At 35.6% G+C, this 281,385-nt stretch overlaps 29 protein-coding genes and 1 long non-coding RNA gene across 59 annotated transcripts in view; 16 read left to right on the forward strand and 14 right to left on the reverse strand.

Annotated features, from left to right (window-relative positions):
* Positions 1-1,702: 1,702 nt before the first annotated feature.
* LOC143450498 (uncharacterized) lies at positions 1,703-6,860 on the forward strand. The gene is made up of 11 exons (XM_076951064.1): positions 1,703-2,035; positions 2,469-2,585; positions 3,237-3,296; positions 4,477-4,537; positions 4,705-4,852; positions 4,933-5,134; positions 5,214-5,404; positions 5,499-5,664; positions 5,799-6,045; positions 6,215-6,358; positions 6,676-6,860. Exons 1-11 carry the CDS (start codon positions 1,960-1,962, stop codon positions 6,773-6,775), a joined length of 1,512 nt encoding a protein of 503 aa, XP_076807179.1. The 5' UTR covers positions 1,703-1,959; the 3' UTR covers positions 6,776-6,860.
* Positions 6,861-6,957: 97 nt separating this feature from the next.
* LOC143449674 (uncharacterized) lies at positions 6,958-13,560 on the reverse strand. Its single transcript, XM_076949968.1, has 17 exons — positions 13,454-13,560; positions 12,168-12,284; positions 11,810-11,869; positions 11,261-11,327; positions 10,999-11,146; positions 10,717-10,918; positions 10,447-10,637; positions 10,187-10,352; positions 9,806-10,052; positions 9,498-9,644; positions 9,148-9,296; positions 8,670-8,765; positions 8,398-8,597; positions 8,103-8,252; positions 7,836-7,990; positions 7,620-7,757; positions 6,958-7,465 (listed from the first exon to the last, which is right to left on the reverse strand). Exons 1-17 carry the CDS (start codon positions 13,524-13,526, stop codon positions 7,192-7,194), a joined length of 2,580 nt encoding a protein of 859 aa, XP_076806083.1. The 5' UTR covers positions 13,527-13,560; the 3' UTR covers positions 6,958-7,191.
* A 5,195-nt stretch (positions 13,561-18,755) lies between these two features.
* On the forward strand, positions 18,756-43,176 carry LOC143448770 (uncharacterized). Of its 4 annotated transcripts, none has more exons than XM_076948631.1 (30): positions 18,756-21,880; positions 22,355-22,614; positions 22,740-22,841; positions 23,205-23,297; positions 23,514-23,700; positions 24,800-25,086; positions 25,927-26,089; positions 28,827-29,098; positions 29,297-29,471; positions 33,029-33,279; positions 33,353-33,514; positions 33,718-33,994; positions 34,252-34,427; positions 34,506-34,628; positions 35,100-35,247; positions 35,487-35,622; positions 36,773-36,972; positions 37,058-37,301; positions 37,557-37,693; positions 37,919-37,968; positions 38,342-38,487; positions 39,271-39,513; positions 39,624-39,782; positions 39,857-39,972; positions 40,439-40,587; positions 40,826-41,018; positions 41,325-41,451; positions 41,567-41,700; positions 42,170-42,347; positions 42,503-43,176. In XM_076948631.1, exons 1-30 carry the CDS (start codon positions 21,692-21,694, stop codon positions 42,784-42,786), a joined length of 5,361 nt encoding a protein of 1,786 aa, XP_076804746.1. In that variant the 5' UTR covers positions 18,756-21,691; the 3' UTR covers positions 42,787-43,176. The 4 variants fall into 4 exon arrangements, with proteins under 4 accessions (XP_076804746.1, XP_076804747.1, XP_076804748.1 ...); XM_076948632.1 differs by having other exon boundaries at positions 18,757-21,880; positions 33,718-33,806; positions 34,370-34,427; XM_076948633.1 differs by lacking the exons at positions 18,756-21,880; positions 22,355-22,614; positions 22,740-22,841 and adding an exon at positions 23,016-23,034.
* Positions 43,177-47,409: 4,233 nt separating this feature from the next.
* LOC143448547 (transmembrane and coiled-coil domains protein 1-like) lies at positions 47,410-63,599 on the forward strand. 5 transcript variants are annotated; one of them, XM_076948347.1, is made up of 15 exons: positions 47,410-47,549; positions 48,898-49,085; positions 49,320-49,430; positions 49,573-49,652; positions 49,954-50,020; positions 54,220-54,367; positions 56,202-56,307; positions 56,441-56,588; positions 60,066-60,224; positions 60,575-60,680; positions 60,814-61,031; positions 61,173-61,282; positions 61,466-61,601; positions 61,941-62,141; positions 62,418-63,599. In XM_076948347.1, the coding sequence occupies exons 1-15, from the start codon at positions 47,534-47,536 to the stop codon at positions 62,514-62,516; spliced, it is 1,893 nt and encodes a 630-aa protein (XP_076804462.1). In that variant the 5' UTR covers positions 47,410-47,533; the 3' UTR covers positions 62,517-63,599. The 5 variants fall into 5 exon arrangements, with proteins under 5 accessions (XP_076804462.1, XP_076804463.1, XP_076804464.1 ...); XM_076948348.1 differs by having other exon boundaries at positions 47,412-47,549; positions 48,901-49,085; XM_076948349.1 differs by lacking the exon at positions 47,410-47,549 and adding an exon at positions 48,375-48,490 and having other exon boundaries at positions 49,268-49,430.
* Positions 63,600-64,608: 1,009 nt separating this feature from the next.
* Positions 64,609-81,345, forward strand: LOC143448965 (rotatin-like). 4 transcript variants are annotated; one of them, XM_076948944.1, is made up of 39 exons: positions 64,609-64,835; positions 66,027-66,214; positions 66,813-67,023; positions 67,101-67,177; positions 67,334-67,597; positions 67,779-67,917; positions 68,100-68,274; positions 68,890-69,115; positions 69,206-69,292; positions 69,394-69,612; positions 69,736-69,942; positions 70,097-70,244; positions 70,368-70,539; positions 70,731-70,914; positions 71,134-71,338; positions 71,628-72,223; positions 72,412-72,610; positions 72,955-73,208; positions 74,055-74,447; positions 74,778-74,999; positions 75,175-75,300; positions 75,407-75,631; positions 75,730-75,852; positions 76,163-76,373; positions 76,563-76,654; positions 76,774-76,828; positions 76,995-77,175; positions 77,445-77,710; positions 77,922-78,050; positions 78,213-78,371; positions 78,568-78,744; positions 78,973-79,104; positions 79,229-79,341; positions 79,432-79,528; positions 79,620-79,810; positions 80,024-80,177; positions 80,613-80,729; positions 80,858-80,961; positions 81,055-81,345. In XM_076948944.1, exons 1-39 carry the CDS (start codon positions 64,784-64,786, stop codon positions 81,202-81,204), a joined length of 7,020 nt encoding a protein of 2,339 aa, XP_076805059.1. In that variant the 5' UTR covers positions 64,609-64,783; the 3' UTR covers positions 81,205-81,345. The 4 variants fall into 4 exon arrangements, with proteins under 4 accessions (XP_076805059.1, XP_076805061.1, XP_076805062.1 ...); XM_076948946.1 differs by having other exon boundaries at positions 79,232-79,341; XM_076948947.1 differs by having other exon boundaries at positions 76,563-76,645.
* Positions 81,346-82,872: 1,527 nt separating this feature from the next.
* On the forward strand, positions 82,873-86,608 carry LOC143448966 (uncharacterized). 2 transcript variants are annotated; one of them, XM_076948949.1, is made up of 9 exons: positions 82,873-83,157; positions 83,299-83,414; positions 84,058-84,165; positions 84,423-84,583; positions 84,658-84,804; positions 84,953-85,117; positions 85,300-85,397; positions 85,485-85,558; positions 85,788-85,930. In XM_076948949.1, exons 1-8 carry the CDS (start codon positions 82,897-82,899, stop codon positions 85,542-85,544), a joined length of 1,116 nt encoding a protein of 371 aa, XP_076805064.1. In that variant the 5' UTR covers positions 82,873-82,896; the 3' UTR covers positions 85,545-85,558; positions 85,788-85,930. The 2 variants fall into 2 exon arrangements, with proteins under 2 accessions (XP_076805064.1, XP_076805063.1); XM_076948948.1 differs by having other exon boundaries at positions 82,874-83,157; positions 85,466-85,558; positions 85,788-86,608.
* Positions 86,609-89,438: 2,830 nt separating this feature from the next.
* Positions 89,439-93,435, forward strand: LOC143449027 (uncharacterized). Its single transcript, XM_076949051.1, has 10 exons — positions 89,439-89,460; positions 89,519-89,704; positions 90,259-90,374; positions 90,487-90,594; positions 91,441-91,601; positions 91,684-91,830; positions 92,059-92,223; positions 92,288-92,385; positions 92,528-92,614; positions 92,699-93,435. The coding sequence occupies exons 2-10, from the start codon at positions 89,591-89,593 to the stop codon at positions 92,900-92,902; spliced, it is 1,200 nt and encodes a 399-aa protein (XP_076805166.1). The 5' UTR covers positions 89,439-89,460; positions 89,519-89,590; the 3' UTR covers positions 92,903-93,435.
* A 148-nt stretch (positions 93,436-93,583) lies between these two features.
* On the forward strand, positions 93,584-97,222 carry LOC143449028 (uncharacterized). Of its 2 annotated transcripts, XM_076949053.1 has the most exons (10): positions 93,584-93,702; positions 93,850-94,028; positions 94,411-94,526; positions 94,786-94,893; positions 95,024-95,184; positions 95,385-95,531; positions 95,756-95,920; positions 96,055-96,152; positions 96,319-96,405; positions 96,510-97,222. In XM_076949053.1, the coding sequence occupies exons 2-10, from the start codon at positions 93,924-93,926 to the stop codon at positions 96,711-96,713; spliced, it is 1,191 nt and encodes a 396-aa protein (XP_076805168.1). In that variant the 5' UTR covers positions 93,584-93,702; positions 93,850-93,923; the 3' UTR covers positions 96,714-97,222. The 2 variants fall into 2 exon arrangements, with proteins under 2 accessions (XP_076805168.1, XP_076805167.1); XM_076949052.1 differs by lacking the exon at positions 93,584-93,702 and having other exon boundaries at positions 93,809-94,028.
* A 435-nt stretch (positions 97,223-97,657) lies between these two features.
* Positions 97,658-105,008, reverse strand: LOC143449026 (uncharacterized). The gene is made up of 13 exons (XM_076949050.1): positions 104,586-105,008; positions 104,329-104,405; positions 104,039-104,057; positions 103,610-103,738; positions 103,397-103,482; positions 103,140-103,292; positions 102,802-102,880; positions 102,486-102,626; positions 102,278-102,397; positions 101,945-102,087; positions 99,729-99,839; positions 99,459-99,512; positions 97,658-99,228 (listed from the first exon to the last, which is right to left on the reverse strand). Exons 1-13 carry the CDS (start codon positions 104,653-104,655, stop codon positions 99,160-99,162), a joined length of 1,251 nt encoding a protein of 416 aa, XP_076805165.1. The 5' UTR covers positions 104,656-105,008; the 3' UTR covers positions 97,658-99,159.
* A 966-nt stretch (positions 105,009-105,974) lies between these two features.
* LOC143448608 (eukaryotic translation initiation factor 4E type 3-like) lies at positions 105,975-110,328 on the forward strand. The gene is made up of 7 exons (XM_076948417.1): positions 105,975-107,122; positions 107,741-107,813; positions 107,951-108,045; positions 108,155-108,215; positions 108,325-108,391; positions 108,520-108,675; positions 108,823-110,328. The coding sequence occupies exons 1-7, from the start codon at positions 106,950-106,952 to the stop codon at positions 108,861-108,863; spliced, it is 666 nt and encodes a 221-aa protein (XP_076804532.1). The 5' UTR covers positions 105,975-106,949; the 3' UTR covers positions 108,864-110,328.
* A 117-nt stretch (positions 110,329-110,445) lies between these two features.
* On the reverse strand, positions 110,446-119,891 carry LOC143448607 (solute carrier organic anion transporter family member 4A1-like). The gene is made up of 15 exons (XM_076948416.1): positions 119,442-119,891; positions 118,959-119,073; positions 118,645-118,784; positions 118,367-118,451; positions 117,535-117,708; positions 117,272-117,362; positions 116,746-117,029; positions 116,351-116,504; positions 115,955-116,109; positions 115,378-115,576; positions 114,111-114,267; positions 113,827-113,893; positions 113,193-113,343; positions 112,885-113,107; positions 110,446-111,681 (listed from the first exon to the last, which is right to left on the reverse strand). Exons 1-15 carry the CDS (start codon positions 119,631-119,633, stop codon positions 111,568-111,570), a joined length of 2,301 nt encoding a protein of 766 aa, XP_076804531.1. The 5' UTR covers positions 119,634-119,891; the 3' UTR covers positions 110,446-111,567.
* A 3,407-nt stretch (positions 119,892-123,298) lies between these two features.
* On the reverse strand, positions 123,299-125,941 carry LOC143450503 (uncharacterized). 8 transcript variants are annotated; one of them, XR_013114713.1, is made up of 7 exons: positions 125,697-125,940; positions 125,257-125,450; positions 125,004-125,146; positions 124,789-124,883; positions 124,454-124,529; positions 124,236-124,383; positions 123,299-124,125 (listed from the first exon to the last, which is right to left on the reverse strand). It is a non-coding gene; the product is annotated as an uncharacterized LOC143450503 (long non-coding RNA). The 8 variants fall into 8 exon arrangements; XR_013114712.1 differs by having other exon boundaries at positions 124,454-124,585; XR_013114711.1 differs by having other exon boundaries at positions 124,454-124,585; positions 124,789-124,918.
* A 2,353-nt stretch (positions 125,942-128,294) lies between these two features.
* LOC143450149 (rhodanese domain-containing protein CG4456-like) lies at positions 128,295-130,547 on the forward strand. Its single transcript, XM_076950586.1, has 5 exons — positions 128,295-128,511; positions 129,206-129,371; positions 129,504-129,652; positions 129,735-129,882; positions 129,958-130,547. Exons 1-5 carry the CDS (start codon positions 128,451-128,453, stop codon positions 130,025-130,027), a joined length of 594 nt encoding a protein of 197 aa, XP_076806701.1. The 5' UTR covers positions 128,295-128,450; the 3' UTR covers positions 130,028-130,547.
* On the reverse strand, positions 129,895-132,411 carry LOC143450148 (large ribosomal subunit protein uL24m-like). The gene is made up of 6 exons (XM_076950585.1): positions 132,223-132,411; positions 131,456-131,651; positions 131,284-131,338; positions 130,795-130,847; positions 130,590-130,699; positions 129,895-130,399 (listed from the first exon to the last, which is right to left on the reverse strand). Exons 1-6 carry the CDS (start codon positions 132,360-132,362, stop codon positions 130,219-130,221), a joined length of 735 nt encoding a protein of 244 aa, XP_076806700.1. The 5' UTR covers positions 132,363-132,411; the 3' UTR covers positions 129,895-130,218.
* A 2,134-nt stretch (positions 132,412-134,545) lies between these two features.
* On the forward strand, positions 134,546-139,996 carry LOC143448557 (general transcription factor IIF subunit 1-like). Its single transcript, XM_076948359.1, has 4 exons — positions 134,546-136,239; positions 137,558-137,674; positions 137,860-138,865; positions 139,026-139,996. The coding sequence occupies exons 1-4, from the start codon at positions 136,135-136,137 to the stop codon at positions 139,436-139,438; spliced, it is 1,641 nt and encodes a 546-aa protein (XP_076804474.1). The 5' UTR covers positions 134,546-136,134; the 3' UTR covers positions 139,439-139,996.
* Positions 139,994-148,326, forward strand: LOC143448556 (man(5)GlcNAc(2)-PP-dolichol translocation protein RFT1-like). Its single transcript, XM_076948358.1, has 12 exons — positions 139,994-140,127; positions 142,061-142,200; positions 142,290-142,385; positions 142,633-142,924; positions 143,133-143,349; positions 143,538-143,631; positions 143,744-143,831; positions 144,017-144,155; positions 144,273-144,384; positions 144,488-144,634; positions 144,731-146,935; positions 147,111-148,326. Exons 1-11 carry the CDS (start codon positions 140,050-140,052, stop codon positions 145,026-145,028), a joined length of 1,701 nt encoding a protein of 566 aa, XP_076804473.1. The 5' UTR covers positions 139,994-140,049; the 3' UTR covers positions 145,029-146,935; positions 147,111-148,326.
* Positions 148,327-148,674: 348 nt separating this feature from the next.
* On the reverse strand, positions 148,675-152,022 carry LOC143450691 (uncharacterized). Its single transcript, XM_076951336.1, has 9 exons — positions 151,793-152,022; positions 151,489-151,545; positions 151,241-151,338; positions 150,993-151,082; positions 150,697-150,877; positions 150,386-150,551; positions 149,976-150,140; positions 149,761-149,869; positions 148,675-149,652 (listed from the first exon to the last, which is right to left on the reverse strand). Exons 1-9 carry the CDS (start codon positions 151,884-151,886, stop codon positions 149,086-149,088), a joined length of 1,527 nt encoding a protein of 508 aa, XP_076807451.1. The 5' UTR covers positions 151,887-152,022; the 3' UTR covers positions 148,675-149,085.
* A 1,675-nt stretch (positions 152,023-153,697) lies between these two features.
* Positions 153,698-157,628, reverse strand: LOC143449316 (uncharacterized). Its single transcript, XM_076949468.1, has 10 exons — positions 157,203-157,628; positions 156,997-157,053; positions 156,624-156,706; positions 156,411-156,500; positions 156,141-156,300; positions 155,756-155,921; positions 155,513-155,668; positions 155,294-155,417; positions 154,795-155,208; positions 153,698-154,526 (listed from the first exon to the last, which is right to left on the reverse strand). Exons 1-10 carry the CDS (start codon positions 157,261-157,263, stop codon positions 154,512-154,514), a joined length of 1,326 nt encoding a protein of 441 aa, XP_076805583.1. The 5' UTR covers positions 157,264-157,628; the 3' UTR covers positions 153,698-154,511.
* A 303-nt stretch (positions 157,629-157,931) lies between these two features.
* On the reverse strand, positions 157,932-162,193 carry LOC143449315 (uncharacterized). Of its 4 annotated transcripts, XM_076949467.1 has the most exons (11): positions 161,228-162,190; positions 160,915-160,989; positions 160,738-160,832; positions 160,368-160,463; positions 160,058-160,238; positions 159,683-159,848; positions 159,359-159,511; positions 159,134-159,263; positions 158,646-159,053; positions 158,320-158,374; positions 157,932-158,102 (listed from the first exon to the last, which is right to left on the reverse strand). In XM_076949467.1, exons 1-10 carry the CDS (start codon positions 161,292-161,294, stop codon positions 158,357-158,359), a joined length of 1,389 nt encoding a protein of 462 aa, XP_076805582.1. In that variant the 5' UTR covers positions 161,295-162,190; the 3' UTR covers positions 157,932-158,102; positions 158,320-158,356. The 4 variants fall into 4 exon arrangements, with proteins under 4 accessions (XP_076805582.1, XP_076805581.1, XP_076805580.1 ...); XM_076949466.1 differs by lacking the exon at positions 158,320-158,374 and having other exon boundaries at positions 161,228-162,191; XM_076949465.1 differs by lacking the exons at positions 157,932-158,102; positions 158,320-158,374 and having other exon boundaries at positions 158,413-159,050; positions 161,228-162,193.
* A 3,886-nt stretch (positions 162,194-166,079) lies between these two features.
* Positions 166,080-176,688, forward strand: LOC143449317 (copine-9-like). Its single transcript, XM_076949469.1, has 15 exons — positions 166,080-166,292; positions 167,432-167,463; positions 167,676-167,743; positions 167,980-168,083; positions 168,931-168,964; positions 170,183-170,424; positions 170,940-171,092; positions 171,192-171,267; positions 171,875-171,987; positions 172,058-172,178; positions 172,254-172,361; positions 173,716-173,843; positions 174,078-174,232; positions 174,349-174,422; positions 175,874-176,688. Exons 1-15 carry the CDS (start codon positions 166,252-166,254, stop codon positions 176,039-176,041), a joined length of 1,617 nt encoding a protein of 538 aa, XP_076805584.1. The 5' UTR covers positions 166,080-166,251; the 3' UTR covers positions 176,042-176,688.
* A 1,927-nt stretch (positions 176,689-178,615) lies between these two features.
* On the reverse strand, positions 178,616-180,926 carry LOC143450751 (uncharacterized). 3 transcript variants are annotated; one of them, XM_076951417.1, is made up of 6 exons: positions 180,611-180,926; positions 180,354-180,482; positions 179,822-179,911; positions 179,466-179,594; positions 179,192-179,293; positions 178,617-179,111 (listed from the first exon to the last, which is right to left on the reverse strand). In XM_076951417.1, the coding sequence occupies exons 4-6, from the start codon at positions 179,526-179,528 to the stop codon at positions 178,860-178,862; spliced, it is 417 nt and encodes a 138-aa protein (XP_076807532.1). In that variant the 5' UTR covers positions 179,529-179,594; positions 179,822-179,911; positions 180,354-180,482; positions 180,611-180,926; the 3' UTR covers positions 178,617-178,859. The 3 variants fall into 3 exon arrangements, with proteins under 3 accessions (XP_076807531.1, XP_076807532.1, XP_076807533.1); XM_076951416.1 differs by lacking the exons at positions 179,466-179,594; positions 179,822-179,911 and having other exon boundaries at positions 178,616-179,111; positions 180,354-180,469; XM_076951418.1 differs by lacking the exons at positions 178,617-179,111; positions 179,192-179,293 and having other exon boundaries at positions 179,487-179,594; positions 180,354-180,469.
* A 2,838-nt stretch (positions 180,927-183,764) lies between these two features.
* On the forward strand, positions 183,765-189,242 carry LOC143449278 (uncharacterized). Of its 2 annotated transcripts, XM_076949399.1 has the most exons (11): positions 183,765-183,959; positions 184,553-184,635; positions 184,931-184,957; positions 185,845-185,880; positions 185,963-186,185; positions 186,284-186,443; positions 186,750-186,888; positions 187,794-187,937; positions 188,072-188,160; positions 188,366-188,476; positions 188,700-189,242. In XM_076949399.1, the coding sequence occupies exons 1-11, from the start codon at positions 183,802-183,804 to the stop codon at positions 188,853-188,855; spliced, it is 1,326 nt and encodes a 441-aa protein (XP_076805514.1). In that variant the 5' UTR covers positions 183,765-183,801; the 3' UTR covers positions 188,856-189,242. The 2 variants fall into 2 exon arrangements, with proteins under 2 accessions (XP_076805514.1, XP_076805515.1); XM_076949400.1 differs by lacking the exon at positions 184,931-184,957.
* A 4,121-nt stretch (positions 189,243-193,363) lies between these two features.
* Positions 193,364-195,852, forward strand: LOC143450185 (protein arginine N-methyltransferase 6-like). Its single transcript, XM_076950629.1, has 6 exons — positions 193,364-193,645; positions 193,854-193,967; positions 194,081-194,241; positions 194,338-194,512; positions 194,626-194,772; positions 194,937-195,852. Exons 1-6 carry the CDS (start codon positions 193,433-193,435, stop codon positions 195,420-195,422), a joined length of 1,296 nt encoding a protein of 431 aa, XP_076806744.1. The 5' UTR covers positions 193,364-193,432; the 3' UTR covers positions 195,423-195,852.
* Positions 195,837-198,339, reverse strand: LOC143450186 (tafazzin-like). Its single transcript, XM_076950630.1, has 5 exons — positions 197,731-198,339; positions 197,350-197,504; positions 197,111-197,241; positions 196,759-196,883; positions 195,837-196,691 (listed from the first exon to the last, which is right to left on the reverse strand). The coding sequence occupies exons 1-5, from the start codon at positions 197,927-197,929 to the stop codon at positions 196,513-196,515; spliced, it is 789 nt and encodes a 262-aa protein (XP_076806745.1). The 5' UTR covers positions 197,930-198,339; the 3' UTR covers positions 195,837-196,512.
* A 2,493-nt stretch (positions 198,340-200,832) lies between these two features.
* LOC143450705 (uncharacterized) lies at positions 200,833-206,376 on the reverse strand. Its single transcript, XM_076951357.1, has 11 exons — positions 206,157-206,376; positions 205,207-205,289; positions 204,870-204,896; positions 203,800-203,835; positions 203,496-203,718; positions 203,239-203,398; positions 202,798-202,936; positions 202,139-202,282; positions 201,916-202,004; positions 201,604-201,714; positions 200,833-201,365 (listed from the first exon to the last, which is right to left on the reverse strand). Exons 1-11 carry the CDS (start codon positions 206,312-206,314, stop codon positions 201,210-201,212), a joined length of 1,326 nt encoding a protein of 441 aa, XP_076807472.1. The 5' UTR covers positions 206,315-206,376; the 3' UTR covers positions 200,833-201,209.
* Positions 206,377-208,180: 1,804 nt separating this feature from the next.
* LOC143450292 (copine-8-like) lies at positions 208,181-220,285 on the reverse strand. Its single transcript, XM_076950769.1, has 16 exons — positions 219,413-220,285; positions 218,650-218,690; positions 218,306-218,352; positions 217,961-218,064; positions 217,791-217,830; positions 217,544-217,620; positions 217,229-217,396; positions 216,652-216,798; positions 215,160-215,235; positions 214,862-214,977; positions 214,350-214,470; positions 214,067-214,174; positions 210,784-210,911; positions 210,355-210,518; positions 210,108-210,181; positions 208,181-209,963 (listed from the first exon to the last, which is right to left on the reverse strand). Exons 1-16 carry the CDS (start codon positions 219,511-219,513, stop codon positions 209,781-209,783), a joined length of 1,695 nt encoding a protein of 564 aa, XP_076806884.1. The 5' UTR covers positions 219,514-220,285; the 3' UTR covers positions 208,181-209,780.
* A 4,968-nt stretch (positions 220,286-225,253) lies between these two features.
* Positions 225,254-234,597, reverse strand: LOC143450293 (uncharacterized). Its single transcript, XM_076950771.1, has 12 exons — positions 233,775-234,597; positions 233,543-233,636; positions 233,381-233,434; positions 232,397-232,443; positions 231,580-231,631; positions 231,318-231,432; positions 230,673-230,982; positions 230,515-230,579; positions 230,270-230,429; positions 229,911-230,079; positions 229,449-229,576; positions 225,254-229,260 (listed from the first exon to the last, which is right to left on the reverse strand). Coding segments are annotated over exons 1-12 (1,770 nt in total). The 5' UTR covers positions 234,350-234,597; the 3' UTR covers positions 225,254-229,259.
* A 5,116-nt stretch (positions 234,598-239,713) lies between these two features.
* On the forward strand, positions 239,714-247,607 carry LOC143450324 (uncharacterized). Of its 2 annotated transcripts, XM_076950823.1 has the most exons (11): positions 239,714-242,431; positions 242,628-242,858; positions 243,040-243,109; positions 243,523-243,651; positions 245,005-245,143; positions 245,308-245,395; positions 245,503-245,612; positions 245,862-246,119; positions 246,283-246,438; positions 246,602-246,763; positions 246,849-247,607. In XM_076950823.1, exons 1-11 carry the CDS (start codon positions 241,870-241,872, stop codon positions 246,996-246,998), a joined length of 2,055 nt encoding a protein of 684 aa, XP_076806938.1. In that variant the 5' UTR covers positions 239,714-241,869; the 3' UTR covers positions 246,999-247,607. The 2 variants fall into 2 exon arrangements, with proteins under 2 accessions (XP_076806938.1, XP_076806939.1); XM_076950824.1 differs by lacking the exon at positions 243,523-243,651.
* Positions 247,608-248,383: 776 nt separating this feature from the next.
* Positions 248,384-266,536, reverse strand: LOC143450749 (actin nucleation-promoting factor WAS-like). 4 transcript variants are annotated; one of them, XM_076951415.1, is made up of 14 exons: positions 266,322-266,536; positions 265,780-265,917; positions 265,523-265,609; positions 264,764-264,863; positions 253,467-253,523; positions 252,663-252,716; positions 251,870-251,952; positions 251,693-251,778; positions 251,471-251,513; positions 250,797-250,933; positions 250,329-250,725; positions 250,004-250,111; positions 249,702-249,819; positions 248,384-249,180 (listed from the first exon to the last, which is right to left on the reverse strand). In XM_076951415.1, the coding sequence occupies exons 1-14, from the start codon at positions 266,442-266,444 to the stop codon at positions 249,125-249,127; spliced, it is 1,587 nt and encodes a 528-aa protein (XP_076807530.1). In that variant the 5' UTR covers positions 266,445-266,536; the 3' UTR covers positions 248,384-249,124. The 4 variants fall into 4 exon arrangements, with proteins under 4 accessions (XP_076807530.1, XP_076807527.1, XP_076807528.1 ...); XM_076951412.1 differs by lacking the exons at positions 264,764-264,863; positions 265,523-265,609; positions 265,780-265,917; positions 266,322-266,536 and adding an exon at positions 253,976-264,751; XM_076951413.1 differs by lacking the exons at positions 252,663-252,716; positions 264,764-264,863; positions 265,523-265,609; positions 265,780-265,917; positions 266,322-266,536 and adding an exon at positions 253,976-264,751.
* A 13,429-nt stretch (positions 266,537-279,965) lies between these two features.
* Positions 279,966-281,385, forward strand: part of LOC143449513 (4-galactosyl-N-acetylglucosaminide 3-alpha-L-fucosyltransferase FUT6-like) — a 4,352-nt gene continuing 2,932 nt past the window's right edge. The window contains exon 1 of the mRNA XM_076949747.1: positions 279,966-280,356. Coding sequence (XP_076805862.1) covers positions 279,989-280,356 — 368 coding nt within the window. The 5' untranslated portion in view covers positions 279,966-279,988. The remainder of the gene's footprint in view (positions 280,357-281,385) is intronic.

Here is a 281,385-nt window from a genome sequence, read left to right on the forward strand (position 1 = left end):
AATTTCTCACAGCCTATTCCGAATTCCGTAAGTAACCTCGAAAAATTATGTCTATATATGGGGCTTTTCTGCTCATCAAGTAAAATCTTATCAAAACTGTCTCGATCACTAGTTTAACATTTAATCTTATTTCCATAAAACATCTCGTAACTTTAAACTAAACCTTATGAATAACCCAACCACGCAAAATGCCTTAATCTTTTAGAATGTTCACCAAAATAAACTTTTACATAGATTGCATAAACGCATCGCCGATTTTTCGAAAGTTTCCATTTTCACCAGTAGGCTATGGATCACGCAGACCGTTGTTTAGATGGGCGGTAAAGTTAAGTTAAGAGCAAGAACATGTAAAAAATTTATTTTTGTTTTTAAAGGTTGAATTGAAGGTTAGTTAGGTTTGGACTAAAACATAGATTTCAGTCAGGTTGATGCAGGTTAGCATAAATACCAAATTCTATATAACTAACTTTTTATAACTTTCAAAGTTATGTTCACAAAGAAGTGAAAACAAGAGCTTAAAGCCCATAAGTTTGAAATAATGTCAACAAAATGTCTACGGTTAAACAAGCGATTTCGACGGAAAATTGGTTTAACCGCAAAATTCCCTCCATTCCTGTGCGGTTAGATTCTACCTCCTTACAAATCTTTTCCTTGCATTCCACTCCAGTTCCCACGAAATCTCGAAGCTTTTTTTCGCAAACTGACTTAACCCAAATCGATCTGCTTCAGGTAATCTTGCGGTTATACGTTTACACTGTAAAATCACCTAGATTTGTCTCAAATGCTTTACCTTAATGAAAGAGGATTTAAAAGGAAACAACAACACATTATCGTCTCATGTGGGTAATGAAAGGAGACGGTGTCAAGTGTCGGCTACGCTTAACGTAGCTTAAACATATGTGTACAAAAATCGATTGATTACATATCATGGTCTTTGGAAAAAGAAGAGCGAAAGATGTTGTTCATTAAAACACGTTCACGCAAAAAATGTGAAGCCCTTTCAATAAGTCTATATCATAGGCTGAAACCACGCAGAGATTTTTTGTGGGCGGATTCTGCGTCTGTTTAACTTAGGCTACTACGGTCAACAAACAGAAAATTTTCACGTGGAAATAAAACACACACAACAGTTAAATTTGTAATTTCTTAGACCAATAAGTGCTGCGTGGTTAGTTACACTTGAATAAAAAATCCACTTAAATAAAATATCTTTTCTTTTAAGCTTAGTTTTTGTGTTTGGAACTGTGGCGTAAAAAGTCTAGTCTATCCTTTTCGTAATCAAACGCGAACTGTACTTCGAACCTTGTCAATTCGTTCTTCCAATATAAATGCAATCAATGCGGTGTCATATGGCCCAGCTGTCTTCTTTGCAGTGTTCTCTTCTGTTCGGTGTAGCGTATCACAGGAACCAGAAATGTGCTTAAAAATTTTGGATACGAGCCAAAGGTGTTGAGAACAATTTCAGAAACAATCAACCTAGGAACGTTTTTTCCGTTCTCGTTCTTTTGTTAGGACGATGCTTCTGCTTTAAAGTGATCATAGAAAAGGTACCATAGCATGACAAAAATCATTCTTCAGTACAAAAATTTGGCGCAAATTTAATTAGTTAAAATAAGTTCGGCAATTGTAATTATGAGTGTTATCGTGCTGTATCGCAATATATTTTGGTTAGACATTTGGTTAGAAGTTCTAGGTAGCAACATGTTACCAGTTGAGTTCGCAAATATATTTACTCACTCATTTGTGGCTGCTTTGGTGTTTACAGCCTTTAACCTGACACACACAGAGCACGCATTCATTCAGTTTTCATTGTTGTGACCAAGCGTTTTCGTTGAGCGACAGCTTTTTTCCTCTCATTATCTCGCTTGAAGTATTCAGTTGGGATGTTTATATAAAGTACACTACATGTGTCAAACAGACGCAATCTGTATCAACGTTTCAGGCGCCTTTTGCTGATTGATGGATAATTTCTTTTCTAACTTAAGCTTGATAGTTGTTTTGGCTATACAACTGTTTCAGGAAAACAAGGCTTGTGGTGAGTGTGTTACGTACTGCTATTACATACTGCAACAAAAATGTCTCATATGCTGGTGAAGGTTTATAACTTAAAAATTGCAAGATATATTCATGTTTTTTCGTATATAATTAAATTTTCAATACGACAATTCCAAACGAGTTATAGTTAGTTATTCCTACGGACTGTGACCAGAAGCGAGCTCAATCATTATACATTATACTTAATTCAATTTTTTTTTTGTGCAAATCAAAGCAACAAAAATTAAATACTAGTATTTTTTATTTTAAATTATGATTGGCTATAGCTGATGGGCTGCAATGGAAAAAGTTATGGGTTTAAAAAAAGCACTTTTAAAAGTGCTTTTTAATATTTTAATCGTATGTTTTATTATTATCATTGAAAACAAAGAGATTATTAAAAATTCTTATGTTTGTTTTCAAAATTATTTTAGATGATCATGCGGTGAACAACGTTGAGCACATCGCGCGGTTTGATCTTTTGAACGAACATAACTTTTCAACCTATGAGATAAGCATAAAAGTTTCCTGGAATCTGAATCATACTTTCGGTAAGTGGTCACTTGTCAGCTTTTGAGGATCAAATTAAAAAATCTTGGCCAATATGTTTAGGTGGGTGTTTAATTGTATTTTTTGTAAGAACAAAAGTTATTAAAGTGCATTTATAGTTCAGCTCCCACTATAGGCGAAGACAAAAACAAAGAGAAACCGATTTTTCTTCACTAAAATCCACTTTAAGCTAATCTTAAAATCGAAGTTATAATTATACCAAATGTTGCAAGAATGACAGCAATTGTAGAGAACTTCATATTTTATTAAATACTGACACGTTTCGGACCTTACACTGGTGCTTTCTCAAAGTATAAAGTTACAGAGTATACAAAGTACAGTGTATAAACGACAAAGTGTGATAACTGATAAGCAAGTAAACGTGTCATCCATAGAGGTCATGATAAAAACATAAAGTTATGATATAATATAAATCATGATATAAAGTAACAATTTATTCTCCGCTTTATATATGATTTAATCTCTGGCGTTTAGGAAAACTGGTTGCAATTTTGCATATAGTAATATGCTGATTACTCATACCTTACTATGCTAGTGTGCCGCTTTGCATATAAATGAAGTATAATTACGTTATTATATATTTTCAGATTTCGAAGCAGTTAACATAAATAAACTTTTTTATTAATTTTCAGTTGATATAATTGATGGATTTTTGTTTTGCTTTTCGGATCCAGACGTCTATACAAGCAGAAGTATGTGAATGATAATTAATTACTGTGTGCGTGGTATTTCTTGATTCCTTCTAATCAAGTATAGGCCTATACAGTTCAAACAATGCATAAGTAATCAAGCACTAGGTAAGTTTTATTACTTTTAGGTAGCTGTTTATCTGCATCGTAATTGCGAACACTATACAGTATAAACCTTAAATTTCTAAACGTTTAAAGCGTATATTTAAAACGAAAGGACTTTAAAATATCCTGTTGGGCGTTCGATGTAAGTCAATGCTCCTGCTTTTTTGCAACTTATTCGTTTATTTTATAGACTGTATAGAGAGTTGTATAGTTATCAGCTTTCGATGTGCTATAGCTTAGAGGCTTCGATAAGATTGTTTTATTCTGTTATTAATATGTGTTCCATGGCTAACCAGGTTAACCTTTATGGCAGAGCTGCAAACATTGCCAACTGCAAAATTGACTTTTGGTCTCCAATTGCAGTTTGGTTAAGATTTGCAGCCCTGCCATAGATTTGCTGGCCTGCTCTTTCGAATACCAAATTATCCCCAACATAACAAAATTCAGGCATCATGACATGTTACTTTGAAATAGCATCCTGGCTTGGTTAACCATACAGTAAGGCCTGTAATATAACTGACGAAAATATCGTTGGGCTTATACCCTGCAATCCTGTACTACATGCTAATACGTTATTGATTTGGTTGTTGCACTGGTAGCAATTGTGTTTCCCGTTATGACGTCTGTCTGTCTCAAATGTTTTTTAAGGAGTTTGATTACTGTCGTGTAAACTTAAAAAACAATTCTGACTGCAAAAAAATTTAAAACATCCTCTATGCCTACATATTAACAAAGATGCGGAACAAAACATAAACTGTAAAAACCAGGTCTTGTCTCATATGATCCTTCTTATTGAAACGGATAAGCTTGACATAAGATAAGATTAGAACAAGATTGGAACTCGACAAGTGTACAATGACGTTTAATTTAAGATACCTTACCGTATTGTGTATATCGCTTACTAACAAAGTAGTTTATGCTGTCTTCGGCTACAAAGTGGTTTATGTGGTTTTCCAGTTTTCCAATTTTTTGATAAACATTTTACCTGGACAGTTCAAAATGCATATAAGCTTATATATTGTGAATAAATGTATTTTGAAACACCTCATCCCTTCTTAAAATATGCGGTATATTTTAGGTAAATACCTAAGCTGTTCGCAGTACATCAATGAACACAACAATACTTGCCTTTCAAATCGGTAAGATGACAAACGTAATTTATAATCGGGTATTACATCACTAAATAAATCATTTGAAAAACGACAATGTTTTGAATCGTTCTCGTCACGGTCACCTTCCATACTAATAATAATTTAGGGCATGTAGTTTCATACGAATTGGTGTTTAAATTTTTCATTATTTAAAGTTGCCACGAAACGTTTCCTTGCTCAAGGAACAGAATAGTGGAAAGAGGTGGTAGCTACTATGATTGTTATTGCCCTGTAGATGAAATTGGCAACACCAACTGTACAATTTGCGAACCGTTTTCCGGTCAATGTCAAATACTTTCCAAAGTAAGAATAGAAGCTGTGTTGTAATTCAAGTATTTTCTATAATCACCAAGTTAAATGGTTTAGAGAGGGCCTTTTAACAGGATAGACGGAATGTCTTCTTTCCTGCTCACTTTGGTCGAGTTTATGAATTTTACATTCGTGCTTTGTCTGGGGATTGCATGGATCCCAGTCGCACTTTTCAAAACGTCAATTCAATTTTCTGCGTTCAGCAACTGGTTGAAATGGTTGGAATTCCGTTGGATGACGCAATTCCATTTTGTGAAAAGGAACAGACATTGTCAGGTTTCAACTTCAAAATTGTTCTTTTCAAAACAACAACTTGAACTCTGGTATAGGTGACCATTAATGTGTGATTTTACAGAGTCATACATGTCGGGACCGGTTACTAATCTCACAGTCTGTAATGTTACCGATAACATTGTCGAAAACTCGTTAAACGTTGAAGTTTGTTGGGAGGATCCGCTTGATCTGAAATCAACGACTTCTATTTCTTTTTATTATCTTCAGTGGTTGCACCCAGGAAAAAAACGTCCTCTAGGTTATAAACAAGTTGTAAGAAACAGTTATTTGTAACTTATATTTAACGTCATCAGCTTTGTTGTGTAAAAAGTGTTTGACAATTATCGTTGTTAAATAATCTTTTCAGAAATCTCATTTCTCAAACAACGACAGCAAAGATTCGTTTCATTACAAACAATCGATCACGAAGTTGATATACAATGAGATGTATTTGTTCAGAGTAACTCCTGTATATGAAGAAGGCTGGGATTATGAGGAAGGAGTAGTCAGAGAAATAACTTATACTTCTGAAGGTAAAACATTATGTTCTTGACAATTATATTTTTGTCAAGTATTTAGACAAAACACAAAATGATATTGGGAATTGAAAATTAAAAAGTCTTTTCTATTATTCATTTAATGTTTTAAGACTGACAAATTTCTTCAGATCTTGATGGCTGCGCTTCAAAGTATTGTGATAGTCGAGCCAGATGCGTGGACTTTTCTCCGGGAAGTTCTACTCCGGCCAAGTGTTCATGTCCATACAACTTTACAGGGAATGGCATAAGCACGAGCATAGAGGGTGGAACGGGTTGCATTAGTCCTTGTCAGACTCAAGCTTCGCTTTACTGTCATCCAATGGCAAGTTGTACTGACGATGAACACATCGCTGCAAGAATGAAGTGCCAATGCCCGTAAGCGTGGCTAGAATAATTAAATGAAATAATTAATAATAATTTACTTCAAAATTATTTCCTATATAATTAGTCCATTTCATTGATGAATATAAGCTTGTCATATAGATATATGGTACCATACCTAGCACTGAGCTAACAACGTTTGAAATAAAACGGTATTTTTCAGAAATTCTTACTTTGGTGATGGGACTCGGCAAGGTTCAGGCTGTTTAACAAAAGGAGTTGTCGGCTTGATAACTGCTGGCATCTTGTTGTTTGTACTTATCAGCCCAATTTTTTGTTTTGTAGCGAAAAACAAATGCCTGAAAAGGTTGGTATTTTTAAGCATACATTTGTGAAAATTCTAGGTCAGACTAATTAGGTTTTTTTAAACCAAACAAAAACTGGACTGACCACATACAAAAACATGTTTATACGCTGTAACCCCATATTTAGAAAAAAATAGCAATCGTAATGTACGCCAAAGCAATTATTTTTAATTTAGTAAAGTTTAATTTAAACTGGTGGCTTATAAAACTTAAAATGTTTTAACTTGCTATCAGTGGTAACCTACAGACTACGTAAAGAAATATTATTACTGCATATAATTGTAAGAACCAGTATATGACAAGTGCTTTTCATTTGCAGAAAAGTTAACTTACGACGCTATGCTGTTGGGAAACCAATGGTGAAGCGAAAAGGTTTAGAAGCCGATTGCAACAACTTTAAAATTGAACAGACTGTGTAGTTTGCGATGTCTTGAAATAAAAGAATTTTTATTTTGCTTAGACAATTTTTACTTGAAGTAAAGTCCTCGTTTTAGTTTGTGGTTAGTCTCCAGCTCTTATATATACTCGAATTGGCAGTTGGTCGATCTTTTGACTTAAACTTCATGCTTGTACTTCTTTAATTTTATAAAGTCACTCCAAATTCCAGAATGCTTTATTATAGCAAACATCACATGCAAAGCTTAATATCCAGAACAAGACCCAAACATTTGAAAGTTAAGTAAGAATGTACAACATTATAAAAAAAGATATCAGAAATGTCAACAATAGCGTTTTGCACTGAAAATAATGTTTTTGTGGCGCTTGGTAACTCAGCAGAAATTAGCTAGTTTTACAAGCCACGTCAAGCCGCCTATATTTCACTTCTCCACTTCATTTAATTATTTAAGTCGACCACAATGTCGCCATCTAGGATATATTGATTTGTAACTTTGCTTTCGTTGGATGCAGGCAGTGGTCCATCACGACGCCCGATGTTATCTTCATAAACTTTGCGATCGTTCAATTTCAAAGCTTCCACGTTTGCTGATAAATTGGTCATGTCCTGTTTATCTGAGTCGAATGAGCTGTCTCTTAACCTTTCTTCAAGATTTTTAAAAGAGGGTCTTTTGATGGCGTCCCATGACCAGCAATCGCACATGATGCTGTATCTAAATGATTTTTAAAAAGCGGCAAATTATAATCCCATTTGCATGTAAATTTCTTTTTTAGACAATTGTAAACTCTCTATAATGGTTCTGAAAATTGTCATCAAAAATGCGGTAACGGCCTTAGTCAAGCGTTGTATTGTATTTAAAACATTACATGTATTCACTGCAGGAAGTTGGACGGGGAATTCTGTATCCTTCATTCAGTTTTTGGGTAATCACGTTTGGCTCCATATGCGGATAAGGAGCAGCACCTAGCGTTGTCATTTCATAAAGCAAGATCCCAAATGACCAGCTTAAAAAATAACACTTTTTGATGTATCTGTAGGTTAAGATTTAAAGACACTTCAAGTAAATATTTGTATTTTATTACACGTCACTGCGCCAGGTGATTGGACTTTTTCCACCGGACATCCGTTCCGGGCTGATCCATTTGAAAGGCACACGACGTTCGGTTGCCCCTTTGATGAAACCGTATCGATAGACATCATTTGCAAGACCAAAGTCCGATATTTTCACCAAAAGATTCTAAGTTAAAGTATACAGTGTACTTGTATAAGAGAAGCAACCCTGACATCAGCATCTTCAACTTTTAGGCTCTTCGTTTTATCAGAAGAATCGCCATCATTCTTTGGCTTACCTCACCAACGAGTACGTTTCGAGCCGCCACATCACCATGTATCACTCTCGACTGAGAAAGAAAATGCAGGCCTGACGCCACTTGACGACTGATTGTAAAAAGACTTGCCTCAGTGAAATTATACACTGGGTCAGCTTTTCTGTTAGACAGCTATAAAGCAACAACACAGATAAAAATATGCCTGTGAAACTAGTGCGGCTCTGAACCAAGAAAAAACCACTTGGAATAAATTCTTAGTATTGCCACGCTTTGTACTCTATAGCAAAAACACTTCTGCTCGAAGTTAACATCATACTTCTCTTGAATCCCAAAGAAAATGCAGTAGATCTCCATACATCATGTATTGAGTGATCAAAAGCGGAGATTCTTCTTTGATACTAATTGACCTGCAGGTGCAAACTCCGATGACACTCAGCACATTTTCATGACTCCCAAGAGAAATTAAGAGCGCCATCTCGGCGAGAAAGTCTTCTCGACGATTGCTAACGACATTCCCTATATAGCGTGTTTGGTTAAAAACGGAAAAAATTATTTGGGGTAAAAATGTTTTTGATGCGTTTCTTTTACCGGCAAGTGACTTCACCGCGACCAGGACTTCGGTTTTATTTTTTTGAGTGAGCAACGCCTTGTGTACCACGCCAAAGTTGCCTCTACCGATGACACCTGCTATGAAAACTTCATTATCTACTGAAGCTTCGACTGTTCAGATTGTACATAGAAGCTTATGTGTGATTTGCAGTCACGATGATGTTTACCGAAATAGCGCAAAGTTCAAAATTTGTTGTTTGTACCATTAGATGTTGGTACGTATTATAAGATATTGTGCTATAATTTTTGAAATGGAATGAATGAATGCAAATGATTTTAATTCTAATGAATGGATATAAGCCACATACGATCTGACTAAGAACCACAGCCATATCCCCTACCAGCCCAGATAAAGACATCTATTTCTGCCCCATTATTTTATAGAACTATTCCGAAAACACGACGTTATGATAACTTCCTGAATGGCAATGGCCGATATGAAGATACAATATACTACCTTCGATTCGAAGATCATCTAAATTTATTTCCCATTTTTTGCCGAAGATTGGTTCCTCAGACGGGCTTGAGAATTGCCCTACAATACGTAGCGGTGATATATAGTGATTTTGATCTGGAATATAAGCAGACTGAATTTGGCTTCTTTTCCTGCAGATTTAAGCATATATATATATGTTTCAAATCGTTATTTTACTGAAAAACTGTGCATCTCGCAGTATTAATACAAACAAAGAATTAAGTGAAAAACCTCCAACCAAATTGCAAAACTCTGTACAAAGTAAATGAAAAGAAACAATTATTGTCAATTATAGGAATAATAATAACTGTTTCAACAAAAGTACTTTTCACCGTTTAATTAAACTTTTCTTTCCAATGAAATAAATAACCGTGCACAGTAATACGAGGGTAATGAACGTCGCTACACTGATTACGGCGACAACTTTCTTTTCCATACAACCGAAGCCTTTGAGTGTTCCATCGCCCAAGTATGAGTTTCTAAAAGTGTTTTTTTCTATTTTTATACTGATTTTTTATGGCACTATTTTTATGAAATTGACCCAAATCGCAGGTTAAACGGAAACTTTAACAATTAAATCAAATTATAACAGCAATGAGCAAAGCCATAGCTCGAATTCTTCACTGTTATGCTAACTTACAAGCATTGACAATCCAACCCTGTAATGGAGTGTTCATTGTCTATGCATTCGGCTTTGCTATGGCAGTGAAGCGAAGCTTGACTCTGACAAGGACCAATGCAACCCGTTCCACCCTCTATGCTCGTGCTTATGCCATTCCCTGTGAAGTTGTATGGACATGAACACTTGGCCGGAGTAGAACTTCCCGGAGAAAAGTCCACGCATCTGGCTCGACTATCGCAATACTTTGAAGCGCAGCCATCAAGATCTGAAGAAATTTGTCAGTCTCAAAACATTAAATCAATAATAGAAAAGACTTTTTAATTTTCAATTCCCAATATCATTTTGTGTTTTGTCTAAATACTTGACAAAAATATAATTGTCGAGAACATAATGTTTTACCTTCAGAAGTATAAGTTATTTCTCTGACTACTCCTTCCTCATAATCCCAGCCTTCTTCATATACAGGAGTTACTCTGAACAAATACATCTCATTGTATACCAACTTCGTGATCGATTGTTTGTAATGAAACGAATCTTTGCTGTCGTTGTTTGAGAAATGAGATTTCTGAAAAGATTATTTAACAACGATAATTGTCAAACACTTTTTACACAACAAAGCTGATGACGTTAAATATAAGTTAAAAATAACTGTTTCTTACAACTTGTTTGTAACCTAGAGGACGTTTTTTTCCTGGGTGCAACCACTGAAGATAATAAAAAGAAATAGAAGTCGTTGATTTCAGATCAAGCGGATCTCCCCAACAAACTTCAACGTTTAACGAGTTTTCCACAATGTTATCGGTAACATTACAGACTGTGAGATTAGTAACCGGTCCCGACATGTATGACTCTGTAAAATCACATAGTCATGGTCACCTATACCAGAGTTCAAGTTGTTGCTTTAAAAAGAACAATTTTGAAGTTGAAACCTGGCAATGTCTGTTCCTTTTCACAAAATGGAATTGCGTCATCCAACGGAATTCCAACCATTTCAACCAGTTGCTGAACGCAGAAAATTGAATTGACGTTTTGAAAAGTGCGACTGGGATCCATGCAATCCCCAGACAAAGCACGAATGTAAAATTCATAAACTCGACCAAAGTGAGCAGGAAAGGAGACATTCCGTCTATTCTGTTAAAAGGCCCTCTCTAAACCATTTAACTTGGTGATTATATAAAATATTTCGATTACACAACAGCTTCTATTCTTACTTTGGAAAGTATTTGACATTGACCGAAAAACGGTTCGCAAATTGTACAGTTGGTGTTACCAATTTCATCTACAGGGCAATAACAATCATAGTAGCTACCACCTCTTTCCACTATTCTGTTCCTTGAGCAAGGAAACGTTTCGTGACAACTGCAAAATGGAAATGGCACTTAAAAAGTTGCTGCAGTATAAGTAATTGATTGTCAAAATGTACCTATTGTGCTATTTCGAAAATGTCTTTCTCGTAAAGCCAATCTTGCTTACCGATTTGAAAGGCAAGTATTGTTGTGTTCATTGATGTAGCTTGAACAACTTAGATGTGCAGGTCTACCTAAAATTATCCAGTATAGAAAGCGGTTTACACAATATCTTGTTTCACAAGTCATTTCATTCATAGTTGTTCATATTGTATTGGGCAGGCACAAATGTATTCTGAAAAGTCCAAGTGTAACTCACTAAAAGTTGTAGAGACCTGAAAGCTACAAGTAGCCTACTTCATGGCCTGCTCGTGAAAAGCTTTAACTGTTTAGACCAGGGATGTCCAACCTTTTATTATAGTGGGCCGCATTGTCACTTAAAATAATTCAATGGGCCGCAGAACCTATTAAAGTTCAAGAAAAATGGGTGCATAAAGTACATACTTTTGGAGTGAAAATGACTAGCGGGCCGCACAAAAATCTCAGACGGGCCGCAGGTTGGACATCCCTGCTATATTTTATCAGTTTTATGTCGTTCGGTAATGTGGCTATAGTTTTCTAAGATTTGTTTTCTGATACAATTTTAAAAGTAATCTTTAATGTTAAATCCACACACTTCCAGTTGGTTGGTTGTTTGGATCGAAAAAACAAAATACAAATCCATCGAGTGATAAATCTGTAAGTAAAAATGTGAAAATTTGAGCGACACATCAAAAGCGATTTTATAATTGGTATTATGCAGTATAGGCCTATATAATGCTTAAATCATCTTCTTCAGTACATCACAATATAATGTTTCAATTATCGTAAAAAGCAAATGCTTAAATGCTTCAGAAATAATACTGTACTGTATTGCTGGGCTGACTTTTAGCTACAGTTAAGCCTGCGATACGAGGTCAATTTTTTTTCATAATTACGTATCGTTGCATGTTTAGGCACTTGTATAATTGTTTAGTCATAGCTCGATCACTTACCGAAAGTATGATTAGCATTCCAGGAAACGTTTATGCTTATACCGTAGTTTGAAAGATTGTTACTATCGGGAAGAGAGAACTCCGCGATGTGTTGAATGTTGATGACTGCATTATCATCTGAAACAATTATATAATGAAGATTTTGCGAAAGGGTTGCGTAGCAAGCAATGTACGCAACTAGACTTCGCTTGCATATCAATTGTGTTAATTATTTGCAATATGTATGGCTGTACTGTTGTTCGGTGTGCTGTATCGAGGTATGACAGCCAGACATCACAGAGTATATAGGTACAACAGAAAATAGAGTTGTAAAATCTTATTTGAAAGATACACATTGAAAACAAAACTAATTTTACTTCGTTGATAAATAATGACCATCAAGCAAGCTTCTTGCGCAATCTTATGAAAGTGATCTTATGTCTGTGAAACGAAACAACATGGGAGTGTTGTGCTGCTGACGATTAGGCTATACTATACAGATTCATTTCATTACGTGGACGTGAGTCGTAAATTAGGCATCATCTATATATTTCTAAAAATGTATTCTATTTCAAAATGTCTAGTCATCTAGTGTATACCTTGGCTTGTTCACATCTGCGAATGCTTGTATATCGGGTGTTTCACAAGCAGAATGCGAAAATATACATATCAAAATTACACAAAGGATAGCAGTTTAGCCAAAGTAATAAAATGTATTGATAATTAAGACAGTTTTGGATAATTTTATAAGTTTGAGTTAATTTTGGCAAAATAATATTATATAAAATTGAAGAAGTCGCTAAACAATGTTAGGATTCTTTTTAAGCAGTTCTGATTATTCCACCGATGGTGTTAAAATACATGGGTACAATCCTCAAGTTGACAAGTGCCTCTATACAAAATTAAACTTCTATTTGCAGAATAAACTGAAGGCTACTGTAAATGGTCTGCATTTATTGAAATTTAAACGTCACATTTGGAATACAACTACACCGTACAAAGAGAATCTTTGCAATAACAACAAAAAATCTATTCAATGAAAACCCAAATTATTATAATCATTTTATTGAATGCAAAATAAACAAGGCAAGTTGAACCTATTTATAAAACCCATGAATAACATGGAATAACCCATGTTGACTAAATATATGCATTCTAAACATAGTAGCAGTTTTTTGAAATTTCTTACTAAACGCCTTTAACTTTCAACCTACAGCCTGGCTTTGAGTTATTTCTAACGCCATAATTATATATATTATAGGTATGTAAGAATGCTTTTGCAAGAAGACATTCCGAAGTTCACTTACCACATGCCTTGGTTGCGAGAAACAGGCCAATTCCTGAAATAGTCAGAATGCAATTCAACGCAATGTGATTCATAGCATTCCGTTGAGATGGCAGAAAAATTTGCTTGTTTGTGATTGGCAGCAGCTTGCTTGCACACGCCATGTGAAATCTTACATATCATAACGCGACGTTTTATGTATCCAGCAGTGCATAGGACCACGAGAAAAAGGTTGTTGAGTCATTAGGCGTTTTTTGTGTTTCTCTTTTATAATGCATCAACAAAGTAAGAAAATAGCTTTCAAATAGGATAATATAGCTTCACTTCTCATGAGGAGACTATAACACTGAAAAAAAAAAGTTTTTATTTTGTTGTAAGCAATATTAGGTCTAAGGTACCTGTACCGAATAAGGCCCGGTCCCTAATAAGGCCCATTGCTCATATTTCGCAAACCCGTGCAAATAAATGAAAGATTTTGTCCCTACATAAAAACTAATATAAATTCATGATGGTTTACCAGATTTCATCCTTGTCACGTGATCAACCGATTCGCTAGAGCACAACAAAAATTTGATATTTGCAGTTAAGGTGGTTTTGTTAATTTAGAAAAAAAGTAAGTGAGAATTTGGCCGGTTAAATGAACTGTTGTCGGCCGGCTGAAGTTTTCATGTAACAACCAACTTAGTATTGAAAAGGATAATGCACTTTTTTTTGCTAAAATTTTTCTGATGATAAAAATGTGACATTTTTTTCGTGGATGCCACATGCGCCTAATAACGCCCATACAAGATGCTTGGCTAATTTATGTCCAGACTTCAAGAGTGGTTCCAGTCATCAGTTGGCAAATTGTTGCAGTTACTTTGATGCGCCTAGTGGAATCTTTTTAAATGTTTGTACAACTTAAAATGTGAAATTTCTAATAATGCTATATGTTGTCTATTACTATGTTTTGAATCAAAATACTCACAAAATTGGTGGGCCTTATTAGGAGCCTATGCTCCTAATAAGGCCCATTTTTTGGAATTTTTAATTTCTTTATAAAAAGATTTTATATAGGATTTTTCAGTCTATTCTCATTTATGGTTCTTGAGTTATTTTCAAAAAAGTGTTAGGTGGGCCTTATTCGGTACAGGTACCTTATAGATGATTTTTTACCACTAATATTATTAGGAAAAGAAAACGCTGAACTTAAAGTGTTCGAATATACAATGCAATTTACATAACATGCCGAATAATTGGAATAAAAATATTTGGAAGTTATAGAATTTGAAAGTCCTCCTTTGAAAATTGTATTGCATGACTTACAGTTATATTTCTCTTTTTGCCAACCGTTATGACACAGGTCTGGAAAATAACTCTGCATCGTTGCAAGTTTATTGAACCCTATTACTGCTAAAACGTTATAAATGCAGCACAAGAATATAAAAGCAAGTAAATAGCACGCCCTACACATCATACCTACAGTATATGTGCACATGCACACCTATAGTATATATATGCTATTTATTGTTACTGAGATCGTTATTGTAATGTCATATTATGCAAAATGGCTGTTGATGACATGCGAAACCACTCGATTCACGGCAAACGCTGGCGTTGTCATTGCACTTAGAGGCGCAATCAATTTATGCATTCCGATAAACCAAAAAGGGTGTAGTATAAGCCACACCCTATCTATCACCGAAATTAAACGGGTCAGAGAGTTTCAAGAAACCAAGTATGTTGCACAAAATTACATTTCAATAATTACAATTTCCAGCACTACTAGCACTTTATATTTTAGTATTTATAAAAATGTATTCTTCGCATGCCTTTAAGTTTGCTAAGATAGGTTTACCCAAACACCTTTAAGTTTTTGATTTGGAATTGCCTAAAGGTCAATTTTACCCTTTATACCAGGGGTCCGCAAATACTTTTAGGTGCGACCCTTAAAAACTAGTTCTAAATTCCTGCGACCCAAGCATTTTGTGAGTATATAATTTTTAGCATATAATTGAAACAAAAAAAGCATAATTGGTTGCACAAGTGCGCTCGACTATTATTGCATTGTTACGTAATAACTACGTAAAAATGTAATAATAATTAAAGGTTTAAAAAAGCTGAAGTTCATTATTACACAGATACGATGCTTATATTTATGGTAAGTTTAAAATATTTCGCGACCCAGACTGGAAGGTCTCGCGACCCACTATTTGCGGACCCCTGCTCTATACCACACCATGAACCGAATAGAAACAAATCTACGAGTATAACGACACAATTGACATTTTTCAACAGCCTGGCATGCTGAGCACTTGTATTCTGTACATTTTTATAATTTCTTGGATGGCTTGAAGCTTGAATTGTATGTATACTTCTTGATTGGTAAATTTCGCATCCAATTTAATCGTAATCTGAGCTCATGAAAAAAACTCCAATGGTTCATGTGGAATGTTAACTTGGAATTGAAATTTTTCCGAAACTAAAAAACGAATGACTTATAAATAAGCGCATGCAAACTGTCAATATTTACTGCTCCGACCAGGACCAAAGAGCACACCAACTAAAATGCTAATACATAAACCGTATGATGCATCATTTCTTAAAATAATGTAGGCTTAAGCTTTCTTTTCAAAACTAGCTTACCTAAGAGGACGTTTATTCTTAAACCAGGACAGGCAAACAGGAATCGGCAGATTTAGTCAACACCGTGGTTTGTTTTCACAAATTTCTATCCATATAAATTAAATATAATTTTGCAAGCAATCGATTGATGCGGCTGAATCGCAAACCGACATAGAAGATCAGAATGCCTAATTTGCAGCCGCACACTGACTCACAACAATAGCCTATATCATATCTTAGAGGAAATGAAATCTGAGACGACAAATCTCTTTGATAGTATTTGAACAGTCATAAACAGATATGCAGCATCATTCTAAACTCCAAATTCTTGTTGAAATCTTTGATACAAATCTACCAAGAACGGTTCCAATAAACTGAGTAAAGTATGAGAGGTTTGGTTTTAAATTTTGCATGCCGAAAAATTTTAACATAAAATCTGAAGTTGAAGTTTGTGTAAGCTGTACAACTCTGCAACCATGCATTAACTTATAAACTTAGTGTGACACGATAAACAAAACATTAAGGTACTCACTCGCTTACTTTTGCAAAAACATGCCCGATGAAACATCCAAATGTAATTTGGTTAAAATAAGAAAATTTTGATCTACTTAGGATACTTAACTGTAATTTCATAAAGTTTCAACGTAACTAGGCTATAGCCACGAATATGTGCTATATTAAACAAAAACTTTATTAAGATGAAGATTCAGTATTGTAGGAAGTATTTTGGAGTACCACAGAAAACAATTCGATCTATTTAATCATCACAGCGATATCGCCGCATGTGATTATGAAAACTACGTGAAAGAGACAGCAACATCGAAATAGGGAAACGAACAGTAGATTAGGCCAGTATCACATAAATTTACTGAGACGTCAAATCCAGAGTCCACAACTGCATCTATAATTAATAATTAATTAATTAATTTGTTGAGATGATTCACCTGAACCATGCGCCAAATCCAACATGATACAGTGGTGTTAGATATTCAAAAGTCATTGATAAACGTTGAAGTTATTTGATTTTATTTTAGCAGATTTACAAAACCTGCAATGAAAGACTTTGTAACGTATCGGAGAGGTTTGATACGTGTTAAGCCGCCGTTGAATCTTGGTAATTTTGATAAATCTGACTTTTGAAGGGCGTGCTCATGCCAACTTCACAAGCAGCTATACAATACTGAACTGGTGCGATGTAGAAATGTGACTCAAACCAAACTTTCGTTTATTCGGCGCTGCCAGAGTATGTGTTATGTAGAAGATAGAGTTCTTTTATAGAATCCGCGAGTTCGAAAAACGCTCATACAGCACACATGAAACTGATTAACAGTTGTTTACGTAATTAATTACAAAACAAAAGTGGCACTGAAAATATAAATAAAAAAATATTTTGCCAGACTTCCATCTGTAAACGCAAAAGTGGCACTGCACACCGCAACTTCGTCACAGTCCACTGAAACGTGTCCAAATTGTAGAAGCTAAAGTCTGAACTGGTCTGTATTTGATTTGATAGCCTATGGCTTTTATCATTAGCCTACACAGTTAAATTATTAAGACGTAATGAGAGAAAAAGCGTTGCCTATTTTAAACAGCTAAAGCGCGTTCAGAAGTAAAATTTTGCCAGACTTCCATCTGTAAACGCAAGCATCTAGGAATATAAAAATATGGCGATAATTCTGCACGATTATCAATTTAGATTGTTTGATTTAATCAACTGACTTCCAATGTCTTGTAAAAAAAGCGCATAGACTACATATACAGAAGTTTGTGAATAAGTGTTTAAACGCCACAAGCTTACCTCGTAACCCACAGACGGTCACATAATTATCTTTCTAGATAGTTACAAATGTCGGAGGTCATGCTTTCCAGAAAACTGTCAGTTTGTAGTGACGTAAAATGAACTAAAATTTGCTTTTCTTTAAAATTGATAGTTTGCTTAGTATGTTACTACCGTAGTAGCCTAATATACTGTGGAGTACTGTCAGTTAAAAATTTGAACAGTAGGATACTGATGATAAAAGTAGTTATTATTACTTATTCAAGTAATCTTGTTCAGTGGTAATCCATGATCACAACATTGAGATGGCCTTTATTTATATTAATTTAATGTTCTGTTTGGGTTTTCCCCTACAACGAAATATAGCTTTCGCCTTTGCTTTTTTGTTGCTTACCACCAAGGCTGCCACTCGTAGGGATTTTACCCTACGGTAGGGTATTTTGGCCCCTTGTAGGGTGTAGGGTGTAGGGTGACCCTACGGGTTTTTCACCTTTATTCATAGATTTCCTTTTGTTTAAAGTAAAATAAAAATAAATTCAAATAATAAATTTACTGAATAATGACAAAAACATAGTCTAAGCCAAGGGTGGCCAAACTGCGGCTCTTTAATGAATTAGCATTGTTGAATTAGACATGCATTTTCCCGGTCTAGACGAATTGTTTGATCAGATTATGAAACAATGCGTTCTATCACATGTAGTAACGATGGACTCATTGTAGTAACAATGGACACTTTAGTTAAGTAAATTGTCAGATTGAAGCTGTACGTCGGGGCTGACCTAGTTTTAAGTCTTGGTTATGGTTATACTCAGGGTTGCCATCAGTCTCAACTCAAAAATAAGGACGACTAGAAAACGAACGAGGAATACCACCTTAAACAGTGTACAACAAGAGAAAGCAACCAATGTTCCTAAAAAAAAAAAAAAAAAAAAAAAAAAACAAGACACTATCAGCATGTTCATAATTTTGGTACAAAATGGTATCGTAAGGTGACAAAATGCCCAAAATAAGGACAAAAGTGCCCACCTCCGCCCTAAAAATAAAGACGAAAGTGAAAATAAGGACATTTCTTAGAAATAAGGACAAACATATTTTCTAAGACACGGACCTTTAAAATAAGGACAAATCTTAGAAATAAGGACGGTATGGCAACCCTGGTTATACTAATAATTGTAAATTGCAAAAAGAGTTGGAGAAGCCCAGCAGGTGGAGACTGGAGAGTGAGACAGCAGATGAGCAGAATCAGCAGATTGAACAGACAGGAATCAAGTGATCTTGTTTTGTAGATTTACGACTTTGTGTTGCGCGCGGTGGTCCGAAGTGGTCCGTGTGATCAAAATGTTTGCTTTGAACTTTATGAAGCGATCTTATATCAAAGATAGTCATATCCACCATCTTAATGTTGACGACAGCTCCCGCTGGCTTTCTATCCAAGAGCACATGCACACCCAAGATTTACGTGCACGCCAATGTTTTTTCAGGATAACGCTATTGTGTATTAAAAAGAAAGACAACCCATTGTTTTAAACGTTATTTTGTAATGAACAAAGTATTAAGTCAGGCCAAACTTGGTGTCTCTACATCTGCAAGTACTCTGGTCAAATACCGTCTTTCCTTCCAATCTCAATCTAAGTTTTAGCCTCTATAGTAGGGAAGTGCATAACTATATAAAAATGACATAGTGACGTCAAAATTAGGTCAATTGACTCTTATGTAATGCAATAGTCCATTAAAAAACGATTGTTGTTATACACTTTCATGCTATATTATAGGCCTAAGTGTTATATGACGGTAGTTTTGTCCATCTTTTATAGTTTGGCTCTCAGTTTATTTAGAAATATAAAACCTTCACCTATGTGCAGTTGACACAAAATCACTAAAAAAAGATAGAGGAAGTAGCTGTTGATCGTGTGCTTTCATTGTAAATCTGGTGGTGTAAATGGAAACATGAATGGAAATTTCAGAGGTGGAAACATTTTAGACTTTCCTTTTGGAATTCATTGTGGACCAGCAGTTCCAACAATCTTTGGTGCAAGAGTATTTGCATGAAATGCAAAAAATGAACACAAACACCAACATCAGCAATTTAAGTGCCTGATTGATGGCACTAAATTTACTATCATTTTTTCTTCACCTTAAGTATCATATTAATAGTTTGTGTTGTTAAAAAACTCGGAACTTTTTCATTGACTGTTGAAATTTGTTGCTAGAGATCAATTATTCTTGTCCAAGGTGGTCCAAGTAAACTTCACCGCTGGCTGCAATTAAAAATCAGCCAATTTGATCAGGGGAAAAATTGTATTTAATTCGTGACACGCAAGTGCTACACACAGAAAAAAATGATAGTAAACATAATAGTGTCATCAATTAAGCATTTTGATTTTTCACGCTAATATTTGTGTATATTTTCTTTCTATAAGGTTGCAAGTAATATAATGGGGTTTGTGCAAGACATTAACATTAACAACTGTAGCTGTGGACTGTGGTTAACAGAATCACTAATTTCCAGAAAGATCAAATGAATTGCTTACAGTGAAACATATAAACAAATAAGCTCTGCTGGAATCTGAGTTTGAGTGCCAAGAAATCACTGACAATTTTAAATTGTTCAAAGACTTTCCTAAGTTAGTTACTTCAGCCATTATTGTGGTTTGTGAAATCATTTTTCAAAACGTCACTTTCCTGTTCATGTAAGTCAGCCTTATCTTGCAACCCTATAACAGATTGTTGCAGGGCTGTTAATATCAATGAATCAAAACATGGTACTAATAATATTTGCTATCTTAGGTAATGAATGACGCAGTCAGCTAGTAAAAGCTAGCTTAGTTTGTGCTGCATTTTTATTAAGTGTTGTTTTAATAAACACTTGGAGAGGTTTTGCTAATATGAAACAGTGATTATGTATTTGAAAAAAATTATAATCAACTTCTGTGTACTTCTACTTTTATAATTTTTTATTACAAACAAACCATGCCTTTGTCTAAGCAAGGCGTCACCAAACTTTTTTCACAGAGGGTCAGATAATCATGAAAACTGACGATCGTGGGCCAAATTCCCACTTTTTTCAATAGGCTACTATACAATAAGCTCATTTGTGATTCAGTGAGGCGGGCCAGACAAATTAATCTTGCGGGCTGTAGTTTGGTGACCCCTGGTCTAAGCTATTAATGGTCGGTGTCAATTTTCTATTTTGTATTCGTGTTGGTGTTAATTTGTGTCATTTCCGTTTGTCGAACAACATTCAAAAATCAGATCAAGTTTTCACTTTATTGCTATAAAAGTTTATTTTGTAACTTTAGCTAAGCTGTGCATCCTGCAAATGATCGCTGGTAAAATAAAATACCTTTGCAGGACAAAAATGGCCTACCTACAAATTTCATTATTATTTACTCTGGTACATCATTTCCTAAAATGCCAATCTTACATGTTAGTGGCTTGAGAGTTTTCAAGCGGATAAAGAAGGTCACTCTGTGATTATAATATTACTAACTAGAGTGAAAAATAAAAAAAATTGATAAATACACTGTTCTGTAACTTCAACAGTGATCTAACTGCCCACAGGTAATTTACAATGTGGTAAGACACATTTATCATAGCATTAGATTTAAAGTTTGAAATTTATTGCATCATAGACAAGAGTATCAGATGGCATTGTACATTACATGCACACTACACAGCACTTATTTCTACTGTTTTATTTTCTTTAAAACTGTTAAGTTAATTTGTCACTAACTGATCGTTTAATGTGTTGTGTCAACCCATGTACCAGTATTAATTTAAAATTGCTTGTAAACAACAGGTTTTTTTAGATTTAATTTATCAAAAAAAAACTCAAAAACAAATTCTACTGATTGTCCTAAATTAATTCAAACGGTGGAAATGGGTGGGTCTTCTTCACTGCCATCATTCATATATGATATACATGACTGTCATGTTGCGGAGTTTGTTAAGAATGAGCAAATTTACAAAGATCAACTATCATCCATTGTAAATAACATTGCTTCCATAATTGAAATCAAGGCAGACCACCAACAAGGAAAAGGAACAATGATTGTGGAACCAAAATCGGTAAATTGATATTGTATTTACTTGAGTAGAAGGCGCAGCTTCTGTTTTTTCAAAAGCATTATTGTTTGCTGTAATAAATTTATTTGACCTGTATTGTACGCAGTTAAATTACTGTCTGCTTATTCTCTTAACCAGTAGCTCTTCAAGTTTCCTATGTTGATAAAACAGTGTTTTCACACTTCTAAGCTGTACGCTGTAGGTATTTTGGTGTAGGTATTTAACAGCATTTCATGCATTTTCTAATCAAGAACACCTTGTAATCAATTAAACGTGGTGTAATCTATATGCACTTCAAGTTGCTAATTACAGCAGCTTTGAGAAATAGAAATGAAACCTGTATTTTCTCTAACATTTTCCAATGTTTGAGGGGTGTTAGTAAAACAACCGATTGAATCCTGATTTGTGGGGTAATGTTGCACTGTCCGAAATTAAAACCTACCCTCTCAACCAAAAATTTTTTAATAATTGTTTCAGGGCATTACAGAAATACAGATGAAAGGTTGTAAGAAGAAGTTGGATGAATTTTTCCAGACTTTTATGTCATTTGAAGAGATTGTGAATGAGGTGTTATTACCCAAAAATGCACTACTTAACTTGATGTCGCAATATAATTTTCAATGTTGTTTATCTTCTTATACTGGAGGAAAAGTTCGATTTACTGGTGTTGGTGATGACGTTAGGAAAATGATAAGCAAAATAAGAGAATTCCAGGAACCTGAAGATCCAGCATCACAGTTAGTGCTTTTATTTTTAACAGCAGGAAGAGCACGACAAACAAACATCCTAGGATTAGCTATTAGCATAATCATTTCAAAGTACCATGAACACATAACATCAGTTTTTAAATTTGTTTCGACAGAGATAATGAACTTTCTATTACAAAAGAACTTTTACAAAAAGCTTCCATAAATCATCTTAGCCAGGTTCAAGCCAATAGTGGCTCTTCTTCGTCAAATATACAGTTGAGTTTCGCAGAGTTGTTTTTATTGCTTATCATCGTAATAGGTACTTCGTTAAAAGACACATTTTGTTACTTTCTGCAACAGTTGCATTGTGTATTTTAGATCTTTAACTCAACATAAAACTCCTGGTCAAAGTGGTTTACTTAAAACACCATCCAGTAGTGTGAAATTTTTATCTCCACAAGTTAAAAGGTTTAGTTTTATAAACAAAATAAAAACATTTCGCTATGCTAGTGCATGCAGTGTAACCTGCAATGACTTTCAAAAGAATTTTATTTAATGGAAATGGTAAACAGAACTCTTTCTACCGATTGGCCCTTGTGAATGACAAGACCATTTAAATGGTAAATTATGTTCGTTAGGTCAACAACTTCTGAAAATCAAAGTGCAAGACAACCTGTTCAAAAAGAAACATCTGTAAGAATGAAACAATCCCCACCTCCTCCAGTTAAACAGTTAAGTTAATTAAATTATAATCAACTCATAATTATGATTTAGCAAAATGATATTTTTATAGCATGTCTTCTAATCTAATTAGTACTCAGCAATGCTTTATAAAGGAATTTTTAACAATTTGATAATAAATTATATTTGTAAAAAATCTGGTAATTATGCGATGTAGATTGTCACATGACAGCAATTTTTTTATTTTTTTTGAATTTGATTTTTAGGCTAGTACCAGTGTCAATTGAGCATTGCTACATAGTTCTTGCTCCAGATTTTCCAGTTGCTCGTTTCATAAAATATTCTTCCCTCCATACAAATAAACTTCAAAGTTGCTTTACAAACTTGGCCAAAGTGGATGTATGTGAAACTAAAGAGAGTAAGAAAATGGAGTATCACTTCAGGCCGCATATGGTAAGCACAGCAGTGTCTCTGGCTTTCTTCCAGTTAATAATTTTCATTTTTGACCTATGTACATTACCCAACTTCATAAGGCAAGGGGAGTGTGTTATCACAGTTTTACAACTTTTTAAATTGTGCTTTTAATGTATGCAACAGCAGTGAATAAGGTATAACATTTTAACACTGCCCATATTCTCACAGCTGTGACAGCTCGTTGCAATGAAACTATTCAAAATAAAATCGGTGGAAGCATACTATCAGTTGCTGAACTTTCACTTAACCTTCCGACATATTAAGCAATGTAACTGATATAATGGCCAAGCAGTCAGTAAAAGTAGGAAAAAATAGCTTTGACAACACTCCCCATGTTGCAACTCACACCCTCCCTTTGCCTTATAACTTGCATGACGTAAATGTAATGATAATTATCTAAGATGACAACAATACCATATATCAAAATATGTCTGTGTCAATCAATCATTTTGATACATTTTCAAAACAAGCAAGTATTTCTCATAAAAAGTATCATTTGGTTAGGTTAAAAGTCATTACTTGTGTATAACTTCTGCCTGTTTTATGGTAAATTTTTATTATGTGCTTATGTCATTTACCTGCACCTACATGGTTCACATCTTTTAAATGTGTCATTACTGGCAATTACTTGTTGAATTTGGCACTGTCGGTTTATAAATATACATTATATATTAGTACCAATAATCACTATCCTACATCAATAATTTTCAACGAACATGTCAATAAAAGTTTTTAAATGTACCCAAAGGTGGTCTGTACACTGGCATATGCATATATCTCTTAGTTTTATGAAGTAAAGATATTTTTTGTATTACGTCAATATGTATGTGGTAAGTTTGTTATCAGTATAATGTATTTTATTAAAATGTGTTTTTATATGTCACACTTGGTCATTTTTCTGATCATAGCATCAAGTAAATTGCTAGTTTGAATGAGTTAACCAATAAAATGCCACTAAGCTTAGACCTGGTGTCTCTAAACAATAATATAAAATTTCTACCAAATACACTTAGGGATTTTTCAGATGATTAGAATTTAAGGAATTTATACCTAAGCAATGTTAATGCTTTTGTTTTAGTATCTGAATATGGATAAAGACACCTTTGAGGTATCATGTAAATCAAAGCTTGATGACTTTTTGAAAGATTATGCAAGCAGGAGACATAGATTTGAAGAAAGAAATCTACTGAAGAAAGCTCTTGAAAAAGAGCCATCTCTTTTGAAAACGCAGGATTTTTTGTCAAAGCGACTTGTTTTTGCTAGATGGCATGTGGATGCTGCTGTTTTGATACTTGCTGGAGCAAAAGATGCAGTTGAGACAAAAGAAAATGAAATCATGGACACTCTAAAGGAAGCTTGTCCCAGGTATATAAGTGGCAACATCATTCAACAACTAGATTTTGAAAACACAGTCTATTTTCATTTCATAGTCCTCCTTCTGCATTTTAATGCCGTCTGTTACAACTAGGTTATACATTAATCATGATTAATGGATAAATTTTGTACTCCTTATCGGGTCTAGTAGAATTTGGCTAATTCCAAGGTTATGAAAAAGTGTTAAATTATAGGAACATTAATACCTGAACAAAGTTGATAGGAAATAACACACTAACAAATTCGTGCAACTAAAATGACTTTATACATTCTTCATACACTTACTGTATTTATATGGTGTATGAACAGTTAAACACGCTTCTAAAACCGATTTTCTCAAAGGATTGGTGCAGGTTCGAAAATTGTTAGTAATGCGTTGAGGCAGTGAATTTTAAAAACCATTGATGTTGCCAGATGACTTACATATCTAAAAATGATGTTATGGGCGCATTTTAATATACATTCGTGTGAAACTTTTCTACGTACCCATTGTTACAATTACATAACATTAACAAAAGGAGTCATTTTAAAATATAAAGAAATAAATGCTACCAAATAGAGTAGCCTGGTCAATGATTTTCTTTGTTGTAAAACATAAAATTTATTGAATAAATTGAAACAATAGATTAGGTAAGGTTACACCGATTAATTTGCAGGTAAGTAGTATCAGCTTTTTGGCCATGTAATCTGTTTTAAGTACCGGTAATTTATTGCTTTCGGATATTTTTCTCATAACTTTTCTTTTTTACAGTACAAAAAATGTGATATGCAGTTCCACCACTAAACAAAGACATACAAACTGCATCTGTTAACGTAAAAATTTTTTTGCAGACTTTTGGCAAAGTCGTATGAGTTTGATACATTCGCATCCAACCCAATCGCTATGTTTATCAAAAGTTCTTACGTACATACTGCAGAATTCCAGAAATTTTTGCAATGTAAGGTTTCCTTTACATCCGAAAAAAAATGCCTTCATTTAAAGTCATACAATCGGGTATGTTTTGTGTTTATTTGACATTTAGTCTTTTAGACACATTATTCTATTTGCAAAGTTTTGAAATATGTATATTTTAAATAATCATGTGCATTAATGAAGGTGGACTCCAGAAATTCCTTTTGAATTAATAATTAACTTAATTTATGATAATGATTTTGAAAAGTGGTTCTCATTTACACTGCCTGTTACTGTGCCATGAGAGCTTTCTAGGTATATCGTGAAGGTTTTGGAAAGTATTTGTGATTGTCTACATTTTTAAACATATGAATACTTAACCATAATGTCAACCTGTGTGTGTCACATAATATAATTAAACTGGTCCTAGTACTGGTACGAGCCTTGCTTTTATGTATGCTATAGTGACATCAGTGAAATGCAGTAAAACAACTAAGCTAATCTTTTTGGTGTTATGATTGTTGAGAGTCATTTTGTTGTCAGAATTGCTAATTTGACAAAATAATGGGCCACTCTTAAGAGTCTGTAGTGTTGTGGAGTTAGATACCGGTACTATTTTTCTGTTAGTACAAAAGAGAACTTAATTTCCAAAAACATGTTCCATTTTTTACTATATTCAAACGATTTTCGACTTCCTTAAAACTTTTGAAGTTTAATGTTTATGTTAGCCAATTTTATTGAAAGTGTTTTTACTTGTGGCGTTAGGGGTCGCTAAAACTCCCACACCATACATAGAAATGTCAGATACCACTTCATTTTGTACTATTTGTGCGTTTTTTATTGGCTAGTGTAACTGAAGGTCGTGTGACCGCACGGTCACTCACTGACTATGTTACGTTTTTGGTCTTCTGAGCCATTCTACTCATGATCCCATCTCTGACGACAATGTTCGCTTTAACAATACAAGATTATGTTGTGACTTGCGAGTTTATGAATTGAGGCAATTAAATAATGCTGCCTGGAAAGAATACCCTCTTTCTGATAAAGGAGTCAGAGTCAGTTTTTAGAAGTAGTTTATTATATTTTTAATATAAACCACCAAGAACCCCTCACTGTAAAGAAGCAAAATCAGGGTTCCCTGTAGTTGTATTGACTCAATTCCGTGACTTGACCATAGTCAGTTTTTGCAAAGAAATGTTTTGACTTGAGTACCTTTGTACGAAATAACATCAATGACCTGACTTGACTGTTAGTAGGTTTCAGTATTAAGCTAAACAAATGTTTCTTTCTTAAATTGAAATGAGTTTGTTTGTCTACAAATAAGTATGAAGCCACAAAACTAAGTAAATTGTTAAAAATTTCAAACGTTTCGTGTTGACAGAAACAGTATATTTGCTTTCTGTATAATATATATGTCTTGGCTTCTTAATTTGATTGACTTGTTTGTCGTGTCTTATCTCATCTGCTAAATGAAACAGCTTGACTCAACACCATTATTGTGCAGATTTACTACTCTTGTTTTTGTAAGTATTTTACAATAAGTGGAAAAGATCGCACATTGGAGTTAAAGCAACAATAATCTTCATTGCTTAAAGTTTTTGACCTAAATTATGGTTTCTCAGTTAATACAAAAATTTTTTTTTAAATAAAATAGTTGATAGTTGGTGATCAGGCTGATTTCTTCTTTGGGATGATTGGCAATAAACAAAGAGACCGGATAGCAGATGACACAAAAACAATAGCGCTTTTCACGGCCTGTTATTAAATTTTAGTATTAATTACAGTATTGTTATCAAGTGTAGAGCCTTTTACATTTGCGACAGTGGTTTTGACTACCACTGCATCTGATTTCTACCTATTCCTGCAATTTCACGATCATGAAAAACTTTTGGGAAATGAAAAGTGAAGGGTTTTGATTGTGCAGAAAACCATTACATTTTGAATTCTTGTTTGATTTGTTATTAGTGTTAGGCCACGAACACTTGTTTTGGAAAGGTTTTAGCAGCAGTTGATTGCAACTTGATAAAAAATTCAAAGTCGATCTCACCTGACAAGTAGGCAACCCTGTGATATAGTAACATACCATGTCAGGGCCAAAGAGCTTCATTTGATCATGAGTTTAAAGTCAAATCTCTTTTGCAATAAAATGATTAGTAAAGATAAAAGCTGCTAAAGCTGAGATAGGATGTGCACTGATACATGTTGTAGAAATAACAATTATATAATTAAAAAGATTTGCACACAATTAAGCACATGCAAATATAGAAAATCTAAACAAAACCGTAGGTGTTGTTTTCATAAAGAGGTTTTTGTCTAAAGGACTTGCAGGATCTAAAAAGTAAAATCATGGAGCAATGCAGCTTTTGTGTTTATTTGTAAATAGAAGCACAGAAAAGCTATTTCATGATGCTTCTGATCTCACTTTTATTATCATACACTATATCATACACTTCCACTTTTCTCACTTTTTAACATATCATGCAAGTACATTAATATTTATTTTATTCACATATGGTATTTTATCGTTTGTACTTTTGCTTAAAATGTTATTAACCTTATTAATATACTTCATATTATTAACAAACTGAACTAAATGCTGTAAATGCATAAAATTCAACGTTGTTATATACTTGGGTGAAAAGAAAAACATGCATTTATTTATTATGTATGAGCACTGTCAAGTTTTTATGCTACATATCAATTTCAATCAATTATATGGATTTATATTTCAATAAACACAAACAAACCTGATTGCAATCATTTTGTATATAGAAATTGTCCTGCAAAAATTAAACAGTCTTCGTTTTTGCTGAAATGTTTTAATATTTCTTGTTTTTAGTTTTTGCAGAACGAAATACCTGCTTTTGAAAAAAACTGTAAGTCACTTGTGTATGAGTTTTTGAGAAATTTTATGGTCTGGAAACAAACCTACCCTGAAGCAGCCATTGAGATTGTTATGAGAGATCAACCAGACGTGCTCGACAAGCACAAAAATGATTACACTCATTTGGAGGTGGATAAAAATGAGGTTACTGTTGTTGGGCTTAAACTTTACGTGCTACAACTGAAAGATCATATTGTTGCAGTCTTTCAAAATTACATGAGAAAAAGGTAAATAACATTCAATTTTAAATTCAATTTTATACTATCTTGAAAATACAGTTAATGAGGCTTTTTCATTATTGTTTAGACAAGAAGGTAATGTATGTTACTTGCACCTTTATTGGAGAATTTCTCAAAACTGTTTAAACATTGTGCTAATTGTTTGTTCAAATCATTAACGTTAATCAAGCTCAACGTTTTTGGTAGAGAGCACAGCTTTCAAATTCTTGCAGATGATCCTATTATTGGAAATTTTATTGAAAAGACCAGGAAGCACAGAGAGAAGTTATATGAAGTACTTGATAAAACTAAGATAGTCTTTGCAAGACCTCAACCAAAGAAACTTATGGTCTGTTTTCAAGCAGAGTTCCAATTATTTCAGGTATTTGGTTTAACTTATGCCATCCACCTAACTTGAAACCAGAAAAAGTTTAGTTATTTGTGTCTTAAAGTTTATATGAGACACTGACTTTGTAATATCAAACAACCAATGGTCATATTTTCATGTTAGATTTTTGCTTTGTTTTATTCACCCAGTGTCCATTGTCCATCACATCCAATTCTTATATACCATGCATTTCTGGGAAAATAAGGCAATTGAAAACTAACTATGTTATGGTTGTTATTATTATTGCAGAATATTTACTATTGTTTCTGTGTTTTGCAAAGGAAAGAATCAATGTACTTAATTTTTTTAATTTATTGAAAGGGTTCTTCTTCTTCTTTCGTATGAGTTCGGCTCAAGCATATTCGGCTACCAATTGCAGCCATCTCTTCCCTTCCTCGTCAGGGGTCTTTAGGTCGTCTTGGCCTATGGGTGGGTGCAGAACACGACAGTCGAAGAGGATATGTTCTGCTGTTTGTGATTCTGCACCGCAAATGCATGATGATGATGTTTTAAGGCCCCAGCGGTGCATGCATTCGCCAAAACGACCTACTCCAGTTCTGAGGCGGTTCAGGGTTGTCCAGGCCTTTCGAGGAAGGTCTGCGCCAGCAGGGGTAGTGGTGGAGGGCTCCACATTGAATTGGGGGGGGCGGGACACTTCTTTCCAGTCGTCGCACCATGCAGTGTTGATGTTGAAACCGGCGGCCACAAGTGCAGCAGCATGTCTGCTAAAGGGGCGGCGAGAAACCAGCCGCTGACGGCCACCGTGGGGTTGGCCGCCCAGGGTTGCGTGTAAGGGATGGTTGATGCTATCCATGGCTTGGCATGCAATCTTGTGAGTTGCTTGTGCTCTACGATGTTTGGAAGGAGCGATGCCTGCCAGCACCGGCATAAACGCAACAGGAGTGGGACGGAGGCAGCCAGTAATGATCCTGAGGGTCTCATTTAGGGTGGTGTCCAACTTCTTTGCATGTACACTTCTACACCAGACTGGAGCAGCGTACTCTGCAGCACTGTGGACAATCGCAAGCGCTGCTGTACGAAGGGTGGAGGTGCATGCACCCCATGAGGATCCAACCAGACATCTTAAAAGGTTGTTTCTTGCCGATATCTTGCTTCGGAGGGCTGTAATATGTGGTTTATACGTTAGCTGGCGGTCCAGTGTCACTCCAAGGTACCGTGGTTGCTGGCTGTTAGGCAGTACAGTCCCGTTCAGTTGGATAGCTAACTGGCGGTTCACCTCCCGGTTGTTGAGGTGGAACGCTGTAGTTGTTGTTTTTGCCAGGCTCAACTTTAGTCTCCATTTTTCAAGAAAGTCCGCGATGTTCTGCATGTCCTTTGTCAGGGTCTCCTCCACGTTATTCCAGTTTGTGTTGGCGTAGAGAAGAGCCAGGTCGTCTGCGTAGCCATACTGGTGTGATGTTGTTTGTGGCAAGTCGCTAATGTAGATGTTGAAAAGCATTGGCGACAAGGTAGAGCCCTGGGGTACGCCATTTTTCAGCCGCCGCAGGCGGCTGTTTTGTCCATCACTGGTCTTGAGGGTGAAACTGCGGTTGGACAAGATGTTAGTAATGAAACGCACTAGGTGTCGGTCAGGGATCATCCGAAGGAGTTTGAGGGTTAGGCCTTGCTGCCACACGGTGTCATAGGCAGCAGTGAGGTCCACCAGGACCACACCCGCTTTCTGTTTTCGCTCGAAGCAGTCCTCGATGTTGTCGGTGAGCTTCAGTACCTGCTGGACTGTCGATCTTCCTCGTCGGAATCCAGCCTGTTGTTGTGGGAGCTGCGGGTCAACGACAGGGTCAAGTCGGGCCAGCAGGAGCCTCTCCATGACTTTGTAGGGAACACAAAGTAGAGAGATAGGACGGTAACTCTTGGGATTGTCTTTGGGTTTGTTAGGCTTTAGCAAGGCAATAACATTGGCCCTGCGCCAAATCTTCGGGATCGCCATGCGGCGGAGGCTGGATGAGAATAGGTTGTTGAGCCATGTTTGACATTTGGGGCCACACTGTTTGAGGAACTCTGGGGGGATGTTATCCGGTCCTTGGGCTTTCCCATTCTTCAGCTGCTTGATAGCACTGGAAAGCTCCTGGGTGGTAAATGGCGTGGAAAGATGTCCGTCCGGTCCAGGTGCCTTCCACAGTGTACTGCATTCCTGCTTTACTTTACGTGTGTGGTTCTTGTCTGCATTGCTGAAACGGCCATTGGCAAGGAGCTGCCCGGCTATGCAATTAGCTGTGATCGGGCATGGTTTTGGCTGAGCGCTCCGTCCAGTGAGGTGGTTAAAGGTCTTCCACGCTTTTCTGCTGGAATGCGTAAAATCCATGTCCTTTACAGTATCCTCCCATCGCTTCTTACGTTTTTTGTCGAGGCAGTTTAGCAGGTCTGTAGCCTTGGAAGCAGCATCACTAGGTTGCTCGGCACTCACGAATGCGTCATAGTGGTTATTACATTCATCATCCCATGTGGGGATGTAGTGTTGACGCCAGCCACGTGGTATGGTCTTCTTTGCAGCGTCAGTGAGTAGTTTGCAGAATGCAGAGTAGGCTGCATTCAAGTTGGCCGAGGTGGGGTCTGGTAGCTTTTCAGATCCAGACTCAACCAGTCGAGTGTATCGTTGCCAGTTGGCTTTCCGGAAATTCCATCTTTTGACTGGTTTTGTTTTCAGAGGTTCTATTGGATTCATTGGTTTTATTAGTGATGGTCTGTGTTGGGATCTTGGGAATTTATCCAAAATAATACGTCTCGGGGTAGGTCCAGTGTTGAGGTTTGCAAAAGCCAGGTCAGGGTTGGAGGTGGTGTTCCATCTGCCTGAGCAGAAACTGCCTGGCTGTTTGGGGTCAAACAAAAGGTGGACATCGGAGGCCGAAGCCCATTCTTCAAGTGCTGCGCCGTCGTGGTTTGTAGCGCTGTAGCCCCAGGTAGTGCTGTGGCAGTTGAAATCGCCAGCATAGATGCATGGGCTGCTAAAGGTGGGGATGGAATTTTTAAGCAGCCTCGCAGGGGGCGGTTTGTAGACATTGATGACATTAACGCCTTCCACCTCTACAGCCGTCCATTCCGTTTCGGAGTTAGCAGCACATGTTGCCATGTGTTTCCATTTGGCTGATTGCTTCACAAATGTTGCTGTGCCATGGATTGCGCTCTCGGTATGGGCAGCCAGGGTGTATCCGGCAATCTTGAGGCGGGATGTATCCATTACATGGGTTTCTTGTAGAAGGATGGTGGTGGCAATGTGGGTGCTCACAAGGTGTTCCAAGATGTTGATTTTGGCTTTTGTGAGACCTTCAACATTCAGCTGTAGCAACGTGACACCTTCCCGTACGGCAGTTCTAGCTGCCTGCCCTAATGAGGGCACATGCTTCGGGTCAGTATTAGGTTGCTTGGGCTGAGATCGCATTTTGCTAGATAGCTTGGTTGCTTGTTTGCTTTTCTCAGGTTGTTGATATTAGCCTGACATACGTCAGTTTCCAGGATTCACCACGGGGAGGTCATCAACTTGAATCCCTTGAATTGAAAGGGTTGATAACATGTGATATATTTTCCTTTTGCAGCAAAATCCAATGTCACTGCAAGAAGAATGTGTTTCACGTTGGACTGCCTTTCTGGAGAATTTTTCTTCCTGGAGAATATTTTTATCGTTTGAAATGATCAGAAATATAACTTCTGTTGAACCTGATTTATTTAATAAACAAAAGTCAGATGATTTGTGGGTAGATGTATACAATGGAAAAGAAATAGCTGTTGTCGGATGTAGAGATGCTGTAGAAAATCACAGAAGGAAAATTATGCAGGCGAAGGATAGGTATTTTGTTATTGTGATTTTCTTACTTGTTTTGACGTTCATACATGCTGCAGTATTATGTTTCATGAATTAGGTATAAGGAAGGAAAGAGTAGAAGAAGCTCAATCTGTTCAGTTGGAAGTCATGCAAGTGTGGAAGAATTTGTTGATTCTCAAAGCAAACCTGTACCATTTGGAATAGACTGTGTCGCTTCAGGTTCAAAACATGTGACACATGATAGTTCACAAAGATCAAGGTGATAAAATTTTGATAAACTCATTGCTATTAGTATTTTGCCAGATATGCTGGGAAAGTTCTATCTTAATCTAATCTTTCTTTGGCTTAAACCTAACCTGTTATTTTATGTTTTTGATTAATAAACTTGCACGAGAATGTTTCATTTTGCATTAAGTGAGATATCTGTAGTAAACATTATTGTTAGCAATTGATGTTCTGTAGAACAAGAAGAAGGCAAAGATCAACGCAAAGAGGAGGAGCCAGAAATATTCAAGGGTCACGCACATATACCAGAACATCATCAGCATCAGGTGAAAATCTATCACCAACCCCATCGAAACAAAATACAATGATCTATAATCCGAAGAAAGATTATGAATCCCGATTCAAGCTAGTTTTGAAGAACGATGCTTTGTTTTCACATCTGAAGTCACAATGTAGTGAAATCTGCACATTTTCTGGAAATACTATCCCGATACAAATTGTTCTGCAATCTGAGGTTGTTGCTTGTTTAGTGCCTATTTGTAGATAAATTTCTGAATAATAAATCCTAATTTATTTGCTAGTTTGATTTAGTTTGGTTAGTATTTTTTAACTTGAAGTATTGTAAAAAGTTGTTGATGTTGTGCATATTATTGTATGTTCACACCTTTTAAAGTGTGAGCAAATGTTTTAATGCCATTGCTTGTTCTTGTGTATTTCGTGGAAAGGTCATGTTAGAGATGATGAACCATAAATTTAATCTATCTTTTGCAGCTTGGTGAACAGCGTGGGGCGTGTGTGAAAAATGTAATAATTTCTATAGAGAGTTTCCTCGACTCTTTAGATACTGCAGTGATTGATCTTGATAGTGAACTTGTTTCCTTTCTAAAAGAACATCAGGAGAAATGGCTTGATTTAAACTGGGATCAGTCAGACTGTGCTGAAATTATGTAAGTTGTAACCAGTTAACCTACTTCCTGCAATAATTTTGAAATGCTTGATTGAAATGATTTTTGTGCACACTCTAGATGGAAGAAAGATGGTTTTGAAGTGATTGGCCGGTCCATTGTTGTACAAAAGTTCAAAAATCTGCTAAAAGATCATTTAGAAGAAACTGAGAAAAAAGTGCGCTACACTAAGCATCAGCGAAGGTAATATTTGCCATTAAAGCATTAGAACAAGCATAACACATGATTAAAAGTTTTGCACTATAATAGAAAATAGAACTATGGCAAGTTTGATTTGTAACAAAAACCACTAAAGCAAGTACTCTTATCAGCATTTTATTAATTAAAAACCTGTCATGTTTAAAGCAATGTTGAGAAAAGGTGAAATTATAATAGTGTGAAATAATGATAATTTCAGTAATTTTGAATACAATGCTGTTAAGCGTAAAATCTTTGAGACATTTAAAGCTATTAACCAAGGTGTCTCAGCAATAAATTTCACAATAAAATATGTGATTAGTCATCATTCATTAATCACTTTATTTTTCGTCATTAGCATGACAGGCAAAAACAATGCACACAATGATTTACTCTATGATGTTAGGTTGAAACTGTTATTTCATCATGATGTTTTGTGTTAAAGCTCCATGTTTTTCTTTTATTCTTTTAAATTAGAATCCTCATTCACTGTGGTGTGTTGAAAGAATTGAATGACATCTTTTCTTGCAAAGTGGAACTGACTTGCTCTCTGGATGAAGTTTATGTATGCTTTAGAGGACGGACATGTTTTATCAATTGTGCTGTGGAAGAGTGTGAAAGTCTGGTTGGTAGTAAACATTCTTTTGCTACAGTACTGTAAAAGACAGTTTTAAATTACATAAATATTTCTCTACCGTTTCAAAGTTTGACTCAAATGGGAGTTAGTGGTGCTATCACTCACATTGAGTTACGCTCAGCACATACTGCAATCTACTAAAAGTTTGTCGGTTTTCTATTACCGGTAAATTTTTGTGTGTTCTCATGTATGTATTCTGGTTATGCACTTTTGCCTTTCCTCTTCAGCTGGAAAAGGTTGTTTATAAAGCACTTCAGTTGTCACCAGAAAAGCAAAGTTTCCTGCATTACTTTCTATTTGGAGAAAATTCTGCTGCTAAGGTGGACATATTTAATAACCACCTTCTAGTTAATGCTGCTAAAGGTAAGATACTATGTAATGTCAGTTTTTAGTGTTCTAGGTCAGGGATGTCCAAACTTCGGGCCAACTGCGGCCCTCCACCTGTTTTTTATTAGCTCACGGCCATGATTGAGTCCACGTGTAACTTAAGAAACATGAAATTAACATTGGAAGTTAAAGAATAACAGATTTTATTTCAATATAACTAACAAAAAACTGCCAACTTCATGTGCAAATTAATTTTTGAAACATTTATTGGTAAATTGTTAACTTGCATTCACTAATTGTAAGAGGGCCTAAGTTATGGTACGTTATTGAGCAGATACTGCATAGCAATTTAGCAATTATGCAACACAACAACTACACAAAACTGCAATTTCGTTTGGTTCCAGGTGTCATGAGGCACTGTACAGTTAACTGTTAAGTGCTGTTACATGTTACATCAAATATTTCAGTATTTACCACAAAGAACGCTAAAGTATTGCCATCTTCTATTCGCCCATTTTTGGAATGAAATCATTAAAATAATTGCCTTAGCTTTTTTCTTATTTTGTGCTTAGCTAGGTAGACTTTGCATTTCTGAAATCTGTTAGAGGTGCAGCAGCAAACGGGTCGCTACAGTTGTATGACTTTTGCAAGGCTTTAGACCAGGTGCAGCTTACTATACTATTTAAAATTTCAGTCACAAAATAGAATTTACTGCCAGTGCCATTCATTGTTAATGGTCTTTACGATCTTCATTACGTTTTAAGCAAAGCAGCGATATATAGTGAGTGGCACAACCACTGGTTTACTTTTTACTGCGTGGCCCTTAATGAAAAGTTTGGACACCTCTGGTCTAGATGGTAGGTTTTTAATAATAAACTGGGAAAATTGTACCCATTTATAATGAGATAGAGTACAGTAAGCCATATAGAGCAACTTGTATTTTGAAAAGACAGCATTTAGCAACTGAGCAATAGACAACACTTAATGAAATTAAAGGATACAAAAATAATGTTCATTTTAGAAATATAAGAGGACAAAAGATTATAATCATAATCAAAGATCATAATCAAAGATCATAATCAAAAGAATGTGTTACAATATCTGAAACAAGAGGATATTTCCTATAACATTGTAGCTAATGCATTTTTCATCTTCCATAATTCGTTATATTCTGTAACATTATCAGGAGTGGTTCAGATTGAGCCAAATAAGATTGTGTTGATCACGAAAGATGTGAATTTTTTCGATGCTACATGCAAAATTATTGATGAAATGATCAAATTGGTCCCAATTACATTCCCCAAAGATACAGATTTGGAAAGTGATTCTTGGGAAGATGTTGTGAATGATATCTCTGAATCCAAAAAAGTTCTTCTTACTGTACAGGTTACTTACAAATTGTCTCATTTCTTTATCCTTGTTAGTATTGCCTCGTGTGCCGTTATGATATAAATATGTATGTGTTTTTTAGGGAAATGTAGTTTCATTACTTGGTTTAGCAGAAGAGGACCTTAAGGAAATGCAACAAAAACTTCTTGATTTCTTCAAGAATGCTCGGATTGTTTCAGAAAATGTCATCTTTAAAAACGCTCAAGTTGCTGGATTTATTATAAAATATTACATTGGTAATAAAGACAATATTCCTAGCACAGTTACAGTTGAAGAAACTGGAAATGGTTTGAAGATTCATGGCCCCAAGGAAGATGTTGATAAAAGTAAGTAAAATTTCCTGAATTAGCTAAGAATATGGTGGTTGGACCACTTTCAATGATGTTGTTAATTGTTTAAAGTTGTCAATTTGGCATATTGAAACAGAAATTTAGCAAAGTATGCTGTAAGTGCATTAAGTGTATACCTAAACATTACTAATAAAAATGGGCTTTTCTTTATTGAATTAAGTGTAAATATGATTTTTCTGATTTATTATGCTTCAACTTGCTAGTACTAATTGTGTTGTTTATGATTGGCAGCTGTGCAAAAACTACAAGCCATTCCAGTAAAGCAGTCAGTTTTGAAGTTTAGATCTCCAGGTCTTAAAAGATACTTTTCCTCTGCTTCATGGACAGAACTTCAAAATTTTATTGAATACGATAGATGCATAGTCACTGTAAGTAGAGTGTGGTTGTTTGGATAGTTACGAGAGATAAAAAGTAGTTTATGAACTTTACCGGTATAAAATATCTGCAACTTGTGAAACATGTAATATTAACTGATAGAGCAAAGGTTGTTCTAGATTAAAACAGTAACAGCTTTTTTGAATCATTGTAAATAAAAAGCAGCTTATACAAAATTTAAGGAGTGTTTTATAAAACTATTTTGCTTATGTTTGCAGAAGAAAACTGATCACAAACAGTCACCGGAAATTATGAATTATCACCAAAGGTAAAGACATTTTATCATTGTTACAATTAGTCACTTTGCTGCTTATTTGAAGTTACGTTTAAAAGCTTTGCTTAAACAGCCAAATAGTTTTGGTCAAGCCAACTCTAGCCTGTCAAGTAACAACCTCATTATTCCGCCAAAGTGCTGTACTATTTAAGTGATATCAGTGTCAAACAATCTTTGACATGACAGAATGTTTTACATTTTATCAGTCTTAGATTTTTAGTTGCATATGTTCCATGATTAGGGCAACTGGGAAAAAATATATTTCTAAGTCACACAATTATCATATCAATTTATGAATATGTTAAACATCTCACCTAAGAAAAAATACAAATTTTGTTTTCTTCAAATTTTATGGTATTGTTTAAAGGTTGCAAGTACAGAGTATGCAAGTGTTGCAAAAGAAAGAAACCATATACGGCAACATAACAGTAAATGTAAAGCAGGGAGACATAACAACGTCTGATTCTGAAGTTATCATAAACGGTGCCTTTTATGACTTTGATTTATCTCGAGGTAAGAGTTTGTTGTGTATCTGATGAACAATGTAAAAAATTTTAGACTTTGTACACATAAGTTAAATGTCATGGCTCATTCATGAAAGTAAATGACAATTTTTTTTCAATTGCTATACATCAGAATATTTTTCTTTGACATGGTGGCCCATAAGTCACGCACCATAGGAATTACAATTTATTAAACAATGAAATTATAAAATGTTTTTCAATGTGACTCCCATTAACGTCAAAACATGATCACTATTAACAAAACACATAAATGACCACTCAAGTTTTGAAGAATGTTAACAACTACATCTGGTGCAATAGCACGGCATTCTTGTTCAATTTGCTGACGTAGATGGTTTTTATACTCGATCTTGACTGAATAAACTTCGATTTCAAGTAAACCCCTAAAACAAAATCCAAAAGAATTTAGTCTGGAGGTTACAGAGATCATTCCACAGATCCACTATACCTGATGCAATGGGGCAAGTTTTTGTCCAGCTATTGCCGTACATGAAGACCATAATGGGGATGTACCATACAGCATAAACCATTCAAACCAACTTCTGGCTTTAAAAAAATTTCCTTACATTGCAATGTGATTCATACCGGTAACAGTTTCTTCAATGAAGTAACGACCGATGGTTCAGTGTTTTCACAAAGAACATCTTACCATGACCAAACTGTAATCCCTATGATGCACGACTTTTGGGCCAACCTGTGTAATGTTGAACTTGTAATATTACAACAACTGCATTAACCAGTAATGTTGTTTCATGTTGCATTACTAATACAGGAGCCATATCTTCTGCTATTTTGAAGCGTGCTGGCAACAAACTTCAAGAACAATGCAGAAATTGTCCCGTCTTGCAGGCACCATCCATTCGAGTAACTGCTGGATATAATTTGCTTTGTAAATATGTCATCCATCTATTGACTCCAAGTTCCTTGGACAATTTTGCTCAGTTGATAAAATCAGCTTTGGACAACGCAGAATTACTTGGAGTTGCCTCAGTGGCTTTACCTACACTTGGAGCAGGTGTCTTTACAAAAATTCGACAATTGTTTTTCAAGTTTTTTAAATTTTCGTTGAAATACTCCAGTGATCAATGACCATTTTCATACATTAAAAAACTCGTTCTGCTGTAGGTGGGCTTGGTTTAGATGTGAATGGTGTTGCATCATGCATGGCAGAAGCGTTTGAGCTTTTTGCTGCAGATCGTCCAAAAAGAGTGAAAACAATTACAGTTGTTGTTTTTGATGGATGTGTTTTGCCAGTTTTCCAGAAAAGCATCATCTTAAGCAAAGGTGGTTAAAATTTGAATTAGGTTTTAAAAGTATAGTGTAGCTATGCAGTTGTCTTAAATGCTCTTATTTTGTAGAAACATTGAACTACGGCAGAAGGAAAACATTGCAAGCAAAATCGAAAGTTTTGTCTCTTGTTGTTGATGAAGTCATGATAGAAGTTTACAGTGACCGTGATGTGAGCTTGCAGCAAGTAAGGTTATTTTATATGCATTTGGATGTACAAGGTACACACTTCTCCTCTGTTAACATAGCCTACACTTGATTACTACAGCATGTAGATATACTTTAGTTTACCTCTTCTGTTCAAAGCTCTTCATTTTAAAAAATATTTGGATTGTATTGTTTTTTATGTAAAGATTTTTATTGTCTAACACTCTAACTGATATTAAAGCGTAACAAGTTTCTGCTAGTGTTGTTTGCTTAAAAGTAAAACCTACTTTAGTTTACTTTTTGCGAACTTCGGTTCCATTCAAAAATACTAATTTGCTTGATAATGTGTTTTACTGTTTATTAGCATTCAAATACTGTACAGTATAATATAAATAACGTTTGCTATTACTCTTGTGAAGCCTATACCAATAAATATCGGCAATTCAATTTTGAAATTGAAACATCAATTCTATTTAACATGCAGCACTTAATTCCACCTTTTGCAGGCAAAATCAAAAATCCAATCTCATATGGAAAAGTGTATATTAAGTAAAACTATCGAAAACAAAATTCTTTCAGAAATGGATGACCATGACCACATTGATATGAATGAGGCTGCTTTCAAAAATTCGGTTTCACTTGAATTTGCTGAGTTGTTAGTACTTTTAACTCATATTTATGCATCATACTCAATTACTTCTATGTTTTAAAATACCTGCAAGTAAGCAGGGATTCTAGCAGTTATGGCTAAGTTAAATTTGTTTAACAGAAATTGGTTTCTGATTTTGCAGCTGTGTTGGAGTAGATTAATGCGGAATGATAGGGTGATGTATTTCTTGATGTATTTTAATATGGCATCAGAAGAAAATCGCTTTCATTTTTTTTGTTTGTAGTGGGACAAAAGCCATCTTAGTGGGAATGTTTGAAAGTGTTAGTAAGTTGTATGAATGCATAAAAGACCTTGTGGCCGAAACTCGGGAAGCAACCATTGCCTCCAAAATGTATAACTGGAAATGGTCATGTTCTTCAAAGCAGTTTACCGCCTTGCCCTTGCGGGTATCATATGCGTTGGAAAGAGAATTTGATGTAAAAGAATTCAAAATTTAAGTTATGTTAGATATTGTAATAGTTAGCATAATAGTTTTGTAACTGCATACAAACATTTTTGTTATAGTGTGTTTTTGTAAACAGTTAATGTACACTGGTATATGGTAACATTAATACTATATTTGAGTTATCTTTTGAAAGCAAATGGTTTGCCAGAATGATTATATTGTCAACTGAAATCTTTTATTATGTCCATTGTTAGCATGTAAACTTTAAAAAGATTAAGAGCTCTATTAAATATATACCGCTTTGTCATTTTTCATGACAACACAAGTTATTCTGCAGAAAGCAAAGGCAGGAAAAGGTAGTGTACAGCTCTATGGAAATGGATTTGAATTCAATTTTTCATCCATGTCCTGCAAATTTAATAATGTGGAAGGAAAACTGAAACGTGTGGATGCTAACAAAGAAGGTAATCAATTAATTTTGAAAAATAACGTTCTTCTAACAATTTTTACCAAAAAAGATAGAGTTTGAAATGGACCTACAATTTAAAAACATAATTAAAATGATCTTTACCTTCATAGGAATACCTTCTAACTGGGATGATATGATGGGAAAACAATGGAGGAAGGTGCTTTTAACTAGAGGTTCAGATGAATATAACCATGTCGTGAAGAAATTTAATGAAAGCAGCCCCACATACCGTTCCATCAGAACAGTAATTACATGTTATGATTACTGCATTTGTCACTGTCCACTTCTGTCCTTTCATTTATCAACACACAACATTATCTCATAATCATTTTGTATTAGCATTGCCGTATAAGTGGTATAAGAATCTCTATTCTGGAATGCTGGGACGTAATTCCACTTACAACGCTCAAGATTGCTTATCTACACTCGATCTACAGTTACAGATCTTATTTGAATGCATTTGTTATTTGTTATTTGGAATTTGGATTTATATAGTTTTATCTACAGTATATATTTTAAGATGTTACTTGAATTGGTATAGTGGGTTACTGTTCATCAGAACATACAAACGTAACTGCCGCCAATGCCTTGCTTGAGGGTATCCCTTTAATAGTGGAGCATAGTCGATGTCGTAGCATAATGCATATGCTCAAACCAATGACTATTCATTACGTTTCTTTGCGCTGCATGTTACATTATTATGCTTTTTAAAGATTGAACGTATACAACACCCTGCTTTGTACAAACAATATGTCATAAAGAAGAATGACGTTGAAAAGCACATGAGCTCAAGCAAACCTGTTGAGAGGGAATTATTCCATGGAACATCGGCCGGTGATGCTGAAAAGATTTGCGCCGATGGCTTTGATCGGGGATTTGCGGGAAAAAACGGTAAGATTGTGAAGAGGTACTGTTAGACCGCCTTACAATCATTTTCTGTTTGGGTTACTGTTCGGTTTAATGTTATTAACTCTTACTGAACTTTAATTGAAAACTTCACCGAAATCGTCTTTTCAGAATGTTGTTTTTTTCATCCTGTTTTTTAGCGACTGTTTACGGAAAAGGCTCTTATTTTGCTGTCAACTCCAGCTACTCCGTCAATTATGCCGAGAGAAATGCACTTACATCCCAGTACATGTTCCTTGCTAAGGTTTTAACCGGAGACTTTTGCAAGGGCAGCCCAGATTTAAAAGCGGCCCCAGAGAAACTGCACTCTGGCGACAGCAAGCGACTGTTTCACAGCGTTGTCGATAACGTTGGACAGCCAAATATGTTTGTAGTTTTCAAAGATTCCAGTGTTTATCCTTCCCATTTGATTTGCTTCGATTAGCTAACTAGCCAGCTGAGGTTTTGTGTACATGGATTATAAATTTTCGCTGCTTTATTTGCCATTTGATGTTACTGTAGGTTATGAGTTATGACCGTTTGAATAAGTAATTTAGAAATCGAGTAGCCGTTTTTTGGGTTTGTTGTTCAGTGTATTATTTCTAACTTTTTTGGTCTTGAGTTTGAATGTATTGTCTCTATATTAACCTATTTCATTTAATGCAATGTGCAATTTAATTTGTAGCATATATTTTGAGCAAATCAAAATTCTGTCATCAATTTATTATGCTGCGCCCATTTATAAGTGTTTGTTTTCAGCAGTATAACTAAAAAGATTGCTTTTGGTTTTAGGCGACTGAACACAATTTCTGTAAATACATTACTAATATCGGGATCACGTGAATTGACCGTGAACAAATTCACCGGCGACAACTGGTAGTGGTCAACTGACCAGCAACAAATTGGCCGGCGATCAAATTAACCGTGACGTAAATTGGCCGGCGATGAAATTAACCGGCGACAAATTGGCCGTCAAAAGGTCAAAATTCTAATTCACTATCTAGTCGCGCATCAGCTTTAATCCCAGCCAATTTAGTAGGCCTATGTGTATTGCAGTCAAGGTTGCCACTCGTAGGGTTTTTTGGCCCCTTGTAGGGTGACCCTATGGGTTTTTCACCTTTATTCATAGATTTCCTATTGTTACATGCATTTTCCCGGTCTAGACGAGTTGTTTGATGAGATTATGAAACAATGCGTTGTAGCCTATCTCATGTAGTAAAAATGGACACTTTAGTTAAGTAAATTGTCAGATTGAAGCTGTACGTCAGGACTCCCCTAGTTTTAAGTCTTGGTTATGGTTATACTAATAATTGTAAATTGCAAAAAGAGTTGGAGAAGCCCAGCAGGTGGAGACTGGAGAGTGAGACAGCAGATGAGCAGAATCAGCAGATTGAACAGACAGGAATCAAGCATCTGATTGAGGCTTTTGAAACATTAGAGGAAGTTGTGCCTGATGAAATGCTTCCGCTTCTCGACTACTTTGAGCGTACTTACATCGGGCGTCGCTTTCGGACTCAGCTCCGACGAGACCCGCCATATTCACATGACTTCAGGAACGTCCATGTTCGGGTGTTAAATGGCGACGCCAGAACCAACAACAAAGTTGAAGGTCACCACAATCTAATAAACAAGATGTTATCAATGCAACACCCAACCATTTGGAAATTTATAGAAGCTTTGAGGAAATTGCAGAACATAAACAAAAACAAGATTGAAGCGCTTTGTGCCCAAGGGCCTCCTGCCAAAAGGAGAAAATACAAGGATCTGGATGCGCGACTTCAAACCATCCTTGAAGATTTTGCAAACCGTGACATATTAGATTTTCTCAGAGGCATCGCCCACAACCTACAATTTGCGCAATAAACTTCCTTATTTGTCAAATACCAGTTTGTGTAAATTTTAGTGCCCTTATTATGTAACTTAGTGTCATATGTGTTTTGCAGTGAACTTCTTTTAATGTTGTTACTCGTATTTCTCGTGTTAAAAACAAAGGAAATAGTTACAAACAAATATTTACTTTACATATCTACCATCAACTTAAACACAATAATTCAGCACTTGCACGGTCAATTTACCTCCCGGTCAATTTTCATTCCGGTCGGTTTGTTCCCGGTTAGTTTGTTCGCGGTCAATTAACATCACGGTGAGTTTGTTCGCGGTCAATTGTCATGGAACCACTAATATCAGTAACAAGCAGAATTACGGTACATCAATTATTTCTCATTTTCAGCACCCAAAATTTCATGGCCTTCTCAGCAGCTCTCTGTAAAATAGCTGACTAAGTTTGCCGTTGAAACTTAGTGTTGTGCAAATAATTATTTATGCGCTCAACTCAATTGTAAAGCACAGAAAATTGATCTGGAAACTGAAATGAGAAATATAGAAACTTGATTAGTAGATCTCCCACACGGAGTGTTTTTATGTTTCGAATGTGGACGCAAGGTCTTGAAAATTATTGATTAGATAAGTTATAAAGGTATTTGATATATGAGATAAACCTGCCTGCGTATTCTTAAAAGCTTTGTATATATATGGATATGTAGGCTACTGCTTAGTTATATGAAATTATGAATTACCTTTCATGCAACCTATGATTCAAATGACTGGTACATATAGGTTATGGTTGTTGATTAATAATTAATTAATCAGTGATCAAGTTTGGTTATAAATTTCCCATTTGGTTTTAGCCTGCCTGAATTTGGTTAATACGACTTAGCAGATTTGGCTTATGTATGATAAATTTCAATTTTTTTTATGTCTTGCCGGTGTCGTGTCAAATCACATTCATCTTCACGCTTCGATAAAGGAAGCATGTGTTAATAATAGAAAATCGCTTAAAACTCGATTTCTTTCATAACAAGATCTTAGCTAAAACGTTTCCTTGCAAGATCAATGGGTTTTCCTATATACCTTATCGCCGTGCTCACACTAAACTTTCATGATAATAGCTCCACGGCCTGGTCGATAATTCCACGTTATACTGTACTGTAAAGCAGCGCTACTAAACTATTTTTAGCAAAGGCCCAGTTACAAAAGTTCAAAATTTGCTTAGGTCCGTTATAACTCTTATGAAATAACTTACATTCATACAAATGTATTAAAATATGGTATATAATATAATAATTCTCAGGATGGGTATTAATTTACCAATTACACACTCGCTAATTAATTGAATAAGCAGGAATAACAAAACTAATGATGAACGATTTCATTTGCGTAAATACTGAAATAGACAAAGTCCGGATTCAACACTGGAAAGGTCCGCATTCGGACCGCGGTCCGCCAGTTGAGTAGCCCTGCTGTAAAGGTTAGCACAACCTTTTTTGCTACTCAGCAGTCAGCAGTCAATGGCAAAAATGAAACCATACCGTACAATAATTGTCAGCTCGGTAGGCTAGCTGAGCGGTTCCAATGCTCGCCTTGCAATTGATATGCGACTTGAGTTGCATGTTCGATTATTTCTGTACTCAGTAGCGTTACCGTTGAAATAAAATGTCCTTGGGCAAGGCGTTAACGACAGTTGCTCCCTTGACGTTTCAGTTTACTTGGTAGACAGTTCTGAATTCGGGCAATGAGGAATATGAATTATATAAGTATTCATATTCCTTTTCGATTCGGGCAATACCATATAAAAATCATAATAACAAATAATAAATGTGTGATAATCGGAACTTGCGTAAAGGTTAGCTCGGTTGACTTGTTTGGAGGGATGAGGAATCGCTGTCATACAAACCAAAGTTGTTCCTTGGTTATCCGAGGTTATAAAGATTGATTCCATACCATGCACGTTTTAAGCCTTTAGGTTTTGTTATGTTTTTTCCCTAGGCTACATCAGCGCATGCTCATAGCAATTGCATGGCATTGATTTTTCTTTCCCATCAAGCTGATGGACACTGTATACTAAAATAGCTTAGCAGGCACGTAGTTTACCAAAAAAATTTGGAGGGGTCAAACTTGGTGTGATATGCATTGGCATACAGTTACCAAATACCGTACAGTTCCAAAATGTGTAATAAGCTATGATAGTTGTTGGACAGTGGTGAGGACATGTCTCCCACAAAATAGGCCTAGCCTAGGTCCTTGCAGCCTAGTATGTTGTAGGCTAGGATATAGGATACAACTACATAAATGGAGGGACTGGGAACAAAGGAAGGAATACATTGTGCATTATATTGCTGCGTTTCGAAATACGCTATGTGTGTCAGTGACATGTGTGCAAATTTCAATGGTTTTTGCTGATACAGTACCTAACGTGTCAGTGTGGCTGTGAAGTGTGAATTAGATTAAACTGAGAAGTTTCTTAATCAGTAACATTCTAATAGTGTAAGCTCTATTGTAGCCTAGCCTTTTATAAGTGTTAAAACTTTGTATAAGTTTTAAAACTCCGGATTAAAAGTTAGATCTAGGTAGGTTTAGGTTGCTAAATATTTAGATTTCGGTCCCATTTATGTTACCTATTAATTGGGTTCAACAGGAAATGTTTAAAAAAAGATTTTAAAAACATACATATATACATTTTTTTTTCAGTGAATCAGCCTAGTGGTAGCCTGTAGAAAATTTCATAGAAATGGCCCATATCACTGTATCAATAGATTTAAACTAGTATTCTTGTATTCAATGAATTACAGAATGATAATAGTTTATTCTTCAAATGGCATATTAGGTACAACACAGACTAAATAGCACAACCACGCAATGTGTTTGTATCGTAGTTAAAAGTGTGGGAACTGCACCCTCGATCTGTGTGGGAAAGAGCTAATAAAATGGAAACGTACACTTTAGCTTAAGTTTGTTTTTCTCTTTGTTAGACCATATTTACCATCGGAAACAGGGATAGCAGACATTGTGTGTCCCCTTCTAGACCGCACAATGCACTTGGTGCACTATTTTGCGCCCCAAGTTTAGCCGTCCTGCACCTGGTCACCCGACCATTTGGTAGTGCATCACTGCAATAAGCTAGAGTCTAGACCCATTTTTTGCCTGGTAGTGAGTACTGGTAGTATTTATACAAATCTTTATTTATATAATGATAATAAAAATAATTAACTTTTTGTTTTTTACTAGGTTTTAGGTTTGCCTATGGTTATAAAAATATTTTGCTGATGTTAAAACCTCTTATAAATGAGCTTGTTGTCTAGGCAATTTTATTTTGTAACATACATATGTTATTATACATCGTGGTATAATCAAAAATGGATACTAATGAAGGTAAAGGTATTAGCGTGTTGTAAAAAAATTGCTTAATTACTAGACATTTATGGATCGCTGCAGACTGCAATAATTCACATTATTGCTACATATTTTTCTGGTGTTAATGGTGTGTCAGCACTTTCTTGATTACTATCCATGCATTGCTTTAAAGATGTTTTAATTTGAAACAAACTTTTCCTGGTCCACCTTTAGCATAGTAGTATGTTTCTGTAGATTAGTATATATTCTAAAGAGCCAGAGAGCATGGTAATCTCTGCAATTTGCTTATGCATTTCCATTTATCATGCTACTCTTACAAACTTTAGACCAATATGCCAAATAACATGAGCATTTATAATTTTGCATGGTAATTGAAACTAAAACACTGCTAAAATCTGTTTAAAATTCTTACATTTTCTTTTCTCATATATTTATTGTGTCTCAAAATATTTTGATAGAGTTTAAATATTATCCTTTTTTACTGAAGGGCAAAATGTTCAAATCAGCTTTAATTGTATATTCCTAAATGATTCATTTGGTAATACTTACATATGTTTGAAATCAAGTTGTTAATTTCATGTGAAGTTTGCTCACTTTATTTGTCGTATTATGTAATATGCTGCTAATCTTATCATTTTTTGGTTGTAACATTAAGAACCTAATAAGTTTTGTAGTATTCCAGCTTTAGCTTTACTTTTGATATTTCCTTGTAATTATATACTTCGTTTTATGTGTATATATAATCAACGAAATGTATTTTGACAGACATGTATGCAGGCAATCTTTTATATTTTTCTAAGGCTCCCGTAATAACTTATTTCACAAATTTTGTCGAAAACTTTTATCTAGATGGTGCTGCATGAACTTTTTTACTAATTTTTTCTGTAAATGGAATCTTCATCTGATCACACTTTGACACTCGCAATCATACTAATGATACCTATCACGCAACCAATTATGTGAGCAAAACAATATGCAAAGTGGCACTGCTGACTTTTTGCATCTGTTCTTCTGTACTACAGTACAGACGATTTCTACATGTAAAGTGGTTGCAATGTTTAACATTACTTTGGTACCATGTGTGTGATTTAGCAAGTAACAAGTTTAATTATTTTTTTACTTCCTGTTCATAAAAATGTAATTTTAAGCAGTTATAAAAAGTCACGGTGCCACTTTAAACAGATTAATGGCTTAGTTCCTGTCTGGAAAAGTTTGTAATTTATTTGCTTAGTTGTTTGTGTCTTGTCCATTAATTACAAATTTTTTATACCGGTATAACTGCACGTTTTAATTATCCATACACCCAATATGGGCGTGTTGTTGGTGGGTGGAAAAGATTTGAAAGACATATATTTTTGTTCTGAAGAAGACAGTAAGCAAATCAAGACACGCCAGAAGTGGAATCCCTTTCAACGTGGTGCGAGGAACAAATCTGCTGGCAGCAATCTGTCGTCGCAGGGTTTAAACACTCATCTGTCCGATTCTGAGTTGCAAAGGGTTTCGTTTGCAACATCCATTGATGAACTTCCAGAACGTCCCACTGCATTTAAACAGGTTCTTAATTTTATGTCTATAACTTTCTGCAGCCATAAAGTAACTTTAAATCTTCATTCCAAAGTTTGGACATAGAAGAAATTTTTTACTGTAATATTTTTAAAGTTAACAGAATTTAGCTTTGTTTTAAGTTTATACAGTAAGTAAAAATATAAAATACATACTTCATGATATTTGGTCAGTGGTTTGGAGTGATTGTGCTGGGGTCGTTTTATGCCAGTTGTTCATGTAAAGGTTCTACGTCAAATTGGTGCAAACAAAAACAGCCAAAGTCCCTTTTTTAAGAGAGCAAAAATGAGCAACCTAAAAAAATTAAACAAAGACAGCAGAGGATCATCACCACAGGTAATAGATGGCAGCAAACTTGTAAAAAGCGTTAAGTATAATTTCACACTTTTTTGTGCATGCAAATGTGTTAAATATTGAGTATACATGACTTTCACTTTCACCATTTCTGGAATACATGTGTTTATTATCTTTGGTTTAGGGTCAACTATCAGTTACCGGCACTACTTCAGCTTGCCAAACCATGCTTGACATTCCTTCCCATACTGGTGGCAGACCAAGGTTTGTCTTCATGATTCTAATAAGTATAATTTATTCTCATATATATTTTTGACATTTATTCCCATTCGAAATACATAAAACTCCCTGTACAGTGATATTAGTTTGCACTGTGAAACATTGTTATTTAGTTAATAATATGTCTTATTAAACTCTGTTAGTGTCTTATTAAACTTATAATTTTTAATACGCACAGATTTAATTTTTAAATTGAATTTCTGAGAATTTTGAAGCGTCTGATTAGTTCTTTGAAACTCACAATTATCACCATCATTTCTTTTTATAGCAACAAATTTTGTTTTAGATCTTCATCAATTCCTGGGAGTGTTTCAGAAAGGAAACATTCTCTCAATTTATCCGAAGATTTGATGGTAAGTTTAGATTATAAATTAAGTTTGTGTCATTAAATTTACTCTTGACCCAACACTGTCAAAGCTAAATCTTTAGGAATATAATCTTACCCCTAATGCAGCCTTAGATTGTGAAGAATTTCATAACTGCTACACTCTTAAAAGCTTTTTATCTTCCTTCGTTCAAACCGTATTGACAGCTATTATTCTGGCCTTAAAAGAAAAGTGTATTGTGAAATAAAATAGTTTAAGTTAAATTGTTGCTGAATGTAAATAGCTCTGTAATTTGGTGATTTCATGTCAGTACATTTGTAAAAGTTAAGAGTTTGCTGAAAAGCACAAGATGTGAACTGAGTTGTTTTCACTCTAAAATCAAATTGAATGTATGTTTGCTACAGCTCTATCTATCCTTCCCGCTGTTTGAAAGCAATTCATTATGAAGATAATTTTTAGCGAATTAGTCACTCAATAATTATCTTTGAAGTGCGCACACATTTTATTTACTTCATTTTTATTCTCTATGTTTGATGTACAAACAAAAGATGGAAATTCAGATAGCAATACGTTGCTTCATCTGCATGAGTTTAAACCATTCACACCACTCATTGACTTAAGTCGCTTGGATTTCTCTTATGCAGTTCTATACACGTTAACGATTTTAACCGGTTATCACTGCCACTGGTTTCAAACGTCGTGCTGCGTTAAATGGCTAAACGGAAATGCCATTAATCAATTTTCTTTTTTTACATGCTCAATAGTTTGGGCTAAACGGCAGCCATTGTGCTGTAATTTAATAAGCACTCTGTAGTTAGCTGTAAGGACCGTTTCCTGCTTTTACCACCTACACAATCTTATTACGCTTTGCGCCGTTTGATTGATGTTGGCGTTACTACTATTACGTCCAACAGGCCAGGAGTGGCCAATATGGTGTGTCGTGTTATGAGACAATGGTCTCCAGCATTAGTGTACCGTCTTCGGTCAAATCTGAAGAGAGACTGTGTTGCGCTTTGCACAATGCGTTGCGTCACGCATATAACGACAGATTGCCATTTGTTGAAGGTTTTTAGCAACTGATGCTCGAGTGAATGAAATTTTTTCAATGTCATTGGGATTAACTGTGGCAATTATGTGACTGCAAAAAAATGGCAGATTTAAAAAGCTTAATGTGAGGACAAATCCGAACACATGTAGAAATGTGACTGTGATTATGCTGAGTTTGTTTAGTTAGAACAACCGATGTTGTCAATATAAAGTGTAGCTTTCCTTGTTTGTGTCATAAGTTTTATTATCTTTTCAGTGTTATGTTGTGTACAGACGTGCTGGATTATCAGGTTGTTAATAAGATGTTTTTGTGTCGACTGTTGGTGTAGGGTGGATTTCTCAGACTTTATTTGCTCCATTTGCGACTTGATTGTTGTATCGAGCTGTAATATAATCCAAAGAGAAGTCGAAAAAAGGCCGAAAGGCCAAACGAAACCACTTTTGTATAGACCGAAGAGAATAAGTAATAGGGGCGAGTCATGAAATAATAGCAATCGAATCATACATTGAGTAGTTATTACTTAATTAGGATATGAAAAGCTCAAGTGAGGTCATATTATGGGGGTTATGCTCACAAGCATAGTTTCAACACAATAAGTAATTTAAAGGCCAATCCTTTGTTAATACGACAACAACTGGCTACAATAACTTGTCCAGAGTAGACGTTTTAGCGAGTATGAAATTGTAGCGATTGTGTGACGTGACACGATGGGGTGACAATTTTTGGTCAACGGCAGCTGATAGTTATGAGGACCAAAAAAAGGCGGTAGAGCCCTAATTACTGTGCATCATTTTCCGCCGATGCTGAAGTTGTCTTGTCGCATTTACAGTTGGTGCAGGAATTTAAACAAAACGGTGGTATTACAGGTCTGATAGTTACGTGTAAGTACGTATTAATAGTTCTTTATTTTGTTTTCGCTCTTGAAACGTGTAGTGGAACTTTGGTTGTATCAAGAAGGCCTTCGCCAATTTCTTTGTTGCTAGGCTGGTCTAGGTGGAACGATTAGACATGCATGGAAGTCATTCTAACGGAAGTAAAAACAGCACGAGTAATAACGCTGCGCGTGATGTTAATTTCGTCACGACTGAACAAGAAGACTGCAAATTGCAATCAGTCAGCATAACCGTTACCAGAGACAGCAGTGACTCGCTGGATCAACTAATCCCACACTCGGAATCTATGCCTTGTCTGCATGGTTTATGTAAAGGAGAAAACACCATGTTTTGTGAAGACAATGCCGATTCAACTGTAGCACCTGTCTCGACTTGCACTTCTTATGTGAGCGATGGCGCTTGGAGTGACGTCACTAGTGATGACAACGACGACGAAACTGCAGTGAACGAGGCTTCGTTTCTAGATTTTGCCGAAAAGCATAGTTCCCACTCGTGCTTTCAGCAACGTAACAGAGTTCGCTCAAATTTATCGTTAGCGTTTAGTAAAAATGTAAAGCAAACAGACAGCAGTGGAGCGAAAGAGACAAGTCCAAATTCGAGAAGTGTTTCAGCCCCGCATACGCCTAGCGGTTCACCAACGGACGAGGTGATAGGCTTGCAGTCCACCGGCTCCACTGGGAATATCCCCGAAATAACGAAAACAACTGCCTCTTTCAAAGAAGCAGTCACGAGATCCCGATCATTGGAACCAAATGCACGCCATAGGAAATTTGATAAAGAATTTCTTGAGGTTCATCAGGAGGAGAGAAAATGGTTTAAAAAGCGGATCTTTGGCAGCAGCACCTCCATAAACAAACCCACTTTTTATCGGCCATCTCGATGTAGAGATGCAGTCGGTGAGATGAATATAAAAGGCAAAGAACCGCAAATAACAACGTCGGACAGCTCAACCAATCTGAAATTGTGGTTTCTAAAGCATAACCATTTGGCACAAGTTAAATTCAATCACGGTAAAGGGCACAAAAACGCGATTGATGAGTTCAAGTGGAAGGTAAGATTTCAACTAAGTACTCGGGTCCTTCTAGTTCTGATAGATTTCAGTTGCGCTATAGTAATCAGTAATCAGTTTTAGTTTTAGCGGAATTCTTTTTGCCTCTAATAGAATTCTTTAAGCTTTCGGGCATTGTTGTTTCGCTGATGCAACTTCATTTCCTCATGTAGACCTTTATTTACACGAACCCTAAAGTAAACTAGAGTAGGTAAGATTTGCTGATCACAGGTGCTTTAACCATAGATGGGGAGTACCGAACTACTTTTTTCAAGAAATTTCAGTAGGTCCCGTCACTCGGTACTTTTCACGTGATAATTTGAAAATTTTAACAATTATGTTGTTAAAAATGCATGTTAATTAATTCTTAATACCAATTTTAGAATCTGTTGCTCTTTTTTAAACCAGTAATGTCAAGTAAAATTGCCAGCGATTGAGGTCACATATGTGTTGACCTGGAGTAACCTTTACCGGGGGCATAATAGTGGCAAAGATTGCATTTGCAGTAGCATCGTTTATACAAAAAGTACCGGCACCGAGTATTGACTAAGTACCAAACTATTTTGAAATAGTACCGAATACCGGAATCGTCGGTACATTTTTTGCCAAGTACCGATACCGTTACCGACGGTACTTTCAAAGTACCGACTGCCCACCTCTGGCTTTAACACTCCTCTATCAAAACTCAGCTAATTTCTTGCCTGTTTTCAGCCAATCAATAACAAAGGCTGGCGTGTGTGGCGTCGTGATGAGCTAATTCTCTCGTGATTTGTCTGCTAGTGAAATCAAACTACTTCCTTCTTATGGTTTCACCGATTGTTACTGCATCCTTGATAGACATACCGCACACAGTATTACAGTAACAACAACCCTTTCAGTATGCATCTTGCCACGTTTCAATTTTAACATCAGTTTTCGTAGCGTTGACTCATGTTACACCATACAGCGCTACATTGTAATACTTTTTCATAACTAGGTGTATAGTTACATCACAAACCTTTATAAGGAGATTTCGCCATCGTGGTGCCGTGTCTGGTGTCTGCGAAACGTGAAAACTCCCTGAACGGGGTTGAGAGGCGGTATAAAATGCGTTTTGTATGCAAGAGCTCTTCAGCGGTCAAACACTTGTTGTCTTTTATTCCTGCGGTTTTTGTAAGTGAAGGCAACAAGCTCAAATCCCGCTTACATATCACGGCAAACGACGAAGCTCGCTCAATCGGTTCCAACTTTATTCCAGGCACCAGCTAGCGAACGAAATAGTTTGGAAAATACAGCGAGGATACCCAGCGCAGGGTCGAGTAGTGGACAACTTCCAGCGGGACAGGTGTTGGAGCAAATGATACTGCCCGCAATGGCAAGCCAACTGTCAACTGCATATTCACAAGGTATGGCTTCCCCATGGTTTATATTTTTCCACATGTTAACCTTGTTACCAGAGTTACTAGACATATAGATGGTATTCTGTATGTCCTCCCTTTATGGCGGTAGGTAGAAAGTTATCTTACGTGCTTGATTAATATTTGTGTAACGATGTTTACGATATACATGGTTGCCGAAATCCCTGTTGCTTTATTATGACTTATGATTAGGGCCATTTTTATTTTGACCTAAAAAAAGTTTTTTTTGACTTTATTTTTATCAAATTTTGACTTTATTTTGACCTAACAAAATTGCTTATTTGTAGAGGCCACAGTTCTTCCTCCAGTTACCCAAACATAATATTTTGTCGATTTCAGACCCAAACGTAATATTTTGTCGAAAAGTCAAGGTGTTTTATGGATTATAAAAAGTGCGTCGTGTTTTTTGGCGTTAGATTTAGGTAGCTTGTGTTATTTTGTCCTTGTGAAAAGGGCACTTTGCCTCGATTTTCTCCGAATGGTAAATTCTAATAAACAGCAAATTAAACAGGGAAGAAGTAATGTAACCCCCTTCACGCGGCATAAGGATTAATTTATTTAAATACGTAACAATGAATAAACAATGCACAATTTGCGATAAAAGTTACTGCTGATCCAAGTGGGCATTGTGACTTATTTCCTGCTTTTATGGGTTAATATGGTTTAATTGTGTCGCAGTTCCTGATTTACAATGCTTCCAAGAGGATTTTTACAAAAATTACTCTCAAGAAACACAATAACTTTGTCAAAAGCCATAATTTGACAAATTTTGACTTTATTGAAAATTTTGACTTTATTTTGACCTATAAACTTCTTAGAAACAATCCCCTAGGTGCTGAAAACAATTTTATTCTTTGATTCGTGGTCAGACGAGGTCCTTAAAAATTTTTGACTTTATTGACTTTTGCGGGCTCTACTTATGATGCAATTCTGTAAGTTTGTAACCAAGCTAGATGTGTTTCGATTTACAAGGCTAGTCCCGGATTTCGACATGATATATTAACCAAATTAAAAGATCCCTTGTGTTTTTGGTACCTGCGATGTTTTAAGGCCCTCAAACCGACGTAGGTAAATATTTAAACAAACTTTAGCTTTCAAAATCTCCCTCCCTGTTAACTCACGCGTGTCATTTGCTAGCGAGCAATATATAAATTGGACCCTTAACTGAAGATTTTATTTTCAATCTCACTATCCACTTCGAAAAGCAATGTAAATGGCGTATTGGTTTCGTATGGGAAGTTATGTCTCGTTGGCCGGACCCGCAAACGGTAATACGACTCTTAGGACAGAATCCGAACCGAGATAGAACCAAACGAGGTGGGTAGACGATGTAGTCTTATTGTGACTGGTGAGTCTCGACTTGTGTACAAATGCAGAATATTTTAGTGGGTGGTGAAGATTAACCAGTACTTTTACTAGACTGTTGGCCGATCAAAGCCTTTAACATCATAAGTATAACTGTAGCACGTGATGCCTTTAGTAATTGTTATTACAACTTATTAGCGTCTATTCTGGACTAGGTAGCTAATTGTTTTAAGCATATTTGCAACTTAGCTGTTAATTTTGAGCTTGAGAACCGTTGTAGGATTCGTAGGTTGGCGCCTTTATAGTGAAAATTGAAACAGTGTGTGTGTATTTTAGTTTCTATTTTTGTTGTGGTACACGTTGAGATTTTTCTTTTAAAAGCACCGGTGCATTTTGTACAGTAATTTGGCAAATCTTATAGCCACGGTTTTAGCTCATAAAAACGTTTTTAAGTTTTAACTTTAACGTCTCAAGTTAAAGTACACAACAATTCTAACTTCCAACCGAAAATTTTCAGATAGTTCATCGTTAACTTCATACGACTCCGTGGATGGTTCACCTGCGAACGAAGAGAGAAGCAAGCAATTGACAGAACATTATAAACAGAAGATAATCAAGACAAGGTGACGCAGAAATATTATTTGAACTCTTGTGATATACCTTATCATTGGGCAACGGCGGTAGAAGTTTATTTTGCGTTCTGTCTCTAACTTTGTGTCGTATCTCCAACCATCACCTGATGCATTTCAATTTTAGCGAACAAATAAAGACGGAACAATCTACGCGAGATGATAATGTCGCGGAATACCTTAAATTGGCAACGAACGCCGATAAGCAGCAAGCTGCCAGAATCAAGAACGTTTTTGAGAAAAAGAACCAGAAGTCATCGTACAATATAGCACAAGTAAGCCCATAGTCACACCTGTACTTTCACACTTACGTCAACATCACTTTTTGTTGTAAGCTTGCAACACAAAAAGCACGTGTCACGAGTGGCTAGTTGTAACTTATAAAGTGACACAGGCCTTAAAAATAATATCCGTGTGTATCATTCGTTTCTGTACGACTTTGTTATTTTATCGTTTTCACCCAACCTTCGTCAATCTTGACGCGATATCGGCCTCCCATCTCTCCTTATACCAGTGACGTAATGCTTGCTCAGTCGCCTTTAAACAAATTCACGTCAACGAGACAATACCCTCATGTCTGTACATGAACAGTGCGTGTAATACGTATGCGCAATGGGAAGGATTCGATATTGGCATAATCGGTATGGAAAGAAAATCATATTCTGACGTAATGGGCTCCACGTCGCTATTGGATGACGAGGTGTACCTGGTGAGTTGTCATAACCCACGATGGCGTAACTTTCCAGTAAAAGCTTTCAACTTTTCAGCGGTATTAATTTATGCTGTGTGGTTTCACGGTACCTTTTATTTAAAAGGTTTTCAGTCAACCAAAACAAATATAATGGTGCAATAGCAATCGCCAGTACAAGCGGATTTATCGATATATTTGGTACCAGAATACTCATCTAAAGAGCGATTATTGTTCTACTATCGTTACCTGATGGAAAAGCAAATTTGCATGTTACGTGCAACTTGCGAGTGACGTAACCTACAGTGTGGTTTAAATATTTTATAAACTTATTTTTGTCTTCGATGATACCTTTAACAGTAAAGCGTCCAAATGCAGTATGTTTTTATTCCAAACCAAACGAAGTAAGCTGCATAGGAAAAACTACGTTGTTAACATCGTTGACAAGCAGCAAACAATCCTTTGTTTGGTCCCTCTATTGATTTTTGCCTGTTGCAAGCATTTTCAGATAGCCAACCAATACAATAAAGATGCTCGTATAATTATCTCATACTGCAAAGTAACAGAGGCAAGTTTAACTTTTGAGTGACATACTCTTATTTATATTTCACCATCATGGCTTCAATCGAAGTTTTCTTTGCTTCAAGGAACAAAAATAGCCGCAGATTTTCGCTTTGGTGCTATTCCCCGTGGACTTCCTAGGTCGTATGATATACTTTGCCAGCTATTGCAACTAAACCTTCGTTACTCCCAAAGCAATTTTTACTAATACTAATAATTTAACTTTATCTAATAGTCCTAAATTATGGATTAGATTTGCCAGATACTAAGAAATTTTAGTATCCAATTATTGCGTATCCAGCAGTTTTTCCCAAATTTATTCTACTTTTATTGCCCATGCTAATAAATAAAAAACCTACCGGACCGCATCCCTTTTGCGTTTTTATATTGGCAACAAAATCGGAAACTGGGAGAATTGTTTAACCCAGTTGTTAACGATTTAATTCTAGTAGACATATCTTAATTGCATTGTGTTGGACAGAGCTAGACATAGGCAAATTAAATCGAACGAATTGTATCAAACCGTATATGAAGTGTGGGTGCGCCATGTTAGGTTTTAGTTGTAGATCCATTCGTATCATTAAAGGATTTGTATACGGAAGTAATAATCGTTTAGAAACAAATTATTTGGAGTTAGAGTAATACGCAGTTTTCGGTCAATGCTACAACTATCATTCATATTCGAGTTTTTCACCCTAGTTCTCCATTGAAATGCTTGTATTAGTCAAACAAACTGGTTGACATATATTTCCGCATACGTAATATTTAAAGTAAAGGAAAAGTCACTGATGTATATTGATTTAGTGAAACTTTCTCGATAGGCATTACGCAACTCAAAGGGGATTACAACATAAGGTCAGGAATAACTCCGGATTAAGCCAAGGGGCGATTGTACTGTATGTTGATTCCAGCGGCCTACACAGACGCTATCTTGGAACGTAAACGTCCCAAACAATTCAGCTGTCCCCTACAGTCGTGTCTTTGTTCTCATTATTCAACACAACTTTATGGAAAAATGATTCGCTGTGCAGTGGATAGTGTTTGAGGTCTGCCTACGGGAAATGTACCTTCGTTCTACGCAGATCGGTGTAAAGTTGGAAACATGACGTAGAGTAATCTGTAATACGCGATGCAGTATTTGCGTAATGTTACCTATTTTGTCTTCCACACTTGATACGCGGTGTAGTTAGCGTACATACAGGGTATAGGGATGAAATACAGTGTTCATGTTCGCTGAAGCATTGCGAGCGTTGAAATGAAACCCCTAGTTAGCGAAAACGTGAATGCTGCCATAGCTGTATTGCGCTCTGTTTATAGTTCTTGGATTACAGTGGCGTTGTATTTTCAAGGACTAGATCGTGGAGATCGTCGGTATTGCTATTGTTGACGCCATAATAATTTGGACAGGATCACTGGTACTTACACAAACTAGGACAAAGTAGAGCAGTTTAGTTCAGGTCAGCAGCAGTTAAACGAGGTGATTGTTTTTCGAGAAATTCTACCCAAGAGTGAAAAATGAATAGTAAAGTTTGGTCCACATGAAAATACCAGCATCAAGGGCGACGACGGCAGCCACGTCAAATCCTTCCGGAGTTCGTCGTAACAGCTTACGGACGGCGACTACTAAGCGCTTGGTTAGTTTGATTTAACACTCTCGCATATTTTGTATATAGCGGAATTTATGAACTTACAAATATCATGTTGGTGCATTTTCAAAGTGCTTAAGCAGTGTTCACTTTTATTGCTTCAAGCGTTTTAGGGACTTCATAAGCTCTTTCGGTTCCCTATACCAGCTATAATTCTAAGTTTATCTTTGACGTTGTGGCACCAGTTTATACGATTAGAATAAGGTTTATGATTTTCTCACCTATTACTGACGATTTGCTTCATGTGAAGCGTCGTTCTTAGATTAGTATTTAAATTTTAGAAGGTGGTATGCTTGTTCATTGGCGGGATGACTTTTCCGCCTTTATACCACCGTCACACGAAACTTGACCGCAGGGACGTAGCAACTTTGAGTATTTGTTTACCACTGTCAAAATATTATCCGGGAACCTTTTTTTATCACGATTTGTTTTCGAATTTAAGGGAGACGTTTTTGAAATTTGATTTTGTGTGATGTGAAAGCACAGGTTCTGCTTAGGCACCAATTTATTTTACAATTATTAAAAACTTGATAAAACGGATCGAGATCTGTTTTGGTGTGACCGGGCTTTAATGTAGCCCTTTGTTGGCTGGCATTTACCTTCAACAACCTTTGATCGCATTTAGTCATGAATTCTCATAGCTATAGTAAACTGTCATACACATCTCTTATGGTCACAACTACGACTGAGAAACTTGATATCATTTCATATAGGAAGATACATATCGCATTATTATTGCTCTAAGAAAAATGTATGATAGCATTTTGTAAATAATTTCACTCTATGCCTATTACTGTTAACTCATATTTTAACATACACTTATTCTGTCGTAATCAACTGGATGGACTCTTTTCCAGCTTCAGAAAAAACTAGACGGATATCATCGACGTCTGAAGGAACTCGAAAATAACGGAGGTGGAAGATCCGGTCGCCTCCGTGATGTGGGAGCCAACCTGAAGGAAATATCCGGCGGAGTAGTGGACAGTGTAAAGGGCAGCTTGTCCGGCCTGCAGCAAGTATGTTTTAAACCTTGAATGTACTTAGCAGCCTTAGGTCGAACTTTTTTATTTGTAATTAAACTCTGGACTGATTTGGCATAAAATCGATTCTAGCGATATCATGAACAAATGGTTTTTTATGATAGCCTAATTTCTGTTTTCCGTTCCTACCACTATGCATTTTTCTTGATTTGCTCCACCGTTAGTTAGCCAGCATTTGTGAAGTTTGCTGTTAATTATTATCGTCCATATTCCCTCCTATTAAAAAAATTCAGGGAAAAGACTTGGCCTGTTCACCTGGAATATTGTTATCTATACAATTGCAAATTCGAACTAAGTTTTTATTATGATTTCTTATCTTTGTATAGGCAACCGGTGCCATTGTATCGAAACCAAAGGATTTAGCGTCGAAACTAAAGAATCGATTCGGAAGCAACGACAACATAAACAACATCAAAGATGACGACTACGAAGGTTGCTATTGATTTAATCTCTCATTGACTTATTACGTAATCGATAAATCACTGCCATGACTTAATCGACTGATAAGACCCGCATTCATGACCACCAGTTGCATACGCTAACCATATGCAAATCGTATCCACAGAAAATCAGTTGCATGCTAAATTTGGAAGCACAGACGACGTCAGCTCAACGTCGTCAATAGATTACCCATCGGTACCGGACGATCCGAATCAACTGGGAAGACTCTCTTTCCCGTCTGGCTCCGACAGCCCGCCCTGTAGCCAAGTGAGCCGCCGGTTCGACAGCCAGCAAATACAGGCAGTGGCGAACCAACTGGTCACCCTTAAAACGGATATACAGGTGCGGGTCTTAATTTTTGATCTGTAGTTATTAGCGAGGCTTTTTCGTACGGACCTTTTCTCTATTTTCATTTGTTAGAAGTTATGGCTGGGCTGGGAAGAATGCATTACAGTTAGATACATTAAAGAATTGATGTTTTAGGAACTCCGTCAATCTCAAACGCAGATGGAATCTGAATGGCAGGAATGGAAAGCGCAAATGCATAAAGAGCATGACATCCTCACAAATACGTTAAACGTCGAGATGTCACGGTAGGTGACACCAAAAGATATTTACATGTTTTTGAGGGAATGTCTGCATTAGAGTTATCTTATGAGCATTGTCATGTTTTTCAAATTTACATGTAAATTTTGAAATTTCTAAACAATCGATTTTCATCCGAATTTAGATTGTATTTAAGATAATCAACTTGAGACATGTTATTGCATTTTTAGATACGCGCGGTTGGAAAATCAATTAAACGATGTAACCGAACTTCATCAGCGTGAGGTCACGATGTTAAAACAAGAGCTTACCAGTATGGAGGAAAAATTGGAATATCACGCAAACGAACGGGCACGTGATATGCAGGTGTGTGACGATTGCTCTCGGTGTTCACTCAGAAGTAATTGCGCAGATATTTGCTTCACTGAGACAAAGTTTTAACACGAAGCACCTGAGGGATTTTACGTGTGGTTTAGCTCTGCAGAAGACATTTCGAACAGCACGAGTTTGATTTACCAAGATCTTACACAGTTGTTGTTAGTGGCGTGTCCTAATCTGCTCTTAAAGCAATAGTCTTGATATTGAGTATAATCTTCAAAATTCTATTCACACCATTGCCACGTCATAGCATTCTTTAATATAACCAGTAGTCAGCACATGTTAATTACATTTTATTCACCAAACCGCAACCTTATGAATGCACAGGAAGCAATCGAAAATTGCCAAACTCGAGTTGCGAAAATGGAACTTCAGCATCAACAGCGCGTCTCTGTTGAAGGACTGGAGAACGCATCTGCGCGTGCGCTCATCACAAAACTCATCAATCTTCTACTTTCCGTAATGGCTGTTATTTTGGTGCTTGTTTCAACTGTATCCGGTTTATTAATGCCTTTCATGAGATCACAAGTGGGTTTTGTTTGTCACGACTATTTTTTTAGTACTTTTAATCTGACCTTTTCCAAAGCTTAGAGCCACGTTAGTTGTCTTGGCCGTGTATAATAAAAGAGCGTAGAACTACAGATATTTTATCTTTTTGTACTATTTTCTATTTATTGCTATTAGATATGACATTGAAAATTTTGCTTCAAAGCATAGCTTTTAGCTATAGAACTTTTAGTTATTTATCGAGTTTACAGTATCTTTAAAAAGCAAGCAATTATTTTATAACACCTTTTCACACAGGGTCGAATGTTGACAACGCTAATCGTGGTAATAGCAATGATCGTAGCTTATAAAAACTGGAATCTCATAAGTGTCTGGTTGGGCTCTCTCAGAAGATGACACAGATCTTCACATGGTCGCTGGAGCTTAGTCCACATTCTGCCATGCAAGTTTCAAGCCAATCACTCTAACGTATTACTAATGCTGCTTAATTCTTTGGGATCCAATCCCTTCTTGCTTCCCTGTCTTTATTTATTGATAGCAGTATTGCGAACGTCGTGTGTTGTACTTGGTATGATTTTTTGTTTATTGAAGTAATTTTCATTTTCCCACTTCCGGATTATTTGTTTGAAGTTGGCCCTATTTTTAAAAAAGCTGAAATGGTACGTTGCCTTTCTATTGTACATTCTGTATCTGTATCTACGCCTGAAAACATTCACCCATCTCTTACGTAATAGGAAATTACAGTAATTGAAACGATTCTGTAAAGCACTGTGATATCACATATTTCCAGCAGCGTACATTTGTTAACGTAACCTAATTTTTCGTTCGACGCCTGTCTAAATACAATTTGGCTTCGAGAAATCATTCCCTGTTACTGTTGGTACTGTATTGAGGGTAAATGTCAACCCTTTTTTAACATACTCTGTTTTGGCTCATTTAAGCGTTACTACTGTTTGCCTGTAATCTCAACGTTCAATGTGTCCCGAATATTGCGACCCAGTGAGGTGAATTTGCACTGTACAGTAAACACTCCGTTTTGCTTCATGGTCGTCGTCGGTATTCTAATTTATGCAATTGATTCGAAGCTACCTTAAACACACATCGTACGATGTTTCCTCTAAATTTATCGCATAATTTGCGTTGTGGTGTGAGATTCCAGAATGCAATATTTGTTGGTGATTGACATTTTTTGTTATAACCGTTGTTATAGGCCTACTTTGTTTATAGTGTTACTGGAAACAGTTTAAGTTTATTGAAATGATTTTGCCCATTCAAAACCAAGCTTCATTTGAACTTTAGTTATTTCCTGGATTCATAGCATGCGAAACACAGAAGAAGAACAGTTTTCAAAACTAAATTTACTTTGTGTTTTTTCACTAACAGCAAATGTTGAAAGTGTTTCGACCTTTGCTGCCAACTGATAAATCGTCTGCCAGTAACGTTTCTTGAATAACTGCATTAACAAAGTAACAACGTTTATACTTGCGTCGTGCACTTTGAGTACATGAGGCTATGTGTTGACACCTGGTCTATCCAAGTACCGTATAGTAAAGTTAGCAAATGTAGCACGGATTTCACATAGAAAAGGACTTAAAATTCGATTTCCTTAGCTGGGAATGATCACGTTTAAATACGTTATGGTCCTTGCTATGGATAATCCGGGTACTTAAACCTAACTAAGGATCGCTGTAGTCTCACGAATGACTAACTTATCTGCACCATAAAACCTTCTCTGGTATGGATTATCCAAAGCAAAAAGGATTACGTTTAAAATGAGTATTCCAGGATTATTAATCGCATTTTCGCCCATCAATGCGAAATCTGTCCCACATTTCCTTGCATTTGGCGCTTGCAAAAAGTGAATGCAATGGTTTTGGTAAACCTTTGTTCAATGGGGCTAGATCCTAAAACATTCCTGGAATACAAATTCATCAAGTTTTTAGTGAAAGCCTAACTAATTCATACACATTTACTTATTAAACATTAAGCAATTTCTATGAATCTAGCAAAAATGTGTTAAATCTCCTTGTAAATGGGGTTAACATTAATTTTATCTCTGTTAACAAAGTTTGTTAATTCCACGTCCAATCAATAAAACAATTTTCTGATATAAGCAAGAATTACAATAAAGTATTTCATGCGAAAACAGTTTGACATTATTAATGTAAAAATAAGTTGATAAAAATTTTGATTTTTATGATTTTGATCAAGTCGCGCGAACGTTTAAATTAAGTCAAGCGAAACGACTCACGTGACAAAAACAGTTACACAATATAAACAAGAATTTTGAAGTTGAATGGTTAACGTACGGTGTATGCAGAAGAAGATTAGGCTTATAAAGAGGTATAACTTTGCTTTTTGCATCAAAAATCTGCACTTACGTTGCAAAAAAATACAGAAAAAGGCTGGGTTTATTTTGTAGTTGTTAAAATCAAAATTTGCTTGGGCTGTTTTTCACTGACTGACAATTTTTTCTTTTGTAGCCAATAATAGGGTTAAGCTATTTAAGTGCATGGATGTACACATAAGCTATTTCCGATGTTGATAGCCTGCCTTATAGTTCAATAAGCTATAGTTACCTGAAAAGCAGAAAAAAAAGAAATAACTTTCTTCTGAAGAATTTCTAATTTTAGTCTTTCAAAGTTCCAAAGTTGCTCATTGAAATGGATTCCCCAACTGAAGCTCAAGGAATAGATTTGCTTTTTAGAAAGTTAGGTAAGTCAATCTATTTGTTTTGTCAGCGACGAATCCATTGACATTGCTTCCACGTGCATTGACATTCATGCAAAATATACATATAGCCTACTTATACAAAAACGTGTACTTATACAAAATATACTTCATTGAAGAAGTTATTATTTTTATAATGAACTATGGTAAAAATGGGCAGCCAAATTGCAGAGTTTGGATTAAGGTGCACACAAAATTGTTTTCCATGAGCTACAGTGGTGCGTAATTTTGCTCTTTTTGACTTGGACATGGAGCTTAAGCCTCCGTGATGACGTGTAATGAAGGTTGTGTTTCTTGTTCTTCCTAGTGAGCAAGTGTTGTTCCGAGCATGCGCACCCAGTTTTTAGAGATTGAATTAGTGGAACTGTAGATTGCGCACCTAAGTGCGTCCAAGCATTTTTGCGCACCTGCAGTTGTCATTTTTGGTCGTATTGTGCGTGCAATATTTTGATGGACACAACCATACCCTGCAGTCCAGATGGGCGTCAATATTCAACCTTATGAGATAATTATTATTGCTACTAAATCAGCTAAAAAAGTTACCACAAAACAAATTATGCGTATGCGGAAGTACAATACCCTGATTATTGTCACCGTCACTTTCAAGCATGTAGGCTACTTAGATATAGTCCACAGCTGGCAGGTGTGGCACATGGGCGAATGAGAATCATTATTGTCAACATGCACGCTGATTTATGCCAAATGAACATAGAATTAAGGCTTCGATGCACGTCATCTTGGCAAAATTTGTGCCATATTTGCACAATTTCTCATCGAAAACAGCTAAACTTTTTCACTTTTCGCTAATTTATAATAAGTGAATTATAATAAGGCAAATTATTATAAATATAATTTATAATAAGGCAAATTAGCATGTCTAAATGCCAAGTTATAATCAATAAACAAACAAATGAACTTTATTGCGTGCTGTTACTCCTAAATTGTGTCTTTGCACACACAACAAAAACCACCTTACTTTTCAGTCGGATTACATAGGTATTAGCCCTAGAGGACATGAGGTTATAGCTTAGAGGCAACACTTAATTCATATCATTATATGAATGTTGCCTGAATTAGATAGACCAGCACGATTTTTCATATGTATACCCACTCTCCCCTATACATCCTTTACACATCAGCACATGTATATAATATTATTTTACATATATATTACAGGTCATAATATCACGGAAATTCGCATAAGAGCACTTGAAAGTATTCTTTCAAAGCTCGATCATGGTCTTCTTCATGATGCTGATATTGTGCAAGAGCGACAGTTGATGGTACGATTGCTGGAATGGTTTAATTTTCAACCATCTCCGAAACAGGATCAAGTTCTTCGGTTACTGGAAAGACTAACCAAGGTATTGGTGCTTAACGCCAGTTGACAATTTTATGAAACTTATAAGTTGTAGCTCGAAATTTAACCCCAAAATGTCTAAAAGTTTAGTCCTGTTTAGTTGAAAAGTGAGGATATGCATAACAAACACGAAGTAGATTGCAATAATATGAACATAATAAACATGCTTAGCCCTAAAAACTTAATTCAAGTTACAAACTGAAAACTGACACTAAAGGAAGCTGAGCATATCACATTAAAGTAATTAAATGCTATGGGCAATTATATGCACTGCGCATTGATTTACCTACACAAATTGTAAACCAATAAAAATGTAAAATTTTATGTTATGAGTTCAAAGTTTTATATACATTTACAAAATTGTATACGGGTTCATACTTTTTCACTTTAACTAATTCCCATGTCAAATGATTTTAGTTACATCTCAATTATCTAGTTATCTATATTTGAAAGAAATATCGTATCATTAAATGGAAGAAATATCGGGAATATCATGACCTACTTGTACTTAAGCTCTGAATATGTATGTCAATGTTAGTTTCTTTAATTATATATGATACATAATAAAATAAGTTTCACATGGTTGTCGTCTTTTTGTCAAGCATTCTTCAGCTTGTGATCTCCTTGTTTCTATTGGCGGTTTGCAATTTCTGTCCCGTGTTCGGATTGACATCGACACCAATCTGCGGCCACAAGTTGATGTGGTTCTTGACAGATTGCTTCATGTTGCAGACAGAGATCTTTTGCAGGCATCATCCGCACCAAAAAGATGCATTTATGGAAAAATATCAGAACATGATAAAGAAAAGGAGGGTTAGTACCTTTTCAATCATTTTAATTTTCTATGATATATCTTATGACATTGCATTGACTACATTTGTTTAAAATAGAAGTGATGCCTCCACCACAAGCAAATCTTAACTATGGATACTTTAATTTGGTGGAAGAACCAGGTGCAGATGATACAGTGAGTATTGTATTGTGAAGAATAACTGTCAGTATTTGATTCTAATGCAAAACAACTTAATGTAACTGTAGTGCAAAGAGTTAGATAGAATAGACTTTGATGCTACGTTTGGGTGGTCATGAAGACAATAAGCTTTGATTAGATTTGTGTGTGCAGGTTTCCACAATTACTCCTCCTATTCCAAACACCTTTGGTGTCAATGGTGATGTTATGAAGGCATCAGAACCAGAATGCCTTCGGTTTTATGAATTTCCATGGCACTCGCTGACTGGAACAGATCGTCACGTACTGGCTTCAACTGGTGCATCTCTGTGTTCCCCGAGTGCTCATCTGGTACGAAATGCATGTGCCTTTCTTTTGGATGTCATTTTCCGTGATTTTCCAGCAGAAATATTCCTTCAAAGGCCATCCATAGTACAGGTTTGTACTTCATTTTATGTTTTATTTATTTTACTTCTGTATATTTTAGAAATTTTTAACAATCGGTATACAATATCATGCATATTTTGTTTGGCTGTAAGTGTATGGTTTCCATTGAATGTTTTCACTGCTATGCATATTGTCTACCCTTTGCCTAGCTATATTTTTACCTATGCAATAGACCTTGCTAACCCTGATAAGTTCTCGACCTGGTGGTCAATTAATGACTGGAGCTCTTGAGTGTTTGCAAGCCTTAGCAGAAGGATTGTTGTGTCGTCTGCACTTTTTCCAGGACCCTGCATTTTACTGTCCTCGACAAGGTAAATAAAATGTACTTCATCATATAAGTAGTAAGATAAATGTGATGCTGTGTGGCAGAATTTGTCCATAACAGCATTTTTAACATCGCGTATCTTCATTTAGACCATTTAGATATTAGCCATTATAGACTACCGTTATTGCGATCAGAGTTAGGCATTTCCATTTTTTTCCATCGATTTAGGTTTGCCATTCCATGGTGGTAGCAAAGCAGGCAGTCAGTTCTCAACTCTTGAGTCTTTTTCGGAGATTGAACTTGCATCTAGGTCAGAAGCAGAAGGTGTTGTGAGACCAGAAAGAAGTGGAGGAGATGGAAGAGATGGCCAGTCTTCGTCATCATCTTCATCAGCAACTACCAGGTCAGCTACTACCGGTAATTCTGTACTGGATATAAGTATTGTAACCAGTTTTGTACTTTCATTAAATTAGTTTTATTTTGCTATATTGTACAAAATCCTTTTTTATGGTGGTACCAACTGCTGGCATGTATGGATGTGTAGCTTCACTACATGCAGTATATGTAGGTCATGAAAACCTAGCTGAATGGCTTGACCAAAGTCAGTTGTTACTAATTTACATTGGGTGTTGTCACACCTCCCTAACTTACTATTTTTTGACTATATCTGTTTCTTGAGAAGCTGGAGCAAAAAGTTCAATTGAGACAGATAAAACATGATGTTTCTGCATCTTTTGACACCATATTGACCTCTCTACAACATTTTACTAAGTTATAGAGACTTAGTAAAATTTAACCTCCACATCACCTTTAACTTGGTTTTAGTAGCAATAGATGGAGCAACTGAAATACTTTACTAAAAATAAAAGTCTTGGACTAATTGCGAACTTTTGGAGGGGACACATTTTTAATTTCCGAAAAAAAAATTTTTTCAGATCACCTTATTCAGTAGTTAGTCAGTATCTGAATATGGTTAATATAGCTTCTCTTAATATCCTTTTTTAATTTGAACTTGCAGCACACAAGCAACACCATTGCAGCGTGGCAGGAACCACAATCCATTTGGTCACAGTCTAAACAGCTTGACTTGGAATTCCAATGGTGCTGATGATGAAACAGAGAATGACATCACTGCTTTAAGAAGATCTCAGATTTTTGCTCCCCAGTTTTGTCTCTCCGCCCTCATATCAGCATTGCCTTCTTTGAAGACTGATAGTGCACGACTGGCTTTAAGTTTGCTTCAGGTGATTTTTGTAACATTTCACAGTAATGTAATTCTTTCGTTTTTTTCAACATAACCTGTTGATAAACTTGTTTATTTTTCAATTATTTAGGCAACAAGTCCACTTATACACCTGCTAGCTTGTTTGGTCAGAGCTAAAAAGCTTTGGCAAGATAGATCGACAATTGCTCAGAGTATGGTAAGTGCAACTCTGTATTGCTTGGTTGGTGTAGTTTTCATTAACATAAAAAAATTAAGGATAAAGATTGCCACTGTCTTATCGCAAAGTGTATCTTGCAGCAAGCACAAGTTCGTCAGCTTCTGGAAATCGTTGGTGATGTTCTACTTTACCATTACAGTCTTGACAGTGGTGTCCCTTCCACCACTGAAGCTGTGGAAACAATGGAGTGGGTGTCAAAAAAATGGCCTGCCAGTGAAGCAAGAATGCACAGACTAGTCTATCAAGCTGTTGCTCCAATGCTGCTGAAACTGCTGCATGCTGTTTTACCAGTGGATATGGTATTAATTTTTGGTCAGCTGTATTTAATTTACCCGTTTCATGCATTTGCTGTTATCTGTATAAACTGTAAACGTTAGATTTTCTGTGAACTGGTGATAAAAATTGCCATGTTTTTGTCTCAGTGTGCAAGGGAAATCAAGAGCAGTCTAAGTCGGGCTTTGTATGTGGTGGCTTGCGATGAAGCTATTCGTGTTTCATGCTCCGGTAATTATGAAATTGCTGAAGCCTATCTGGAGCAGTGTAGCCCAGAAAAATTTGACATTGTTCAACGCATAAGAAAAGTTGTTGATTCTTTCACGCACACCCATATGTTTCTTCGTGATTTCGAGGTAAAAGACCTACCAACTCCTACATTCAGTTCAAATCAACACTTCTCAGTAATTTCATGAAATCATTACAGCACATTATTGTTGTTGTACCTTGTAATGCCATAAATTTTCACCATTGTATCTGTGTGAAGATTTATTTGAAATATGTATCTAGGAATCTCACAATAGTCCTGCTACTATGGAAACGATGGAATTAGCTGAAAGCAGTATGGATGGATTGCCATATCATTCAGACGTTACCCATTTGAAACTTGTTCTTCAAGCAATATCACAATTATTCATTCAAGACTCAAACTTGCCAGGTAACATATATTTAGTACACTACAAGACACGTATTACATTGAATTGTTTGCAGTAAAACTTGTGAAAGGTAAACATTCGTACATTTTTCATGTATAAATGTCTAATAATTTGTCATGTTCTAGGCCAAAGCAGCCTTCAGTCTCTCTCAAAGCGCATACTACTTCGACTTATGGCCCATCCGTTGGTAAGCATTCGAAGAACCATCTATGAAGAGTGTCTAAACATAGCAAGAGCGGCTATTAATGTCGCTGCTGCAGCTGAAACTTTGGGTCATACAGCAAGTAGAGTTTGCAGGTTCGTGTACTTGTGTTGTGCGTGTTATGTGTGCAGAGCAAACAACCATATTTATAACTGTAAACTAAATACCCTGTGATACGTTTACGTTTTTTCGACATTATGGATTTTGTTTGTTTTAACCTATTAATTGAATGTTAAATACATCATGCATTGCCAAGTACTGTAGTTAGAGATTGATGCACATTCAGGTTTCTTCTGGATACTGAAGTTCTGTATGAATTATCTTGCCATGGTGTTGGTGATTCGTCCCGTCTGGTGTCTCACCCTGCTCAGGAACTGATCGCACTTCTCTTGCAAAGCCGATTGTTGATGGCTGAAGACGTTTGGCATCAGTTTTGTTTTGCAGTGAAGCCTGTGTTTCCAATTTTGCAGGTTTCATTGTGTTTTGAAGTATCACTTAGTCATGTAAAGATGCCATTCAACTCTGTCAAATATCCTTAACTGTTTGTAGAGTTATGCGTAAATCATAAGCCAGAAATGGAAATGTACGCGTGTTATATACAGTACTTGTTTCGCATGATATAATGATTATGATACATACCGTAGACGGCATATTGTAGAAAAATGCAATAAACCAATATGATGTTACAGGCATATACAGGAGAAACTGAAATACTTCGTTCTTGTATAAACGTATTCATTTCACCAGCCGAACATCCCTCTGAGGAATGGGCTGTTGACTGTATAAGAGCATGTCTGCGTGGCCTTATGTTGAAACACAGGGGTTCACGAAGTGCTGCAGCTTCAAGGCTACAACAGATACTTACAAAGGATGATATTGTCTCACATGTTACAGGTAGACTGGTAGAGTAATTGTTTTTTGATGATGCAATATTCCCATACGATAATGAAATTTTTTGAATGTTTTGCTTTTGCAGCGCTGTGAAATACCAAACCTAGTGTTTTCTGTCATGTTTGTAGCTTTAATTCTTACAAGCTTTTGTCTTAACAATGGTGTATGGCATATTGCTAAATGTAGCTATTCTGTACTTGATGGTAGACTTGGTGAAGAGGCAATGAAATGAAATTGTCACACGTGAGCAGTGATAACACGTACAGTCATGCACTTTGTGAATTCTTGGCAGGGTTAACAGATCTACTAGTGGTTGACACTCCACTTTCTCTCATTCCTAAAGATGAAACCGATTGCTTCAGGATCCGTCGATGTGTCTTTCAGGAGGAAGCAGTCATCCGGATGCTCTCAGTGTTTAGATCAACATCAACTGAGGCATCAGTGCGAATAGGAGCTCTTCGCCAGCTTGCAACGATGCTGGATGATCCTGGATTGCATAAAACGTTCCTCGCCAACTTAGGCTTGGAGAGTGTCATTGATAAATTGAAGGAAATGGTCCAAGATGAATTGTCTGTTTTAACCGATGATTCCAAACCCGCCCTTTCAGCTTGTATAATGATTCTGAAATTGATACTTCGAACCGATATGATCTCCCGGGAAAAGTTATCACATGACAGGACACTCTTGATTGCTCTCCTGCGTGCTGCTGATCTCTGTCGACTCTCAGTGGCTTCATCAATTGAAGTCGCTGTGGTAATTGCCCTCTTGGTTTTCCATGAGCTATTAAGGGATTGTAAGAGACCTCTTCCTGATGATGCTAAAGTTGACAGAAGTAAATGTGAAACTGTAGAGCTCAGCTTGCCGGCATCTGTTGTTACAAGATACCAGGTACTTTGAAGAAACCTATCTTTGGTATTTCTTTGTAAAGTTTCAACCGCTTTTATTGCAATGCAAGTATTCATTCCAGGTTTAAATTATGTAGCTTCACTTTTTATCATCTATTGTTGCTCACATTTCATTACATCTGTTAAGTATATGGCTGTGACCTGTATATAATCATGGCATCAATTTGTCAGATTCCGTTTCTATGTCCGACTCATCATGCAGTTAGCATTTATCGGACTCTGGCATGTCCCCCATCACCATTATGTGATCCTCTCACATCAGGACCACCTGCAGCAGCCCTTAGAGTTGGTTGGAATATTGCACGTTGTGATGGAGACGTAGTTTCGTTATGTGAAGAGCAAAGTCAGAAAGAACCCGAAGAATACACAAGTAGGAAATATATGTCATACGTAATAGGTTATGTAACCATTTAACCAATGTCATAGACTCATAGTACTATCCGTTGGAATTTAAAATTATCTGCAGACTTAATGCATGGTTTGCATTTTATTGAGTGAATATTTTCAGTGTAAATTTCCATATTATCATTGCATTGTGCACTTCTTCCATATCAAAGAATAATGGAATAAAAAATTAGGAAAGAGATGGAAAAGAAATATATCAAAATAAAAAAGGAATCTATTAATGTTTGTATACCGTAAGGAATGGTTTGTTACTAAGAAAATTTAAGAAAGCAAAATTCAAGTTTTTTATTTTAATTGTGTGTTGTATAGATGCTCTTGATGATATTATAAATCTGCAACTCACCGAAGAAGACAAACTCTTCCTCACTTTTTCACATCCCACTTCTGCATCTGGAGCATTGCTTGATGCTGTTACCTCCTCCCAGTCCCATGCAGCTGCAAGCCATGCTTTCCTACTCATGAGGATATCGCTGATGTCAATAGTATCTGCTCCTTATCTTATTCGATCGATTTTGCATGATTTCAACAAGAAGTGGAAAGGAGCCTTAGTTAAATTTCTTCAGGTATTTAGGGGTGTAACTACAACTAGGTATGTCGCTATGGTATGATATATAACATAGGTTGGCAACCCATGGCCCTTTCATCTCTGTGCCATGACTCCCGCGACTCAGATCCAACGAGCTCAATTAGGAAAACTTAATGTGAATAAATAATGGTGTTTATTAGTGTCACAATGTAATAACTTAATGCGTTTGTCTGATTATTATTCAGTCTGTTTTATTCGGACGTGGAAAATCTTATATAAATACTACACAGTGATCTTCGCAGGCATAATACGCATGACTGCTTGCCACTCACGTGATCCTAGGTTTGTTTTTGTTCGAGGTTGCACGTCTTGGATATTGGTCTTTGTTTGGTGACTATGCGGATTGTCATCGTTGTAGTGAGAATTTTGTGAGGGTAACTACTGAAGTGTTTACGTGCAACTGTAAAGCATTATTTCGAATTATATATGTAGCGTTAGGTTTTTTGTCTTAAGTAGTCGATTAGGTGTTGTGGCTCAGAGTAGGTTTTAGTTTCGCGGAAACGACACCAAATGACTCTTTAAATGATAAAGGTTGCCGACCCGTGATATATAATATGGATGAGAAACTTTCCACCTAAGTTTATTGTTGAATATAAGGAGATTTAAGATTTCGGTTTTAACTTCAAAGTATTTTTAATACTCATACTGTTATACTAGTGCATGTTGATGTTTGCAGGCTTTTAATTGTTTAATTTAATTTCTGGCTAATGTTTTTTTAATTTTTTAAGAAATATTTGCATTAAACACATCTTTCTGAGCTCACTGAATTAGACTTTTAGTATATTTTTGGTAGAGACAGATCTTTACAATATGCTAAACATAGGTCGCCCCATCATGCTATGAAGATGAAGTGCTGCTTACCAATCTCGCTTCACTACTTGATGAGATGCTTTGTATAATTGAAACAAACAACTCTGGAATTTTGGACAACATAACCAACCCGTTTGTAAACTGGCTTGTCACTGATTGCATCTTGTCATCAGCAAAAACACATCAGATGCTTGGACAGAGTGGTAGTCCTATTTTAAAAGTCCTTGAGTCTTCAGAACCTCTTCCTGAGCCCGTATCGTCTGCATCGAATGCAAATGAACCCCACATGTCATCAGTGACTGTCCATCGACATTTGTGCAAGAACATTTTGTGTTTGCTTTCCAGAATTGCTAGGATGCTACCTTTTGAGCAGAACGTGGAAGGCACAAGTATGCTGACAGCTGAGGTATGTGTTTGATTGTAAAACGACTTTCTTAGAAACTGCGTATTTTTTACAAGAAATGTGAAAAAATAAAATATATGGTTTATGATTATAAGCAATGTAGTTTCCGTTGTCATATTTCAACTCGCATATTCTTTAATGTGTTATCAAATTTCAAGTTATTAGTGATATTATGTATCATTTCCACAATTGCTATTTATATCATAATATTTTTAATGTTACAAACTTGTTGTAAAATGTAAATGATTTTTGGAAAATTTATGATGTTATCAATGTGAAAAATGTAAAAGGTTTTAATAAGTGTTCTCATCACACAAACTTGTTGATAACCAGGCTTGTGAGTGCTTTCATCGTGAACTCCGAACAGTGATACTGGTACGCCTTCGTCTTGCTGATGCCCCTCGGTTCTATGACCTGCCGTCTATGGAGGTCACACTCCAGTGTCTTGTGCACATCAGTGCTAATAGAATAGCTTGCTGCAACCAAAATAAACAATTGTTGACCGATCCCATAAGTAAAATTCTGTCTCAGCAACTCCTTGGCACTCTCTTAGAGGTTTGTGAATTGAAGCAATAAAACATTTAATATTTTTATTCACCACCAAATATCCGATTGATTTAATAAAGCCCAGCAATTTTTATTCCAATAATTATATTAATTTTACAATTTTTATGCTGTACCATCTTATTGCAATGAATAATCTTAAACATGCCAAGACAATGTGGCCCAGGTTGTATCAGCGTTTCACATCGGCAGTGGTGCCAGCAGTTTATCATACATGGGTAAAGGTGTTAGCAGGTGTGCCACCCAATGTATACTCCATCTTGCACGAGAGATGGCCACTTTTGGAATCACAGTGAGTTATATGAAGAAATGTTGGTTTGATATTTCTCTTAAACCCTTGCTGCCCTGCTGACGCTTGAAATATCGGATCAGTTATTTTAACGCCCTCGTCCTTGCAGGATTGGCCAAATCTCCTCGAGTATTCCGTGCCAAGCCAGAGCGGACAACAGGAACCTCGAGCAGACAAACTTGGTTTGGAATGGCTGATACCGCTGTGGTCTGCTAGAGATCCGCGAACACGTTTTGCTGGGTTGGCAATTGCAACAGTTGCAGCAAAAAATCGACAGGGTGTCATCACACTGAGTAATGGTTTTCAGCGTTGCACTGGCGGTCTATGGAACATGGTAAGTAATTAATTTATCTATCTTGATTTAATTTTTTTAAATGCACTTATCACAGTGAGCATTCATTAATGTGGAAGTATTTCTATCCTGTGTTTTAGGCTCTCTCCGTCTTGCTGGACCACTCGGAATGTAGCGCTGTAAGAAAGCAGGCATGCGACTTATTGCGCAACATGATGGTTTATAAATTTGATGCACCAAGTGCTAAAGGACCCTCTTGGCAGGTGATAGTAGTAACATATAGTAGTTCTTGCTTGTTTTATGTTGTGTCAAAAATAATTGCTTTTGTTATGACTTTGACTTTGAAAAAACGTACAGTTTATTGAGATGCTCTAAAATGTATGATTGTATATACTACAAGCACAAAGCGTCAAAAGGCAACTATACATTTCCAATATATATGATTACTGTAACTATAGCTGTACGTGCTTTTGTACACACTTAAAATATTTTCATAAGTTATCTGCCACAGAGTTTTAACTAAGCATAGGTCAATCGATTTATATCACCTGTAGTGTTTCATCCATACTACAGGGTCCGATGGTTCAAGATGAAGCGACGGGATCCACGATTACTGGACTTCCTGCTCTTCTTGCTCTTCTTCATCATGCTCACGTATACGATCACCTTGTCCTCATGTTGTCATCATATCATCCAGAGAGCACAGTCCGTTCTCCAATTGTAATTCTTTCCTCTGCTCCAGATCGAGCAAGTGATTGTGGAACATCTGTTGTTTCTATTGCTGGTAAAAAATTTAAATGAATTTGGTAAATACACAATTGATGTGCGGGGTGTATGGCATTGTTGGTAACTACTAGTGATATCTATAATGTTTTCAGCATCTTGTTAGAATATTTTTGTTCTGTTGATGTTGACATTTTAACATTTGATCATGGGGTAATTTATGTTGCTTGATAGATTTGTTTATTATCAGGATCAGGCAGCAACAACAGCCAGTCTGGAATGACTCCTCTCACTCAGATTAGTGTCTCCAATGCATTCCCATCGATTTCATCAGTAAATAAAGTAACTTATTTAAAACCTTGTGGTGTTCTGTACAATAAAATTTTTAAATTTAACATGGATAATTAAAGTTTAATTAAGTTCACCTTTGAAAAATCGACTATTTTTTCTGTTTTTAACAGGAAACGTTTGCTTCCAGTCAAGTAACAAATGAGGCATCTGCTCAGCAAACTTCTGGTGAGATTATAAGCGTTCTATTCTATTGTTATGCTTTAAACAAAATTGTTTTTCTCTTTCATTTCGCTTCATTGTGTGCAAACGATTTTACATGTCTTAACAGATCACCATAATTTTATTTATAAAGACTATCCTGCAAGTGATGTCTTAATACAGTATTATTTAGATAACAATGGAGATCATTTGTCGTCTTCTCCAATGGCATCGCTTCCAGAGGAGTGGAGAGCTTTAACAAGTCCTGGACTTGTTGCTTCTGTTTGTGATCTTCTTTGCAACTTTGTCTCCATTGCACCTCATGACACAGTCAATACCATCTTTCAAAAAGATTTGATTTACTGCTTGAATGGGTAAGTATTCTTTTTATGTCCACATATTTGTGTTATTTTTTGTTGATTTTTATTGCATGTATGATCGCATTCGATTATACATATGAATACAATAATACATACATCATACGCACATGGTTGTTCATTGTTATGAATGGATTTGATATTTTTGGTTAGATTTTTGACTTCATGTAACATAATAATCAAGTATCCAACTACTTTGAGACATAGTCACTGTAGGATATCTATCATGGTTGTTTGCTCATATTTTCTTCTATCTTTTTGTTAAGTTTGCTGAACATTGAGCGAATTGAAGCTCTGTTTTTAAAACTTTCATTACCATCAAACGATGATTACAACATGGAAGTAAAAACCGATGCAGCAAAAAAACTACGACAGAAACTTCTCGCACGAGATCTTCTTGCGCAACATAAAGCAACAACGCAACTCGTTACCATGTGTGTTGTGGCTGAGAGAAGTGTTACTCCTCGCCTTACCAGTTCAGAGACGACAGTTGTGAAAAATATCCTAGCTGTGTTAAAATTGCAACCAGTTGGTAGGTCCTGTATTATATATGTTATTTCATCTTTCCAGTTTAGCGTAGAATTATTTTCTGTTTGTATTATTCTTTCCTGAACATTTTTGTGCTAATTATATCGAATGTTAACAGTTTTGAGTATAACAATATACAACTATTTGTAACACAAAGCTAATAGTATTAATCCAGTGGAGATATTTGATTCTTGACCGTTTTTAATCTATATCAGATGACGCATGGGTTGACGCATTAGCAAGGGCACACAGAGCAGCTTTTGAGTTTATTGCTTCGGCAATACTTCAAAATATCAAAAACCCACTTTCCGCCACCTTTAAACGGGAATGGCCAGCAATTTATGGTAGATTAAGTGCATTATCATTATTGATTTTTTGCTTTTTATGCAGTAGTTTATGTAATTAACTTACTTGCTTTCACATTTATTTTAACTCTTTAGTTTTTAACATCACTAGTTGCCACTTGTAATTATCATACGGTATAAAACCGTATATCATTTACGTAGCTGGAACAAAAGCTATTCTTAAAAAGAATACCATGCAAGAACTCACAACGTCCTGCCTTCAAGCACTGGCTGTGTTGCTACGTTCAGAGTGTATGAGTACAGGCATGGATTTGAAACCTGATGTCAACTTAACATGGGTTTTGGAAAATACGGTATCAGGTACAGTGCTTATTTGTATTTAGCAATTTTTGCGGCTTGATTAAAAGTTATTTAAGAAGACTGTTTTGTATCATACGTTTGTTTACTTTTTCTTATAAGTTGTTACAATTAGCCAATAAACTATAACGGAAATTATTATAGTTTCACTTTAATTTTGATTGAATTTATGATCAATACAATACTTTTAATTTTGAAGGTGATGAAAGCAATGCAAATGAGCTCTGCCAACTTTTGGTAGGAATTTTTGAGCGACTCATTGTTAATCCTTCTGCTGGAATTCAGGGCACTGCTAAGCTTCGTCTCACTGCAGTTTCTAATGCCCTTCAAAACCTGTTTGCTTGTTCAAGCATTGCGCAGAATGCTGCGGTAGACTGTAAGTTGCTAGTTATTTGGACAATTTTTACATGTTACTATAAATAGGTTCTCACTAGTCTTGGGTTTTCTAGCACAGGTTAGTTAGGTTTTTAAGTCTTTAAGACAAAAAAAAGTGCCATGATAACCAAACGATTCGAATAGTAGGAAAATGTAAAAACCATATTGTCTGGAAAACAAGCGTTTAGTCTTATTGTAAAGTAAAGCTTTCTTCTACTTCCGGTTTTAGATGGATTTTTGGAGCGTTGCTTGGATGAACTGAAGCAACTTCAAATAAAAATGTCCCTTCACTTTACAACATCCTTGGCTAACAAATGTTCGGTGTCATCATCTCTTGATTCTAAGTCTTCTGTCACAATTGGTTTGTTGCATGTAAACTTAGCTTGACTTAACTCTTGTGATATATAACCCTGTGGCTTGTGTCTACGACTGAATCACGCTTTCATATGTTACTTATCTCATATATAACCATTTTTGTTGAACAGAAGAATGTGAGATATATGTGGAGCCTATACTTTTAATAATTTCACTTCTTACAAATCTTCTTCACGGACAAGTGGAATTAAAAAAGCAAGCCATTAGGGCCGGCGTAGGACAGGTAAAAAAATTTTAATAATGTAAATATTAGGTTGTACAATTGACAGCCACTTTTATACACACACAGTTTTATACTTGTGTTACTTATTAGGTTTTAAGTCAGTTGTGGTCGTGGACATCAAACTTCCAAAACCTTTTGTTGGCCCTCTTAAAGTTTCTTACATCATTCACAGCCCATTGTTCTCAAGGTATGCACAATTGCACATAGCATAAAATACATAAAAATAGATATACACTGACAAACGTTTTCAACAATGTCATATGTATTTTCTCACCCAGCTTCAGCAATGTTGGCGTCAAATCATAGCAGTGGCCAACCAAGTATTGCAACTGCATTGGTGAAGTTGTGTAGGGAGGTCCACGGTTCAGTGTTATCAAGAGCAAAATTGTCTACCCCACTTCTTCATATGACTTTTACTGTACTTGTTAATTGCGCTTCGTCACAAGAATCTCGAGCTATATTGTGGAAGGTGAGTTAACTTCTTGTAATGTCATAAAAGTGCAGTAAAACAAAGTTAGTATTTGATTCAAAAGATTTCGCATATTGCAATGCTACTTTTTGGTCGATGTGGTTATGTGTAGACCGTTTCCTTACAGTGTTATACTATTAGCACATCGCATAAGACCATTGTTTTTGCATAAATTGCTGCAAACAACCACACGTCTGAAACATTGATTTGCAGATGGGTTTGCTGGAGTTATTTCCTTTTGCGGCTGATCGTGGCCAGCATCCAAAACGTTCAAAACAGCAAACATTCCTTCTGGAGCACTGGTTAAAATTACTGCTTGCGCTCTCATTCCATTCTGATGGCCAACTGAATATACTAAAACTGAAAGGTAAGTTCAGATAGCTTTGCAGTGAGCTCATACCAAAACTCCTACACGTATATGATCTCAATCATATAATGAGTATTGCTACAAAGCAATTCAAGCAGTGTATGAAATATTTGTCAACACTATTTCAAAACTAATCCACGTCCGATTTTTTGCTGAAATCCATGCTGATTACTGTGAAGCTTGATTTTTATGATATTTTCTGTTCTGTTGTGGGACTATTCCGGTATAGGTGTAGCTGGTGTATATGTGAATGTATATGTTATATATGTATATGTGTGTATATGAAATGTGAATGTCTCTTGACAGATGTGTTTTGTAGCTTCCTGTACCATAAGATGTACCCTAATGACTAGACGTTGTACCAATAGTCCTATACTACATGAGATTGGAATAAACGTGCTGCAACTGTAATTGCCTATTTTTTGATTTCTTTAGATATATTTCATGTTCTGGTTGAATTACATGAATCTAACACGAACCCAAAACTTGTTTTGCTGATTATTCGAAATTTGTGCTTCCATGCCCCAAGCAAAAACAGAATTAGTTCAAACGGTATGCGAAAATTTTATTAAATTTGCATGAATGCATGTTGCTGTTCACAGAAAAGCCTAAAATTTTCAGACTTGTTTTCAAACATTTTAAGTCTGTTTAACAATTCCAATATTTTGTTGCACATTTAGCCCCGTTAGTGCGTTTGTTGATGACAACATTGAATGAAGAAGAGAATGAAAGAAAAACAGCCGCTTCATCAGCACTTCTCTCTTTGCTTTGCAACAATCAGAAGGTGAGTTAAAACTACAAAGTTGATTTGTTTACACTCTCACCACTTGCGGTTTTTCTTGACATGTAACTTGACTCACTCCGTTTAATTTTCCAGGCTAAGGTACATTTAAAAGGAGCGGGTCTTGCGCAGACTCTACAGAATGCTCTAGCCCGGATTGCGCTCGCCGATAAAAGTGATGATTATTTTACGGAGTCGTCTTTTAAGGAATGCTTATCAACTATGTTAAAGTTTATGCAAGCCTAATATCCTATTCACCTATAAACTCAGTATGACTCTTTAAAAGGGTCCTTTAACTCTTTTTTATTGCTGCTATAGCTGTTGACTATAAGATTTATAGTGTAGATTGTCGTAAAGCGTTTCCTAATAAAACAAAATGTCATTGGAGCTTGTCAATGCACTAATTAGCAGCAATTTTAGCTAAGCCTATTGTTTGGAAAACAATTGAACTCGCGTCAAAATCGGTTAGGCATGGAGTACAGTTTTACACTATATTCTCTTTCGAGTTGATGTTCGCTTATTGCTAACTATAGTTATGCCGGCGTATCCGTTTGATACAGCAGCAGTTATCTCAAAAAATAAATTTGTGGCAGTACACATTAGTTCTTAGTACGCAATGATTTTCAAATTTGTTTATTATCGTTTAATTGTGTGATCAGCTACCATAAAATCGTCTCAGTTGAGATGTCTTCAGAAAAGCCAAGCTTTTAGGGAAATTCCCTAAAATAGTCTCACTTGAGATGTCTTCAGAAAAGTCAAGCTTTCAGAAATTCCCTAAAATCTTATTTGCTACTTCTTGCTTTTCTCTACTATCAGGACATTCATATTCAAATTGGTGATAAAAAGGCTCTACCTATCTTCTGTTTTCATTGAAGAATAGGCCAATAGGGCCTTGAAACGAGTTTAAAATTATCAAAACAAAACTCGGATTTGCAGATATTAGATTATTATGAGATTAGATATGCACACAAATGCGCTTCAATTTTACACCAGCCCACAAATCCACAAAGTGTGTCCAATTCCTATCCTACTCACTTAACCGCAGTTTGACCTCGAACAATCAGACTATTTTAGCCAGTTTTTGCCTTAGATTTTGGCTTTGCTATAATTTAGTTTACTTGCGATCGGATCTTTGTTATGTCCCATTGATATCAATTTCATGCGTTAACAGGTATGCCCATTTGTGGATATTGTTAGAGAGCTCATTAAACACGTAGGCTATATGTCAGCACATAGCCTACGTGGCTACACACGCACCGGGTTGAAAAGTTTGCTGTTTTCGGGTGAGTATTACCCCGCAATTCAAGATGAAACAATAGCCTTTATATGTGCAATTAATTTTACGAAGTGACTATTTCACCCCATGTAGTAAGGTAGGTAGGGCATGCAACCTGTTGTTAAAGATAGGAAGTTAAGTTAGGAGAAAAGCCGTGCAAAAAGTTTATTTCAGGTTTTATTGGAGTTAGATTCCATTAGAAGGTAGATTTAGGTTAGGTTTGGGTTACTGTGATTATAACATTTAAGTTAGGTTCACAAAAAACTGTGAGAAATAGATTTGAACGCACGATTTTTTCCGGCGAGATCGTGGCAACCTAAATTTTATCCCTCACGCACTTAGCAAACTATCCAATCTGGTACGCTACCTTTTAAAAAAGGGTACCACCAATAATTTATAACATAGAAGTTTGCAGAAATTGCACCAATTTAGCTATCTTCTTGTGAAATTGTATACAATTTTTCTTTTATTGCATATAATTCCACAGTTTGTAACAGCCCCTAAACTAATAGTGAGTACAGAAAACTTCAACTTCTTGGGACTGTAGATTTTCATGGCCAAGAGGTTTTTCGTTGTTATATTAACCCTTAAAACATTTAAGGTTATGTTATGGAAGAATGTAAAATTTTTTTTGCACTGAAATAATATGATTTCTTAGTTTTATGCCCATTCATTCAACTCTTATCAACACTCATAAAAATTTAGGTTGTGCAGGGTTAGTGGTTTGTCATAGTGGTTACATTATCATGGCAACTCAAAGATTTTTTCAAACTCTCGCTCAACATCGATATTACGGTAACACTGCAACCCAACAAAAGATGTATCAACTCATTGGAGGTGAACTTTCCCCATACACTGGCAAAGTTCGCATGTGTTTACGTTATAAAAAGATATCATTTGAGCCAGTGCAAGCATCTGCAGAGGTAATAAATAATCAGAATCCATCAAACCCATCAGCATTTACATTGTATAACAATTTAGACTAATTTGTAAACTACTGTTGATATCAACATCTTATAATAATCTATGTTAATGACATTGTTTTTAAAGTATGTGTGCCACAGGTTTACATGAAGTTCATAAGGCCAAAAGTTGGGTGGAGTATAATACCAGTTCTTGTTACACCTGACAACCAAGTGATTCAGGATTCAGCGGAAATAATTTCCTATCTCGAAAATAAGTATGACATAATCATAGGATGTTAACATTGTGTTTGGCTTCATATAAGCTACTCCACATCAGTGACCAGAGAACTAAGAGACATAGAGCTCAGAGGTTTATTAGTTTTGTATATGTTGTCAAAAATATGTTTTTACAAGTTTATGACATCTGTAGTGAACTATAACGTTTGATTAGCTAGAGATTAAGATGCTATTAAAGGCAATACATTGTGAAATCTGAATACACAGCAAGAATAGATATTTTCCAAGAATTAAATTTGCTGACCTACCTATGTCAAAATTTACTTCTAAGATCTTTATCATAGAGTGCTCATAGTTATTATTGTCCACCATGGACAATATACATCCCAAATATGTAAAACTACAATCGTTTTACAATGTTCATCATTTAATTAATTTTTAAGTATATAAGAAAAATTATTTATCCGTGTTATCTATCTTGTGACCGTGTTATTACCGTATTTCTCTTAGAGCTCTTGATTCCCTTAGCCCATAGTATGTAGAGGCATCCTTAAAACTTTTACTTGTTTGCTCTGGTTTTGAGCTTAAACTTTATCAACAAGCAACACACTTGATGGTGTAGTTCAGTTTTGCCGAATCTAAATGTGCTTGAGAACCCATCTAAATCTAAAGAATTCTTAGGCATCCACTTCCTTCTGTCTGTCCTGTAACACCAAAGCAAAGCATCGTGTCTCTGCTTATGGAGCTTTTTGCTGATGAGTGGATGTTGCAACCAGCCATGCATTACAGGTTTGTATGTTTTCGTTATCAGCAAAATTGTTATTAAATTATTTTCAAAGCCACTTCTAAATGACTTGAAGAAGCAAGGCTGCTGAACAATGCTGTTTTCTCATTTCATTGTTTGAGCAATACGCTGTCAAACATGACCTGATACCGTAGTAATGTACATAGTAATTTTTTTCAGCTCGCAACGCACGCTCTTAATTTTAAAATGTGATATAAAACTTGACTTCATTGATTCTTAGAAATTTGAACGTCCATTATAGGTGGTCCTTCCCCGAAAATTTGCCTTATCTTAAGGAAGAGTTTGGCCGCATTTGTTTTCCAAAAGCAAGCACGGAAGAAAGAAGTGCTGTTGCCGAAGCAATTTATCAAAAATTTAAGGGTTCTGTACCTATATTGGGAATTACAGAAAAGTCAGGTCCAGGTAATCTTTAGCAAGATCAAACATCGACACGTTGATTGAACTAAGTTTTATCTCCTGTCAATCATTGTCATCAGCTATTGAACAAAGTTGGAAAGAATTACTTGATGAACTAACTGCTCATTTTGACAAGCATCCATATTTTCTCGGTGGTAAACCCTGTGTTGGTGATTTTGCATTTGCTGGGATGGCTTATGCCCATCTTTACAGAGATCCTGTGCCAGGTTGATTCACTGTTTTTTGTTGTTTGGCTCAGAAACTTAGTTTGCAGTCACACTATGCTGCTTAATATACTAAGTAATTCTACAATGTAATTCATAGTTAGTGTAACAATGACCCGTCCTACATAATTGAATTAAAAAAATATTTTAGGATATTTGATGAAAACTCGAGCGCCATTAGTAGCAGCCTGGGTGGAAAATATGAATGGTCATCTACCTCATGCAAATAAATTATCTCTTCATGAGGTAACTGAAGATGGTTGGTTGATGAGGGAAGATCTTCCGGAAGAATCCAGGGATTTTTGTGCAAATGATGGTGTGACTTGTTTAAGTGGATTAGGATGCTTTGTTCAATCTGGGAATGAAACATGCGAAGACTAGTATTTTTCTTTTAATTAGTTTTTTTTACTTATTTGCTGACTAGTATGTTAAACTTAAAAGTTGGTTTGTATCAGTGCTGTTAAATTGTGTCTTTAACCAAGATTGATGAATGTGTAGAAATACCAAACACATTTTTGCCGATACTTCATCGATTTTTCTCAGAGTTTGGCCCAATATTGCTCAGCACAAAGTCTCATCTAACAAAGTATATTCAGGTAAGCTGCGTCTTTGTTTAATTGTTTTTACTTGCTAAGACTCTGTGTATGACAGCTTTATACTGTAGGACAATGGAAATGGTCCAGAGACTTCTTTTAAGCTTCCTCGAGTTATTGGCAATCATGAATTTACGATTGCTGGTATAACAGAACAAAGAGGTGTAAGTAGACTAATGATATTTTTTCGTTTAATAAGATATTTTTTCGTATTATTTTATATCCCAGGTGATCATTTGCTGCTTGTTTTATTTATTTTTGGCGATAAAGAGTATTTTTTGCAAGAAAAAGCTTTTTAAAGGATTTCTTTCTTACTCGTCTGTTATGAATTTTTAATTGTTTTACAATATTGTTATCTGTATTACTTGCTTATGGTTATTTTAAATTTTATAGATTATTCCGTTTTATGTGTGGAAGTGGCAAAGAGTAGTATACTTTTATTCTTCGTTATCACTAAATGACCGTGAGACAGTTGACAAGTTCATGTCCGACTTCCCTTGTGGTCTGGAAGTCACAAAAGCTGACCTAAGAGAGTGCAAAGTTGAAAGGATAAGCAACTTCTTGCACGCCGTGAAGCAAGGGGTGAGATGAAAGGTCGAGAAAGAAATGTATTTGTGGTTGTTTCTATTCAATAAACACAGGTGGAACGGATCCAAAAGTTGATAATCACAAGACTTATTTTGCGAGAACTAGGTGGATTTGCAACCAAAATGTCGGCTTTGTTTTGCGTTTAGAAATTGGTCTAATATTTTCTCTTTGATTTGATTAATTTTTATTTCGTGTACACACACAATTTCAATGGATATTTATGAGTTGCAGGTGTACATGGTGAAACTGTTACATACAACTACCGTTTGTTAATACCTCAAACCCTGCTTTCGTAAACACTCAATAACTTTAGTTTATTAAAATTTTGTGAGCTATGCTGGAAGCCTGGAACCTATGCAACAATATTAAAGTGTACAATGAATATATTATGAACCTATGCAGCAATGCGACATGAAATGTAGAACTGCATTAAACTATTGAATTTGATGTGTATTTATTCCATCACTTGGCAATACAATAGTTTCATTGCTATTCGGTGCTAATTAATGTCAATGCTAATTTTTTTCATTTACTACTGAATTTCCACTTTTCCGTGATTACGATATATCAATGTTTAAAGATTTAGCCACGACTCGTACTGAGCATAATAACTTTTTAAAGTCGTATATAGTTTGAAGGTTACTTGTTACTTTTTAGTATCAGCAAATGTGATTAAACCAATAGTTTATCAGAAAAGAATGAGGAAAACAGCCTATTCAGGTAAATTATATGCTGTATCAGCGTTCGGGCTAGTGACTGGAATACAAGGCAACCAAAGTAGGGTAATAACCGTAATGTGCCAAAATTAGTCGCATGTAATGAATTTCAATTAACAAAACTATCAGGAGAAAGACGAAGAGCTTAGTTAATTGTATTGTTTATTTCTCGCAATTAACTGTGCGAAGCGAAAGTTACGATGCTAATCGTTGCAGTTATAGCACAATAAAACACATGAACGAGCAGCAATTTGTCTGATGGTGGCTGAACCTTGTCAACCAAGTGATCGTTGTGCGACAATGTAAAAGTCGTTGACATATAAAGCACGTTTAACCTGCTGTTAGCCAGAACCAAGTTTCTCGTGGCTGTAAGTTTCAGGTTGTCAAATAATAGTGTCGTCAATCCTGGGTTCCCATGGGGAATTTTTATCACATGATTGATGACGTAACGTGTGTTATTACACGTGATACGTGTGATTACGTTTTATCACGTGATCGATGATGTAACGGGTGTACTTTCCCATAGGGAACTTCCTTGCGATAATTACATGATAGTAATAATTTTTCGCGTGATATATTTTTTTTCAAACAATTTCCGACTTATCCACGGTCATGATGGCCGCAACGGGAATCGATCTCTAAACCTTAAAAAGGCAAGCACGACAGATTAGCGCTTTAACACAGAGCGCAACTCCAGAGCTGCGCAATATGGTGTAGTATAAGCTTAATTCATTAAATGACACCGATGGGATAAAACCAAGTTAAAAAAGGTGGCCGAAATTTTTATATTCCATTACTTCTCAAGGTAGATCGCGACATTAATCCCTTTCTATATGAAGCAACAGTTAACGGATCTTGTGAAACAGTTAAATGGTTGCTAACAGAAATGGGACAGTTAAACAGTTAATTGACGGCACTTAAAATAAGTATAGGCCAAGCAACCAAAGTGACAGCGGAGGAAATCGAACTTTGAACGCATAAGATTCCAATTTATCCACACTCTACCAAAATGTTCTAACAGGTAAGTATAAGTGCTGCTGCAAAGGAAATTTCAGGATTGGTGGAAAAAAGAAAAATAACTCGTCATAGCGTCATAAGCTAAAAAGATAAGAAGGCGAAGTGAAAGTTTGCAGCCTATACTTAAAAAGAAATTGAAATCTTTGTAGGCCTACTTTTACTTGCGAATTTTTTTGTCAACAGCGCACAACGACTTATGAAATTATTTTCGGTAATAAGTTCTATTAATCTTTAAGTCGGATGTTTTTCTTTATTCTACCAAGGTTCGTCATTTTTTCAGAGTTGTTTGTTTCTATGCGACATCATATTTCTAAAATTGTTTGACGAAATCATCTAGCAACACAACCAAAAATTAAAGCTTAATACGTTCTTCTTGAAAAGTTTTTATTGTGGTATCATACTACCATTTAGCCTAACTACAGACTCAGCTAAGGCCAAAACGGCTTTTATATGTCATTTAAGAATACCTATCGCCTATTTTTTACTTAATGAATCAAAAAATACGCCAATGTTTACCATATTATAATAAAGTGAGCAGAGAAGAACTTGCTCTCAAATACCATGAAGTAACGGTGGATTCGACAATTGCAGATGAAAACATAGGCAACTCAGGTACTAACATAGCTGGTTATGATCGGACAATCATCCAATCATTCTCCATCAAAACATACGTCGAAGTAACTAAAAAGAATGCAGAATAGCGTATATGAAAAACTGATCGGTTTGAAAGCTATCATGTAAGCTAATGTATCATATTAAAAAAATGTGCGAATGATAAGCCTAAATAATTAATTAAAAGAATAGATGCGGTGAATCTCAAGGCGAAAAGTATAACCAATAGAGCAAGAAACATAGAACCACAGCGGAAAAAATGCGGATGGTTGAAACTGAATGATGACTCCATTTAAGCTGTCCGACTCCTGTAAAGGACTGCTTGTCCTTCCCAGATAGCACGCAGTTTGAACGCTGACAAAATAAAAACTTTAACGTTTATAGCAAAACAAAACTTTTAAAACGACCTCCTCGATAACACGTGCACATGAGACTGACTGGTGAAATCAAACGCAATTAAGTACACCGACGGTAGAACATAAGTAAAAATTAAAGGCACACGTCCAACTTTTGTTCGTCGAAAACAAATAGATTTAGGTGTGGGATATTTTGTGTGTTGTCACCTGTCACAGGTTGATTGGATAATTCTTCAATTTTAGCCTTGTCATCTGTTGCACATTATTCTAATATTATGAAACTATTGCCTATTACAATCGGCCAACAGGAGGCCCTGTTAAATTTAAAAAATGGTTATCTTGCTAATTCTTGTGGTCTATTTAACCGAGTGAGAAATGTCACTGTCAACCCAACCGCAAAATATTTCCAAAACGTTACAATCATGTCTACGGTTGTATAATGAATTTTAACAGTGAATTCGCCAAACTCACGGAAACCCTTTGAGCCTTATCTCTGGCTACAGGCAGCAAACCGTACATAATATTACACAATGATAAAAATAAACATGGGAAGTCTATAAACAGCTCCGAAATGAATATTTGGTATCTGGGTTGGTTATTCCCCTATTACAAATCCGCGAACTTCTACTCAGCGAAAAAAATTTATTTTAGTATGCAGTCATGAAAAAGAACAGAAGTGAAGATTGGATAAAACAAGATTCGATCCTCGTTGCGTTTATACAAAAAGTCATACGTCGTGGATTGCGTCAGCACAACTTTTCGTTCCCCATAATTAAGGTGAAAAATAAAATGAATTTTGTTGGTTATAATCTGATGCTGTAATTTTTTTCTCTAGAAAAGTTGAAAATAGCTTTTCTGATAGGAGTTACACTACTCCCTGAACTGCAGTTGTAAAATATTAAGCAACATGGCTAAAATGTATCAGCTTATTGGGGCTGAACTGTCACCATACACTGCAAAGGTTCGTCTCTACATTCGCTACAAAAGAATTCCCTTCGAGCCAGTGCAATCGACGGTTGAGGTATAGTATGCACTTTTGAAAATGACTAGAGTGGTAATAACGTATTGAATTTTTTTGAGAATAAAAAGTGACAACGCAACACTTTCCTTACAATGCTTCTGAGCAAGCCGTTAACAACACTTGCACGTCCTGATGAGCAGTTCCAAATTTGGGCAATACCGGTACCAAATAAGAGCAAAATTAGTAGAACCCTGCTTTATGACCAGCCTAGTTACCCAGTATCACGACCACTTAAAGTGCAGTCTGAAATATCTTTTACTTTATTGCTGCAATGTGTCATTAATACAAATATCCTGCTAACGCAACTGTCTGACAAGTGTAGACTTATGGTATCTGGGCTCTACTGCACCAATCAAATATACACACAAAGAAGCTCAGTTACTGGGCTTCAAGCAATGAGGTATTGCTGAGTTTAAGAAAGTAAAGTTTTCTATTTAAAACGAATGTATAGTGCATAGTCATGTCGAAAATCTACTTTCTAAATCCATAATAATATAGGTCGTCTGTTAAGCTTTTTTCTAGTTTCATGCAATATGATAAGTTATACTATGTAGGTGTATCTGAGATTTATCAAACCACGTGTCGGTCAATACATTGTGCCTGTTCTTGTCACTCCTGATAAGCAGGTAATACAAGATTCTGCCGAAATGATTTCGTTTCTTGAAGAAAGGTGAGATCTATGGACAAAAATGGTAGTAGAAGATCAGCTGAAGTTGCGTTGAGTATTATTCTTTGATAGTGGCGAAATTTTTCTTTTACGCATGTTTTGAACACTTTCAAAGGTATCCCTTGCCACCAGTAATACCAAAAACTTCAAAGCAGAAAATTGTGTCGAGCCTGTTGGAAATGTTTGCCGATGAATGGTTGTTTCGGCCAATTTTGCATTACAGGTATATGGTGTTAAATTAAAACCAATAAAACCTGTAGAATAAATCTGCTGATTATGTCTTTACCAAATCTGTACATTACTTGAAAGTTCAAAATTGGTTAATCTTCAGTTTCACAATAATGCATTGATGATTTTTTAAACCCAGTAACAGGAATCAAGTACTGTTGTAAAGCCTTTGAGCAAGCTATTAAAAACATTTGCTCCTGTTCAATGGTTTGGGTAAACAGTTTCAGCTTCAGACAAGACTACATAAAAAACAAACAAAAAACAATTAAGAGACTCCTTAATTTTAGGATAAAGTTTTTGAAACTATACCATACCAATCTTTCTTTACTGAGACAGTTGTTTTGAAATTGGAGGAAAGAGGTAATATTTTCAAATCGGTTAAAGTTTATTCTACTTCAAAAGATACATTTAGATTGATACGTCAATGAGACATGTCAGTTTGGAAGTTAGCTTAGAACAGAACATCAAAACTATCCTCAAGCCAAAAACTAACAAAAGAGATCTTAATTATACTAAACATCTACAAACATATCAAAGCAAAATATAGCAAGGTCAAAAAACAGGTTCTTAAGCTTCATAGCAGGTTCATAGCTTGGTTCTTAAGGTAAACTTTATATTTTTTAGCAAAAGTAAGTGCCATTTCACAGTACACCTCAAGAAACATCATTATGCTTGCGAAAGCTCGTGTGGAAAAATAGAAAGTTACGATAACCTTAAGAATACGAAATATCCTGTTTCTTCTTTTAGTTTAAAATTCGGTTAACACCCTTCAGTCAACATAAACATATCATGTTTTAGTAATTCTTAAGTAATTCATGTTTTGGAATGCGTATTTCATTAGATGGTCATACCCTGAAAATCTGCCTTTTCTTAAAGAAGAGTTTGGTCGTGTTGCATTTCCTACTTTAGGGACTAAGGAGAGAAGTGACTTAGCCGAAAATGTGTATGGAAGATACAAGAATTTGCTACCATTGCTTGGAATCACTAAAAAAACTGGACCAGGTAGAATAGGTTATGAGAAATATATTGTAGCTTCACATAATTGACATGTCATTGTTATTAAATATAAAATGTGCGTATGAAGCATTTGAAGAAAGTTGGAAGGAAATGCTTGATGAACTGACTGCTCATTTTGACAAGCATCCTTACTTTCTTGGCGGAAAACCATGTGTTGGTGACTTTGCTTTTGCTGGGATGGCTTACACGAATTTCTTCCGTGATCCTATTCCTGGTGAGACTACTTTGTAGTTATATGCAATATCGTTCATGATACGTATTTGCTTGTTTGATTTAATAACTAGGTAGATTTATGTTAATAAATTACAGCATGCTCAGTATAATGTTCCCAAATAGGTCTTGTCTCTGTCTTTAGTCAATTGAAAAGAAGTATGATTGCAAAAGGTAATAAATAGTAGCTGTGTGTAGTGTTGGATTATACCACATGCTTTTATAACCACAGGATATTTGATGAAAACTCGAGCACCATTAGTAGCAGCCTGGGTGGAAAATATGAACGGTCATCTACCTCATGCAAACAAATTATCTCTTCATGAGGTAACTGAAGATGGTTGGTTGATGAGGGAAGATCTTCCAGAAGAATCCAGAGATTTTTGTGCTAATGATTGTAATATAAATTTAATTTTTTTATATTCTCTGTACGCAATTTAAAAAAGGAATATTTTATGTAGATATACCAGAAACTCTTTTTCCAATCCTGACAAGATTTTTCACTGAATTTGGACCTATATTGTTAAGCACGAAGTCTTACTTGGAAAAGTACATCAAGGTAACCTTTTCCAGGTTATACACACAATAAATACAAATTATGTTATGAACAAAATGTTAAATGTTAATGTTAAAGTGAGTCTGTATCTATTTCTATAAAATTTTGAGAAAATACTTTCTTAAACAGGGTTTGTCTTCTGCAGGAAAATATTACTGCTGACAAAACTGAACTCCCCAGAAGTATTGGAGAGCAAGAATTCACACTTCGTGGTGTTACTGAAGTCACTGGGGTAGGTCACCGATTTAATACTTGCTATATTGCTATGATTTAACGACTAGTATTTATCATACAATTTTTAATACTTTTTGTATAGATTTTTCCATTTTATGTGTGGAAGTGGCAGCGCGTAGTAGATCTTTACAATTCGTTGCCATTTTGTGAACGTCAAGCAGTTGACAATCTTATGGTGCAGTTTCCTTATGGATTACAAATACTAAAGGTCAACTTGAATCAGTGCAGAGTTCAGCGAATAAATAACATTTTGCATGCGGTGAAGCAAGTGAAATCACATTTGTAGATGCCTACCTTGAATCATGATACCAAATAACCATTTACGAACTGATTGACTATCTTTTAAGTCTTGATAAAAATTAGTGTTACTTTCCTTATTTTAGATTTGGAACAATCTTAATGAGTTAATTTCCTTACTTGCTGTCATTTTTTGCTATTTTTAAACTTTACTTTTAAGCAGGAATAAACATTTTACATGGAAATGTTGTAAACTGTAAATATGGTTATATTTTGTAATTTGTGATTTTTTACTTTAAAACCTGCCAATACATCAACAAAAGGTACTGTAGTATGTACATTACGTATATATGTATGTACAACACCCTCGTATTTGACATATCACATATATGTTATGTAACTAATTAATTTAAGCAGCAATAAAAAACCTTCAAATTACAAACAATAAAAAATTAAAAATTTATTTCATTCGATTTTATTTGTAATTTATTGATTTCACCGTTTACGTACTGTATTTATTTCATGTTCAGTAGAACAAATCAATTATTTCAAATAAAAAGAACAAATAAGATGACTAAAACCTTGCTGGAAAAGGCATTTCAATCAGGTAAACTTTTAGTGATCTTGCTAGCAACATGCTGCTGCTGTATTGCTTAAATGCTTAAATGTGTTAAGTCTGATTGTGTTTAATTTAGGGGTAACGATGTCATCTCTGCCTACTGCAAATATTTTGGCAGGAGTTCCTTGATTGACAGTAGGTTCAGTTGTATACGCATTTATGACCTTTGAAGTGGACCGACATGCCGATTTACATCGTATACTACACAAGAAATATTACCAGAACAAAAAGTGTGTAAATTTTAGTAATTCAGAAACGTTTTAAGTTTAAGCCTAGAGCAAACACTTCTACAGGTTAAGTGGTTAGTTTGTATGCAAGTATTAATTAATTATTAACTACAAAAATTGGTGGGTTGTCAATAACATGGGTCTGTACAGGTTGCATTTAAATCCCTTAGTCTGTTAAGCCTATATTGTATGATAACTGAAAAACTGGACGAAAAGTTCCGGAAATGTATCAACTGATTGGAGGTGAGCTGTCACCATATACTGCCAAGGTTCGCTTTTACCTTCGTCACAAAAATATAGCTTTTGAACCAGTGCAAGCTACTGCAGAGGTATATACTCTTTAAGTAAATTTGGTTGTGATAAACAATTTTATTTATTTTGTTTAAAATGAGCATTGTTATACAACTTACAGACAGAAATCAGATTCTCTGTTTTTTCATGCTAGAGCAGGGATGTCCAACCTTTTATTATAGTGGGCCGCATTGTCACTTGAAATAATTGAATGGGCCACAAAACCTATTAAATTTCAAGAAAAATGGGTACATAAAGTACATACTTTTGGAGTGAAAATGACTAGCGGGCCGCACAAAAATCTCAGGCGGGCCGCACTGTGGCCTGCGGGCCGCAGGTTGGACATCCCTGTGCTAGAGTCTGCTTTCATCAGTTTTTTGCTAGCTTTTTGGTTAATGTTTTTTCTGTAATGAACCTTAGGTGTACATGAACTTTGTCAGACCTCGTGTTGGATGGAACATTATACCAGTTCTTGTCACACCTGAGAAAGATGTGATTCAGGATTCAACAGACATTATTTCCATTCTTGAAAAAAGGTTTAAAAACTTTAAAATAGACTTAATTATATTAATTTTTCGTGTTTAAAAACAGATTTTGAACATAACTATGACTGTACATGCTGCCAAGTAAAAAACTAGTTACATATATGCAATTTAGATACCCTGTCATTTTAAACGGTTAAGACAGGTTACTGCTGAAAACAGTTGATTTACTTTTATTTTTCATTCAAAAACAAATGTGTTTCGTAGAAGATGTTTACATTACGCTTGTATTTTACTGCATCTATGTTGCCAGGCATCCCTCACCATCAGTCTTACCACAAACACCAAAACAAAAAATAATATCTTTGCTTTTGGAAATGTTTGTTGATGAGTGGATTATAATGCCGGTTATGCATTACAGGTACTAAAATTACTGGATTCAACTGAATAAAGGTCCCTGTCTTATAAGCTGAGGTATATGCAGCACTTCAGTTAAGATTATATAATGTTATTTTATATTTTAATGAAAAATCAGATATTTAAATTGACAGGTGGTCATTTCCTGAAAACTTACCATTTCTTAAAGAAGAATTCGGTCGCATTGGTTTTCCTAGCTTAAGTGTACAAGACAGAAATGAAGTTGCTGAAAAGATTTATTCAAAATTTAAAGGATTTTTGCCAATAATTGGCATTACAGACAAATCACGCCAAGGTAGTACCATGCAAGTTTGTTGAATGTGCATTAATGAAATAAAATGCTAATAGTAGAGGTTGTTAACGCCTGTGATTTTTTTTAATTAGGTAAACAATCATAGCATAAATATTTCGAAAAAATTAAATAATTTGCTATTTATGTTTATTAAATATTATGTTTAATATGTTTCATGTTTTTAATATTATTCACATTATTAGCTATTGAAGAAAGCTGGAAGGCCTTACTTGATGAACTAACTGCACATTTTGACAAGCATCCTTATTTTCTCGGAGGAAAACCCTGTGTTGGTGATTTTGCATTTGCTGGGATGGCTTATGCCCATCTTTACAGAGATCCTGTGCCAGGTTGGTTTCAGGTTAGGCTGCAAAACCACACTATATAATGCATTCGCATTAACTTGCTTTGCGTCCATACTACGCACTCCATAGTAGCTAGGATTGATTTACATTAAGCTCAATTTAATAACTTCCTTAAGTTAAGAATACTTTAACAAATCGGCATTTTACTGTATGTATGTATATATGCTGTTTAGGTTTCCTTTAAAACATTTTTGCTTGTTTAATCACAGGATATTTGATGAAAACTCGAGCGCCATTAGTAGCAGCCTGGGTGGAAAATATGAATGGTCATCTACCTCATGCAAATAAATTATCTCTTCATGAGGTAACTGAAGATGGTTGGTTGATGAGGGAAGATCTTCCGGAAGACTCCAGGGATTTTTGTGCAGGCGGTGGTAAGAAGAGGATCTTATTTTCCTTTTCCCCAATAAATAAAACATTTCAAGTTGTATTAAAAAAAAACTACCGGTGTTTTAATGGGATTAAAAAATGACACGTTTACCGAGTTGAACTTGTTTACTTTGTGTAGACATTCCAGCCACGCTTTTTCCTATCCTTACCCGATTTTTCACTGAATTTGGGCCCATTTTGCGAAGCGCCAAATCTTATGTAACGAAGTATATTCAGGTCAGATTTTTAAAACGAATGGAGAGTATTCCTATCGGGTATACTCAAATGAACCTATTACTTGTATCTCCTGGTGCATTATGGCAAATCTTGGTGTTAATGCAGTGGTAATTTACTCTTAATCGACAGAAAAAGATCAATAATTTCAACCTTTTTCACTCTACAGCAAAACGTAACTCCCAACCAGACTAAGATTCCCAGAAGCATTGGAATCCAGGAATACTCAATCGGGGGTATCAAAGAAACAAGAGGGGTAAGCATCACATACAACATCTTTCTCCCTCACACGCTCTCTGTTTTTGCTCTTACCAAGTTCTCAACCATAAGCCAGTAGTTGCTGTGTATTTTGAATTCTAGGTTTTTCCTTTTTCCGTATGGAAGTGGCAGCGGATAATTGACTTTTATTGCTCCCTACCCTTTGAAAGTCGTGTAGAAGCTGACCGCTTGATGGTGCGGTTTCCATTCGGGTTGGAGATAATCAAGGCAAATCTGGATGACTGCAGAGTAGAACGCGTTAATAATTTTCTACATGCAGCAAAGCGAAAGAAGTCTCACTTGTAGCTTTTGATGTTTTACACTTTTGATTTATTTTTACAATCCACCATTAATTTTTAAGGCTGCCGTTATTTCAACAACAAAAATCGTACGTTCAATGCTATTTTTCATGGTTTCTTGTTAACCTAACTTAAATGTTATAACATAGCAGGACTAACCTAGACCTTATATAAATCTATCTTCTAATCTAAGTCTAACTTCAATTAAACCCTAAATAGGTTAAATCGACTTTTTGCAAACCTATTCTCATAACCTAAGCTATCTTTAACACGTACTTATGGTGAAATACTAAATAGTCACTCTGAATTTTTAATCATTTCTCTGAATGTAATTTTGAATTTCTTCATGTTGCATGCGCAAGGTATAATTACCTCTTATCTGTTCAAGATTTGACTGCTTTATTGCGTGGTTAATTCAGTGATGAAATACTTTCTCATTTCTAATGCTGTTGTTGACGATTTACGTATTGTTAAAATTCATGTCGGATCCACTTTTAATATATTTGTCTACGTTTAGTTCGTCTTTTGTTTGCCTAGTTTTAGAACAACAAGTGCAAAAAATTACTGGCAAGGGTTCATTGCAATATTTAATGCAATATTAAGGTAATATATCCGCAAGGGATTGTTGCTTGACAACGTACATACCAGATACTGGATACAGACATAAAAAGTAATAATACGTTTACGAGCGATTGTAAATCTGGGTCCGCGACCTATTTTGTAATCGGCGCCATATTAGATATGGGACTCATAGAGCAGAATAATTGAATAACGATGTTTGGTCACCTCTAAAAATTTTTGCTGCATTGTTGTCCGTCGATAACGGCAGATTAAATTCACTTTTGGCTGAACAAGTGAATATTACAAGTTCGTGGAAAACTTTTGAACTAACGACACAATATTCCCGGTATGTGTCCACAATACATGAGTAGCTTTTACAACACGTGAATGTTTGTTGAGGTGATATTTGCTTTATATCACAGAGAACAAGAAACAAGCACAAAGCGCAGTTTACAGCATATTAAACAGTACAAGAGAATGTGAATAACACTAGTCGTGGAATAGTCTACGTGGTATCTAGTACATGTGCATAATTACAAAAATTATCACTACGAATTATCAAAATTTGGCACCAACGATTAGGGGCGGCATTTAATAGTCAAAAAATTACAATTTGTCATTTTCTGTAGGCTTATACATATTTTTAACTCGTGTTTATCATTCACCTGAAACACCAAGTAAAAATAACAAGTTGGGTGCAAAAACTTTTTCAGTTAACCGACTTTTCGCAATTTTTGTTTCAAGATTAACATAGCAGAGTAGAGATCATAAAAATAGATTCGAATAATATAAAATATCCTAATAGCTTTAGGATCAACCACAATGAAAGATTTATATGAAACAGGAAAAACAGAGCAAACAAAATCACTTGATTTTAAAAACTAGAAATGCAAAATTGAATTACTAAAAGTTGATTTTAAAAAACAGAACAAATTAAAATATGTTAAATTATTCAATGTATTAAAGTAAGTATTATTAAGACGTATCATATACTATTAGGTAATCACAATGACTTGAATTGTCACAGTAGAATGATTGAAAAGTAATTAGGCTAAAAACATTGAACAAAAATGACAAAAAATTGATAGTAATGGATGACACCTAAAGGCGAGTGATGATGAGTGGTGAAAACCCTAAATATGAGTTTTTACAAAGCCATGGCACGCTCTATTGTGGTACAACTGAATGGCAAACAATTAAAGAACTTCAGCTATGATTAGAAGCAAATAAATACACATGCGAACTGACATGAAAAGTTTAATGAAAAAAATAGTTGTCAAAATTTGTTGATCTCTAAAAATTCGCTAATCGAAAGAAACTCCGTCTAGGCTGGAAACTTAAGGTCCATAAACAGTCACGTGACGTCATAAAGCTCTGTACAAATATTAGGAGCATGATACCACTGGCTACTGGGGTAAAACAGGACATTCTACGTTAATGAAATCATGAAATGACAGTAATGCGTATGTAGTAAGTGGAACTTGGCCAACAAGATCAAATAATAAATGAAAAATGTTAATGTAAAACCATTTCGTATGGTACAGCACAACCACAATACGGATTTTACAACCACATCATTACCTTCAAGAGCAAAAGAGTGTTAAATAATATTACGATAAAATTGCCGTAGCCCGTATACATTCCAAACAGTAAAAGTGGTTGCGACAGCAGCATAATAAATTGTGCACTTTTATCAACATGACTTCGTCCTATCAAATAACGTCATTCATCACGAGACAAGCCGGATAACGACGATAGAAGCGCAATTACGATTTACCAACGCGACTGAATAAAAAATGCGTTAATTATTAATGAAGGAGCTTATACAGATATTTTCAGGGTTGATTACGTCATCGGGTTGGACCATCGTCATGGACGTAATTTCGGAATGTTTAAAAATAATCGTCAGGGTGTCGTCCACCACTTGTTCTTTTTGGTGCACCAAAAGTGCTGCTGGATCTCTGCGAACGTTTCAATTACAATTGAACATGCGGGTTGTAGATTAGATCGTTTACAAACTGAAATTCATTTCGTTATTTGAAATTGATATTTATAACCAACGAATGGTTGATTTATATAGCAACTGTTAGATGTGAACTGCCATAAACTGTTCTATCAGCTTCAGTTACACATTTTTACAAAACCTCAAGCTATCTCCGGATTTAGAAAATAATTCGTTTTTTTAACTTACATCAACTTCGGCATATCCATGATTGGTATAGCCGTTTCTGTTTCCATTTGACCTCTGAAAACAAAACATAAAAACTCATTTAAAACTTCCTGCTAAAATACTTTATTCTGATACAAAACAAGAATAGCAGGATGACAGATTTTGTCAGTTTTTAAAAATAAACCCATGGTGTTTTATAATATATTCTAGAATTCAAAACATCAGTACTTTTAATAAAAGATCTAATTTGTGATAAAAAACAATGAATTCAATCTTGTTCAAGGCGCTTACCACTGGTGACGACCGAGATGACCTGATCTCTCTCATGTCAACATCGCTTGCATATTCGTTGCCCGGTACGCGCGCACGCATAGCACCAGGTTGGAAATCGGAGAAGGGATACTAAAACGATAGTATGCGGGTTATATTAACCGAGTATTTCGATCAATAAGTTAAACATTGATCGGCAAACCAGAAGCATTTCTGCGTCCTGGTCTGGGTTCTCATTCGGGCAAAAACAGAATTTTTAAACTGACGTTCCAAGTAAAATTTATCACGGTTAAATAGGTTGATAAAGCGCTAAAGTTAACGAACCGGAGTTAGACAGCAAACATTAACTTATTTCGTAACTTTATGGAGAATTGAACAGGGGGCCTGTAATCACTCAAAATCTAATATAGAGAAGAAACGAAACTTTGGTATCGCTGCCTTATTTAATCACAAGGGTACATACATTGTCCTGGTGACGTCAGACAAAAGACAATTTGCTCAAATTATCGACGCGCCCTAATCAAACAAAGCGACATGTGAAGCTGTTTGCAGAACGCGAGATGTTCTACCGCTCCATGGTTGAAATTAAGAACTTTGTTTGAGTTATTTTAATTAAAGCAGTTTAAAGCAAAGAAGTTTCGAGAACAACTATAGATAGCAACTTGGACTAACAACTGGTAACCGATAACGATTTTTGAATAAACATTAAGCTTTTAATATAAAAGGGTATTTATGGTAGCATATACTTTGCTCATAGTAAATACAGCGTACACGCGTTCCTAGTAAAAAAACTTCGAGTTAAAACTTTCAGTAACTCAACTTTCAGTTGCTTAAGATTTGATACACTTGAAAAAAACAAACGTATTTATGATTTTCCTTATACTGTATACTTCAACACAAAGTTTCTTTCAACTCAAAGCGGTCTGATCGACAAGGAAGGTCCAAGAAGATTTCCGTGAAGCGAATAACAACAAAAACGATTGAAAAGCTAACCGCAAACAGAAACAATTAAACTGTGTCGCATTTAGAACTACAACACAATATATAGCAACAAAGCAAGTTTCAAGCATGGAAATTGCTTAAAATTTAATAAATATTATTTCATAAAGTAATAGTTTAATATTAGGGTTTCTTAATTTTTCCACTAGTGGCCGTGTGGGTTATGTTATAACCCAACCTTATCATGAAAAAAATAATGAAACGTCGTCTTCGATTCGAATACTAATAAATTGCAGCAAAAGTTTCTTTGACAAACCTAAGCCGAAAATCGGCTACACAAGCGTCATTTTATAGCTTTGGTGGGGGAAATATATGTACACCCTGTCAAAAACTGACAACTTGGTAAACAAGAGTCCTATCCTCTACTTGCCATAGTACTGTATATGAGTTGGACGCGCGGCATGCAAATATGCGATAAAATTGTGATAAACAAACCAGTCAAATATTAGAGAACAGACTATATTGGTGTCGGTGATAAGGTTTGCCGCTTAAAATTACGCAATAACAAGTCCTTTCCATCTAGTCACGTTGACATTGCCCTTATTAAAACAGATATGCTTTCGCTTTCGTACTTTGATAAATGAACTACATATTTTAGATTTTAGAATGACAAATTTAACCGAACCTATGTGAACAAGGCAAGTAATTACCGGTATGTTGCAAGGAAGTTATAAGGGCAGTATTGAAACGTGCGAGAAACCGTTGAAAATGTTCCCACGTTTTGCTTTAAGACTGCAGAAAGTTGATGAAAAAAATCGTTCGTTACAACAGTGATTATAATTGACCAACGATTTCACTTAAGCGCGCTAAGTGTAGCGTCCCTTTAAAACCAATTCCGTACGGGCCAACCAAAGCGTAACATAAATTTTTGCAGATTATGAAAATGTAGATGTATGAGTCTAAATTGATCCTTATGAACACGTTTTCGCATTAATTTACATACAAATAATTGAATTAAAATTCCGTTATCAAATTCAAGAGCTCTCATAAAAATGCGCTTTGGTACATTTTAATAACATAAAAGTATGCCCCAGCGAAAGTAGAATAGTCGGGGAAACGCGTAGACTGGTACGAGCTTATTAAAATGTTTCCAGGTGGATTCTTTCATGCTTTCACACGCACTCGACATATTGTTCGACCTTACTGAACAAAACCACTCAAGATAACCAAAAATAGCACAGGTTATTAAGCTCATCGTTGCCAAAGCAATAAGAAAACATTTTTTCCCAAGCACTCACTTTTAGCTGATTGGTTGAGTTGCTCTGTTCGACCGCCGGTTTCTTCTTCTTCGGTCGTTTGCAATAACAAGCAAGCGTGGTGATGAGGATAATGATGATCAATCCGCATCCTGCAGCCACGATAGTTAACGTGAACATCCAGGCTGGAGAAAGATTCAAGAGATATTTTGTATCGTTTCTGGACAAATTCTTGCCATGTGAACTTCATAATTCAAACTCGATCCACATATAGGTTAGTATCTAATTACTGCAAAGTTGTCATGGCTAGCTATAGACGATAGTTAATGTGTACTTGCCAGCTGTCACTAATAACAATTTAAACGTTAAACTCACGCTGGTAGCACTGCGTTCCACTGAAGCCCCACATGCATTGGCAATAGTTCGCACCGTTGCTTACTTTAGTACAGCTTCCAAAGGGGCTGTTGCATTGATTATTCTTTGTGCAAATTTGCTCTGAAAAAATGGAAGTTTAGTGATGAAATGTGATGTAGTGGTGAAAAAAACTGACAAGCGTTTCACTAACACCTTTGCTCATACTCACTGATACAAATGGTTCCATTGGTTTGATAATAAGTGTCATCCTTGCATGGACAAGACACATAACCATTACTATCAGCTGTACAACTTGTGCTCTCTCCATCACATACATCTGAGAAAGATGTGTCACACAAAACGGTGTTAACTGAAAAACACAAACCATTAATATTAGAATGCAATACTAGATTAGAGTATCAGAATGCATTATTTAAGATAGCCTAATTTTCTGAAGTTATTCCTTTCCAGACCTATCACAAATACATAAGCTACCAAACTGCAATATTGCCATTTGCCAAGATCAAAACGTTATTAAAACTGACCTATCACCGTATTGCAGGATTTTGCTACATTCATTGTTAATGAGCCTGAGGACGATGGTCTAGTGCTGTTAGAACAATCCTTGAAAATAGAAAAAATAAGTATTTTGCAAAATGGACTTACAATAAGTCTTTCATATAGCTCACTGGAAAACAATTAAGTAGAAAAGATATTGGGAGTATTACTATTAGTAAATGCTTTTTTCACAGTCATTTAAAATGTAACACTTGACAAGGTGTATAGAATATTTGTAAACACAATCTTACATAGCTCAGAAATAATAAGAAAAATATGTATATATTATTTTAAAGGCAAATATATTTGGCTATGCATTACTTACAACAGTGTCATTAAAAACTTGTTTCACAGAATTATCGTCAACGGTTACATTATTAGCATAGTACAACTCATAAGTTGCAACAGTGCTACCACTTCTCAAGTTAGTAACAGTTACATTTCTGTAGTTTGGATCTTCCTTGTAAATATCATCCAGCTGTTAACAAAATATACATATCATACCGATTGCTTGTTACACATCAGCAAAAAACTTTGTTGGTAAAACTATCTACTTATAAGCATAGTCAACAGAATACTTACAGTGGCCTCAACATCTGCTTTTATTTCATAATAGTTCTTTTCAATATAGTCCTCTACAAATGTGACTTCGCCACCAAACACTTTTGCTGAAAAAAAACAACTCTACTTTAAAGACTCACTGTAAGTGTAAAACATGATATTTATATTCAGTTCTGTTGGGCTGTGCAACAGAAAACTGCAACATCAATATCTAACTTCACTTGATAGCTTTACCTATTGAGCATCCTGACTCATTTGGTGAGTCTGAATAATAACCCGGCTTACAAACACAATCACAAGAACAATCCTCCGTAAATGTGCACGTTTGTGATTCAGTACTTCCACACTGAAACTCTCCACATCCTGATATTAAATGACAACAAGCACTTAATAATTCATGGGTTAAGCAACTGGCTCAAATACCAATTAATTTTTATGGGAAAAATGCAGGTCCACATCACATAAAACATACCTTATGATATATTATGTAATAGGCCGACTGAACAAAAATTTTAGTAAGAAAAAAAAAAACAGTTGAACGTTAACTTAAATATGAAAATTTAGCAAATGTCATGCTTCTTTGTAATATAATCTATAACATTTGTACATGTATGCATCACAAACGTTATATCGTTAAGCTTTCCACAAACAAACTTAACTTACCACCGGAGCCTTCAGGAGCCTACAAAAACAAAAGAAAGTAAAAACCCTGTGCTTTACACAGAAGTTATAAATCATACTTTGCCAATATAGTCTATATAACTTGAACAGCAGTTGATAATTCCAAAATATTATCATAAAAAATTAATCAAAAAAATAGTTGCTTTAATCCTATACAAAATGGCAGAACAATCATAAAAACATGCAGTGAGAAAAAAACACTTATTGGAAATGATGGCTAACACTAGGCCTACTATAAACAGAAAGATCATGTCAAATATTTATATATATACCCTTTTTTGTCGAAGTAAATTCACGTCTTCATTCATTATCGATAACAAAGATGCTTCGTATGCGATCATATCTAGCTCTGAAACATAACATATAAGCTATATATATATATATATATAAATTTAAATATCTCATAAAAGTTGAAGTATATCTTAACGCACAAAGTGGTAACAAAAACACCAATGACAAAAAAGACAGTAAAGCAAATAATCCTAAGCAATGCCAATAACAAGTTCCATAAACTACATACTAAAATTACCTTTTGCCTGTACTTTGTGGAAAACTATTGCAGCAAAAAACAACAAATAACAGTTAATACACGTTTTCATCTTGACAAAATTAATTGCAAGGCACCAATATTATCAAAGCAAACAAAACAGATATTTATTTTCTACTGTCCTATATAAAACACAGACAGTATCATAAGACATCGGTTATCACCTCTGTTAATGCTGTTACACCTGCTATATTATTACACAATGAACGCCTAGTAGTAATACTGAAAATATCTTCTTAACAATTCCACATTAACTGAAGTAATTCATTTTGATTGATTTAATTCACTTCGTCCCTTTCTTCGTCTTTAAATAATTATAGTCGTCAAAAAAACAAGACATAAAAAAATTGATTTCGGTATATGACATACAGGGCGGAATATCATGCTCATGAGTTGACATCACCTATAAACTTAACATTCTCAAACCTACATTCTCAAACCTGCTTTCGGGTTTATATATTTCGTGTTTTGTTTCTAAATCAAGCAACAACCTTATATACCAGCATTCGAAACACTATGTTTGAACAATGACTAATACTGTCGTGACAAATGATAGATCTGGAATCCCAGCGCCCTCTAGAGTAAATGAACGTCGCAATTCAAGTACAGCGGTGTCGCTAATGTGCGCCAAAAAATGAAAGCACTCAACATGCCGAAATGTGCCAGAATTACCCTGAAGGTAACCATAATAACAAATAACCGTTATCATATCATTCTTTATAATAACGGATAAAATTGACTATAGATTTTGATTTAAAAACTCAAGTACTGTAAATGAATTAGCATATTAAACAAACAAAACATTGGTTGCATATAGCCTAAATAATGGTGGTTAATTTTCAAATACCAAATATTTACTTTGTCCACCAGAAAAGCAACAAAACATAGACTAAATATGTTACACCATATTTAATTATTACTTTCCATTAGAAAATAGTAACATAATGTGCTTCAAACTGAATGATTGGTCTTCCAAAGTTCAGTACAATGTTTTAATCGGCAATATTGAGCAATTCAACTTTGGTAATTTTTAGTTTGATGGTTTGGAGAAACGTTTGTTGACGTTTGTTTACTTCATTTCAGTTAAGTTATGTACTACTTCATATTATGAGACTTTTTGCTTCTCAAAAAGATTGCTTTTATTCAATTTAAAATATAAATTTTTTATTTTATAATTTAATACTAAACATTTTTTTGTTAGAAATGTTTTTGTTTTGACTCAAATTTTTTTAGTATAAGTTTAAATTACAGAAATTTTTTGTTTTTTTTATGCTTAACTTTTTGTTTATATGATATAAGCATAGAAAAAAGAAAAGTCGACGTAAAGCTGCAACCAGCAGAGAAAACCATCCATCATCTTGTAAACAAAACTTTGAAAATAGAAGATGTTCCAGTTATCATTACCAGTATGCTAGCCTATTAGGAAAGCTTTATGCAGTGTAACTTGGAGACAGTTGGAACAGACTTGTTGTTCGAAATAGATGCACTTTTTAAGCTTTTTAGGCTTTGTCGCTTTTTCCGTTCTTTAGGCCCAGCGCATACTAGGCTATAGGCCTATGATGCTAATAACAACTAGGCCTAGTTTGATTTTTTTGACGAAACCCCGCTTTTGATGGAAAATAAAATGATTGATTGAGAGCAGATTTATTCATGTTGCTTCTTTCCAAAACTATTAGGATATATTTTGACTTTGTGCAATAATACAGTAATCAGTATACATTCATATAGATATGCATAGCCTAATCAATCATTGTCAATACATTGCACAGCATCGAGCAGGGAATAATCAGCACCAGCCATGCAGGTGTGTCTGCTGCACAGGCAGCCCGCCTATGTTCAGAAGTTAAGTCAGTGCCAATAAGAGAGAAGTCTTATGTATATTACATGAACAAAACAAACTTTACGGCTCAATTTATAGGCCTACATCGGCTCATTAGCCGAGTGGTTTGAGCGTTGGCTTCACAACAAATGTGGCTTCTTTTCCGTGTTTGATACCCATTGACACCATACAGTTGTAATGCCCTTGGACAAGGCATCAATGACACTTTCACCTGTTCTTTGTACCCAATTGACATTTCTAAATTCGGACAATACTATACAAAAAACAAAATAAAAAGTGTGTGACAATTGGAACTTGCACAAAGGCTAACTTGGTAATCGATAAAAATCATTGCCGGGTTTAAGTCGTGCAAAGACTTTGGTTGAAATTTTAATCTCTTGTTTGTCTATATAACTTATCTATCTGATGTATGATTGGTGTAGATAATACCTTTTTGAGCCTATACTTGCATATTCATCAAATAAGCTATTGTGTATTTTTGAGTAAGTTACTCCCTGAAACAAGGAATGAGTGTGGACAACCTTTTTTCAAAGAAGTTTCAACAATTAGAAAGACGTTCTCCTTCACCTGTTCCGTTAGGAGAGTCACCCAGACTATCTAGAAAAGCTTTTACAGATCTAGACAATGCTGAAAAAACTGGAGTTCCACTAAATTCTCAGTGGACACTTTGGCTGGACAGGTATATACAGAAAAGAGCTTGCTTGTTAATCTAAATAATTTGGTGACAAAACTCAGTGTAAGTCTACATTTTATTTTGTTATTGTTTACAAATATATATTGACTATAGTGGAAAGTGTAGCACCTGCACGCACGAGATTCTTCCCTCTGCATGCTAAGCTTTCATATCTTCGCGCCGATTTATAATAAATAAACAAAGAATTGAGGCTTCCGTTCACGCCATCGTGCCAAAGATTCCGTCTTTGCAGTCACGATTTCTCATCGAAAACTGCCAAACTTTCCAGTCTGATATATTGGGCAATTCAATTGCAATTTGTATCAGTTAATTCAGGTTTACCACTAGACTGCAGTTTTGTCATTTTAGTAGACCTTTTCATGTGCAAAGTTGCTTAATTTGCCTGATTAATCAGATCTCTGATTATAATTATGTGTGCAGTTGGAGCTACCCAACAGCTTTTGTAAAATTTTGAAAATTGTATTGATTCAAGGCTTGAAGACTGATTTGTGTTAATTTAATATGATACAATAGATTTTGTGTTTTTATGAAGATTAGCTTGGTTAAATTTGAAATTATTATCCATACCTGTATAATTTTATTGATGTTTTTTTATTAATTTAGATCAGTGCCAAATCTTACGGCATCAGAGTATGAGGCAAACCTCAGAAAAATCTATACAGTTTCCACCATAGAGGTAAAATGTTGATTCGATAACATTTAAACCTAATAATTTTTTTTCATATTTTGTGATATATCTTTGATGTAACATGCAAGTAAATCAGACTGAGTAAATAGTAAACACCCATTTACAGTAATGTGATTATGTTTCAGAGTTTTTGGGCAGTTTTTAATCATATTCCAACCCCTAGTCGTCTTGTCCCCAGATACAGTTACCACATGATGAGGAACGACATTCGGCCAGTCTGGTATGTACAAGTATTAAATTCTTTTCTGATGGTAGACACTAGACAAGTCGAAGTTTTATTATCATGGTAAGTTTGTGAAACTCATGAACTCTTGTTTGCTCAATTGTAGGGAGGATGAGGTCAATGCTAAAGGGGGAATGTGGAAGCTTCGGTGCCATAAACTTTGCACTGTAAGTACTTGTTGGTATTGTAACACAACAGCAATATTGGTCGTTTGATAAATAGTATAGAACCGATCGAGCAAAACTTTATCTCATCTCTGGTTTTTGGACTATTTAGGACAATGTTTGGAATGAACTGCTTTTGGCATGTATTGGAGAACAATTTTCTGACTATGTCAGTAAAGGTATGTTAAGGAAGGTTTGTTTTTGTATGTTCCGTGTATATGGTAGTTGCTCATGCGAAGTAATTGTACATATATATGTTTAATTTATTGAAAATGATTGAAAAAATTAATTATAATTATTATCTTAGATGATGACATTATTGGACTCAGTGTTAGCATAAGGAAAAATGATGATCTAATCCAGTTGTGGAACATCAACTCAACTGGTGCTGAAGAATGTCAGGTCCTGAAAAAAATCGCTGAAGTTCTACCATATGTTACCTTTGAAACATCATTTTACAAACGTAAGTATTCCAAACAATGTTACCGTTTTTATGCTTCTCAACTAATCTCAATGAGATATTTTCAATATTTGTGTACATGCTATTTTCACCATCTAAATTTTCCTTTGTTTGCGATAAGTTGTTTGTAACAGGTTTTTGTTTTTACAGCACACCAAGAACACAGAGCATTTGAAGGTAAAAAATATTAAGGCCAAATTTGTCCACATATGATATGTTTGAACTCACTGTTATTAGAGTTGGAAAATTGTTTGATCTTATCTGCTTGCAACATGACGATATAATAGGAATTTAGCATTTCTACTGTCGAAAAGATGTTGTAGCATTTTATTATTTACTTAATTGTCATTTGCTCTGATTGTAAAATGATTTTAGTGTTAATTGTGAAGTGACATGATATCCATTGCGTAAAGTGAAATTTTCTTAATGGTTACGTTCACAATTCTTGTCTGCATGATGAACTGTAAAATTTTTTATTAGTTTGATAATTGTTTTGATTCAAGTATGCATGAAACTGTCAAAGTTCCATACATTTTTACAGTTGGTTTTATGTCATTGCCAATGAAGTTTCACTTGTAACTTAGTGCACTTTTGTATTACCGCAGTATTATGGAAATACTGCCTGATGATATTTCCTGTATTATTACATGTTTAACATTGTGCTTTAATAAGGATAGGTGATTGTGAATCTATTTTACCAATACCTGTTTTATTATTTCTTTAAGTCAGGGTTTCCCAAACTGGGGTCCTTGATGACTGCACAGGGGGGGGACCCGTGCAGTCATCACTGTCATGTAGTCTGGCTTACAAGTTTGCTTGTCACAAATTGATAAATTGTGTAGTAAAAAGCAACCTCATCTGTCGCTATGATGTTGTCAGTGTTGTTAATAAATAAGATTTAATGTGATTTATTTTTAGGTTTGTATTACCCTTCTTTGTTGGTTAGGCAGAAAAATTGATGCGACATAAGATTGGGGATCGTTAAAAAAAATAGGGGGGTCCGTGGCCCAAAAAGTTTGGAAAACCCTGCTATAAGTGATGTCAGTTTATCATATGAGGACTTCAGACCATTGTTAGAACATTTGTCTTTTCCTGAAAGTCTTTTAAAATATCCTGCCTTTGGCTGAAGTATGTGTTTGAATCAACCTGAAGGTCTTGGTTGCAGTAATACCAATTCTGCTAACCTCGTTTAAATATTTTACACAAGAACGTTTGCGAAATGCTACAGTGTTAAAAGGTTTGTGAAAACAGGAATAAATACATGCCAATTTTCTTTTAACTGCACGAAAATAACTTTGGACTGTTGGTTGGTGAGCAGTTGGTCTCTCAAACTATTTCCATCCGAAAAAGTCATAATACTTAACCATCACTCACCGTAGGCTATTACATCCATATGTAATTGCATCTGAGGGCATAAATCTTTGTGTAGCAATGCTTTTTAACTGGTTTAGTTTTAATTGTTTCTTTATATGCCCTATTAGTATTTTTATCAAAATGAAAGTTTTCCAATGGAGCATACTAACTTCAACCGGGTGCAGTTGCAAGGAAATCGGTAAAAGCAAGATAGTTAATTTTTATTAGCATTTTATTCTACTGTGGGATACTGTTATGTTACTTAATAAATGTGGTTGAGAAATAAAACAGTTCATATCTAAAGTGCAAGTCGAGTCTTTAATTTTCTTTAAAATCTTAGTCTAGCTATCACAAACTGCTTTATATACATACGAGTAATATAATTTGTTCATTCTGGATGGTGAGCTCAAGAAGCAGTGCGGGGCAGTCATCTGGTTTAATTATAAAAACCATGCACATACATTACTTGCAATACATCCTGGTATTTAGAAATAGTACGGAAAAACAAATAAAGTGGCATTGTTACAACAACATGCAAAAAAACCTAGGATATTTATTAATACAAACAAAAAACAAGTATTAATACAAAGTATTTATAACAGTTTTAAATTTAAAGCAAACTACGGTATCTATACTAAGTCCAAAAGCACTAGGGTAGCTGTCTAAGGCTCTTGTTACTACTAGCTAGTTCTATTATGTCACAGGTCTTGACAAAACATTGCACATAAATCTATAATCTCAGGTCAAAACACCTTGAGTGAAAACATCCAAATTTTTTTTGCAATTGACTGGAAAATGCTTCAGTAAATAAAGTTTCACGTTGATTTCTTTTGAATCCTTATTTCATTGTAAGATTTTGTTGTGATCTAACTTTATCATTTTAAACCTGTTCCTTCCACAAATAAATGATTAGGTCAAACAGGTAACAACAGCAAGGGCAGCGCCAATGACATTCAAGTTTTAAGATGAAATACAAATAAACAAATTGCAATCAACCACATGTAAGCAGGCAATATCAGGCTTTTATGTGCAGCATCAGGGATGTAAAATAACAAAGCACTTAAGGAAAGATGCTGAAAAATGTTATTAGTAATACACAAATGAGGAAAACACGTTTACAAACAATATTGCACTGAAGCAAATGACAACATACTCCTAAGCACAGAATGTTGGCAGACGTGAGTGTTCATAAAGCCTCCATTATGCCAACAGAGTTAGTAGTAATAAAACTTAGTTAATTGTGAAGAAAGCTAATGTGTAAGTAAAACCAGGAAAAACATAAAAAAATATGGCAAGACTTTTTTCTGTATTTAGCTATACAGTAGTCAGTGAGAACAATGCTTTAAGCAACTTCTGAAAGAGTTAATTGAAGCAGAAATTAGGCGTTTACCAAAACTAGGAAAAAATTAATTGGGTATGAAGTACTGGTAAGTAATAAAATAACTATAAACGGTATACACAAAAATGAATATGCAGTGTTTTGCATCCAACTAAATGAACTTTAGGCACATAGCTTTGCAGGCAGTGAGAAGGACACCTTCATTAAAGAGGTATATCACTTGAATGTCTTTCTTGTTGCGTTTCTGACTCGCTGGCAACAAGCCTTGCAGGCTTATACGTTAGAAGAGCTAGTCCAAAAAACAAAATGCTAGCACCCTAAATAAAACATCCATTAAGTAACCATTTCGTGTAAGGCACAAATTGAAAATAGGACAATGGCATACCTGGTAAATTAGGACATTAAAATATCTGTTATTAATCATCTTTTTGTAGTCAATTTTTCCTATTGCACAAATAATTGCAAGTCCGCTTTAATTAATCAACATAAAAATAGCTTTTAGGGCCTAGAAGCAAACCCTTGACGAATAGCTTAACAACTTGGTTCAGGTTTGTTAAAAAGTATCCGACTATTTTTCTTACCACAAGTAATGTGGGTTAGGAAGTGTTTTGATGGGGAAAACTTAACTCTTTTTGCTTCTGAAGTTCTGAAAATTTTTAATGGGAAACGACGGCCTTTTTTCTCTTTCGCAAATTGGTTATAGAGGAGCAGTGATTTCTAATCAGAATTTATGAGCACTATTACAAATACTTTTTGGAGAGACAAGTTTCAAATCTGGAAAACAACTTTGGAGGCATCTGGCATCAACAAAAGTGAAAAGGGGCACCTCAGTCATGGTATTGTGGATGATGAATATGTACCACAAGGCCGAACAATCAGTATGAACTACTGCCCAGAGATTCTATGTAGCTTTTGTAAGAAATCTGTATGTGGTAAGTGCTCATAGATTTGAATGGTGAAAAACTAGAAAACTCAACACGAAAAATGTGTAGGTCCACCCTGCCTATATAATCCTAACTTTCCTGATCAGGCTTATTATATTCTTGACATGGGCAAATTAAGAAGCACAATGAAATGGATATTATTAGAATCACAAAAGTTTTCAAGCTATCACAATCATGACAAAATATTTTCATAGTATTCCAGACAATGTGTTACAGAGGTTGTGCTAGCAATGCTAGGGCCATTGGGAGAAGTGTGTCAACTCCCAAGTTTAAGGGATTAATTTCAAGGCAATGGAATAACAGGAGCCAAGAGCATAACATTGCATTTTTATGCCTCAGGTCAGATACTTTTTAAACGCACCTCGAATATGCAACTAACAGCTTTTTTAAGACACCTAAAAAAACACCGTTTATCATGTGGATATAGGTCTAATCGCTAGCACAATCACACGGTTATGTACAAGAACAGAAAATTTCTACATGTGACTGAAATGCTCTAGTGTGCTGGTTAACGATGCTAGAATTTATCATAACATAACATAAAAATTCGTATTAATGTAACCAAAGATAACAAACCTTGTAAATAACTGAGAGAATTAAAAGGCTAAATGATAATTCTTGATTTTTGTACATGAGGCATGAGCCTGGTCTGTCAGAGCAGGACACTCTTTTGTTCCAGATGAGACAAGTGCCATCAATCATCGCACCAAATATGATAGGGCCTGGTATTGTTCCGAGGGTCCTAATTAGAATCCACTGAACACCGACTGCAAGAGATCGTAACTCCTGTGGAAAGCACCTGAAAGAGACCACCATGGAGATGTTATCTGGTTGAGGAAGAAATGAAATATGTGGTTAGGTGGTTTTCCTCAACAACATGTTACCTGAGCGACAGGTCAACTCCCGGCACTGCACACAAGAAGGTAGTGGAAATGACAAGAAATAATCCAGTTAGAATTACATTATGCCACACACAGATTGTGGAACATTTTCCTTGTGTTGCTGTCCCCAAAAATTCTGTTGCTATCCCGCTATCTGTAATTAATGTCAAATAATAACATCTGTATATATGATTGCAAACAAAAACAAATGTATATTTATTATATATATAATATAAACTCTTATGAAAGTTTAATCGGTAAAATGGCAAGAACTTCATATGTCAACCACACTAATTTTCTTCCTCAAATCAACTTAAAATCAATGCAGGTGATTTTCAGGCAATAAAGCATTCAAGAATAATCCCGAAATTCGGTTTCCTCCAATTTCTTTGCCAATGTAAAAGGCAATGATGAGCGAACACATTAATTTACACTGCACAATTTTAACTTCTCTTTTTTATTTGGACAAAAATCAGGGAGTTTATGATTTCCTTGAGTAATTTCTTTAGTGCTTTATACTTATTTATAAACCATGCACCAAAAATTCCATTAGAAGTCTCTCTTACATTGCTTATTTATGAAGTATATGCACTAGTGTCAAGTTTGGTGCAAAGATTATAAAAATTAAAATTCATACCATTGAGTGGAGTGGCGTTTAGATTTGCACCACTGATCCCTTCAACACATGAGCAATTGAAGTAACCCTGCAATAGAAAATATTAATCAAAAAATGAAACAAATGGTAGTCAAATGAGTCTCTTTCAAAACACAAAAATAACTATTAATTTTAGACTAATACCCAAGTAAACTAGACAAATTGTTAATATGTCCAGGCTTGCATAGACAAAACATAAAAAGTATATAACCCTCCAAACAATACTGATTTCTTGAAAAGAGTTACAAGTCTTTGACATACTTTACCTTGCTCAGATTTTCAGTGTCAACAACATGGTGACATCCAGCAAAACAAGATGAGTAGTACGTGATACTATCTGACCCGCAGACAGGATCAAACACTTGAGAATTGCAGTTACACTGCTCATTGCATCTACTTAAAAGTGGCGGTGCTGCCAGAGCCCTAAAAGACAAAGCCTTCAGAATCACACTCTGCATAATTCATGGAAATGATGTGTCATGCTCTGACTGAATCTAAGAGATTTTAAATTATCGATGGAACCGAGTCAATATCTGCATATTCATCATACCGCTAGCTTAAACTCGTTTACCTATACAAGCTAAAATAAAGTTTTATTTCCTGCATAATATTTGCAGTAAAATACACTATGTCAGTTGCAAGGCATTATTGAAATATATCCCAACACTTGGGTTGAGAAAACTCGGAAGCCTACTTTCAGATTACTGGGAATCAGATAGGTTACAACAACTAAAAGTACACCGAAATAAAATATTACAAAGTTCGTTCATTGATGGTATTTAATGACTATAATGAGGAATAAGGATGTTTATCATGAACAAATTATAAGTCAGCAGTTTTTCCACTCCTGGCCAAACCTTTTCCACCTAGTTTATACAGTCATTAATTAAAAGCAGAAAAATGTTTAATCTCAAAATCATCATGTGTGTATAAATATATCTATACAGGTTCCACATGATGCTAAAATTGAAAAAAATATTAAGTTCCATTAACAAGAAAACTATGTTCACGAGTGAATAAAATTGAAAAAGTCATACGTCCTGGTCACTTTTACAAGTGACAAAAATACACAAACTTATAAACAATAAAGTGTGCTAATTGTCATAAATAGCCCTTACTCCCTTACTTGTGGAATTCTCGTACAGATCTAATGATATTATAATGTTATTAGTGTTTCTATTTTGTGTGTTTAACAACAAGCATTGTGCTATATTTTGGTCGAGCCCAGCATATGCAATTGTTTAATTGCTAGTTCGCAATTGTTCAGTTGACTGTTAATGCCAGAACTGAATACTTGAGAACTAGCGTGTTGAGTGCTGTGGTACTGAATGACGGGAATCGGAAGTAATAATGTGTCGTGCAAACTAGACACGGCTAATATATAGTAGAGCGCTTGCTGTTAAACACACGAAATAAAACATTAATAATATTATAATATCAACAGATCTGCTCAAGAATTCCATAGGAATAAGGGCTAATTATGTTAATTAGCACAGAAGGATACATAGTTGTTTTGTCACAACGACTACTCACTCTATTTCACCGTAAGGATGATTAACGCCAGCCAATGGAGAATCATCACAATGCAAAGTCAATGCAAATTGAGCGAAAAGTCCGAATATGCTGACACAAAAACACATGCGCAATGAACTTCTATATTCCATTTTAAGGCAGCTCATCAAAAAAGCACCTATAAGCATTCCACAGGCCCCAGCTGGTATGCAAACAAAACCTGTTGTGGTGAACATATGTGAAGTTAGTGTATATATATATGCTTTCAATTGAACTTTCAAATATATGCACATACAGTATTATGAAAACATACACAGTGCAACATTAAATAACTCAAATTAATTGGAAAACAGTGCTAATGTGAGTTTACAAACGCATTATATATTATATATATTAAGAGTTATCATAAATTCAATACAATACAATTAAGCTTATAACATTTATCATGAAACGTTGATGACATCCTGCTTAACATAATACTGTACTTCATAGAGTGCGAAATTGGTATAAATTATTTTAAAATTTTTCAGTTAGAAGAAATAAAAAATGAAAAATGCCCGTTAATTATATGCAAATCTGCACAGACACTTCTACTCACCAAAAAGATTTGCTGCATCTGAAGCAGATTTTCCAAATTGAGATTCAATAAACTTTGGTCCAAATGTGGAGAAGCCAGAGACCAGTGTACCAAGCACAGCTGCTGCTAAGCTTAGGTATATGAAGGCCTTATGCGTAACCACAATAAGCATGTCTCTAAAATGAAATGATCATAAGGTTCCTATTGCAAAAACAAAAAAAGCTGAAACCTCTAAAGAAATAAAAACCGTGCACAATGCACATTCTTTCCAGTTGTACGTTATTACATAGATACAGTATGTGATATTGCAACTAGATGCGATCAGGAATGTGTAAATATAAGAGTGACATGCCATAAAGGTTTTTTTGAAGTAAATAATAAACGAAAGTGTTATAAAATATTTTTGTAATTCAGTACCTAATAAATTTTCGAACGCGGTCGCACTGTAGCCAGCCACTAATCTGATCCTCATCTCCGTTTGCAGCATCATTGGACTGAGAATTCTCATGAGGGGTTGAAGAGTGCAGTGGAATTGACTGTTCTTTCATGATTTGCTGAGCATTTAACTCCCCTATCATAACATTCAAAAACTGAACTAAAGTGTATGTATTTTGATATCTACTTCACATTATATTGTAAATGTTACAAAATTATTTACTATATGTTTTAATTGTATTTGAACTTATGGTTCAAGGTTTTTTGTTTCAACAGTGACGAATAAAATAAAGATTATTATATAAGTTTATAAATAAGTAACATACTGTACAGTGTACATTATAATATATATATATCTACTTTTAAGTTATACTGACTTAGTTGGTGAAATTCTGTGTGTTGGGCTTCGTTAGTTGATAAATTATGCTTCACAACGCCAGTTGTAACAATACGGTCATTTCTACAATTATACCGTTGGCTGGTACTACTGGTTTCCGCTTTGATGTCGATCATTGTCAATTTCCTTGTGAAATTGCTAGGGAGTTGCTTTGGATAACCAAGTATTGGAAAGGCAAAAAGCAACATAATTAAGGCACTTATAACAAACCCAATCCACCATGCACCAACCCATTGTGAACTTTCTGGAGTGATATCATTCGGACTAAAACCAAACAAACGTACATTTTATGATTTCTCAAAGATAAAAAAGATTTTTAAAAGTATTATACTTCACAAAAAGCAATAACCACTTTGACCAGTTGCATGTAATAATATACGAATACCATAAACTTGTTTAAATATTCATACACAGCTTATACCAGTCCCAGTAGGTATTCTATGTTAACATTGGACAGAATTGTACTGACAGTTGGAAGAAAAACCTTATTTCTAATAACAACTTACGTAATATGTAATTCAGTGAACATAGTGAGAAGTTGGCCACCTAAGATAAAACCAATAGCTGGTCCAATGAGTGCGCCCATATAGTAGATACCTGCACAACAGGAAACTTGTAAGTTGACGCCCACACATTGACCTTTTTAGAGCATGACATCACTACAGTAGTCCAGAAACAGATTGATAGCCCATAAACCAGTATATATGCAAACTAACTTAATGGCTGCTGAGAAATAGGCCTTGTAGGTAACTGGTAAATCAAAGCTAACCTATGTACATGGGATAGACTTGTGGATCAACACTTTCATCTATAAAAGTAACCCCAAGCACAGCTAATGGTGTACATCCAGTGCCAGTTAAGAATTGTCCCAATATAAAAACGTACTTCATTTGATTGATTGAAAGGTATGGTATCAGTTGACCTTCGACAGATGAGCAGTCTTCTGCACATAAATACATACAGTGTTAAAAAAGCCTATGTCAAATTCAGTTCATAAACATATTAATACACAATAACACTGATCAACCAAAGTTTCATAACACTATGGTATGTTTGCTACAAGACCAAGTTAATATAATGAAATTTTGCATCAATGAAAGCCAAAATTTATAAAAATTTTCCAACATAAAAAACTATATATATTATATCAATAGCTCGAGCAGCTTCTAGGCGTGTGACAAAGCAATCTATTGCTTAGATCAATCAATAAATCAATAATTAGAGAGTGATATCCAACAAATGAGAAGAGATAGAAAAGCAGAATTGGCCGGCAACACCACTTGACAAGTGACAAGGTGTAACAAGTGGTGTGCTACATTGAGAATTGGAGCGAAAGCAGTCGACTAGACGCAGGGAAAAACTAGATGTTCATGCATACCCTAATAATTGAAATTTTCAACAATAAAACATTGCCAACATTATTCTAAACAAGGTTTATAGCCACAACTGTAAATGCAAATTACCTCACAAATCACTTACATGAGAACAGTAAACGGCACAAAAAAGTTTCACCTACTTAATCAATTTTTTAGTTTAAAAAAAAAATTAAATGGACGCCATCCGCCTCTTTCTCATCCACCATACACTCACTGAATACCTACCAGTTAAGTTTTGAGAACTATCCCCAGAAGAAAATACACTGTTTGAAGAAATCTCTTGGCATATCATCACATCACTAACATTTCTCTAGAAATTCAAATTTTTTTTAATAAACTTTAAGTTTTCTCAACACTTGTCCAGCAGAATGTAAAAACGCACAGATGTTTCAAGCATGTTATTTTCTTTTCGTAAACATTTTAAAGTTCACACAACTACTGTTTTCTTGTACTAAAGTAACATATACCATACATACACAAATAATACATGTGCTACATCTTACTGCGGCATTTGTATTAGAAGTTTTGCCTAGATTGTATTCATACGGTCCAGTTAAGAAGTGAGGAAGAGCCAGCATAAAAAATCCAAAACTAGTGATGATAACACCCATTCCAATCCATCTGGGTTTATGGCCCCGTCCACCTGCAAATCAATATAATATTGGATTGGATCAAAAGAATGTAGCAGCAAAAGTACCGCAATCTGTATATAACACCAAAAAATGATATGATACATAGTATACATTTAGTAATACAACTTTACAGTTTCCATGGATATACCATAGTTTATTAACAACCACATGCAACTGTAACCAACCTAAATAACTAATAGGTAGCAAACTAAGACATCCAGCAATATCATAAGCACTAATTATTAATCCAGATTCCGAGCTTTGCAAATTAAATCTTCTTTCAATGGAAGTTACACTGACCTGCAAGTAATTTGCAAACAAATTATACCTTGCTATTATTTACAGTATTCATCCCTTCTAGACCATACAATAGTAGTATTAATATTATCATAAATATGAATATATTTTTATAATAAACATATAATTTATGTATATTTATCATATTGAGAATTTGTTATTATCTAGACAGTTTAAAAGGTTGCCCTTATAAACACATTTATTTTACAAAAAACAGATCGTGTAATCAGTTATTCAATTATAACCAAACATAATTCAACTTCAAACTCAGCACTAACTTGACTGATGGGTTAACTAAACAAATTAAGTCAATTGAATATTATTATTTTAAAACTAGTACAATACAAAAGATAACAGAAATCTTACAGTACCTTTAACAGTCCATTGATTGCAATGCCCTGCATGACATTTGCCAGAGTCAGTAAAATCAAAAAAGCTTTCGCATTGTTCATTACCCTTTGTAAACACTTGGGCTGAAATATTCCCCATCCATACATATAAGTAGAAGAAGAACTTTTGTCGTTATGGGGCTGTGACACATTAGGCTCTTCTTGTAATGCCATGTTTGTAGAATTGGATATCAGTAGTGAGTGTCTATGCTATAACTTGGGATTTTTCGATGGCAAATTTTCTCAAAACTTATTGCTATCAACATTGCAAGGAGGGTTTCCAGTTGGGGAAAATGGGACAAGAAGTATGGGTATAACAAACGAAGTTGATTTATGTAAACATATTCTCTGTAGTTCTAAAAAAACATGTGAACAACACTTACAAAATGTCATCTACAATCTGCTTCCCCTGCAATAAAAATTCTGTTTGAATGGATTTTTTCTTTCAAAAGTTATCGAAGAATAATCACACAGAAAAATGTTAAGCTGGTTAAAAAGTAATTTTTGTATCACGTTACTCTGATTCATCACAGTTTATGTGATATGACGTTCATGTGACCAGGTTACGGATAACTACCTCAATTGTTTTTGTTTAAGCATTCTAATTAGACCTATGCACATACTTAATAACTCTAACTGAGCATTCCGACTTAACAATCTGTGATCTTCACTTTTTAGTATTCTGCTTGCCATGTAATCAAGTGGCAAAATTCCAAGTTTGAAATTCTTGTTTAACCTTTATATATTTTACCAAGTCAAGTTTCAGTGGAAATTTTGTTGTGCTCTTAGATTGGCATTATGTGGAGGTGTTGCATGCAAAAAATTAAATCTTCATTATTTACTGGGGGAGTTATAGCATGTTTCATTTATGGACCAATGAGTTTGCGTAAAAAATATCTAAAAGTATATTTCCGTTTGATTTTAAAGAACTTGGCATGGATATCTAGTAAATTGAAAGAAACACAAACAAAACAGTTTCTAAAAGTAATAATAAAAAAGCCTATGAAAATTGAGGTTACTTTCTCTTGCGACCTTTGGTTCCGAAACATAGTTTTCTACTTTCGGCAAAATCCTGCAAATTAAGCTGCATTTTTGCACATTACTTTCATATTTTTACAAACCTTACAACGACCTTAAGTTGTAGGACCAAGCAAATAATCTGTACTATTAATCTATCAAGTCTTGTGCTTGATGTCGTTATATTTTTGTAGGACGTTTTTACTAATGGGGGCCCTTTTAGCTAGCCTATAAAACTTATTTTTAAAGAAAACTTATTCAGAAACTTGTAATTAGTGAGAAGGAACCAACTTCGTTCCTTTTAAAAGATTAGCATACATTATAATTCACAGACAAGCCTAACTACCGTTTACCATACTTTCCTACTTCAGTAAACGGTGAGGCCGGTAAAAATAAGTATACTTATATATATCTACTTCACCGACCGCCGTTTACCAAAGAAAGAAAATACCAATTGCGTAAGCCGCTAGCCGTTTACTCGAGTAGCTTTTTCCAAATTCGATAACTGGCAACCGGCGAAATAGCCTAGAGCCCTAGACATTGTCTATGTTGTCCTGTGGCGAAACAAATTGTTATTGTTACTTATGTGAGCAACGATGTGGCCTCCACTCTGTAGTTGCAGTCATAAGGTGGCAGGACCACCTTGTAGCGGCATCGGCAGTCGGCGCCTATTTCTTTCTCTATCAAGTTTCTAACAGAAAACTCATTAACTTTGCTTACTTTTGTTGTTTTGTTTGGTGGCCGTGCTGACGCTAAAAATCTTTTTCTTTCACATTATAATGTCATAGTGCATGTTTTTGCCCTCGTGGTCTTGCCAAATTTTGCTTGTCTTATCAGTGGTAACCATTATTGTAATTGTAAATATGTTTGCAACCACCTGCGTCAGAACAATTTTTGGATCCTACAATGTACAATCTCACATTCAAAGCGAAAAATAAAATGAATGATTTTTATATTCTGAATGGTGACAGAGGGACTCTGCAATTTGATTGGCGTCTGGCTGTTTGTCGCTACTAACGGTTTATTAAGTTATTTTATGGCAACGTTTTCTCGCTTTCTTTTTTTAATGACGTCCGGATCCGGACTCCTTTGTGTTAAAAGATGATTTCATGCTTATAATTTCAAAAAAATATGCGCTAATTTCAAATCGTCCGATCCATCCTTGGTCTCCCCTATACAATTTTGAAAAGTCGTATAGAGCAATTTTGTAACGTTGCATTACTCGTTTGTCATGTGATTTGCAAGGATCAACCAAGTTTTTTGATTAAAAAAGCACAAGTTAGGATCGTTTCATTTTATGCTTGAGTGAGTGCGTAAAGCCCATAGATATCCTATAAAACACTAGATCGCTCATCTTATAGTTTTCGACCAACCAAAAATGAAGCCAATTGAACAGATTTGGCGGGAACAGTAAGGGACCCAAGCTGGGCTTTGAACACGATTTTATAAGGCTTTTAAGCTGTTAGGTCCAACGTTAAATTGTGAGATTTCTTCGTCAATTTGTAATCTATATAAAACATGGATAAAAGGGGAACTCAATGCTGTGCTTACGGTTGTGGAAAAAGGAAAAAGAGAGTTAATTGCGCTACAGTAAGCGATAAGTTAATGGACAGAAGTGCCAGTGAAGGGAGTTCGGATGATGAGACAAGAAAGAAAATTTGTCATCCAAGAACCTTCCATGCGTAAGCATTTTTTGTGCATAATAATAATTACCTACAACTAATGTTTTTCTTGGTTTAACGTTAATACCGGTACTGTATGTAAACTGTAGCGTAGCCTAGCCTACTGGCACTGACATAAAGTCATGTAACTGAAAGCTCTTTTCTCATTGCTTAAGGTGTTAAATATGCTACTTATGTCTATATGTATACGGTCTATAGTCTAACTGTATCTCTTATTCAACTTCATGCTTCTTAGAGGCATATTGGCTGTATTGTGCCTTTTCAAGCTGACTAACTCCATTCTTCACCATAACCATCACCAATAATGCACGCCAAAAGTAACTACTCTCTTACTACTAACATAGAAGTTGATAAGTGATCAATTTTTTTCCAAAGTCGTCTATTTATTAAATATCTCAGTGCCCCATTGACAGGAAATTCCTCGAAAAGAGTGGTGCTAATGTTGTTATACCTTGCTAAAACAAGACCACAAGCAGCAAAATGGCCCCCATATGAAACTTTAACACCTGCAGATGTTAAACAACTACAGCGGTGCGGTAACCACAGCCTTTATATGCCAGGTATATAGGCTACAGGTTAGTTGCAAAGAGCAATAGTGTAGTAGTACCGGCAGGTGTTTGTGTGCAACAGGAATTATTAATTAATCGTGTCTTTGCACCAGTCGTTCAATTTAATGAGCTGTAAGTTCTGACCATCTCATTAACATTGCAGCTGTTGTGTATTGGCATGGCGTTCAACCAATAACTTACCTCAGCTAAAAGTGCACCCGAACAGTCACAGCTACATTCGATAACATATTTTTATTAAAACATATATTTATAGTACCAAGTATATGTACAATAGATTTCCATCAGACTCAGACCGAAAGAAATAATGGCTTGTGGCAATGCGTAGAGATTGTTGGATTCCCAGCAAACACTCAAAAATTTGCTCAGACCATTTTCTTGAGAAATATTTTGATAGAACAGGGCAACGAAACAGGCTTAAAGATGGTGCTGTACCAACTCGTTTTAAGAAATTTCCACAGCATCTCAAAAAAGTAAGGTTATAAATTCCAGTAATTATTGGCAGTTAATAAGTTATTTTATTATTATTAAGACAGTTATTTTAATAATTATTGGAAATTATTGGCTATAATATACTGGCAAGTATACAGGCACTGATATAATATACTAATATATATATACTGGCAGTATAACTTTGAATTGATTCACTGCAGGCTGGTCATGAAAGGAAGAAACCATATAAACGAAATATGAAAACTGGTTTGCAGTCACAATGCAGTTCCGGTAGTAAAGATAAAACAAGTGATTGCCTTGTTGAAAGAAGCTTCTGGGATAAAGTAAAGTCTGACCATACATACAGCATAAGCAATTCACCCACTAAATTGAATACGAAAATCCAGTCACGAAGAAAACAAATTGCAGCAATTCGAAAAAATTTAAAACTCAGTCAGCAAAAGTCACGCAGATTTAAACAGAAAATAGTTTCAATGAAAACTTTAATTCAATGTTTGTATAAAAATCAACTCCTATCTTCAAATTGTGAAGAAGTGTTGAAGGCATCATTTACAGGTGTGCCATTGCATGTCATGAAAAAAGCAGCAAAACAACTGCATTGCTCTAAAGGTTGCAAGTATTCCACGGAATTGAAGGCATTTGCACTAACCCTTCAGTTTTACTCTTCCAAGGCATATGAGTATGTCAGAAAAACCTTCAACTTAGCTTTGCCAGCACAATCAACCATTAGAAAATGGTACACCAAAGTGTCGGCTGAACCTGGTTTTACAGAACCTGCATTCAGAGTACTTTCAGCCAGAGTTGAAGAAGAAAAGAAGAAAAACAAGCAGGTAATTTGTGCTTTAATGCTGGATGAAATGGCCATTAAGAAGCATGTTTCTTGGGATGGCCATCGTTTCCGAGGTTTTGTTGATATTGGTGTGGAAATGCCAGCAGATGATTCCTCACCTGTTGCAAAAGATGCTTTAGTGCTAATGGTTGTTTCGTTAAACAATTCATGGAAAATTCCTTGTGGCTATTTTTTTACTGACAGTCTGACTGGTAAAGAGAAAGCTAACCTTGTAAATGTTTGTATTGGGCGGCTCCATGATATAGGAGTAGTAGTTTCTTCTGTGACATGTGATGGTCCTTCCAGTCATCTTGCTATGATGAATGAACTTGGTTTGTCTTTAGACATAGATAACTTCCAAACTTATTTTAACCATCCTGCAGATGAAAATTCCAAAATATATATGTTGTTAGATGTGTGCCATATGCTTAAACTTATACGCAATACCTTTGGTGAAGGTGGCATACTTGTAGATTTTGAAGGAAAGAAAGTGAAATGGGAACACTTGGTTCAGCTGCAGAAACTTCAAAAAGAAGAAGGGTTACGCCTTGCAAACAAACTTAAGTTGGCCCATATAAACTGGAAACAACAAAAAATGAAGGTTAACTTGGCAGCTCAAGCAATAAGTGCAAGTGTAGCTGATGCCATTGAGTACTGCAGCAACACATTGAAACTACAACAGTTTCAAAGTTCGGCGGCAACTGTTAGGTTTTTACGTATTTTTGATCGCTTATTTGATATATGCAATTCCAGAAATCCATGTGCTAAAGGATTCAAATCACCTTTGAAAAGAAGCAATGAGTCCAGCTGGAGGCCATTTCTTGATTTTTCTTTTGATTACATTATGAAGTTGAAGGACACTGCTGGGGTACAAATGCTTAAAACAAGACGGAAAACAGGCTTTCTGGGATTCTTGATGGCAATAAGAAGTATAAAAGGGTTGTTTGAAGATTTAGTTGGGCAAAATCAATCTCCACTAAGATATATCTTAACTTACAAGCTTAGCCAAGACCACCTTGAGTTGTTTTTTGGAGCCATAAGGTCAGCAGGAGGTTTCAACAACAACCCGATAACCCAGCAGTTTACAGCAGCTTATAAGCGCTTACTTCTAAGAAGTGATATCAAAGGTGGAGTGGGTAACTGTGAACAAAAGTTACCAATTGAAATTTTGCATATATTCAATGGTGCTTCAACTAGTAACCCTCAGCTGACAGAATCAGGTGCTCATATTATAAGAAAATATGACCTACTTGGACGGGATCTAGAAGTCGACGAAGATCATAGCCTCAGTGAAATTCCAAACATTCTTGGTTTGTCTGAATACAAAAAAGCTGCCATTTCATATATAGCTGGCTATGTTAGCAAAATGGTTGATAAGCAAATTTTGTGCAGTCACTGTAGTCAAGCTCTTGGTTCAACAACCAATTTTCCAGTGTCTGACTTCCTGCAAATGAAAGATAAAGGCAAATTATTTAAACCTTCCGAAAGTGTAGTAGTAGTTTGCGAGGAAACTGAAAAACAGTTTCAACGTCTTCTTAAAACTACAAGAGGAAAACTTCCCCAAGGTAAAATGTAGCAAAATAATTTATATTTATCTGATGATTATTATATTTATCTGATATATATGTAAACACAGCTTAGTTGCATAATTACAAAAAATATAGAAGATTATATACAGTATCAAATATACCTTGAATTTGTTATGTCGGTTTAGAAAAAGGAGTATCAGAAGGTATTGCAACATCTGTTCTGGCTAATATCAACCTATCCTTAGCATTCTGCAATCTTCAATATCATATGTTAGACACAAGTGTCACCAACAACCATATCTTTGACCTTATAAAGTTAGTTTCAAAAGCATACTGCAAAATTCGACTTTACCACCTTGGAAAAGAGTACAATGAAGAAATTACCTGCAAAAAGATACGAAAAAAGTTTAACAAACTTGTACTATTCAGCAATCAGTAATGACAAGTGGATGACTCGTTACTGTTTAATTTCAAATGTCAGTCATTGACATAGTAATGTATGTAGTAGTGATTAGTGAATGGTTTTGTTTTATCTCTTTTGTTTTGTAAAATTGTACATGTAAATAAATTTGGCTAAATGTTTATGTCCTCTTTTACCAAATTTTACACGTTTTACAATAGGGTCCAACAAATCAGATTCTTATTTGTAGTTAAAGTGTGGCACAATAGAAAACTAGGCCTATAGACTACAGTTAACTGAACATATTTCCAGATGTGGACAGTCAATACTTTGACTTTGAAAGTACTGGCATAGCACCAAAACTAGCCTAGGCATAAATCTCTCAAAATCTTGAAACTATCACTATAAAAGTACCGATGGCGACTAGCCTAGCTGTTGAGACGACTAAAAGAAAAAATTAATCCGGTATTGACGGCATAGCTTACAATGTAACACATTCCTGTCTGGGATTCGGAACATGGTATTACAAAGTAATGTACGAAGGTACTGTATCAATGCCTATCTCCGATTATTCCAGTAGCCTATCTCTAAAATAATATCGTGCTAAAGCTATGAATTTTCAAAATATACGGTAGTCCAGGCTACATACGGCATCGGCGTATCCTACGATATATAAAGAGTCCTAGCCCGTATAAGTTCTGTATAACGTTAGAACTAGGCTATTTTTACAAATATACCGTACTGGAGACAAGACAATTGTCGATACAACTCCATCACAATTCAGCACCAGTGCACCACTGTTGGGACTGACTGACTGGGTCCCTTAATGGCGGATTCGCAAAGTTTCAATTTGGCTTCAATTCCAGAGGCGAGTTGAGCGATCTAGTGTTTTATAGGATATCTATGGTAAAGCCCCTTTTGGCGCGGAGCCCAATTAAAAACGATCGGTGAAATCGGCCTAAAGCCGGCCCTGCCAAGGGCAATACAGCGATAGCGGCCACATAGGTATCACGGTACACGAGTCCCATTATTGCTAGGCTGGAGCTCCAACCATTCGGCTACCGAGCTGATAACCGATATTGAGTCCCAAACAACAAAACGAAATTAACAAAAAGCAATGAAAATATAAAAGCGTTTATAGCCACCGCCTAAAATTGGGTTCATGTGGGAACATGGTCATACGCAAGTGTTAACAAGTTTTTTTTTGCGTCATCGACGTTTGCCGCAAGTTTTAGATTAGTTTTAGTTTAGACAAATAACATTCAGGTCTAGTGAATTTTTACAACCAATAAATAGGCAATGCAATTTGAATACTTGAAAATTAGGGTAAAATTTTAACTTCTGTGAAAATATTCGCATTAGACATCAGTGTACTTTTGTTCATTTGTAGTACAATGCAGCTGGCCAGAAAAAAATGATGGGCCTCCCATAAATCCGGCCCTGAATTGGAATGAATAGAAAGAGGCCAAATCAACGTACACTTGTATAGCCTACTATCCATGTATAGACTAACTTACCAGAAATGAGTAGATGTGAGCCCAAACCAGAATAGATTAGCAGAATATCGCTTCGGTAGAGCATTTAGGGCTTAGGGCGTTAGGCGAACACGAATACTATGTATACTTACAACCAATGTTCCCTCTAATTTTTCACGAGTCTGAGCAAACACACTAACTCCCTGAGCGGTCCCTTGGACCACTGTGAGCAACATCAGACGAGCCACGTGCGCACTGTGGCCATTATTATGCGTTTATTTTATTTTCAATTCAGGTTGGATTTTGTTCTTGTGCGCAGCACAAATTTTCTGTGCGCGGAGACCGTGTCAGCAGTGCGCATTTGCGCACGCGCGCAGCTTAGAGGGAACATTGCTTACAACTAAAATCGACAACCGAAGCTAGCGAAGTTAATTTTTGCGATTTTGAAGGCGCCGTTAAAATTGTTAACATATAGCCTACATTTTAAGTTGCCTACGCGTAATCAACTTTAGTTGCCAAGTCTTGTTAAAAATGTTCCAAAAGTTTTGATTTTGCTTGCGTTTTGATCGATTGTTTACCAAAAATTTACCGGTCTAAAATAAACCTAACTTTATGCTGTGTTTACCTATATTTTGTTTTCGCCGCTTTGATCAGCCCTAAAATTATTAGCCTCCGAGTTATCTACCGGTGCGTACATTATTTGGAATATAGACTTTTACGAGATAAAAATTTTAATACCACGTACACTATAATACCAGCGATTAATTATTACAAAAAGCGATTGTCGCATTTCAGTCTTTTTACTGTTTTTCGATGTCTCTGTCATGTATCCATGTTAACCAATCATCCAACTTCCTCGCTCTAATCGTCTACTCTAGAACTTGGTCCTGGTCTTGTTTTTCTGGTAATGAGAAAGTCCGCGCGAATGCAAACGTGACTGGATACCACACGCCAATAACAAGGAAAGCGTGACGTATAACGCGTGTCGTTAGCTCAGCTACTACGTTTACATAGCTAAGTCTATATAACAGTCAAACAATATGTTTTGGATTAGATCGTTCACGAAGCTAGCGAGCCACCATCGAATGACAATGACGTTAGGTAAGTAGAAAAGTTTTTGCATATTCACTTAAATTACTGATGATGCAGTATAATCAAGTTATGCATGGAAAAAGCTAAGTAAATCTTCATTAATTATTATCGTCTGCTACTTTCTTTGCCTTACGCTTCACCCGGAGCAATTGATATGATGGGTTTGTTTGCAGTTAAATATTAGGCTAGGCTTTGTATAGTATATTTGCACTATAGGCTATTTCATCTGCTTCCAAAGTTTGTTTTAAAGTGTTAGTGGTCAATGGAGTGGCGATAAAGTCACACAAAGAAGACAAGGTTTAAGAGGATCGTAAAAACGGCGAAATAACATAACCACAGTTGTTCATTTAATAAAAAGTGTTCAAACATGTAAACAATCAGTTAATCAACATAATTTTAAAAAACGAATTAGCAAGCCTGAATGTATTTTGTCTGAATTGTACTTTCAACATACTTAAAACTGTTTTAGTTTTCTGCTGTGGCTTTTTCTTGGATTCAGTGAATTAACCAATAGTTGTAACAAAAATCCCTAGTTTAAGATTAAGAAATCATATGCCTTGTCTCTTTTGTCACACCCATTTTTTATAATTTATACTCCACATATACAATCATGATAAGCTTATATAACCTTTCATAAGAATCAGCCTATTTTTCATGAACATAAAATAGAATCGAAATTTTCAAATGTGAACTGAATGTTTAGGTTATTCAGTCAAAAACTGGGTGTCAGTTGTAGCTGTTTTGTGCCAAGTGCCACAACAAGTGATACTGACACGGAATGTATTCAATCCTCCTACAAAGTGCTTCATTAATGGGTGTCAACCAACTGCGTGTCGGGAAAGCCATGATGACCATTCTGTTGAGCTAAAGTACCTATCTACTGCTGTTTTTTAATAGGCTATGACAGAAACTATACAATGAAAACTCAAGCAAATCATCTTCGTGCTTTAGATTGTCAACCAGAAACACAGTTCAAGGTTAATTGGTTTCATGTTTTTCAGTGATGACCTTACAGTGGATATTGAAGAACTCTCTGATATTGTGGAAAACGATACTGCGTATGTTATAGATGTAAGAAGTGCAAAAGAAATTAGGGAAGTTGGCCAGATACCAGCAAAGAGATGGATTAATATTCCACTCAATCGCCTTGGTAGGATACTTTGCAAAATTTGTTATGAGAATAATTTGGTCTTACAATGAATAATCTGTCACTTTTATTTTATTATTACCAGAGGCATCTCTTGAAATGCCTGAAGGAAAATTTAAGGCTAAATATGGTTGCTCTAAGCCGACCACAGAGGATAAGATGGTATTCCATTGCTTAAGTGGCGTGCGTAGCACTCTCGCATTAAACTCTGCATTGAACCATGGATTTAAAAAGTGAGTAAACACTAGTAAGTAGCAAATGTATTTCTAAAAGACAACTTGTGACAGTCAATAAATAACTCCTTGCAGTGCAAAGCATTATCCTGGAGGTTGGCTAGGGTGGATGAAGCATCTGCATCACCACCATCATGAAAATTAACATTTCTAGATCATCCAACCTAACGATTGGTGAGAAATGAAAGCTTTAACACAGACTGTCACATATTACCTATGCATAATTAATTGCAAACTGCACTTGTAATGTCCATCCAGTTCCCGCATCTCAAAATCGTGCACTTTACAATACCAGCAACAACCATGGGTTAGGTAGGCCCAATGCATCAATGAATCCTAATACCAAAAAGTTTTTCTCCGTGGAGGATCGTTAATGCCAGAAATTTTTTGTAATTCCTCCTCCCATGTTTCCATGGTTGGAACGAAAGTCCTTTTACAAGCATCCTCATAAGTTGTGTCTTTTTCACCGCACTTAAATTCTGACTTTAGTGTGCCATCAGCAAGTTTTTCTGGTGGCCTGAAAATGTAAACCAGTATTAATTATGCTCTTTCACGAAGTGCATTTATAACAGTGTTATTGTTTAATGCTTGTACGAGTTGTATACACAAAGTCTAATGTATTGCATGCTATATTCAGCACAAATAAAATTGTCGAAGCAAAATAATTTTCCCCGTGCATTCTTGTGGTTAAAATAAAACTGACATACCAGTGAATTATATGACCAGATTCTTTCGACACGCGTACTCTTTTACCTTCTGGGCTTACTTTAAACTCAACAGAAACTGGTTTTGAAGTCTTGGGATCAATAAGACTGACCTACACCAGACAGAGTATAAGCATTTGCTCTAAGCACAAACATCAGAGTTAACCTCTATGTCTAACAAAGCAAAAGGATCTGCATTTGTTGTTACCTCATGATGCTGCAATGGCTGTTCAACATCCGACATCATTCCACCTTCACTAGCTAGTAAAATCATAATCTCAGTTTTACATCTTAGCTGAAAAAGTCTTAAACATATATGCTAAATGTGTCTATTATTGTTATGTACAAAATATATACAGTCGTCCATTTAAAATTTTGGATAGCCCAACTCATTAACTAGACATTTTAATTAAAACTGGAGTGTTTTTATGATCTCCTGACACCAGGACAAAACTAACAATTCTTATCGCAAAATTAGTCGAAAAATCGTTCATTGTAACATAAACCACGACTTGCCAAATTTGTGGTATATTTGCAAAAGGTAAACTTCATACTTAGGTAATAACAGTAATTTAACCGGCTCCAGTAACTTCCAGTTAACAAGCTTCTACTGTAGCATATACTATGGTTAGTGAAGTCTTGATCACACAAGTTAAGTGCAAAAAGACAAAAGTTAATAAAGGAAATCAATACATACTCTGTCTTTTACAGTTTAAGCCCCCAACAACGATCAAATTTCCTTCTCGGACTACCTATTAAATACAAAGAAAAACAATTTTTTACATTGTTAAAAACACACAATCAGACCAAAATGGCTAAAAAGCTTTTTTTATTGCTTTATAAAAATCTGCTTGCTAACTTAAACAAACCTGAATGACTTCCCCTTGCTTTCCTTCATCTTTGCCAACAAGTATTTGCACTTTGTCACCAACCTCGTACAACCATTTATCTGGTGGTACAATTTTCATTTTGTTATAGTTATGCTGATACCAAGCAATTGTCTGACCGGTCATTATTTTCTGCTGTTCTTCAGCACTATATGGCGAAGTGAGTGTCCATTTGTACCTATACGTTTCACAAAATATTACAAGAAATATTGCCACAACTCTGAACCTTGGCCGTGCCTTCAGTATATACAAGGTTACTTAGATTACATTCTTCAAGCTATCATTGCATGAGCGACCGAGTAAGCTTGAGTTACGTACACCACATTTAAGGCAAGGTCAGTTGTTTTTTTTACAAACTCCTTTTCCTTCCACAAGTCGAATTGTCCCAGTAAATTTAGCAATCCTTGCAAATTTGTGTAGTTTGGAGGCACTCCAACTTAAATTTTACAGCAATTAAAGGTAAAAACATATGCTTGTGCTGATAATTGGGTGCCTCTATTTTACCCATGTGCAGTAAACAAAATTACTTCAATTGCTAGAACTTATAAGTTCAATTACTACCAGTTGCATAGCACTTGCATGGAGTATTCACACTAGCTGTGAAGTAACTTATCATACTTTGCAATTGAACTTTTGAACTGGATCGCATGTAGCTTTACAAACCTGCACGTATGAGTAAAATGAAGGGAATCCTTGTAATTACAGCCATACACAATAAATAAATATTAGAGGCTTAATGCATGACTTACCAATATGGTGGGTCGATTTCTCTCGGACGATAGTCCCGCCACTTCAGTGCTCCATGGCGAATTAATCTAAAACTTTCTGGTGGCTTACCAGGAAGACGAAGCCAACCTCGCTTTTCCAGCAAAAACCTAGTAAGTCTCATAACCGATGTAGTAGGTTCTAATGTTTTTCCTAAACCATGCCATAGTTATAAATATTTCAAAGATGTTCTTGTTATTTTAATTGAAAGTGATTTTTTCACTGTAAATAACTTAGGTCATGCATGCAATTGCTAAGATAGTTGACAAGGTAATAATTTGCCTATGTTTATCCAGAGGCAACGTTGATTCAATAACTGGAGGCACTGTTGCAAGTACTTTATTCTCCCCCCACACACGCATATTATCCACATAAGGGGTACCGGTACTTATTTTACAGACCTTTATAACGAGATGGAAGGATCTATTACATAAACCAATGGTTCCCAAACTTTTTCAGCTTGTGGCACACTAGAAAAATTATAAAACGCTCGCGGCACACTTACAAGAGAAGAAAAGTTGCTTTTATAAAAATTTATTTTCACGTGTTAATCACGTGGCAATTACCCTACTCTATCGGCAATGCCATAATTGGTTTCATCGTCACATGTGCTTATTTATCAGCTATTGAAGCAGTTAGAGCGCTTTTAAGTCGCATATGCTTGTCTGCATGCCTTATTTTAAATATTTACACAATTCCTTTCCATAATTCAAAAAATATTTGCGGCACACCGTTTGGGAATCACTGACATAAACCCTTAGCTATTCAAACCCCTGACTGTAGATACAAGATTTAGGGTACTGCCATGGCTAATACACATGCATTATACATGCACAAATATACTCGGTATTATTTAGCTTAGCCTCTTAACGATAAACATATATTTTTGTCTCAATGTGTTTGGAACTTTCTGTAACCTTTTGAAACAATTTTTATCAGTGCAATGATATATTTATTGCAGTTTTTACGGTATGAAGAAACTGAGGAGCGTGATACTATCTTACGGAAAGTACGAAGTTACAGAATAATTTTTTCTATGTTTGTAATAATACAATTCACAAATATATGCAACATTGTTTAGTTTAGCCTCTCAACTATAAACAAATATTTTTGTCGCAATGTGTTAATATGTCTTTAACTTTCTATAACCTTTTAAAAAGACTTTTTGTGAGTAAGCTAAAATGATTTCTAATAATTCATACAGGTACAACAATATTTTTTTTAAATCTTTAGTTCTTAGTTTTGTGCAGTAGGCCTTTCAATGTATGGTGAAAATGATAAAAGCCAAAAAAACGTGTTGCTAATAATAATCTAATATATTTTTCCAAAACAGCCGACATTTCTTATTTTTCTAGTTCGTAGATTGTGTGCTGATTGACGCTTTCAGCAAGCATGTTGTAAACCAGGGATAACCGTTTTTTGTTTAAAAGTTTTCTGTGTGTTTTTTGATAACTGACAACGTTTCTGCATACATGTTATTTGCGTACCTCAGTTTCCTAATTCCGTAAATCAGTGTTGTTCCATTTGCAATTCTGACTTCACATTTGATCTGGTCATCTATAGCCTAGTTGCAGACTTAAGTTATTTTACTTAAATGCTGTATTGGCAACTATGTTTTATGGGATTTTCCCCTAATAAGAGAAGGAAGAAGGTTACGTGAGATAATAATTTTTGTGTCTTGCCATTTGTGATTGAGATGAGATTATTTGTATTTTGCATTTATATGTACATACCCTCTGCATATATACCTCATACATTTTTCTCCTTGTAATACCAGAAAACCATGACTTCAAACTAACTTATTTTAGATTAGAAAATTAGAAAGCACAAAACATTGAAAACAGCATTCTCGTTATCGTAACGACTCACACCTCCAACCTTTTTGGCTACGCCACCGATTATATCCGCTAATTAACCAAGCCTAAAACGAAGAATTGCGAATTCCGGAAAAAACAAAAGGCATAAGAAAAATAAACTCAATATTACGTTTACCAAGCAAAGCACCATAGGCGCATACGCTGTACGAATGGGTACTATAATAATTATTATCTGGCAGTATGAATGCATAAAGCATCACTAAGTGTCTTTTTTTATTTATTTTATTTGACTTTCGTCAAAAATTTTGTATCTATGCTCATACACCATGGCTCTTAAGCCCATAGGGGCATAGATATTGATTATACAATAGAAATGTAATAGCAAGTTGTTAGTATTCTATGATTATACGTTACATTACGTGTTATGTGTTATATCTATGGTTTACAGTAGCCTAGCCTCTATGATATTTTCCAGACTGCAGAATGCACTTACAATTTCCTCACCCGGTGAGGACAAAAAGCCTATAATCCAGCGTCCTAAGGTTTTCCGACATCATTGTTCATGTTGGAATTTATATATTAGATAGAGTAGCTAGCAAGCGTATGTGCTTGTTTTAAGTTTCTTTCCACTTGATGCTAAACGAGCAAACACTTAAATTTTAAAATTGGCCAATAGGCCTACCTGTTGTAATTATCGAAGTGACTATAGGCCTAGGCCCTATTTCACTGGATGCGTAGTTTACGCTGCCTGTTGTTAAAGATAGGTGGTTAGGTTAGGATAATTTAATGGATGGCTATGCAAAAAGTTAATTTTAGCTGTTTAAGCTTTTATTAGATTATTATAGATTTAGACTGGGTTCAAGTTACCATATGTGTTAGCATTTAAGTTAAGTTAGCAAGAAACTGATACAAATACCTTGGAACGTACAATTTTTTCCGTTAAAATAGTGGCATCCTATTGTTATAGGCTAGGCTACACATATACCTAAGACCTTTTAACTAATTTTAACAAAAATGCATTGAATTTGAATGCACGTAAACAACAAACTGAAAAACAAAGAAAATTTGGTTCTAGGTGTAGGCTAGTGCAGAAGTACACAACCAAATGACGTCACAATTTGTGCCCCTGAGGTTTACTATACAAATGCATCTTGTGGTTGTGCACATGTGCATTAGGCCTAGACCCGGAAAAGTTGTCAGTAGCAGTATACCCGACAGGAAATTACGGCCTTTTTCGACAGAAATCGTACTTGAAAAGACCCAAATTTTGGTGTGCACTACGGGCAGTGTATAGGACTATCTTATCTGTTAATTATGGAAATGTGCTCAAAGTAACAAACTCATTCAAGGAACGGTAATCTCTACTTAAATTAAAGAAGTGTGTCTTTTAACTTACGGTAACCCTAACAGTGAGTAACAAGTAATTGCCAGTAGAAAGTGTGGTACATGCACACAGGTTGTTCATCAACGTGCACACCAAACATTTTTATCTTCACACCAGTTTATGATAAATAAATAAAGAAAAGCTGGTTGTTTGAATGCCAATTTGTAATAATTAAACAAAGAATTGAGCTTTCAGTGTAAACCATCTCGCAAACATTTGCGTCTTCACATGCACTATTTCATGTTGTAAACTATCTATACTACATTTCAGTCGAGTTTAACAGAGCATAAACCAAGAAAATAGACAAATATTATAGTAATGCAGTTTTAGTTTCCAAGTAATGTCAAAAATGTTTTTCCTTCCATTTTTTCAATTGTTTTTATTATGAGTGTCAGTTTTCCAAAAACTTTTGTTAACCTTCTTGCCACTGTTACTGCTAAGTGGTACATTTCCTTCATCCCAGACTGGAAAGCATGGCACTTTTCAATGAGGCCTGTGGGGTACAGGCCGGGTGAGTGACGTCTAAACTCGGGTACAAAATGGTATACTAAGTACATTTTGCATTGTGCAATGCACTTACCATGCTTTCCACTCTATCCTACATCTGCTTCTTTGTTAGGTTTGTTACAGTTGTCAGGTTAGCCACTTTTGCTGTCATCATCAGTAAGGTATTTCTGTGCTTCTAAAGTTTTTCAATGACATCATCAAGAGCTGATGAGTATCTTGTCTGTGTTCCCAAACATTCATCAAAACAATACAATGTCATGAGATTTAATGCTGGTGATAAAATTGATATTAGGGTAAGTTTTCAGCTTTTTCACTTTTCAGTTTGTAAATATTGTATTGGATTTATGAAAAAGCTTATAATAGCTACTTTGACATGAAATTGTAGTGTATATAATAGAGATTTTTACTCTCACTTTAAAATCTGAATGGGTGGAGCCAGCTGTACTTTAAAAAAGATGCAATTTTTAACACTTGTTTTGAGGTATTGGCATATATTTAAAAGTGTTTGCAAAGACCAAACAGGAAATTCTTTAATCCAGTTTTTCTCAACCATTGTTTGCCGTGAGACCAATCTACGAGTAAAAAAAAGTGGACTAAACAGTAAATAAACATTTTTTACTTTTGCACTTCCTTGAAAAAGGAGTTAGTGAATAGATAGAAGTGCAATATAATAATTAGATTAGAAGTGCACTAAATTTTCGGCAGGCCAAATTAGTTCGACCGAATTCAATAAATATGCCCAATTTCAGCTTTAGCCCAGATTTGGCTGAAAAAAATTTTAATGACACTACTAAAATTTTGCTTGAAAAAATTCCTTCGTTGCAGAAAAAATATGATAACAGCGGATAAGATTGTTATCGCACATTGACATAACAGGAATTTAAGTGCCTGTTATGTCATTCACGAAACTTTTTGTTCCAAGTTTTTACTAACTACGCATTAGTTCAACTATTTCCTATAACTATGTCACGTAAACATGCTAGAACGCCCTTGTTATTACAGGAATTTATAAAACAACCCTTTGAATTCAGTCTCCTGCCAATAATAATTCCAAGTTTCCAACAATGAAATGCATGTCACAAGAGATAAACAAAGTAGATTACAGTTCAAATAGGTGGTGCGACACTCTCACTTGTGATGTAAAAATAATGCAAATTATTTAAATTTGTGACACATCGTATTTAAAGAAAACTCACAATCCTGACAAGCCGCTTAGTGTTTAAGCAGGAATAGGTAGTTGGTGTGGTGAAGTGATGAAAATAATGGGTTTTTATGGCACAAAAATTTCTTTTATTGCATCACACTTGTTGCACACCATGGAAAAAGCACACGGATGTGTGCAGAAACCACAACCTGAAACTTACTACACGTAAACCTTCAAACATATTACGAACATTTAGCTACAATTTAGTAGAGAAGTTTGCGCTCTCAGAAGTCACCCCCAATTGAGAACTCCTGCTCTAATTTTGCAGCATTTTGATACCAGAAAGCAAAAGTAATACAACTGATGTTTGTTGCATAAACCTCATTAGTACTTTGTTTGCGTAAAGTTTATTACAATTAACTTTATGTTTGAACAAACATGAAACTTAAAAGTTGTTGATTTTGCAGAAATGGGTGAAAGGTTCTCTTTCAAGAGACTTGAGCGCAAAGAAAATATACGAAGAAGAGGAAGTCTATCCAGAATATGGCGAGGGCAGTGAGTATGGACGAAAGCAAAGAGAAGAGGTATCTTATTTGCTAATATATGTAGCCGCTGTATTGGTCAACACTGTTAGTGTGTTATGTTTACATATGTATATAGCATATCATATGAATATAATACCGGTATGTAGCGATGTGTAAGACGGAAATTGTTTTCTCTTAAATTGCAAGTTGCATGTTACATTGCTTTTGGTGTTTCATATTTTTAGGCTCGTCGATTAAAATATGGTTTTAAAAGGAGCAAGTTCAAAGTTAAGGACCAACCATGGAACCTTATGGTGTCTGCTATTGAACCAGAAGCTGATAGTAAAAAGAAACTGAATGGCAAAAGTGATATAAAGCCTAAAGTTATCACAAAAGAATTTTCTGGAAGAAAGGAAGGTGGTATTGGAGAAGGTTCCATGTATTTTGTGTTTACTCAACGGCCAGATTGCACTTTTGAAGCTCATCCTGTAGAGGACTGGTACAACTTCAAAAGAAAGATTCGGCACCGGACACTCACGGATGAAGAAGCAGAAGAGGCGTGGGAAAAACGAGACAAGATTCTCAATCATCTGAACTACATGGCACGGAAGAGATTGCACATAAACGATGAAGAGGAAGGGGGCGGAGAAGAAGGAAAAATCAAATTAGAAAAAAAAAAGAGCTCAAGTAAGATGAAAAATGGGGATGAGGATCTGATGATACATGACAATGAGGATTATGAACTGTATATGAGCGGAGGAAGCAGTGATGACGCTGAAGAAGATGATGAAGGAACATCTTCTAAAAAGAAGCAGAAGAAAAAGTCCAAACCGAAGAAAGAATCTGATGATGAAAAAGACGAGGCGGTGGAGGATTCAGATGACGGAGAACACGAAGGAACTGAAATTGCTTATGCAAGCGATATTAGCAGTGAAAATGAGGAGATATATGACTCAAAAATTGCTCCTCGAGGGCTAGATGAGTTAAGTTCATCTTCCAGCAGTGATGATGAAGAAGAGAATAATAAACCTGAAGAAAAAAATACGGAAAAATCAAAACAAAGCAAAGCCACTGCTGATAGTGACAACAGTGATTTATCTGCAGAGTCTGCAAGCGATCTTGAAGATGAGGATTCTCTTTCCCGTAGTGCACTCTTGATGCAGCAAAAGAAAATTTCTCCTAAAGATAAGAAAGCTGGTAAAAGAAGCGCTTCCAACAGCAGATCATCAACTCCAAATTCTGAGTTATCAGGTTGGATGAAGACTATCTCTCATGTTTTATGCTTACTTTTATTTAAGTTGTTAGTGTATATTTTTGATATGAATAATTAGTTTTTGTCAATTAAAATTTGCTGGTGTTTTGTAAGCCAAATACTATGCAAACTCATTATTTACTTATGTGTATCTTTTAGGATCTCCTAATGTTAAAAGAAAACTGCATGATGTGTCTAAAAAATTAGAAGCACAAGCCAGTCGTCAATCACCTTTGACTGTTGGCGGCAGCAACATTTTGGGAAAGCGTTGTGCAACTGGTGTAGGCAGCGAAACATCTGGCAAGCGACAAAAGACTAATCCAGAAGGATCCGGAACAAGTACCCCAACCAGAGACTCTACTCAGCATGGGATCACAGAGGAAGCTGTTAGAAAATATCTGACTCACAAGCCAATAACAACAAAAGACTTGCTTAAGAAATTTAAGGCAAAGAAAAAAACAGGAATCACTAGTGAACAAATTGTAGATAAAGTTGCAAAAATTTTGAAAAAGTTAAATCCACAAAAAATTATGATGGGCGACAAAATGCACTTGTATTTAAAGCTAACCTGATCGATCATGATTTACTGCAGACTACATTCTCCAAAATAGCTCGCCCCTTGTTTCCCATAACTCTTTATTCATTACCGCTGTAGGAAAGTTAATAAGTTAGAAAGGAATTTTAAAGTCAGTCTCAGAACTTATGTGTAGCCTACTTCATTGTAAAATTATTTGTATGTACTTCAATTTTATTTCATAATGACTTTTTGCAGCTTTCTTGGATTTTGGTAAAAAATTTAAAATAAAATTTAATTGAAATCATTGTCTATTTAGCATGTATTTGTCAAGTTACTGAAAAAATTGTATTACTGTTAATGCAAAAATTCAACATCACTAAATACCACATTAGTAGATTGAGTCTTTTTCATAATGTATATATCAGTTAATAGTTAAAATATTTCATTTTCTGTGTTGATAAAATAGCACAGTCAAAATATTCATGAGGAATTGTTCTGCAGGAACCACTTTTGTGTATGAACTACTGTTTGTAACTATTTCTGCTTGCCTTAAGCACCATTTTAATGATGTTGTTTGCCTTCCTGCCTTGCTTACTGTTTTCTTTTATAATAGGGAATATGTACTTTTAATCTGCTTAGGTTCATGTGTATAGTTTTACATAAAAAATGGAAAAATCCAACAAAGACTTGAAAAATGTATTGCAAAGCTCATCAAAACTGGCTTCGTATAATATGATATTGCAGGTATGGCATACTACAGGAATACAATATACAAGTTAAGCTCTCCGCCGCTGACATTTTTGTCATTGCTGATATTTTGCCAAGATTACTTTTTTGAGTACCAGTAATTTAAAACAATTTGTATCATATATTTTGTCTGCTCAGGTTTAATTATTTTCTGCTGTATTAGCATGGAGTTTACTTGCTTTATCTATCCCATGTAATATGTTTGATCATGTCTGCTCTCCCTTATTCTAAAAGAAGAAAACCTAATGAAGACGCGCTTGTTGTACACTCACATACTGACAAGAGTCATCACAAAGAAGGCATTAATTATGCAAATGATGCTACAGACCTTCTGCCAAACCGGAATTGGAGCTTGAAGTCAGTTGTTGCAGATGATCTTTTAACTTCGAAGGAAGCAATTGGTCTTGTTGAGGCGGTGGCTGCAGATATTTGTAGCAAGAAAGATGCATCCAAAGTTCTTCAGTTTGTTGGTGATGTTGTTCCACTTAAAGGAATGCAGCACTTGAAGAGACTTCGAAAAGTTGACAACGTCTTGCAAGTTATTTTGTTTGTGGGCTCGAAAGATTTACATGCTAAACAAGTACAAGAATTTAAAACACTTCTGATAGGAAAAAATTCTTCAAGTATGATAAGCAATACATATAAATCATTCTTCAAAGAAGTTAATGAGATGCTTGGTAAGGTATTTCTCACTTTTATACCCACTAAACCCCCACTCACCAGACCCCAGTTTGAAATTTGCAAAAAGCATTGGCCTGTGTCATTTCATGAAGAAAAGACCATTACAAGTTTACTAAACTGCTCAATGTTTTCTAAGATGGACTACATACAGATGGAAAGCCATATGAGGAATGCAATTAAAACTGTTTATTTTGGTAAAGCGCTCAATAAAGATCTTAGTACGGGTGTTGTGATTGTGGACCCTTCATCAAACGACACAATTGCATGTGCTTTTGATTTGACAAACATTTCATGTGGCTTAGCTAATGGTTGTACAGCAAAACACCCATTAAATCATGGAGTTATGGTTGCAATTGATTTAGTTGCCAGATCTCAAGGTGGGGGTACATACTCTTATTCCCCGTATCTCACTAAAAGCTGCGCAGTAGGTCAAGGACTTTATTACAAGTCCTCCAATTACCCAACTTCAGCAGATGCCACCCCACAATGTGACTCAACAAAAGCAGATGCGTTGTCTGTATCTTACATTTGCACTGGGCTAGATGTGTACATTACCAGAGAACCATGTGTCATGTGCTCTATGGCGTTGCTACATTCACGCGTGAGGCGTGTCTTTTATGGTGCAAGCCATGCTGAGGGTGCTTTGGGAAGTGCTTACAAAATACATGCCATGAAAACCCTTAATCATAAATTTCAAGTTTTTAAAGGTGTTTTAGAAGATGAATGCAACCAACTTTAAATTTTCAGTGTGGTCTTAATCTTTTATTTTAAACTTGTTGACAAAAACATGTTGCTCAAGAAATGCATATATTCATGTGTTACAGTTTTATGAGATTGCCTTCTCCAGTTTAATTGAACAAAAATAAAACATTTTGATGAAGACGGTGAATTGTTTCAACTTGAGTTTTCTGTTGATTTATACACAAGTAGTTTGTTGTATGTAAAAGCTAGAGAGGTTAAGTGGCTTGTCAAACTATGAGATATACATTAAACCGACCCATGCAATAACAAATAATTTAATTAGTGAAAAAACAAATCAGTAACTATAGTGAGGTATCTAATAAAAAGGCTTTGACTGAAAGTTACACCAATACGGTATCAAAAATTAACTAAAAATGTGTGTATAAATTTTATACTATAAAATGTCTCAACAATAAAAATATCGATAAAAGGGAGAAAAGATTATGTACTCAATAGTTTTGATATAAAACATCAAACGTGTTAATTTGTTAAATTCTCTTTGTTTCAGCTGTCATTCCGGGTGCTAACATTTCTCCTTAATGCATTTATATTGCGATATGTCACCAAGGACATTCTTGGCATTGTCAATGTTCGCCTAGTTCTGCTGTATGGTACAATAATCTTCATGTCAAGGGAAGCGTTCAGGAGGTAGTTACAATAGTCTAGCTAAAAATAAATTTAAGGATGTTTTGTGTTTTTATCCATATCATATACCTTACAATCTTTATTGGCTTTAGAGCATGTTTAAGTACGGAAACAAGCAGCTCTGCAGATAAAGGAGGACATAGCAAGGCACTTTATTGGTCACAAACTATAAATCTATTGTGGTGCATGTAAGTTTTAATCAGCTGGAGTACATTTGGTTTTAACAAATTTTTTTCTTGTCTTATTAAAATGTAGCAAGTCATAAATACCATAAGCTGCTGAACACAAACAAATGTGTAAGCTGGTGTTGGATTTAACACTAGTTGTATTCAAGACAGAGCAGCTTTGACAACGCAACCAAATTTTCCCAGTTATTTTCAGTAATTAAACAGTTTAAACTTAATTTTTTTAAACTTTGCTTTTTCTGTTTTGTAGGATACCGGTGGGCTTGGTATGCATGGTTCTGTTAATTTACTGCTGGGCATATCTGTTTGAAAACCCTGATCCCCTTGCTGTACCATACTATGGGATAGCTGTACTTGTGTTTGGATTTTGTGCATGGATTGAATTGTTTGCAGAACCTCTCTGGATAATTGGTCAAACTTTTCTTTTTGTAAAATTGAAAGTGATCAGTGAAGGATTGGCAATTCTTGTAAAGACCATTGTTACAGTCTTGTTAGTTGTTTGGTATCCACAGTGGGGACTCATATCATTTTGCTGTGCTATGGTGCGTATAGGTATTGTACTAGTTCGATTTAATAGTAACACAAACTCTATAAATGTTGTGTAACAAATCGCATGAGTAGAATAGAAGAAGATGCTAACATGTCAGTAGTCAAGACATTACGGTAGTGAGCACAAGAACTCTGCATGTTAAGATTTTTGAGCTCTTTTTTAGTTTCACCGTTGCATTCTGCTTATTTTTAATGTCACAGGTGGCCTTTTCAATCACTTACATTGCAGTATATTATGGATATTTCTTTTGGTTTATAACATCTGGAAAGGTGAAACAGATAGAAGATTTTCCTATTCATTCAGTTCGTGATTTCTTTCCAAAACTTCACTTGGATGTTCCACTCGTTAATATAAATGCTGCTAAACTCACCGTGAGTTTTTTTAAGCAGTCAGTCTTGAAAGGGTTGCTAACTGAAGGTGAAATCTGGGTTTTAGTCATGGTTACTATCAATGATTTTATTTTGAAATGAACTTTATTGCAGTTGGTTGAGGTTCGTTGCTTAACTTAGCTTTTTTTATCTATTATACCTTTCAACCTATATTTTTGGATGAACATTGTTCAAGCTTTCGGTGTGAAGGCTTTTGAATTCAACTATTAATTTTAGGTGAAAGATATATTATGACAGTGCTGAATGTGCTGTCTTTTGCTGATCAAGGCGTGTATGATATTGTCAACAACCTTGGTTCACTAGTGGCAAGGTGAAGTAAAAATAAATTTGCATTTGTTTTAATTTGCGAGGAACACTGAGCACATTTACCTAAAGCGATAAAGTAAAGAAATTATTTTGACACTTCATTGCACATATTACAGGTTTATATTTTTGCCTATCGAGGAGAGTTTTTATCTTTTCTTCGTGAAAACTCTCAAGCGAGGTGAAGATGCCAACCAACAAACGCCAGTAATAACACCTTGAATTTATTCCATTGTTATTATTGTTAAGGTTTCCTGTTGAATGTACTTGTGAGCCTTTGAAAGCAATAGCGCTATAAATGGTACCTGGAAAAAGTATTATTGACATTCTTGTCTATTTTGGTACATTCCTTTGCGCAACATTGGTTATCAGCTAATATCATCTGTTGGCAGAATCAGGTGCTAGCCATATCACATGTTTTATTTTGTCTCTTGCGCTTGGTGGTCTTGATTGGCTCAACGATCTTAGCATTTGGTCTACCCTATTCATACCTTTTACTGGACCTTTATGGTGGAACCATCCTTAGTAGTGGTAAGATTTTAGTTTTTAGATTTGTAATTTCTTTGCAATTACTAGTCATTATTTTTCATGCAATAGAAGAATATATTGACAAATTTAACAATTATTGATAATTGTATGATTTTCTAGGTACTGGCCCACTATTGTTAAAATTTTACTGCCTTTATGTCCTCGTCATTGCAATCAATGGAACGACAGAATGTTTTGTGTTTGCTGCTATGAGCCAGAATGAAGTGGAAAAGTAAGAAGATGACGTGACATTACAAATTTAAGGCTAAATAATTTTCATATTTACTTCAATTAATAAAGTCATAATTGAGAATGTGCGCAAACTGTTTCTTTAGCTACAACAAAAAGATGTTGCTGTTTTCTTTTTTATTCCTCACCACCTCATATTATCTGACGATCTTGGTTGGTTCAGTCGGGTTCATTTTGGCCAATTGCTTGAACATGTTGGCCAGAATCATCCACAGTATAATTTTTCTCAAAAGGTAGTTACATGCGGTTAAAAATTTCGTGAACTGGTGTTTATGAAGAAAAATAAATTGAAAGAAAATTTGCGTTTATGATAATCTATGTTTTTCTAGATTTTACAAGAAAAGTCGGATATCTTCACCATTGCATGGATTGATCCCCAGACCTGTTGTACTGGTGACCTTGGCCGTGTCTTTCCTGATATGCAGTTTTTCAGAAAGCCAGCTTTGTTGCCATAGAGGCTGGATTTTTCGAGTAGTCCACATCAGTGTAGGCGCCATTTGTCTATGTGCTGTTGCAGTGAGCGTGTTTTACTTCGAACGTGAAGTCGTAACTTTTTTGCGTGAACAGTATTTTTCGAAATCAGCAAAAAATCAAAACGAAAGGGTTTCAGCGACAAAATCCAAATAAATTTTGAATTGTTTTAGCGTTTTGTAGGCTATACAATCAATATTACCTAATGATGAGGAGAAAACTATTTCTTAACATTTTCTAGCGCTTACCACATTTTGCCTTTACTTTAAATCGCAAATCAATGGCTATAAAACCACTGAGTTGCATCACGTGCGGTCGTTATAAAAATCGGTGCGGTAGTTTATCTTGAGTTGCATTAGATTCGGTTGTATTCATCGAGAACAAATATTGCGCTTTTGTTGGCCAATTTATCAGTACGTTGTATGAATCCCACTCTTTAAGATGCCACCAACTCCCAGAAAATAAACAGATTTACCCCCATTCATGTGTGTTAATTTAAACCGATGAAAGTACGTCGGGTTGAAACTATATTTCACCCGAGTGGTTTTGGATTGCTAAGCTCGAAAGTCGTCGAGGTAGTAATTTTAAGGAAGAATGCTGTTCTGTATGCGTGAGGCTTTATTTGTTAAAGACAGGACCGTAACTAGATGTATATTATACCAGTGATGTTAGTCGAATGGGAACTATTGTTTCGACCGAACGGCTGTGTCGTTTGATGTTTTGTGCCTTGCATTAGCTTCTGTGTTGTTGTCTTCACGTTAGATGAGGCATTGCGTTACGTATTATTTGCATCGTTTATTGTTAGCACGTTGTGACCGCTTACAGGAAAAATGCTCAACCCACAGCGCGAAAACTTTCAAAACCGTGGCAGTAAAATTGCTACTGTAGCGTGATGTGCTGTCAGCAGCTGTTTTCATCTTTGGGTAGCCGCTAGAAAAACTGGATGTATTTGCGAAAGCTATCAACATTAACCAATACCCGGATCACGAAAAGGTTTATTTGTGTAGCCATTACATAATTGTAAAACGAAAAGTATCCTGTGTACATTTGACCGATGGAATTATACATACGTTCTATTACCTGAGAATTCTGGTTCATGGAGTAAGGAATAAGAGATCTACTAGACTAGACAGTAAGAATAGCTAAAACCCGTTGGCGTTAACGTTTGGTACATACTGTAGAGAAAGAATTAATTTGTAACGAGATATGAGAACAGTATAGTCTATTTGCGTTTTTATGTATTTCTCAAACAGTTAAATTTAGCTTTGGTATGTGCGTTCGGAACGTCACTGAATTTTTGGTCACGCTATTGGTAACAATCGACTGAAAGCTGTAACTCAGCGTGCAGCATGCATGACCAACGTTTCGTGCCAAAGCTCAGGACAAATTCGGTGCTTTGGTGGCATTTTGGCGAAAATGCTGTGGGAGTATACTGATTTTTTCTCAGCTGAGATTTAAACTGATAACGTAATTGAGTCAATTTTAAAAAATAGATTAGATAGACAAAAGACTGCCTTACATTTCGCAGTGAATAAGATTATGTAAAAAATCGATTCGATTGTTTAATAGATAATAAGCAGTCTCATGAAATAGTCGAGTTGCTACGGTGGTGTCAACAGGCATGACAAGACTTCCGGTCGTGTGCTGTCGTAAACGTTTCGGATCATATGACAAACCTGCATGGTTTTAGCTGAAACACACATTGCAGAAGTCAGATCTCTCAAAGTAAAATATGACCTGCCTAATTAAAACTAGTAAGCTATGTATTGGTGTAATATTTGTAAAGATCAACCAAGCTCGACGCTCTGTTGACTTAAAAACAAAGTTGCAAACATTAGGCGACCATAGAGCAATTGGAATTGTACAGTATCGTAAACTAAGCTCGGTTAAATTCATCATTTTTGACGTTTTCAGTAAGATTTATAACTTTGCTTGTGGCGTAGGAAAAGAAAGACAAAGGCAAACTGTCTGTTAAATATAGATTATGATATGTTTATGAAAGCAATATGGTTTCTCAACGCAAGTTTATTGTTTTGAAAAAGGCTTATCAACTTCAACAAACGGTAAGGAAACTTTTGTTTATAAGTGTGTCAGCATATATTAGATGATTACGTTTTAACTAAACGTGCATAACTTTGTGTGTACTGGCACGAGTATCTAATAGGATTCATCAAATTTGTCAATTTTGCTTGGCTAATTATTATGTGTCAATTTAGAAGATAAATTGATTTTTTCCAGGCCTTGACCTTTTCAGTTTTCTGCATCATTTTGATGTCAATTATGGCTGTTTATAACATGTGGAAAGAGTTATATCTCCGCCTCGGCATCCTGAACTACGAAAGGAGAATTAAGGTTGCTGAAGATAAGAGTGAGCTTCTTGGAAGAAATATTATTTTAGGAGGAGAGTGCGCCACTTTAAAACACAAAGACTTTGTTACTGATTTCCGATACGCGGTGGAACTTTATCGATGGGAAGGTTGGGCCTGTTACTGCGCGCAATGGGGCCTGAACTTTGAGATGGATCACATCGAGACTGCTAATTACAGCTCACAAGTATTTCTGTATTCGTCTATGACTTGCGAGACTCTTCGGACATGCCACGCTTGGCTGGCGTTGGCTAATATCTTCATCGCTTTAAGTTGGTTAACATTTTACAAATATTTGTGCTCAAAAACGCGCTTGAAAAAACGCTTTGCATCCAAGAAACTGGAAAAAATTTTACCGACCTCTTTCGTGTAATAATCGCTATATTGTGTGCTATAATGGCGTTTTACTGGACTGCTGCAGAACGAATTGGTTTTAATTTCTTTATGAATTATGAGTAAAAAGATAAGCTACATATGCAAGCTTTAATTCTTTGTTTAGGTGATGTTTTCGCTGAAACGGCATGTCAAAAACTATTTATGTACGGCGTTTAGAGTATCCTATATCCGTATTTTACCATGCAATAATAATATCTTTTTTCGTGTTTGATATTTACGCAACATGAAATATATTCTGAAACGTTGATTTAGAAAACAGTTGCTGTATAAGAGTTTCATAAACATTTTTTGTGCAAGAAGATATACGGGCAACCGTTTATATCAGTATGCTTACGGTATCTTCGAGTTTGCGAAGAAAAAATTGAAACTACATATGGTGCACAATATTTAAAAGCGTTTTTGAGGCTGGAATGCTATATTGTTTGTAACGATAAATATTTTCTAAATTTTATCATATTTTTTTTGGTTTATTTTTCGCCCGTGACTGTATGGAGCGAAAAATTATGATTTTAATCTAAATGCAGACTGATGAAATAAGAAATAATAGTAAACAGTGAAATTTGAATTTAAATTTGTGAAATTGTAACACTAGTTATTTTCACCTGCGCCAAATATTTTCCAAATTATAGAAACTCAAAAAACATTGTAAGATGACTTTGGCACAAATAAAAATGTTTATTTAATGGAAAAAATTGTCTGCATTTTATGAGATTTGCGGTTTGTCATGATAAGCAGAAACGCACATATTCCTTAGACTAATGTTGGCAAACTTTTTGAGCCATCTCACATGGGTAAATGCAATTGTTTTTCTTCTTTAGGCAACCGATGTAAGCTGATTGTGCCATTGAAACCGTGACTTCACAAAATTTTGTCCGCGAATTTTTGGACGACAGCGTGACCACTGCCCTTTATCTTTAGCTCAGGTGACGGAAAAACGGCTTATACAAAGAAATGGAAATTGTGCTACATTTTCCGTAACTGTTTTGTATCTTAGACCTATACACCAAACCTAACAGCGTGTTTTGCACCACGGTATCGAATGTGTTCGCGTTACTATAAGGTTATTTATTGAAAAAGATATGGACAAAAGAAAATAAAACAAAGATACAACAAGTATAAAAACGCTAAATAGAGTAATCACAAAACATGTTAATTAAACGCGTTTCCAATAATGTATGTTTATTATTTAGCAAAGGAAAACCGATTTTTTTAAAAAACAAACGTGCATATATACTGTATGAAATGATGCAAAACCTTAATCACTGCAAAAACATAACATAACATAACATGTTTTCTTGATGCGAATATGATATCAATAGAACGTTTCATCAGAAATAATAATTTCAAAGCAAGTGGACCCGGTGTTGAAGATGATGCCGCAACAATGCCTCTTTGTCATAACATAACAAGTGCTCTGCTAAAAAAAAATCGGAATAGTTCACCAAAAAATTTCAGACGTCCGTATCTGCAAAGTGGGTGTTGCTGGGGAGGGTACTGGACTCGCTTAAATCTTCTCGACTCCGCGCGAGATCGAACATTTGCGGACCTAAGCTCGGCATCCAGCCTTTCCTGTCCGCGATGTCGACTTTGCCCATTTTATTGCCGGGCATTGGCGTGGGAGACTTTGACGTCTGTACCCATCGTATGGGGGAAGTCCCTTGATTGCGTAGGCTGATGCTGTCTGTGTCAAAGCTGTTTGACGCCGTTGTGGCGGTCTTTGTCTTCACCGGAGTAGACGCCGAAGACCCGGACGACGACGATCCGGAGTGTTGCCGAGGAGCCATTTTCATCACTTCGACTTCATCTTGGCTCACTTCAGAACTGTCTTCGTCAAAACTATCGCGATCACTTTCGGTGCAACTTGATCGATTCGAACGACGTTCGTGTCGTTCGCGACTGCGACTTCGGCTGCCACGACGTCTGTAGCTTGAAGTTCGGCTCCGGCGTCGCCTAGACGGTGATCGAGATCTAGATCTAGAACGACGAGCTGCGGAAGTGGCACCGCCGACATATCTTTCCTGAAAATATCAAACCAGTTATTTCATGAACATTAAGCTCTATAAGTTCCAATATGGTGGCTTGCATTATTACTTAATCTAAGACAAAAACATTTTATTTACATTTACCTGATATCCATTCCTTGTAATTGTTTCTATTTCTTCTTTTTTGCCTTCGTTAGCAACATACCCTTTGTTGGTGTAAGCATTTACGTCAGATATGCCAAAGAGCTGGCTTCTGAACACGTGTAAAACGGTTTATGACATTTACAGCAATGCGTGAACCTTATATCTACAGTTTTTTATTTACGTATTTCTACTGAAGTCCTTCCATAAAAACTTACTCTTTTTCTTTTCGGCGCCGTCGTGCTGCGTAACAGCAACAGGCAAGGATTATTGCAGCAAGAATAACCAGAAAGCATCCAATAACACCAACTATCACCATCCATAAAGCAACCATGGTCTGACATTGAGCACCAAGGAACCACAAATCAGCCTTTGAAAGACACCTATAGATACAGATGTAAATAGCTAGCTGGCAAATTTTATTTTCTATTTGAAGAAGATACTGATAATATCGTTTAGGCGAAATATATATATCTAGATCCAAAATAAATGAGTTGGCACTTGGCAGATCCGTAAACTACCTCTGCTGTTGTTAAGTATAGGTCTACTAGCAAATATTCTTGCCCATAACCATTAATCTGGGCGTATAGTTACAGAAAAAAAACTTTGTATAGTCGTTGCTAATTACGTGCAAGTAGGTGTAACGTCTGTGTTAGCTTGAGCGCAAGTTCCGTTATTTTGACAATATTCCGCCTTGCAAGGTGACTTGCATTCCACAGCAATACCACCCAAGGTTTCAGTACATTGAGTGTTCGCTGGACATGAATTGCTGGCTTGGTCACAAAGGCTATCACCTATCGTTACATATATATATTTATATCTAAATATTATATGCATACACTGTGTATAAAGTTAAATTTGTGTAGTAATGTGCATACAGAAATTTTTTACAACATATAAGGTGATAAAAAAACGTTAAAGAAAGCCAAGTTTGCTTACCGCTAAAAGAAAATCCAGCATTATTTTCTGGAAATCTGTAAAAACTTAACAAGTCTGTACTCCCAGAACTAACGGAAGTGCGTATTGTGTCGTAATTTCCAATTGTTGAAGCTATGAGGTCATCGCTAATATCAGGGGTGGAGATAAGATTTGCATAGACGTATACAACGTTGTAAGTCAACTGCAATTATAACATCAAATATTTTACCACTGTTATTTAGAAGGGTTTACAGTAGGAGATATATAGTAGGCCAGGGTATAGATAAGGGTCGGCAACAAAGCGTATTCCAGCTTACCCGTAGGTTGCCATTAACAGTTTCTTGTTTTGTTACAACCATACTGTTAAATCCAACCAAACCAGCACCATTAGCATAATAGGGTCGTACCTAAGAAAACAGTTTGAAAATGCTAAATGTAAGCCGCACAAGGCTATTTGTATTCGGACAGTACTAACTATAACGTTAAAAGGGTTTTTGACACCATACAGTTAGAAAATGCAATAGGAACCAATCTATGTTAAAATAACTCACAATAAAGTACATACCGCGCCAACAAAGGTATTTGGATTGAAATTGGCTATGTCGACGTTTGCAAGTGGGTCCAAATCCATGGTTGTTGTGTACGTTTTTTGCGTCGTTGCGGCTACAATAAACGTATTCAAACAATATAATGTGCTACATATTCAAACAATACAATAAGATACAGTACAGTACAGTACGTCAAAATGTAAAGAATAACATATGAATGGAAAACATATGGGCTAATACGCATGGATACCGTAGGAATACTTACAGATATTTGCAGTTGTATCGTCAAATCCCACTAAAGCAAAGGGATCCGCTTGTGCATCTAAAGTAAAGATTCTGAAGTTTATACTGTACTACAACCTTAACCGACAGAGAATTTCTGCATACCGCACTTGTTGTAGCCGGACGAACTAAAACCAACCGTTAGCAAATACTAGTTCCATACCCGTTAGTTAGAAAGAAGCTACGTGAGTTATGCAACATAACCAATAGTAAAAAATTAATGCGTTTGAAACATATTTTTGACGAATGAGATTAGTTCCTCTATGTATAAACGCAATAACACGTACCAGCATTTCGAAGAATACAGATCGTAAAAACAACAAATAACATCACAAGACACTGCCCGCTGTCCACTTTCGTCCGTACTCGTCCAGTGATCATAATTGTCTACAGCAAGGAAGAGGATGTCCGAAGTCCGCTGAGTATTAAGACTCGTATACTGTATACAGTATAGCCAGCAAAGTTAAGAATTCATTTATTAGAAACTCTTCCATGTACCTGCCAATACGCAAAGCACAACTTAACAACTTAATTCGAACATTTCCTTGTAATGATCTGGTAATCTTGAGCTGCTGAGCTCGTTTGATCATATGACAAAAAACAAATTACGTTATTATACGAAAATATGGACTCAAAACTATAAGTTTTCACTTCAGCCTTATCTTCTCACAGAAAGTTTTTAACCTGTTTTGAATACATAATCAGAAACACTGTTCCTACACTCATTCGTAAATTGTAAAGAACTTCCTCAGACAATGACATTGCAAATAGGAAAGTCTATAACGCTGGTTTAAAAATTTTGGAAGTATATGAAGTAAACCACATTAAGCTTGGAGTATATCTCAAATCCTACAATGTTTTTGCCATCCAATCTGGAGTCTATATGGCCAAACCTGCATGCGTTCGGCCCATGACAAAAATCATAAATATTTCACAATGCTTTTAGAGCAAAGGCTGACTAATACACCTTTATTTCAACAAAATGCTCTTAAGAATGGACCTATTTTCCCTCCTACGTCTCTTATTCATATCTTTTACCAAAACCAAACAACTGACACGGTTACTGGGTAGGAACGTTTACGCCTGAACGCTTTCAAGATAAGACTAGAGCTTCACGCTGGAACGCCCGGGTACGCCTGCCTTTGCCTATTTTTTTCTTTTCGAGGCGAGCGAGCGACTACGTATATGAGTGTTTAAAATATCCACTCCAATGCAAACAGCCTGGTTAAAAGGACATGGTCCAAAGGGTGTATTTCTAACGTATCGTTCAATCTTTATTGTCTCCCATGTTCTCAGTAAGCAAACAACGAAAACAATGCGTTCAAATAAGAGATATGTCCAGGAGATGTGCTTCAGCGCTTGGTAAATGACGTCATATTTAGCAGAATATTCTCCTGCGATCACGCGACCATGAGCAAAGAAACCTATTTTAACTCCTGGTGATTACATTTATGTTTTGATGTTACCACATCAGTTACTTCGACTTTGACTGAGTCTTTCGTGCTAAATGGACATATACACTGTACGAGTGTAAGCATATAAGGTAAGCGTGACCAAACGCTTGGGAGAAGTTCCAATCCTCTTTTTACTTGATTTTGTTTCGGTTCACTGTATCTGTATCACCTTGATTTAAGCGCAGACGCTGGACAAATTTTTGGCAATTTTCACATATTTTAGCAGTTCGGTAACCCATTTGGACGTTGTTCATAACTTTCTTGTTAAAAATTTCATCATGGATACGTGAAAACGGTTCCAAGAAATCGTGACGACCACATAAGAAAGTGAACCGTATCATAGTTGTTATGCTATTGCGGTCACGTACAACCCGCAACAAACCAAAACAACATAAAACCCGCAAACGCTTACGGCTGTACAATTATTTTCATGACCGCGAATATTACGTTTAACTATGGGCGATGTCTACTTTGCAGCCGCAAATATCTGCGTGTTTTGTGTAATTAGTGTCGCACCGGTTTTCCGGTTTACATACAAACTGTTGAGTGAGTACTGCAGGCGTGGACAAACGATTCTTGAAGTCTTTATCAGACAAATGTTTAAACGCTGTGGAATAATGCGGCGCTTCGGAGATAAGTCGTCGACGTAATAGTACGTTCAGTGATATTTAAGGAATGTTTGCAGAAAGAAAATGGCTGCCATTTCACTTTCATGCAATAAAACATGCTGATGTGAAATAATTTGATACAAAAAGTTTATTTGAAGAATGTACTTGCATATACGTTATAAAACATATGCGATATAATGCATTCATAAAATAGAAATATTATAAGATGAATCTTCCATACAAAACCATGACCACTTCAAAGTGCAATATTAACGTTCGCGTACATCATATCATAACGCAAAAATGCTGAAAACACGTGCGATTTACGCATCTATACACAGTATACTTACGCATTAAAGCTACAAGAATGCGGCTAATATCGTAAACATGTGAAAGTTACAGAGATTAAGACCGCATGGTTGTATACGATAAATTTGTACTCGGTCACGAGGGCAAAAGTATGAAAATAAACACAAATACAAACAAGGCGTCTTTCAGTTTTTTTTTGTTGTTTCTCTGGGTTTTCGTTGTGATGACGGTTACCGAAAGTATTTCATTTCAAATTACTTATATTTTCTGGACAATTAAATTTCATGCAGTGTACAACAGGTTTAGCACAACGACAACAACAACAACAACGTATTACAGTATCAATTGCTGGTTACGATTGCTTGCTTCAACATAGAGTGACAGACACAATCGGTTTTATTTGAAAGAACAGCAAATGATATTAAATAAGATAAAAATCAAACTATAGATGAATTGGTTCAACAAACAGGGGTGAGAATGTGCAATAATCGTCAAACTTAAGTTTTTTCAGTCACACAACTTCTCTTATTCTTGCAAGTGGATACTTCGCCTTCGCTTTTAACTCGCGGACGACTTTGGCTTTAGACGATGGACTTTTGAGTGTCTTGATGTTTCCTCTTGCGAGTTTGTTTCAATTAAACCGTTGAAACCTGCATGCATGGATAATTAATTATATTGTTTAAGTATTTCTTTTTACGAATAGATTATAAATAAAATACAGTGCGTGTGGAACAGAAGAAATTGATAACGGCATGTATTTGACGTGTGGAATTGATTGTGTAGAATGTAGACTACATACTCAACGTCCACCGTCAAACAATTAACCCGTTGATTTCGAATAATACATGTAAATACCACTATTTAAACGTTGGTGTTTTCTTACCTTGTGGTTGAAACGTATATATAGCCTATACTCACCAGTGGTCTGTTATACACTTGTTCATACTGTTGTTCTTGCTCATGGACCATATCGCCAGTACCACCATAAGAGCCGCTTGTAGACGTGGAAGCAGTCTCACTGCTGGTCATACTTCTTGTGTCCTGCTGTGTTTGTGCGTTGGGATGCGGAAGATATCCATTTCTCATTTCTCGAGTCTGCGCTGATGGTTTTTTCACTTGTAAATAAACTGGAGGCGCAACCGCTCTTTCCACTTCTGAGTCAGAAGACGATGTTCCATCGGATTGATATCTTTCATCTTCCTCTGCTTCTCTATGACTTGGGGTTGAGGCTCGTGATGTCGAAAGTGAGGCCGGAAGGTTGGTGGCCGAATCGTGCGATGAATGTGAAGATACTGATCCTGTTCTCTGCTTCATGTTTTCAACTTGCGGCTCCTGTAACGCAAATAACAAAGTGAAAACTTCAATTAAGCACCCGTCTACTGGTTTGGTTTCTGTTTGTTGTGTGTAGTATACTAACAATGTTTTCAGTTTGCGGTGGAGCTGGTTTTGCGGCTGATACATTTCCATTGGTGTAGGTCGTTGTAATATCCTGTTTTTCTTTCTTAGCTTTTAGTTTTTTCTTTTCTTTTTCTTTAGCAATCCTGTTATGATCCGTATTACAAATATTTATTCAATGATAGATAAAAAAAAAGCTTGTATTGTGAAACGCTAAACCAAAATTCTATATAATAATAACCTGCCATCGATTCTTTTGATACACCACCAAGTCAACAAAGGAATGAGCAGAAAGAGTATGAGTCCCACAACGATACAGTAAACAACAAGCATCCAGATATGGAAAAGTGTCTCACAGTGCTCACCGACGTACCACCAATTGTATCCAACCCGACAACTGATGAAGAATATCAGACAAGTATCCACGAAGATGATTCAGGCAAAGCCAACGCATATTTGTAAGAATATTCTCCAAGCAATATACCTGCACACTGGCGTTTGATTAGGGTCGTCGTGGATGCACCAACCATCATTAACGCAGAAATTTTCTAAACATTTGGAAATGCATGAAATGGAGACTCCTTTATTATCCTCTCTGCACGAAGCATAGGTTCCGCACTGCTGGTCCACCAACGGACACAGTGAGTTTCCTGTGTGGAAATATGTAAATGTAAATTAATTATTAGTAAAAGTATTACTATAGTGTTTACCGTAGAGTACAAAAAAAGAATTTATACTGTTTATGGTTAAGGTTAAACACATTCATAATAACAATTTTTTCCAAAATGTTATATTGGCATTAGGTATCACTGAATGATAAAAATGATAAATAAACGTAAATTACTAAATGAAAAATACACTATCAGCACCAGTAAATTCAAAGCCTGATGTTGAAAGGTTATATAGAGATCTGAAAGCCGAATCGCTTCCAAACTGAATTGACAAGTAAGTTACGTTTCCAATTGTACTTGCGATTGTATCGTCAGAGATGCCAAGGCTCGAGGCAAAGGTGGAGTAATTATAAAATACCTTCAAAATCGAGGACCTTTGTTTTATAAAATGAATTTAATTGTTCGAAATGTTCAACCATAGTTAAAACTCCTTAAGCAGTATTCAAATAGTATTCATAAAATACTTACAACATACTGCAAATTATTTGTATCGTTTGAGGTGATAGTTAAGCGTAAAAACCCACCAGATCCAAGCAATCCGTCATAGATATTCACCACCTGTTTGTATTAAAAATCGTATAAAAGAGTTAATGATATAGTTCAATAAATTAGAAAATCAATACTAAACGAGTATTTCTCCTATATCTTACTTATCGTATTTCTTAGTAACCATTAACTTACCGCATTTTCAAATATAGATTGATTAAAGGTTGCGTTAACACTTGATGTTAGACGTAATTTGGTTGTGTAGGATTTTTCGGCATCTGCGCATACATGATAAACACGTAAGAAGCAGTAATAAGCCTATACAACAACACGAACAAAAATACAGTTTCACAAAAAACATTTTTTTGTACAGTAGGTCTGTATGTGACAGTCCCAAGAAACACACTGACCAATCAAGAAAGTACATGAGCGCGCTGGTTACAAGTATTCCTACGTCATACTGAGATAACTAAGGCTAAAGGATAAAGAAACCCGCGCCAAACATATTAAAAAATACTGTCTTCAACATATGTCCCAAAGTGTTTACAATTTGTAGTTCTGAACTTACCTACGCTTAGTTCAAACGAAGCGACAAAAGGAAAGACGCCGTTTTGCTGGGAGTTCACTAAAAATATATAGTTACTGATTGTCAACTTGTTGCAACAATATCATCTAACATAATTAATAAGCTTTATTGCCTAATTCAGCTGAATTAGTTGAAAGAGTAAAATATTGACCGTGCCCTATGTTCAATTAACTTTCACATAAACTCACCAGTCTGAAATTTGAGGAGACAAATAGAAAGAATTGTAAGTTTCAGACAGAAGTATTTCATTTTTATTTCAGAAAACTAAACCTTATAAACAATAAGCGGTCCACTTTATTCTCCTACAAATGGAATTTGAACTTTCTCAAGTACATCAGAATCATGGCAATCTTTGCATAGTGAATTGAACTTAAATCGTATTTTTAATCTTCAGCTAACTGTTAACGTATCGCGCTATATCGCTTTTCAGCTGTATATACCGTAGTCCGTAATACGCAACATCAACAAACTGACCTATCAGCCTACTAATTGAGAAATACTCTTGTCTAGAATTTATTCCAAGTCATATTATTAGAGTGAACTGTACTTTATAGTACACCGCATAACGACATACCTCGCTCAACATGAATAGTGTGTTCATAACGCTTTAACTGCTCCGCTGTTGGTACAATGTTCGTCTTGTGTACATATGGCGTTTTTCTTCTCTCTTATTTGCCATTTAGTGCGCCATATTAGCTAGGCCTGACGTCGCGTACAATTGCGCACATCACATCGGCCCGATTTGTTATTTACTCAAGGAAAATGTTTTTCATCTTTTCTGTCGTGTTTTGTATGTGTACTTTTTTACATCGATATTGATACGTTTGCTAAGACAAGAGCTTCTTGTGGTCTAAAATTAAGAAATGTCGTGATAATCTTTTTCTCCTTTGTCACAGAAATAATTTTCTAAAGGGAAAGATAGTAAAGCACTGTTTTATTGATCCATTAAACAACGTAATAGAGGATACGTCAAAAACTAACAAATTACGTTCACGGCTATATTTGGTATCTTTTAAGGCTTCACATTGAAGAACTCTCATGTTCGTCCAAAGAATCTAGATTGCCATCTCTTCTCCTACGTAGACAATCTGCAAAAAGCAAACCGTTGCAGTATAAAAATTGTCTACAGCCAATGCAGTTGTTGAAATAACCCGGCTGTAAACTTTTGTGAGGCTCAGGATTATTGTGTAGCAAATGTATGTTGTAAGTCACCTCAAATACACTGGAGTTATTATTTATACAAAAAGAAATTTATTGCTACTTTATCGTAGAGCTTTCATAGCATATGAACAGTAAAAAGCACACCTCGCCTTCTTAGTAGCAGATGAACAAAAACACGACGTCACACGATGATGGATTCCTAACGGACATGCGAAATGAAATGATAAACACGTTGACAGTTAAAGTGAATAAAAGTTACATTGATTATGTTTGGATTAAGAAAGTAGAAATTGATTTTTGCAAAGATTAACTTGGTTATAAATGGTGGTGATTGTTAATGGTAACAATAATGGTAAATTTTGTTATTCATGCATGACAAAAATTTGGCTCGATTTCAAATCGAAAATATCTTACAAATCAAAGACAATTTGGTACAAACTGATGAGGCATTTATCATGACAAATCATTACCTGAGGTTGGGAGAGCTTCTTCATTACTTTGGCGTATATTGGAGGATGATGATCTACTTCTTCCAGTCCACGATCAACTGAAGTGGGTTCTTCAACCTCAAATGAACTCAAACTTGATCCGATCACAAACTCTTCTCCGGAAGATTCCTCTTCCTCGGATGATTGCTCCGAATCGTTTAACTCAACATCTTCATAAGTAACGGTCGGAACATGATTATTCTCCGGAAGCGCAACATCTTCGTTGCATATTAAGTTTCCGGCTGGTTCTGGTGTTTCATAGCGATGAGTCAGGACTGCGTCGTAATCGTTGTCGAGATTGTCTTCTGAAGATGAAGGGATATGGTCTGAGCTCTTTGCGTCGTCTTGATACCCGTCTTCAGACATGTTTTTTTCGTTTTCAGCCAACTTCTACCAACAGGCAAATAAACGGTTAATACTGGCTTTAAAATGCACATCACCAAGTGAAGGCTAATTGAAATTTTACTTACCTTTACTGTTAAGTTTGAAATCACTTCTGTGTCAGAACCTTTAGATTTTGCAGATTTTCTAGGCGCGAGATCTGGTTTATGAACAGTAATAACATATTCCTCCTTTGGGTCGACAATGGTAACTTTTTTCCTATTTACAAAAAAATAGCACATTGCGTTTTAGTCAAGAAAGCTCGCTTGTGAGAATAATTGCTATGCTAAGATGATTGAACGAATTAGATTTACTTTTGCTTTGATTTCAGTGGCAGGCAGCAAGCGATGATGGGTATACTGATGAGAATAAGGACAACCGCAGCTCCAAACACACAAGGCATCCATAAATGAAGATAAAGCTCACAGTGCGTTCCAACGTACCAGGTGTCGAATGTAGAGGGACAGCTTTTATAGAAAGATTAAAGTTTTTGCAAAAGTGCGTGAAATAATGTTTTTTTTGCAAAATCTTTCCTTTTAAAATCTAGGAACATGAGACTCAGGTACATATAGATTATAGATATGTTGGCTATAAAAATAGATACAAAAATTTCACAAGACCTATGATATACAGCTAACCTGCATTGAGGTGCAGTGTTACCGTCGTAATGTATACACCATCCTGAGTTTTGACAGTAGCCAACTTTGCACAGGGACCGGCACTGGGTGACCAAAGTAGTGGTTGTTTCAATGCAGTGAGTGTATTGGCCTTGAGGGCACCCGGCATCGTCGCATAGGCTATTACCTGCATATAGAAACAACATCTGGGAAAAACGTTTTTGAAAACATCAGGTATATTTTAGAAATAAGTGTGAGATTAAACTACTAACATAATTTGTAACAGACTTTTACTATTCAAAATTCAGAGGAGACATGCTCAGTACATGCAGAAATATCCTTTTTTTATTGTTAGCGCCTTCTTGGTTATGGCGATGCTACAAATTACCATAATACCTGAAAATGTATATGTGCTGGAAATTGCGGACACCGTAAACGTTGCTCTGAAGTTTGGATCCGCTTCTAATCCAGTCCTAACCGATGGAAGTGAACCAATAGATCCAAAAATGGCCTGGCCGCTGGCGTTAGCTATACTGGCTTGTAATTGGAGGAAATTATACGTAGAATCGTATGATATCTGTGTATTGAAAAGTAATGGAGGTTAACGCGATATATAAACATATACAGAAGAGCATACAGCAACGACAAATGATTCATTTATAAACACAAAATGTATGGGTTAGGATAACTCGTACATGTCGTATACCGTATAATACTCATTGGTTGGATCACGAATTGCCATAAAGTTGCTTGTCTCTTGGAAACCATTGAAACCAACCCTTTGGCCATAAAAACTATTTACCTAAAAATTGACCACATAAATTGTTAAGTTTTCTACATGATACATTATAAGCACTTTAACAAACTCCAAGCGTTTTTGATTGTTCATGGCTGTTGGCAATTCCTAGAGTCGATTCGTAACATATTAGCCGAAGTTTATCTGAATCTACATGAATGTCTTGAACTAAATATGAATCTCTTGCATCATCTAGCGAAAGCAAACCTTTTATTAAGGCGTATTTTGTTCAACAGCTATGGTATATCAAGACAGGTGTTGTAAAAGTGGTATATCTTACCGCATTTAATATGATTTCTTCAGAATATAGGTATGCCGTAGCGTTACGCAATGAAACGCGTAGCGTTGTCGAAAAAATTTTGTTTGTATTGTTATCTGAAACAGATCATTTGTGGTTGAACATAACAAAAAAGCAGTTGCAGTTTTGGGGCCAAAATTTATGACCCTATACTTATACCTATATTGGCGGTTGAGTCTTCTACAGTAACAAATGGATATTCTTCAACTGAGAGCAAAGTGTTTTGCGAAGAAACTAAAAAAAGATTGTGATAATATTAATAAAAAGCATAGCCTTCGACACAGCACAAAAAGACGACGTACTGTTACAATAGTTTTGCTGTGGACAAGTAATTTATTCGTCATTATCGTGTTACAGGATTAATATTACTTTTGCTTACAACGTGCCTTTGAAAGCCTTTTATCTTGCGTAAGTTTTCTATCTTAAAACAAAAAAGGTTGACTTTCGGATATTTTGAATGTTTCACGCTCACCTGATTTTGCCAAGGTTACCACTCCGATAAAAGTGATGACGTTTGACCAAGAAAAATGAAAGCGCATTTTATATGAGCAATGAAGCGAAAACCCAACTATTACGCTTCGCACTGAAACAGATTTGTTGAAGTTAAAGCATCAATAATCCAAATAAGAGCACAAGTACAGCAGCGGAACGGAGTCCTTGGTCTTGTTAGCGAAATCTTAAATTTTTCTTAATAAAGCTTTTCTTTGATGCGTTGTATGCTTTAGAACTGCATTATCTAAGTCGAAATTACTATCTTCCGTTGGGACACTAACTTTGGAGGAGCAATGCAATTTGCTGTTATTTCTTTTGCCAAGGCCCAAGGGGTTCACCAGGGTTGGGGTGATCGTAATCGTTATTCGTAATCGATTGTCAATCGTTAGCATTTTATTGATAATCGAATTTTGTTTAAATAAAGTCAGGATTCACCTTTAGTAGTCGGTCGATTATTCGATTGTTAAGGCACCAAAGCCATAGCAATCGATGGATTATTCGATTTTGGTTGTACCAAAGTAAAAAAAATCGATTTATTCGTAATAAGTTTACTGTTAATTCAAATTGCGATCGATTTTCTAGTCATTCGTTAACTACTTGGTAGTTTGGCGCGGCCAACCATAAGTAGTGTTGTTTTTCAACAATTTACTGGTTGCATGGTCAATCAAAGCTTCTTTCAGTGTAGCTACAAATGACATTGACGCATCATAATAACGTAAATGTAAAACAACATGCACTGCATATTTGCGCATTGTTACAGCAAAACTATTACACTGGATACGGTTTATGAACGTTTATCTACTTTCTATTATCCGATTAACGTTCTGAAAGGATACATCCAAGCTCTGGAAAGTGTATCAAACGTAATCGATTTAATCGACTAAAACGCACAGTTTATTCAAATTACTTGAACAAAATCTTAGGAAAATCGAATATTGCCCGGGTTTTGGTGTAATTATTCGATTTATTCGTCACAATAGTCTGAAAAACCGATTACAACTAGAATAAAACCATTCACGTTGACATTTACTCAATTACTTGGTAGACGTAATCGCCCCAACCCTGGTTAAAACAGTTTACCAATTCCATCGAGATACTGTTTGTTGGCTTATTCTCAGAAACTGTTGCTATTGCTTAAACTATTGCTTCCTTACACACTGACCACTTGACCAGTGGCAAGCCTTAATGCATTATAGATAAATGCATACAGTCCAACACACTCAACAACTGAACTTGCCATCAAGAGCACAACGTCGCGGCTTCACTTAAATTGAACTAAAACCGTCTCTGGGCTTTGTCACACAACTATGCACAGACATTTTTTAAAGCCTATCTTCTTGCATGACTTCTCAGTTGAGCACTCGAGCCACGCACAGTCAAGCATATCGTTGAAAAAACCGTAGCGTCGAGAATAACGCACGGGTGCTCTTTGCACCGTGGAACTAATATAAATAGACATTTTAAAAAGGGTGGCCATCATTTGTGCTGTAGATTTTCCATATGTACGCAATGGCTCGGGGGTCGACTCGCAAACGATACAATAAAAATAAAAATGTGTGCAATTTTTCTGGTCGCTACAAGTGGTTCTTTCACTAGTTCTTTTATTTGTCGTATAGGTTAGTTGTTTTTAATTGTATCAAATTGAAATAATAATTCTTTTTTTTAAGTAAATTTAAAGTCTAATTGAGAGCATATCAACCGCCATTATATACGTGGTTTCGTGGCCGCATGGTCATATCTAGCTTGAGTTTATGGTTCACACACAAGCACATAAATTATTCTTTTTCATAATTATGTTTAAGAAAATAATTTTCCTAAATCTTTGCACAAATGAAGTTTACTACAACCTTATATTAAGTGGAAAACTGACGATGCTGACTATTTTACCAAAATACTTAAATAAGGCACAATTCGAAAAAACACTACCTGGGCCAGACCTTGACGTAGTTTAGTGGCTTGCGGACCTTAGTGATCTCAGAATTATGCGAGCGGTAGCTAAGCGTCTGGAAGAGACACCAAAACTGTAAAAGTTGAAGGGTATAGAGGACTGAACAAAGTGGACCAATTCACCCGGAAGATAAACATGTTGGCATTGGGCCAACAGTCTTACCTAGAAAAATTATAAACATTACGGAAGCATCAATGAACATTTCAAAACAGTATAACTTGGAAGAGGAAGGGCCTCTATGAGGCGGAAGTTTATGACGCAGTGTAGTGGAATCCATATGATGAAGCTGTAGGGCTAGGGCCGATCCCCTTTCGGAATATTAAAATCTTCACAAAAATTGTAACATGGTACGAGGAAAATGTATATGAGGCTGCTAAAACGGTAGAAATAAAGGCTGTCTATGTATCAAAGTCATACAGATGGCACGGAAGATAAAAATTACAATATCTGTGTCCTTGGATTGCGCGAGACGAGATGGCTTCAAAATGGTCAAATCAGGCAGACATCGGAAGACACGGTATAATCTACTCCAGTCACACAGATACGGATGGGTCCTAACTTTGCAACAAAATCGAATAACATCAAGTTGAGTTGCGCAATAATGAAAACTACTGAGAAAAATCAAAAGACATATTTTACAGTCATCTGCAAGATCTATTGGACCGCCAAAAAACGAAAAACATCGTTGTTCTCATAAGTGATTTAACGTGAAAATTGAAGCGGACAACACTGTCTATAAAAAGGTTATGGGTGCACATGGGCTCAAAGAGATGAGCGAGAACGGAGAGAGATTTGCAGATGTATGCTCTTTCAACAAATTGATATGAGGTAGTCCAACATTTTTCTGCACACCAGTGAAGCCACTTAGAGATCTCCAGATCATACAATCGAAAATTAAATTCGTCACGTGTGCAGTTTCGTGGATCATGGAAATATATTAGAGTAAAAAAAGTGAGAAAAGAGATGCGGCATCTCCACCACCTCCAGAAGTGATGTGTCTGAAGAAACACACTAACACAATCAATGCTTGATTGCGGTACGATGTTGGCCTGCTTAAGTCCAGGGAAATATAAAGTCAATTTTTCTAACTAATAACTCTAACTAAACTTTTCAATAGTTTTACTAGACTACAAGGAAGCTGACCTAGAAGCGCGACGACAGCAGATTGGGAGACATTGGCATGACACATACAAGGAGGTTCTTAGCAGGTAAATAACAACAAGACAAAGCAACAGGGATGGACATTAACAGAAAGCTCACTGAAATTGCTAGCCAGAGAAGCACAGATAAAAGGGTTAACATGAATCGAACAAGTAATGAAAAAGTAGAGAAATAACATGAACACACCAACGCTAACACCGAAATATAAAGAAATCGCAACTTTACGTATTATCGTGGAGCAGTTGCTGAAAGATAATTTTCGCCTTTCATTGACTATGAAACGATGTTGACAAATGTTGACGATGTTTACGGAGAGACACTGTATATGTTGCTGTGACATTTTTGAAACACCAGAGAATTTAATCGCATTGCATAATCCATAAGACATTTGAAGGAATGTCATGTGGAGTAAGGCATCCCGGTCAACTCTTTGACAGTTTTAAGGTAGAGACGGTACTATGCTATCACCATTTTTACTTTTGATCGTTATTTAGTGGATCATAAAGACCGTTACACAGCGTAAAAGAACAACTGCATACAATGGAAGCATCTTGATGATCTCGACTTTGCTAACAACTTGGCTCATTTTTTGCAGACATTTTGCTCATATGAATTCATCTGTTAGCAACCCAACTGTAACATATTCAAATTTCATTACTGGAGTCTTCCTTCACCTAACTTGTAGAATTTTGGGTACGCAGGGTGTAAGTGACAAAGATGTGAAATCTAGTAGGGGGTAGGCATGAGCGGCCTTCTTTATTTTAAAAAACATCTCGACTTCTAACGAAGTTCACTTAAAAGAGAAACTTTGCGTTTTCAAATCTACGGTGAAGGTTGTCCTAGTGTATGCCTCTGAGAAATAAAGAATGACAAACAAAACCCAGCAGAGGATACATGATTGGTTGCCTGAGAAAAATTCTTTGCATCAGATGGTCTGATGGGGTTTCCAATAAACCCTGGGGCAGTACGGGCAACATGAGCCAGCAGTGGCCAAGCAGATCCTGAGACGGAAGTAGAGCTGGATATGCCACACACTCAAAAACCTGTTGATAGCATCGTGCGGCTCTACAACAGAACCCATTAAAGAAGAGAGGTTGAAGCAGATTCAGAAACACTTGGAATGATGACACTGATGCAGAACTGAAAAAAACAAACAGAAAAGAGTATGGAAAAAAGATGACCTACAACTGAGTTTGGACCTCCGGTGGATAGTTTTTGTCAATAGCCCATGTTCCTCTTGTGCTGGGGTAAAGGGCTCAAGTAAGTATAAGATTAAGTACATTAAAAATGCGAAAAGTTAACGTTAACAACGGTAGAAAGGTAACAACTTTGCACAAGTTGTTGCCTAAAGAGTCAAGTTTTATTGAGGTATTTGACAAATACGACTTCAAATAATATGAACTGTTTCTATAGTTTCTAGACTAAAGAGTTCCAGGTAAAGCTTGTTGTACTTTGCTTTGTATGCAGTATATTTATCATGCTGTTGAAACTGCTGTGTGTGTTAGATTAATAACCATGCAATGAATAATTGGTAAGCTGTGAGTGACACGGCAACCCTCGGATTTTCAAGTACTTGAGGTTGCTTGGATACAAAATAAGTGTTGATAAACCGACATGCATTTTTATTGGTTGTATAAAGTAAATTTGGCCTGCAGTAGGATTGCTACTAACCTTTGATCGTTAATACTGGTTGCGTGGCGACGACTAAACAAAGAATGACTTAGACAACATCAGTCAAAGAACAAAGAGCAATCTACTTCGGGCTGTTTAGGTATTACTGTGTACATTTTACGAAAAAGGTAGGAAAATCATAGTGTAATCTGCGGATCGGCAACTGAAGACTCTCTGCAGAGTAGGCTACAGCTCGATACCTCTGATGCTAGCGCTTGAATACGATGAATGACGTGAAGTCTGTGGAGCTTTCCATTGAATTTTTGTAAGTGTAACTTATTATTTGCATGGTAGTACCGCTAATGGATCCAATTTAAGCGGTTAAAATTTTTGGATTTTTATCAAACTATTATGGTTCGCGATAATGTATGTAAGCCTACAGAAAATGACCAACATTGACTTATTTCATTTTTCTCGAGACTTTCTACGTAGCCGAGGAGTGAGTGCCATCAATTTTTTTGTCCTAAAAGTGTTTCCATGTCAGAAAATATCTTTTAGCAGCTAAAAACTAGGCTAACTTTAAGATCTTAGTTTGGTTTTGTTGCTAAATGCAAGGTAGCAAAAAATCGTTTGACGGCAGTTGTTTTGGTTAATAGCCTAGTTCTTTTGAATGTTCGATCGGTATGACGGTAGATACGATACCGGTACGAATAAGTTATCGGTAGGTACCTTAGCGTATCGTCATAAACCGGTCTATTGAAAATTACTTCCGAAACACAGAAGGATGTCAGCTGGGAAGCCAGAATTAGCCAGACTGCAGAGTAGGTTACGTCACGTGCACACCAGAGCTTTTTGGTGAACAACAGTTTGAAGGCCAGCGCACCGATTTGATTAAAATCGCCACGCAAAATACTTGTTGGCTATAATCGGTTAAGTGCAAAAAGTTTGGAGAGGAAAACAACTGGATTTGAAAAAATATCCCAGTGTGAAAGTGTTTAAAACAAAAGCATTTTTAATTAAAAAAAAATTTTAAAAATGGTTTTGAAAAATTAAATTAAAAAACTAATTAAAAATAAATTTGTAACAATTACACAAAAATTTTTAAAATTAAAAAATAATTTAAAAAATTGCCAAAATTTGTATAAAGTTTTTTGAAATAAAATAAATAAAAAATTTTCTGAAACAACTGTGCTTTGTAAAAGTTGAAAAGATAATAGAGTAAATTGTAGAAAAAGAACACTTCAACTGATGTAAACAGCGTTTAGTTACCGGTAAGTTAAGTAATTGTTTACTTTGAGCGTTTTTTTAACATTTTCCCCGTATCTCCTTTTAAAAATGATCTTATATCCCACAACTCCATTAGGCCTACTAACAAACAACGACAAAAAGACAGCGGCATACCCAGAATAGTGGGATTGGCATATAGCTAGGTTTTTGAATCACAATTTTGATTGTTTTGTGTAGAAATCTTCAAGGTGTTGCGGCAAAGAACAAAGGTAAACTGCTTTACTATATTGAAGATACGTAAAAAATTCTTAATATTTGATAGAACTCAATATGCTCTCGGCTACATCTTTATTTATATGGTCCATGAAAAGTAATTTCACGTAATTGTTGTTTATTTTTTGATATATTGTGCTTGACTTCCCTAATGGAAAGTTGTAGGGTATAACAATGTATTTTCTTTAATTGTTAACTAATTATATAGATAACAACGAATTGAGCTATGTTATTGTCCTGTACGAGCAAATTTTGAGCTCAAACAAGTGGAAAGAGGTAAAAAGTGATAATTAAATGTTTGCGGTGGCTGAGTTAGGGTGATATTTGCTGTTACAAAACACTCAAGATATTTTTATTTGCTGTTTAATTTCATCGAATATATTTAGTGCAATAAAAATTGTTGCTTTGCGGATTTATTGTCCGTAAGCCCACGTACTGATGTATATGTGGTGGTTTCAGCAAGTCCTGTTTTGTGTTGATTCTCGATTTAATTTTTTTTTGTGCGCATTTAGGTTCACCGAATCAAAAATGATCCAAGCAGCAGAGATCTTATATTCATCGAGAAATATGTGATTAAACATTTTGTGAAAGAAATTCAACCATTGAAGTTTGACGTGTAAGTTTACCAATTCAATAGCAATAACTATATATAATATAGCCTACAATAGAAAAGCACTTAGAAACGGCATTGTATACATCAAGTCGTTTATTTTTTTCTATTGGCTGTAAGGAGCGACCCGGATGGTGCTAACCTTGCTATGGCATAAAATATTAAGAAACGTATGCTCACAGAAAATCAATATAGACAAACAAAGCCGGGGGCTTAACGAACAAGGTATATTCTTATTACCCTTTTCCGGCTTAGACAAAATTTCTATCACCTAACCTAACCTAAAAACCGAATGCGTGTGATTATATTGATCATGATAAAATTGGTTATATGGTGGTCCCATTGTAATAAAAACTCAATACGACGGCGCGACCGGGCCAGAGGTCACACATTTTCAATCCTATCTCTCGTGTGATGGGATTATTCTGGCTTAGGTTTGTACTTAACGTGCTCCCATCTATTCCTGGTTTTCCGCAATGCAGGCGATCGATAAACTTGCTTCAAGTAACGGCACAATGTTAGCCTCACGCCTTTTCTGGTGCTCTCGCAAACCCTTTTCCCGCTTTTTTCAGCTCAATACTTCTTATCATTACAAAGCTATCCTGCAAATTCGGCAAAGTCTGATCGACTCACTTTTGAGTAATGATTCTAACAGACAGACCGGTTGACAAACATACAAACCCAACTGCAAACATAACTTCTTAGGCGGAAATTATTCATTATTATTAACTGCTATCTAAATAAAGTATGGTACGGCATACACAATTGTTTTGACATTGCCATATCCTACTGACAGTAACCTGAAAGGAAAACTAGCTTATGCATTTTAATCTGCGTAATATTTTTGTATTAGACTTCAGAATTCAAGGCAACAACAAAGCACAGAGGTAAGTTTATGTGCAAGTATATTATTCATGAAACGAGCAAAACATAAAAACGCATGGTCACAAAACTTTGAACTTTGCTGTTTGGCTTGCTAAAAACGCATACAGAATACACTAAAATGTTTGATTTGTATTGATACCTCTAATTTATGTTTTGTATTTAGCATATAGGCCTAGGCCTTCAAAACCACAGTTAGCACTATGCAAATAAAACGATTTTTACAAGTATCATTCTATAAGTCAGTTTAAAGAGAATGCATAGTTTCTACAATGTCCGCTGTCGTTATACGTGAGTAATGTTCTTCAACCACCCGAATTAGATGTCGGGACATGAGTTGTCGGAAAGTTTATGCAATGGTGCCGGACACAAAAGTCATGTCGCAATATGTAAAAGCACCATGCATTCATGCCAATTTCAATGTTGCAGATGCTGTGTGTAATTCGACACAGAGCAGCGGAGTAGACCAGGGTCAAGGCTGCTGCACATAAATTAGCAGCTCCAAGCTAAAACCACCACGTTTTATCAAAGTAGTGCGAGTTAAATTTCTTACATCTATGGTGACTCCAAGTGTCAGCGGTAGGCTGTGCATAAGAGCGACCTGTCCAGAATTTCCTCAAGATATCTGAAGACAAAACAAAAGTTACATGCGCCCTATTGATAACCACCTTAAACTCACGATTTGCTTCTTTGTTGTTGTAGTGAAAATCTGATCACTTCGTTTTAGTTTTTCTGTAGGTATGTCAATAATGTGTAGGCCTATAGTGATGTACTGCTCAAAGAGTCTCTTTCATATTGTTTCCAATTTTGTGCCATCTTTCTTGGATTTCTGTGCCGTTTTCTGCAGCACACGATTGTCTAGTTGTATGCGTAGGCATTTTTGGACGATCATTGAAACAAAGGTCGTAAATATCCCACCAAATTTAATAGAAAGATTGTAATGGTTGAACGTTTAAGCTAACAAACTTGTCATATAGATTTGTCTAGCTTTTGTCATTTTAACGTCAACAATTAGCATGATTTTACCCCAGGAACGCAGCGAATTACTGCGTGATTCGTTACAACAACCTTCCGATACCTCATCAGTTGCAAAACCGCGCATGTTTTACGTTAGCTTATATCTATGTATCCGAAATTTGCTGTGATGTGTATAATGCAGCATAGCCTATTCCGTCACTACAAGTTTTATCTATCTCATTTTATGTTTTTCTTTTGCCGCATAGTCACTAATAGGAACTGGATACTGCCAATTAGGAGAAATTTTCAAACAAAAAGGCGAAAGACTTGAAATTGATCTAGAAACGCAGTCGCAAGCCGATAAGATAATTGTCAAAGCGGAGGAATTATCTACCTCGAAAAACATCTTGAACTTACTATGGAAGGCAGATAACTTGGATACCATGTTTTCGGTCATGAGATCCACCAAGCCATGCATGCTTTTTTATCGCATTAATGAAGACCAAACGTAAGCATAATTCATAGTCTTTGTACGAAATCAAACCGTGAGTCCTCGTTTTGGAAAACTACAATATACTATACTACAGTATATAATCTTTGATTATATTTAATAGATACATATATTCATTAATTCAAATAGAAATTCAATATTATTCTAAACCTTACAAAATACGTGCTATAACATTTTTGTCCAAACTTCGAAACTATACAGTTAGAGGCTATGGTATAAAAGGCCTCAGGCCTTAACCCAAAATGTCTTTGTATCATATTCTTTTAACATTCTTGTTTGTTAAGATTCAGTATTTTTGTAGTATGACCAAATATGTGCAACGTAGTAAAACAAATTAGACTTGAATTAAATTAGACCTCTGTTCGATAGCTGGACCATCTTGACGTATAGTTTGTTAATAATATTGTTAATATTAATACATATATTCTGTTAAGTTCACAATATTAACGCAGTGTTACTGGAAGTCTTATACGTTTTTGACAGAGTTATTCTTTACGAAATTTCGATTACAGCTCCACAGTTTGCCATAAAATGGAGGGAAGTAAAGGTCTTAACCCTTTAAGCTCTTGGAAATTTGAAGGAAAAGTTAAAATGAAAACACTTTGCAACAATGACCAACATCGACAATTAAAAATTGAAATTCATGGCTTTGCCAAAGAAGAGGAGTGAGTGTTTTGACAATTTTTTAAAATATTTTTTGAGGTTTATAAAAGCATTGCACAGTTTTTGTTCACTCTCTTCAAACTAGACTTAGCACATTTTAGAAACACTTTGATCGGGGAGTTTGAAACCACGGTTGCCAGACTACTGCGGGACGATGAAAGAGCAAAGTTTTACAAAGTAAGTACTTATAGCAAATCTAAAAATGGCATCTGCCCAAAAAGGATTCATTTTGAGACAATCAATATTATATTTATAAAAAAAAGATTAAAATTGTGTTATAGGCTATATTTGTATTGAATACATGAAATAGCCTACTTGTGTCGCTCTGAGGCTGAGTGTTGCTCCGAATTCACACACAAGAAAAAGCGCGGGAAAGGCAGCCAAGTGACGTGGGACTTCATTTCTTACGATTATGCCATTATGTTACCAATTGGTGCTTTAACCAGTTAACTGGTTAACCTTAATTTACCTTAACTGGTTAACCAGAAGCGACTGTTTGGTTTGATTTTTTGTTTTAAGACTGTAGCTATTTTGGTAAACTGGGATTTACCTGATAGTAAGTGGCACTTTTACTCGCCAAAGTCGTCAGAATTTTTCTGAAGCGCTTCTCGCAAGTAACATGTTGCAAGTAACATCCTAAATGTTTCGTAATAGTGGAGTTCCACCTTGTTTGATGCTTGTTTTGTTTTGCGTCAACCACATGCTATAGTATAAGATAAAAGTTGTATTCCGAGTATAGGTCTATAACAACTTTTCTTAATTGTAACGGTGCTCCTGTTTGCAGTGCATTCATCCAGAAAGAAGATATAATAAAAGAAACCAGCACTCTGGCCTCATTGAAAAAAAACGTGCTCACATAGATGAAGTGAAAGTTTTTGAAGATTATCTCAACTCTGGGTAAAATTACATTTATCGTGTTTCTAGTGTAAAACATTTCCTTTCTGCTGAACGAACTTAACATTTACAGGCTTCAACTAAAGTTTGCAGTTGCCATTGACTTTACCAAGTCGAATGGTGATCCGAAAAAGCCATCCTCTTGGCATTACATTGATCCGCACAAACCCAACCAGTATAAGCAAGTTATACAGGTGTCGATCTGATTAATGGTGATCCGATTCGATCTTTAACCGACAAATAATTTGTTAATAACAATGGTTTTTCAGGTTTTCGGAAAGCTTATGGAAAATTACGACGTCGAGAATGAATTTTACTCCTATGGATTTGGAGCGAAAGTTGGGAACCCTGGAAAAATTTCGCACGATTTTCCTTTGGTAAAACCTGCTTTAGACCTATATCGCAAATTATGTTCCAGCAGCTATTAAAAGCTTTCAGTGTCTAATATTTTTTTTTCGGACTATTAACAATATTTTTTCTAAGGACTGTGAAGTTCTTACTTTTTAGTTTTGCTTTTGGTAATGCTAAGCTTTGCGGTTGACTCAAATATCTTTGTATTATTTTAGCAAAGCTATAGAATAGTTTAGTTTATTTCAAATTAAACAACAAATGGATTGTTGAAGATGGTGTTAGAACGTCTTTGCGCCCCTACTTTATACACGTTCGCGCCTAGCGCGTGAGTGTTTTTACCAGTGGTGTGTAAGCCTTATTAGCAGGCTTGTCCATGGGACATTCTTTTCTGTCCCATCCCATCCCATCCCATAGCAATTCATGCCTGTTCCATCCCATCCCATCCCATGCCATCCCATCAAAATACAATTCAATAAATGTTATTAAATTTATGGAAATTTAAGTCTAATGTCTATTAGAATTGACTACATGTACAAAGAGAGATACAAAACGACAAAATTTATTGACTTTGTTAACTTTAAAGTTCAGAAAAGTTGTCTATCTATGACAATTTATTATCATTGGTACTCATATTCCGAGTCACTGTGCTCATTTAGCAAATTTTCAATGCCATGGGAATTGCAATTCGTGCTGTCCCATCCCATCCCATCCCATGGGACATTTCCCATGGACAAGCCTGCTTATTAGCCTGTTACTAAACTTTTCTTCGGTTATCTTCTATTTTGTATTTGACTGTTTCAGATAAATAAGTGCATGGAACCATTGTAACAAAAATTAAGACCGCTTTATGCAAGCCTAATCCTGCCCAATTGCCTGTGATGTTTCGTGTAAGGTCGATTTTACATATACTGGTGTTTGCGGGTCGATCGGGAACATTGCATTGCCCTTGACTTTACCACTTTATTTATACTTATATAAGATGTTTTATCTTGTTTGAGTTGGATGGTCAGTCCGGGTCCCTGGCAGCTCGTTATTCAGGACGAACCAATTTAGAGCTAAGAAAAATCCTTTACAGTATGAACACCATTAAGAAAACATGTAATTCTATACATGCCAGCATACAACAAGCGATAGCAAATTATAGGAAATGGTTCATGTTAGTAATAGCAATTGTAGCGATATTTTTCGCACAAATTGTCTCAAAATTGACGTACCACTTTGACGTATATAGTTCAAGTTTTTTGTGAACCGTGTTGTGTAAAAACAGGCTTGCTCATAGACTACAACCGCTTTTGGACTTTTGTATTGTGAGATAATGAAATTACGAATTAAAAAACATACCATTTCAAAATTGTAAACTGTAACTGTATACTTTTGTAGAACTTGCAATCCAAGAATCCTGTATGCTTTGGCGTTCATAATCTTATAGAAGCTTATGAAGCCTGTGTGAAGGAAGTTCAGTTTCATGAACCCACAAGCTTTAGTCCGGTGATTGAAAAGATACGCGAGTTAGTTCCGACTTTATTTATGTTTTTTTAAACAATAGCTCATTTGAACTTGTTAACATTTTTATAGGTTTGAATAATTTTCAGTGTAAATAAGTTTAGTCTAAAATGGCCTATAAACACCCTAAAATTTAAGAATGCTACAAGTTCATGTTTATTTAGCTATTGATTGACCTTTTGTTTTACAAACAGTCTCAAACATTGTATTTGTTAATCGTTATATAATTTTACCAACAGACTGGCGTTAAAAAATCCAAAACATTATTACATACTATTAATGATAACGGATGGTGTTATAACGGACATGCAAGCAACCAGGGAAATAATAGTAAAGGTGGCAACACTACCAATTTCAATCGTTATAGTTGGGGTCGGAAATGAGGATTTTACAAGTAAGCTTCCCTATATAGTATTTAGAAACTTCAATACAAAGCGCACAACACTATTGTTAACACCATTGACCCGTTCTGATATACTAGAAAAAAATTCTGTCACTTGTTTTTCGTAGATATGAACGAATTGGATGGCGACCATATACGCGTTACCCACGACGGTTATAAAGCCGTGAGAGACATCGTACAGGTACACAGGAACGGGTTCAAATTATAATAATTGGCTTCATATAGTAGGCTGTAAATTGTTTTTTCTGATTTTTCTTATGTTCCTTCATGGACGCACTTCTTCTGCACTTCCTGTAAAACCACAAAACCATTTCTTAACCGCCTAAAACACCATGTACGCAGTGTAAAGATGCCTACAGTTTTTAAGATGTCGTAAGGGTGCCATATTTAATGATTGAATATTAATGATCTTGTCTAATGGTTAATGTGGTCACTAGAGTGTTCTCAATTTAAATTTCTTATGGAACCAGTGAATTTAACTGCATGGGCTCTGCTTGCAAAATCATCATCAGGTCACTAATCTCTATGCAAGGCTCATTCAACTAGCTTAAACCAAAATTCTATCCAGTAGGAACAACACTCATACTCTACACAAGTATATTCACTAACAACTATGCAGTACTGTAGGAGTGCTATAGCCTATACAAACTGGTCTGTCTAAGCTAGCCAGGCTAGCTTGCTCACGTGCTGCCTTTTTGCCGAACAGGCCGAGTAGGCGACTTCGCTCCGCAGTCAGTTTATTTCAACTGGTTCACCACGATGCGCGCTTTGTACCAATTGATGACGTAATTTTAAAACATCCAATCCGATCGTTTTGTGCGCGATCCCAATTTGAGAAACGAAATAGAAAGTTTTTGAAAGATTCGAAGCAAGCAAAGAAAAAAGAATAGTTTCAAAATTAATTCAAACGTTAATCAAAAGATTCATTTTTTCGATCAATCTTGAAAAAAAAATCGACAAACCGAATCTTTTGTTTAGTGTTAGTGTCAGTTAATGGCGAAAAATAAACAATACAATACAATACAAAAAAGTGCATATGCAAAATATTATAGGTCTAACTGAGACTTAGATAAAATAAAGTCATTTGGATAGGCCTAATTTTGACTCTACGCTAGTCATTACAAACCTAAATATTCTTACGAAGAAAACACCAACAGGTACAATTCGAAAGCAAAGTTGATCATTTTTACCATTAAAGTTTGTTGATGTGCGTCAATTGTATAAATTTACAAGTAAAATCAAATCATCTTCAGTAAGCTACACGAGCAACGATTTCTTAGCGAGTCTTTCAGTAAAATTGGTTTAGCAATTTCCAAGTGTAATTGCTGTAATTTATGCTTCTTAAGCACATTTCGTGCTAAACGCAAACATGTTTAGGATATGAACACAGTACCAGAAACAAATCACAACATAAAAATTGGTCGTATATTTAAACCCTAAACACTACCAGCTGCGCGCAAAATTGTTTTCCTAAACAACGCATTGCGTTTAGTGTATAAACATTATTTGTTCAAATTGTAACATATTGTGTTCAAACTTAAACACTTTAAGCATTAAACATATGTTCTCTTACTAAACAGTGGGCTAACAGTATACATGATTTCAACCAACAAGGTGTTCATTGTTATGCAGTTTGTAAACCTCCAAGATTATATTTTCGGAAGCTATAATGAAGTAATTAGCGAAGTAAGACTGCAAGATGAGATGATGTTTGAAGTTCCTGGACAAGTGGAAGCGTACATGGAAAAAAATGGAAACTTCGCAAATCAGTCCTCGGGCGGTGATTTGAACACTTTTTGATGTCATCTCACAATCACTTCAATGTTGGAAAAAATTGTTTTTGGAATAATTTTTAAAACCAACCAGTGAAAGTTTTGTTTGCATCGCTTGTATTATAAAAATGAATACTTGCCGGCCGGGGAAAAAGTGTTCTACAAGTAAACACAAATCTTTATTTTTGATTGACATTAGTTAAAGAATATTTCATCTGACAAGCCAAACTTCAATTTGAGTTGTACATTTACAGCAACATGCAAATTGTTTTAATATCGCTATATATTTCTGCTGTTGTCTATGCATGGTTTTTAAAAGTTGGCAGAAAGATTATGTGATTTGCTGCTGATTTCATGGTCTGTTTGACGTACTGTATAGAAGCGTTTGAAGATGCTCTGGTACGCAGGTATGTACATATTTTAATTACTGCAAAGCCCCGTTTATAATTTATTTCCAAAACTTTTACCAATCTTAGTTTCAAACCAATCGCTTGTGTTATTTGTAATGAGCTATCTGTTCGTATGTTATATGTTTGTGTGATAAATATGCATATAACAGCTATAGCGTTAACATGTACATATCTGCATTTAACACTGTATACGTATTTTTACTGTATTTTCGTGCAATTGTTGTAGTGCATTGAGCAATGTAAAATAAATTAAGAGCCATAGTAATTTACTACGTCATAAATAACCAAAGCGTAACACCTCCGGTATCCCATTACAGTAGAAGCTTAACAGAATTGATTCGGACGATCTATGATCATACACAATATATGGACCGCAAATTACATTTCAAAGTTAACAATGGCGATGACCATTGAACTTTCGCCAATAATTTATAGGTTTTGTGTCGCCTTTGAATGTTTATAAGTTTAGAGAAAAACATTCCCAGAAAGCTTAAAACCACTGAACAGGGAATATATTAACTTGCCTAATGCGTTGTTGCTCACGCTGTATATTAAGTATTACAGGCCATGACAAGACTGTGGATATAAATCGTCTATTAACATAGCTCAAGTATAATAAAAGGCTAGCGTTCAACCTGCCAATGGAAATGTTTAGTAGCCTTTATCGTGTAGTAAGCTTAGAATTCTAACTTCATGCGACTTGAAGTTGCATTTTTTATTTACTTTTATACAGATTTATGCTTTCGAGGCTACGCTTGCAAATTACCATCTTGGTACAATTTATACTTTTTATTGAGTCATCATAAATCAATAAAGTTATTCTTAACCACTTGCTTCTAATATTTTGCATGAAATTTCCAAGTCTACCAAAAAAAACAGAAAAAACTAACGGAACACAATTATTTAGATAAGTCAGGACCTCTCCATGTATACATAGTTAAGGTCATGGTTAGTTAAGTACATAAGTTAAGGGGAATAACAACGTAAACACCAACAGTCGGGTTGATCTGATTACTAAACTTTGCCGAATTATCTTCTGCTAGAACACGTGAACATCTTAAGTTAAAAAAATCTGAAAGTAACCGGTCATAAAACAAGTTTGGTCTGATACTAACTAATTCAAATTTATCTGAATGCATCTTAGCTTTTTAAAATTTATTTAAATTTTTTTACGATTTGATTCAATTGACATGAATTTAAATGATTAAAAATACATTGGTGTAAGTTTTATTTGATTTTGATTGTTATGATTTGAATTTAAAAAACGGCTATTGCAACAGGTATAAAGTAATTTTAAGATTAAATCACTTGAACTGCAAATAAATACAGCCAGCGATCCGGTAACCATGCAACTTTACGCCAGTTGGCTACACAATACCCGAATCATCATTACATCAACTTGATAGCACGATGATACAAGACTGGTCGCGAACCACACATATTTTCAGCTCTGATTTACACTACATCGTACATATCATAGTGTAATTTCAACCAACATACTACCAATTGCCAACCTGACATATTTTAACTTTTACCATGTCATCATCAGGTAGGCTATACTATGGCTTATGCTTTATCGTGCTTGATCGCTTTTGCATGAAATATTGAACCCAACAAATATACGCTTAATAATAAAACTCCCTAAAGTAAAACTTATCGAACGTATAAATATCTTATGTTGAAAACGAAACCGACTATAAAACGAATTGGATCTTCGCGTTCTCTGCCGTAAAATGAAATGATAAATTTGACTCTGGTCATCGCGTTACTTCAGGCGTGAAATATATATTGCACCTGCAAATCATTATCTTGCTAAGCATATATTGTTATGATCGATTCAAAATGTAAGTTTCTACAGTTTCAAGAAATAAGGAAGGCATATATTATTGCTGATTTGTTTGATAAACACTGTATAAATTTTGCTATTTTCCTATTTTATGCTTACATTATTATTTATCTTACTCTCCCGTCTTACTTTAAATAAGAAATTTGTGAAATAATAAACCTATTTCGTTAATTATTGTGATATAAACCATGAGGAAACGCTTTCTTAAAATTTCAAAACCTTCCACCACAGGTATGTAGCACGGTCCCCGATAATGTGTACACTGTCATTTTGTTAAACACTTTAATTAAACACGAAAAGTGAGGCCTAAAAGAAACACCTAAAATGGTTACATGTTTAAATCGCACATGTTTATTCTGTTTTGTGTTTAAATGTTGTTGGTGTTTACTAACTAGGTGTTTATTATCTTTGGTGTTTACGTGTTTACTAACTAGGTGTTTACTATTTTATGCGTATTGTTACTTGGCAGTCAAAATTTCCAAAATAGCGTTTATTACAGCAGTGCAACAGAAACAAGGCAGGTACAATCACGGGCGCCGGAATTATTTTTGGCAAGGGGCAAAATTCGATAAAAGGGCACTTTTTGAATGTCATTTTGGAAAATAAAGAAAGAAAAGGGGGCAATGGCCTCTCTGCGCTTCCTCTTCCGGCATCCGTGAGTAATAATAATAATAACAACCGATAAATTGCATTAAATAGCCTAACACCACCCTCGAATCGTTGTTACATCTGACGTGGATTGAATCAGCAACAATGAATGTTTTCATGGTTCCGGCTTCGTTATAAGAAACAAGCAAACTTGGCAGTGTTTTCTTTCTGAAGTTTAAACTATTCCGAAATGCCTAAAAAATTAAAACAAAAATGTCAATGTATACAAATTGTTCTGTAAAGCCACCAGTTAAATAAAGCAACTACAACTCACATTAACAGTCTGCATTGCATCATAAAGATTTGTTTTGTGGATTGGCCAAAGTTGTTTTTGTGACCTCAAAATGAGATTAAGTTCTTTCTCTGATGATGGATCCTATGTCAAAAGTTGCGTTAGGTTTTTACACTGTTAATAATAATGACTTTATTTTTCCCTTAATATATATCAAGCATCCGAACACATTATCCTTCAACAAAGCAATAAACTAATACAAAAACAACCAAATTTGATTTTTGTTAATTGCTGGATGAATGCTCAGATTGCTCACCTCATTCTTACGGCATTGCCACTCAACATTGCTGTTACATTTGTTGTCTAGCGTGGTTAGCATGCTTACGCAAGCCTCTTAAATCGTATTGTAATCAAATTGATAAACATTTCTGAATTTTTCCTCAATCTGCAAAATTTATCATCATATCAATAACCGTGTTGCAGCCTCTAAACATGATCTACAACTGTATTCTCTTACAAAAGCATGAAAATCTAAAACACCTTATAATAAGTTTCTTTCAAACACTAACATTTGTCCTAATAATGAAAACTTTTCAATGATTCCGCTAATGCATCCATCTTTACATTAAACTAATTGCTTCTTGGTGAAAGACAGACATTGGTCTTAAATACCTGTTTTAGTAGACCGTATTCCCATTCTGATTCTTCCTTTTCTAAATGTTGTCTAATAGCTTCAGTAGCCCTTTTTTGTCCATTCTGAATCTACAGTGATTAAAAATATAAAACTAAACAATATAGCTTTTAAAACAGTAGTGAGATGTAATCAAGGTTTTTGATAAGGTGTCAGAATCTTTCTTCTCGAACGTCTTTGGAAGACTCGGACTCGGCAATTATTCCTCCACTCTCTGCAGTTTTCCACAAAAACTCAATTTTCATTTGTTTATTGAATTTTATAACATATTGACCAACCCTGACACTGCTCACCAGGACCAGAAGAGTAAAGATTAATAATGCCTTACCCAAGAACATTACAAAAGTAGTAACACTGGACATTTTCAATAAGTTCGCATTGTTTGAACCTGGTGCTAAGCAAATCCACCACTGAAGCAACACTTTTTGGCATGCACAGTATATTTTAAAATTAACTCAATATTGTTAATAATAAAAATGTCATGTGGATCATAAATATATAATTCTGCATCACCTGCCAGTGTAGCTGAAGGAAACCTAATGATGAGGGTTGTTTACTATACCATAAGTGATGGCACAGGTGGATGGCTTCTCTTCCAACATAAGTTTCTAAGTTTTTCCAATAACTTTCTACAGAAAACGCCTGTAAAGAAACAGCTTAGTATAAACTGAGTACAAAATATTTTATATTGTAGGCTAAGACATTTATCATTACAGTTATTACAACAATTTTCTTTCTACAGTAATAAATTATCAACATCAAATGCTTACCGAAGGCCATTGCCTTTCCCAAGAGCATTACAACGGTTTGGCACCATCGGGTATCGAAAACATGCTATAAGTATTTGTTATCGTCTGTAACTCTGTAAACCTTTATGCCTGGAATATAGCCTAGGCCTTGCAGTAACAAACCTGAACCATACAGCGAAATATGCTACACCAGGCTACCTATATAGGCTACAGAAAACAAACTGTGACAATAAGCTACAGCCCTACGAAACGTCATAAAACAATTCGCTGTCTTTATGTAAGCTGAAAAGAGGATTCAGAATTCAGATTTTAGAGATATCTTGTAGCCGTCTGAAGGTGGTAAAAGCGCGCCCACATTTTTGACAATGGTAGAACTTAACATATTATTTCATAAAACTTAAAATAATTTTGAAATAGCAAACTTGCTGGATAAAAAGCAAATAAAAACAACAATTACTTGTTCTAATGTAAAACATAAAGTTTAATGTAATGTTATGAAAGTTTTTTTATTTTAATATTTTAGGTTTTGAGTTATTTAAACATGGAATAAATAGTTATAACTTACTATTTTCAGATACACAATCTACATTATATGAACAAACGTTATTCAGACGTTCCACTAACTCAGGGGCGGGCAACTTCTTCGGTCGGCGGGCCTGATATGAGAAAATGAAGTACTTGGCGGGCCGGATTCCTGAATAGATTGGAACACAGCTTTGTCTTATTAATGTTCATGGTCGAAAATGTTTGCTCATAAATGTAGGCTATGTAGACCCGAACAGAACAAGTAGATTTATGGCCATCTTTCTCAGGTTGGCAAACTTGGACTTATTCAGTGACGCAATACAGGGATTGCGGCAGAATGTGGCCACATTATTATGTAAGACCGGAAACTGTCTGCGGGCCGCGCAAAATCCCGTCGCGGGCCGTATGTTGCCCACCCCTGCACTAACTGATAGTGAACGCTTATCATTTACCTTTCAATCAAACGACGAGAAGAGAACGCCCACGTTAGGCTATGCCCGAGTAATTTCAAACTTTGATGGGCAAAGTATGGTAATTGGTTTTTCACCCTCCATTCCTGGGTGAATGGCTTTACTTGAAAACCAATCATAGCCAGTGGCGTAGCCAGAAAAAAATTGGGGGGGGTCAAATATTTCATGAAATTACAAAGAGAACTATACAAATTGTTGGTTTTAAGACACCACCACCCGATGTAGAAACCTATAGACACAAAATATGGGGGCGGGGTGGCCAAGGCCCCTTTCACCCCTTTGAAATATAGCCTACAGTAAGGCCTGAACAATACAATTTAGTGTTCAGCCACTCCATACAGGAAAATTTTTAAAACGACTACAAGTTGCCAACTTTAAACCTAAGAATTGAGTCCGAGATACAAATTTATACTGAACAATAGCTCGTGTAATTGGGTAATGCGAACAATTCTAAAGCATATAGTACCGAACTGTTTTTGATAGATTCTTTCTAAAGCAACTTAAAGTATAAGATATAATTCAATAAAACTAATCAAAATAAACACATTCCTCCTAAACACCTTTTTGTTTGACACATTTTGTAATCTTTGTGTTATGTGTTTAACATTTAAACGCCTAAAGCGTGGAAAAAGTGTACAATAGGCTTAAATCATTATTAAACGTGTAATGGATTGTGGTGTTTAACCCATAAAGTGTTTAAATTTTGTCAAATTAACAAAATTTATACACTTAAACACATAATTAAACACTTTAACATGTTTAAAGAAGTAAAATTGTGTTTAAATTTTAAACACATGAATGACAGTGTAGGATGGATTATATTATAAGCCGATTACTTTGCTTTATACAAGCAAACGATTTCGACATTTCTTGAAATGTTGATGGTATAATGGATCATACAACACGTACAAAAGGACATTTTGAAGACCTTGATTAAATTAGTCAAGATATTAAGTGTAAAGTTTAGCGAATTTATCACATTACGTAAGTTTAGTCCGTCGAAGAAAAACGCAAACCGAGGTAATTGATGTTTTTTTAGCGTCTTGTCAAAAAAATAAAAAAACTTTTTTGACCAAGGCGGTTTGTGTTCAAGCTTATCTTATCAGGCGTCGATATCGATCTTGATTTGAAATAGAGGAAATTTTCTGATGTTTGTGTCAAAGAATTATAAACAGAGTAAAGAAGTATATGCCACACACATAACGTGCTAGCAGCAATTGCGTTTGGGCATCCCTCAACTCCTTCATTTACCGAGATCCAGATGTTCGATAAAACAGTCTGTAGCAATTAGAGGGTAAGATTAATCGCGGGAATTTCTTAACAAGATTAAGCACAGCATTATTTGAAACAAACACTGGCAAGTTGTGTGTAAACGAAGAAACTGTAACTGTAATAAAATGCTTGTTTTGTGTAGTAAGTCAAGACAATCATTATTCTAGGCTATGTCTTTTCATCACCAAGACTACAACTATATTTCATCGACCTAGCAGCAATTTCCCACGTCATTGCAGTGCAGCAGTTCTTCAACATTCACATGTGCAGTAGATTACAAAGATTTAGCTCAATGTCGTCGTCGTGTCTGTCCGCAAGTTTGTTCAGAAACGCATTGAGTTGCAAATACTAAGAGTTCATCATGCTTTGATTCGGTTAATAATTTATACAACTTAAAGATAAACTAGGCTGTGATTAAAGTAATCCAAACAATCCTCGTTCAGTTACTTAGCAAAGTTTTAGAAATAAAAAGCAACCGCACGTGGCAATTATCACTTTAAACTTTTCGTCTGAACTCGCTATATAGGTCAATTCTATACATAAGATGATGAATGTCTGGTTGTGTATGCAGAATCATGGAAGGAAATTCTTTCGTGCAGAACTTTTCTAGAAAAAAATAGAAGTTTACCTCAGGCAACGAAATAAACCTATCTTGGCTGTCGACCTTTGGGTTTTGACAAACTGAGAAAATACCATGACGTAATAAATAGGAGGAGAAAGTTTTTGGAGCGTGACCTTGGCATATATAAGTCCTCGCCCAAGTATGGGGCTCACATAATTTTAATGGTACCCCGAAAGCACCCTGTCAGGATACAGATTGCATAAATAGCTTGGGAACAGCAGTCTTTGAGATGTGTTACATAAAGACAGGTTTTGTATTTTTTCTAACAATTGTTTGTAATAGACGCCCTGATTACTACAACACGCTGCTTTTTTATAAGAATTATGAAACTAATTGCTTTAGTTCTATTTGTGGTGGATATGACTTTGACTGGGGCACAGATCAGCCGAGTGCTGCATCGTTCTGGTGGGGTCATGGACAACTTTTCACCCAGCCGCTCGGAAGAAGCTTTCATCGTTGATTGTTTGAAGGGAGTTATATCGTAAGTCTTCTGCTTTGCGTACTTTAGGTTTTTCATGCACTTTTGATTTAACAATTATGCAACATTTGTTATCTTCGATTGAGGTGCTCAAAATAACCCTTTATCAGTGCTGCAATGCAACTATCAATGTACTGAAACCTACTATAATATAAGGACAATCAATACTATAAGTATATTATAAACTAAACTAATAACCTGGGGAATAAGATGCAGTTAACGTCAAGTTTGTGTTTGTAAAAGCTGATAAGCTAATGAATAATGATACATGTTTATGAAAGTAAAACTGTTCGTTTTTTGTTGCAATTTAATACATGGTGTTGTGGTGGTAACTTTGACGTTACCTTTCAGTTTACTGACGTCTTGAATATACCGTATAAATAGACATGAGCTTGCAAACGATGCGTCACCGCCTCTACATATACTTACGACCAGCGAATATACTTGGAGTCACGAATAACAAGCTCTTAATCACTATCTTTTCGACTTAGGATAAAACCAGTCATTCCCGTCAAATAGTTTTACAGGATACAGGTTTTTCATTTGTGGTAAACAAGCAAAGTAAATTGACACTACTTAAAACTTGTTTACAATAGAGACAACGACAGACGATGTCATGAAATGCGCGCGATGGCTCGAGATATGACGGTCAAGGACACAAGTCGCCACAGAATCAGGCGTAAGTGTAAACATTTGTTTTGTCGTCATTTGTTATTTACGTATAATTAAAGAACACACATGTGAGAAATTTTTGACTATTATACATCTAACAGTTTTCGCATCAACCTGTAATGTTACAGTGCTTCTATTTTAATCAACAAATTAAAACGTGCCGATATGACAGAAAACTAACTATTTGTACTATAGACCTCTCATAAACTTTGGTGTATTCTACTGTAGAAGTGCTCGAGGTTTTGCAAAAACAAACGCGAAGTTATTTCATCACGAGATTTTTAATAATATTTTTTGCACAGGTTTTTGTAAAGTCATATCAAAAACAGGTATAGAACGTGCTCAAATACAGCATGCAATTAATTAAAAAATCTGGAAATAATTTGTTGACTAATCCTGTTTATGTTTTTATGGACTAATCAGTTTGTGTAATGGTGTACAATAACGAATGAAAATTAATAATGTGATGATTTGTTTTTACCGATATTATAGCAGCAATAATCCCCTTTGAAATGTATTGCATATGGTGTAAAAATTAATACTAAATATATGATTAATTAATATTATTAATACTAAAACATTTTAGTATAGTACTATATAAAACACTATGCGTGTACTGTATGTAAGCCTGTAATGGTACCTACTGCATACGTTTTCAAATAAATAAAAATTCTCCTGTATATGTGCAGCATATTTTTCGTGATCAATTTGATTAATTTGGTAATTCTGTGATCACTTTTCATCTAAAATCTAAATGGTTATTAAATTTTAATCCATGACCATGCACTGGGAGACTTGATTATTTTTTGGCAAACAATGCTTCGTTTTTAAAATGCTTGTAAAATTTAAATAGTTTCTAATTTTTAACCCATATAATGCTTGCTATAAGATCAAAAATAAAAGTTGGTAGTTTCAAGTATTTCCTGAAAGTTGCAAATGCATAAGACCGACATTTACTTTGAATATTATAAGAGGCTATAAGTTATTAACATTAAGTGTGTAACAATTTAATGGAATACTTAAGTATAGTAATAAACCTTTTCAACATCAATAACCTATTAAAATATTTATGACTTATAGTGCACATAAAGTAAGTTATTGGAATTGAAATGATAAACCGTAATCGATTTTTTTTAAATATTAAATTATATTTCTAAATTTTAAAAGATATGAACTTTGTATTACAAAATCTGTTTTGACATTTTTTATGTTTCAGGAGACTTGGCGGCCTTGGAAATAGAATACATTACAAGTACGTCATAATGGTCTGGCATACATAAAGCATGTGACACAAAAATTTAATAAATTACCATACATATGCTGCATTATTACAGAGATAGTGGCGATGAAAAATCGAGACAACAGCGCAAAAAGAGACGCCATGAAAATGGTGGCATCTTGCTCCAGATTTGCATCCTCCACTCAACGAAAGTGGAAGAGTTTCTTCGATGCTCGCACGTCTTCTGATGACATTGAGGGCAAAACATTTCTTCCAACTAGACAGGAAACTGATGGAGACGTGATCGAAGTCGTTTTCAATGCTCCAGCGTTTAACTCGTAAGTTTTGTTGTAAAAATTTAAAACAAATAGGACAGGGAGACACGTTTCATTTTTTCTAACTCGTCAGTTTTAATGTTTACCGACTTCCGTAACAGGAGCAAATATTTGAATCATGATTTGGTGGCGGTAGATTTAGCCTTGCTGAGAGTGCCACCCTGTCAGATTGACGAGTATTATGGAAAATATTCGTTGGTCGTGAGAAAGTTTTCCCAGCAAGCGCAGGAATTCGAAACAGCTGTACACAGGAGCGAGCAGGTGCAATAATTTGTAAATACATGCCAGAACTGCTGCAAGTTTTTATGATTTTCCAGATAAGAACGATAATTTTTGCAAATGGACTCATACTAGTTATAAAACTCCCTAGTTTTCTCACGCTCAGTTACGAAAGCGTTTTATAAAGTTAATCTGTTAACCCCTTCCCAAAAACATCAGCTAACTTATAGGCGTTGACAATGTGACTTGTGTCCCTCCCCCACAGACAAGGGTATATAGTAATTTAAAGGAGTTTTAACTGTAGGTAACAAATCTATTACTTCCACTCAATATTTGTATAAATTGCAGTCATCCTGCCCAACTCTGGAGGGATATATGATGGTGGCCAGCCTGGATCGTGATGAATTGTCTCCATGGTTCTTCAAAATAGAGAATGAACAATTGAAACTGCAAGTACAAGTTGCTCCATTTCAGCAAATATTTTCAGGTATTTGCTACCTTTATTTGGTTATTTGCCTATTGTGGGGCTATGAAAAAAAAAGAGTACACATTTTTCGACAATGATGAGCCATTTAGCAATAATAAATAAAGAAGACGTCATTCTAAGCAAGAAGGAATAAAGATACCCTAACTTGAATTTCATTATAAACGTGTTGTTTGAGTAGAACCAATTTTTGTATTCAATTTTTACAAACGTCAAACGATTTGGTGCCACTAACTAATCCTCATATTAATTGCTTTTATCACTACACACAGCATTTGGTCCAAATTCCTATGAACGATTTATTACAAGCTAGAAATCATGTTAACCTACATTCCATCGCTTGTTTGAAAAAAATGCCACTGTTTGTTGTGAGTTCTTGCTCGTCTAGCTACATCTATGTTGTACGTTTCCGGGTATAGCGTCGGTATTACGTGGTTCGTAAAGCGGTTTTTCTTGTTGCTATAGACTCTAGAGCAGGGATGTCCAACCTGCGGCCCGCGGGCCACAGTGCGGCCCACCTGAGATTTTTGTGCGGCCCGCTAGTTATTTTCACTCCAAGTAGTATTTTGAACTTTGAATCTTAGCCTAAGTAAAATGTACCAGTCAGCTCTTTATGTATCCATTTTTCTTGAAATTTAATAGGTTATGCGGCCCAATGAATTATTTCAAGTGACAATGCGGCCCACTATAATAAAAGGTTGGACATCCCTGCTCTAGAGCTTGCGTAAGCTAAAATAAAAACTTCTTGTTTGAGGCAATTTTGAAATTTCAAAGTAAAAGTTACTCGCTTTACATTTGTTAAATTTATTGCAATGAGGTACTGAGATAAATTCTATGTTTTAGGACTTCATATGCTCGCTTAATAAGCTACACTAGTAAATACTGAACTCAAATTATTGCTTTTTCAGATAAAAACATTTCAGAACTGACAAACATTGTACAAAGAGCACTTTCCTTAACTTTTCACTTCCGAATTGGAAAGAATGCGCAACCAGCTGTTGTACATTCGATTGAAGATTTGTTTCCTTTTCATCTTGAGGATTTAAGTAATGGTACAAATGATTTTGGCATTATAGAATTAATAGATCAATGAACTTCCAATTTGTACGTATACAAAATATTTAGTTATTCATTTGACGTTTGTGCCTTAGCTGATAACTTCTGTCGATATGCATTATATTCGTAGGCAGGAGAAATCGGCGAGGGTTAAGGAGAAACACAGACAATCCAGAATGTGGCAGAAAAGATTATCATCTTGATCTACGTAAACCAGGGGTAAGACTTGTGAAATTCTTGTCATTGCATTTCAACATTTAAGATTTCACTGTACAATATGTATAGTCATTACTACTCCCTATTATAAACTAATTTTTACGTGATTTGCTTTTAAAATGCCCTAAGCTAAAAGTTTCTGTTTTCACATCTATGGCTTATAGACAGAATTTTTTGGTGGTTAATTTTAGTGTTTTGTGATATTCAGCTGAACATAGCATCTCCAGCAAGCTACAACGTGGGTGAATGCTACGGAAGATGTGAATATCCTTTGTCAAGTCATATGAATGCTACAAATCATTCGATCGTAATGAAACGGGTATGTTAACTGAATAAATACTGTATCAGCGAAATAACAATGTTTTTAATATATTTTATACGTTATTGTACACTGCAAAGAGAATAGTTTTGTCTCGCTACATATTGTGTACTGCCTATACTCTATGCAGGGCTACCCTGAACATGAACTTTTAAGTTAGGATCTTTACCTTTATGTAAGACTTTACAAGGATTTCTATGACCTTTATGATTAACATTAATAGGAAGAAATTCGGAACAGACGGCCTTCAGTCCCTCCCACCGTGGATTGTGTTCCCCTCGAATACTTTAAATTACATTACCTATACATTGATGACACCAATACTGTGGATGATGGCATCCTTAATGACTTCATAGTCAGACATTGTGGTTGTATTTAACAAGCATACTCGTATACAGGTTTCCGATCTGTGTAAAAAGTATGACAGATAAATATGGCTCACGTAGTCTGTGCAACCTGCTTGTGTACCATAATGATGCTGCCTACAAGCTTTATATTTTGTGCTGGTCCAACTTGCAACGGCCCATGTGTTCCTGCTATCAGTCAGTATTTATAGATGTGTTTTACTTGACCATTTCTCATAATCTTTTCTTTCGAACTTATAGCCTATGGTTACGATGTCCTAAGTATAGTAATATACTTCTGAAGTAAATTCTTTTAACAAAATTATGTTGATGTTTTGTGGTGAAGAGTTTTAACACTTTCTTTGGAGAATATTATCTGAAATTGTCGCCGGTTTGTAAAAATAAAACTTTTGGAACATCCATTTAGACGTCAGTATTTGATTTAAGACATTCTGTAATTGTCTGTTACGTGGGAAAAGTAGCAACACGATCGGACAGACTTTTCCGCCGTTTTTTATTGCTAGACATAATATTGTGACATCTTTATACCAAAAGTAGTCGCCTTTAAGTTTGTTTAGCTCCCTACAGTGTAAGAAACTTAAATGATGGAAAGCTAGAACAAAAAATGTAGCTTATGTGAAAAAAGTTACTTTTTGTCTTAAGATGTTGCTCGCAATCTGATTGCGACTTTACAGACCAGTTTGTTATAGCGATCGAAAAATAATTAAATAAATACATATTTTTTGTTATTACTTTAGTTTTAGAGATCAGCTAAACTCCTGAAAATTCAAGCTTGTGTAGTAAACAGCGTGGATGGAAAGATATATGTCGGGTACTATAAGGCGTGTGACTTTAAACTAAATATAAACTGTACTGATCAGTGGACTTTTTTGACAAGCTACATTGACAGTCGACAACTCTGTTCTTTTGTAGATTTGGTGTATAAATGATGGGCCTTGCAGCTTAATTCTTTAATTATACACAATCGCTATACTGTACATAGCTCTGTGTGTAAAGGAAATTAGAAAAACGATAAAACTTATAGAGGAAAAAGCTGTTTACACCCGCGGTATGCCACAGAGCAACTGATTATATGTTATGGTTAGATTCAGTATGTACATCAATTACAAATGTGTTAAGAAACTGATATCTAGTGATCCATTATTTCATTTCATAAATCCAGTTGCACTCTTATTCTTACCAATTTATTAGGTATTACTTTGCTAGTAGCTCATTTCAAAATCTTTGAGCTAAATATTACAGTATCATAACCCGCTAATTTAGTTTACCTGCGCAAGATATTTCACTGATACAGCACAAAACAACAGTAATTACAGATTGCCTTAAACATCGTACGGAAATTACGGATATTCAGATGTCTAACGATCCGAAATTGTCCTGCCGCCTGGCCCTGAATACTAGCTAGACCTTGCTGTTGGGCCACCTGTTTTTGTAAGCCGGTTGAAAACGCAGTTCGGACCGAGTGCAAGGTCTGCGTAAGTTGTGTTACTTTCAAATAGAGAAAGTAACGCCTAGTACTTAGCCTAAAAAGTGGTCATGGAAACGGTGAATTGGTCATTTTTTAAAAATTTTCATCATAACTCCAATGCGATAACATTTTTATAAGACATTGTTTTGCCAAAATCTTTGTAATTCTTTCCCATAAAAAATGTTGTAACTTCGTCGTTCCAAACTCTCACTGAACGTAGCGTGACTACGGAAAAAATTTGTGGATAATTCGGAAGTCATGATATATGACTGAATGCCACCGTCGGAATTATTGCAATGAAAAGACCGTTTTTCTTCAAGTCAAAAGTGTTTTCATGCCTCCACTTTCCACACGAAAAATCGACTTGCGCCTTGTCTTGGCGCAGTGGCTTTTTACTAAGACCAGTCGAAGAATTAAATTAGTGATTTGTATAAAAGATTATATCCTCCTGAATGCTTTAGAACATCCCACCTTATACAATTTCAGCAAAAACCCTTGCTTTCGTTGTAGGCCTACCTCAAATAAAAATTGCTTTTCCTCATCTTAAACAACAATAGTAAACGAACTAGATCCACCGTGTATGAAACCTTTGCTGAAAAATTATGCTTTTATTAAATGGTAAATATTAGCAAATATGTCTTCAAAAGAAATTTTATTAATTAATCACTTAACTCAAAACCAGATTTGAAGACTTTGAAACTAAAGATGTACAAAAAAAGTGACAATATAAACAAAAGAACGCAAGAAATCTTTCAAAATAACTGAAACGTTGAGTTTTTGGATACTTTCCAAATTTATATATTGTATTATAGATCCTAGAAGCAAATCAATAAAAAATGTTGGCAACAAATTATAAAAATTAAGGTATCTAAAAAGTTTAAAATTAATAAATGTAAACTAAATAAACGCTTGTAGCAACCCTGGATCAGCATAAATTCAAACTAAACGCCCAGTTCAATACGTCGGCCAAACTATAAACAGTTTTTCCAAAAGATGGACCTTAGCAATAGAGTCGTATGGAACAAATTTAAAATCTAGGGTATGTTCCTAGTATACAAGTACACAACCGGCCCGACACCTGGGTTACGGGACACAGCCCGGCTCAAACTTGACCGATAGAAATAAACTTGATATCGTTAAATTTGAGAAGAATTTTCATTGCTGGTAATGGCAATTGTTTTGGCAAAAATCTAACACAGCGTCACCCAGCGAGTCGTGAACTTCACCTATTTTGAGAGCGTAATATCTTACCATGTGGTGTCGCAATTTTTATCAGACGACAACGGAAGACACGAAATTGGGACTTCCCTTGTTTTTTTAAAGATTTCTAGGCCTTACGAGCCCGCATGGAAAGAAAGCTTTGTGCTTTGTGCACGTCCTGTGCTAAACCGAGCTATCTGGTGCATCAAATAGGTCAAAAAACTAATTTGTAAGCTAAATAATTATTCCGAAACAGGTACATGTGGTGCATACTCGCGCGTAACGGTGCTCACGTCTTTTCGCCTACTGGTGCACACCAGTCTTTGAAAATTACACTGTCCGGTGCCCAAAAAACTTACATTTCGTACTGGCTTCCGAGGTGGTTACATTTCAGTCCCATTTTAAGGGCAGGGGTTAAGGTAGGGGGATGTCATCTTACTGACCCCACAGTACGATCTACGATGTCATCAGAATGACGTCATAATTTGGTTACTTCGAGGTGGTTATGCACTTTTACACTAAACCAGAAACAGGATTCCGATCCTTGAGGTGGAGTTTCTTTTCACCATCCAGTCGTACTAATCTTAAACAATGTTGTATAGTGTAGTCGTTTTTTACCATGTCACCAAGCATATCTCTACATATCTTGTCAATTTTGTATAACTTATTACATATGCTTATAAGCATTTTTTAATTGTTGTAAATAGGCTATTGTATGTTGGGTTTAGTGGCCCTGCTAACCATTTTTTATGTTTTGGTTACATTATTCTTGCACGCTTTTAGCATTTGTGCTTTGCTGCTTTTTGCCGCTCATTGTTTGCTGGTGGAATTTTTATTTTATCTCTTTGTAATGGTTAGTATTTTATTTTTCAATCCCACACAGACAATGACGAAAAATAAACAATACTATACATTATGAATATGAAAAATGCCTAGTCTCAAATTAAAATGTCATAAATTCTAAATTTATTTAAAACCAATCCTTTAAGACCCAAACTGCTAACTTTCATAATGAAATCATCACTAAGAATTAATTTCCTTTTAAACTAACTTATATACTCATCTTTCTCGGCTAAAACAAAAAAGACAATGGCATCTGTACCATCGTGGTATCCACTGATACCAATCACCATTTGCTTTCGACACAAAAAAGTTAGAACTATCAGTAGGAAAGGGCCTATACGAACCCAAACCCGAATAAATTCGCCGAATATAGCTTGTGTGATAGATTTGGGCGAACCCGAATACAATGTTACAATAAAATTTATCAACATTGGTAAGAATTGACCATCTATTTTCCTTTCTAAGTTAAAGTAGAGTTAACATTTCTCATTGAAGGTTATTTATGTTTACAGGAATTTTGCCTTTTTAAATGCTGTTTGTTCAGTATTTTTCAGCAATTATGTATTGTTACAAGAAATGTTTGGAAACTTTTTGATGAAATTTTATAATTTGGTGCTCATACAAATAGATTCGGAGTTTGTCCAGGTCGACCTTTATGATATTCGCATTCGCACCTACCCAAATAATTGTCCTCGTGGTACATCCCTGCTATATAGTAAGGAGTCATAAAACTATGGACCGCGTGCTGGATCTGGCCCGCAAGATTTGTCCGGTCCACCTCACTGTGCTACAAATGAGCACATTTTATTGTAGCTTATTGAACAAAGCGGGTTTCCGGCCCGCAGTTGTCAATTCTCATGCTTATTTGGCCTTTTATGTAAAAAGTTTGGTGATGCATGCTTTGTACCAACAGGTAGAAATGAATGTATCCACAGAAATATGCGTTTTAATTTTTGACCTACAACATAGCATCTACTGTATGTCTGTATTTAATTACAATTACAAGTGCAGTTTTCGACTACATTTTCTTTTTCACAGTCTGTGACCAAAGCTAAGCTAATTTGTAATGCCACTGACTTAATGAGAATAAGCTTTTCATTTTCAACTATTAAGCTTGTTAAAATGGCGGGTCAGTTCAAACCTAAAAGACCAAAGCTGGCTCCTAACGCTGAAAAATCTTATTTTGAGTCCTATGCTGACATAACTGTGCATGAAGAGATGTTAGGGGATGATATACGCACCAATATTTACAAAAAAGCCTTATTTAATTCCAAAAACGCAATCAAGGACAAAGTAAGTTTACTACATACGTTTTACAATTTGTTTGCATCCTAGATTGGTGAAGTGTTGTTAAAAGGTATAATTTCCCCCACGACAAAGATCAAAAACATAAAACACTATACGAAGCTCATGTGCAAATTTTAGACATTTTCTTTAACCTTTGGTTTGTGATTAGAGATTACACTTCATAGATTAAAGTTTATCAATGAATGATTTACAGGTTGTTTTGGATGTTGGTGCTGGAACTGGGATCTTAAGTTGCTTCTGTGCGCAAGCTGGTGCTAAAAAAGTGTATGCAGTCGAGGCAAGCAGCATCGCTGAACAAGCTAAAAAGGTCTGCATTCATTGGCCATGTTGCAGCTGGTGCTAGTTGCAAGTACTGCATTTTTGCCTAGTTCTTTTCAACCCATGTCTTGTATATTGTTGCTTAACATTCAGTCTTATTAGGTTATTATGGCCAATGGCTTGCAAGATCAAATTGATGTTATCCAAGGTGTCATGGAAGACATTACATTGCCGGAAAAAGTTGATGTAATTGTCAGTGAATGGATGGGTTACTGTCTTCTCTACGAATCCATGCTTACATCTGTAATATCTGCTCGAGACAAGTATGATTACCGTACTTTTACTGATACGTTTGTAGAATACTTTCACAGCTCGTTTAATTGATACACAAACCTTTTTACTGTTTTTATATTTCAAAGGTGGCTAAAAGAAGGTGGCTTGTTGTTTCCAGATTCCGCTATGCTGTATATAGCCCCGATATGTGACGATGAGATTATGGTGGATAAAGTCAACTTCTGGAATGATATGGAAGAGGTTTATGGTGTTGACATGTCCTGCCTTTTACCATTTGCCAGGAGATCTCTTTCTAAAGAGGTTCGATAAGGAATTAATGGCATTTCATTACATGTAGCAATTACACAAAATTGGTTTTGTTTAAATTAGTAAGTAACGTTATGGCGTTGTTTTATGGACTTTTATATAAACAGGTCATGGTCAAATGTATATCATGTGAGAATGTGTTGTCTCATCCCCAGCTGCTGGCTCATTTTGATTTAAACAAGGTGTCCCACCATGACATTCAGGCTGTCCATCATAAATTTCAATTCAGCAGCTTTGGAATTGCAGATTTTCAGGTTCCCTTTGGACACTAGTTCATCAATTATTAATTGTCTGAAATAGTTCTGCATATCCTGTCTAGTCTTTTTATCAGATAGTTGAGCTTACATACAACCACTTTTGTCTAGTATTAACTGTCATGAGTACTGTGTTATATTTTAATGAATGATGTATTGTATAGGGATTTGCAGTCTGGTTTGATGTAGCGTTCTCTGCAAGTAACAGTGCAAAAATGAACCTCATTCGCCCAGGCATACTAAATGGAATATCCCAACAAATAAATGACCAACCACCAACACCACAAGGAACTGTGTGTAAACACGACGTATCAGACGCCTCAAAGTTAACAAATGAAGAACCAAAAGATTTGACTATGAAAAAATTCCGATCAGAAGCCAACACCGAAGATATTTCATCTCAAGCATTGATATTATCTACTTCACCTTACAAGCCAGAAACACACTGGAAACAATCATTGTTGTATTTAGATAGTGAGATTGAGGTTGCGCAAGACTCAACCATTGCTGGAACCATTACACTTAAACCATGTCTAAATAATTATCGTTTTCTGAGTATATCTCTCAAATGCGAAGTAGATAAGAAAAAGGAAATAGCTAAAACCTATCTAATGGGTTACGAATTGCCCAATAAGAATAAAGAAGAGTGAACATTTTAGGCATTTTTTCACTACATGCTCACATTTTCAAATTTTACAGTATGATATCACTGCCAGAATCTGGAACGTTCGTACCTCACATATGTTTCACAATCTTTACACTCAAAAAAAAACAACCACCAACTTGAATGCTTCGTTTCATGTACAAAATGATAGATTTGACCTAAATCAGCCTGCACCTTTGGATTTGAGATAATGACACAATTCATGAATTTTATAACTTGCGTATTCACTGTTTTTGGTTGTCTTGTTTTCGTGCATTTTGTATTGTCAACAAATCATAAGAATTTCCAAACTTATCCAGTCAGTTTTCCTATGTAGATACTGATTCTTTGCTGAGCAAATAGTTCCCTGTTAACCAGCATAGATCTTGTAATATCGTGCATGAATGTTGAAAGCGATAAATTCTTTCCTGTTTTTAAATTTTAATACATATCTGATCTTAAGCACATTTTGAAATTAGTATCAAACAGAAATTAATTTCAGATGCAATTTTGTGCATGTTTCAGGAAATGTAGTCTCTATCAAGGAATTATTTAGCACAAGTGATACGAAACACCAGGAAGTCAAGAAAGTAAATCCTGAATGAATGTGGGCTATCAGTAATAAAGAAAAGCGAAAGTTTTATACTGCAATTCCAATAACACTTCACCTGTGTTAAGTTTTTACACTTTTCTACAAAACCACCATAATAAAATTTTGCAAGTGAAGAACCCAGAACTTGTAAGTTCTGGTACAAGGATTGAAGATTAAAAAAATCAATGCCGATTGTTTATGGCATTGACAGCCATGCCCCCTACTTGATTAAAAGGAAATAATAAGCGCACTAACAACTGTGTTTTATTACAAAGGAGAACTGCATAGACATAAGAACAGCAAATATACATTATGCATGCCATGGCCTTAAATATTACGCACATATATTTGAACTTAAGCATAAACTGCCATAACCGTTTTACAAGAACCAAGAAATATTTTACAAATTTGACCTATTACAAACATAATTTTGAATATACTGTATTTGTTTAATATATTACGAATGAAAAATTTGAAAGTTTTGACTTATCAATAAAAATTAGTACTATCTTTTCCTAGCATTATGAAGTTTGGTTGCTTCAGCTTTTAAACACTGCAAAGTTTCCTGAATGACATCTGTAATTATTTTCCGTTTTTCCATTGCAGTATGCCCTAACTTGTTACAGTTCTCCAATTGTGCTGTGAAGTCCATTGGCTCTCCAATTAAAATAGTCACCTTTTGACCTGTTAAATGTAAACAGATCTTGAAACAAGTTGGAAGAGATGTGATAAATATGAAATAAATACCTACCAACACGTGGAATGTACCACCTTGAAGAAGGTGGTAAAATATCATCAACTCCTAAATGATAAAAAGGCACTACAATTGGTACATGCTTGCATTCACTTATCAGTCTTCCCACTCCCCACTTCAACCTGGTAATCAATTTTATAGTTAATTAGATTTGATTTTAATTATGATCATCACCATTATTTTAGTCCATAATGCTTTATCGAAGCAAGTTTTACTCTGAAAAGTTAATGTTGTGTTACCCGTTCAAAGATGCATCATGAGCGATAATACAAGCTATGATTGGTTCATCTAAATGAATTGTAGACTACTTTATAGTCAAGACACAAGATGTCCTTAGTTAAAGCCGTACCTTATCCAGGACTTTTCCATGTTAACTTTTCCTTCTGGAAAAACCTGGGCCCATTCCCCTCTGTTCAAATTTTTCAGAATAAAATCCATGCCTCGCTGATAGACACCATCACCTCTCACAATAGGTACACACTGAGACAGAAACATGATAAAGCTACTAACCGTTAGCAAGCTCTTTCAAAACATGTGGTTAAAATTTAATCTCAAACTTAGCACAAATGAGATGGGGTTCATGCTTACCCTGCCCAAACCGAAGAAATTTCCATGCCATGCTTTGGTGAAGCAAATATCATGCGCTGCTGGAACCCATCTTAGTTTGTGTGGTGTGAAAAATGTGCTCCAAGGAAGCATTCCACATAAAATTGGGTCATCAATGCAGCTGTAATGGTTTGCCACTAAAATTGTGATCAATAGTTACTTAAAATTGGGCACAAAATAATTAATTATGTAATGGTAAATGCCAATAGGAATAATGAAACATACAGCTTTACTTTAATTTTATCGCTTCTGCATTAGGCTACAAAGCACAATGCCATAGATATATGAGGAACAAACTTACAGATCACAATCATTGGTACTAATATGTATTACAATGTATTAAGTCTGCAAGAAATAACTTACCAGTAACAAGTGCTTTGCCTTTGTCTCTTTTCAACACAGCATCATCAAGATAATGTTTCTGATAAACCTTTGTTGAATTTGCCCAAGTTAACCATATTCTACTAAGAATACCAACAGTTGACACTGCGGCATAGCTGGGCAATTTCCACCACCATGGAAATGGGGTATTTGGAAATGGCCATTTATACTTTTCAATCATCCAAAAACAATAAACAATCACTTTTCTATAGTAATACAGAGTGACCAAACTATCTGCTTTGGAAAGCACAGACCTATTTTAAAGCATGGTATACTAAAATCTCTACCGTCCATGGCAGCAAAAGCTACATATAGAAATTATGATTGATCTTGGTTTTAACTTATCATAGGATAAGCTGTGAAATAACGCTGCAATAAATCATAGAGGAAAGTTTAGTACACTGCATTATGAGACATATCAATGTGCACTTTAAACTGTTCATCCTCACATTAATTCATGATAAAATAATGAAACAATTTGGAATGCCCATTTATTAAAAATATTTAACAAAGAACTGATACTCCAGTGCGTATTAACTGATACTGATACTCCAGTTTATCTTTGGTACACACGATTTCTAGTAAAAAAACGACTGAACTTTGGCATGTACCTTGATAAATCTTGGGAATGTGCACATGCACCACATTTCCCATTTGGCAGTGTCTATTTCACCAACTTCAGGAAACAGCTGGTAACTTTGGTAACTGGCGACCAGTGACACAGACACTTATTTTGGTGGTCAACAAAGTAGGAAAATACCCATACAATACAAAACAACTAGGCTATTAGCAAATATATAATAATTATATAGTCTGTTAAATGGAATGTATGATACTAATTTTCAACTAATTAAAACTAATCTTCTCAGACCCAAACTCTCACCTCTCATCACTAACCAAAATTACAAAACTATCTTAGAAGATTAGATTGAAGAACTTAAATCACGCAAAAACAAGAATGATAAACCTATCAGCGGAAATCAGCCAGTTACCATTTCGTAATTTTTCAACTTGGATAAACAGATGTGAATTAGGCCTAGTCACTTTGTTTCCATTTCTACTAGAAGAATAGGTTATAATCCTGGCCATATAACTTTTAAAAGGTCATTTAATAAATATGGATCATATTAATTGGCAAACTTCCAAATATGCTAAAATGCTACCCATTAAAGCAATTATTTTCAGATTCGAAGCGCTGCTAAACAAGAACTAGGAAAAATATTATCTTAATTGTGCAAAGGACTTTATATGCGAGTCATCTGAGCAATATCATTAAAATATGATGCCCAGAATGTTTGTATTTTAATGTAGAATCAAAGTTGGTTAACAATTTCCATTGTTAAGTAGCCTACAGGTGATTGTCAAAATCTTGCCAATCAAAAACTATGGAGCCCATAACTCGAAAATGTGTAATGAAAATAATGAATTTAAATAAATAATGAATGAATTTAAATGAAGTTACTTTTGTACACAGGGGCGTCATTTTTTACTTAATCTTTCATTTGATTAGTCTTAAGTGCAGTTTTCGACGAAATATCGTGCATGAAAAAGTGCGAGTTTTAGCGTGGTGGTGTGAACTTAAGCCTAATCAACGCATCAGCTAAATTTATCGCCAACCAAACAATCAATCAAATAGCCTAGGCCTATATAAGCAAAGTACAGATCTGTCTCCATAGGACCATACTTTGTCCTAGTGCTGCCTATATAGCCTATGTACTGACTGCTGCCATCACTGTTATAGCCTGTAAGTTATAAACTGAACAAAATTTGGGACTTCCCCGTACACTGTCATAACCTTGAAACTCAAACACTAAATTCGAGCAACTTAGGCTTTATTAAAAACAGAATTGAACAGACCTAAAACAAATAGAATCAGTTAGGCGAAACGTGACAGCTATATAACATTTATATATGTGAACTTATACTATTAAGCAGCCGACCCACCGACACTGCGCTTGCTACTGAAATGACGTTCTACAGTTCTATTTAAGGCGGCGAAGCAATTAAGGCGTGAGGCAAGGCGTAAACAAAGGAATGTTAATACATTGGAATGTCACCACATTCACCCCCGGTTAAATAATTATTAAGTATTAATAATAATAAGTAATTACAATGTTTGAAAAAACTACAAAGTCCATTCGCCATATCTTTGTGGAGGTCTTCTGACCTCTAATGTTCCCTGCGAATACGCACTAAAGCAAGGCATTGAAAAACATTCGCTTTGGGGTTTATTTTTTATGAACGTAATACAACAACAAAAAATTACAGTAGTTACAATTATGACGTACGGAGGTATAAAAATATAAAATAATGAATATCAACAATAACATAGGCATTGTATAAATTATTAACTTCAAAAGTTTTGGTTATGTTATATAAGTAAAGTCAAGGCCCAAGCTCCCTCAAACATGCTGAGAATTCTAAGTAATTTGCTTACAATATCCTGTCCAGTGTTCATATCGAGAGCTCCGTATCGGCAGCTATGATTTAACAGCTATGGCTTATATTTCAATCGTTCTATTATAACACCAAAGTGGTAATTTGCCGTCTCGTGAAAATTAAACACAATAATGAATTACGATGCCAATGTAATTAACATTACATGAACTGTTTCGTCAAGTCGAATGTAGGTGAGGTTTTGTAACTGCAGGACTGAAGGTGAAGTGTAAAGGTTTATGTATCTGACGTCATCATGATTAAAGCATCCAGCAGCGCTAGTTTCGCTAGATTGCAAGTTACGCGATGCTGAATAAAAGCGATAAAACACTGCTTGTATTAATGAATGTATTTGTTGAAACCATTTGAGACAAACTCCGTTTCAGAGGATTCATAAAGAATGCAGAAATTAAATTTAAAACTTTGAGATTTGGTTTGAAGGATTTTTTATCTTAGAATGTGCATCCATGATAATGGTCAAAACATATAACAAACTAAATTTCTCATACCCAGCAAAGCATGAAATCTAGAACTGATAATGTTATTTCTTTTTTTTGTGGACAACAGCTGGGATGATCAGATCAGCAATTACGTCATTGCGTTTTTGGAAACCGAATAACTATAGGCTAATTCAAATCAAACACGTAGTTATTTGAAAAATTTTATTGTCCCCAGCATTGGCGAAAATTTCATGCAGCACTCTTCAAAGAAACCTTTTAAAGTCTTAATCACAAACCATGCAGTGGGTTGTACTTTTTCATTACGTTTAGTTACTTCAGGAGTTACTGTACTTAAACTATCGTAACTAAGCAAGTTAGAAGAAAATTATTGTGATAAGTGGTCATGTACAATGTAGTTGTAAATGCTGAACGATAATAAAAATGCAAGATCCCCAAGGTTTGACCATCACAAAGTAGAAAGTTTGTAGCCAGCATTATTATGGTACACAAGCAGGTTGCACAAACTATGTGAGCCATGTTTCTTTGTCATGCTTTTTACACAGATCTGAAACCTGTATATGCTTGCTAAATACAACCACAATGGCTGACGATGAAGTCATTAAGGATGCCATCATCCACAGTATTGGTGTCACCGACATGAAGGTAATGTAAGTTAAAGTAATCGAGAGGGACACAATCCACCGTGGGGGGGACTGGAGGTTGTCTGTTCCGAATTTCTTCCTATTAATGTTAATTTTAAAGGTCATAGAGATAATTGTAAAGTTGTAATGGTAAAGATCATAACTTAAAAGCTTATCGTTTGGTTATAGACAATGTAGAGAGATATAGATGTTTTGGCGCGTACAATAACGTATAAAATATGTTAAAAACATAGTTATTTCCCACATCCACGTATGATGAATAGAAGAGACTGGCAAAAATCAGCTGGTAGAGTACAGTATTTGTTCAGTTATCGTACCCGTTTCATCATAATCGAATGATTGGTAGCATTCATATGACTTGACAAAGGATATTCACATCTTCCGTAGCATTCACCCACGTTGTAGTTTGCTTGAGATGGTATGTTCAGCTGTTTATCACACTATATTGAGCTTGTTTAACTAATAATTCTGTCTATAAGCCAGAGATATCAAAACATAAACTTTGGGCTCTTTAGAAGCACGGCACGTAAAAATAAAGAAGTTAGGGGCAAGTAGGCTAATGTGTATACATATTGTACAGTGAAATCTTAAATGTTGAAATGCAATGACAAGAATTTCCCAAGTCTTACCCCTGGTTTACGTAGATCAAGATGATAATCTTTTCTGCCACATTCTGAATTGTCTGTGTTTTTCCTTAACCCTCGCCGATTTCTCCTGCCTACGAATATAATTCACATCGACAAAAGTTATCAGCTAAGGCACAAACGTCAAATGAATAACTAACAACTTTGTATACGTACAAATTGGAAGTTCATTGATCTATTAATTCTATAATGCCAAAATCATTTGTACCATTACTTAAATCCTCAAGATGAAAAGGAAACAAATCTTCAATCGAATGTACAACAGCTGGTTGCGCATTCTTTCCAATTCGGAAATGAAAAGTTAAGGAAAGTGCTCTTTGTACAATGTTTGTCAGTTCTGAAATGTTTTCATCTGAAAAGCAATAATTTGAGTTCAATGTTTATTAGTATAATCAGTACATAGCCTACCAAGCGCGTATGTTACTGGAAACCTTACAAAAACCTCTACCCTGTAATGAACTTAAACCGTGTTAATAAAAAGGGTGTATTTTTTTCTGCTACGTTTCATTAATTATTATGTGCATTAATTAAAATAACATTGGTGTCTATTGCAACTACACGCCATATCCAAATTGTCTCAAATAAATGCTTCTTTTATTGAGTTTAGGGAAGCTCAGAAACAACAAAAACCGCTTTTACAACTACAGTAACGTATGGGAGCACGTGCACGAAGCTGTGACAGGGAGCACGTGCAAATATGCGTTCAATAAAATATACTGCAACGAAAGGGTTCGTCTACCGCATGATGATATCCCAAGAGAAGTAGCCAACTCACACCAAGTAGCGTAGCTAAGTAATCTGCCGCTCGGGGCGGACTTACAATTTGCCGGCTTTAAACTTCCAGAGCACGTATGCGTTCTGCGTTACCTGCAAATATTTGCTGAAATGGAGCAACTTGTACTTGCAGTTTCAATTGTTCATTCTCTATTTTGAAGAACCATGGAGACAATTCATCACGATCCAGGCTGGCCACCATCATATATCCCTCCAGAGTTGGGCAGGATGACTGCAATTTATACAAATATTGAGTGCAAGTAATAGATTTGTTACCTACAGTTAAAACTCCTTTAAATTACTACCCTTGTCTGTGGGGGAGGGACACAGGTCATATTGTCAACACTTATAAGTTAGCTGATATTTTTGGGAAGGGGTTAACAGATTAACTTTATAAAACGCTTTCGTAACTGAGCGTGAGAAAACTAGGGAGTGATATAACTAGTATGAGTCTATTTGCAAAATTTATCGTTCTTATCTGGAAAATCATAAAAACTTGCAGCAGTCCTGGCATGTATTTACAAACTGTTCCACCTGCTCGCTCCTGTGTACAGCTGTTTCGAATTCCTGCGATTGCTGGGAAAACTTTCTCACGACCAACGAATATTTTCCATAATATTCGTCAATCTGACAAGGTGGCACTCTCAGCAAGGCTAAATCTACCGCCACCAAATCATGATTCAAATATTTGCTCCTGTTACGGAAGTCGGTAAACATTAAAACTGACGAGTTAGAAAAAATGAAACGTGTCTCCCTGTCCTATATTACAAGATCTTTACAACAGAACTTACGCGTTAAACGCTGGAGCATTGAAAACGACTTCGATCACGTCTCCATCAGTTTCCTGTCTAGTTGGAAGAAATGTTTTGCCCTCAATGTCATCAGAAGACGTGCGAGCATCGAAGAAACTCTTCCACTTTCGTCGAGTGGAGGATGCAAATCTGGAGCAAGATGCCACCATTTTCATGGCGTCTCTTTTTGCGCTGTTGTCTCGATTTTTCATCGCCACTATCTCTGTAATAATGCAGTATGTGTATGGTAATTTATTAAATTTTGTGTCACATGCTTTATGTATGCCAGACCATTATGGCGTACTTGTTATGTATTCCTTTTCCAAGGTGGCCAGGTCTCCTGAAACGTAAAATTGGTAAATCAGAATTTGTAAAATAATATTTCTATTTTCATAATTTAGAAATATAATTTAATATTTTAAAAAATCGGTGATCATTTGAATTTCAACGACTTATTCTTTATGTGCAATTTATTATAGGTCATTATTAGGTCATTATAGGTCATATTATAGGTCAAACGTTCTTAAATATCGATAAATTGTGGGAAAAATTATTTACTACTGTATTTACTCGATTAACTTATTAACATGTATAAGGTTACGGTCAACCAGTAATAATAATAATAATAATAATAATAACATTAATAATAATACACTCTAAATTAGTTACTAATAACCTCTTAAAATATTCAAGAAAACAAGAATTGACAAACAAGCAATCAAGCCATGCTAATTAATAAAGCTTAGATAATTAAATTAAATAAAACTCATCACAAAGTTAGGCGCACTTTAATCAAATTATTCATGAATAACATTCTGCAGACATATAGACATCTTACTTATCTGAAAGCGTTAGTTAGCATTGCTGACTAAAAGTATGCCAAGCTGTTTTTGTATTAACCTATACACCATACAATATATCTGAAAAGAAAACATTGTCACCAGCATCGGTAAAAATGCTAATCACATGAATTTTTATTTGTTACTGTACACCATTACACAAACCATTAAAACAACTACACATATACCGGAGAATTTTTATTTATTTGAAAACGTATGCAGTAGGTACTATTACAGGCTTTCATACAGTACACGCATAGTGTTTTATATAGTACTATACTAAAATGTTTTAGTATTAATAATATTAATTAATCATATATTTAGTATTAATTTTTACACCATACAATACACTTCAAAGGAGAATATTGCTGCTATAATATCGGTAAAAACAAATCATCACATTATTGATTTTTATTCGTTATTTGCACACCATTACACAAACTGATTAGTCCATAAAAACATAAACAGGATTATTCAACAAATTATTTCTAGATTTTTTAATTAATTGCATGCTGCATTTGAGCACGTTGTATACCTGTTTTTGATATGACTTTACAAAAACCTGTGCAAAAAATATTATTAAAAATCCCATTATGAAATAACTTGGCGTTTGTTTTTGCAAAACCTTGAGCACTTTCACAGTAGAATGCACCAAAGTTTATGAAAGGTCTAAAGTCTACAGTACAAATAGTTAGTTTTCTGTCATATCGGCACGTTTTAATTTGTTCATTAAAACAGAAGCACTGTAACATTACAGGTTGATGCGAAAACCGTTACATGTATACATGTATAATAGTCAAAAATTACTCGCATGTGTGTTCTTTAATTATACGTAAATAACAAATAACGACAAAACAAGTGTTTACACTTACGCCTGGTTCTGTGGCGACTTGTGTCCTTGACCGTCATATCCCGAGCCATCGCGCGCATTTCATGACATCGTCTGTCGTTGTCTCTATCGTAAACAAATTTCAAGAAGTTTCAATTTACTTTGCTTGTTTATCGCAAATCAAAAACTCGTATCCTGCAAAACTATTTGACGGGGATAACTAGTTTTATGTCAAATTATGAAGATATACTGATTAAAAGATTGTTATCAGCGACTACCAGGCGGTGACGCATCGTCTGCAGCCTTTTGTCTAGAAACCGCATGCAACAGCTATCATAAATAAAATTGACCAAAACGGGCAAAACCTCGAGAAAAGAATTGTCAATAAACTTAGGGGTGTAAGTTAACACCGGAACTTTACAGCACTAAATTTGAGCAAAATCGAAAGAAATGTTCATTTTTATTAACACATCAAACCGACTTGACTTGGTAAACTGAATTTTACGTTATATTATTTTGTTAGTTAAGCGCAGTGATTCTCAAACATTCGCGATTCCTGGCCCTTACAGTGACCCTCAAATGGCCCCCTGCTCAGCAATAAAAAATGTAGATTGCAAAACACTTTTTACTTCACTACTGCGTGTGCAGCAGCCTTCGCACCGCTAATTTTGCATAACAAACACAAGCACAAAAACGTGATAAAATTATGTCCCGCTTTGCCTCGTCTTCCCCTTCTACTACAAATAGCTCACTAGTGAGGCGTCTGCTCGTGGCCCCCGTAGAACGCCCTCATGAACCCCGGTTGAGAAACTTTGGTGTAGTACATATATTATGGACGTGACCTGTTCTTCAGTCGTTACAGTTCATTGATAGTTGCATTGCAGCACTGATAAAGGGTGATTTTAAGCACCTCAATCGAAGATAACCAATGTTGTATAATCGTTAAACCAAAAGTGCATGAAAAACCTAAAGTACGCAAAGCAGAAGACTTACGATATAACTCCCTTCAAACAATCAACGATGAAAGCTTCTTCCGAGCGGCTGGGTGAAAAGTTGTCCGTGAGCCCACCAGAACGATGCAACACTCGGCTGATCTGTGCCCCAGTCAAAGTCATACCCACCACGAATAGAACTAAAAGAATTAGCTTCATAATTCTTATAGAAAAGCAGCGTGTTGTAGTAATCAGGGCGTCTATTACAAACAATTGTTAGAAAAAATACAAAACCTGTCTTTTTGTAACACATCTCAAAGACTGCCGTTCCCAAGCTATTTATACAATCTGTATCTTGCCAGGGTGCTTTCGGGGTATCGTTAAAGTCATGTGAGCCCCATACTTGGTCGAGGACTTTTATGTGCCATGGTCACGCTCCAAAAACTTTCTCCTCCTATTTATTACGTCATGGTATTTTTTCAGTTTCTCAAAAACCAAAGTCAAGATTAGTTTATTTCGTAGCCTGAGGTAGCCTAAACCTTTTTTTCCAGAAAAGTTCTGCACGAAAGAATTACCTTCTATGATTCTGCATACACAACCGAACATTCATCATCTAGTCATCTAGTGAAAAGAATTGACCTATATAGCGAGTTAAACAAAAAGTTTAAAGTGATAATTGCCACGTGCGGTTGCTTTTTTATTTCTAAAACTTTGCTAAGCAAATGAACGAGGACTGTTTGGATAACTTTAATCACGACCTAGTTTATCTTTAAGTTGTATAAATTATTAACCGAATCAAAGCATGATTAACTCTTAGTATTTGCAACTCAATGCGTTTCTGAACAAACTTGCGGACAGACACGACGACGACATTGAGCTAAATGTTTGCAATCTACTGCACATGTGAATGTTGAAGAACTACTGCACTGCAATGACGTGGGAAATTGCTGCTAGGTCGATGAAATATAGTTGTATTCTTGGTGATGAAAAGACATAGCCTATAATAATGATTGTCTTGACTTATAAAACAAGTTTTTAATTATACATTTCTACTTTCTATATTTAAACACAAATTGCCAGTGTGGATTTCGTAATAGGCTGTGCTTAATCTTGCCTAAAAATTCCCGCGGTTAATCTCACCCTCTAATTGCTGCAGAGAGTTTTACCGAACATCTGGATTTCGGTAATTAAAGGAGTTTAAAAAGCCTAGTTTTATTAACTGCTACGCTATGTGTGTGGCATATATTTAAGTTTATCCTGTTTATAATTCTTTGCTACAAACAACGAGAAATTTCTTTGATTTCAACTCAAGAGCGATATCGACGCCTGATAAGATAACCTTTTTGACTTAAATCAAATTTTCTTGACTTTTCAAAGAAAACGTTCGAAACAGCAACTTCCTTGGTTTGCGTTGATCTTACATGGTCTAAATGTACATAATGAGATGGCGTCACATGGCGACTACACTTTATATCTCGACTAATTTAATCAAGGTTATGAAAATGCTTTATCAACATGTGAAGTAATGCCTAATCACTTGCTTGTGGGTAAGATAATCGGCTTAGTAATCCAACTTACACAATATCGGTGACCGTGCCAAAACCTGTGATGAAAGGATGGGAGACAGTATTGAAAATCTACTTGTTGTGACAAGTGCAGCAGTGATCGATTATTTGCAACCAATTAAACGGCAAAAACGGACAGGAAATATTTAAAAAGGAACCAATTACGCAATAGCCTAATGATGTAATATTACAGTATTTTTCTTGCTGTTCGTATTACTTTAAACTTTGATTTCGTCAAAAACAAGACAATGTCTGGCGTATATGTAAATGAAATTGGTTTATACGAAGTTCGTTTCCGGTTGATGTACACTGACTTATACTGTATTATAGGCTTATGAGGTTTGTTGTGGTTTGCTAGTCTGTGAAAATCTTTTTTAAAACATCTGTTTGAAATTAAGTTTGTGACGTTAGCGCCAAACCGTCACACCAAACTGAACTTTGAACTTTCCCTTTCAAATCTTGCACCTCACAAGCTCAACTCTGAACTTAATCTCTGACATTCAACTAAAAACTATGCAAGAGCATTTCAAACTCGGATTGGTTTATTGTTATTGTTTGAATACACATTAAGACTGATTAATAAACAAATAGGTTATACGCAGCATTTTAAATTTAATTCAAAAAATGATACCAGAAGTCTACTAGACCTTAATTATTATCTGCAAGAACTTCAAAGGCACGGACACATAAAACCACAAGTAGATTTCATTTTGTGCATCACAACTATAAACTGACTTAACTCAGCACAAGCCAAGTTACGAGTTGATAAAACAGTTCATGATTACATCATAATCATATTGCAACGTGTCATAAAAGTCTTGGAAATATTATCCTTGAGCTTGCTAAAAACAACGGTACAATAAAATAAAAACAGTTTATTAACAATCAGGTGTAAGGTTAGAGCTAAAAGCTAATGTTAACACAATGAGGCTAAAACTTGCTCAATGAGTTGATTTATTCAGTATTTATTTTACGTTTACTAACAATTAAAAATAATATATTACCCAATGCAAGATTTTTCAAGCTACTTCAAACAGAAATAATCAAAAGTCTCTTTCACCTAAAATGCTAAATGTACAAAATCACGGATTAAACAGATAAAGAAAGAACTAAATTACTGTAAATAAAACAACTAAGAAATAAAAAAGTAAAGGATGAAAGTAAAACACATTACAAATTGAAACATGATTATTCAGGTAAAACAAACGTTTAAACTTCACTTGTAGTATATAGTGCGAAACAAGATTACACAACGACAAAGAAAATGCAAAAACAAAACGATCTCATGAAAATGCACGCTCAGCCTGTTTCACCAATTATAGTGCAGAAATATGACACGAAATTTTTAGAAACCTGAAACAAGTAAAAACAAAAACAACGGAAGCAAAAACAACACTTGGCTGAAATTATACAGATAAAACACCAGTCTACTTTACAATAAGAGTAACCAAATAGCTGTGTATAGGGTCAGGTGTATACAATTTACAGTGCATACGGCATTCATATACATAGACAAGCATTAGACAGCTAGATTGTTCAAAAGTGCAAGCGTTGCTTATAGCAAAGTTTGTAATGAGTTTCGCAACATTAAAACGAAAAAACATCAAACGAAAATCCGTTATCGCATTTCCCATTTCACGCAGGCAGCGGGAAACACAGAAATCAAAGCGAAAAAGCCACTTATGGATTTGGAATTCAAGCTCACCGTTAACTGTAATATCTCACCACTTTGGGGAACATTGAGTAGACTCCAACAAGATTGGGAATAACTTCATTACAATGCATTGTATGATGTGATGGAATAAAAAATGTGCGGAAATCGCATCGAAAAAGTAAAATTTAATTTCCTGTTATGAGTCGGTGCTCGCAAAAACGACTGTGCTGAATCGTAAAAGAAAGAAATAATAGATGCAAAACACTAACATGCCAAACACTTTCGAAACATAGTTTGAAGAAAACCAAGAAGAAAGAACGTGAAAACAAGCAAAACATATTCGCTCGTTCCCAACTCAAATATTTATACATAAAAATGCCATTTGTTGGATCAGTCGATCAATACACGACCTAAGGACAAGGCAATGGTTTGGCAAATTTGATCAAACTCCAGCGACAATTTTTTTTCAATACGACGGAGGTGGAGCAGTTGGGGTGTAAGTTGGTGGTGGTGGCGACGGTTTGATACCGCGCGACTTCATATAGCCAAGCAATTGGTCGGGTACCTCGGCAAGAACGTCCTTTGCCAGCCTGGCCTGACTCATTACTTGGCCGCCGTGCTGAGAGATATAGTCGCGGAACGGCACAAACTGTAAAAATTGAGTTTTCTGTTTTGAAATATTTAGTACATTAACTTAAACAAAAAAGATGACTATATACTGCTGACAAATTATTGAAAAATAAAAATTTAATTGACGTAATGCAGTAAAAACGAACAGCGTTCCTAAACCGACCTGTACAATGTCCCTTTCAGCGGGCATCCCCCGATACGAGACACGAACCTCATCGCCGTCAAGTTCTTCCATAGCTGTTGAAAAATGAACGATTAAAATCGAAATCACGAAACCAGATGAAAACAATCGACTTGTTAGAAGCCGAAATAGTTTGCGAGATCAAGCCACTTAAAAGTGCGGATAAATCTTGTTTAGCCAAAGTGCAATAAAACATCTCGAAAAATAGATTTAAAAAAACGAGTGGTACCGTCGAACTCCGCCTGTCCAACACCGATAATGATTATTGAGATCGGTAAACGAGCAGCATTCACGATCGCTTCCTTCGTGGCGTCCATATCCGATATAACACCGTCGGTTATCATGAGTAGAACGTAGTACTTTGAGCCCATACCGGCACTTGCTGTTGCCATTCTGTGGGTAAATTTGAAAAAATATCCGTTTAATATTTCTTATGAATGGTCGGAGCCTATCACTGTTGGTTTTAGTAGGACGAAAAGAGATTACATATAAACGATCTGTAATTAACTAATCTTTATCAAATATTTTCTGTATGATTAGTTGATTACAAATCGCAAAAACAACAATTTGCATGCTTCTGCAAGCACACTTAGATTAAAATACATCTTGCAATTTATCTATCACAAGTTTAAACTTTATGCAGAAAACCTGAACTCACTGGGACACACTGTTGATTATTGGTGAGAAATTAGTAGGCCCGTACAACTGAACTGAACGAATACAGCGCTGGTAGGCTTCCATTATACCTTGGATGCCAAAGCAATCAGGATTACCAGGGTTGAAATTCTACCAACAAAAATAAAGGTCAAAGGTCAGTGACTGATTTAAGAATAGAAGAGTTTCAAAAATCGGTTTACGCACTATTTCTGATGGTAACTTTTCGTTATCAATTTCATTTTTCAATCAACTTTTCCATTAGTTTATATTCTATCATCTATAACTTATTCCGAGAAATAATCAAGGTTTTTATTTTGATTCTTAAATAATAACAATAAAAACGTTGACACTGGTGAGTTTTTTGTTAAAACGCATACACGTATAATAGCATAGAGCAATTTCGGTAGAGACCTTTGGTTTCGTTCCTATTTGGCAATGCAAAATGTGATGCAAATTATTGCAGCAAATGTATCGGTTTTTTACAATTTTGACATGAATATAATTGAATAACCTTTTCCAAGGTTTTGAATACCACCAAAAATTCATTGCCCAAAAAATGAAAAACGAAAAATATATCTTTTGAAAATAAAACACTGTTTGATCGTGCGCCAATGAACGCACTTAAAAACAATCCAAGGCTTTGTTTATTTTATTGATATTTGTGACGTATTTAAGCAAGCAGTCGTCGGTATAACGATAACCAATTAAAATCATGACATACGATTTAAGGCCTAAAATTATAATAAGCCCATATCGCAAAACAGTCATCTAAAGACCTGCTGTATGGCAGCCATGAAACCATGAGTAAGGAATCGGTTGAATACAAAACGTGAAAATCAGCGTCTCGTATTTTCAGTTATGATTTTGAGATTTAGTCAGTGCATAAATATTGGAACTGCAAGTGGAAAGTTATTCCGAGCAAGCTAGGGCCAGTTTGAAGCTTTACCATTGTTTTGTGTTGCAGATGCGTATAAATTATTAATCATAAAATATGGTAACATGCTCACGACAGACCGAGTTTAAAAAGGAAGCCAGAATACATAAAGGCATAATTTAAAAAACAGGCTAAAAGCTGGTGACTGATTTTTTCTGATGTTGTTCCTTTATACAGTTTACACAAAATCGTTGGTTTGTCGTCATACATTGCAGGCCCGTGAAAAGTGCGATAGGAGAGCAGAGAGATTAAAACTTCTGTTATCATAGATATTGGATTATTTCAATTAAGCATTTGCTTTCAAAAAAAGATCAACTTTTTAGAGCGTACCTCGGTGCATAAACGCGGTTCCACTTTTCAGGAGCTGACTTAAACGTGATAATCTTCATTTTCTCCTTAAACGTGCTAACATAGACACGTGGAACAATCAGAATGAACGATAAAGACAAACTAACAGCACATGAAAAGTATAAGGAGATGATGAGAAGCATAGAAGACGCAAGGAGGCTTCGACGTGTGGAGCAACACATTAAGTTTATGGCGAAGCCTTACGCTGCGCAAAAGCAACTTCTGTATCGAATTTCAGGAAGAGACAGAGACTGCTCATCTACAGGAGGAAAAGTGTCCGGGAGTGATAAACCTTTCACCGAAATTCCGGAGAAGATCACAAAGCCGAGATCACCGTATACCTACAGCTACAGAAGGCAACAAAGTTTGCGTTTGGAGGCCAACAGAGAAGGAACAAGGCTGGAGCACAAGCCGGAGTACGATCGCTATTACTGTAACAGACACAATGTTTGGAGCGGAGTGAATTCCAACACCAATCAACACATCAACAACAAGAATACAACGAGACTCAAAAACAAAAAGAAGAATGAAAAGAGGTGGAAGAAAACCGCTTTTAGAGCACGGCAAGGTAATCTTGTAGTACAACTAAATCAGGAGGAGTTTTCAAGGAATCCAATAAGCATCCGTTTGAGATCACGAAAACGCATCTCTTTCAATGGAGATACCAACGAAAAGCAGATCAACGCCGTGTACAAGCAACGGTTCCTCTATCAAAAGCGTGAAGCGAAAAAGAACCGGAAAATAACTCTGTCGCAGTTCAAAGCAGAGCTAAAGCAGGCCAAGGAAGAAAAGAAGAGGCAAAAGAAGTTCAATAAAACGATGTGGAAAGCGCAAAGAAGAGCAGAGAAGTATGAACAAAGAGAAAGGAGGTTGCTCCGGATGCAGAACAAAATCTGGAAGATGGAAAAGCGAGTTGAAGCTTGCGTGTGTAAAGCAATTGACATCATCTGTCTGTTAGTGGGCATCTCCCTTCTCATCTTCGGACTTTTCGTCGGAGGTGGACCTTTTCCTCCTCTGGTTGTGTGCGGAGGAATTCTGACACTTACCGGAATCAGTCTCATCCTAATCCGCGTGGCAAAATGCGCGCAGCTATCGCGACGTCACAATAAGTACAAGGAAGACGTCAGCAAAGAAATGCGTGCGAAACAAATGACGTCAAGAACAGCGCTGGATTTTCAAACCGGGATTTATATTTACGTTTGAGTGACGAAATTCGTTAACAGTTGATAGTGTTGATGACAATGCGTGTGACGGTGTCCGCATAAAACTATGAGACAATGCATTAGCTTTATAATGATTTTATGCCGGCGCACACCAACTGACCACGGGCTATTTGGCTGGCTACGCTGTAAAAGGGGTACAACTCACGTGACTATTAAAACAGCAATTACGGTAACACCTGATTTCTTGCCGTTGGATGATGCGTGACCGCGATGAAGGAGACATAATAAATTATGGATGCATAAGCTGGCGTTACTAGACGCGAACGACGAGTACAGAATATAATGTAAAGCTGTAAATTAAAAGCTGCTGTTTGAAAACTGATTTTAAAAACTACTATGCAAAACCTGATGGCAGGCAGGTGCTAAAATTACGAAAGCGAAATTTATGCGCAGAGTATAATTATAACCTTGGTATGAGTATTCCAATTAGTAAAGCTGATGCTAATTTTTGCTTCAATATACAATGAAAGCGGGGAAAAGGAGCTGAACATGTTGTTAGACTATGAATAGCATTGTACGGTTTTTGTAGCGTTTGCAAAGCTTTAGGTAAATTACAATCCAGTAAAAAAGTTAAATTAAAATAAGAAAGATAGGATTTTTATTTTGTTTTCGGTGGAGTTGTACAATTCTTTGCATTGACCTTTGTTTACTCACTATACAGTAAAAAATTTGCATGTCAAGTAACGCAAGTACAAAAATTGTTAACGCAAAATGCACTTATCCGGTTCTCAGATAATAAAATCCCGAGCGTGCATCTTTTAAAATCAAGATAAACTCACCACGGCGAAGTTATGAGAAACACGTCCGTCAGGTGGCAGTCTTGCGCCGAAACCATATGTGGGAAAAAGTTTGTCAGTGTCGTAGTCTTGAATGATGTTGCCGACGGCCTGCGTGATATAAAAAGATCAATAATCAAGTCACTTGTGTAGTCTCCATTGCGTCAATGCGATTTGTCTTTAAGTCATTTTCGATTTTAAGTGTCATTAATTTTCAAGAAACGGTAAAGAATTGCGCCATAGCAATTAATTTTTCAAACAACGGAACATTACAATGGTACCTAACCTGTATGGCAAGGGAATACTGATTGGGTTGATTGGGGTTAATATAATGCAAGGACGATGGTTGTTGGGGATTGCCATTTGAAGCGGTAAAGTCGATAGCAACCACAAAGCAAAGTTCCGTCCTAAAAATATGTGTTGTCGTAACTGTTACCACTAAGCTTTTAAATCAATAACAGTGTTACCTCAACACAACATTCCTTACAATCGAATTTCTTTCTCTGTAACGTTTCATGGAGCTAAATTAACGATTAAACTCACAAATTTTTGTTGGAAATTAATTTGCAAGCGAAGTATAATTTTCTTATGTTGGAAATAAATTTGAACATTTACCCAACATATTTCTGAATAAAGTATTGGTTTTGAAATTTGATTCGGCTGTTTTGGTATTCTGGAAACGAATTATTTACTTTTCATTGCTGCTTTGTATCGATCACTCAAAGTTATGGAAATTTCAAGGTTGAGTTCTGAGGTATGATTGCAGCAAGATAACAAACAATATATTCCTGTACTCACCCTCCCCGAATGTAGTCCAGAAATGATGCCACTTTTTGCATTTGGATGCTTAGTAAGTTGACCATGCCAGAATTTTTATATTTTTTCTTCTTTGCTTTCTTCTTCTGATTTATACACTTGACAAAAAAATGCAATAGTTTTATGTAATAATAATGGCAGGAGATTCCATCTTAATAGTTCTTAATTCACATGAAAATTTATGCTTCTTGTTGGTCATAAACAATATTCCGTATCTGCCTACTAATAAACCACTTGATGTAACAAAGCAGTAAATTTATAATTATGTATATATGCTTACTTCGTACACATTGTCAACACCAGGTCCTCGTAATAATTTGGAGACTGAAGTTTGAAATGTTCCAATTAAATCATGCCTGAAATTGAAATTGATTTTGCTGTCAAGCACAATAACAATCAAAATGTGGTTAAATCTTCAACCACATCTTGAGCAAGTTGCTATTTTTAAAAAATTGTTGCAGTAGATATTTCAGTTAAAATACAAATAACTGTAATACAGTTGTGTTTAGCTGTGTTAATTATGTCAATATACTATACAGGTAATTGAGGTGACTAGTATGTATCAACTTCACACTATTTTCACTATATTGTTATCAATATTACATAACATTTTAATATGAATTTACACATCAAAATTAGTCTTAAACCATCCACCATAAAACGATCAAAAATAATAAATACTAGTAAATACAGTAGAACAAACTTCATACTATGATGTTTTTTTTTGTATTCGCACAAGTTTAGAAAGAATCAGTCAAAACTAAAAATACATGCTTAAGTTCAGAAACAAAAAACAGTCGCACTGTTAACTTAAGGGTAGGCTCAGTTTAAGACAAACTTTCTTAACTTTTTCCTAGCATGTATGAGCCCAAAAATACTCCCAAATTTGTTTTTGACTTTTTCGGCATGGACCCAATTCTCATGTGACACGTAACAGGCAATGCTTAAAAACCAAAAACAAACAACCTTTAATCTGTAACTACTATGTAGTCACCTACAGTAATTTTGATTTCAATTTTCCATATTTGAAAACCTAACCAAAAATTGCAGACGTAACGTTATATAGCTGCTGGCTAACGCTACAGAAAATATATGAATTATTATGCACTTTCTGGTGGTATTATAAAAAATCTGTACCCCATTGTGATACAATAAGTATGTAAAGTATAACGATGATGGGTTAATAACTACTACTACAGAAGCTTAAATATTCTATTTTAAATTGAAGGTATGATTTTTGATTATTATTATTTTGAATTGATGATTATAAAATATTCATGAAACTTAATAAGACATAAACGCGTGGAACATGAAGCTAAACTTGCATATGCATTTACTTGTTTTCCACACTGATCATGAAATTGAAAATTACATCACAATGTAAAAAAATTTTACAACACCAATTTTGAAAGGCCGTATAACTAAAGACAACTATGCCCATGTTAAATTTGTCAAAGAAAGAAGATGTCCACAAGAGCAAAACTAATTATTTAATTACGAAAAAGATTCAAGGGAGAACGAGATACTCATGTCATTTTGAACTATTTGGCTGATTATTTTAATTATTCTTAATATAAAAATGCATCCCAGGCTATACCCATCCTACTTCTGGTCATCTTGGAAGTTTTATATAAAGTTTAATAACAAGCAGTGACTTTAAACATGATAAACCACTATTTTTCGTTAATATAACAGCTAACTTCTACGTTCTCAAAGTGGACCTCCAAAAGTATCTTCATTATAAAACGATGGCAATTACAAAGCATTCTTACCCCCCATCTCTATCCCAATCATAAACTTCAACTTTTATTGTCCTATCATGGTCACCATTGCAAATATTTCTCACAGGAACTTCCATTAATTTCCAGTCTGGATTTAAAGTGTTCTTTATCACTTCAGTCTTGTGGCAGACGGTGTAACTGCACAAAGAGCAATGCAGTTAGGAGAATATTTTCATTTCACAGAACAAAATAATGATGTGTTAAAACATGTGATTATGCAACGAATATCTATGAACAAGAAATCAATCAGTACATATACGTTTACATCAATTGCACAAAAATTAGTTTTCCTACTGAAACAGCCTGAAGGCATCATGGCCAAAAGGAACTGAAAACTTCCTTAATTTTTATGAAATGTATCAGCAAGTGGTTTTAGCAGAAGTGAAAACACTAAAGGTTATTACTAATTTTATCACAAAAATTTACGCTATACACACACCTCATACTTTCCAGACTGCCACAAACGTATAAAAAATTATTTGTATGATACAGTACTCATGGGAGAAGGTGACCATGATTATGACAGGTATCTTATTTTATGCATTTTTCTAAAGTAATAAAACTATACCTGTTATCTTCATTGCATCGATAGAAAACCATGAACGGGTCAGACTTGCCAAACAAATCTTTTTTATCTAATTTTCTTCCATTAAATTTCATGAACAAAACATCTTTAGAAGAATCAAGCTCCTCTGCTTTTATGATTATTTTGCCTCGATTTGGAGTGTTTGTGCCCCTGAATCAGGAAGAGGGATGTTATATACATGAATAAATCTTATTTCATTGATTAGTTTGTTAAATTGAATAATAATAACTATGTAGTATCATTAATAATTAATTAATAACACTTTACACTGCAACCGGCGCTACTGGCTTAACTTACGTCAATGAAGCTTCAAGTTTGCTGCTACGCGCTCCAACAATTTCCCCCAATGAACAAAAGGCTCTGCCCAGAAAGTCCTGCGAAAGACAATAAGCTGCCAGTAATCAAGAAACATCAATTCTTAGAAATGAAAATAACCTTGGTGTGATACACATAAATTGAGACGAAGCTAAAAATCGAACTACTGAAAATGTTCTGCAGGATAAGTATAAATTAGTATAACATAAATCTTGGTAAACAAACTTACATGTTTTGAAAGGTTATGGCTGTTCGAGTCAACATCATATCTGAAAAGTAAATTGAATCTAATAATAATATAAGTTAATCAATAAACAAAATAAACCGAAACAATTTTGCAACATAAACTAAATATTTGTATCATTGGTAAATGTAAATGAATCTTCAATTTCCACTTACACATCAAATCTCAATGCTTGTCGTTCTTCAAAAAAGTAATCCACAACAAATTTTTTCACAAAGTCTGGATTCAGATTATTCCATATAACTTCTGTCCTTCCAAACTAAACAAGCACAAGATATGCAAAGGAAAATTCTCATAAAACATATCATCATGTGTTAATGTAACATATGTTACTATGACAACATTCAATTTGCAGCTTTTATTGAGTAATGAGCTGAATAAACTCTGTAACTTAGGATCTGGTATATTTTGATATATAAAATAGTCACTTCCAATGGAACAAGTTAATCTCACACTGCCCTATCAACTAACTTATCCAGTAATTTTGTTATGAAACTTACCTCCCTCCATTCTTTACTCCCTAGTCCTTGCATATACATGACAACCACTGCAAGGAATTCATGTTAAAGTTCTTCATTTGATAATAGTAAGTATTTCATCAATAAAATAATGGTAGTTTTTTGGGATGACAGAAGGCATTTTAGATTTCAAAAATGCTTATAAAACGATCTGCACACTTATGTCATGCATTTCATTTTGTCTTGCAAGTTTAAAACAATTTACATTAATTCAAACTGTATTTCATACAATAATTATTATATCTCATTTTCTTTATTTTTTTTCAGTTTAAAAAAGTCAAAGTTGCAATCATTTACAACAATTTCCTTTACATTTTTTGACTTACTTGGATCAGACTTTGAAAACACATCGGAGTCAATAAGTTTTCTGTGAAGAATAGAACATATATATATAATACCAGCTTACCATATTTAAATTCATCAAATTTTCCACTATTTCAATATACTAAGGTACATTCAATATAATATATCATACATTGTGTTGTATTGTTTATTTTTCACCATTGACTGTGGGAAGCAAAAAAAATGGAGCTAACCTTGTTGTAGATTGGTCAGACAAGATATACTGGTCAAATAAGACATATGCATTCTTACTTTCTTAGTGCAAGAAATGATTAAAGGAGATTACAATGAAACTTCACACATATTTATTACACAACTACTCCAAACAAAGTAAAAATTACATAACAATTACAAAATAATGGTCTATTTGCATGACAGAAATGCAGTTGAAAATATAGCACATTTACACGTATTACCAAATAAAAATTTCTTTAGACATTTACTGCATACATATGTATGTATTCAGCATACTTTACGAATAAGATATTTGTTGATGCTGAACTAACTGAGTTATAAGTAACATTAGAGCAAGTTCCCACAGGCCCGGATTTCAGACAAATGAAAAAATAATGACCGATAAAGAACCACATTGACAATATTTTAATGAATGAATGGCATGCAATCTACCCAAGCTGCCTTATTGGGCACAAATTAAATTATCAATTCAATTTAAAATGTCAAGCCAAGAACACACTCTCGACGCATTTCAACATACAGAAATATGAAAAAATTACATATATACAATACCTGCATGAAATTGTAAGTTCAATACTCATCACTGGATCACTGTTCCATCCCTGAGCAGAACCAAAGTTTGGAGGTGGAGCTCCCACACTTATTCCAGCCATAATAGGTCAGAAAAAAACGTTTGAATTAAACTAAAACTTTACGATCACTAAACAGAAAAACACTATTCAAACAAATTCAACAAAATGACATGTTCTGTATCATAATGTATATAATACAATGTACATAAAGTATTCATTATATGTAAAATAACCTGACAGGCATACTACATAATTGACAACAAACTGTGTTAAACTTGAATCAAATTGAACAATTATGGTCATAGAAACTATCGGTCGCCTATGAATAAACATTTAATTTAGTCTTAAATTAATCTTAGAATTCTGCACAGCAACAAAATTAACATATTGACAAGATTGGCCCATTAAAAAAGTAACAAGGACGAATTAAAAATAACAAAAACTACTTGTACTTGAATAGGTCGCTGAGGACAGATATTACGATAAAATTACAAGATTTTATAAAAAAGAAACTTTGTTCAACAAAGGTCATTGCCGTTATTCAATCTGAAAAGTAAAACTTAACAAAAAAGATCTGATAGTATATATATGGCAAGAGAACACTGCAACTTTCAAAAAGTTTAACACCAAAATTTACTGAGACATGTACGTTTAAAAGACAGATTCTAATTTCAGCATTTATCTGGGCAGTATAGGCTAGTTGTTAAATATACCGTACTCTTTGTTGCTCTGAGTTATGAGCAAACTACGCAGCTACCCAGCAAAACTCAGTAAACAACCACCACAGACAAGTAGACGAACGCTAGCAAATGAAAGAAGATTTGAAAGCATTTGTTGAAACGCCTGAGAGCTTTATTTACCTAGTACGTCATCTGTCTACAGTCATGTGACCATGCTGCTTTGGTGTTTCGGTGACGTAAACCGGGAAATCCCCTACAATCACGAGCACAATTTTTTTGTTATTTTCCATAACGGTCAGCAATCACATAATATTCACGTACGCATGGAGTTTATGGCAAATCTCTAGTGATATAAGCAGAAAATGTTGGATAACTGAATTGCTGGTACTATGTTACACTGTTACAATGTGAGCGAGGACGTGGTTGATAGGCTAACTTGTTTTACTTCTGCTTCGATGGTATGAGTTCTCATTTCTCAAACGGCGTGACTATGCTGTTAGTTGCTTAAATTCTGTCTATACATATTACTAAATTATAAAGTTCCCATTTTGTTTATTATCAGACACGAAGGCTTTCACCTTCGGGCAAAGCTTACTGAATGTTACATTGCGCTTGGTAACAAGTGAAATCGAAAATGGTAAAAAGGGAAGATTGCACACATTACATCGGTATTTATATGTGGCACACCAGTTCAAGTGAGGTAATTTATCTGACGTCATTAAGGAGAATTCAAATCCGGTCAACAACTGAATGGTAAGATCCCAAAATCAAATTCAAGCATCTCGAAAACAACTCATGACTCGTGACGTAATCGTCACAACACTAAATTGAACTCTTTTTTAATCGCTTTATGGCGCATGTGGAAAAAGGTTATTAGGTATGCACTAACTTGTCCTGAATACTATTAGTTTGTATTTTAATTAGTATAATATAGTAAACACACAATAAATACGGACAGTAAAGTATGGTATCAAAATCTTTTTCGACTGACTGAGGAGAGTTTTTGACCGACTTAAACTTGGCGATGATTTTTCATCGTTCAAGCCCGGGGCACCGAGCTAGCTAGTGTGCAAGTTTCGATTATCAGATACACTTATTTTTAGGTTTTTGAACTTTGTTTATATTGTACAGTATTGCACGAATTCGGAACTGTTTACCAGGACCATAGAACAACAACAAGCGTCGTCAACGCCTTGCCAAATAGATCTTTTAGGGACATTACAATTTACAGCGGTAGCGTCAAGAGCAGCGATTCCCAACCGCGGCTTTTAGATCCGCATGCGGCTCCAAGTTAGCCTTCTTGCGGCTCTCATTTACCCCTGAAAATCCCACAAAAATATAAAAAATCTATTTATAATAATTAGGGCTTATATATTTATTATTTTGACTTGTCAAAAAAAGTCAAAAATTGGTCAAAATTTGTGTTATTTTTCTTGTTAGTGTTGCTATTCATTGGTACATGCTTTCATGCTTTAAAATTTTCGTTATAATTACTTGAGTGTTTTCATGCGGCTCCATGCATACTCTGAAGTTTGAAATTCGGCCCCGACACCAAAAAAGGTTGGGAACCACTGGTCAAGAGGATCGAAAACGGGCGCATTAATGTATGTCCAGTACTCTATATTAATATTAACCAATCGTCTATCGAGCCGATTTGGAACAAAAACTGTTTCTCTAAAGACAAAGCTTGTTTCGTCCTGACATCATTCCCACGTTTTGTCAACATGTGTTGTATCAGCCGACTACTGTATATTCCTAGTACAGCATCTCTTTTAAATGTCTTTTGTTACCTTTTTTTCATCCTATTTTTTAAACGTTTGTTGCAAAATGAAACATTAGGTATAGACTCTGGAGGTACAGAACATAGGTAATGCAGTTTTACTCAGCAATAATTCAGGCGAGCTAGTTTGCTTATAACAAAACTGGTCTTTTTGGTAGTATTTCTGTAGTAATATTTTCTAGAAGTTTGTGCTATTAGTAAAATGCAGTCGGCCTACAGAAAAACGCATATTGCAAATTACAGGAAGATATTCAAACAATTGTGAACAAATTTCGATGACATATAAGCTTAATGTTGCACCATAGACTACTATCACGAATAAATGAATAAGATCTACATGGGATCAAAATAAAAAATACTGAAATAAAACCGTTAAGGGATGGAATATACTCAAAACCGTATTTAATTAAGTACGGAAAAGGTTCAAGAACTCTTTGCTTTGACGGAGTAATTTATTCATTACATTTTGAACTGTAGTAGTCCATGATTGCACCAGAGCAACGTATAAAATGACGTCATAATCTGGCTTACAGAATTTTCCCACCAAAATTATATCGGTTTCCGTCATCTAACTCGTTCTCATTTACAAAGGTTATTCTAAGAGAAAGCATAACTCGGGTGTTAAACTTAAAGGGTTGAAGCTCATTTGCTAGTGTTTGTTGTAATATGATTTTAAATTTTAATATTTTGAAAATACAAATCAAGCCGAACCCAAAAAATTCAAGAGAGTAATGTTGGTCTTAAAAACAACCAATCGCAAAAATATATAAACCAGGCAGTTGACAGTCATTTTATCTGTTTTGAAATATCCAAGAAACATTAATGTCAGAAACAAGGGGATCTAGCAAACCTTCTCATAGCAATAGGCGACCGTAACGATCGACGACCAACAACTAAATGCTTTTACACAGGAACGGTAGATCTTGTCCTTCAGTTTGTCTTGCTTGTAATTGTTAGTTAATCTATTTAAATTCTTGTGATGACTCATCATTGATAACCTTTACCGTTGTTATCAATTATTTAACTTGTAAGCAGGATACTGTGATTTAATATGGACTTGTTTCAGTCGGGACAAAACGTCCATCAGAAGTTAACCAGACCAACTATTAACCTTAATTTCAAACAAAACGATCACACACTTAAAGGAACAAGGGAGTGAAATTCAGCCAACCTTTATCCACAATATGTTCAACTTACCAAAGTGTAAGCTACGCCTTTCGTCAAAGGAAAAAGTAGCCTACACCCTGTAGCCCTAACTACATTAATAGTCACTCTTAAAAGAAAGAAAGCCTTGGACAATTCTAATCAAGGTATTATAAATCAAGAAAGAAGAGAAGAACTAGTGTAATCAATCTCTTTAAAGACTTTGAACGTTATTGGCATGAAGTTACGTGATTTGCACCGTTGAAAATACTATACTGCACCAGTATGGTTAGCCGTGTGTGTCAGTCTGTCAGAACACCCTTCTTTCAACGCGTTCGTAATTTACGAAAGCGTAAGTAACATATTTTGACTGGCCGAAAGGTTCATAAGAAAGTGTTGATAAATTGCATGCACGCTAAACTATTGTGTAGAAAAACATAGCTGTGTTGGCCGAACAGGTCATTATCATACGCAATTGTAAAGTGTGAACGCGTTGACAAAAACACGCGTTCCCTAATTGTCAATCACAGCTACAGCAATTTTTTGCTCGATAATTCAACGTTCATGCAATTTGCGAATGCGTATGTAATTTACCAACGCGTTATTATGACTCTTTCAGCCAGGCAAGCATTTTACTTACGCGTTCGCAATTTGCGAACGTGTTCTCAATTATGAACACGTTGAAAGAAGCGAATTCTCACAAACATGGCTCACCATACACCATACACAGTTTTGAGGAACTAAGCACTCAAAACAAAACTGTAAAAATGGTCTTTTATCAAAAGAAAAATAAGTTGCCGAACACAAAAAGGGGCAATGCCATAAACACTATATTTTATGACATGTTACAACGCAAAAGTTTAGACTCTAGATGGCTAAAGCTTTGGTTTAGTTGAATTTGAGGTGATCCATTGTTTTTTTACAAAATATAACAGCTTATTAATGCCACCTTACGGTTTCTTTTTACGTGCAAGTATCTCGCATACCTGCTTTTGTTGCCTGAAAAAATGATAGAATTAAAAAGCTTTTTTCTTTTTGTGCGGAATCTATCAATAGCTTCAGATTATTTTTAAAACTCCAATTCGGTCAAGAAAATAAACTCGAATTCGGATTTCTTGGCGTTGAGGCTTAGTAGAGAGAGAAAAAATAAGTTGCAAAATACTAGCAGAATCTACCTTATGTACATTTGATGCAGCAAGAGAGGTGAGCAGTGGTGGGATTCAGCTGGTTCGTGCGAACCGGTTCTTGGAATTTTAATGACCTCCGCGAACCGGTTTTTAGCAAAGGTATGAATAGGCCTATGTGTATATCGGCCCCGGGTCAACATGGCAAGCTGCTAGTGGGAGAATCGAATGTTAAAATATTTGAATCCCACCACTGGAGGCGCCATAAGTCATGCACAGCCTTTCATCTTTCACAATAATTTAATCGGTTCACGACTACATACTAAAATTTCAGTCATTTCCAACTCCCCCACAATAATGACCGAAGGCGAAACCAAAACGATTGTAAAATGAAACAGTCTATGTCCATGGTTTATCCAACATAGAGATCTTGGCCTTAGCTATTCTATTAGAAGCACAGCCATCACTGTTACATGCTTTGTAGGAAATCATCGAATATGAGATATAAAACAAAAAGACAAATAGGCTGCCCAGACATTTCCATTTTTGATGAGGTACGAGATCACGTAATTTTCTGATGAGAAGGAATTCTTTTCGTCGTCTTGGAAAACGTTTCAAGCAACGTTTGCGCTTATAATAGTGCTGGGTAGGAGCTTATGATGAAAATACAAAATCTTAAAATCTAAATTATTCTTTAAATCTATTTTTATGCTTCATTATAATATCTATAACCTACATACGCATCAACTACTTTTCGTAATCATTACGCAGTTTTTGGACATTTACGTCTGGTGTTGACGTATCGCCTATTATGGACGAAAATGTACAAATTGTTCGACTGTGTAACTGCAATTAGAAAGCTGTCATGCTTACTGCTTTGTGATCACCGATCATTAAGCGTTTTCGACTGTTCGTGTTAAGTAATAGTCAAACACTACGATATGGATTGCTTTCAGCATTGCTGGCATTTGCAATGTCTGCCTTGTTTCTGGAGGCAGTGACCTATAACATTCAAACTATTTGTCTTAATTGCCGCTTGACAATCTCAAGCTTCAGTTCTATCGTTACTTTCCTTGCAAGAATGGACGCAAAAGAAAAGTATATGGTTTATATTTTGAATTTATTACACTATCAAGTAATGAACCACATGCATTAGACCAGCGATGACGTCAAGGAGCGAAAAGCATGAAGTGCACGCTCATTAGAAGCAAACCACATAGATACCGATGCTAGACATGCAAAATCCAATTCAAACGAATTGAAAAATATTCCTTTCACCTGACAATCAGGCTTATAAAGACAGACAGTTTTCGATAAAGAGCATGTAGACTAGTCCCAGAGGAAAGCAACGGCCGACATTTGCCTTAAAAAAAACAGCGCTGAAAACGATTGAAATTGACTTTCTCAACAATGCGAAAATGTAAAAAATATTATATCCTGTTACACGTGGACGAATGTACTAGACTAGCAGCTCAAGTGAAACAGAAGTAATCAATAACTCATAACAACGGAATAACCAGGCTACACAGAACCAAATTGGTTTGGAAAAGACTTGTTTGCAAAGATACAATACAATAACTCGATCAACGCGCGCAAGCATTGTACTACCGTTATCATTAAACATTTCCATCCGATGAAGATTTGTCATTTTATATCGTTGCGACAAAGCATAATTTTCTAGGTAAAAATGAAGTAAATATCCTAACGGAGACGATTTCGAAATTAATCCTCGCTAGCGGAGATTTGGAAATGGCTGACAAAACAAGTTGAATCAAGTGTTTTACCATCAACAAGCCGTTAAAATGGTTTCAGGCGACATAGCGAATGAAAGAAGACTTTGATAACGCATACACCTAACAAAAAATATTGCATACACAAAACACAGTAATATAAAAAACACTGTATGATAAAAATACATACAACAGTTACGATAGTAAAAGCCAAATTTTCTTCAACATAGATTGGTAAAATAAAGGCATTTAATAATGTTGATAACGTCGTATGACTGCCAACGAAAAAATTTTGCGTAATTAAAATTTCAGTTGATATCCGATCAAGATCGTTTGCGATCATCACAAATTCGTGAAATTAAGTACTTGAAGCATTAAAAATATACCGGATGTCAGGGGCTTGAGCAGAAAAATCACAGAGACAATTAAGTTAAATAGCTTTTCTGATGCAAAACACGTTAATTACCAGTCATTGCACAAAAACGTTTTCTATCAACGAACATGCTGTGCAACCAGCAGTAGAATGTGAGACTTAATGGTGTTTATACGAACTGAAAACGCTTTTGTAAACCACAAGTGGTCAACCGTTTAGCGGCAAAACATAAAATGGTTGTGGCACACACCGCAAAACGCGACAGAAAGATTTAAACATAAATTTGTTTTCAACGTCGATGTAAATTACACCAGCAAGGCAATGCCATCATTACAGTAAACTAAACAAGCTTTAAAACCAAACATTTTACAACACAAGTCGCGCCTAGGGCAACCTTAAACATTAAGAATATTTGTTTCAAGTGGACTACATTACAGCCGGTGCCGCGACGCGTTTATCAGACTATTTGTAGTCGATACAATACACAGAACCAATTATTATTATCGATTCGGACTTTTTAACATAGCGCACGTAGCACTAATATGCGAAACATTGCAAAAACACATACAGCGTTTACAGACATTACCAAACTAAGCACCCCAACAATGCAATTTCCCCGTTCAAAGTTTCAAAATGATTTCCAAACCCCTGGTGAAATACAGAAACGATTTCGAGCTAAAATCACGGCCATCAAATCAATTATATACATACATTATAACATCAAATTATAATGTAAGTTTCTTTTTTATTGAAATGCGACCAACAAACGAAAGGCACAATTTACGCTTCGTGTCTGGCGTTTACCATTGCCCAAAAAGTTTTTTACTAAGCAAGATTTATTTATCATATGAACGGGAATTAGCAGCAGCCTTTCCACCAGTTGTTGCACCGACAGCCTAATCTATTATTTAAAACAAACTCGCCGATCGAACGTTCTTATGTAATGTACTGTATTTACAGCGGCCTCGACATCGTTACACTTATCCAGGATTCTGCGCAATCATCACATTACAACACTGTGCCAACCTACTGCGAGCTAAATTGTCTTGCCTTCACAGTTGGTGGTAAAATGTTCGCTCAGTAAGTAGAGTAGGTCCAGCCGCGACTGTGACCAATTGCGCAGCGCTGTAGTTGAATGAAGCAAGCAAAGCCATGTATGGTTAATTGTTTCCTGGTAGATGATTGCATGATGTAAACCGACAAACATGTATTTGTTGTTCGTGATGTATTTTGAAGCAATCGTGCGAGATACATGGTCGGGAGCTAGGATCGCCTAAAAACCGTGCTGTATTTCACGGGTTTACTTCGCACGACCGTTGCGCATCCGGACGATTTATTGACACCAACATCCCGCTATTCAAATTATAGCTCTGGCGACCTCGTTTAATTCATCTGAACCAGTTGATATGAAATAAACACGTCCAGGAATTGGATTGGTGTTAACAGTTCAGAGCGAAGTAAATTATACGGTTTAGCGAGGCGCCATTGAAAAGTATACAATTACGCGCTATTTGCGCTTGGACTAAATGTGGTCTGAGATTGCTGTACGCCCCCAACTGAGCCATACCAAGCATCCGTTTGGTAATTTGAACGCCCTGAATCCTATAAAAAGCGCCAAGAGTACTTGTGTTTAATGGTGTCCCTATTCTCCCAAGTTTGTGACACGTATTCGGTTATAAAAAGTTACGAAGTATAGGATTCACAACAGCTTAATACGGTTTAATATTTTTGATGATGATTGGCGCGTATAAAGAGTTTTGTTTTCTTGTTTATCTTGCTTCGCTTTGGGCGACCGATTAGAAGTGTTTCTACATTCTTTTGTATTGTTTTACGTTGATTTTTTATGTTGAACGTAACGCAAAACTACTGTAGCCGAACAACTTGCCTACGAGGCATTGAAGCGTGAGGTATACACGGTCTCCAAACGCAGAGGGCAAGCGTTTTATCATAGCTTTTGTGGTATGGAGAAAATTAGCTTTATAACATAAACCAAACAGAATAAAATCTCGAAACGCTTTAACTAACGAAATATGAACACAGAACCAGAATTAATCATGATAAAAACAAGATGTTATACCGCCGTTTGCCTGGAAAAACCGCAGATTTTCATTCTTAAAAATAACTTAGATTATAGGCCTTCCAACTTGCGATACAAGCTGAAAATTGACGGCGTAATATGATTTGCATTGGAATGTAGACCGTTGGGCAAAGACAACACGGATCGAAGATCTGACATGATTATAACCACGGCACAGTTGTTATGCTGGTTTTCAATTAAGTGGTGTGTAAAAATATTACACGCACTGCGAGCGATCCTGCGAAATTCAATAAGGGCGCTCAACTTTCGTCTTCGGAAGTTAATTGATTTGCAGAACAGCGCTGTCATCGCTATTACAATAAATTACAAACGCTCACAGACCATGTTTGCTTTGCTTATCTTCTTGTTTCGACCTTAACAGTCGAGCGCTGATCGAATTAGGTTAATGAGCAAAGAGCTTATGCTATGGACAGACGCCGAGTCTACCAACGGCTATCGCGACATAACTCCTTTAGTTCATACCGACGTTGTTATAATAAAACGCATTCAACTGTAAAAGAACGGGATCTGTTAGCGAATGTGCGATAGCGCTGTTACGTTTATGAGTTTTTGACCTGGGCACTTGACAATATGTAGTGCTGTATACCAGTGCGAGTGGATCAAATGTAAATGAAATCGATAAACATCGTGAAACACATGAAACGGAACAAAGTAATTTTTGTTATATGCCGTAGTCCGGATATGTGTGCTTTAAAGTAAGAAAGCAAACACAAGCTCACTGTTGGCTACAGACGGCATGAAAATTCATTTTCTCTTGTATTTTGCTGCTCGGGTTTTTGACTGGTAAAACAAGGTCCTTTGACGGCGGTGCTTTTCTTGTCTGCGCACTCGTCAAAGCCTTCAGCATCCCTTGAGCTAAAGTGAAATTTGCTGAATGTACATCGTGTTTCAACTTGCAATCTAAAAACATTGAAATGAGACGTTGGTTATGGCTGTACTTTCTGAAATATTTGCATCGTGTGCTTTTTAACAGCGTTGACAGAACTTCTATACTATTACAGTTGTGTTTTTTGTACGTAAAAACAAAAATCTTTCAAAAACATTCCATAAACCATCCATGCTAACAAATAAAACGGCCAAGGAATTACCACAGCTTCTTGGCCGCTATCATCTGTTGCTGTGGCGACGTGAGCGAGTGAAGGTCTCGTATGCCTTCAAGTGATGATGAAGAACAGGTGGAACTTGCAGGCGACGAACAACGCGTTACTTGATCAAGCTGAAGATGGCGATATTTATCATGTTCTTTTTAAAAGTGTGTTATGTTACATATAAAATACACGATAATTTGTTAAAGTCAGCCAGCAGATGTAAATTTACAGCAAAATTTATATATGAACAGCAACGTTATTACAGAATTGGTTTTTAAATAAATTTTCAAAGAATACAGCCTTACATCATAAAAATTCTGTCCTACAGAGCCATTTAACAAATACATGTGGCCAAACAACAGCCCCGGGACGCCAATGTCAACATTCATATCAAGAATTTTTTAAGCAGTTAGAATGATGAACAGAAAAACTCAAACAGATGTTTACTGCATAAAATACTACCATCGTTTGAGATCCATTGTTGGTGTGCATTAGAGTTGAAGAATGGTGCAGAGGGTGGTTAAAACCATTTACTTGATGGTTATTATGATGATTTGGAAATGTTGTGCCTTGATGTGGTGGGCTTGGAGACACATAGAGGTCACTGCTGTCCACTGAACTTGATGATAAGCTATATCATATGCATGAAAGTAATTATGGGCGGGAAAAGAGCATGCAAATTAATTAGCACCCATATGCACATACGAACCATAGTAAACCATATTATTAAATGCCTACTTAGGCAAATTAAGCACTGAAGGTTCTAGACTGAATTTATTACAGAGAGTAGACAGAAGATGTGTCTGCAGATATTATCTTACCTGTGTGATCGATGGATTATAGTTCTGTGATGAAGAGGTGTGTTGTTTAAGCTCTGGTTGCTCATACTCGCATCACCTGACCCACCGTGAGGAAGTCCAGAATTTCCAGATTGGATGAATGCACGTTTTGGTGAGCATGAGCCTTCACTGTCTGAGTCGTCTGCATTAAAGATGATCAATATCATGTATAAGTGTTATTCCATTGATGACTGTTACAGCCCGTTACTGTAATTTTGTCAATTTACATTTTCGTTTAGTTGGAGCGAAAGCACTTGGTTTCATTATACAAGGACTTTGGCTGCGTCTCCTCCTAAAAATCAAATAATGCATTTTAATCGTCGTGATAACACTTTAAAAATTGGTTATGGACCAGACTCAAATACACACAAGTCACAAAACTTACGTTGCAAATGGATGATGTCGAGTTGGACTTGGTGATGGACTTCGACTCGTGGCTCTTGCTAATGACACAGGGTTCAGCATAGATGGGGAAAAACATTGCTTACCTGGTCCGATAAAAGCACGTGTCGGCGATGGGGGTAATGGCGACAAGCTAAAGTGATAGGGGGAAGTGGACAGGGTTAACGGAGAGGGAATACCACTGGACAAGGGTACATGCGAGGTAGGGTGGTGGGGATGTGTGGGGCTGTGTGGACCAGAGGAGTGAACGGATGTACCAAAATCAATAGCACGATTGTGGGCCAGTTTAATGCCTGGAAAAATTCATGTAAGTTGTCTTAAAATGTCTGCTGCCAGCAACAAAAATCTTCACTTTCACTAATATTATCTAAATCTAAGTTACACATGCCCAGACATTATATAAATGGGTTACACCAATTAAACAGAAGATTTTAATTAATTTTATAGCATCTGTATATATATATACTGTATATATCATATTCTAAAGCTTAATCTCAACAAGTTAGATGAATGATCTAACATAAAGAGTTACTGTAAAAAGTTAGCACTTGCCTTCATCAGACAAACCTTATAAAAAACAAAGCATTGGGCTTAAAAAAGCAATTAGTTTAAAATGAAATACAGCAACCTGAAAGTGAGCTGGCTGGTGTTGGAAAGTGAGCTTTGGCCGATGGTGCTTGTGGAGATGGCAACTGGCTTCTTGGTGATGTCATGTAGCTTTCGTAACTAATGCGACGATCACGCTGTAATTTTGAGCAACTTAATTAAACTAAAAGTCTTGTTTGCGTCCTGCAACATTTGCTTGGCAAGCATTTTTTGACTTAATTATGGCGCGAAAGCAAACATTAATGAATCTTGTTCTTGTGTAAGAACAAGAAAATGTCACTTACTATAGATAAATCCCCACAATTAGAAGAAATTTGAATTGTAGTGTGAACCTCTCTGAAAAGAAATTTAATATGTAAATGCAATTAAAAACCTATTTTCAGTATTAAACTATAAACATATTGTTATTTCGTTGGAGAACAACAGATTTTATTATATCATCGCTAAAAACAGTTTTACTGTAGGTCTGTAGCGTCTGTTCATGTTTTAAAGTTAAGTACACAGCAGTACTTCAAACTGAACAAGATGACCGACTTAAAACATGCTCAGTACCTGTTTTCTAACAAGTGGTGATACATTTAAAACATAGCCTAAATTGTCAAATTTTAAACCACAGCTTTAAAGCAGAGATTAAATCAACACCAGCTAGGCAGGAAGGAAATGTTATTGCTAAATGTTAAAAGAAACCGCTGAGCATATTATCTATGTATATCCGCTAATGCTTTGTTGAGCTATGACACATGGTATCAATATAGTTTAAAACACTTCAAAACATGCACAACAAACACATAGGAAATGCTCTAACGGAGCGTTTTTTTCATGACACAAGTATCTTTTCATTGTATTTAACCACTATATGTTACCATAATATCAGTACATAAGATCAATAATAATCATGGTATCACAGCTCTTTAAGGAGAAGTAGGCTAATAATATGTAAGATAACTTTTAGAGAAATTGTTGTATATATACAGTTTTAAACACAGCAAAATAGCTGTTATACACGTGGCGCATTGGCGTTCATTTTAGGGCAAGAAGACCAGCCGAAGTAATACGGAATAACATAGTCAGTATATATATAATTGAAATAAACTGACAAACCTCTCATGGGCAGCTTCCTTGCTTTGAATCCCTTCAAAACTCTCTTCCTGAATAAAAAAAGAATAAATGCTTGGTAAACACAGCAGCATTTTATGTGCTTTAAATTAAAAACGAAATAAATATTTTATGATCACATGCTGGGTCTCTTCCCTCTTTAAACAATCTAATTAAATAGATATTCCATATTGTCAATTTATAACAATACCTATGGTATGTTGTATGGGAGCAGTTATATTTATTACTGCTAAAAGATGTTTCAAAACCATTGAAAAATTGAAAGAGGGGGTCAACCCACTGGCATTCGAATTTGGAAGAAAAACAGATGTGGCAGTGCAACACATTAAGTATCTTATGTGATTTGGTATAAAATATGCCTTCATGAATAGTTGCGAATACTTGCCGTAAATTGAACACATGTTGAATATTAATTATGTACAATTTTAAGGTACATAAACAAATAACATGAACGCTGCACACATTTGTGTGGAATGTAGTAACCATTTGCTAATTCCATTGCCACTTAGAAAAATTTCACAACCACAGCAGTCATTGGCTAACAACCCAAACTCCATTTTAATTAAGATAGGCTACTTAACCTAACATAACATTTGTACATGTTGTAGCAATGCACATTTATTACAAAATAAAAAATGCTGTCTTCCTTACTTAGAAAGACTAGTAAGTGAAAGGAGTCAACAGTTACAGGTGTAATAAATAACACGTCATAGTGGGAAGTGGGAACCTGTTTAAAAGCTAAATGGGATTAATACCAGTAAATAACTTTTGGTTATCCACAGTATATGGTATACTACAGTATATTGGTATACTTAATACTGTATTTACTGTACTATAACAATATTTTACCGAATCCTGTCAAGTTACTTTGAGTTAGGCCTATCCAAAACTTTAAATTTAGCAACGCTGAAATAACAATAATAAGTATTCACGGAAGAAACATTGTATCAATATAAATTAATGCATTACCGACTGTAGTTGATGAAGTCTTAGTCTCGAACGTGACAATCCTGTGGCAGGTGACTAAAATATTGAATATATACATAACAGATATTATGACCAGTACAGTAAGAAAACTTTAGTTGACCAATAAACATAGAATTAAAATTCTATCCTATTCTAAAATCATACCATATTCCCTGAAACAACTGTGGCACTAAATCTTCTGATTCGACCAGTACTAGATGACATTTGTCTGTCCCAACCACTGGTACTTTCGGCAATTCTGTTTAATACAAATACAGTATGTAACATGTGTTAATAACCATCAATACGTCAAAAGCGATGCAAACATGTACAGTATAATAATTGACATAATAGCATATGATATGAAGTACAAGAGAGACACACAGTCTTCACTTACTCTATGTCGTTTAAAATGGGAGCACTGTTGCATCGTTTTAGTACATTGCTTTCTCTTTGTTGATCATCTGAACGAGCCGATGATTTACCAACAAATGCTGAAGACATGGACTTTCCAGAGATGGTTAAAGGATTCCTTGAACTTGCTTCATTTTCAACAGGTCTCCTTTCATTTACATCGTTTACACAGTTTTCATGGGATCTGCGTCGTCTAGCATAGGTGACTGAGCAATGATTTCCAGATTTTAATGGTACAGATGACCTAATGGACCACATGGATTTGCTGCTGTTGCCGAGCAAATTTTGTCGCTCTTTTAAAGAATTGCCATTGCTATTTGCAAACACTGATTTAACTGGTAAGTTGCATGGTTGAGGTTGTTTTTCGCTGTTGCTGGATTGATTAACAAAGTTGGAAGAGTTTTTGCAAGTAGACCAGGTAAAAGCAGATTTCAAAGTTGCAATTTTGATATCGTTTTCTGAAGAATTGTCTTGAGCTTCCATTGGTATTTCGGAAACAGAACTATCATTTTTGTTTTCATTGCTGGAATCGTCAGCTTCCATTCTTTCAGCTGACATTTTGTCTGCTATAATGTTTGCTTAAAACAAGCAGAAATTCCTTTTTTGTTATTTAAACAAGTGTGTATGATAGTGTTTGCAATCAGTGTATAATTAAGTTATAATTTTCTTCAAGTGTGCAACTCACATAGAAGCAGGCTAGTTAATGCAGAAGGCAGGTTAGCTTTTTCAATATGCAAATCAATTTCTATAAATTGCTTACAATCTACTACCTACTCTGTTAACATACGATTGATCTAGTTGAGTTAAAGAAGATGATAACAAACTAAATTTAACTGGAAGTATATGGCAACATGTTTCAAAATACATCAACCAATACAAAAATAGAGACTTAAGTATCAATAAGATACAAAGCCAAACACAGCCAATTCTACAATTGTAATTCTTATAGGAGTAAGCTAAATATTGTATGATTACATTTCAATCTCTTTCTATATAGAGAATATATCTCAATTTAACCTTTGCCTTTCTGGTATATTAGGGCAACTTTTTTTAGAACGAGGGCTGTTGGGATGTTGATTTTTTTCAGCCAGATCATGATAACTAAGAGAAGTTTTTTCAATTAAGTTAGTTCTTTTGGGATAAAAAAGAACGGCAAGAAAGTTGTGGAATTGAACTTAGAAAGTTCCAATCAGTCAATTTTTACACCAGATTAAACTCAATTAGATACCAGATAAAACGTGATTGTGCGTTATACAACAGTATAGTGGCTATGTGGTTTAGCAGCATTGTCTGTAAAGTGACATTTTTGAGTGCCGGAACTAGCTTAATGCTTGACAGTGTCCAAAAGTACATATTTTGAGCATTGCAGCTTTACAAAAAATCTACATGGGGTGCACAATACTTGTCAGTAGGCTGACAGTGGCCCACAGCCATAAATTGCTTACCCCTGCTCCCTGTGGTGCATAAGTGTAAATACATTTTTAGGAAAAAGGTGAAGGAAACTAAACCATTCCAGCAGTTTTTTTTTCTTTTAACTTCTTTAAATTTAAACTAATGACTGACTTATTTGTAGTTTGAAACCATGTTTCAAATCTAAGTTTTCAGCAAATTTAAAAGTAGGCTACTTTATTTCTAGTTTATCTTAAATAACCATTTGCATAGTTTACAGCAGGGTGGTTCAAACCCAGGCCCGATTTTCATTGAACAATGCGTCATATACGCATGAAACCCGAATAAAGTAATTGTGATACAATGCACTCCGCGTATTCTGAGAGTTCTCGCAAGGTCTATTAGTGATAAGACTGTATTCTGTTTTAGCTTTTATTGCAGTGGTTTATAAGTTATTCTGTTGAAATGAGTGTGAAACCAAAGTTGACCAATTCAAACCAATTTTTTTAACTCGAAATGGTAGGAAAAGTACTTGTTTGTGGAGAAAAAATGTAAACCACAATGTCTCGTATGTTTGCAAGTTGTGTCGGTGCCAAAAGAATACAATTTAAAACGGCATACGAGGGGGCTGCAAGGGAAGCGGTTTTAAAAGACTTGAAAAAAAAGACATTACACTGCATTATCCATCAGGAAGCATTGTGCACTAAAGCCTTGCAAATGAGTGACATCAAGAGTAGCGTAGCGGCCATAGTAAACATTATCAGAGGTGGAAATAAAGCCCGAAGGCATAGAAAATTGGTCCAGTTTCTGAACGATTTGAATGCCCAGTATGGAAAATGGAATATTATGAGATTCTTTTGAGCGGTAAAAAATTTATTGCATCACTGACGTTTATCACAGATGTTACATGTCAGCTGAACATTTTGAACAAAAAGTTGCAACAAAAGGATGAAAATATATAAAAATATATGTCAACTTTTTGGACATATTGAATTTCAGTTAGAATTATGTGATTTGCAATCGGATTTTTTTCTCCGATCGTGGAAGAATGAGAGAAACGAAGCTTTTTTGAAGCTTGTAAACAAAGAGCAGTTTCCTAAGTTAAGGGATTTTGCTTGAAGAATGTTATCAATGTTTGGGAGCACCAACATTTGTAAAAGCACTTTTTCTGAAAGACTGAAATCGAAAACAAGGAACAGGTTGGGAGACGAAACATTGGATGCCTGCTTGCGATTGTCAACTACTGAAATCGATGTTGATGTAGATGTATTAATCTATAAGTGATCAATAAACAGAAAAGTTGTTTGAATTGTTTGCCTATGGTTTAATGGTTTTCGTGTAAAATAATCCGTTACGTTTTCTTAGCACTGATGTAACCTACTGTGTGTGGCCCGCGAACAACACTCAAAATAATATTGTGGCCCCAGATGCTGGCAGACTTGGACCACCCTGGTTTATAGAGTGACTAAAAATTGGCATCTGCAGATGCAGCAAACTAGTTAGCATCAGAAGGTACCATGATGAAGTTTTATATGGTGTGACTGTAATGGTTCAAGTCAACTTTTTCAGATATAAAGTCACATTTTTCGTCAAACTGACTTCACGTAAAAAGTTATTTTTTTTCCCAGAATAATAAAGATGAGTCTTAATTGATTTATTCAGATTCAGAATAATCGAACAATTACAGTGTTTTAAAATGGTAAGGTAGCATAGCCACCAAACGAACAAAATAGTCAAGTCTTATGTCTTGATGGAAATCTTGCATTTTGGAAAAAGGAGATTTATGCTGAAAAGTTAGGATCTATGTTTTATGCAACGCCAGTATTAAAGCTCTGATTATTTTGCACTGCTAATAATTCTTATTTTACTAAATGGAGCCAATTTAATAGCCGTTGAATTTTCCCTGCTTATCCGTCCCACTGCCTGTTTGTCCAGTTAAAAACCTGTGCTAACTAAGATTCTTGGTTGTAATTAATTATTATTGGTTGTTCGATTGTTTGTTTTTCTGACTTTGTTGATATGTGTGTTCGTTAATAACTGATCGACCAGTTGAGCATCACAGTACTATAACCAAACTGACAACATTCTTGAGTACAGTTATATTAATTATTGATTTACATCGAAATGTTTACTGCTTTCAGAGCACATATCAGAGATACTTTTGATATGACTGCAGAAACAACACTAAACGTAGAGAGGAATCGCATTGTGCGCTGTGGTAACAGTTTTCATAATCAGGAGATAATAAAAAGTTGCGTATACTAAACAAAATCAAAATATTGCACAGCAGTTTTTGTTAAACATACAAAATAGAACATTAATAAAATTATAATATCATCAGAATTGCACAAGAATTCCACAGAAATAAGGGGCAATTATGACAATTAGCACAAACCCTTCAAAAAGATGAAACTTAAGAAATTCTTACTGTTCTTGCAAATCTTTGTGCGAATGTTTCTTGTCGTATTTTGTAAAAACATTTAATCTATGTTTTAGTGAAATTAGCCATTCTGATTTACAGTAATCCAGTAAGTACCTTGCCAAAAAAATTATTTGCGTAAGTGCGACAATACAATTTAGTTCAAAAAACGGTTCTGGTTTTGGCCCGATTGGAAAGTACCACAGTTTTTGATAAGAAATCATGCATGCAAAAATGCAGATTTAGGCAAGATGGTGGAACTGAAGCTTCACTTCTTTGTTTATTTATTATAAATAGGCTCGAAAATAAAAAAGTTCGGCATGCGTGCAGGTGCCAGACTTTAAACTATGATAAAGGAGAGCATATATACTTCCAACATATTTCCTAAATTCACTATAAACAATTCATACATTGATTTCAGGTCAATTGAATGAAACACCAAACTGCATCTTTTGGCCTTTTTCGACAAGATCTTGGGTGTGCAAAAAATCTAAGAGCACACTTAAACACATTCACAGACTGTCAGGTACTGGTTTTGATGCTTCAGCAAAAAAAGCTAAAACTTGCCATAAATCGGGTAAAATGAATAAAAACTGTGTCTACAATGGTCAAACGCATCTAAAATTCAGTTAAGTGCAAGTAATTGTACTCATTAACGCACCTGAAGTGCCCTACTGAATAAAATTATAACCACATTTGAATTTGCTTTTGCCCAACTCTGCAGCCCAGGTGGAACATGCACCACACCATCAAGGGCTGATGCATAGATGTATATGCATAACAAGTGTACACAAAAGTATTACAAATAACAAAGAAAATATGTAGTGGGAAATGCAGAGGGGATACTCATTGATATTATACATTGCTTTTTTGATAGGCTTACAATAGGTTAGCCACCAGCATATTCACACTAATGAAAAAAAAACATTAGATCGCATGGTTTAACCTAGCCTATTTGCTCACAATCAATTAATAAATTCCAAAATTACAAGCAAATTAGCCTACAACAACAATGAACTGTATGAACAGAGTGAATGAAAAACGTTTTATTTCTTGTTAATCTAGGCTGTCGTATAGTTCAGCTCCGTCACCGTGTACAAGTAGTTTGCCTTCAAATACAGCAGTAAAAGCCTAAAAAAATAACTTCCCCATGCACTATGTTCAGAACATTTTGATGAAAACACAACACTTCTCGCGTATTTATTCCTTATGTGCCTTACAGACCGTTTATAGACAGATAGAAGAGGCCATGGCGGGTAATAAGCCTACAAAAAAATAGAGTGTTTGGGCAATAGGTTAGGCCTATCTAGGCTATCCTATCAAACTACTTACCGGTAGCCAACTATACACACAGAGATTTGAGTTAGTCTAAGCCTTAGAGCTAAATCGGCCTACAACACTCACCCTAAGCTTTGGGTATTGGCTGCATCAGCTCTACATACAGACATACTCAGCCACTCATAGTAAGTGCAGTGTGTAAGGACTAAGGATTATATTATAGGCTTGCTGTAAATTTAGCAAAAAAGCAATGAAAACTGTTACAACAGCGCTATCTAAGGCTGTTTTTAACACTGTTTTTCTCTTTTTTATCCTACCACAAAACATCAAGATCTAAGCAAAGAGTATAAAAGAATAAATCTAGGACTCTAAAGTTAAACGCCAAAAAAGATATACAACCGAGTGCAATTTGGCCTACTTTATAGTTTGGTTTATTCTTTTTATACCATGCTTATGCCATAGATGCACGAGGTAAGATACAAATAAGATAAAATACTTCCAGCTGTTCTGTCTCTCCATATAAAAGAGATGATGATTTATTTTAGATGATGAATATAAACTTGTAAACCATTTGGTCAATGTATATATAGATATGTATATAGAGAATTTTTGATGAGCCTAGAAATCTAAATTAATTCATTTAGTCCTACTTTTGCTTTATTAATTTACTTCAATCCAGCATTCAAAATGAAATGGTCGCTTTCGAACTGTGTTCGATGTCTATGTTGCCAGCTGTTACTACTTAACCGTAAAATCACGTGGTGTAAACAGAAAACAAAAATCGTGATATCCAAATAGTTCCCAAACTTAATGGCATGGCAATGGCTGAATGATGAATATGATGATATAACCAGAGGTGGGCAGTCGGTACTTTGAAAGTTTGAAAGAAGTAAAAAATGTCAAATGTTTTAAAAAAGTAATTCGGTACTTCGTCGATACTCGGTGCCGATACTTTTCGTGTAAAAGATGCTGCAGCAAATGCTATATTTGCCGCTATTATGCCTCCGGGAAAGACTACTCCATGTCAAAACATATGAGACGTTACTCGTTCGAAATTTTACTTCACATTTCCAGATTAAAAAAGATCAACAGATGCTACAACTGGTATTAAGGATTAATTAACATATGTTCTTGAAAACATACTTGTTAAATATTTGAACTAATGACGCGAAAAGTACCGAGTACCGAGACCGACTGAAATTTCTTGAAATAAGTAATTCGGTAGTTTTTTTCAAAAGTACTGACGGTACCGGTATCGGTACAGAAAAAGTACTGCGGTACAGTAATTCGGTACTATAGTACCGCGGTACTGCCCACCTGTGGGTAGAGCATCGTATTATTCATCATACGAAGGGACTAGCCTTCAGTTGTATTTCACCAACAGTAGTTTGGTTTAAGATGTGTGGCCGGTTTAGGAGATAAGACATGCAAACAGTTAATTTCTCAAATCCCGTTTGAATTATGGTTTGAGTAACTCATAAGTGTCTAGCCTACTGGCTAAGAAGGTTCTGAAGTTTAACTTCAGACTTTAGGTGTGGTTAGCTTATCCTATACCTTGGCGTTTGAGCAAACCGAGAAAATTCCTGAGCAAATAAGTTTTGGCAGTGTATATTCCATCGGCTACCGTTTACCGAATTTGGGAAAAACTACTTGAACGGTAAATAGTATTTTAAAACTCCTAAAAAAAGAAGCCAAATAACAGCAAAATTCGAACCCGAGATCTCCAGCATACGAGCTCCATCATTAACCACTACTCCACAGAATTTCTTTCTTCACCTTATATAAAACTAGAGTGTTAGTTCTTATTTTATAGCGGTTTGAGTCCTACGCACTGGACTAGTTCGATACAAAGTATCTCGTACCTAGTGACGTAAAATGTGAAAGAGTTTGCATGGTATCTGTGGTGCATTTGAATGTAATAATTTGGTTTGAACTTTAGTTTAGTTGATTAGTTTAAACTTCGCATGACATGCAAAACAAATTCGTTTATATAATCACAGGTAACATGCAAAATCTTTCGCATTTTAGGTCACATGCTTTTCTGACTATGTATCTAGACGTCATATCGAACACATGTACCATACCTACGAATCAAACCACTGTAAAATAAGAACTAGGCAATATATTTCATATGAAAAGGAATTCATATGCAACTCACCTGAGCGAAACCTTTTCAATCCATTACCCAGAACGTTTATACTTTAAAAAAGAGTCAAAGTGAGTAGACAATTTCCACTGTTAACAATAGGCGACCAAAAAATCTTTCTACCCAAAAATGGCAGCAGTAATGAAAGGGTTTATCTTATGGTTACTTGCTTTTTACTTGTATTTTTTTAGGTTGTGATTTTTCTAAATTTTCTGGCTTTGCTAAAATTTGGTGCAATACTATTAAGCTGAAATAAAAAAATCACTGCCACCTAGCAAATACTACAACAAACAGGAGCATAGACTAGCATATGTTATTAATATCTTTCCTGAGTGTGAACATGATTATCTATTTTACCATTTTTGGGAACTGTGTTAACAACTTAGTTTTTGTTTCGCACAATTGGTGGTGGAAAGTAAATGATAAGTACATAAGGACAGTTCTTACTTGAGTAACAAACGTTGTTCATTCCAGTGTATGTTTAACACTGTAACATCTTTTCCACTGGGGCAAATTTTTCTTCATAAATTTGTTTGTCATGTTTGAAACCAAACCTGATATTTTTACTGCTAAACCATTTGCCAAACAATGGGTGCAAAACAAAGCCAGATAAAGTGCATTAAATTGCACCTAGTGATTTACTGTATACTGTAGTTGAAAGTTAAAGTATGTATTTTTAGTTTGATATTGTTGAAGATAATGTATATGATAATGTATAGTTAACAGAGCAAACTGTTTGACTCTATGTTTTTCTATTGGTCTAGCAGCAGCTAAACTGAACTCCATCTCTGACACACTAACAATGGAAGATTTCTAACTTGCAATTTGAAGTTTATTATAGCAATAATGCTACCAAAGTTGTCAATCGATAGTGATAGTGATGACAAAAGACCCAGCTTAACATCTTCTCGCGATGAGTTTCATACAGAACTTCCAATATCCGCTCGAGCAATGGTGGTTTTAAGTCGAGCAGCAAGGAAAAATGTTCAACAACAACAACAGATGCTGAGGCAGCAAAGTCCCAAGTATCCCAGGTATCTAAAATCCTCCATTGAACAGAGAAGAAAAGTAACAAAGGTTCCTGAAAGTACTCGAGTTGAAACTCTTTCTGCTCCACCCAACTTTGGATATCCAGTTCATGTAATGAACCCAGTATTACATTCCGAGCCACCAAAGATTGTCATCATTAATGCAAGTCAAGACGGAAGCCGTTTTGAAGGTGACAAACTACCTAAGAATGAAACCACAGATCGAGAGCAACAGTTCAAGCAGTATTCACGCAGACAATTACTTGCATCTTCCAAAGCTAAAGCTCCGCAAAGCAAGCCGCCATTTCACTTTGAACAAGTTGAATTTGCATCTCCAAGGATTTCTCCAGATTTTCATTTGAAGCCTAATGAAACACCAAGTAGATTGCTGAAAATTGTTTAACTAAGCTTAGACATATTATACCTCTACTTTCTGCAAGTCAGATGCTATATAATCGGTCTAATGTGATGGTTTAGAGGCACTTTCATTATCTAAAGATCGTCTATTATCTCTTTCTTGCTTGTAGTAGTTAGCCTATATCTTTATTTTTTTTATTGTCAACAGCTTTTGTTTAGGATCTAATGTTACTTCTACTGATTGGGAATGGGTTCGTGAAAGGCTGGCAAGTAGAGAAAGTGCCTTTACTCGGCCTGAATCGTCACTTACTTTTGCTGATTTTTTGGATGCCTTGGAACCTGGTTCTGATGAATATGACACAGATCTTGAAGATAATTTTGTTGATTGCAATTATGAAAGCAGGGATTTTACTGGATTGTCGAACTATAAACAAGCATGCCGTAGAAAAGGTTGATAACTTGAATTATATCGAAATCATTATGTTATAGTTATCTGAGATAACTTTGCTGTGATATCTCATTTGACCTAATTTATCATGATTTGCTTGGTGAAAAATCTTGCACCTGGTTGCATTAAACTGGCAGTAATAGTTCTATTTAGAAGTTAAATTTTAATTTTTCTTAATTACAGGTATTCCAGTAGCACAACAAATTGTGCAGAAGTTGTCAGACAAAAAGGCCAGTTTCAGACTGAATCATCGGTATGATTTGTAGTTGTTATTTATTGCAGTTGTGTTGTAATTTTGCAGATATGTACTACAGTCGGGACACTTTTTGTGTAATATGTTGCAACAATCTACAGAAATGCCATAATATTAAGCTATATCATTTCTGGTTTCACATCAATAAAGTTATTGCCTACATTTCTAAAACACAAATTAGATGTGATTTACATATTTATATTGAATATGCATATACATACCTATACTATACCTTAGGTATGTATAATATTGTAAGTCAAGTTGTAATGTTTCATATAACATTCATATCATTTTGTTAAATCTTTTTATTTACTGTTTTTCTAAGCTTATTCATTACATAATTTGTTTGTTTTCTGTTTTAGTATTTAACATAATGCTTTGGAAATTTTTTTATTACACTCACTTCCTTGCAGCTGCTTAAGTAGTAGAGATACTTTTGCTTTAGCCAGTGGCTTGGCAAGTAATACATTTGTTGAGAATTTGAATTTGTCTGGAAATTCTATTGACTGCAATGGAGCTGGGCATCTTACTCATATGTTAAAGTATGCCCTTGACATGAGTGAAAGTTGACTTTATTTGACATGACTTCCTTAAAATTTTATTGTGTTTATTTAACGGCATTTTTGTTGGTTTTACTAACAAGGAGTGTTTGTGTTTGGGAAATGGTAATACTCCAGTGAGTTTAAGTAAACAATCACCTGGAAATTTTGCTTTCAAAAGCTTACTGTGACTTTTCTTACAAAATGCTCGGTCATTACATACTTTTACATGCTTTATACTTCAGTATTTCCGAAACAGTGCACCATAGCGAGTTGCCAGGCCTCACAGCTTGCCTATAAATTTTAACTTTTTTTTCGATAAAGCACACAGTTTAGCGACGGGCTTTAGTGGAATCTATTTCCAAGATTGTTTTCTGTCACAATGCATTCATTGTTGAGTTACAATTGTTCTTAGACAACAACCAGATTTATTATAAAACATCAGCTCTAACTACTTTTTTGTTTTGATGTGATGTGATGTTATTTTTACAATTTCCTTTGATTTGGGCACCGCAATGATTTCAAATGTCAAATTTTGTTTGGAAACCACTGCCTTATACTTTTAAATTAGTTATGTCTAATGTCATTGCTGAAACTAAACCAAGTTATTAAAGAGATATTATCAACACATATAATTGTGAAAGGATATTGTTCATTGTTAATACTGTTGTTGAGGCGAACCAAAGTAAATTTTTCTCTTCAATGATGAGGATTTTTAAATAATGCTATACCTTTTTTAAAATGTTCTAATAAACTATTAAAAAAGCTACGCTTCGCAATATAGGATTTTGGGTTTCAACGAGGTCGCGTGACCTTTTTCCAGTTGTTCCATTTACTAATCCATGTTTTGCTTTGTGTATAAACATTGTTTAAAGGAACGTGGTGCTTTGTGTTCTCTTTTGTATTGGTAGCCGGGCAATCCATTATTATTTTTGAACAAAGATTCTAAACTCCTCCCATCCATAGCTCAAGTATCAAGCCCTTAACCTCTTTAAGTTGACTGTAAGCACCAGACAATGGGTCTACAAGGCATCTTCGAAACACTATGCAACATCTCTTATGCTTCTTATACCTGTTCAATTGAAACATGTTTATTTGATTTTCTAATTGGACTTAATTACATGTATCCCCTTTCATTGACTGAAAACATGTCATTACACAAATTCAGTTGTTTTATAACTAATCTAATAATATTTGAAAGAAAATAAGTGTGTGAATAATTGTCGTTGAATGCACCAACATCTTATAATTCAATGATTTAACTTCTTTTGGTTTTGTGTTAATGTAATTATGTATTTTAGTATATTTTTTATAAATTCTGCATCATCGTGAGACAGCCTTCATATTATTTTTTAGAAAAAACTATACCATTACAAAATTGGACTTGAGTGATAATGCCTTGCAAAATGATGTGGGAGGTCATCTTTCTGCAATGCTAACTGAAAATAATTCACTTACACATATCAATATCAGCAATAACAAACTAGGAGATAAGGTATGTCATAGTTGTTATTATTTAATAAGTTCCACTACTTTTCAGATAAATAGTCAAAGTCATGCACTTTGCTGAATTCAACGTTTTTCTTGACTAAACTTGACTAGTTAATGCCATACTTCAAATCTGTGGTGTTTTTAATAATGTTTTTTTTTAATTTAAAGGAAGCTCTGATGCTTTGTGAAAGTTTGCGCTTCAACACTTCCTTGCTGTCACTTGACATTAGTCATAATCAATTAACGGATATAGGAGGTACACAAATTTAAACAATAAAATGATAAGATAAACAAGTTTGATAATTTTTTTTAGGCACTTATGACATGTTAGCTTTATAATAGCCTTTTTTATTTAATTTGTAGGCCAAGCCTTTGCAGCAGCTCTGATGGATAATAGTGTGATGAACAGCTTAGATCTGAGTTGGAATATGTTAGGCAAAAAGGCAGGGTCTGCAATCGGTAAAGCTTTAAAGGTTGGTTAATTTCTATTATCTAAGATGGTTTAAAGATGATAAGGAGAACATTAGCAGAAATTAAACTCTCGCACAAAAGCAGCATCGTAATATCAAACATTAATAATTATGGTCTACACACTTATCATATAAAAACATAACCTATAGACAGCATAAAATTATTTTTTAAAGTGAATAACTACCAAACTTTAATTGCAATTTGTTGATAATAAATTATTCAACCCTTTTTGTGAAATTAAACTTCTGTAGCTGAACAAATCTCTGAAAAGTCTTGACCTGTCTTGGAATGGATTAGGAGACGAAGGAGCTGGCCTGCTTGCTCGTCCATTGCGCAACAACACTGCTCTGAAGCATTTATCTTTAGCTGTTAATCACATCGGTCCATTCGGGATAGAATGCCTCGCAAATGGCATCTGTGGAAGCCGACTGAAAAGAGGAAAGAGATCAAATTGTGTTTTACAAACTTTGATCTTAGACCGGAACCCACTTGGAAGTAAAGGGCTTTCTGTGAGTTTGCTTTAAATATACAATCAAGGGCTTATTCATAATTACGTTACATTAAAATACTAGAGCATGTTCAACAATCTTGCTTAAATGTATGGGCTCTATGGAGTATTGGATTAATCTTCAGTATTGCACATGTTATCATCCTGGCACTTTCCTGTTTAAGGTCTTTATAAAACACATGGAGCAAAGTGAGGTTTTAATTGATTTAAGCATAAAAGAAGTTGTTTTGGCAAGTGACTTCATGTCAAAGATACGGAAACTAACAACGTCACGTTCCGTCTCAATACATTATGAAGGTCAGCTGGAGGAAGACAAACATGTAATAAGAGATGGAAATTAACATAAAGCTATTGCATATCCTAATGCATTAGTTTTAGCATCAATATTATTCTGTAATTTCCTACTTTTTATCATTATTTTAACAACATTAAGCTAGATCACCAAATATTTATGTGTTTAGTTTTTTTTAATTTTCTTTGCAGATCTGTGCAATAAGATTCGGATCTATAGCACTTCGCCAGGTTTTAAGTGATAACAGAATTCAGCTTCGACGTTTCTTCAAATCTTTGGATGCAGATAAGACAGGGGCAAGCCCTGCACAGGTTGAAGTGGGACTCTCAAGTATGAAGCGTCCTACCAGTGAGGTAATAACTGCTTTAAGGTGGTAAGTTTGACCGAAAGTATTTCCCGGTTACCCATGTTCATGTTTATGCTATGCTGTTAACTCAGATTGAACTTCGAAGACTCATACAAAGTCTGAACTCAAGAGGCACAAATCTAATTCATTTCAAAGATGTTGCACAGTATTCATATACTCCACCGCCTGCTCCTGCCAAGCCAAAGAAAGTGAGGACAAAAAAGAGATCTTCTATATACTAACTGAAAAAAGACAGGACCTACTTCATCTTTAACTTATTGTATACACAATTTTTTATATGTATTCTGCGTTGAAATTTTTATGCATCTTTTTGTCAATTAATGGCAGTTAATAATTCAGAAATCGTTCGTCGTGTGATACTTCAGAAGTTACTGCACTATTTTTTTTGTTTTTTTCGCAGAGATTTTATCTTATACTTTTTCTAGCATGAACAATTAACATAGAAATGAGATTGTGCAGCATATGCTGCTTTTCCACTGTGATTTGTTACTGTTAATTGCCCTGAGATATATCCTTTTTACCAGTTTCTTTTATGTAAGTAAAAAAGTACACAACTGTTCCTATTCAGTGTTGATTTTCGTCACACAGAGATCTGTTTTACTATTTTGTATTTACTAGGGTTGGCTGCAAAAGTAATGACATTCATTTATGGAATAATTTTAAGCTTCATTTTTATTCACCTTCATCAGTTACTTTCAAATTGGTATTATAAAAGTAAAAGAAATTAAAAAACCGTTGCATTTACTACAGAATTGCTTCAACATTCAACTGTTTTCAAACATTCAGAAAGTATTATTTAATCTATTTGTTGAATAAATTATTTCATTCGGTTTGATTAGTCCGAATATTACTTGAGATGTGTGGCATAGTTTAGATCTATATGTGCATATGTTGTAAGATTATAGCAGAAGTTTTAATCAATAATATAAAATAGGGGGGCTAGGTCTTGATTACCATAGCTTTCATATTACAAGACAAAAGCCAAAAATAGGTGCTAGCAGGATTTTAGAAAGCTCCTGTAAACTAAACTCCTGTAAATCTAAACTCTTCCCACTGGGAAGTTTTGGTATTGGAATGACCAACATGAGTAGAAAACATTCATTACTACATATCAGGTAAATAATTAGTGTTCTCAGCATTGTCCTATCAATGTTTATATAAATTGTTAAAAAAAGTATGGTTTCATGAAGCAAGATATTTTTTTTGGTCGGTTGTTATGCATGATTACGTGCTTAATGATTTAACATATGCTGAATACAGCTGCAATAAATGGGCCAGCAAATAAATGTAAATAAGAAACGTAACACATTGTATACAACATTACACGAGTAATCAGGAATTTTATCATTAAACTGGCAGAAGTTATCAGGTAATTTTTACAAGTTAAACATTTTATGTAACATCATTTTCAGTTGCACAAAGTGAATCGTGAAAGATTAAGCAAATTTGTTCGCAAAACCATAATTTTTTTTATCAAGAATTTGGTTTAAAAAAATCCTGGCTTAGTGATTTAAAAGGGTTACTTTCCTAGTGATGTTATGATAATCCTTCCTAGTCAGGAAGCATTTAGAACATTGTTGTTTTGTCGTTTGAAAATTACACTCTGTTTGAAATAACCCGTTTTATTAGCACATATCAATCAAATGTTAGTAGAACGTTATAATACGTAATTGGGATACATATGGCATAATACAAACAAATTACAACACTGCGATATAAATAAAATAAACCTAGAATAGTTACAAAAAACTTGTAATAACTATTATGTTGTTTACATTCGAAGATGTGCTTGGCTATTTACACAATGAGGGTACACTTATTAATAGCAATCGATCTGGAATCATAATACACTAGCATGAAAACTACATAATATCCAACTGAATGTCAAATCACAATTTGCTGTAATGTCAATTTTAACAATGTCAGGACAATAGCATTTGGAGAGGGTATGTTATGATTTACCTAAACAAACAAAGTACAAAGGTTTTTGATGTCAATAACATGTTGTTCCAAAACATCTGGTTCTAGAAACAGCGTCATTTGCGACAACCACTAAACTAAAATAATTCAGCACAGTATTTGGCAGCAAATTGTTACAGCGCAATTTCTTCCCAAGACGCATCAGTTTAAAAGACAAAACACCATGCTGCATTTGTTCCATCAAATAACTGGCTCTAAAGCCATCTCTACAACTAGTTCAATAAAAACCGCAAACGAGAATATCACAAACTTTTTCATATGAGTTTTCAAATAACCTATCAATGTGCATATATTTTATGTATGTCTGTAATTTGTTGTTAAATTAAAACATTGTCATTGCGGTCTATTTCCTTTTATACGTCAACCTTTAATCATCCCAATCATCATCATCATCAAAGTCATTGTCAGAACCAGATTCAGAATCTAAACAAAATAAATGAAGTAGAATTTAGTTTCATATGTTACCACTCCAGTACCAACAGTGCCCAATACGGTTTGTCTACTCTTCTAATTTCAGGAAATCTCTGGTTTTTACGAAATTTCACTTCCCTATCCAGATTTTATATCATAAAAATCTCCATGCTTTCTTGTATAAGTTTATGCATAATTTCTAAAAAACAAATCAAACATTGCACTTAACCTAACAGAAGCAAGTGTTTTTGTGGGATGCGTTTATATCAGTGTGAACAACTAAACATATTTGCGTAGTCACAGAAAAACCTTTCATATGTAAAATCCTTCTCATTCAAAAAGCAAGATTATAAAGATTCTAGTGCTTTTGTTCACGATTTTTATAGCTTGATAATTTCTGATAATCTCTATTACATAATCAGAGAAGAAATGCCCAGCAATTTTCTTGCAGAAGTTGCGCAGAGATGAGAGTAAATGTAAGGTGTAATTTTTGCATTAGTCTCTAATTTTCTAAATATTTCTAATACACAGACCTGTATGTATTGCTTTCTCTCTGTTCTGCAAAGCACGAGCGAGTGCACCAGCCAGACCAGATTCTTCTGATGTTTGCGGAGCAACCGACTCCTTTTCATCTGGATCCGCATCAGATAGCTGCAACACATACACCACGTCCATAAGTCAGTCTCTTTTCAAGTAACATTGGTTTGTTCTCAAGCAGAAAAATACTGTTACCAGCAACACCGTTATTAAAAAATTTGTTTACTGCATTAAGGTTTCTAATAGCTTTTGTCATTGCTGCATTTTTTGAATTTATGAAATAAGTCTCTGCACTTACCGATTTCAATTTTTTGCCTTTTCTAATGGCATCCAACAAAGCACCCCTGCCACCGGATGGAGGCGGTGCACTAGACTGAGATTCGGAAGGTGGTTTTAATCCTGGATTCTGCGCAAACAAAGATTAAAGTTTTCAATGCGTCCTTAAAGGGATATAATCATCTGATTGATTGCTGACTCAAAGCAAAAAAGGCATTATACACCTGTTTTATTATATATGCCCAATTGCCCATATTTTTTGTTTAGTATATTCAATCACACTAACCACATAACCACTTGCGTTCAGCCGATTACGCTGAAGCTTCACCAAAACAAACTGTACTCACTCCTTCTCGTATCTGATCCAAGAGAGCTCCTCTCCCGGAACTTATGGATGGAGCAGCAGGAGGTGGAGGCTGAATACTCACATTCATTGGAGGAGGTGGGGGAGGGGCAGGAGCAGGAGGGGCGAGGATGTTGCTATTTACAGGTGGGGGTGGTGGGCCAGTGCTGGGTATGCTTGGTGGGGGTGGAGGAGGACCATGTCGCGAAGTTGGTGGTGGAGGAGGAAGGGGCCCACTTCTTGCCTGTGGTTGATGGCGCTGTGGAGGAGGAGGGGCTGCATGCTGCCTTCCCATACTGCGTTCAGGTGGAGGGGGAGCTGGTCCACGCGAAGGAGGAGGGGGTGCCCCTCCTCTTGTTGGGGGTGGTGGTGGAGGACCTTGTCCCTGAGTTCTTTTTTCCCTGAAGTAAACAAGAAAGTGTGAAAATTACAGAAGTAGGTTGGATGCGAAAATTACGCCATCAAAACTTACTTTTTAACCGCTTCTAAACCACCGCGTTGTTCTATGAAGTCGTATATGAACTGGGCTTTCTCTTGGTCTTGCATATCTTTCTCTGTAATCCCTGCTGAGGTGAAAAGTTCTTTTACATCTGGGTCCATGTTGTTCATCTGAAAGAGATGTTAGGATATATTTGTTTACATAAACAATATTATCAATTCAAATGCCGTCAACTCTTCATTTTCATGACAACTTACAAATGTCCACACAGGTACTTCATAAATGAAAGTAGACATTGTTACTAGAAACATTTCCGTGTGTTCATCCATAGTTGTTACAACAAATATCCAGCACAGATTTAACAATTAAGAGCTAAACTTTGCCAGATAATTTAGTTTGTTTATACTCCTCATTTCGTATATTTTTCACTCACATAAAAATCTGCTAACTGAACTCATCTAACAACAACTGTTTTAAAATCTGCCTGAACAGAAATTCTAAACGTGCATCATACATTAGGAAAACGATAAAAGGAACATTACAGTGCGTTCCCAATCACTCAAGCATGAAAAGCTTAAGATTATGAAATAACATCTGTTAGTCAACAACATAAATGCATGTACCTAAATTTGCTTAATAATCTTGTTACAAAAATCGTTATACACTAAAATAAAGACATGATGGTTACTGAGCATTGAGCTACTTACATCAAATCCTTTGTTTGGATCCCAGCCAACATGGCCAACATGTCTGTGAAAATAAAATGTTTCTTACGAATTCCACTGTTTTTCAAACCACACATTACCATAACAATTTACAACCATGATTACAAAAACACTGTAAGGGTTAAATTATAAAAGTATCACATTAGCATTAATGAAAAAAAATCGAATCAATCTGCATTAAATGTTAAGAATTGCCTAACTTACTTAAACCCAGATGGCATGCTAATATCTGCCTTTGTAAGTTTCAATTTCTTTCCTTTAGACTTTTTCTTAGACTTTTTGTCATCAACCTGAACGTACATATGTGACATTAAAGTAAAACCTAGCTAAAATAGAAGTCTTACAACTTCGCAGATAACTTTAATACAAATCAGAACATACCTGGATGGATGACTTAAAATTGTTTGTTGGTTGAACAGTTGGTTTTTGAAAGTTGGAAGTAGTAGTATGAGAATGTTGAACACCTACAAAGGAGTACACTTTTAATGCAGTGTTAAAACACAAACACAAAGCAATGAATATTACAACAACAAAGTAAGTTTGCGGCACTAATGCAATGATGCCTTCATTGATTTATTAATGATGGATCATATTTGTTATAAGTATCGCTTGATAGTTATAACATTGAAAGAAAACAAAAAACGACTTAAAAAGACATATGACGTCGAAGCCATTGATGAAAAAAAGATTGTAATCAGTACAAGCTGTTAATGTGAAATCCTTTAGTTGAAAACAATAACAACAACAACTACACCATAAGTAAGTAAAAGGCATAGCCAAGGAAAGTTAAAAAGGCCACAGTTCTTATCTATACCCATGCAAGATTTTCATCTGTCAAAAATGACCATTTGCTAAGTTTACTGTTTATACAACACGTGACCTGCAATTAAATATTAGCATGTTACAAAAATTTAAGAGCTTTTTTCACAAGAAAAGCATTTTCAATTTTACATCTAACAACGTATCAGGCGGCCACCACATGAACACAAAGAAATTTCATAGCAATGTGTAATCAGGTTTCTGATGCTTTTATAACTCATTTAAAGTTTTAAACACCCAGTATTGTTAGCAAAACACCACCAGTTATTGAGCATACTGTAGAACAAGAAAAAAGCACCTCTTGACCATGGACATTAATTCAAGCCCATGCATAACATAAACATTGCACATATACCTGACGGATGATGGGTGTTAGACACACGCAAAGATTCTCCACGTGTAGGTTTTGCTATATAAGAAATGACAAATATGGTGGAAGCAAAATTTTTCCCTTTTCATTACAGCCAAAATAGAATGAAAACAAAACATTCTAATGACCAAACTCTTTTTCAAATGACACATAGTAGAATTTGCCAATAACAACTTTGGCTACAGTCACATTTTATCTATAGCGACTCCATTAAGTGGAATTGGAATTTAAAGACTTTGTTACTTGCGAAGCTGATTCATAGTGACGCTGATTGTATTTCCCTTTAATTGTTGTTATATGCAAATTCAACGCTACCACAGTATGAAAGTATTTAAAAACAGTTCTGCATGAGACATCTAATTTGTAATATCACCCAAATACAAATTAAACATAATTTTGAAAAAGTAGCAGTGTGTTTTTAGATAAATGTTAAAAAATTAAAGAAGCTCAAACCAAAAATAAATACATAGTTGTGATACTATTTTATATAAATCATGGCGTTTGTAAGTAAGCATAACCATATTTCAGGTAATTCCCAGTATGGAGTAAATTGTCTATTTACAAAACATGGTTAGTTGAACAAAATAATCTTGTACCAGTATCATCGAAATAAACTGGCTTGGAAAAATGTGGTTATTAAAAGATAATTTCACCTGTTTGTAAAAATAAAATCGAGCCTTAAATGGTAAAATATGAAACAATGAACTTCAGGTTAGTTTTTTTTCCAAGACTTAAATAAGTCAGCACCGAATGAAACTGGGACATGCGGTTGGTCCATATTTCAAGTACCTGTAGGAGAAGGAAGAGGGGAAGCCGTAGGACTTCTCATAGATGAACTTCTCTTTGCTACAAAACAATTGCAAGATAGAAAATGTCCATATGTTCATTTCGAACAATGGTGACCTCTTATGGTTTTTACCATGAAGCATTTCTCATCACGATAAGTTTATGATGAAGCTTCGTGTACAATCATGTAACAAATTCATAAGCCAGTAGTGTGACACACAATATGGTTAGGAAGCTACCACCATAAATTTCTTACCACGATGGTTAAGGATTCATTGCTTTAGACAACTGGGGAAATCAAAACAACACGACAACAACTTTAAAATCAAGCTAATAACGCCACAAGAGAAAGAGAACTTGTTGGAAATGAAAGTCAGCATCAATGAGCCGTACAACAGCAAAACAATTCAACTGATACCCGAAGAACTTAACAAAGTTACAATATCTTATAAAAGCCTCTTTTCTACATCTAATGAAAAGGTTACAAAACTAAGATCTACTACTATTTATACCTGGTTTTGTATTAATTCTGTGTAGTTTTAAAGCTCTTGTAACGCCAGAAAAAAGCTTTTCACGAGTAGCTCGCTTTTCAGAATGAAGCTCTTTTGATTTCTTTTCAAACATATTACGGATTGTCCCAACACGCTGAATAGAGTCACTATTAATAAAGGAGGATATGCGATCCAGATTTTCATCTTTTTCCTTGAGTTTATCGCTTAAACTCAAACTAAATGTGGCAGTTGGCTCGGTCATGAGATTGGTCAGTGGAACAGATATTTCTTGGGCAGGTTTCTTTTTTCTTCGGCGCTTTCCTTTACTTGGCATAGTTGAACTTGAGTAAAATTCACCTTTCTCAAATGCTGGTTTGCGATCTAGCAAAGGAGTGTTAAGGGATGCCAGAGTTTGACAACTTGACCGAGTGGAACTTGTGAATGTACTTGATGCCAAAGAAAACCGAGACAGGCTTGTCGACATGAATGCATCAGCCCAAGATTTTATGGTGCTGTTGTTAGAGTTGACGTTAACTACATTGCTGTTCCAGTTACCACCATCACTTTTAGGACTAAAACTTTTGTTGGTTCTACCCAACTTGGTAATGGGGGATCCTTTTTTGTCTGGAGACTTTTTCCCACGATGAAAGGGAGAGGTTAATTTCTTCCGACTAAAGGAGGAAAAGAAACCATCTATGTCTAAATCTAATTTTGACATGTTTTCTGTCAAAATATTTTCCTGGTTCAGTTCTTCACATTCAGCTGACTTTGTTTGCATTGATTTCACGGGTTTCACAACCTTTTTCCGTGGCAAAGATTTATCTTTGTAAAATGTATCATAGCTAACATAATCATCTTCAGAATCATCGTCCATCGTGCTAAAGCCATTTTGCACTGTTGCATCATCCGCTACCCTTCCCTCAGCTATAGCTCTTGCAAAAGACAATGATGAACGTTTTGGAAATTCTGAAGGTTTCAACTGCTGTCCACTGTTGGGTACATTCAAGTATACAGTGTTTGGTTCAGCAGATCCGGTTATTACAATGGCAGGTAAATTGTGTGGTGAGAATTTTGAATTGCAACTGGTTGACTTGTTATCGGAAAAACCATTTGGCTTGGAAAATGGATGTCGTTTCCCCTTGTCTACTTCTGTTGGGCTAGGCAGGGAAGAGTAAGAATGATCATAAAAACATGATTTTGAATCCACTTTCAGGTTACAGTTTTGCGATATTTTGCTTATTTTAGAAGATAGATTTTGATTGTTTTCATCACTTTTGAAGTGTCTAGCACCATTAGTCATCACAGGACTATCTTCTTTGCCATAATAAGAATAACTGTTGCATGAAATTGTTTCGTCATTCATCAGGGTACAATCTATTTCTTCATCAACTGGAAAATTAACATCCCTTCCAAGGTCATCAACTGAGGTAGAAGAAAGGAAAGGAGGGGACGTTGGAAACCTTTCGTGATCACAGGAGCTTGCAATATTGAAAGATTCATTCATACGTGGAGGAGGAAGAGGAAAAACATCATCAATGGGAGGGGAGGTGTGAGTGATAATTGCCATATAGTCCTTGTTGTATTCACAAGTACAATTATCTCCCAAACTTGATGTGCGATGTGAGCTTCTCTTTAAAGTATACGGAGAAGACAATGGACTTAGAGCAGCTTTCTTGGCACGTCTGCGGAGTATTTTTGACAGTCGTGCTGGACTGGCCACTGTATGGTATTGTCGATATGATGACATGTGTGATGCCTGAAAAACTTCCAATGCTTTATGATGAAAGTTGAGCATGGTATTGGAAAGAGACAAATTACGTTTTCGTATCATCTTGTTGTCCCGCAAGTTGGTGCCGCTCAAGTCCTGTTGGGAAAGTGTATCTAGGGGTTTGACCTCAGGATAAGAACCTGAACCAGTGGCGCTGCTGACTTCATCGCATTCGTGTGAGATAGGGGGTAATTTTCTCTTCTCCAGTACGGCCAGTCTCATTCCAAAGCTTGTTCGAGGAAGCTTTTCACTTTCAGCCTTAGATTTGAGGTATTTTTCATAACCTGACCAAACAATTCTTTCAGGAGATTTTTTGGATACATTCTCAGTCACAGCATCAACATCACTGTCATTTTTTGAGTCATCTTCACAATCGTGAAAGTTGGACACCATGGTGTTATCACTGAAATTAGTAGTAGAGCCACAACTAATCATGGCATCTATGTCAGTTATACTATCCGGTTCCATGCTGTGACGACAGCTTCTTCTGAAGGAGTTTCGAAGGGGGGACCAATTTGGACTTTTGGTCGAGGATTTTGAGCTTTTCCTGCGAAGCAAAGAACGGTAATCCAAACTTAGAGTGTTTTGATCTCCACGAAACTGCCAGCTTGGTGTCGACCTGATCGGCTCACGCTCCCATGCTGGTATGTCATCACTTGCTCTAGAGGAATCGGCATCATTTGTTTCTTCATTAATGTTTGTGACATCAGATGACCTGCGTCTCTCCGGAGAATATGAAGGGATTTTAGGATCCCAGAAGTCATATATGCTCTCCCTTTCGAAGATGCTTCGACCACGAAGAGGAAGAGTATTGGATGAGAGGTTTTCGCAACTTCTTCCCGTACGTGCTTTTTCGGCAGACTTACGATAGGCTTCCATTGCTCTTTTATAATGCTTCCATTGCCTAACAGCTTTCTGGGGTGTGGCACTATCTTCATCTGTGTCTGTCTTCAAACTTCTTCTGCTCAATATTGAAGAACATCGTGAAAGTGGTGAATCTAAAAAGCCACTGTAGCTCTGGCTCCGATTTCTGGCTATATCGAATCGGTCAGACTCAGCGTTTTCAATTTCTTTATTCACTTTCGCAGGAATTGATGGTAAAGAAGGTGATATAGGTAAAATATCATCGCTGAGTGATGTTTCTTTGATATCAGCTACCATTGAGTAGCTATTTTCATAAGACACATCATCCAAACATGTTTCATTCATATCATGCAAGTTGCAGACAGTTTCAACTTTAACTTCTTTCTGTCCAAATAAAGGGATTAGCTTTTGAGCTCCATATACAGCGGTACGCCTTTTAACCGCAAAAGCCAATGGTAGTCGTCCAACCCAATGCCTAGTGGTGTTCTTTTTAGATTTCGGAGCACAGTGTGAAAACTTGGTGGGAGATTTTAAATGCAAATTGCTGGCTGTTTTGACTGCTTCAGGTCTAGGCTTCTGGCCTACAGAAACAAGTGAAGAGGGATGGCAAAGTTTAACCTGGGCTTCAACAACACTTGGCCAATTTGGCGCATTGATCAGGGAATGCACGTTTGTTGAGCTTGGCTTTGATGCCAAACCATCCTCTATATCTGAAAGGCTGTAATCGGTGCCAAAACGATCTTCATTTCCAGAAGATATCGAAATAGAGTCGTCATCGTTGGCAGAATCATTAAGATGCAACGTGTGCATGTCGAATGCGTGAAAGTTCGTTGCTACTGACGCAGCCATCAGGGATTGATTGATTGCAATTGGCGATTAGGAGTTGGCAGAGTTACAAAACGTTCCACAGCTCACGTTAAAAAGACCTTAGTGAACAGTTAATTAAAACAATTCCGTTGAAGTTTCTGGAATAGGCAGCTTTGACTGTTACGCAATCATCAATCGACATGAAATGCTATTTGCTAATAAACAACTTACATTATTTTGTTGACATGTACAAAACTAATCAACTTCGACAAACGTATTGAATGCTAACGACTGCAATAAAAACAAAACAAATACCACATTCATCTCACATACGTCATTTAAAATGTTACTGACGTTGGCGTCAATTAGGCATGCGCTTTCAACAAGAAACGTGATTCAATAACTTGCAAGAAATACTAGGTATTTAAGGACGACTTGTTCATTTCGTCAGGAAAAAAACAGCTTTAAATTACTATGGCTTATTTCGTACCGCTTGTTACGTCTTGCACTGACTCAACCTGTCAACTGGACCACCTGACAAGCTGGACTTCTGCTCTTAACACGTTCACTTCCGGTGTAAAAATTGTCTTCCTTTTACAACGGAACATTGGAACACGATAATAGTAATTGTCATGCCCCACGTATTAGCACCAACAAACTAACGTTCACCTCGTGGCTTTCACTCAGAAGTTTTACAAAATACTGACCGACCTAAAAAAAGAAACGAAACGTCGTCCTGCAACGAACTTATTCCAGACATTTTAATGACGTATCCGTACGTTAAGCTGTCCATCATAGCGCAGCTTTCTCATAGAAAATTTCACCCGTCGCGGCGTATGCAAGCCTTAAAATAGACAAGACAAACGAAGAAAAGCGTCAGGAATGAATAGGACACGGCTGTTTCAAACACACTTCCTGTATTAAGAATCAAATACTTCATTTAAAATCGCTGAAGCAACCACGTTCGAGCAAGTCTTTGTCCTATCACTGCCAAGTATTTTAAACATACACTTTGGATGTCACTTCTGGGTCATGGGACAGCCGTTGATTGGCAGTTTATAAATATCTGGATACTTCTGCGAAAGTTTGCGTTTGTGACTCGAATATACTTGCCAAATTAGGTGTCGCTTCGCATTGCATGGACTTTGTGTAAACAAAAACACCTTTCGCTCCCGCCAGCAATAACGTAACTCTGCAAACTAGAATTTCTTACGAGCAGAACTATTCTTGGTTGACATAATTTCTTTTCTACTTTGCATGAACTTTCGGCTCCTGCAAACCTATTGCTTATCTAACAAGCGTGCGATCTTTATAACAGCTTTGACGATAATTGTAAAACAATGCTACGACGGCAGACTAAAATCGTAGATACTAAGCAACAACCATAAAATAACAACAAGTGCATATGGAAAACGAAACGTAGTTAACACAAAAGTAAATTCTTGCGCCTCAAAACTCAAGTATCTGTAAGTCGTTTTCATTTCTTAAAAAATAATGGCGTTTAGGGTCATCGGCGTTAATAAGAAATGATTTATTTTACGAAAAAATTAAAACATGGGACATTTGGTGGATAGCGTCGTGCACTCATTACGTAGTGAATTACGTCAGAAATTTCTTGGTCAGCCATAACAACGAAAACTGTCCGAGGAAAAGTGAAAAAGTATTAATGCATATCCTAACGTACTATTTTTATTTAACTACGTAAAAAACTATAACTCTTCCTGTGTGTCAGAACCTTGCGATAAGATACACAAAAAACTATTTGTTGTGAGACTTTGAATGGACACAAAACACCGACGTTTCCTTCTTTGTAAAGACGTGGCAATAAGTAGGTATACTGTAGAGTCCATTCTCTATCTATCTGCACGAAAGTGAAACCTAATATGTAACTGCAGCAAATGATTACAAACGTAACTTGCACGATGTTGACCGGTTGTAATAGCATTCAACTGGAAGCATGATAATTTAGGGTTCTGCATTAAGTTGGATTATTTTTCTTAATAGAAAAATTAAATTTTTTCTTGCTGTGCACGTGACTTAGCATGCACATGCCTGGAAACGGACAAAGAACACGTTTTTTCGTGACTTGAGATTATCCAAGTCGATATCACAAAAATTCGTAACGATGTCAATTCCATGAATTTGCATCACGCATTTAAAACAGATAAAATACATCTCATTACATCACATCACAATGACCACTAAATGTTGGTGGTGTATTGGTGGATGAAATATATACAATATTCATTTTTTTGTGAAGCAAAAAATTCGTCTAGCACACCGAACAACATCATACATTTTCGAATAACTTTAAGCCTATTATTGTTTTGAAAAGAAGTCACCGTTTGATGTTTTCCAACAGATGCACAAAAACCTACACGCAGCGATTCATGCAATAGATGTTTTAGCCGCTGTGTGAGCAAAATCGAAATTCCAAGATGCTTTGATTTTATCGGTAAACATTTTGACCATTCGGTTGCTGCATACATTGTCAGAAATTGTCGTCTACTCGACTCGCATGCACTTGTTACGATAAGCAAAATGGATTCAGAGAAAGTTGTTTGACGCAAGTCCATTTGCTAATTGAAACGTGACGTGCTTAGAACTATCTTTTCAAAGAAAATCTTAACCCTGTTCAAAAACTGATTGTTACATTTATAAAACATGTCTGGTGCGATGGTTAATATACATGGCTACACGCACTGCTGTTCAAATAGCTATTTTCGTCACCACGGTCATATGGCTACCAAATAATAAGGATACTCATAACATCAGGGTCTACGGCTGTATTGTTGACTTAAATTCCGCATGCAGAGCGTGGCATCTCGTCACAAAACGATTGCATATATTGCTTATTATAGACATATCTTTCAGAATACTCCAGTGTGACACGTTCAAAAAATAAACACTTTTGCAACCGCAACTAACTTGATACAGCCTTAGTATAAACTCAACGACAACAAATACCAAAGGCGGTTACCGTTTTGGCATACAACCCGTTTTTCACCCTTTTCAAGTTCTGGTCGGCTAAAACTCCAAATTTGTTCAAAATCATTCTATTTGCAAGAGAAAGAAAACCTAGATGATATTTTTGTCCGGGTTGATCTCTTTCGCAAAAGCACAATGTGCTCTACACCGGAAATAATTGACCAATCACAGTAGAGAGCTGACGCGTCAGTTGAAAAAATTGAAATGTTTGCCGTTGTTTTTTACCAGCAGAACTAGTTTTATTTTGTCATTTGCCCCACATTTAAAAAAAAATCTGTTATCACTTGCAAATAAAAATTATTAAGTACAGTATATATCGAATCTTTCTTATTAATTTCAAACTCTACTCAACAAAGTTATTAACGTAACGCCAATCACTTACAATGCAGGTTATAGACACGACCGACGGTTTTTAAGACTGTTTTGCAAGGCAATTAAATGTGCCAAATGATCACAGACATAGTTCATAAAACTTGTAAAAACATATGAAAACTAATGATACAGCAATACCCACGTTGCAATGCTTTTAAGTTAAGTTCGCAGAATGTGTGAGAAAAAAGTTCAACAAAGTAATCACAAAAAGATGAACTATTGGTCCACGGAAGTCATTGGTGATGTCACATAAAAAATAAAAATGAATTCGAGAAAAAACACCACACGAAGCCAGACGACGACCGGAAAAAGAAACATCATGATAGTCCATAAGTACGCGTTTTTCAAGTCGGGCGGGGGCAAAAAGCACAGTAAATCTAGGACATAGGTCATGACTTGGTCAAGCAAAGGTGGGCACGAAAACCCCAAAGCAAAATTCCTTTTACAACTAAAAGCGCTGCCTTTGACAATGACATTGTGAGCGTAACCATGGTTTCAGTAGAGTTCGTAACTTCCTGACGTATTCACGTATTGTAGCATGTTGATTCATTAATTATTGAAGGTTCTGCATCAATAAAGACGACGTAAACCAAAAGCTACGCTTATGCTTATCAGCATTCCGATAAACGACGGCCAATAACGGGGTCATGTTGACAAATTTCTCTACAATAAATGTGCATTTCTCCCCAGCAATAACAAATCATCGTAAGTTGCGATCGTCATAGAGCATCGCGACCTCTCATTTCCTCAATCACGGAGTCACATGGAAACCAGTTGATTGGAAATAAACAGTCTGGTATAGAGGTTCTCTTTTATCAAGGACATCGCAATTGACAAATCAAAAGCATGGTCTGTTAAATTTCGGCCGCCAATTGCATAAACGAACCATACACTACAAGAAAGCTCGAAAATGACTGACTGTAGACACAATGCGTTGAGAAGAAAAAGAACAAAAAGATCTCCATAAAATGCAAGTGGCATGTCACATAACGTTGTACCTCATCCACAAGCAACAAATGGTAACTGACTGGTAATTGGCCACTTCAGACTCACAAACTGCAAGCAGTAAGATCATTTTGCCGTTTAGCGCCAACATCACCACTTCCAGCCTCAAATCATGACACATGACGTGGCAAAAATACAAATTTATCTACTTGCATAAAGCACTTTCCGCATAAAATGCTGTTTCATTTTAAAAAGGACGCTTATAAGAGTCACGTCGAGGTTGGCAAGGAACTCAAGTAGCTAGACTGCTAGAGCTTCCGAAGCTTCCGCTTCAACTTAATTTTCGACATTTAAATAGCACAAGTGCACAACGACGAGCAACTGACTAACGGTTAGTTGGATTATGATTGAAGGCTGGTAAGTGTGAACAGTGAAATTATGTAAGTCATCAGCGTCATCTAGCGACTGGGGACAGACAACATTCGTCGATGTGACCACAGAGTTCTCAACGGATTTTAGAGTTGGAGAATAACACAAAAATATTGGGTTCATATATAACTGCTAGTATTAAATCTTTCGATTCATTTTCATTACCTTTACTTGAGTCTGGGTGTGCAGAAGTGTATTAATCACTCACATGCAGTATGGGCAGTTGTTAAACGTTGTCAACGATTTTAAGTGCTTTTCAACATTTCTCAGCGGAATTATGCAACTTTGTTTCAAGCATAGTTTAGCCCGGCAGTAGTTTTCGAAAAGTCAAACGTTGACCAAATCGGTGTTCAAATGACATAAACATAAATGGATCAATTGGGCAAATGGTACTAAAAATGGATTGTGCACAACATCCGACTTTAAGTGCTCAACTCAAGGTTTCACTGAAAACCTTTCAACCAATATAACGCAATAATTAAACTAATATCAATGGCGTCATCAAATGAAACTGCAAGTAGAAGTTTCAACCTAAGGCACCAATTACACACGTGACCTCGACAGCGCCAAATTAAATTTTTATAGGAAATTCGCTGCAAATATATATTAGAGGTAACTGTGATCGAAGAAAGGGTGCATGTGGTTAATAATTAAGCGTTGCGGACCAGAAGAAATGAGCAGTAATAAACGAACTGAAGACGTGGAGTTATCGAGATCAATCTAAAACATTGCGCACTTGCTAACTCTCTGGTTATGTCAAAAATAAGAAGGCAATGTAAACGAAGATAATCAGCACAGGCATAACACTGTTTCGTATACAAACGATAAGACATGGTACTTGAAAAGTTCCTTATTTGTAAGAACTTATACTTGGACGTAATTTTTAAAAGAAACACTTTTAGCTTTAAAGGACCAACGTGACTGACTATTTTGATCTTCAGCAGCAAACCGTAGAAAAGCTCAAAGTTTACTACTAGATGCAGTATCAATTACTTTGCAACAGTAGAAACGGAATAATTGATTACCTTTCTACGCTTTGACACTAATCTGTGCACATGGTTGAAATAAAAATAGACAACGGACAATATTATCATACGAAGTCCCCAAGGAAATGCTTTAAAGAGTATGCTTCAGCATTAATAGGAAACTGTACACCAGAGTGTGTTCAAAATGTAATAAAGTTAAAAATTCACCAGAAAATTCGGCCGTTTAGAGTAGTTACACTTACGAAAGGGTACAGAGACAGTAATACTTCATCGGTGGAAAATCTGCATTAGAAATACTGTTCAGGATAAGCTCACAAAAATCAATAAACCTGTTATTGGATTACCACGAATCATCACCGATGGGAATGTGCCATGAATAATCTGCCTCGATGAATATAAAATTACAGGGTAATAACTGATAACTTCAAGATGGATAAAGGGCGCCCATGTTAATAAAGCGTAGATAGCCGCGACTACGTAACAACACGTCGGAAATGACGTCATGACAGAAAATGTGCACGCGCGCTGACTTGGTTTGTTTACACAGTAGAACGCTGGTATTTTCATTTATCTAGCTACAGATTAACTGACAACATTCTTAAGCGAATTCGTAAGATATATCGCATAAAACACTTAAGGTCGTATGAACGTGTCCATGAGCTGAAGGCCGCACTTTTTGACAACGATCCTCCCATGAAAATCGAACAGAATCGACTACATACCAGCGCAGTTCACCCTTCTTAGTGACCGTTTCCTGAATTAAAGGAAATAAATGTAGAAATATAGTTACATGAACACATACATGGGCTTATGGACGCGGTTCGCTGGTGGCCTGTTGTCGAAGCCGACTAAAGGAAACCTGGGACCATGTAAGAGCACAGTTGCACACCGTCCTTGTCATGGCAGAGACACCTGAGGCTTCTTTACATGGCTTATTAGCATGAATGACAATGGCACCAGCACTTCAAATATAAGAACGATCATTCCTAACGCTCATTGTTATGCTGACATTCCCTACCAATGAGTCATTCATGCAAACACAAAGTTGTTGCTCCTCATTTTAGAGCATTTGAAAAGAGTATAAAGCAGAAGGGAAGCATTGAAACCAAAAAAATACAGGTGGAAAATCTAAAATAAAGGTTTACAGTGAAATAATCAGTAGAAATGCATCAATTGCTGTGAATTCTACTGAGGTCAAGCTGAATGAGTTAGTGTAACAGAAACAGAAAGTATAGGTGGGTAAACAGCATTTGTTTTTGCACCAAACAAGAGGCAGAACTTTGTATAATAATCGGTGCCATGTGTCACTAATTTAAATTAATCCATCCCACTCATTTTGTGCAACAAGTAGTTAATAACATCAGATAAAAACATTTCAAGCTGGGAGGGGAGTGAAAAATCTATGTTTATACAAATCAACAAAGTATACAGGATTGAAACAATTCATAATTTGCTAAGTGTTTATAACCAAATGTATCAATTGGCAAAACAACAGCAATATGTCTTGATTCAAAAACACACTTAGCAGAGAAGTCATGCATATTACAGAAAGCTATGTTTTAAAGATAAAATATGACAGAGTTATGGTTATGTACAAACACTGCAGAAAACCAAGTCACATTTAAACCAATATTTTACGTCAACAACTACCTGTACGTTTTTCTTGCTTTTGTTTTATCTTTTCCTCGACAACCTGCTTAAATTTTAAAGCTTCTTTTTCGCTTGCAAAATTCAATCCAGCCCGGCAATTCTGAAATACACAATATAATTAATTTAGCAGATCAAGTGAATCTGTAAACACACAGTTATCCTGCAAATGAGGAGTAAATATATACCCAGGAACTGATAAAACTGACAAATCGTTCAGTTAGCATTTTGCCATTGGGCTGAGAGTAGTAAAGCACAAGCTGTTGGTTTAAAGGAAAAAGCAAATATTTACACAACATCAACAAAATGAATTTACTAAAAACTCCGAATTGAGATTAGTGGTCACCTAAACAAAATAATCACCTTTAAGGCTTTTATGATCTCTAATTCTGGGAATAGTCGGCACATAAACTTATCAAACACATGTCATGTATAGCATTCATTTTGCAAAGAAAAATTTGATATAGTTTAATCAACAGGTAACAGTTATATTAAAACGGTTGATTGGTAGTAGAATATTTCTTCTTAGAAAACTTGGATACATACAGAAAATAATGTGCTTTTGCGTTTTGACTAGTAATAGGCTGCAGTGTAAAGATTAACATTATAATAATAGCAATATTACAATAGCATTAACATTACAATTGAAACAGTTCTAAGCTCAATCATTCACAAATAATTGGGAGAGAAATACGTCGTTCTAGTTTTTTAACAAAGCGAAAAAAGAATTAAAGAATGTAATGTTTTAGCACAACATCTTACTTCGGCATCGAAGGTGTGAAAGTATGGTCGGGGAGAACTATACCTGAATTGGTTATACAACTCCTGCTCCCAAACGAGCTTCTGATTCTGAAATAGATGAATACTTTACATATATATACAAACCGGACGGCATTTAGAAAAAAATTTGGGCAACACTAGTGAAACCAGTTAGCTTATCCTGAAATATATATGATACAAGTAAACTTACGCAGTCTAGAAAACAATTAATCTGTAAACTTCGCAAAAAATGTTCTTACTCGAATGTTATAAACTCGGATAAAGTATGAACGTTGAGGATTGTCCTTCACAAAGCAGCAGGCCCCAGTACACCGCTTCTGCCATGATGTTCCATGACCCTGAGCAAGGTAAACTTGCACAACTCCGGTTGCTAAAGTCTGACAACAATCAACATGTTTTATTATAATAAATTCTTTATAATATGACTCCTTAAAGTTTCCTTAACACATATCACACCCCTGAAAATATTTTTATAGTTTTACATAAAATTAAGAGTGCTCAGGGTTTCTTAAACTAGGCGATAACAGACCCCTGTTTCAAACTTACTTTATACAGATTCATTAAAACTCATTCACAGACGAGGGCTCAAGGAACCCAGTTTAAGACCATCGAATTTATGAAATATATGTTATGTAAATATATACTGTACTTTCTATGAATTATTACCTTCGTCTAATGTTCTATTTTACAACCTAATAAATACAATGGAAAACATATCCACTAAAAATATGGAGAGACGTTAAAGAAAAAATCTACTTTGCATCCAAACTGTAAATCTTACCACACACTTCCTTCCAAGCAATCCATAAAGATTACTATTCTCTTGATCTGTTAGAAGAGAGGAAGGTATATTTTGTTGCGGCGGTCTTCTTCGGCTGACAGGGGGAGGCGGAGGTGCACTCATTTTAAGATATTTATCTAGTTGCAGTTTATTCAGTTAGTGATTGTGTATGGAAACTTAAAACACTCCGAACCCATAACTGCAAAACATGGTTACAATTCTTTATTGCAGGCTCAGACATCCAAGGTTTGACGAAAAACACACAATAATAATAATACAGTACTTCCTCGATTATCCGTCCCTCGTTTAACCGGCATTCGATTATCCGGCCGAGTGATCAATGACTTTGGGAGGTGACAACCTGTTCAGTGTTCACTGAACTGGTAGGAAAAAATCAGAAAATAATTTTCTACTTGGTTCTTTTCTCCTTGTAGCCACTGCAGTGAACACATTGTGAACCGGTAGTAAAATGAACCGCAAAGTTATGAGCAGCTCCGTCCTGCTATAATACTAAGGCCCATTCTCATTAAAAATCTTACTGTACTTGTAGCTCATTGTTCAAAACTAGATCAACACTGATCAATGACCTGTATACCACCTAAAAGAAAAATCTATCACACAATCATTTCAATTATGTCATCACAAGCAATAATTGGTGTGCCCAAACTCTGTTAAGGTTCGGTTTAACTTCTTTGTGACGTAACAAACTAATAATTCTAGACTGGAGAATGCATTAATTGTTGCATTTCTACTGGTTACAATTGTTGAATAAACAAGATGTCTCTATGGGTCCAGCAGCCTATCCTTCGTAAGTAGTGTGAAGTTAGACCAGCCTAAACAATAAATATCGAGATGGCTTCATATTCGAGAAGTACTACTGTGAAACGAAAAAGGACAGTTTTATCCATTGAAGACAAGCTGATGGTGTGTGACATGGTGCGAAGAAAAATTCCTAAAACAGAAATTATGTTCAAATACAACATCGGAAAGTCAACTGTAAATGACATTTGCAAGAGTGAAGAAAGTTTAAAGAATTTCAAGATGGCAAAATGTGAACTAGGCATTTCAAAATCAGTTAAAGCAACCAAAACTATGAAAGGAGGAATGTACCATAAATTGGACAGTGCCCTTTATCTATGGTTTAGAAAGCAGCGTGAAAAAGGAATTCCAGTGACTGGGCCAATTCTCTTAGAAAAGGCCACGGAATTTCACGACCTTCTTTATGAAGAAAACCCTAAGCCTTTTAATGCAAGTTATGGTTTCCAATGGCGCTTTTGCAATCGTTTTGGGATCAAAAGTCTTGCAATTGCGGGAGAGAAAGTAAGTGCTGATGTTATCTCCGCTGACAATTTTGTTCGTTCTTTCGATGAGCTTGCTGATGGATATTCTTTGGATCAAGTTTTTAATTGCGATGAGACTGGTCTCTATTATAAAATGCTTCCTGGACGAACTTTGACTACGATCCACAGTGATCCATCTGGCACCAAAAAAGCTAAAGAGCGTATAACTATAAATGCATGTTCTAATGCAAGTGGCTCCATTAAACTGCCATTATTGTTCATCGGCAAAGCAAAAAATCCCCGATGCTTTCGTGGAATTGACAAATCGACATTACCCGTTGTGTATCGACACCAGAAAAATGCTTGGGTTAATACAGTTATATTCAACGATTGGTTTCAAAACTGCTTCGTGCCTGATGTAAAAAAAAATCTAATTGAATTAGGACAGGAACCAAAAGCATTCTTGATATTGGACAACTGTTCAGCTCACCCAAGCGAGGATGAACTAGTGTCCAATGATGGTAAGATTGTTGCCAAGTTTTTACCGCCCAATGTCACTTCTCTCATACAACCCATGGATCAAGGTGTTTTGGAGTGCCTGAAGAGAATTTATCGGCGGTCTGTTTTAAAAGAGCTGGTTTCTCAGACAGAGGATGATATGTTAACTTTTCTGCAGAAAATTGATATGCTGAGAGTTGTAGAAAAGATAGCAAATGCTTGGGAACAGATAAGTCCAGAGACATTAAGGAAATCTTGGCAAAAACTTATTACACTCGACGAATCTTCTCTGGACGAAATCGTCGTTTGTTCCGATAGCATACTAAATGCTGATTTCGTGGAACAATTTGCCGCACTAAACATTGAATTAGAACCCTCTGACGTTGACAGATGGTTTCAAGCTGACGGTCCAGGTTACGAACATATGGATGAGCAGGGAATAGTTGATCTTGTTTCAGCAGAAGAAGAAGAGGATATATGTGATGAAGAAGATGCAGATGAAACTACAGAAGACGCAACAAAAAGAGCACAATGCCCTGTTTCTCATGCAGAAGCAATGCGAATGTTTGATCAGTGTCTGACGTGGCTACGTTTTCAGCCAGAAGCAACAGTTTCAAACACTTCGACGTTAGTACAACTTCGTGAGTTAGCTGCCGAAAAACAAGAATCTTCCCGCAAACAATCCAAGATTGATTCATTTTTTAGTAGATTTGCTGTTGCAAATGAAAATTAAGCGTAAATTTTTTGTAAACTGCTACATTTCGATCAGTTTTTTACCATAAAAGTGCTGAGTTATGACATTTTTCTGTACATTACTGTATTTGTTCTCTCTGTTTCTACTTCTATGATGTAAAAATACAAATTCAATTATCCGTTTTTTTTGCTTATCCGGTCAGATTTTTGAAAATATTGACCCAACTTGACCGGATAATCGAGGAAGTACTGTACAGCAATAGGTCTGCTGTAATATAAATTGGGCACAGCATGATATATATAATATCCTATGTAGGGCTACTGATGTGACAATAATACTGATAAGGAAAGTTTAAGTACAAAATTCTTGAAGTGGCTTTGTAGAAAGATTTCTTTTTTATAAAAAAAGGAGCTTTAAATTTTTTCAGTAAATTTAAATAAGAGTCATTTCATTATAATGTAAACATTGGTTGGAACCGAACTTATTTTTTATGATTCTATTCAATTTTCTAAGGTGAATGGTGAAGATTTCATGAAAATCGGATAAGCGGTTTTCGAGTTATGGGCAATTTTTGACAACTAGATGGTTTCAAATCAATGAGCAATAAGTAAACTAATATCTCTAGGACCACTCATATCTAAATAATTTTTTGATGTACCGTATTTCCTTGATTAAAAGCAGCACCGAACGATGCTAAAGTAACCTATCGAACAGCAACCCTATTGAAAGTCGCCCACACACATGAGCTTCTGCGATAGGTACTCTGTTTGTGGTACTGTCTCTATCAACAAACCATAAAAACCAAACAAAGATTTATGAAAAACAGGATTAGCTAAACAAAACTGTTACATTATAAACAGGATTAGTGGCACAGTAAAAGAATCCAATTGTCTGTTGATCTGATTAAAAAATAGAAGCCATCCTCAATTAGAAACAGAGCAAAATGATCAAAAATAAAAAATAGTAACGGTGGCTTCTATTTAAAGAAATACAGTACCCCCATGTTTTCCGTGATGGGTTTTCTACTTATCCACAAAAAAAGCGAGCTACAGCCTTTACTTCTTCAGATGTTAGTTTTCGAAATGGCCCACATTTGAGAGTATATTTCCAAGGAATCCGCGCAAATCCGAGTTTTAGCTTTTTAGTGTTGGTCAGTTTACACTTTGGAAAAATTTGTAAGCTATACGAGGTATATCCAAAAAGTTTCAGAACTGGTGTCACAAAAGATTTACTGTCCTGCAACAACTCCTGTTGATTGCATTCTTCGATGTGAAGGGCAACGTCCACTGCAAGTTCTTGCCACTAGGCCAGATGATTAACCAGCATGTCTACAAAAAGATACTGCTGCGTTTCATTTGTTCAATGCGCGAGAAGAAACAAGAGTTGTGGCAGAACAAGTGGGTGCTTCACCATGACAACGCACCTACCCACACTGCCCTGAGTATCCGAGAGTTCCTGCTGGCCCAGAAGAACATCACTGTGCTGGAACAACCTCCCTACTTGCCCCACTTGGCTCCATGTGGTTTTATCTTTTTCTCCAAGATCAAGTGGGTCATCAAGGCAACCTGTTTTGAAGATGTGCACAGTATCAAACAGGTCGTGACTGCAGAGCTATGGAGAATCCCGAAAGAATCCTTTCAGGTGGGCATGCAAGCGTGGCAGAGAAGAATAGGAAAGTCGATTAGACTCCAGGAGGGCAACTTTGAAGGGGATAACTTGTAGTTTGGGTTTTAAATACATCTTTTGTGACACCAGTCTTGGAAATTTTCTGATAGACGTCTTAAATATGTCATTTAATAAGCATAGAATTTATTTTTAATTTACAGACTAAACTATATAGGCCTAAATGATGTTTACCACATTCATGTTTTCTTGCTTCGATAAACCACAGCTGATATAATAAATGTTAACTTCACCGACCGCCGCCAGTTTACAAAGTAGGAAAATACCAATAGCAGAATCGGCTATAACGGTCAGACGCCAGCCGTGTACAAGCCTTAGGCTAGGCCTACCTACCGGTACTGAAGTACCATAGCTTTTTCCGAATTTGGTAAGCCAGTAAAATAAATGCTGTTAAAGTTTCAAAGTGGGCCGCATTTAAAATTATTAGGGAACTACTTGCTTATTATAGGCCTAATTCACTGCGGCTCCGGGCAGCCTAGCCTATCAGTGTATTCCAACCTACCAATGTCAGACTGTGACACAACGTACTTTTTCTAAGGTGTCCTGGCGTCTACCAAAATGGCGTGTAATAAAATCACTACTAACAAAACTGGAAATGAAAAGAAATGGCGAAATGTGGTGATATGGCACGATAATTTAATCTTTATCCTCGGACTGTATAAGTCTTTGCACGACTTGGCGATGATTCCTTATCACTCGAGCCCCGGGTACTGAGCTAGCCTTTGTGCAAGATCCGAATCATCCGATTGTCGCATACATATTTGGGTTTTTTGATTTTGTGTATGGTATTACCCGAATTTAGGACTGTCCATCAGATCCACATATGCATTATTTGGCAACACAACATCCTAAACCAAAACACAGCGGGCCTGTCTTGCCAGTTCATCCTTTAATTCCATACAAATATTTCGCACAGTATCATGCTGCTAAATAAATCGCTGATTAAATATGATTCCGCATTAAAAAAGCAAACTATTTTTCTATGCACTTGTTCATCTATCACTCTAAAATGGAAAAATACAAAATTTGCTGGCATCATTTATCCTCTTATACTCAAACTAATTGTTTTTTTTGAACTGAGTTATATTAATTGTGAATATCGTATGAAAAAACATGCGCAAGTCAAAAATTACATGTGTAACGTAAGGTAGGTTTGTAATAAAGGCTATATCCAAGTCAGTGTTACGAACTCGCCTGCCACTAAGTAATGTGCAAAGAGATGCGGCCGAGAAGTAATGTGATGTGCAAAGTAAGAGAAGTAATGTGCAAAGAGACGCGGTAGTTATTACAAATACTCGAGGATCTGCTCTAATGAGCTGTGTAGACTTTGTGTTTGTGACGCCTTCTTAAAATGGCGGCGGCAAATTCGAGACGCTACATCTGCAAGAGGACAATTTTTCGATATGTGAGGAGGTTTGACATGTCGCTTCACAACTTACAAGGGCCTAGACACTGCACTTTGTTAGTCCCCAGCGGTGCATGTAGGGGGCGGAGTCTGTTTAGTTGGACCCATTGGTGTCGGGTAAGATCATACCCAGGGGGTCGTCTCGAAAATTATGAGATAAACTCAGTTAGGTCATTGGGAACGGAATTGCCCTCGGATGGAAGGGTTGCTGGGAAGTCCTTAAATGAGTACCAGGAACGAACTCTTCACAGCTTACGTGAGCCAAAAGCAACAGTTGGTGGAGTTGGTGACTTTGATCAGCGGTCAGATGGAATAATTTTTCGCAAGCATTTCAGCGGCAATTTTTCAAGGTCCTGATTCCCGCCAGAATTGGCAGGACACTGACAGGAGTGCTCCGGATCCAGCCACTGGTAGTTCGAAGAGCTTCGTTGAATGTTGTATTCAGCTTGTTAGCATGAGAGTTCTGAGTCCAAGCAGGAGCACAATAAGTCAATAACAGTGTCCAACACAAAAAGATTCAAAAAGGAATTGATACGATGGGTATTTTGAAGTCGCTGAAAACGAATCTGAGGCTAGTTTTTCCGTATCTGATTCAGATTTTTTGAAAAATCAAATGTCACGCTTTTCGGCTTATTACGTGTTATTGAATATTGAACGAGAGCTTTACTGATTTTGCTTCCTTTCTTTGGAGAATTGTTTTTGCCTAGTGAAGACCAACAATGTTTTTTTTATGTCTTAGAGCAGGGATGTCCAACCTTTTAGTAAAGTACTTGGGCCGCATTGTCACTTGAAATAATTCACTGAGCCGCAAAACCTATTAAATTTCAAGAAAAATGGGTACATAAAGTACATACTTTTGGAGTGAAAATGACTAACGGGCCGCTTGTATCGCAACTTTGCAAATTATGTTTTGTTTTCATACTTTGCTTGGAGGGTTTTCATACGTAATTTGATAGATTCCTATCACGAAACAACAAGCCAAACGTCAAAACCGGTATTCAAACGGGCTTTTCTGTGATTGCCGTTGCACGATTCATATGCCAATTTTTAAAATGGTTTTGCAACATTTACAATTACACCACAATTTTATAAACTTGATTTTTTTAAATCAAACCACGACATTTTAAGTCAGAAATAACAATTGCAAAGCAAACTGGCTGTTGGCAAGTTACAATGCCTAATGGCAAATGGTGTTTTCTTTAATCGGGTTGCAGTTTTGTTAATCAAATGTCCGTTTTTTTAATCATGTAACTTATACCATGAATTATAAAATGGCCCAATGATTGGAAAATAGTCTTCGTAAATTAAAAGTGGGAAAACCAATTTGCAAAATACATGCGTGATTCGACAAACATACACAAATTGCTGAACCAACATCATTCCTAAAAACACTAAATGATTCTATAAAAGTACGCACGAATCGCATAACGTCTTCATGAATTGCCAAGTATACATGGTTCGTCAAATGTATAGATGATTTGCTAAAAGTGCATGATTCGCTAAATGTACATGATTCGGTAAATGCATGCATGAATCGCCAAATGTAGGCCTACGTGATTCAGTAAATGCATGCGTGATTTGCCAAATGTACATGATTCGGTGAATGTAAGCATGATTTGAAAAATGTACATGATTTGCCAAATGTACATGATTCGGTAACTGTACAAATGATTGGTATCGGATACTCAGGGCAGTGTGGGTAGGTGCGTTGTCATGTGAAGCACCCACGAGTTGTCCTGCCACAACTCTCGTCTCTTCTAGCGCACTGAACAAATCAAGCGCCGCAGCATCTCTTTGTAAACATGCAGATTAATCATTTGGCCTAGTGGCAAGATGTACCACACATACAAAATCATATTTTAAAGTTTAAACAATAAACTTGATCAGACTTCACGTGGGAATGAGTTGGATGCCTGGATGAGCTTCGAAGCAATTTGCATAAACTTTTTAGGGTCACGTCGCTCAGAAAATTTAAAAGATATAGTAACTAGTTTTTGGACACCTATACTGCTTTAGGGTGCAAAATGTGTCTAAAAAATTTAGTTTTTTGGACCCGCACTTATATTTTTGTACAAAAAATGGGAGATGTTTCCTCTCTTTCTGATCATCGCTCGAGCGATTTCAACAGGACATTTCTGTCATTGAAAATCGATATACAGCTAAATGGTCTGTAAGCACGCAAGCAGATTACTGCTGGTCGATACAAAAAGATGATTCGAAGGGTCAACACAAACGACGCAGATACCTGTATGCTTCCGCTACTCATCTGATTGCACCGCTTTTCAAAGCTTTCATTTCCAGAATGCAATGTGACAGCTTAACTACTGCAGGATCCTCACTGTGTATTTACCTTGTTATGCTAGAAACGCTGTTATTTGAGCTTTTATAGCTGTCTGGGTAATAGCTAGCTTTGTTGATTGTAATTAATCCACTGGCTGGGTAATAATCAGCTTTGCTGCTAATCCAGGCACAGCTTCTATACCTGACAAAATAACTGTGACAATTACTGCACGGTAGCCAAAAATACAAAAAATTTAATCTGCATATTTCAAACAATTTCTTTGGGGAAAACTCAGTAGGCCTAAGCTCATGCTCGAACACGAATATTTTATTATAACAAACAGTAAAAAGGCTAAAGGCTAAAACAGTAAAAGGCAAACATTAAAAACAGCTCTAAAAGGCACCACAAACGCATAACATCAACATAAAATTTACTAACTGAAAGTTCTGACTCCTTGAAAAGGCTGAGTGTCTTTCCCAGCAAACACACCAATATGAGAAATCAAAATAACTTAAATTCAAATCTATATTCTATAAATTAACATTACAAGGAAATAAGCTTTCAGAGATCTTACTAGTAGATTCACACTATAGTAGTCACACTATCGACTTTTCCTTAAATTATTTAGACCAGTCTAAAAGTTTAGCTACGCCAGGAGCAGACGTAAGTGACCTTATTTAGTCGGCACTTATCAAATTTTGACTTATAATTTCTACCGTATTTTATGGCGAATTAAGAACTACTGTAAGCTATTAAAAGCAGCAAGTTATATTCTACAAAAAAATTTTTGAACAGCTTTCCATATCTGAAATCTCATTAGTTACGCTGCGTTGAACCAAATTAAAAATTCAGATAACGTCTTCAGGATAATTGCGTAAGCGCTCGATTTTACACTCAGCAATCGAACAAAACAAATAACTATAAATGAAAAACTACAGACAAGCAACAATGCTTTTGCTAAACTATGTTTTTTGCTATCAATTACTATGCACCTTTTGAAGCATGCTTGCCAAAGCTTAAATAGGAGTATTACAAATTACAGTTAACCCTACAGAGTGCCAACTTATAATCTCTTTGTATATTTAACTATCGTTTAGCTAGTAGTCAACCATATTTACACCCATCACAACTCTTGTGTTCTTAAAAAATGTTCAATATCCCAGCTTCACCAACTGTGCAAGCCACTGGTCACACTGTGACAACCTAAACATAACCAAGTGACTTTATGATACGTCATGACTCCATGAGCCTATGTTTGAAAATTTTCCGCATTAAAAATAATCATGTGAAGATCTTGTGATCCCAAACAAAGAGGCATGGCTGATCAAGGAAGATTCTGGGATCAACATCTGCTGTACAAAGACCTTACCTCGCTTGAACTGGTACAACAATTTGGAAAACACATACGTAAGAATTCAGAGGTCAAAATTAGCCAACATGATGCAATTTTTGGAAGTCAACAACGGATTTAACAGAAGAAAAATTTATGCATTACAAAGAAGTTATGTAACCATATAAATAAGCGATGCATTCCAGTTTCAAAAAAGAAAACAACAACAGAAAATAGAGAACTGAAAGGAGAAACACGAAAACTAACTTAAGCAATCAGAGAGGCGATTTAATGCTCGAAGGAATCCATTATTTTGCGATTCTGCAACGTTCATTTTTATACAAGTGAACCGAGTGCATTCAAGGCAAATGTGAATAACTCAATTATATTATCGGGCGACTGGAAGCTGTAAATAAAAGTCGTGTTCTGTTTGCTGCTGTGGTGTTCATCTCTTTGCAGGCAATCTAATCGATAAGTAGGCCTAAGTGTGCGTTAAATTGCATTTTACATATTGATATATACGTAGCAGTCAAATTTCTCGGTCAGAAGAGAGAAACTTGGAAGACGCTGTTTCCATTGCCTTCCAAGTTGTGTCGTTATAATTATATTTCTGCTATTTTCCGCGCTATTACATAACGTCATACTTGCCATAAGTTCAATCTCATTTCACGGTATAATTGCAGACTTATCGAAGAATAGTTGATTGACAATCAGTTCTGTGAACCTTATCTACCTTGCACTTGTGAAATTATTGCACTAAGATAACCCCATATTTGTCATCCTATTTTGTAAACATGTTATTTACTTTGCATTAAGAGCTTGCCGAATTCGAAATAACCCCTATGTGATTGACAACTTAACTGGTAAAAATGTTTATCTGCACCATTGACCTCGTATTAACAGCATTGTTTTTCTAAAAATAGACACTGTTGATTGAAATTTATTTGCCTTTATGGAAAATTCTCTTATTGGAATTATCACCTGACCTGTAAAACTTCCAATCTAAAAGTCCAACTCATTTCCTGATATTGATAAACGCATTGCGCCTCAAGTTGAAATTCTGTTTCTTTATTATCTCCTTTAGCGTATAAATGTATCGTTGCATGCTATAATTTTATTAACTTAGTTTAGTTTAGTATATTAGTTTTAATATTGGTATTAGTATTAATACTATAGTCTTTAATATTGAGTTCTTCAATATCCAGTTTAGAGTTTTAAAAGTTCAATGAATGAGAAAAAATAGATCGTAATAACTCTGTGAACGAATTCCTTAAAATCATCGTGGAATGTAGCGTGATGCGCTTTGATTGCTAATGGGTTCTTAAAATCCTTTTAATATAAATGATAATATTGTTGTAATTTTTAGTGTTTGTTTGAAGTAATAATGAAGAGTATTAAAAGCGATATTATTCAGATTCTCAGTGCTTAAAAATTATATAAACTATTCAACTGAAGTTTAGAAATTTCTAGACAGAATTCGCAACCTTCTAATCGTTCTTAAGAGTCAGATTGCAATATATTAAATATTCATGGTATGGTATATACCGGGGGCGTTCAAATGGCGGATCCGGATCTTTTCAACTTTTTGTGTGGATCTTCCAATGTAGTCTTGAAATAAAAAAAATTTTACACTATTTTCATGTGGATACCAATTGTCAGTCATTGTTTTCATCAATGAATTTTGTAAAAAAAAACAAGCATAGAACGAGACTCACAAATGCTCATCTTCATGAGCTTTTGATGATACAGTATCAGTAAGTGACAGAAAGCCCCGATTCGATGCTATTTTGAGATCTAAACTAACTCATCATTTTTCTCACTAAAACAATCTTGCAGCTGTAGCACACTTCACTTTTGACTTTTAAAAAGTTATTAATATGTTGTAGGCCCTGCAATGTAGGGTACATTTACATTAATAAAGCAGCATAAAAATTAAAGCATGTCCAATATGTTTACTATTCGTATTTAGTGGATCATCATGTTATCAGGTTTGGCTGTGGTGGATCATGGCAGAAATCATTTGAGCACCCCTGGTATTGTACTGTATAAAGCAGTAACCACCAGACTCATCAGCCGACAAAGACGATAGCCAAATCAAAGACAGCTATCTAATGTGACGATTTGTGGACACTGCTTAAGTCGTAATAAGTCATAGTGACATCATAATTACGTCAAATACGACAAGGCAACATAAACCCTCATAACACTACTACCGTTTCTGGTGAGTCGAAAACAAAATTAGATTTTAATGCATGACGTCACAAATGAAAACCATCCACAACAAAAAAGCTACTGAATCCCACCCAGCGCTTTCTACGGTTCATCATGCAGTAGCCTATCAATTTCATTTTAAGTGAGAGGTAAGTGCAAAAACAAATGGACTTTCAAAGAATAGTTATCAGTAAAGTATATCATAGAAAGAACTTTTAGACTGTACTGTATGTAGTTTTTAAACAGTTTTTGTCGAAAATGTAATGCGAATTTGCCGCTTATTATGATAGAAGTGGAGCAAATAGTGATGTCACAATCTGAAAGAAACATGGTTGATGACTCGAGTTTGAATCAAGAATGGTAGTAGGTTGGCAAACTCGTTTGAGTCCGAGAAAAAAAATGCGAATTAGAAGCGGTGGTGGGTCAATTCAGCTAACGAACAATTTAACCTAGCATCCAGTGTGGAATAAAAGTTTTTTGTGCACTGGACAGCGTAATTTTCAGACTGGTGTACATCGGTATGCGTGAGTGTGCACCAGACAGCCAGATGTCCCTGTTTGGGAATTGGTCAGCTTACAAAGTAGCTTTTTGACTCATTTTGTGCACCAAATAGTTATGTTGTGCATCAGATAGCTATGTTCGATGCACAACGCTTTCTTTCCATACGGGCCTAGGATAGTCCATCCAACGTACGCTTAAACACAAGACACTGCGACCCAAAGACTATTCAGCCCAAAAATGTGGTTTGCGTCATCCTGGGTTGAATAGACCTGGAACCCTTAAAATCAGGTCCACTAACCAATTAGTTGCAGATCATGTTTAGTTTCAGCATAGAAGTTTTACAAGTGATATGTACAAACTAAGCATTCGTTTTTTAGGAAAATTACAGGTACCGAGTTAGGCTAGGGCCAACAGCCAAAACTGAACTGTGTGAGCTATGGTTTAGCGACTACCGTACCGATAGGCCACCTTCACCAGTAGTAAATGCACCGTCTGTAAGTTAGCTATGATTGGACCGAATTTACGCAAGGTAAATCTGTTATGGGTGCTGGAACACGTTTGATTTTTACTGTGGTCACGGAGCGGGTGTGGCTAAGATTTTAGCAACATGGATGCCTTTGAGGTCATTATTTAATAGAATTAAAACAACAATACACTATAAGCTTTCGATAAGCGCAGTGAGATCAGTTACTTCTCAACGCCAGACAGTGTTGTAATTTTTGACTCATTAATTTTATTTTTGCCATAAACTATTCGAACGAAAAATTCGTAACTGACAATCCAGATATTCTCGAATGTAACAGTAACGAGTAACGACGAATAGACCACAACTTATAGATACGAAAACATGTAACTTCCATCATGATTATGGCATTACATTATGCAGCAAAAATAAAAGTTTTGCGTCAGCAGCAGTCAATCACTATGTAAACTACATTAAGTTGTTTACAATATCAAGTCTATTAAATTGAAAAGATGGAAAGTTATGTAACAACAACTATAGCAATTAATAGGAAAAGGCCAAACGTTGAGAAACTTTTCTGTAAGCACTAAAACAGTACTGAATAAGAACTAAAACTTAGGTGCTGAAAAGTTTTGCGAAAATAATAAGATCTACATTTCGCAAAATCTATTAGCCTAGAAGTAACTGCAAAACGAAAGAATACATTTTACGAAAATTATGCCGCAACTGGTAACAGCAATATTTTCAGTAATCCATGACGAAATGCTGACTTTTTATTATTAAAACCTTACACTGACTTTTATATCAATTCGTGATGGGCTATTTAGCAAAGTACCTAGCGCATCTAATCTTAGATATACTTCGGTTATAATGAAGGTAAACATTAGCAAAAGGAAAAGTTTTGTGCGGGTCTTTGTTTCCCCGCAGCCAGAGCCAGTCGTGTTACCTAGCTCTTAAAAGCGAATTATGTAACTTATTTGGCTGCCATTTATACTGGCAGCTTTTGTTTTTCAATTCTATTTCTTTTATAGCATTTTATGTATGAAGTATGTCTTGTGATTTGTTCCTTCACGTGTAGTGAAGCAAACATATTTAGCACCACTTGTTTAGAAGTGTGCAAACTCAAAACGATTGTTTTTTTCTAGAAAGTCACCGGCGTGAAGTTGGCTACTTGTTCCCTGGTCATTTATTTTGAACGCGAACTTAAATATTCGTTGTGTGGTTTCTTTCTTTGTTATTGATTCGCAGATGAAGTTAGTTATACATGCTGTTACCAGCAACATGTTTGCGATAACTTTGATAACTTACTTGTGTTATTTAGATGAAAGAGCTGAACTCAAAAATATTTTTGGCTACTTTAATAGTTTCTACAATCGGAATAACTTTTATTTCTTACTGGACTTATATATCAAATTATGACTTGGCGATACCTCGAAAAAGTTTATCCGACACTGATAAAAGCACAGAAAATCACTCAAACATTTCCGTTCAAAATAAACCTCAGAAAAAGGCTACTCTGATTTTGTATTGGGGTTACCCCTGGAATGATAAAAACAGCGGATCACCAGAAGGAGCAAAGATTGGTATTTGCGACACAACCTATGACCGAAACAGGATAGCTGAAGCAGATGCAATCGTTTTTCATTACACGACCATCCATACACGGGACTTACCTTGGAAACATTACAGGTTTTGCCATGATATTTGTATGAATGTTTTTTCATAAACTTCTTATAACACCGCGTAATGTGTCACGAAAACCTTACATTTTTGTGACAAGTTGCGCTTTTGCTTTATTTTGTTGCATACGTTAACATTTACACATCACCTCTTCTCTCCTATAGGCTATACTTATTGTTATATATATACATTTATTGGCGTAATTATATAGATAAAAACCTTTTATACTGGTACGGTATTGTTGCATCCAGTTGGCGGTTGTTTGTCTTTTGTATAAGTTATTTTTATTGTATACAGGGCTGAAAGTGGTTATACTTTCTACCCTGCACTGCAAACCGCATCATTACATCATTATCATTACAATCGTTTGCTCTGTATCTAGTCTCTAAATGTTTCATGAATTCTTTGATTTTATATTGCCAAACGCATACAGTACTTCGATTCTGTTGTAACCAATACTACCTTAAAAGGTACCACAAACGCAAAGTGTACGCTATTCAACTTTATAATCAATGAAAGGCCCATACATCTATTGAGATGCGAAATGTCCACATCTTTTCGGTTGTACTAATTACTGGTAACGGCATCTTATTACTACAATACCACATTATTATCGTAAATCTATATATACGCAGGATTTGGTTGCTGAACAAGTACTATAGGTTATAAGTTACTTTCCTACACTACTTTCTACCGGAACGCCGTTCTGGCACAGAAGTTTATACCAGAGCCCCACTGCCGTGCGTTCCGACTCACTTTCACCACTGATTGTGTAGAATACGAGCTATACTTGCTAATACGTTTATGGACCAGCATGCACCGTGTTTTTTTATTGGCTGCGCTGCTGTTGTTTTCGTTTTACACTGTTTACTTTTCACCTTTGCTAATGATAAGATTAATGACTCGCTTTCGTGAGCATTACCGGTGATTAGGTTTATGAGGGAGTCTACTTTTGGCATTTGGGCAAAATGTCGGTTTGATTGACGTACGCCGTTTTATAAAGTTTTTTTGCAAGCTGAATGAAACCAACGAGTAGGC

This window comes from Clavelina lepadiformis, chromosome 3, assembly GCF_947623445.1.
Source record: "Clavelina lepadiformis chromosome 3, kaClaLepa1.1, whole genome shotgun sequence".
Lineage (NCBI taxonomy): Eukaryota > Metazoa > Chordata > Ascidiacea > Aplousobranchia > Clavelinidae > Clavelina > Clavelina lepadiformis.

Coding starts and splice junctions, on each gene's coding strand:
- LOC143450705 (XM_076951357.1), bottom strand. CDS start 206,314: ATGAAGCTAATTCTTTTAGTTCTATTCGTGGTGGGTATGACTTTGACT. Junction 203,399..203,495: donor AATGCTCCAGCGTTTAACGC/GTAAGTTCTGTT, acceptor CTTCCGTAACAG/GAGCAAATATTTGAATCATG. Junction 202,005..202,138: donor TCTTGAGGATTTAAGTAATG/GTACAAATGATT, acceptor TTATATTCGTAG/GCAGGAGAAATCGGCGAGGG.
- LOC143449026 (XM_076949050.1), bottom strand. CDS start 104,655: ATGAAAACGTGTATTAACTGTTATTTGTTGTTTTTTGCTGCAATAGTT. Junction 104,406..104,585: donor CCACAAAGTACAGGCAAAAG/GTAATTTTAGTA, acceptor GTTATGTTTCAG/AGCTAGATATGATCGCATAC. Junction 99,513..99,728: donor CATCTCGGTCGTCACCAGTG/GTAAGCGCCTTG, acceptor TTTTGTTTTCAG/AGGTCAAATGGAAACAGAAA.
- LOC143448966 (XM_076948948.1), top strand. CDS start 82,897: ATGCCCATTCATTCAACTCTTATCAACACTCATAAAAATTTAGGTTGT. Junction 84,805..84,952: donor TTACAGAGATCCTGTGCCAG/GTTGATTCACTG, acceptor AAAATATTTTAG/GATATTTGATGAAAACTCGA. Junction 85,398..85,465: donor ATCTAACAAAGTATATTCAG/GTAAGCTGCGTC, acceptor TTTATACTGTAG/GACAATGGAAATGGTCCAGA.
- LOC143449317 (XM_076949469.1), top strand. CDS start 166,252: ATGAATGACGTGAAGTCTGTGGAGCTTTCCATTGAATTTTT. Junction 166,293..167,431: donor GAGCTTTCCATTGAATTTTT/GTAAGTGTAACT, acceptor TGTTTTGTGTAG/AAATCTTCAAGGTGTTGCGG. Junction 174,423..175,873: donor CCGTGAGAGACATCGTACAG/GTACACAGGAAC, acceptor ATTGTTATGCAG/TTTGTAAACCTCCAAGATTA.
- LOC143450498 (XM_076951064.1), top strand. CDS start 1,960: ATGGATAATTTCTTTTCTAACTTAAGCTTGATAGTTGTTTTGGCTATA. Junction 4,538..4,704: donor AATACTTGCCTTTCAAATCG/GTAAGATGACAA, acceptor CATTATTTAAAG/TTGCCACGAAACGTTTCCTT. Junction 5,665..5,798: donor AATAACTTATACTTCTGAAG/GTAAAACATTAT, acceptor AAATTTCTTCAG/ATCTTGATGGCTGCGCTTCA.
- LOC143449316 (XM_076949468.1), bottom strand. CDS start 157,263: ATGAAATACTTCTGTCTGAAACTTACAATTCTTTCTATTTGTCTCCTC. Junction 155,922..156,140: donor ATCAGGCTTTGAATTTACTG/GTGCTGATAGTG, acceptor ATTTCCACACAG/GAAACTCACTGTGTCCGTTG. Junction 155,669..155,755: donor AATCAAACGCCAGTGTGCAG/GTATATTGCTTG, acceptor ATTCTTCATCAG/TTGTCGGGTTGGATACAATT.
- LOC143449278 (XM_076949399.1), top strand. CDS start 183,802: ATGAAACTAATTGCTTTAGTTCTATTTGTGGTGGATATGACTTTGACT. Junction 184,958..185,844: donor TAAAGTCATATCAAAAACAG/GTATAGAACGTG, acceptor TTTATGTTTCAG/GAGACTTGGCGGCCTTGGAA. Junction 188,161..188,365: donor TTGATCTACGTAAACCAGGG/GTAAGACTTGTG, acceptor TGTGATATTCAG/CTGAACATAGCATCTCCAGC.
- LOC143450148 (XM_076950585.1), bottom strand. CDS start 132,362: ATGAGACTTACTAGGTTTTTGCTGGAAAAGCGAGGTTGGCTTCGTCTT. Junction 131,652..132,222: donor GAAATCGACCCACCATATTG/GTAAGTCATGCA, acceptor TGAAACGTATAG/GTACAAATGGACACTCACTT. Junction 130,400..130,589: donor TCTGGTCATATAATTCACTG/GTATGTCAGTTT, acceptor TTACATTTTCAG/GCCACCAGAAAAACTTGCTG.
- LOC143450293 (XM_076950771.1), bottom strand. CDS start 234,349: ATGTCAGCTGAAAGAATGGAAGCTGACGATTCCAGCAATGAAAACAAA. Junction 232,444..233,380: donor GACTTCATCAACTACAGTCG/GTAATGCATTAA, acceptor TTTTTTATTCAG/GAAGAGAGTTTTGAAGGGAT. Junction 230,430..230,514: donor CGCTCCAACTAAACGAAAAT/GTAAATTGACAA, acceptor TCTTTAATGCAG/ACGACTCAGACAGTGAAGGC.
- LOC143450749 (XM_076951412.1), bottom strand. CDS start 257,435: ATGGCTGCGTCAGTAGCAACGAACTTTCACGCATTCGACATGCACACG. Junction 251,953..252,662: donor TAACACCCATCATCCGTCAG/GTATATGTGCAA, acceptor ACTCCTTTGTAG/GTGTTCAACATTCTCATACT. Junction 250,112..250,328: donor TGGATCAGATACGAGAAGGA/GTGAGTACAGTT, acceptor TTGTTTGCGCAG/AATCCAGGATTAAAACCACC.
- LOC143450186 (XM_076950630.1), bottom strand. CDS start 197,929: ATGATTGAAAAGTATAAATGGCCATTTCCAAATACCCCATTTCCATGG. Junction 197,505..197,730: donor AGGCAAAGCACTTGTTACTG/GTAAGTTATTTC, acceptor TCACAATTTTAG/TGGCAAACCATTACAGCTGC. Junction 197,242..197,349: donor ATTTCTTCGGTTTGGGCAGG/GTAAGCATGAAC, acceptor TTTCTGTCTCAG/TGTGTACCTATTGTGAGAGG.
- LOC143450292 (XM_076950769.1), bottom strand. CDS start 219,513: ATGGCTGGAATAAGTGTGGGAGCTCCACCTCCAAACTTTGGTTCTGCT. Junction 210,182..210,354: donor TGGACAGGCGGAGTTCGACG/GTACCACTCGTT, acceptor ATTTTTCAACAG/CTATGGAAGAACTTGACGGC. Junction 209,964..210,107: donor CTGAAAGGGACATTGTACAG/GTCGGTTTAGGA, acceptor CAATTTTTACAG/TTTGTGCCGTTCCGCGACTA.
- LOC143450691 (XM_076951336.1), bottom strand. CDS start 151,886: ATGATCACTGGACGAGTACGGACGAAAGTGGACAGCGGGCAGTGTCTT. Junction 150,552..150,696: donor TGCTGGATTTTCTTTTAGCG/GTAAGCAAACTT, acceptor ATGTAACGATAG/GTGATAGCCTTTGTGACCAA. Junction 149,870..149,975: donor CGGCGCCGAAAAGAAAAAGA/GTAAGTTTTTAT, acceptor ACACGTGTTCAG/AAGCCAGCTCTTTGGCATAT.
- LOC143450185 (XM_076950629.1), top strand. CDS start 193,433: ATGAGAATAAGCTTTTCATTTTCAACTATTAAGCTTGTTAAAATGGCG. Junction 194,242..194,337: donor GTAATATCTGCTCGAGACAA/GTATGATTACCG, acceptor TATATTTCAAAG/GTGGCTAAAAGAAGGTGGCT. Junction 194,773..194,936: donor TTGGAATTGCAGATTTTCAG/GTTCCCTTTGGA, acceptor TGTATTGTATAG/GGATTTGCAGTCTGGTTTGA.
- LOC143448547 (XM_076948346.1), top strand. CDS start 52,050: ATGCATGGAAGTCATTCTAACGGAAGTAAAAACAGCACGAGTAATAAC. Junction 52,986..54,219: donor TTGATGAGTTCAAGTGGAAG/GTAAGATTTCAA, acceptor ACTTTATTCCAG/GCACCAGCTAGCGAACGAAA. Junction 56,308..56,440: donor CAGAAGATAATCAAGACAAG/GTGACGCAGAAA, acceptor TTTCAATTTTAG/CGAACAAATAAAGACGGAAC.
- LOC143448770 (XM_076948631.1), top strand. CDS start 21,692: ATGGGTGGGTCTTCTTCACTGCCATCATTCATATATGATATACATGAC. Junction 33,280..33,352: donor ATTATGCAGGCGAAGGATAG/GTATTTTGTTAT, acceptor TTCATGAATTAG/GTATAAGGAAGGAAAGAGTA. Junction 34,629..35,099: donor TACACTAAGCATCAGCGAAG/GTAATATTTGCC, acceptor CTTTTAAATTAG/AATCCTCATTCACTGTGGTG.
- LOC143450324 (XM_076950823.1), top strand. CDS start 241,870: ATGCTACCAAAGTTGTCAATCGATAGTGATAGTGATGACAAAAGACCC. Junction 242,432..242,627: donor GAAGCCTAATGAAACACCAA/GTAGATTGCTGA, acceptor GCTTTTGTTTAG/GATCTAATGTTACTTCTACT. Junction 243,110..243,522: donor AGTTTCAGACTGAATCATCG/GTATGATTTGTA, acceptor ACTTCCTTGCAG/CTGCTTAAGTAGTAGAGATA.
- LOC143449028 (XM_076949053.1), top strand. CDS start 93,924: ATGTATCAACTGATTGGAGGTGAGCTGTCACCATATACTGCCAAGGTT. Junction 95,532..95,755: donor TTACAGAGATCCTGTGCCAG/GTTGGTTTCAGG, acceptor GTTTAATCACAG/GATATTTGATGAAAACTCGA. Junction 96,153..96,318: donor ATGTAACGAAGTATATTCAG/GTCAGATTTTTA, acceptor TTCACTCTACAG/CAAAACGTAACTCCCAACCA.
- LOC143450149 (XM_076950586.1), top strand. CDS start 128,451: ATGTTTTGGATTAGATCGTTCACGAAGCTAGCGAGCCACCATCGAATG. Junction 128,512..129,205: donor TCGAATGACAATGACGTTAG/GTAAGTAGAAAA, acceptor CTGAATGTTTAG/GTTATTCAGTCAAAAACTGG. Junction 129,372..129,503: donor GACCATTCTGTTGAGCTAAA/GTACCTATCTAC, acceptor CATGTTTTTCAG/TGATGACCTTACAGTGGATA.
- LOC143448556 (XM_076948358.1), top strand. CDS start 140,050: ATGGAAAAATCCAACAAAGACTTGAAAAATGTATTGCAAAGCTCATCA. Junction 143,632..143,743: donor CTTGGTTCACTAGTGGCAAG/GTGAAGTAAAAA, acceptor CACATATTACAG/GTTTATATTTTTGCCTATCG. Junction 144,635..144,730: donor AGTATAATTTTTCTCAAAAG/GTAGTTACATGC, acceptor ATGTTTTTCTAG/ATTTTACAAGAAAAGTCGGA.
- LOC143450751 (XM_076951416.1), bottom strand. CDS start 180,638: ATGCTCTTGGGAAAGGCAATGGCCTTCG. Junction 179,294..180,353: donor TCCTTCAGCTACACTGGCAG/GTGATGCAGAAT, acceptor CTTTTGACATAG/GATCCATCATCAGAGAAAGA. Junction 179,112..179,191: donor ATGCAATGCAGACTGTTAAT/GTGAGTTGTAGT, acceptor TTAATTTTTTAG/GCATTTCGGAATAGTTTAAA.
- LOC143449027 (XM_076949051.1), top strand. CDS start 89,591: ATGGCTAAAATGTATCAGCTTATTGGGGCTGAACTGTCACCATACACT. Junction 91,602..91,683: donor CACTAAAAAAACTGGACCAG/GTAGAATAGGTT, acceptor GTGCGTATGAAG/CATTTGAAGAAAGTTGGAAG. Junction 92,615..92,698: donor GTGTTACTGAAGTCACTGGG/GTAGGTCACCGA, acceptor CTTTTTGTATAG/ATTTTTCCATTTTATGTGTG.
- LOC143448607 (XM_076948416.1), bottom strand. CDS start 119,633: ATGGCATTACAAGAAGAGCCTAATGTGTCACAGCCCCATAACGACAAA. Junction 118,785..118,958: donor GCTACCTATTAGTTATTTAG/GTTGGTTACAGT, acceptor ATTGATTTGCAG/GTGGACGGGGCCATAAACCC. Junction 117,030..117,271: donor TTCACTGAATTACATATTAC/GTAAGTTGTTAT, acceptor GTTTGGTTTTAG/TCCGAATGATATCACTCCAG.
- LOC143449674 (XM_076949968.1), bottom strand. CDS start 13,526: ATGAATCACATTGCGTTGAATTGCATTCTGACTATTTCAGGAATTGGC. Junction 11,870..12,167: donor GAATGCTAATCATACTTTCG/GTAAGTGATCGA, acceptor TTTTACTTACAG/ATTTATCACTCGATGGATTT. Junction 9,645..9,805: donor GGGTTGGATTGTCAATGCTT/GTAAGTTAGCAT, acceptor AAACACTTTTAG/AAACTCATACTTGGGCGATG.
- LOC143449315 (XM_076949464.1), bottom strand. CDS start 161,294: ATGCGCTTTCATTTTTCTTGGTCAAACGTCATCACTTTTATCGGAGTG. Junction 160,990..161,227: donor GGTAACCTTGGCAAAATCAG/GTGAGCGTGAAA, acceptor ATCTTTTTTTAG/TTTCTTCGCAAAACACTTTG. Junction 159,512..159,682: donor AACACTGCACCTCAATGCAG/GTTAGCTGTATA, acceptor TTTCTATAAAAG/CTGTCCCTCTACATTCGACA.
- LOC143448557 (XM_076948359.1), top strand. CDS start 136,135: ATGACATCATCAAGAGCTGATGAGTATCTTGTCTGTGTTCCCAAACAT. Junction 137,675..137,859: donor GACGAAAGCAAAGAGAAGAG/GTATCTTATTTG, acceptor TCATATTTTTAG/GCTCGTCGATTAAAATATGG. Junction 138,866..139,025: donor TCCAAATTCTGAGTTATCAG/GTTGGATGAAGA, acceptor TGTATCTTTTAG/GATCTCCTAATGTTAAAAGA.
- LOC143448965 (XM_076948944.1), top strand. CDS start 64,784: ATGGATTCCCCAACTGAAGCTCAAGGAATAGATTTGCTTTTTAGAAAG. Junction 75,853..76,162: donor CTAAAGGACCCTCTTGGCAG/GTGATAGTAGTA, acceptor TCCATACTACAG/GGTCCGATGGTTCAAGATGA. Junction 79,105..79,228: donor TAAGTCTTCTGTCACAATTG/GTTTGTTGCATG, acceptor TTTGTTGAACAG/AAGAATGTGAGATATATGTG.
- LOC143448608 (XM_076948417.1), top strand. CDS start 106,950: ATGAGTGTGGACAACCTTTTTTCAAAGAAGTTTCAACAATTAGAAAGA. Junction 107,123..107,740: donor TGGACACTTTGGCTGGACAG/GTATATACAGAA, acceptor TTATTAATTTAG/ATCAGTGCCAAATCTTACGG. Junction 108,216..108,324: donor GGTGCCATAAACTTTGCACT/GTAAGTACTTGT, acceptor TGGACTATTTAG/GACAATGTTTGGAATGAACT.